Source organism: Patagioenas fasciata, chromosome 2, assembly GCF_037038585.1.
Source record: "Patagioenas fasciata isolate bPatFas1 chromosome 2, bPatFas1.hap1, whole genome shotgun sequence".
In the NCBI taxonomy this organism is placed as follows: Eukaryota; Metazoa; Chordata; class Aves; order Columbiformes; family Columbidae; genus Patagioenas; species Patagioenas fasciata.
In genome coordinates this window covers 110416840-110638917 of record NC_092521.1, presented here as the reverse complement: position 1 = coordinate 110638917, position 222078 = coordinate 110416840, and the positions used below count along the sequence as shown (strand labels likewise).

The window sequence follows — 222078 nt, the reverse complement described above, 5'->3', positions numbered from 1 at the left end:
GATATGTGGGGCTCTTCCCTGTGCCTTCTAGTGGCCACCAGAGCAGGGTATGAGGCTGACTCCTCACCTGCCTTTGAAATCTCACCATCAGGAAGTTGATTTAACATGTTGTGGGGATCAGTCTCCTGGTTCTTGCAGAGGCATTTGATACAGGGGGTTTAAATATCTTGAGCAGGGCTTGGGTAGAATGGAGATGCTTAGACTGAACCAGTGAGCCCAGGTTGGGGGGCAGGAACTCAAACAGTACCTCCTTGAGGTCATTTCTTCATTTGTGCATCCTCAAAATGCATCTGATGTACCTGTGAGGAAGCAGTGATCAGGAGGAAAGTGTTTAGATGGGTAAGGAAACTTCTGAGTTTGCTCTGCTGTGACCCTGGCAGAAAAGGGAATGAGAAGAGGGTCAGACCCTTTCTGCCACAATGAAATCTCCAACTATGCCACTTTGAGAGAAAAGGTGCTACCGGGGACTCTTGGTACACCTTGCCCCCATGATCCTTGTGTACAGCTCATGACTCCAAGTGCACTGTCATCAAATGTGTCTCTGAAAGGCTACTAAAGGTGGTATTCCTGAGACTCTGTCACTCTCAACAGTCAGCTGTCTCCTCACACAGTGAACTTTCCTGACTGTGGGTGTTTTTTTAGGACCATGGACCTGGCCATGTTTGCAAGCAGGTTCCAGCTGCTAGTTCTTCTTTCACTATGGCTGGTGAGACCGAAGAGCCCCATTTGCTTCCTTTCCTGTCAGCTGCCTGGGCTTTCTCACCTGTAGGTACTTGCAAATGACCAACACACCATCCACCTTGCTTCCTGATGAGCTCTTTATCTAGCACTGCCCTACCTCTGTCCCACCAGCTGTGTGTCTCCCAGGCCACAGTGGTGCAGGAGGTGGACTTTGCTCCCCAGGTGGAGGGACTAGTTTATTTTTCCAGTGTTTTTCAAGTCATTCATTGGACCAGTCTACAGATACTGGAAAGTCTTGAGATTTGTTTCGGATTATAGTAAATCAGTTGGCTGCCTGATGAGCGCTGAGGGTAAACACTTGGGATGGATGTATCCTGACTTGCCCATGCCCTAGAAATGCACCTCTTTGGCAGAACAGACCTTCTTAAAAATTGGTTTAGAAGGCAAGCTGAGGGTGAGGAGGGTGGGCAGTCACTGCTTGCCTCTCATTGCTGCTGTCATGTGTGAATCAACCTGCCACCAGCTGCAGCCACAAAACCCAGGCAGCAGGGGAGAGATGGAGGCAGTGCCAGGCAGGTCATGAGCTGCCTGCCAAATGCACTGCAGACTGGAAGGTGCTGTTAAAGAGGAGAGGTGCAACTGGCAGCCACCATCCCAAACTGCAAGGTGAAAGGGACCGCAGAGAAAGCAGAGGGAACAGTGACAAGCATACCTTCCACCCCAGCCCCTGCAGATGGAGGTAGCTCCTTAGGTGTCTGTGTCTCTGTTTTTCTCCTGCTGCCTTACACTAGCTTACCTAACAGCTACAGCTGGATTTCCAGCAGCCCACTTGCAGATGTCAAGAACCAGTGGCTGAAGATAGGTCACTGCTGTTCCCCACATGCAAATCATGGCTGCTCTGCCAAGGCAGAGACCAGGTTCCTGCAAACAGATGTGAAACCAATGAAAGCAAATGGGGAAAAGGGGACAATTTCACCAGGAAAAAGACTGCTGCCTCAGAACACCCTGATGGGACAGGGCTCTGGCAGCATGCAGCACACATGCCACCTCCCACCTGTCTGTCCTACCCTATTTTGACGTTACAGAGAACTATTCTGCTAGAAAAGCTCCAGCACATTTATCGAGTTACAGCTGAATTTGTACAGATTATCCTGCAGGTCCTCATCTACAGACCAGAAATAATGCTATTAATTCAAAAAAGCAGCCGTGCTGAGTGGCACGTGGGACTTTGTGAAATACTGACCACCACTTGCAGCATACTTGACCTTTTCTTCTTTTAAAGCCTAGAGGAAAACATTGAGCTTCCTCAAAACTGGAAAACAGATCTTAGAAAGCTGCACAGAGCAATTTCATACGTGTTCCCAAAAAACAGCTAGTCATAAGTCAGGCTTGAGCTGCAAAGTGTTCAACAGGACCTGTGTGACCAGAGAAGAAAGCGGTGCTTTGCACTAAGTAACATACACTAAAAATCACCTGGGAGAAGCAGCAGTGAGGTCTGCAATGCTAGTAAAAGGTGAAGGTAAAAAAAAACCAAACAAACCACCACCAAAAAAAACCAAACCAACCAACCCCAAGAATTTGCCCATACTCTGGTATGTGTACCATCCTGCAGGACTATGAGATCAGGAGGCGGGTTCAGCGCTGGATCAGTAGGACAGCTATCAGTACAGCACTGGAAGGAGCACAACAGAAAAAAATCACACAGATTACCACCACATAGCTTGATCTTTACTAATAAAGCCAAAGAACAAAACATCAGCAATTTTTTCCTCTTTTTCTGCCCAAAGAGCATCTCCATTTTTAACACTACTGCTTTTTGCAACAGATGGACTATTACACACGGACAAAGCAAACCAGGGAATATTAAGACATTTTCCACATTTTTAGTTGGATGTGATTTCTGAAAACAATGCCTTGGTGAAATGCATTTTTTCACTTTCACACAATATCCTTTCTTAATGGGCAACCTAGATATCACAACGCTGTGACGAACAGAAAGGAAGAGCCATGGCGAAAGTCACATCAGGAAGGTTAGGCAGATGCACTGTCAAGATGCTTCGTGACTCAATAAGTTTCCAGTCCTGCACATTTCCAAGAGGATTCTGCAGAGAAAGATGGTGCCTGGCCCCAGCGCAGCAGAAGGCTGGCTATGGTACAGAAAGAGCTGGTAGCTGACTTGCTCGTTATTTTGACAGGTGCACTCAAGCATCTCAGAGATCTGCTCAGTATTAAGTCATTCTAAGTGTGTATACACCTATATACTTTTTTAAACCAGCAAGTTTTAATTCCACTTGGGATCCAGCCAGCCAAAATCAGCTCCCACAGGTGCCATCCCAAGCTCAGCAGCCACGGCGGCATACGTGTCTATAACCACTGAACAAAAATACCTGCCTGTCAAGCCCCTAGTTGAGTGATCAATACAACACATGCTTGGGATTTGCTGGGAAGGCCGGTGGCTTCTGTTCTCTGTTTGCAGGTGGTTCCTGCGCACCTGGCAAGTCCCTTCCCTGTTAAGCCACCTCATATACTCTGCAGTCAGAGCAGAGCGGAAGGAAAAAAGGAGGAGGGGGGTGATGTGAAACAAGATCAGGGCTACCATCTATTATACCTCATTTGCTAGGACTTCTGTGAGACTTCACCCTGCGGCCAGATTCCTCCCTGGCTGATTTATGGGCAGAATCGGTGATGCACAGGCTGAAACAAGAAACACAGACTTTAGCATGCCTGCCACAGAGGAACATCTCATTTGAGATTGCCTCTGCCAGTACACTCTGTGCATTGCCTCCTGTAATCTGCTTTCCCTATTGCTCAGTGATCCCTCTGCTTTCTGGTGCTCTGCTCCCTTTTGTTTCACCCCAGCCACTTGCCAGGCTGCTTCCCTCATTCCCACTGCCTTTCAGCACTTTCCCTCACACCCAGCTGTAGAGATGCAGCTGGGTTTAGTGCCCACTCCCCCCCCCCCAGTCTTCTGCCCTTTGCCAGAGGGGTGGAAGTCTCTCCCAATGCTCCCCTGTTTTACTCCTACCTGCAAACCAGCAGAGGAGCTACACTGTGACATTCAGCTGTCCCTCACTGGCACTGCTGCTCTTGCCTAGCAGAACTGAATGTGGAGACTGTCAACATCTGAATGGATTTGGCAACAGACACTATGAAGTTCAAGGAAGTCATGTGCTACCACTCAGGAGTCCGTGCAGGAGCAACAGTGCCTCCCCGAGCCTGACTGCAAACACTGGAGCTCAAAAGATGGCCCACAGGTCACATCTATCTCAATGCATGCCTGAAAGGTCAAAGTCTCTGCCATCTGTGATACTGCCACCCCATAGAAGGGATCAATTAAAATAAACACTTGAAATGACAGGACACAGGGACACCTGGGCGAAGAATGACAACAGAACTTGAGCGAGTGAGAGGGTGCTACACTGACTTACCTTTCCCAAGGAGGAAGCCTACTTACTGTCTGGAACACATAAGCCTGCTGCAAGTGTGCTTAGAGTATGTCCCACTGATACTCAGGAGCACCTGGAAGCAGGTCTAGTATTTCACAACCACACCACATTACCAGGGGAAGCAAAGCATTAGCAGCAAAGTTAAAACTAAGGGCAAAAGGCTTTTTCTGTTTGGATTTTAAGATGAAATCAACTTCCATTAGAGCCTATAGCAAACGTTTCATATTGCTCATTAATCTTCAGCAGCCTCCACAAGCAGCTGGTATTTATCGCTCCTATCATACTATATGGGCTAAATGCAGCCGGGCTGGGAGAGGGAGGGAAGGGCCCCAAACAAATCACTGCCTTGGTTCAGAAGCACCACTCTTCCTGAGTTAACAGCATGAGAAACTGCCCTGACACCCTTCCTTACTCATGTGCATATAAGATGCTGCAGGACAGTTTTATTACAACTCCATGCACAGGAGAAGAGAAGCACAGTTATGCTGTCTCTGCTCTTGGCAGCAGTGGGAGTTTAGTACGGGTGACTCCACCTTCACTTTGATAAGCTCATGCTATGGGATGGGGCTTTGCAGAGATGGGGACAAGCATCTCCAGCCTTCTCTAAGTGCCAAACCCACTAATCGGGTGCAGGTGTCAAAGGGAGCTGCCCTTCCAGACTTTTTTAAAAAAACCTCCCACAACAGCAGCAAAAGACAAGTCAGGTCTCTTCCAACCTGCTGAGTTTCTGAAAACCGAGACGGCCTCATACCTCTTCATCAAAAAAGGCTCATCTCTAACATCTTAGCTTCTAGGGACTGTGGAGAAAAATGCAGAAAAATATGAACATAAAAATGTTTTTCAACTCTTTTTAAAGGTGCCAGCTCACCAGTGAAGCTGGGCACTGTCCTGCAGTGAACTCTCTGGCATAAGGTGGAACTCTCTGGGTAACCACACTTCAGAAAGCAACACTGCTGTTGTGAGTCATGCGCCAAGGTACAGGACAGAGATTCACAGAGACCAGCTGTGCTAACAACAAAAGACTCCAATCAACAGACAACACCAATAAACATGCAGAGCATGTCAAAGACCTGAAGAAGACAAATACAATGGAAGAGAGAAAGTTCAAAACTTGACTTCTCTTGTCCTCCGTCTGAAGGTGTCATTTTAACAGAACTTAATTGTGGCTTCTCCCATTCATGCTCGAACAACTTCATGGTCCTTTGGGGCAGGGGTGAAAAAAGGGGTTTATCCATCTGTCGGTTCAGGGTCGAGTTGGTTCAGTAACAGAGGCACTAAACAGTCTCATCTCTTTTGGCATCAGTTTCCTTTCAAAATCATCTTTTAGCTGTCCTGTTCCACTTTGTTTTCCCTCCTTTGAGGTCCAAGTTCGAACGCTGGAAACTGGGAAGTCTCCGGTACTGAAATATCTGAGAGGAAGTGAATAGCTCCAGCCATACCTAAAACATAATGAGAAAGACATTTTTGTGCATCTTTGACAATAAAGCAGCACAGCTGACTGCAAAGGCAACAGCGCCTGTTTAAACACCTCCTCACTAATTTTTTTGAATAGGTAAACTTAGGGCCTATAGAAAGGCAAGGTCATCTGTAGTTTGCCCAGGAAACCAAGTTTCACTTGAAAAGATCAAAAGAAAGAACCAAGATCTCTCTCTGCTACCAGTTTTTCAGCTGCACAACCTCAATGATACTTCAATTAAGAAAAACTAAATTCCAATTTGGACTGTCCCTCAGAATATGAGCACCTCATCATTACACTAGTGAAAAGAAACAAAGGCAAAACTTTTTTATACTTGTGATGTACAGATTCTTTTGTTTACTGTTCATAAAAAGGTCATCCAGAGCCTGAAGCACTAACACCAGCATCACCTAATAAAACTCTCAGGGTGACAGACAACAGGGGCATCCTACAGCAGGGGAGCATACAGGCTCACTTTTATGACCAAGCTGACTTCCTATTTTATCAACAGCTAAGCACATACAAACAAAGGAACCTTCCTGAAATAATGCATCTGGTGAAATGACTAAGACAATCTCCTAAGATGTACATGCAACTTCCACTGAAAGAGTCGACCTACATGCAGAATTGGACAACTTCAAGCACAAAAATACCCCCCAAATTAAGACTTCTTTTTCTTGTCTCAAACTTGAGACTTCTAGTTTCTTTAAAAAAAAAAAAAAAAAAAATCACTGACACTAAAAAACTAAAATAAAAACTGCATGTCAACATTAAAGCACAATTCATCCTATTGCTGGCATTACTTCACCTTCTCAACAAATTTCAAAGCTCTTATACATCAGATTTTATGCCTGCATTTTCCAAGTGCATGCAAAGGAGCTCTCAGGAATAAGAATACTTACACTTTTCTCCCTTAAACATTAAGACAATGACTCTATATTTAGAAGAGATGCATATTACTACTGCTCTCTTGTGTTCACACCTTGGATTGGTTTATTTGTTAAATAATCTTATTTGGTCTGCTGTAATTTCATGTAATTGTGGTAGGTGGCATGCTAGGCTCATCGTTCAGGAAACAGCAGCGCTACTTTAAATCCTGCTTGGGTCTATGATTCCTTGGTACTGTATTTGTAAAACATAAGGATGGGATAGGGAATAGAAAATAAACTACAAAAAAACAAAACAAAACAACGGAGCTCTAGGAAAGTATTTAGGAACATCTTTGAACTTGCAGAAAAGCCCCTAAGAATTCTGCATTTCTTTTCTGTTCGAATGATTTGGGCTCATGTTAGAACTAGCTTTTCCTTGCTTTGGTATTGCAGCAGAGGTCTCGTTCTGACAAGCAGCAGTGACTTTGAGCCCCCCTGCCCACAGCTGCTCCTCTGCCCAGTCCGTCTGCAACAACCCCTGCGACAAAACTGTTGCCCAGGTTCTGTTTCCTTTAAGCCAAGAGGTGTCAGCACAGCAGAATTTTATCAAAGGGTGACAGTGGCACCGACTTTGCATTGGAAATTGCTGAAAATGCAACCAAAAGTCAAAGTTTTGATAGTGAATGATTGTGTCTTTTTCTCCCTGCCTCTGCACCTCCTTTTAGGCAGAGGTAGTGATAGGGGGTGGGTCTATTTTTAATAGCAGAGGAACCCACCAAAGATTTCCCAGCTCCTAAGCATGTGCCAAAATTGCAAAGTTGCCCTTCTTTCCCGCACCATTTGCATCACCATCAATTTACCTTCAAAGAGAGAATAAGGTCGGTCAGGAATACGACATCCATGTGCACCGTACTCCAAACACCATTCAGCAAACTGGGGAAAATATTAAAAAAAAAAAAAAAAGACTGTTAAATGCAAGCTTAAGTATCTGTATATCTTTAACAGGTACTAAATATAAAGTGGTGTAAACAGCGACACAACACAGAAATCACTGTCCAAGATCCATTTGTCCCACTTCAACCATGACAAGACTGCAATTAGGTTTTAGGATACGTATTTCCACAATATGAGTTTTGGTTTCATAACAATGTAATTAGGTGGGCTGTATTTAACTTCTGTTTTCTGTAAATCAACCCTGCTACAGGTCAGTGAAAAATGCCGTGAGAACAGACATGCTCAATTTCAAGGGCAAAATTTTTCTAATACTCTTAATACCAGTTTCTTATCCATCTTGGTGCTTAATTTATCCATGTTCTCAGGACTTAGGGTTGTTAACTGCATTTTGGTTTTCTTTCACTTCCGTGCACCAATTTAGAGTATTAAATCTCCAGCTGCCATTACTTAGTTTTATTTATTTGCTCTCCCCAAGCCTTGTGAAAAATCATTATAAATACAGTTACACAATTGTGGTCATCAATATTTTGTTGCAGAAGATGGAACAGTGTCTTTCTTGTGCGTGATCAACACTGCTGTAATAGCTACATTAGACACAGATGAATTATGAACTGCATTTGGATCAATTTAATAGCAACTACCTCCTTCTACTCTATGGCTCCCCAGAGCATACAGGGGCCACAAGTTCCCCTAGTATTTCTGTACTTGGAAGCAAATCACTGCTTATTCAAGATACAGTGCAAAGATTCCTGCAAAGCAGAGAACTGAGAGGTCTCTCCCCACTTCCCTTGCAATTTGGGCAACCTGCTCGCAAACAGATCGTTCTACTAACTAGAGCAGGGGTGTTAAATTCATTTTCACGAGGGGCCACATCCGCCTTGTGGTTGCCTTCAAAGAGCCAAATGTAATTTTAGAACTGTATAAATGTACTGCTACATTTATACAATCTAAAATTACTAGACAGTGCCCCAGCTCCAGCACAGGAGCTACATGGGGAGTGAGTATGCCCATGGCGCCATCAATCTGCTCAACAGGAGGATAAAGGTTGGCATCTCCTCCCTCTTCCCCCAGTCTGTTCTGTTTAAATATTTATTAGGGGATGGATTTTTCTTCTCTTGCTAAGGCTGTGTGCATGTGAAGGTCTTGACAATACCCAGCAAAAAAACGAGAAACACTGTGGTCCACACTGTTATTAAGAACTGATTAAACATTTTTGGTCCCCTCACAGGTGTAAACCTTCAAACCAAGGTTTAATTCTCCATGTAATCTTGTCTTACATCTGAGGACAGAATATGTTTATGCCATGTTTCTAAACTACAATCAATTCTTGCAACATCCACATCTTATTGCATCCTAGCCTTTATTATTACTACCAGCCTGGGAACTGCAACAGAAATGTAAGAAATGCACCCCAGGCTATTGTAGTACAACCATTGTTTACAGTTACATAGCTTCAGCACAACTCACAGATCCAGTAAGCCACACTAACACTGGGGCGGGGGGAATAAAAAAGAAATATGTTCTAGCAGGAAAACATCTGCCATTATTTGTCATAGACTGGGCATGCTTGCCATCAGCAGTGGTTTAATCACAATGCTGAGCAGCACAGGGCTCGGATGCTCTGTTGCCTGGAGCCCCAGATGCCACAGCCCCTGTGTCCTCCCAGAGGTCCAGCCAGGAGCCGCTCAGCCTCCTGGGAGCCTGCCTGCTAATGCTGGAGAAAAGCTGTGAAGCCAAAAGTGAGAATCACAAACCAGGGGGCTCTATGAGCCATGGCCTTTCAAGCTCTTCTGGTTCATTCGTGAAACAGTTTCATGGCTGCTGAGAGGTAGCTAGGGATTCCTGGGCAAACTCCTTCCCCTGGGCCTCATGTTTTTGGGGTGAGCAAACACCCCTCAGAGGGAAGCCATCTAGTTCTCTCAGTTACATGCCTTTAGGTATCAGCATAACTGCACGTTCGCTTCCCTTGCATGCTCTGGCTCAAAAAGAAAAGACTTCTAGAATGCCAGACAAGGAAATTCTTCTGCCTGTTTCAAGATTTGCCTTGCAAGAGCCTGAAGGGCCTGACTGAGTGCTGGAGATGCTAAAATGCAGAAGGGCTGCAAATACATTACCAGACCAGACCATGCAGGGCATCTCCAGCAAATGGTCTTTGGCCACTGTGCCACATCTTTCTTCTCAAAGGGATTTCAGGTACGTAACCGAGTCTCTTCCTTCTTCAGCTTAGAAATAGATATGCTTGCTTTTCTCTAGCTTCGTATGGAAGAACATCAGGGCTCTCTTGGGCCAGAAATGCAGCACCAACAGGAGGTGCCAGTGCTGCACAGAGCCACAGAAGATGTAGGAGCAGGGAGGGTGACAGGGAGAGCCCGGTAGCTGTGCCACCAGCGATGCGTGCATGGTGTTGTGGCTCACCTGTCAGCAGCAGGTGAGTCCACATCTAACAAAGTCACACATTTGCTGTGGGAGTACCTGGGGTTTATTACCTTCTCTAGGATGCCGGTATGCCCACAGGTGTCCTCGTGGTGTGATGCTTTGCTAAATGTAAGGTGAGACAAGCAGCAACTTTTTAAAGCTCTGCTGATAGAGGACAGCCTGGCAGTGGAGATGAGTAGAACAGCTTTGCATGTGGCCAGTGCTCATCTGAAAGCACCTAACAAGGGACTCATCAAATTTCCCATTACAATACTTTAAAAAGGCCTAGCTAACACCTTAAAAAAGGCCTTAGCTATGTATGCAATATGAAACCAAATATCCATAAATTAAGCTGAAAAAACAAACCCAAACAAAACCAAAACAAACAAAAAAACAAACCCAAAGTCTTACGAGATGAAGAAACAGAAGCTAAGAAAGCCTTCTCCTTTGGTATTACAATTGCCAGCACAGAGCTGATAGCAGAACTTGGACAATTCCTGTGGAAAAATTCTGAATGCATCTTTCTCTGCAATTTGTATTGATGAAAGAAATTTTAGTGAGCAATTTACTAACTGCAACTCAGAGCTCTAAAAGCCCCAAACAGACAGGAGTCTGAAAACAAATAATTACAAAAGACTACAAACAGCATTGCTTGAGGAGCTGAGGACGACATTGGATGTCTCAGCGGAATAATTAGCACCATATAACATTAGCCTGTTATTCTTCAAGCAAGCTGAATTTCAGACTTTATTTTTTTCTGAGTATGAGTTTAGTTCCTCCACCCTTACAGAACATTTGTGCATTTCACTCTGTGTATTGAGACAGTGCTTGCCCCACATACACAGCTGAAGTTGCCCAGTCAAAGCCTGAGTACAGGGGAGCAAGTGACGGGACACTTGTCCCACCAGCCATACTACCAGGCAGCTCCAAATCCAGCACACAGCAGCCTACTCTAATCACAGTTTACTCTTGCACAGGCGTCATGATGTGAAAAGGAACAGTAATTTTGTTGGGATGCCGCAGAGCTCACCTTGCAAGCTCGGTAGAGGTACTTTTTGTCCTGAGTTAGGTTATAGAGAGACAAGAAGGAGTAGCCATTGCCAGCAGTACCATGGCAGATCCCATATCCTTTTCTCAATAAACCTCTCTGCCAGATAACATCGCTACAGTCCATAGCATCTTTCAAGTATTTATCTTCTTTAAAGGTCTGTGGAATAAAACCAAAATAAACACACATAAATTGAAATACTAATGAAAACAAAAGGAAACTCGACCTGAGAGATGTTTTGTTGTTGGTATGGGTTTTTTAATATGCAATTCAGTGTGAATTTTAATAATCCATTCATCATAGACTTGCCTTTCTTTTCTTACTAAGTGGTTTCTCAATTCTCTGCATAGAAAAAGAAAAAGCTTTTAAAGTTTTGTTTCTGAAATCAGGACTCCAAAGGGAAAAGAACCCTCAAGTCCAAGGCCCTTGGCTCTACAACCTGTAATTATTTTGTAAGGGTACATCATACTTTTTTTTGCTTCTTCTCTTCATTCCCAAATCACTACCTCATTTGATTTGAAATACAGAATGTAATTCTTGCCTCCAGGAAGTGTAACACAGAATACTGGCCATCACATCTGGTCCAAAAGTTCTAGATCCTGTTTTTTTAAGTAATTCCTGCTGATTGCTCACCATCTGCCTTCAATTCAATGTTGAAAATGCACAAGAATATCTCTTTGCACAGCACAGGGCTCTTCTCTCTGTCACAGGTGCAAGGAGGAACACTTCATCATCTTGATTAGCATTTCTATTGGATATACTCAGAAGCACTTGCTAGTTTGGGCAAAGGGCAAATTTTGCAAAGTTTATTGCAAACAGAGTGCATTTTGGACACACAGAGCCCATCAAGGGAGCCGAAAACAAAACCAAGCCGTTTCACTGAACACCACCAGACTTGCATCTTTAGAAAACTACTTTTTCGCTCCACTTTGCCTAAGTCACTCTACAGATCAACAAAACAAAAGAGAACAGTAACTGATGCATGGCTGTAGACTTTGTCCTTTAGAGACGGCATCCCCTGCAAGGATGCTACTTTGTAAGGTAACAAGCAATTAACCTGCAAGATTCTTAAATCCACAAGACTAATAAGGAAAGTCCATCTCTCTAAACAGGGTTTGTCAGCTACTTAGCTGTAACATTTCAAATGAACGCCCAGCACAGCAGTATTTGATGTCCATGACAAACACTGCTGTTTGTTATCACAAGTCCCTGTGCTTGCTATGAAAGCACAGCCAGCAAAACACAATCCAACTTCTCTTATCATGTCTTGAAAAAGCAGATTATAAAGACTAAAAGAAAAGCATCATATGCCCCATCATCTTAACAGAAAAAGAGGTCAGAAAGGAGACTGCTAAACAAAACTTGGTCCTATCCCTCTTATCTCCTGCAAAACATTCTGTGCTGGGGAAAGCATTGCATTGGCAAAGAAGGGGGTGAAAAAAAAAAGTTGCTGCAGTATTAAGTCAATCTCCTACCACAGTCCACAGGAAAAACAACTGTGACTGCTGCTTCATTCAGCAGTGTTGTAAGAGATTTACAGTTCACATTTCAGGTAGCAGCAAGAGTAATTATTCCATAAACCAAGCCTGCTTTTCATCAGCCCACCCAGAAGCCAACCAGCGAATATGCCAAGGAGGGCTGCTGAGAGCAGGAATCAATTTGCATAAATTTAATTAAATGGCATGCTTTCAAATGTCATGGAAATCAGAAGTGCACAACACAAGAGAGACAGTAAACCTAGTTAAGGAAAGAGGAGAGTGAATAGTAGGCTTGTGGTAGTTTGGCGGTTATATTTATGGCCTAGAAGGGGCCTGGGATCTTTGCTCTGACTTTTAAGTTCTCAAGAGCTATATGTTAATAACAGAGTAATTTATGGAAGACATTCTTTGGCACGACACATGAACCTACGCTTTTGAAAACCAGCATAACTCTTAAAACTCTTGGGATGAAGACTCAAACAATTCAGGTCAATGTTCTCACACTCAGGACTCTGATACCAGATTGTTCAAATACATGGCCCTTTTCCAAGAAGGCGTAAAGTCTAGTAACTACTAGCATCCTGAGAAGCAATTTTACCCACTTATTTCCCTTTTACAAACAAACCTATGTAAGTATTTTGAGGTTTTTAGGTGCCCAGCCTGGGGTTCTCGTTTGAAAGTCTAGATCTAAGAAGATGGAAAATGCAAGCCGTACAATCTAATAGGGCCATGTATAGGTCTCTCTGTAGAAATAGAGGTCTATATGAACACAGAACAATTCACCTTATAAGCTTGCATGAGCATGTGGATGACTCCGGGGGCACCGTGGCACCAATGAACCAGTCTGTCAGTCTCGTTGCTCAGTGACGATGGGTAATTCCCAGATCGGAATTTTTTATGACGCACATAGTCAATGCTTGGCTTCACCAGCTCCACCAGAGTCTCCTGGTCCACATTTGCAATTGGCTAAAGAAAACATAAAAAAACCACCACCACAACCATAAACAGAAGTAGTAACAAATCGTGTATCAACACTTAATTCTATGATCTGTTTTCAAGTATCCTACATATGTGCCCTTGATCCAAATATTACTTTGAATCACTTCATACACATTTAATTAATGTCTACTTTCAATGCCCTTATGAAGAGTGTTTTTACAGCTACTATAGAGACAAAGAAACTGGGACACCACATTGTTACCTGTCTTACTGGAGGTGACACAGAAAGACTATGGAAGAATTGAGAACAGAATACAGACTCCTAGGCCTCTCTTAATACCTTAGAATACAGAGAACACTTACAGGATAAAGATGGTTTCACAGTTTTCTTGCTCATAATACACACTTAAAACACAATCAGTTACAAATTTTGTTTTTAAAACAGCTAACATAGACAACCTGTCCTACTTCCCAATAAATTAAGAGTGTATGTAGTGCCTACCTTGCAAAGGTTTATGAAGGTTCTTTTCCCTCATAAACAAAATGCCCTGAAGCTATGGGCTATAAATCTGCATTTCCAATTTCAGAAGCAATAGCTACTTCTCCAGGTAGCTAAATGTCTTTGTACTAGAAACTCATCCTTAGATTGCTCTTCTGAATTTTCTTTCTCATTTTTCTATTTATTAATAGATCCACCAACCTGTACACTCCTTGTAAGTAAAGGTATCTGTTGTGTCTATTGTTGTTCTTTGGTGATATTTCCTTCCCCACCAGCCCATTTTACAGCATTTTCCTAACAGAACTCTCAATTTTTACACAGCCTGCATGATTTCTGGAAATCGTGCAAGCCGCGGGAACAACTGCAGAAATTTGACTCCACCGAAGCCTAATAGCTGAGTTTATTTTCTAAAATAACTTGTCTTTGTTGATGACTCGATGTCATACAACTTCAGTTTCCCACCAGCTCCAGCACATTTGCAGGTGAGCACGCCACCGCAATTCACAATCCTACAGCCAAATGAAGGAAGACTTTCAATAGCTGTATTTTCAGTAACCTGAAAAAGCCAAAAGCTTGTATTTGACCTCAGCCAGGAAAGCTTTGCCAAACTTCTACCTACCAGGTCCCTGAAGCAAACTCTTACTTCTGAGTGGAACAGAACCCTTCACACTGCTCATCAGACCTCTATCTGAATACAGGTCAGCTTATCATGAAGAACACCATGGAGACGATCAGCCCTCACTCAGATGCTGACCTGTGGGGCTGGGAGGCTCTTGGGGAAGCTTTGCTTTGGGGCTCTGACTTCATGCTGCACCCCTGGAGCAGAAGGAAAAGCAGATGGGCACTAGCAAAACATTCAACTTCTTCAGTCTTGAGCTGTGCAAGGCAAGCCCAGCCCATCTGTTCTTGGGAGGTAAAACATGAAGAGCAGAGGTTTTTACAAACCTCCTTCTCACCTTGTGCTTCTGAGAAGACCTCAGTACCAGCGAGTTCTTTGCCCCAGCTACTGAGGTTCCCAGCACCTACTTCCAACAGCAAAAAAGGCACCTAGAGGTACGTGTCCTGACTCTGGCCAAGAGAATGACACGCAAACAGAAATTTTTGCCTCAGGCTTAGTGAAAGAGGCTATGATTAGAGATACCCTAGCAAGCATTTCAGAATTCTCCCTTTACCTCCTGGATAAGTTATTCAACACTGTTGAGCTCTTACTCTTCCAGTAGTCTTCTCTAAGTAAATCTAGTGATACATGTTTCCTCACAGAGGTGTTGTACAGAAAAGATGATCAGTGACCTTCACATCTCAGGTGCTATGTTGGACACCCTTTTTTATTATCAAACAACCACTCAACAAACCATCTCCTGAATTCTTTGCTGAAAATACAAAAAAATTCTCATTTGGCGTGGGAGGGATGGGGAAAAGATAGGCTCTAATATGCCACCTTCTTCTGCAGTGGATGACTCAATTCTGCATGACTCACAATATTTAATGTACAGTGAAAAGGCAGTAATCTAATGCTGCATAAACAATGGCTTTGTGGTATTCTTAAAAGCAACAATTATATGTAAAGGAAAAGATAGTTACGATTTTAACATGTAGATAGAGTAGCTTCTGCTTAAACCAAAAAGCACTGTGCAATTATTTCTGCTATCAGCCTTGAATAGTAAATGAAGGATGGAACCTTTAAAGAGGCTTCTTTAAAGGACCGGATGTTTCTTAGAAAATCTTGCAGAGCCAGAGAAGGAAGAATGGAAGCCAGAAAAATGAGGGAGCTAAAAGGGGGTGGATCACCTTGTTGAAGAAAGCGGGAAGACAAGGGCACAGGAAATTAGAGCAGCCTGAGGCCCCAGTGAGATGGTCACTGCAGAAAATGGGGAGTTAAGTGAGGGTAAGAAATGCCCCCAGGTACGAGAGCAGCAGCCACTTCCACAGCAAAGTCAGCCACTTCAGCCTCAGCTACTGGTGGACGCAATGTGAGCTAATCTGAAACAGATGGAAAGAAGTCATAGCATCTTTTGCAAATGAGAAACGGCTGAGCAGTAACAACACCAAATACCAGCTCAGTCACTTCTGCAGTGAACACTTGTACACAGCTTCAGTCTGCAAGGATGTATGATCCTTCTACTTGCCAGAAGGGAGGTCATTCTTATTAGCTAGTAAGAAAATTAATATTTACAAAGATGTACAGACTGGAAGCACCTTTGAAAAACAGAAACAGCTACAATATAAATTTTGCAGCTCTATGGCCATCTTCTGTAATGAGTTTTCTGTCTCTTTTTCCAGATTGTACAAAAGAAATAAGATATACACGTCTGTTTTGAAAAACATTATAATCCTATTGGAGAATCTCGGGGCAGGGGGGAATAGATTTAAGTGTGGCAAAGAGGATGAATACAGAAGAGAAGAATTTCACTCAGGATAAGAGAAAGGGGAGAGCAGGAGTCATAAATGCACAAGAAACATCAGATTTTTGGGCAAAGAAATAGGGGGAGATAGGGAAGAGGAAGAACATTTAAAGAATAAAAGCATACTGAAGACTAATGTATGATTAAGGAGAGTCTTCCAAAAGCTTAAAGACAGTGAAAAAAACAAGTTACTGGAGAAGAGAGGAAGGGCATGGAGGGCAGGAGGCACCAGCAGTGTACTCATTTAAAAATAGCAAAAAATTGAAGATTAAGAGTGATGGATGGTGATTAGCTGGTCTAACTGCAGGCACCAGAAGAATTAAGTATGAGGATGAAGGAAGGCATGTCACTGTCTCTGCTGAGGATAACAAACTTCAGCTCATGGAATGCCAGTGCTCTGAACCACAACTTACAGTTAATTCACTCTAATGTGAGGATATCCACGTCACGGTTTTCTTCTGCTACTGTGGCCTGATCTGGCATTTCTGCATAGCTCTGTGCTGCGGAGTCTCACACCAAGTTGTGAGACCATGACCCAGTAAAACACTGAACATTCATGAAAACTGAAGATAAGAGCCTCTGATACAAAATAAGAAATCACTGGTGTTTCACCCCTGCCCACAGAAGATGCTCTTACCTGCATGAGCATGTAATAGATCCCAGCCACTCCATGGGCTGCTCCAACATATTGCTTCCTGTGCCACTGGTACAACAGAGGACAACGGTCTGTTTTCCGTTCTTCCTTCGAAAAGTTTTTCCCCGATTCAATAATAGCATCTATTACCTAAGAAAGAGAACACACCCCTTCTGTCTGTCTTGCTTGGATTCAAAGGGTTTTGCTTTGTCATAATTAAAACCACAGTAAAGAAAAAGCCACAATAAACAGTGACAGGACAAAGATATTCAATTCATTTGGACTTGAGTGTTGAGGTAGAAATGGAATTTTTCCTAAATCATGGAATCACTTATCTTTCTAAGAGTAGAAATTTCATATATAAATACTTCTAAATAACTTTTTTCTTTTTTTTTTTTTTTTAACAGGTCTGCCTTCTCTGGTTCTGGTATATGCAGAAGAGCTGTGCATTTTCTCCCCACTGAATTCTCCTTCTTTTCACTCAAGTATTTCCACACTTCTGTCTCAAAGTTTTTCATAACAATTTGTCATGCTAAAATGCTCCAAAACTAGTTACTTATTAGATTCATTTCCATGGTTGGCCATGGACCCATGTCCACTGGTCTGTCTCAGTTCCAGCTGGGCAGCAGGGAAAGGGGGAAGAGATTGAAGGGACAAATGAGTTCCCAGTTCAAGAACACTCTCCTCTCCAGCATCCCTCTCTCAATTCCTTTAATTATGTGAAGGAGCGATTCCAGCTCAATCTCACTGATGCTATGGCACTGGAGAGAGAAAAGTAAGCATCTTACCTCTTTGATAACAGACTGTGGGACAGTGTCTGGACCAATTTCAGTATTCAGGTACAGCAAGGCATATAGGTAACCTGCTCTGCCATAAAGCAGCTCATCTGGAAGTTCAGCATCTGTGCTTACAACTGTCCTTTGGAGTTGCAACAACCTGCATCAGATAAGGAAGGTAGGGAGAGAGAGCATCTTCTCTAGAGACCATATTGGACCATGTATTGCACAAGGCACCAGTCAAACCAGAAACAGAATGAGTGCCGAAGCCCCACCAAGTTTCCTTCAGTCACCCCCAGTTCAGGCAGCTGCTAGGGTTACACACAGGAGCTCTGCGTGCCTGTCATCCCTGACAAACGGGCAACTCGGAGCCAGAGCCAAGAAAGTACTAGTGCAACTATCAGGTTTTTGTGCAGACAGAAAAAGGTGTGTGGGTACAGGGTCAGGTAGGATGAGACCGGAGAAATACTCCAACAAATAGGGAGCATCACCTGAAGCCTCTGGAAATTTTGCCTAAGCAAGGACCTTTAATTCTAAATGTGTAAGAGGGAAATAACAAAAACAAAACAAAAAACCCAGCATCACCATTGAGTACTCCCTCTCCCTAGACAACATGTGTCAAATGTTCAGCAGCTCAGTTTTCAAAAGGGCACTGCTATTATGCACAAGTGTTTTGCTTGCCTTTAGTGATGGGAAAAAACCTTGTGCTGGCCATTGCAACTCATTTTTGTTCTGAAGAGACTCCCTGCTATTACTTCACCAGTGTCTGTCAAAATTGAGGTGGACCAGAGACCTGTGTTCCTAGCTATTCCCTCCCTGTCACCTTCTATCTTTTGTGACTAAATTGGCATTTAAATGAAACCATGGAGATGACCATATTTTAAATTGGTGAAGGGGGCAAGATAATCTGGTTTAAGACTAAATTAATTTCTCAGACCCCTCAGCAACCATTACTCAGCAGAAATGTTAGCATTAACATCATGTTGAAGAAAAACACTGACCCAAATGGTTTGTTTATGCTGTCACTGCTTAATACCAGGGAAAAGCCACTCTCCCTCAAAAAAAAAAAAAACTATCACTCCTTTCTTGGAAGTATTCTTTGGACTTGTAATTAAATTATTTTCTGTTAAACCATTTTATTATCCAAATTGTAAAACTGGACAGCTACAAGGTAAAAAGCTGAACGTGCAGTCATAGCTTACATTTTGACATCTATAATATACCACTCAGTTTGTGTCTTTATATTTGTAAACAGAAAAGGAAGAAAGGGAACAAATAATCAAACTAACCTCCTTTTCAGTCCTCTTTCTAGAAATGACTTTGCAAGCAGAGTTCAGACTAAAAGATTTATCGCTAATCTCATTTTGCTACACTCATGCTTTATGCTTTCCTAGCTGCATCCAAAATGACATATCCAAGTTCACTGCCAGTTCTGAAAGCAAAAAAACCCAAACCTACCACCCATTTCAAAACTGAAATATTCAGGAACAGCAACAGAGATTAATCACACTACGGTTCTAGATTAGAAAGAGACCAACTGTATTTCCAAATATAAACCAGAATGGAGATGAGGACTCAAGGATAGCCCACAAATTCTGGCAGCCTAAGGTATGCTGCTGGATCGCTAGTGGGTGGATCACTGGTGCTGAATGCAAACCCCACAGGGCTCCAGTGCTTCCAGCCCTCGCCAGGACAGCAATCAGCTCCACGTCAGCAAGGGGACAGCCAGTTCTCCAAGGAAGCTGTATGTCTAAATGGGATTTCTCAAGACATTTGTTACACTTAGCTTACTTTGAAAAGGGGCTGGATTCTTTTCAGGCTACCCTTCTTATGCTCTGACCTAATTAAAGCCTCTGTTTTATTAAATCACTTTTACATATCAATCCAATGTACAATGTTTCTGTCTGGATATTTTGAGATTCCTGAAGTGTACATGTTTTGTAACGAATCTACATTTAAGACCCACACTTTACAGGAAGCATCACATACTGCACAAGCACTACTGCTGATGACAAGCGTATGGCTTTTGTTAAATGTCACTTCAATGTGACAAAATCAAAATGTGCATGCACTACAGATACGGCCAGGACATCCTGTCCTTACAGCAATAGAGCGCTCAAGATAACTCGCTAAATACGAATCAAGTGTAAGCCAGCTTTAATAAAGATAAAGCATATTTTGTAATCTTCTACAGAAAATGTATTGGGAAAAAAGCATCTCCATTTTTTAATCCTGTCCTCCAAAACTCTGCTTGCTAATGTTACTGAACCAATGCTCTCTACAAATGAAGGGCATGGCTTTTTCCACCATCAACCACTTACTTGGCAACACATTCTTTAGATTCACTGTCGTTTTTCAGCTTGTGATAAACTACGGCACCCACTGCTAGTGGCCCAGCATCACCACAGAGGAAAGTAACTCTTCTGCCATTCAGATTGCGAAGGATTCTCTTCACATAATCAAGAGATCGCTGCAAATGGCTCTGGTTTTTTGTGACGCGATACAATTGTAGATATAAGAGGGCAATACCTGGAACAACCACGTGAAAAAACAGTTTAATTTACTTTTCTTTCTAAGTATATAATATTCCACTCTTCAGTGCCTCTGAACCAATAACTCAAATGCAAACAGGTATTTAGGCAATTAAAACACATCAGTCGAGGGTCCTAGCCTATGCAATGGGAAGGCATCAGGCCATCTATTTTGATTACATTTCAATTTGGACTGTGAGAAAATTAAAAAAAAAAATAAATCAGACTGTAGCCCAATGGCAGACTCCCAGGACAAAGAAAATTCACCATACAGGCTTCAAAACTTGGTGAAGAAAACACTGAAGGCTCAAAATTTTGGGCTAACAAGCATATGTATGACCAAGGACATTGACCATACAATACTCTTCTATTATATGCAAGAAGTTACTAATTTTCCACTTGCTTTGTAAAAGGATCTTTTGATGAATTTTTGGATTCAACTTGCCAAGTTCTTATAACACTTACATGTATTTCACAACAAGATTATAAGCTTCTACAAGTCAAGCTCATTTGTAAAAGCCGGAAAGCAAGCAAGTCCTCAGAGAATGCCAGAAGGTAACATCAAGTTTCACTCCATTAAACTCACTACATAGTTCTCCATTAAAACCAACCAAACAAAGACCTTAAAAATTACAACAATGGAGACTGCAGAAAGTGAAACAAATACATCTAAGTGGATGGTTTTTGGCCAATTGCAAGTGGACACATGTAGAAGCAAAATGTTTACCTCCAGACCACACTGCATCCCAAACCCCTGTTTCTGAATGGGAGGAGCATTCTCCTGAGCCACGACTAAAGCAGAAAATACACAAGGCTCACTTAGATCCACAGAGAGGTGGCTTGAGGAGTATGAGAAGAATGGCACTACAAGAGTGCTGCTAAATCCTCAGATGTTCTCTGGACCAGCTTTGAACAGGCCTTTCCAGGTGAGTCCACAAGGAGAGTTGCAGAACTTGGTTACCCCCAGTCGGTGGTACAGGAACGTAAGGGCTACTTACTGGGATTTCTGTAACCCTTTTTTATATTGCAACAAATGTGCAGATATCTGGACTTGATCAAACGATGATCAAAAAAGTAACCATGAGGCCCAATTCATCCAACCCTTCCTTGAGCAACACCCTTAAAATGGCCCCTCCAAGGTGCGTGGCATGTACAAAAAGGACTTGTATAAGGCAAGATGGACTCTAACATTGACTCTTATGATTGTTATGTGCCAACAGTATGCACTCCAAGATTTTAAAGATGTTTCACAAAGTACAAGCCAATGCTCAGGACTGCACTGTCAATAAGATCTGTCTAGACTTGGTACATAACAAGCATGGCAGTTATTTTCAGCATTGTTTTTACCTTCTGATTTGTACACTAGTAAAATGCTGCAAGTAGCAAGTTTGGGGAGAGAGTATTTGCACTGAGTATTTTAAAAGCCAGATTATTTAAATATTTTTATTCAGAGTCACTTCCACAGGAGCCTTGAAAGAAGTTTACAATTTGGAATAGATGTAGTTTGTTATCATTCTACAGGATGGAAAAACCCCATTCTCATTTAACTGTGTTACTTGTTCATCTATGTTCTTGTTTCAGCTAATGAAGGCTGTGTTACTTTTAGCTTATGACTCATTTTCTGCATGCTCTGGTTTATCAGCCGTAACTTCAGTTGTCAGTCACAGTGTCAGAACAAGGCTCCCTGTGAGCCATTCTGTAATGAAAGCGCAAGAATGCCCACCACTTGAGATCTTCTGCACTCACTTAGCAGCCGCTCACTTCCAGACCTCGAAACATGTCTGAGTTATCTGAAACTTCCCTACCCATCCACCCACAGCACCATCTGTACTCAAACAGTAAGAAGAAAGCAAAGAAATGTTACCCTTTCGTTGCCAGAATTAAGCCTAAACACAGGCAAAGCCTGGAGAGTTTTTCCAAGCTGCGCTTCCTCACAACACAATGGTAAAATAGATCTCCTTGAGGCTCACAGAATCATAGAATGTCCTGAGTTGGAAGGGACCCACAAGGATCACTGAGTCCAACATCCCTGCATATGACAGTCCCAAAATTCACATCATGTGTCTGAGGGCATTGTCCAGTCTCTTCTTGAATACTGCCAGGCTTGAAGCCATGACTGCCTCTCTGGGGAGCCTGTTCCAGTGCTCCACCACCCTCTGGATGAAGAACCTTCTCCTAATGTCCAACCTAAACCTCTCCTGAAACATCTTCCTGCCATTCCCTTCGGTTCTGTCATTCGTCACCAGAGAGAAAAGATCAGCACCTGCCCCTCCTCCCCTTGTGAGGAAGCTGGAGCCGCCATGAGGTCTCCTCTCATTCTCCTCCAGGCTGAACAAACCAAGTGACTTTAGCCACTCCTCATACAGCTTCCTGTCCAAACCCTTCACCAATTTTGTAGCCCTATTTCAAACACGTTGTACTAAAACCATAAATGTCTGAAGCATGAGCTGACAGAGCAGGAATAGAATATGCTATCGTAACAGTAAAGTGGCACTTAAGAGGTCAAGACAGAAAAGCGTTTTGGCAGCTTGGAAAGCAGCGGCCGCATCAGCTTGACAACTGCAGGCTCTGCCTAAAGGATCAGAAGGGCTCATTCACATTTGGACAGCATCAGTGATGCAATGCTAAATGAACAACAGTACCGAGCAATAACCAGCACGTGCTTCTTTACCTTCATGCACTTGACCATCTTGCAGCCTCACCCCCATACTCCCTGTCCTCACATGTGCATTTTACCACTTTTGGACAGACAGAACAAGCAGAGCCGAACTATTCATATTCCAGATTTTAGGGCTGAAGCACAAAACAGCTCCTACCGCCAAATGATTAGAAGATGCTGTTATGGTCAGACAATTGCTAACCATCGGTCATTTGAACAGAGAAAGGTGAAAATAACCCATTTTAATAAAATATTAAAGAAACTAGCAGTAAGTCAAAAGAAGGAGTAGTCTTAGAAAATCCACTTCTTTTTTGCAAGATAAGATCTCCATATACAAAAGACAATTATCTCTCTGTAACTAGATCCCTTGCCCACTGAAATCAATGCAAGTCGTTTCGGACAGTAGTGACCAAGGGTCCAGAGCTAAAAGAAACCAACTCACACAAATGTCAGTATCAAGAGTATTTCTGCTGCTCTTGTGAGAATATCAGAACCTCCTGCTGTGAACAAACCCAGTCACACCATTTAACAAACATGCTTCATTCAAATCCTAGCTTTCTCACCAGTCCAGCCAGTATAGGCAGAGCAATCATGTGGATCTGCTGTCTTCAGCCCTTCCTCCATTTGTTGCAGAAGGTCCTTGATTTTTGTCTGGATCCGTTTCGAGAACCGAGCACTGACCTGAAAACAGGAGACAGGAGAAAGGGAGAGAGTCAGCAAAGGAAAGAATCTAAGAACACAAGCTGGCTGCTCCACTTTCTTGTTTGATTAAAAAAAAACACAAAAAAAAACCCCAAAAGATAACCAGGGAACAAATACTACATGCAGTAATCAGCGGTGGCAAGGTGGTCCATCTTAAGTGTGTCCCATGTAATGCATTCTGATTACATATTACAATAAGTTACTAGTATCTACATTAGACCAAAATTACCTGAGGATGCTTTGAAGTCACATGAAGAACAGCTATGGCCACTGTGACCGTATGTAATTATATGCTGCCTCTTATCTCAGGCTCCTAGTAAAGTAAGCAAAGCTTCTCTCAGCTGAGTAAAAAGTGAATAGAAGCAAACAGAAGACAACCGTCTGCTGGCACTCCATGGGCCAGTACTCCATTCAGGGTCCTGGCACCAAGATCACATTACGGAGGAACACAGCACAGCGAACCTACAAGCCCTGTGTAATAGGTGCTTGCTCTCATCACAAGGTCCCTGTGCATCCTTTGTGGCGCTATGGAACAGGGAACAGCTGAAGGAAAATAAATGCTCATATTTGAGACAACCAAATCAAAGCCAAGTGATCATCTACAATGATGTGCTCAATCACATCATCCATGACGCATTCACATTTTCTTCCTAAATCAAAGACTCTCTTTGATGTCCCAGTTTGTGATCACCACATGGAAGGCAAGTTGCTTAGAGCCATAAAATGCCCTTCCTCTTGTTTCTTGCTCTCTCTCCTCTCCCCAAAACAACATCAGGATTGATATGCTTTATCATGAAAGGAGGTTGTTAAATGAACTATTAAAGAATAACTACCTAACATAATGAGCTAGACACAAAGATGAAGAAAAGGAGCTCATGCAGGAAGTTGATGAAACTATCTTTTGATTTTACTCATTGCGTCCTTTTGCTTTTGACCAAGAAAAGTTTACATTGATGCTATATATAGAATATAACACAGGACAATTTACTCTAGCCACTATTTCTCTCTCATTAAGCACAATGTATGAGAAGATACATTATTGATTACTCCCTTAAACCTATGGAATGTGGAAATACTCAATTAATTAGAATTTACTACCCTATTAACTTCAGGAAGTCCCTTCACAGGACACATCTGCATATGAGTGGGAACATCACAATAACATTCAAAAATGTTGTTTGTTTTTCCTGTAAACAGTATCACTTATTGATCAGCTTTTCCTATTAACACATGTATTAAAAGCTTTTTCCTATGTTTAAATAGAGCCTAGGGTCCAAGTTATAGAACAATTTGCCTACTACGGAGCTAGAGAAGGAGGAACAAAAAAACCCCCTCTCTCTTCCTGGGCTATAGGAAAAGCTTTACCATTACCAGACAATTGCATCACTCTGACAAAACAGTGATGTACACAAACTTCGTGCCACTCAAAAGTATTTTCTGAATGTGCTTCTTCCATCATTTACAGAAAGCCCCAACCCTACAACACTTGTCACCCAAGTCTCAGTTACCCAGGAACATCTAGAAAAGAAAGTCTGTAGGATTATGGAAGCCAGGAGAGCTTCCCCACCTCCCAAACCAAGAGTCACAACACAATGGCCATCATCATGCAGAAAAACTGCATTATGAAATTTGGCTAGCTGTCAGCTTACACTGAGAATAAGCTACTGTTTCCTAAACAGTGCTTGATCTCCTTCCACCACTTTCTTCCCCAATCTGCTCACAAATAACAGCTGGAACAAATCAGATTCGTGAAGGCTTAATTTTAAGTTAAACACATCTACATTTATGATGTTTTACCAGAGAAGGAGAAATTAGCTCTACTAGGAAGGCAAGTTCTATTTGATTACAATACATCCCGAAAGGGAAAGGTTCAGATAAATGACAGGTCCTGAATGCCACCGTGCAACTGATTACTCAAAATACACCACATTTTGTACTCTTGTTCAGAGGGGAACTTCAAATAAAAACCAGTGAATCCAAATATCCATTCACCGGACTCAGAAATCAGAAAGATAATAGGAATTACACAAGTCCTCTGACACACTCAGAAGTCTCCAGAGTCAACAGTTCAAATCCATTTTATGATGGTGGGACAGGAAGCAAAAAGGAAACTGTGTTATTATATCTCATGTCACACACATATGACTCCAGGAAAGACCTACAGCCCCTTAACCTTCTCCAGGAAGTCTAGAAGTAGCAACTGTGGCAGTTGCACACCCCCCTGATATCTAGAGCCTTCAATGGGGCAGTTGATGGCTCTTTTAGCACCTTTGTGCCCCACTGTGCCTGTCTCCACATATACACCTAGAGTGGTACCAAGGTGTCAATAGTCACATCCTCCCCTACCCCAGGACAGGGTGACTTCACCTCCACCAGCTGATGGGGCTGGGTCATTAGTAGAGGAGGCGCCCAGAGTAGCTGCAAAGCTTCTGGAATATGTTGTAATGCCCACAGCCAGATCTGACCAGGCTATAAAATGGGGTTCCCACCGAAGGGAGTCTGTGAACTGGAGCCCTCTCCTTAGACAGGAACACCGTCTAAGGAAACTTAGACCACCTCACCTCCTCGTGATATATCCTTGAATGAGTCCTTGCCTAACCAGGCAAGTGTGAGTCTTTGCCTAACCCAGACGAGTGATTATTTCTTGTGGGTACTCTGGAGTCAGAGGGCTCTGGTTTTGTTTCTTTTGAGTGTGTCCATGCACGCTGTGGATCCTCATTATTCTTATTTTGCTGTACCCCAATAAACTCCTCAACTGATATCCAAACCTGTATTTTATGTTGTCAGAGTGCTAACTAACTGTATAAACCCTGTTTCTATTTGGTTTATTGGCTGCACTTTTCCAGATAAAGTCAAGTCTGTTTTGGAACTTTTTGTCCGCCTAAAACTGACTTTGGGGTGCCTTCGTGACAGCAACCAAACACAGTAAGTATCCAAGATCTACTCCTTAGCCTTAATATGGCATTAATTATCTTTTTGTTAGGAAACTACCATGCACACACAACACAACACCCCTCACCTTTTAACTAGTTCAGTGAATTCTCAACACAAAGCACAACCTGTCCCAAGGCCTGGGCTTCTCTCCTTCAAAAAGACGGCTATGCCAAGGCTAAGGCATATGGTGAAACAGCGTGAAGGTATTCACGTGGATACATCCAGGCATGGCGCTGAGTTTATCCAGCAAGAGTGATCTAAGGTTTCAGACTCCTGGTTTGTTTACCTACTGCATATCACAAGCAAGCTGGTTATCTTTTTGTCCTGACAATACACCTGCTGTTATCAAATCAGGATGTTTTTTATCAAACACCAGATCAAATTACTCAGAGGCCAGAGGGGAGGACTAGGACATCAGGACACCTGGGTTCTGCTCTGAAAGCTTGGTCCCATATGAGTGATTTAGCTCAGGTTGGCATTTACCTCTTTCTAAAATGGGAATTGTAACTCACCTATCTTGATTCAGTGCTTTGAAAAGCACAGATGAAAGGATTTTTTAATCATTTATCGGCCCAAACAAAGCTACTCCCAAGCTTATGCCACTGTGAATAGGTTATGAGTGGCAACTAAGTTTTCCCCACCTGCCTACCCCTCCACCACTGCCTTTGTTTTTGGTTGCTCTGAAGCTTTAACAATTGAACACCATTACTGTTCATTTGATAACATTACACTATAAGCTTATAACAGATGCTTACATGCACTGGAATAAATCAATTACATAAAGAAATTGATGTTGAAAGGTGAGTTTAGAAGATTTGTAAACCTTCTTCAAAGAATCTTATGGCAGCATTACAGCTGATCATAAAGACCACTAATTTGTGTTGAGCACAGATTGATTTTCATGAGAAGCATATTCAGTTCATGAGGATGATTCCAATTGGCATTCACACTTATCTGCAGATGACTCTCGTAATTCCTGTTGGAGAAAACAAAAACCAGGAAGCTTGACCCCTGATATCCAGCACCACATTTACTCCTTGTTCACAACAGAATGCATGATAACAGGAGCTGAAGAGTATCTTTAACAAGTTAGCAATGGTTCTCTCCAGGAATTCAACTGCTGCATTACTCCTCTGCTGCTACAGGGAGAACAGCACTGTCATCCCAACCACTGCTCAAGTTTTAAATCAGCAAAACACACACACACAAAATGCAAGTTCATTCCCCACAATACTCAACAGGATGCTGCACCATATTGATTATGGTAACAAGAAGGGGTCATTATCAGCATGAAACAAAAGCAGTGTTCTCTGATTTATTTGAACCACATCAAGTTTTCCATTGCAATGAGGTGGTATACAAAGCTACATCCCAATCCAAAGCCTTTTAAAGACAACAAAAACATAAGGAATGTAAGTGTATATGCAACATCGCTCGCCTTTGGCTCTAATGGCATAGCGTCGAAATCATGCTGTCCTTGTCAGCAATACCTGTTTCCCCTATCTATTTTCTTCCATTTGTATGGTTCCTAAAAAGAACTTAAATCATCTTCTTTTGTAAACTCAGCACTAAAGCTACACAAACATTACAAAAAAGACACCACCATGCAAATAAAAATCTCCTAAAAGAAACACACATATCACTTGCATTTGATATTACAATAACATACCAATTCTTACTAACCTACCCCTCCATTACAGCCATACTCAGTTTTATAGCTGCGGTTTTAAAACAAACGAGCACCAAGAGCAGATGAGGCAACAAGCAGCTGCTATGCAAGTGGTAAGAAAAGCCTGTAACTTAGTCTTCCATGCACATTTGGACCAGTCATCACAGTGCTCACGTAAGTCTGACAACTCAACTGCGAGACCTCATGCCACTTGTTTTGTGCTCAGAAGTAACACTCTGGTTTGACAAACACAGGGTGAGCTATCTCATTTGCCTTTGTCAAAGGCATTTAGATACCAATGTGTTTTTCACAAACACCTCTCAGCATTTATTTGCATCATGACACATCTATATCAAGTCCTTGCCACTGCAGGACAATGGAGACCTGAGCTCAGCTTCTTCACCAGTTGCCAACATACCAGTCTTTCTTGCTACCACCAGCTCCCAAAACAACCATCGTGCTACTAACTCAATTTCACTGTTCACTCCATTTTACTTCCTTCGCTTTTGGGGGACTGATGCTACGTGCAAAAATTAGACTGAAGAGGAAACGACTGATTCCACAGAAGCCTATGCACATAGTGTTGCCTACTGAATAAGCAAAATACACTTTCAGTTCATCCCATCTCAGTTAGAATCATGTTAAGACAATGTATTGTAGAGAAAAGCAACTTCATTGTTTGTGATGTGTAGAGTAGGAGACTAACGTGGTGCTGGTGTTTTTTCCAGCCAATGTGCATTGCACAGAGAAGGAAATACAGCTCAAGTTGGCACTGCAGCAAGGTTCATTCAAAATCCAAACTTGCATAAAACACATGACAGACACTGGTGGGGGACAACTCACAAGCTCTATAGAAATGCAAAATCCTGGCTGTACTGGAGGCATTGGGAACTTTGCCACTGACTGTTACGGGAGCCAGGTTTCACAACCACGTGCTGCAGCACACAGGTTTACTGAAGCAGCATGAGTTCTCATGCTTACCTCCACAGAGCTCCTGCAAGTGCAGACCAGAAGGGATGGCTGTAGGATCCCACATGCAGAATCTAGCAAGGTCAGCTGGGAAGTGACTTGCCTTTTTGTACAGAAAAATAAGTTTTACTTTGTTTTTACCTAAATGAAGACTGTTGCAGCTCCAAGAGCAGCTTTTTTTTCTTCTCTGAAAATACCACATACAAACAAACCTTATCACCCAGCCTCTCAAATGGTTAAACGCAGCTTTCTGCTAGTACTCAGGTCCTTCCAGAAACAAATGCCAGTTCTGCAAGACCACATGCTTAATAAATGATTTGAAACACTGCTGTCTTTAGAACACATTGCTCTGTTTTTCAGTGACCTGGCACCTAGTGCCATACATGTGATAGTGGGAGAAAAAAGACAAAAAAAAGGAAGAAAAGCAAAAAAGGAGGCTGTAGGCAAAATACTACACTGCTACAATGCCAATTTAGGAACGGGCTTTAAATGGAGGCATCAATCTACTTTGGAGGAGATAAGGGCATGAAAAACAGAATTAAAAGGCAATCCATTCATGTTACAGAAATAATTGTTTAAAGCATGTAAGAAATAATGAGACTGTGCCTCTAATGCATTTGTGTGTAAAAGGTGCTATTTGTCTCACTGGTGATTAGGTTGCAAAAAAACCAAAGCCTAAAGATTCAGACTATTAAAGACTTCAGATTACTAATAACAAAAATAATCATGATTAAAAGACATTGAGGAACATTATCCTATGTTTTGGGAAATGGAGGCTGATAAAGCAAAAGGGCAATACTGAAAATCTGAGGTTCTCCAGATAGCCTAACACCAACATGCTACCTCTTGAAAATGATGAAAATCAAACTCTGTTGTAAGTGGGATTTAAATTCACTCACTACACAGAGATCTCTACCCTAGCTGGGACATTTTTAGGTGGTCCACAAGTTGTGAAAAAAGCTAAAACCTCTATAAGTACCATTTAAATTATTTTGATGCACAGACAGCAGGTACATTCCACATATTCAACTTGACAGCATATTGGTGTTATGCAGTTAGACCCCCAAAATAGTTTATTTCCACCAGAAAATGAGTACCTGTTGTTGCACTTGCCCATGTAACTAACCAGTGTAACAACTCATTAACACATAGGAGTGCCGGGAAACGGCCTAAGAAGTGGCATTCTCAAGAAATGAAGCTACCCCACCACACAGTTGTGGCAAAAAAGTGGGAAGAAATATTTATTGTTTCTAGAGGTTCAATTTTGCTTGCAGTGCAATGAGTGATATGATTCCTGTTAGTGCAAGTGGTTGCAGAATCAGGGCCAGAACACGGAGAGCTTGCTGCTCTCAGCGAGACAACTAAAATGCCCAGTGAGACAATACAATAAATACAAAAAAATACCTCAGGGACAGGAAGGATGAATGAGGCAATGACAAAGAACTTGTTTTTGGTTTGTTGGTGTTTTTTTTTTTTTTTTTTTCCATATTTTAAAAGAGGAAGAAGACTGAAAAGCAACATAAAGGAATTATCAGAACTAACAGGGGATTAAGAAAACACCAGGAAACTAAACACTACTAAATCACTCAAAAGATAATCTAAGTAAATATTCTGTCAGAACATCTCCATTAAGTGATAATCTTTGCCAATAAGCATCATTAGCTTTAAAACAGGTTCCCTGCAAAGCCTAATTAAGTATACTGTATGCATTTGTCAGAACACACAACCTTTTACTAATATCTTAAAACATTATGGCAAGTCAGAAAAAAATTATCATGAAAGAATTAGCCTAAAAAAGAAGTTACCCTTTGGGCATCCTAGTGACCTATCATAAAGTTTGAATCCAGTTTCTGTGCAAAGACCTGTGATTCCACAACAAATCCAGACAACCTCAAATCAAGGGCTGAGGTGTGATAGTATCTCCATGCCACGGGTGCTTTTCTTGCAAATACACCAAATCCACACCAGGTTGCCTGGGCACAAGGTTGCTTCCACCTTCCCCTGGATAAGCAGGTAAGATTGGCCTGCATTTGGTTCCCAAGTCACTGACCTGCAGAAGGTGTTAAGGTGTTTCCCAAATCACACCTGACTACACTATGGATGTAACCACAGAGCTGGAGTGGTTCTGAGTACGGTGGGCAATCTGAGGTTGATACTGGTGGGTCACCCATGGAGTCAGGCCCTCGAACAAGCCACTGCCACCTCTTACAAGCAAGTTCTCCTCACGCTTCCCCTCCGAAGGAAATTCATCACACTTCCTACCCCACAAAGGTTTTGATAAACAGTTTCTGAGCCAGGACAACTGGCTTCCCTTGCTTTATAGAAGCCTGTGGAGACCTCCCCATTCTCAGTCTCCAACCACAGCTAACACGCAACACAATACCAACAAGCCTTGACGTTAATTGCAGCTATAGGCTGCCTCTGCTCCAGTTCAGGTGGGGAAGCAAAGCACAATACTGCTCAGACAGTTACTTCCTGTTTCCCAGGCTGCACAGGCCTATAGCCTGATCTGCCACAGGTAAGAATAGGTGAGTTTATACAGGGAGTTGCCTACAATGCAGAGGAAACTATCAGAAGAACATCTGCTTTTCAAATAGTAGTACTTTCCCCACAATAAACAATTACAGAGAATTAAAAACTAAATGAAACTTAACAGACAAACTGATTTTCCCATGAACTAGGGAATATGGTTTGTTCTGACAATGACAAATGAAGTTGTCTCTTCATTTCTCTGCATCCCTGAACCGTTTAGATTTGCATTTTGAAAACTTCTGGACAACTTCGAGATAACATCTATAGATACTTTTTTTAAGTTAAGGTATCACTATGGGATTCACATCAAAGGTAAAAGGGCTACAAGATATATATTTAATTGAAAGATTAGTCAATTTTTAAGCAAAGTCTTACATTTAAAATTATGCTTCTTATTAATCTAGAACTAATGCAGTCTCTACCTTCAGCTTTCTCAGACAAGTTACAGGAGCTATTAAAGCCCGTGATATTTTCACAGTGAAGAAATCTAGTTAAGGAAAAGTGATTTCAACTACACAAGCAAAGCCCACCTGGATAAATGCAGTGTTTACTGTGACTATTTTTAAGAAGGCAAATTAGCAGCCTCAAACTTCTTCTCTTCTCCTGCTCCCATAACTTGTAGCTTTCCGAAGCATATAAACACATTTCCATATACAGCACTTTGTCCTGATTGTTTCACATTGCAGACAATGACTTGAAGAGCTTCTTGTCCTTTTATCAGCTGGATGAGTTTTAGATGGCAATCATGGCAGCTTATGAAATCAAATGGAGGGATTAATAATGCATCACGTTCCATGACAACAGCAGAGCCCCACGCACCTCTAGCTGTCATTCTGTGAGTCACTCAACGCTCATCGCTCCACACAACAGCAGATGGGAAAAAGAAATTATGCAGTGCACCAAGGGCTTCTGAAAGCTGCTCTCATTTTTAGGAAACTTGTGCTACTGCGTACCTCAGTCTACAGAAAAAACTCCCTGACCTGTGTAAAGTCTTCACTGGGGCTTTAGGCAGGCAAAGACATTTCTCTTACAGGACTGGAGCCTGTTAAATGCCAAAACAAACAAACAAACAAACCAACCAACCAACCAGAGAACACAAACAACAAGAGCATCTCAAAATACTCATCAGGAAGTCCCATAAAATTCAGGACAGCACTAGGACTGATAATATGCAAAGGCTGCAAAGAATATCAATACACATAAATATACTCATGGCCATGTTCTAGCCCAGAAATATGTAGGACAATTCCTCAGGTTTCTGCAGATGCAGAAACAAAAGAAAATGTACACACGCATCTGCTCTCTCCTATGAAATGCACAGAGTTTAAAATATCCAAAGACCACTGAAAGTAGTTACATCACTTTGATGTGATAGAGAAGAGGATTTGTTCTTACAGAGGAGCTTCTTACTTTTGAATGTAACAAAACCCTTTCATCAAATGCACAGCTACATTGGTGCTCATAGATATTTTCCAAACAAAACTGCACAAATAGCTGCCAACTGCCACACAATAACAAGCAATGACATTCACCACTGATGCCGGGGAAAAAACATTTGCACCCACTGTAAAACAGTATACTCATCTAAAGCAGAGCAGAACAGACATTCCTAATGACAATCTAGGGCTACAAATTCATTGACTGCATCATTTCAGCTCTGCCACAGAAGAATGTCTCTGAATTTTGACTAAAGAACTAAATCTGAAGTGAGTTAGAGTTGAACTATTCTGTAATACACCTAGTATCCTCTCAAAAAATATTTTAAGGAAGTTCACCTTCCTCCGATATCAGTTCTCACTTTGGAAAGCTGTAATAACCTATATTAGCAGTAAATTAAGGCTTATTTTCTCTTTAAAAAAAAGGACATAAAGTGTCAGATGTAAAGGAGGTACATAAGAATGATGACTGGCCTACATAAGACCTTAAAAGAAAGTTCTTGGTATGTTTTTTACGAAGTTAGCAACAATGCATAGCTATAGCTGTTCTGCCATCTCCTCTCTGCCTTCATACTTCAACTCATCATATTTGAATGGGTTTTTATAAACTGAGCCAGATACAAAATAACAAAGAAATCAGAGTTTGGTTTCACCAAAAAAAAAAAAAAAAAGTAGTTTTACCAGCACTGAGTATATACTAATAGGGATTTTTGCAAAAACAAATCAGAAATCAGATTCCACTTTCAAACCTAACCCTTTTCAAGCACCAAGTTCTGCTCCTGACAGCTGCAATTAGCTGTAGCAGTAAGACACCAGTTCCCCAAAGTATTCTCTTTTGTGCTCTCTGCACACAATCTCATAAACCTCAGTTGCAACAACCAATGAAACCTTTCATTGTCTCAGACTGATGGTGAGCTGATGCTGTCCTGCTCATTCTTATGATGCTCTGGAAGAATGCTGCTCTCACCACTGGGCATCACCATCCTCAGCCCAACCTATAAGTAAATCAAAGTAATTCCTTATACAGAGCTGAGGTTAAAGATTCTCCTTTATTCACCCAAGTGTTCAGTCAAGTGACTTAGGAGTTAGCTTTGCACCCTACACATCTGTGCTTCTAACAATGTCACCAGGCATTGTTTTTCATCTGAAAGATAGCAAAGCAGCACAATCCTAAAAGATGAGGCTGGTTAGGGGCTAAAATGATAGAAGGTCCATACGCTGGTATTCCTTCTACAGCATAAGCCAGCCTGCATGGTAACAGGCTGTGCTTCTGTGCTTAAAGCCTAAAATGCACATGACTCCGCCAACAGCAGTGTGGTGTCAAGATGAGCAGAGCAGGAAGGGCTGTGAACCTTGTGTCATCAGTGCCATCAGACAGACCCTCTGCTAACTGCCAGGTGCCTGTCATGGTGCACCCGAATCTGTAAATGTGTGCATGTCAATATAACATGTGCCTTGGGTAGAACAGTCCAGTATCACCTAAAACCTGAGTGCTGCTGTCATCTGTGGAGAAATTAATCTTTTCTAGATGTATGCTCATCTGTTCCCTTCCCTGCATGCTTGCTTTGGTGAAACTCTTGCAACTTGCAAGTGGTGACAGCACAGCCATGGTAATTATTAGTATTAGAAGGGGTGTGGTCAGTAGGCCAAGAGAGGTTCTCCTTCCCCTCTACTGTGCCCTGGTGAGACCGCATCTGGAATATTGTGTCCAGTTCTGGGCCCCTCAGTTCAAGAAGGACAGGGAACTGCTGAAGAGAGTCCAGCGCAAGGCAACAAAGATGATTAAAGGAGTGGAGCACCTCCCTTATGAGGAAAGGCTGAGGGAGCTGGGTCTCTTGGAGAAGAGGAGACGGAGGGGTGACCTCATTGATGTTTATAAATATGTAAAGGGTGAGTGTCAGGAGGACGGAGCCAGGCTCTTCTCGGTGACAATCAATGGTAGGACAAGGGGCAATGGGTGCAAACCGGAACACAGGAGGTTTCACTTAAATATCAGAAGAAACTTATTCACAGTGAGGGTGACTGAGCACTGGAACAGGCTGCCCAGGGAGGTTGTCGAGTCTCCTTCTCTGGAGACATTCAAAACCCGCCTGGACACATTCCTGTGTAACCTCATCTGGGTGTTCCTGCTCCAGCAGAGGGATTGGACTAGATGATCTTTCGAGGTCCCTTCCAGTCTCTAACAATCTGTGATTCGGTAATTGCAGTGGACTCAGCACTACCTCCAGGCCCGGTACCGTGTTCATTCGCATCCAGGGGAAAAATAAAGAGCTTATGGCAGACACTTCACCACCTCCAAGCCGTGCAGTGGGGCTAAGCCGAGCTCCTGCTCCTTCCCTCAGGTCACCCCACCCGCCTCTTCCCGCAGGAGACCCGAAGGCCGCTGCCCTGCCACGCCGCCCGCGCGGGAACGGCCGCCGGCCCGCCCGAGCCCGGCCGGGGCAGGGGGCGCCACAGCGCTCCGCAGCGGCGCGGACAGGCCGCCCCACTGCAGGCCGTGCCCGGACCCAGGGCAGCCCCCACGGCCGCCCGCTCTGCGGGACCACCTCTGCAGTGAGGGAGCCCCCCGCGGGTGAAGAAAGGCCTAGGGGACCGGGACGCGGCCCCTGCCTGCACGCCCGCCCGGAACTCACCTTCCCGTCGTCGCCGAAGGGGAGAGACTCCTCCTCCGGTGGGACCAGCGCCCTGTCCCGCCGGGCGTCCGCCGTGCTGGGGCTGGCCGCGGCTCCGGCTAGGTGGGGCTGGTAGTCGGGGTAAGGGTTGGCGAAAGCCCGCTCCTCCATCTCCGCTTCGCCGCCCAGCTGCAGCTTCAGTCTCTTGGACATGCTCTCTCCCATCTCAGCCGGCCCCCGGCCCGCCTCCCCGCACGGCAAGCCGGCGGGGACACACTCCGCCCCGCAGAGCGGCGAATTTGCAGCAACGCGAGCGCCGCGGCCGACAGCTGTTCCCGGCTACAGCCGCCGCCCGGCGGGCACGGAGGCGAGGGCCCCTCGGCGGGGCCGCGGCGCTGGAGCAGGGGCTGGGTCAGAGAGCGCGGCGAGGCGCAGCTCGCCAGCCCCGCGCTGAGGGACTTGCGCTGGCAGCGACCGCGGCCGCTGGCCCATCTGGGCCGCCTCGGGGCAGAGGCGCCGCCGCCCCAAGCCGTCGAAGCCCAACTTGGGAAGGCGAAAGGGAAGCTGCGACGCCGCGGCCCTGCCTGGCGTCCCCGTTCAGCCGGAGAGGGGGGGCGGCGAGCGCGGCGGCGGCATCACACCTGCAGGGGCAGAGCGCGGCCGAGGCCGCGGCTGGGCCCCCGCGCGGGGAGAGACAGCCCGCCCGCTCTCGCAGGCTGGGTGGCACCTCTGCAAAGCTCGCCCAGGCTCCTCATGGTCCCGCGCCGGGGCGTCAGTCCCTCGGGCTGCTGCTGTCGCCGACCGCACGCCGGACGGCGGAGCGGCGTTCCCGCCGGCTCCTCCCTCCCGTCCCACCGCGGCGGGGACAAGCCGTCGCCCGGCGCATCTCAGAGGAGCGGCAGCAGCAGCAGGAGGGGGAAAGACAGCCCCAGGAGCAGGCAGTACGCCACCAGCTCCTTCGCTCGGGTCATCCGAAGCCTCTCCCGGGCCGCGCTCATTCGCCGGCAGCCCCCGGCCCTCAACCAGCGCCGGCAGCAGGGAGGCGGCCCCCGGCTGCGGACCGGCGGAGAGGGGAGAGGCGACGGCGGCGTCCGCCCCTCAGCCGGCGAGAGAAGGCAGCTCCGCGGGGAGAAGGGGAGGGGGCGGCCTCCATCCCTCGTCCCGCCTTCGGGTTGTAGCGCTGCTGGCAGCTGCTGGTGGCCGCGCTGGCTGCTGCCACCGCTCTGCTCACGGCAAACCCCCTCCCAAAACGCAAAACATATTAAAAAAAAAAAAAAGCACCAAAAAAACACGCAGCACTGGAGGAGGCCGGTGGCGGCTGGGTGTAAGGGGTGATCGCACCCTGCCTCGGGAGGTGCAGCGGTTCGATCCCGGGTGAATCCAGTCCGGGGTGGGGGGGCTGAGTGCCAGGGTACCATGTCAACACAGATTTAGCCTGTCGTTTTATGGACACTCCCGTGTAAAGCTAGGAGAGCTCCAGGTGAAGGGGTGCTGAACAATAATCAAGGGTAAATCTTTTCTATTCACGATTGAACGGGAGCTGCTGTTGATATTATATGTTTGGGAATTCATAGTGCATACTGAAACACCTTTGTGTAGAAACAGGCTATAAGAAAGCCTGTAATCCGGCCAAACACAGTACACAGTCTTGTGTAAAAATATGGACATGGGAGACCTCATTGTCTCATTAAATATTTACTCCCAACTATGCCATCACTTTTTTGCTAGTAACTGTAAGTCAGCCAAACCGTGAACTATTAATTCAAGATCTGGACACTGTGCAGACCTATTGATCTTTAGTTTTCTATGCTGAGTAATTTTATTGCTATCAAAATACATATTCAATGTGTAAGATTAAATATAGGTGATGCCTCTCCCAGCACTGGCTTCAGTTTATGGTTGTTTCCAGCAATATATGTCTGAATAAATGGGACATGTCTGTTATCTTGTGGAAGGATATAAATTTTAGGAAGTACTGTCTTCATTTTAAGTATTTTTAGAATTTGACCTGGTGACAAAACAGAAATTCCAAACAGCATGTCCAACAAGAGGTGCCTCCTGTTTGCTCTGGAAGTGAAAATAACCATCCACTCGAAAATTACACAATCACCTATAAAATATCCTGTTCAGTAATTGTTAAATAATAATGCATGATTTCATCTTTAACAGGAAGATCTTTTGTGCTGTGTTGCAAAACCTGAAAGGGTAAATTCAGAACCTTTTTAAAAAAATCCCTTGTCTCTGTGTAGATGTTTTGCTATGCAAAGAACATGTTTTGATCTTGAATGATTTCCTGCCCTCAGCGAATACCAGCTACATCGGTGCAAATAACTGCATCCCCATATCAAAGATCACAATTAAGCCTTCAATACAAATGTGTGTGACTTCTGTTTTCTTACACCTACTCTCCATGAATCAAAATGGTGGGAATATAAAAGCAAGATCATTCCAACTGTACCTGCTCAAGGCCTACAGATGAGGAGTGAAGGTGCTTCCTGGCAGCTTGCAGGAGCAGGTTCTTTTCCTCTAGAGCAGTGGGGTTGAGGGGTGGTGGTAAGTTTGTGTGTCTTGCACTGTGCACTGTTTGTTTATCTGCACACTGCTGTGTTTAACACCCTGTTAAACACCTATTTCTGAGGCACTTCTGTCCATGTTCACTGTTCTTCACATTTATTGCAATGTGGTATATTTAGTTGCAAGTGTACAAGGTCATCTTTTGTTCTTAGCTGGTGGGATATAGTTCAAAAGAATTTTAGGCTTTACTTTTGCTCCTTTACCTTTGATGCATACAGAGCTCTCACAAACCTGAATGGGAATCATGGACAAAGGAGGAGGAAAAAAGTAGGGCTGAATGAGGTGACAACCTTTAACATAATTTTTAAGCAAGAATAAATTCAAATCTCTCATCCGTAACAGTACGGAGCGGGAGGCCTTGCCTACTGAAACCATGAATTCCTGGGTGCTTTCATCTAAATGCTACTGAAAGCAGTGAGTCCTCATCCTTTCTTGCCACTCCAGCTATGCACTCCTGTAACCAGCTTTCTGCAGCACTGGCAATTGTGCAGCCCTGCAGCAAGCTGATCTAGCCAAAAGCTGTCCTTTTCCTTTTTGTGATGTAGGTGAAATTGTAGTGAATGTTTAAACGAAGGCCTGATTTCTGCTTAGATGTCCATTTCTTCCTGCAATTCATGAAAAGTTTTGCTTGACAGATTATTTGGCTACTCATTCTTTACACAGGATGAATTCATAAACCCCTCTGTTTTACTTCTTCTGGCCTTTCCTCCCCTCTAATCCTCTTTACATCTACAGCGTCTGATATTGTGTTCCCAATGGGACTGGTGCCAATTTTTAAAACAATAAAGTATCTGTAACTTTTTGGGCCAGCACTAAATAATCAAAATCCATGCATAAACCATTAAGGACGCTGTGCTTTCAAATGTATTTTGCTGTTTGATTTTCAGTATGTGTAGTAAGTTATCCTAACTAACAAGGAGGGAAGGAGCATTGTATATCACAGAGCCAGCCCTCCCTGGGCTAGCACACGGCTGCCCTTCACACTATACCCCATGAGGGCTACATCATGTTGCAATGTGACACAGCTTGCAGAATTAGTGTAAGCAACCATCAGGGATATGCAAATCTCGAGCCATGACATGTTTCATGGTTTCTTCCACAGCTGTGTTCATTCTTATTACAGTATCATAGCGCTTATTTATTTTTGTGAGCGATGTCTCCAGGTATGTGCAAGCAACAGCTTCATCTGTTTTTTGTTCCACAGGGACAGGATGATGAGTATGTGGCTTCAGGACCCATCGTAAAGTGTCTTGTAAATTCTGGGAAACCAGTGTAGCAGCTGGCATTAATCTCATTTTATTTCTAAGTATAGATCTGTGAGATTCAGCTGAAATTAATTGAGAGAAGCCAGAGCTTTAGGAATGGACCCTGCTAATGTGATACATAATGGAGAACAAAGCCGTACACTGCTTTCTTCAGTATTTACCCATGGAAAAACAAGGTACGGCAATTTCTCAGCTGGCATTAATTAGGACAGCAGGTCAGTGGAAATGGGGCAGTTTAGACCCACTGCAAATGAAGGATCATACCTTTATTCAACATAGATGAGTCTTTTGTACAGACTCCTACTTTCTCTGGTCCTCTTCTCTTCAAGTTGTGCTTTGTCTGTGCTGCATCCTTTGTGCTCTTTATCAAGCCTTTTTCTCATCTAGCACAACCATAGGCCTATAATAGCCTATGAGGAGTTCCTAATCCCTCCTCGCCATTACTATCCCCTCCCTTTAGCTGTACTTCCTAATTCCTTTTTTCCTCCACTGCTGTCTAGTATTATATATTCTGAAAATAAATTATTTAAAACTGTTTAGGCCTAATAAGCTACAGGGGACTGTTTCTTATAACAAGCATGATATTACAAAATAAAATCTGCAGTATCAGGTTTTGCATTTTAATTGCAAAAGACTTACAGATTTTGGACCAGATTCAGTCCTGCGTTTCAATTCAGCTTCACATGGAGCATAATCCAATGTGAGAACAAATGGGCTTGTGTGATGTTATCGTCATATTGCTTTTCAGTAGCAACTGATTTCTCTGGGTGCTGTAAGTAACTGATCTGTATGATAGCATAATCTTGCTATTTAAGATCTTGGAGATTTTTGTGAATCTGATAAGACACTGCACTACTCAGCCACACACACACAAAAGTTTTAATAATAACTCCGTCTAACATATTTATCTTCTTATTTTCTCTTCTTACCTTGTGTCTTGTAGAAGAAAAAGCAGTGTTGTGAAGTCTGTTGCGCTTCTCTTTTGATGAGTTCACACTAATAAATGGTAAGCCTGAGCAGCAGTTGTTGCACTTCAGCCTGTTTTAAAAAAGTAGATTTTGTAATAATCAAACATTTCCCTTCCTTATTCCCTGAATCCCAGTGGTTTTCAATTTGCACATCCTGAGGAATACATGTAATAACAAAGTTATGCAAAGATGCCTGTAAATGTTCTTATAGGTCTTTACTGTCTTTGATGAAATTGGAACCACGTCACTGTTATTAAAATGTATCCTTAATAACCATCGGTCTAGTGCTGTTTTTTCAAGGAGCAAAAGAACAAGTGTTGGATGAGAAGATTCCCTTTGCCTAAGGAAGCTGTTGCAAGCTGGATGTTCAAATTTGACTTTAAATCCGCTACATCTTATTTTCTTACTTCTTATGATATCCTGTGAATGACACAATGTCAGCGTGGCTTATAAAGCATCTCTGCTCTCTATCTTGAGGGAGGGATAGGTGAAAGACCCAGGCCCAGGATTTACCAGAAGTCATGGACATGGTGCTTCGATGTCCTGGATGATCTCAGTCCTGTTTGTTCAAGGTTTGGTTAGTGAGGTTTGCATTCTTCAAAATGTGCTCACAAGTTCACAGAATTGGGTTCTATCTTTGGTGGTTTTCGCTGCATCAGGACAGAGCAGGTTAATGTTTTTTTGGGAGACTAAACATGCAAAACACAAGTACATTCAAGCAAAGCAGCTCTGTAACTTCTGCAGGATAAGAACAAACTACAAGAGTACAAGAAGGAGGAGAAACAAGGGGAAACAAGGGAAGACAAGACAAAGATGAAACCATCAGGGACTAGTGAAGTGCTGTGCTGCTCCTACTAAAGGAAACAGAGAAAGATCTCAGTGACTTTAAATGAGGCAGCTAGCTTATCTCTACTCTGACACTGAAAGTGCAAATAAAGAAAATATTGCTCAAGATAGTACAACGTGGATAATGATGGTAGTGAAATGGCAAGAAAGTCTCTAACACATGCTGTACCATCCACCACCTGTCACTGTGGTTAGTCACCAGCCTTCAGAATCAGCTGAGAGGGAGGACAAACTTCTCACCCACCTTCTGGCTGCAAGAGGTCAGGGCTGTTCCTGATGGCATTTGCCTGACCAGATTTTAGAAACCACCACCAAGAAGAATCGCCTCTGCAAGCAGCCATCGCTTCTGTTGTTCCCATGAGCAAGCTGCTCCCTGCGTCCAGCCTGGAAGTCCTTTGCTGCAGTTTCAGACCATGTGGAGAAGAGTTTACACTGTGATTCGTGCCTCTGCAGCCTTGCTAATAAAATGGAACTAGCACAGGTACAACTACCTCAATATGGTGTGGATTTTTGGGTTGTAATGCAAGGAGTGAAATGGGTCTATGGCTGAACAACACCCTGCTCCTTCCTCTCTGCCCCCCACCTTTGTAATATGATATTTTGGATTCCTTGGCTGCCATGCATTTTATAGCTATTGGTTTGTCCAGATAACCACCCTACAACTCCCTTTGTTATCTGCACCTATCTTCCAGAAGGGCCCTGAAGATACCTGGCTTGCAAACAGCATTAAAAGGCTGATGAGTCATGCATTTAGCTGGAAACCTATATCAGAAAAGTGTCTAAGGTGAAAGAAGAGCCAAACCTAGTTGTGTGTCTCAGTTGATTACAACCAATTACTCTAAGAGCCCTTGGGACTGCAGCATTTGTAGAAACATAGTCTAATTTTCTGCTGTATGTTTGTGGATGTGTTTCTACAATCTGTGGAGAGCTTTTCAGATGAGCATATAATTCTCAGAAGCCTGGATCAGAAACCAATTTAATGAGATGTTATTGGAGCATTTGGTACTCAGCAGGATTCTGTCCTTCTTATGTATACTGCTCACATATTTTACTAGAAATATAGAATCTGCTGGAGGAAACATTCTGATGTTTGTAGAGCGTGCCAGGCAGTGCCCTCTTCATCCCTTGCTGTGGGGTCCATGCCTCAGCCTTAGTCACGGAAGCAGGAGCTATCTCATCTGGTACTTTAGGTCCAAGCCTGAACTAATTGCTTAGGGAGATACATAGGGGTCAGCGAAAGGATAAGCATTTTTATCTCCTTAGCTGAAAGGCTGAAGGAGAACCACATTCATGTGGAAAAGTTCCTAACACAACCCTCATACAGGAAGAGACTCCGTGTGGATACCAGTCTCTCAATTTGGATATGGCACATCCCTCTTTGAACCTTGTGAGGAACAGCATGGGGAGCTGGTGTGTTTCCACAGAACAGCAGTGACAACCAAAGGAATCACAGCCCCCTTACTATCATTGCCTGGTGCAATCTTGCTCACATGTTATAAGATGGAGTCACAGGTACAAGGTTGCGTGGCTCATCCCTTCCAGCTCTTCCCAGTCAGTGCAGGGCTTCATTGGACTCCATGGGGTGCACAGTTTCCATCATTAGCCTTGCTCTTCCCAGGGTTTCTGTCTCTTGAGGTTGAGGAGACAGGGAGACAGAAAAAGAGGCAGCTCAATTTTTTTTCATTAGTAACTGGAATGTGTCAGGTCAATACTAACCAAAAACCCATTCTGCCAAATGTGCCTGGATGTTCTTATGTTTTGAATTCTTATTGTATCCTGTCTTCAAGTTCTGATTTGCATCTCTAAAAAAAAGCCCTATTTTGTCAGAAAGTAAGAAGAAAAAAGCCAGAGTTCCTAAAATTAAGGTGACTAGGATCTTGCAAAAGAAATCAACCACTGCTGTAACAATAGTAAAATTCCTTTAGCTGTGTAAGTAACAAAGAGCAAAGAAAAAGATGTTTTGCTTTTTTGAATAGGTAAGGAGAAGATTAAAAAGCATTAAGGAGATTAGGTATGATATAGGTCTAATGAAAAGCAAAATTAATACTTTGGCTCTGTTTTCAATTAACACAACAGTTACAGAAGGTGGCAGTGAAACAGGGTGATGCAAACAAGTGAAGGAGGACAAATTACCGCATTCTGGGTTAGGGCTCAAGCAAAACTTTAATTAATACTCAGTTTGACTGGGATCATGAAGGTTGGCAAATGAAACTGCAGTTCCCTTAGTGATGCTTATTTGTGCGGTTATCAAATTAGGCAATACTGTGTGTTGGAGAATGGCACATAAAGGACCTGGTTAATGAATACAGAAATAATGAAGGCCTCCGTTATCAACCAGTAGTATGACCTTATTAGGATGCAAAAATTTAGAACAAATGTTGAAGAAAGGATTGATAGGGGAGAGGGAGATAAATGGAAAAATAAAAAAAAAAAGCAGCATAGCTTGATTTTGTAATACATAGCTCACACTGAGGAAACTCACTACAGTTCTTTGATAAGAAAACCAGGTCTGTAAGCTGAAGGATGTACAATGGCTCTTACTCATTTGTACAACCGTAATAGCGTGAGTGGTAATTTCCCATGTAGCCCAAAAGCAGATGAATACCATTATTATACAGTAAGCAAGGGTCTAGCAGAAGAGGAGGCAATGATGTGCTGTTGTCAAAAGGGTGCATGGGGCTAGAGGAAAGGTAATAGAGTTGATGGTAAGGTAATAAAGGAGTGGATTTGGGACTCGTCCTAATAGACATTTGTATTAACGATGTTTTTACAGAAAATAAGAAAAAAACCCACTTACTTTTGCAGAGAATAATCAGAATGTTGTAGTAGAAGGCTTAAGTGATAGAAATGGGCAGCTGTGAGTGTGGGGTTGGTAGTTTCAATAGGGGTAAGGGTGTATTGACTGCAGTCCAAGGTCATAATAACTCTGCCTGCAGCAGAGCTGATCAGTCATGCTCAAAAAAGATCCATTAAAATTGGAGCAGAGGCAGAGAATGGGAATGGAGAGTGTTTTATGAGGATAGCCTAGATCACTCCGGCTGTTTTAGCAGAATGAAGGCTGAAATGGTGTATAGTTGGTGTTCATAAGAGTGAGTGAGATATAAATATAGATTTGTATCTACTAGGGGGAAGGCAGAGTGATTAAGGACCGTACTCCCAACCGAACAAAATGGTTGTACATTGCCCATGATGAAATTCAGGCTAAAAACAAGAAGGGGTTTAACTATCAGAAGAGGGGAGTTTTGAAGCAGCCTTGCTGAGTCTTTTTTAGAAAGACCTCAATAAAAAAAATAAGATGCTGTAATGTGGTTGTTGTGAGCCAGTAAAGCAAGAGGTTTGTAGTTCTGTGCCTCTGGGAAGTACAGTGGTCTCAGAGGACATGAAAGAGCTCCTGGCTTATTAATTGACAGCTTCTAGTAGCCAGTGATTAAGAGACCATAGCTTTGTGGGCTTTTTCTGTCATAAAGTTCCAGCTGAGGGAAGTATATTGGCAAGTAAGAAGGTTGTAATGTTCACTGAGCTTCTGGGTGAGATTTCCTACAGCAGGCTTTTAAGGTCTAATTGTCATTAACAGTTCTGCACATGTGGTGCTTATGTGGGGATGGAGATCAGGCATCTAAACTTGCTTAAAATTCTACCAGGGGAATGGCGAGCCAAATGGCGGATCTGACAGATAAGAGAAAGAAATGGATGGATCTAGTCAGCTTTCCATTTTATGGCTCAAAGGGAGATTTCTGTCTGAAGTGAACTCCCCATTCAGACAATTTCTTGACATGTGTTTTTATTTCCGTAGCTCTCTCTTGGTGTTTAACTGCACAAATATTTCTGTCATCCAGCACTGAGCTTCCAGGTCTAACAATAATGAGAAGACAGCTGAAATATGAAAGTGGTGCCCTCCTGGAGGCTGTTTAAAATCTGTCAGTCTGACATAAGAGGCTACTAATAGTGCCATATTTAGATTGTAAATTTAGATTTAGAGGAAAGTGTGTTTTCTGAGAAAGCTTCAGAAGCAAAGGGAATTAAGTTCAAATGAGTTCTAGCTTTATTCCACATTAATCTCTTGGCTATTAATCTGGAGTCATTATCCTCAAGCACCAGTGACTGAAAATACCCTTCTTACATCTCTGAGCAAAGGTACGGGAGTGCACATCCCATGGCTGCACCTCAGAGGAGCAGTGATAGTGAGTAATAAGGGTCAAGTGAGGTCAGTAACTGTCCTTAGCAGATGGGATTTGAAAATACTTTGTTCTTAAGCAGACTTCTGCTGTAACTGAGAAAAGAAAAAAAAAAAAGGGTGTGATTTTTCTACATCCAAATGAGGAAAACAGAATGCCTAAAATATCTGATGTATGTCTACTCTAGTTTACAGGGACTCAAGAATCCTGTGTGATGTGTGCTTGGGGATGAAATGGAGCTGGACCCTGAGGCACAGAGACCTATAAGTCTTAAATGAGTCCACTTGATTTTTTGAAAAGAGGCAAAAGCAGCCATGAGGTCAGCATCTTTGCCTTCTAATGCCTGGGGCTTTGAAGTGTTATTCAAGGAACTCGTTTGTTCTTGACCTATGAGGAGTTTAATAGCAGGAGTTTTTGCTTAACAGAAATAACAGCAAAACTTTGCTCCTATCAAGACAGAAGACATGGTATCTTAATTAGCTAAAGGACAGAGTTGGTTAGCTCTTCTGCAAGTGATGCCTTAGATCTCACTGACCATCAAAAATAAAATAGGAAAAGACTTAATGTATATAAGATGTATTAATTCTCTACAAAGGGAAGGATTTATGCACAGTGCTTACTTTAAACTTTGGGTATTTTTCTTACCGTATTACAAACAAGCCCTTCCCCATTAGTGAATAAGATCAAAATTTAAGAAAAAGCCCTTTAATCTGCAATTTGAAGCACTTCAACAGAGAAAAGTTAATATGCAATGGTGTGATCTCTGCTTTTTACCCCCAGGATGCTTATTATTGCACTTCCAGACAATGAGGTAGCCTGCAGCACAGCTAGTTAAGCTCACATTTTCTCCAAGACAGGTGGAGATTTAGTCAACACCCTGCAGCACATTGTCCAGAGAACATGATCTACTTATCTTCCTCATATCAGAAACTATTGAACAGATGTCTACTTTAAGAATGCACTCCAAAACAGTATAAGCATCCCTATTTATGTAACAATAAATCAAGCATCTTTTTTAACAGGAGTGCTGCGGAGAAGGGAGGAAGCATTTATAACAAGAGGATGTTGATAATTCACAAATCCTGAAAAACTCAACATGATATTTAAGAACTGAGTGTGTTTGGATTGGGTTGGTTTGGGTTTGGTTTTCCTTACCTTAATAGTCATCGCCAGTGCCTATAACTTGTAAAATCTTTTTGGCTGGGATTTAACTAAACAATTCTCTCAATGGAAAACAAAGCAAGTTAGAATCTGGTTTGTGCTTTCCCAGCTGTATAGCGTTTTTGGAGCTCATGCAACTAAGATTCATACAATGGTATTTTTATCTTGAAATCAGCACAGAAGTTTCTGAATATATGCCTGTGTTAGACCAGCTGAATAATAAAGACCTTACATATATGGCTACTTTCCTGATTTCACTGAAAGTAAAAGTATTGTGAGAAATAATTAGGAAGACTCAGAAGTTGTGATGTATTTTGACATAGTAAGACACTTTTCATGACTTCTTTCTCTGCTTCTAGGTTTTACCAGTTCATCTCTGACATTCAAATTTCCATGCCTACAGTGGATGTCTGTGCATCAGTCTTCTTAAGTAATGCAAACCAGAGAACATCACAAAGCAATTTCTGCAGCTAGCAGAAAACAATGAATTGCAGCATGTTGGTTTTTTGTTTTTTTTTTTTTTTAAAATAAGACATCCTGGCTTGCTTTTCTCACTGTTAAAAATTCTATTTGATTGCCTCAGTCCTTATCTGTAGGTATTTTGACTTTTATTAGTGCTTCAGTGCCCCAACAGAAAGATCTTTCATTGAAATGCGTATATGTTGATTCTCTTCTAAATAAAAGATACATTAACTTTATGATAGTTAAGATGTACATTTTACACATAGTATCTTTATGGTATTAATTAACTCCACACCTGGGAGCAACCTGGTAGCAACTTCAAGAAAGACCTAAATGAGCACACAGACATCCTTGTGATGCTACCATCTCATCCAGGATTAGAGCTGAAGGGCATTGGTGCAACAAGAAAAGCAGATTGTTTTGCTGTGGCCTGGCCTCTCATTAGACACATTGACAAAAAAACCATTGTGGATGTGTTGTGCTTGCAACACTTTCAGAATTTACAGTATTAAGTAAAATACAGAAAATGGATATTTATTGTCTCTAAAGATCTGCCTGTAGTGGGAAAGATTGTCATCAGTTGTAATCCCTCCCTTATCAAAGATACCACATTACTCTTAGAGGAACCATTATGTCACAACAATACCAAACAGGTGGTGACTGCTCAGAGTTGACTGATTGCTAAAGCTGGTTACAGTCTGTACCATTCCTAGATTTTTCTTTGCATTCAGTGGCAATTCATTCTTGTGCTATTTTGGATCTACTAACAACATTACTGATGTGATACCTTCTGCCTACTGCCTCCTGGTTTGTCAGTGTGGGTTTTTTGGTTGGTTGGTTGGTTTTGTTTGTTTGTTTGTTTTTATTCTTGGTATCTGTATTGAGTTTGCATTGCTTAAATGACCTCTCTTGGTTCCTTTTTCCAATAAATTCTTCCCTCTTTTCCAGTTGACTAAGGCTTAGAAAACCACTGCCTCAGGTATTTTGAGTCTCTTTTGAGTTTAACCTTGTTTGTCAGGATGCTTGCCAAGTGCCTCAGGATGCAAAAGAATCAGAGGCATGTCATCTGGGAATAGATATTGTGTTCAAGCCCAGATTGAATTGTCTTAGTGGTTATATAGAGTACTAGGGAATACTCATATTCACTACATCTGTCTTCAAGTCAGGAGTGCACTTAAGCGCAGGAGGACTAAAACTTAAGATTTATGTTTCAACAGAATTGTCAGATATGTTCTGCTTGCCCAATTTTTTAGTTCTTTTTATACACCCAGTACTCAAGTGGATGTTTTCTGATGCCTGATGTTTTCTAACACACTGAATGGCAGTGCAATGTTTGAACTAATAAAAAGTGTCTGCTCACAGCACGTTTTGTAGCTCACTCTTGTTTTGTTCTGAGCATTTTCTAACCTAAAGGTGAATGGATCTGAGTTTGGATGCACATCTTGCCAAAGCTCAACTCTATCACTTGGACATAGTTTATAATAGCATTAGTCAAAAGCTGTGCAATTACACAGGGATCCTTGGGAAAACTTTGTCATAGGGAAGGAAAATGCCCTTTTTGGTGACATTACTACCATTTGAGCTTGTGGTGTTAATCTTACCAAGATACCATGTGCTAGACAGACATCTTAACATAGACTAACATCTTGGTTTTTGCAAAGTGCATATATACCCATATAGTAATTCTAATTTTTCCTAAATTTCACATCCTCATCTCCCTGCACTGCCATTTGCTGTAGAGTTTGAGGTTTTCAGCACTGTACATTTTCTTACTGTGAGTACTTCCAAGTCCTTACTTCAACAAAGGTGAAGGTTCATGTTTGGATACAGTGGGAGAACTAGAACACAAAGGGAATTATTGGGAGAATCTGGAGCCAAGGACAGCTAGAAAGCCATTAATTTTGTCTGGTGCTTGGCAGAGCTGAGAATGTGAGATCTTGGGATAGTAAGTCTTCCACATACAAGAGCCAAGATTTAAGGAGAACTACAGGTCTGTAGATTGAGAGAGCATCAGGAAATGGGTTTTTTTGAGTCTTACAAATACATGAGATAGAACATTGAAGGCTTTGCAACAAAATAATTTCCTGCCACCACTGACATACTTATTAGATAATGAAGCACTGAGGCTACTATCTTCTAGTTGCAGTTTGAAAAGCTGAGGAAATGCTCCTTTTATCCTTCTTTCCTTCTCTACAGCATTCATTTGAAGACCAAGTGCAATCTGGCAATATAGAAATCCAGTATACCAGCCACCTTGAATTCCTCACAGCATTTTCTGGACTGAAAGCATTCAGTGATTGTCAGATGTTGCATGTTGACCCACATTGGTACTTCCTGCATTAGACATCCAGGAAATACTGGACTTGTATAATCTCAATCTTAAGTATTTGAGCATGAACATAATTATCTTCTCTCTACTTCAGTGAAACAATCAAACCTGAATAAAAATGATTTTCTGATAGTCCAGTTCATCTCACTTACTCTGGATTCAGCCCATCAGAAAGCACCCTAAGGTATCCAGGCTCTAAGGAGCAGTGATATCTCACTTGACTTGGTCTGAGAGAGAAGTTTGTGCTTAGAGAGCTCTCTCAGAAGCAATGTGTGATGGAAGGCTTATTTTAGATTTTGCACAGCGATGTTCATGGGGGACATCTCTGAATCAGCACCTACCTTGGTCAAATTCTGAGAGGATCTCTTTGCCTTGCAAAGACTGGAGATTTCCCAACAACCTTCCATGTCCTGACAGCATCTGGCCACACTTCACAGCCCAATGAGTGTTGTATCCAGTCTGGTGCAGTGAACAGCTTCTGACGTGCACAGCCTACTAACATAGCAGAAGAACCTGCTCACTCAGAATCAGGTTCTCCTGTGATACCTAAAAGCTTGGTTGCTGAGGAAAGCCTAGTTCAGTGGCTTTGTTTTTCAGCACTGTTTAGAGCATGAGATTGTTTTACTCACAAGATGCCTTCCATCCTTCCCTTCACCTCTGACACAACATTCCTGTTCCAAACTGCTGAGCTATTTTTGCTGGAAATGTCAACAAAAATAAGGTTTTTTTGGCAGACACTGAAAAAAATAATGCAGTCAGAAAAGAGAAAATAGTGGCTTACTGAAGACTGAGGGGAATTATTGCACAATTTGATCTAAAGCAGCCGCTGTGACTCCTTTTCCAATTACTGTTCCTTTTTGGCAAATGAAGGATATCCAGTGTAGAATTAAACCACTTAGGAAGCAGAATAAATCACAGTCATCAGGCTGCAGAGCACTTCATTAAGTAGGTTAAACTATCTGCTTTCCATGGGAAAAAAAAAAAAAAATATTTCAAACAAAGCAGCCCAGAGGGGAGAAGGCGACGTCAGCGTAATTCAGTGCTCGACAGGGTGGAGGGAACTACAGGCTTTGGTTGTGAGATCTTCCTCAGCAGGGTGCACACTCCTTCTAGATGTGTCAGATCTGTCCTCCCAAAGGCATGCGGCTCTAGTACGGGCTACATGTTAGTGTGGAAGAGCACAAGACTGAGGTCAGTGAGTAGGAAAGAAAGTGAAGCCAAAGAGCTTCTGGGTGGTTTGAGGCAGTGAAGGAAAGGTGGGAAGAGGAAACAGGACCTCATAAGGTGAAGATGATGATTTTGGCCCAAAAAGTAAGTAAACTGAAGATGTGAAGGAGAAGATAAAAAGAAAAAAAAGGGAAAGTGAGAAAAGAAGAAAAAAATAAAACCTTTTCCTAGCTTTGGCCACAAAATGTTCCTTGTCTTGGCCAGGAGGAGTTCTTTGGTCATGTAACACAATGGGAGATGTTCCCAAAGAGGCAGTTCTTGCTCAAGGAATATAATAATGGAGGCAAAAGGGGTTTTTTTTAGGGTCATACTGAGCTGTTTGAGGTGTGATGAGGCAGGTGAGCTGTCAGGTGGAACAGGAGGACCAGACATGTTGTTGGCATGAGTGTTACAGATCTAGCAGCCTGAGCCTGGCAAGGTGGGATGAGGGGGCGAGGTATGCTCCTCTCACTAGAGGTGTTTCCTTGGACCACTTCATATATTTTTGAGCTAAAAGCTGTTGCAGGATATGAAAAGGCAAGAGTGTATTGATGCCTTCATTCCAACCCAAGATGTGGGCAAAATGGGTATATTTTCTTGATCATGTATTGACCTTGATGCTCACAGAAAGTTATATTTTGGTAGCTGCGGAGGCTGAAATTGTTCCTATTCAGATACAATCAGATGTTGCAAGCTTCTGTGATGCTAAGGTCTACTAAGGGCTAATTCCAAGGATAACTGTGTAGACCTGTCTTCATGATTATTAGATCCAGCATTCTGGTCATGTCACCATTTTATTCCAACAATCAAACTGAATCCCTCTACCTGCTTCACATCGGTCAAACAGTTGTCAGAAGGCGGCTTTCAGCAAACCCTGTTTCAAAGCGGTTATGTACCACTAATTCAGAAATTCACTGTAGTCCTCTACCAATCCCATGGCTTTTCCAAGTCTCTCTACGAGTATTTATCTTTCTTTCTGTCTCTGGTTTTGAATAAAAAACAGATGGCAGGTTTAGAAAAATAAAAAGGAAATTCTGTGTGGTTTCTAGCTATTGGTAAATACCCAGATAAAGTATCTCCAATAGATTAAAGTAAGCTCTTAAGAAGCTTTCCTAGCCTCATCTACTATCGAACCTTCATTTTTTCAGAATTAGCACTGATTTGACTTTTTCCTGAAATTGTTTGCTTCCTGAGTGGTCTGTCTTTGCGATGTGTAGCCGTGGCCAGTGTGTGCTTCAGTGCCTGCTGCTGATAAATGCCTAGCAGCTCTAAGGACAGTGAGTGTTCACATACAACCTACAGTGCTTGTGCTAGCATTTGTCTGATAACAAAATGCATAATCGCTTAGAGGAAAAAGGGAAGATGAGGCCCTGAACTTTACTGTGTTTTGCTCCTTGTCACACAGTGGGGAAATAAAAATTCTCTTTGGTACAATACCAAACTTTCTGAAACAATAGCTTTGCAATTATGAAACAGTGGATCAAAATTTACATGGACTCATTTAAGGCCTGAAAGTTTTATAAAGAGTACATCACAGACAGGAATTTAAACTCAAATAACCCCAGACACCCAAGTGGCATACAGTAGCACTGTGATCTTTCAGGCCAAGCTTGTAAGCCAGGCAAAATGGTCCCTCTGTGGAAATCAGCTGTCACAGGAAAATGTGCTAGTAGTCTGGGAGCTTCAGTAGTCCTGCACAACTTTGCAGAAGGAAGGGATGGTGTGGATTTATATGAGGAAAGGAGACGCCCTTCAGCTGTGCAACATGAACTCAGGCTTTCTTTGAACATCCTGGTGATGTAAGTTTCCCTGGAAGATGATTCTGTCGAGGGTTTTGATTGCAGGGTGACAATAAAGCCGTGGCAGATGTATTGTTAACCCCCGTCTTCCCTCCTCCTCCCTTCCCCTTTCGGCCCCTCCCTCTCCCCCCTTCCCACTCAGGACAGGCGATCGGGAGGGAAAAAAGGACAGAGAGAAGAGAGTTGGAAAAATTAAATATGTTTTACTAATGCTACTAATAAGAATAGAGAAAATAATACAAAATATACAAAACCAATCTTGAAAGTCTCAGCAACTGCAGAGCTGGCACCCGAAGTCCTGGATTGGACTCTGCAGCCAACCGGAGCTGGATTCAGTCTCTCACTAGGCCTCAGTTCGCAGGGACGACCAGCAAGGTCCTCTCCTAATGTCAGCCATAAGCAGAAGGGAAAAGGAAAGGGACGAGATCCTCATGATTTCCCACTTATATATGAAGTATTCACGTGAATGGAATGTTATACATAGTTGGTCAGTTTCTTGGTCACCTTGTTTCTCGTTGCCCCTCTCCCGAGATGTCCATCCATGCTTATCAATAACTTCGCGTTGCATTGCTGTGTTTACCAAAACATGTATCTGGTTCTCCAGGAAAAAACAGCTAATACGAAGGCTTTAGCTGACAGGCAAATTCACTAAAAGAGAAACTTGGTTTTTAACAAAACCAGGACAGATTCAAACAAATAATAGTTATATGCCTCAAAGAATTAAAAGATGGGAAGGTTACCTTGTGTGAAGCTGAGACAAAAGCTTCAGTGAAAACTTTTCACAAAGTGAATATAATGAACTTTGAGATCCCTCTGTGGAGACCTGCATAAAAGCTTTCATCTGTTTCAACAGATGTACCCTTCTTCCTGCAGCAAAGTTAAAGAGAAAAATTCCATTGATAGTAACCCATTTGGTGTTTTAGTGTGTGTCTTGCATGCATTTCCACACCACAGAACTGAAAAGGTCATACCCCATTTGGACTGTTAGCAACAACTGTTAGCAAACCATGCCCGAATAAAAGTTTCTGATGTTTCTAGTTACTCACCTACAACTTTATGGATCTAGTTTTCCACTTGCACAGTTTCACTTGACTGACTGGAACTGCTGAAACTGTTAAAAATTGCAAGTGAACTGGTAAATAGCAAATCCTGCTGCTCTTGTTTAATTGTCAATGATGCCTACTAATTATAATTTTGTCACTCTGTCATGGTGATCACCACAGAAGCCCAAAAACTGGAGACATGCAGTGGCTCTATCATGACAGAGCCTTTAAAAATTTGCATTTGAAATGAATTAAATAATATAATCTGCAGCAAAGTTGTATGACACTAAAGCAGTCACAACTGCATCACAAAACAAAACCTATGAGGAAGTCATAAACCATATAGAGTTTAGTTGAGAGCAGGAGGAAACCCCCTCTTATGAACACATTACTCAGAATTTGTTTTTAGGTGTGTTCTCAGACCTTACTGCAGCCAATGATGGGAAACTAAACTTTATGGCCACTTTCCTAAAACAACTTAAGTTTTATGAGGGAGTAAGGAAAAGTTTCCATAAAAGAATCAGGACCACATCTTGAAAGCAGTGGGAGTCAGATGGCAAGCCATCTGTCAGGAGACTATCTGAATGTCTTAGTGTAAGTGTGCTTTGAAGAACTGGGTCCTAAGTAATCTGGTTATTCAAAATCCCATTGGAAAAGAGACCAAGACACTTAGAAGACTATTCCTGTGAGCTTTTATATTATGCTATACAGTGCTAAGAGGAAATATATACAGAATTGTGTCATTTAAAAATACAGATTTTACTACAGTTTTACCTTTTGGATCACAATCATCAGCTAGCAAGTTGAACTTAGCTTTTATAACATGCACAAGTGGTTGATGCTCTTATCAGTGGCACAGCAGTAAACTCCTTTGTGGTGAGGCTTCTTGGGGCACACTCTAGCTTGGACCTCCAAGTGAGCCACGAAATTCCTTCTCCAAGATGAAAGGCTGCCCAGAAAAAAAACCCAAGTGAAAGTAGGAACTGCATCTTGGCTGAAGGATCTACTTGTGCATAAAAGCCTGTCTATGCCAACAAGACGCCGAACTGCCAATTTGAGCTCATTACGGCTTTACTCATGCAAATGATAAATGCTTATATTACACCAGGAACAGCTTCACTGAGCTTCTGTGGGGCTACTTCACAAAGTTAATAATGTATGCAAGTCTTTACATACCCACCTAGAGAAATTCACTCCAGCAGAGAGGACCAGTGTGTCATTAGTCATATTTTAAAGACTTAAGAGGAACATAAAGGATGCATAAGATTTTACAGAGGTTGTATACAGAAGTACACATTTCAATATCATTGCTAGTACTGTTTGAAGTATTTATAGAAGTGCTTTGCATTCAGTGGTGAGTTTAAAAAACAAAAGAATCTGTGGTACAACTGACATCTTACAGGGATGTTTAAAACTTTGCTACCATTTCCCCTGAGGCCCTTCCCATGATAGCTGCAATACTGAGACATGGAAGTTAATTAGTGAATGTTTTTAAAGGACTTTGAAGATGAAAACTTCTTTTTTTGTCTTTCTTCCTTTTTTTTTTTTTTTTTAAATGCTAAACTTGTTGATGATTATCAAGGTGGGATTTCTGACAACTTCTTTGTTTTGCATGCCGCACTGAAGTGGTTTGCTATGAATCCAGTTTGCTGACAGGTTTTCAATGTCGAATTTACCTGCTTGGCATTGTCAGTGTAGCTGCTGCTGCCTTTTGTGATGCTGCTGCCTCTCCCATGGACCAGCACTGCCAAGGGTGCCTGCTGGTGCAGGAGGAGGCTGGGCTCAAGCACCAGGTTGCACACCACCACTGTGCACCAAATGGAAGAACCTCTCTGTTTGTAACATTAAAGTCCCTCAGAGTTTCTCCTAGACTTCAACACAGAACAGAAATATAACCTTGCGACCCAGGAAATTAAGTTTATTGAACAAGATCTGTGAGACTAACTCTTCTCATAAATGAAGGCAACCCATGCTGGTGTTCTGTTTTACATAATACATCCTACCCTGGAAAGACAGAAAAGATGTGACAGCATGTTTGCCACTGGCAAGTTTGATAATACCCTCTTTTCATGCAATCCCATGGAAAATGGCAGTATTTAGAGTGAAGAGCCACACGCTAAACAGTCTGCACTAGTGCATCTTATTCATTTAATCACAGTAACTCAGCAGCAACAACAGGCTTTGAGTCTAATTCTCAGAGGTTTTTCTGCTGGTTAAATAAAGAAACTCCCCTTGTCTTCGTTAGACTCATCCAGTTATTCTTCATCTACTATATGCTTTCACAGGAACTGAAGCATGTGACAAGGGAAACAGCAGTCTCCTTCATCACACAAGTTAGTATATTTTCGTATTCAATAAAATTAGTTAATGATCTTCTGACAGCAATCTTGACGTGCCTAATTTATTAAGCTTTCATTAAGATAGACCACTGTAGCACTGGAAAATTTTATAACTAACAGGTTTATGAGACAGGTAATGTTGGTACAAAGGTGTTTTGGGGCATTTTCACACTTGAACGTGTTTAGAGCTGAGACATGAGAATACCTGGAGAAGATGCAAATAGCAACTGTTGGACTTCATCTTAGCCACCACTAGTTACTTGAGTGTATAGCGGACATAATGGAGGACAAGCCATAAATTCATAAACTGATTAAAAGCACTGTGGTTCAGTGGATGTAAATCAACAGGGCTTCAGTCAGACCCCATTGCTTTATACTCAGTGGGGAGCTGAAGCAGCCCCAGGACCAGGGAATAACTCTTCTGCTTAGTGAATGGGAGTGAACAGCCACAAATGTTTCCAGGGTGACTGGAGCCAGGCTTGGCCTCTAGTTTCCATCAGTATTATTAAAATTCTGTCTGGGTGTCATCAGACAAAAGGTCTATATAGCAAAACATTTTTCCTCTCCCAGTGCCTAGTAGTAGGTGCTCAAGGGAAGTGTATGAAAAGAGGGCATGTTTAGCTCTTTGGGTAATTCAGTTTGTAATGAACCTGTTTATTAATTTCCTGGTAGACTCTGGGTAATTTTTTGGTGTTTCTTTGTGTGAGAAAGCATAAATTTAAGTTGTGGTCATTAAATTAGTTGGAAATAGATGTTAATAGAATAGCAGTCTTTCACCCAATAAAGTTTTCTGAGCAAACATTTTGAATAATAAGTTCAATACTCAGTGACCCATCAATCAGGACTGTCACCTATGAGCCCATTAAACACTCTTTGAAGTAGTGCTTTCTCTGTGTAAGCAGCTGACAGGCTTGCAAAATAGGAAATTGCATCCTGCAAGAGGAAACATACATACATGCCTGTACCCTGTTCTGCATAGAACGGTTAGAGCAGAAGGCCACATATCCAGCATCTCTTTGTAGAAGTCATTCTTTGTTCAGAGGTCTTCTTTTTCATGCAAAATCTAACAGGTCAGTTTTAGAGAGACCTAAGTGAGCTGGGTGCCTAAGAAACCTTGCTAAGAAACATGCAGTACACATGCTTGTATGCCGTTCAGCTACAGAGCTAATGTTTGTGAAATCACACTCACCCTCTGTCAAGGGAGGTGTATAACAGGCCGCCATCACTGCAGCTGAAGTCTTAAAACATGGGCTCAAAAACAGGTACTTGCTCCAAACTGTCTCTTTCCTACAGCCTGTGCTTGTCCTCCCTACTTCCAGGTAGGATCCACAGGCACTTATCTTCCTGCGGCACTGCCCAAAATACCACTTGCTACATCCTCCTCTACTGAAGGAAGCAAGTCCAACAGACCATCTGAGCAAGTCCATCTAATCCCATCCAAAACATCTCCAGAGGGCTCAAACCTTTGTCATGAAACAAAATAACAATGTGTATAAAGGGGTCCAGTTAATAACTTAGGAAATAAATGGTAGGTGGCTGTGTTAATATACTCAACAGTGACCAAATTTTGATGCAGATTTATTTTAAAGAAAATGCCAGTTTTTTTCAAACCAGTCCAGAAGCCTCTGACATGTCTTGTCTTAGCTCATCCCTCCTCAAAAGTTTTCTTTCTGTCCTTAAGAAAGATGCTATTTTTCCATCATGATAGTCCTTTGTGCAGCCACACCACCTATTTGCTCCCTCCCCTTAGGCCATCTCACATCAGCCCAGTTTGCATTTCTTTTTCTTGCTTCCCTACCTGTGTGTAATATGCTTTCCTATCTCCCTGGGTCCTCGTGGGGCTAAATTTTGTCACATACCATGAAGCAGCCAGGGCTACCACGGAGGTCTCTAGACTGAATGTGCTGCTTCCACCCTCCTGCCACTGGCTTCCCCCTGCAACCAGCCTGGTGGAAATCCTCTGAACTGACCCAGCTACCAGCACTGGAATGGGCTCATCTCTGTCTAAATAATGATTTCAAGTTTTCCAGTGAGCACTGTTCCCCTGGGAGAAGTGACCTATTGATCTGAACCAGCTCCTGTTGAAGAGAAGCATTAGAAAAGCCAATGCAATTAGCACTCTGACAAGGATGCTTACAAAGACGAATTTGGGATCAATTCTGCCTCTAATAACTATTGCATAATCACGTTGTTTAATCATGTAAAGATCACTGTTTCTCCCAGGATCTGCCTGGTGCCTGTCTGTCTTTTTGTGTTGGTTTCAAGAGCACATTGGAGTAGACTCACCATCAAGTAACTATGAAGGGCAAGGCTGGCTTAGAGCTGCTGCCGATAATGACGAAGCACGTGGAAGAGACTTGTATCCCTCTCTTATCCTTACATAGCAATTTTCTTTATCTTATCTTAACCTACCACATCCTGTGAAGGCAGATAGGCGGTTAGACTGCAGCTGTATTTCTTTGGCTATCTTCTCCTCTTGCGCCCTTTGTCAGTTTTTATGTTTCAGTTATTTAAAGTTGGCAGCACTGAGCTCAGTGGAATTTCTGAATGCTTGTCCTTCCCAAATACCCAGACATCTCAATACCTACACCATTCTTCATTTTAACTTCCTCTCTTTCAGTGCTTTAACAGCAGATTTATCTCGATCAGTGTCCCCATCTTTTCTGGGGTAAGTACAGAGGCATTGCTCTGCCCATTATTCTGTGAAATATGGAGAATAGCTGTTTCTTGTCTGATAAAGACTCTTGAATCTCTAAGTTGTTTTCTGATCCTCACATAGGAGGCATATGGATGTACAACATATACTTCAGTTTCCTTCTCAATATTAATACTGTATATTATTCTTCATAATATTAATACTAGCTTAGATAGAATCTTCCCAAGCTAGCTGGTCACCAAAAGGGGAAAACAATCACATGCCAAAAGAGCAAGGACTTATTTAATTACTTTTATTAAAATAAAAATACCATGCATTAATACGCATCAGACATTTCTGAGAACTAGTAATATGAAGATTAAGACTACATCATTTCTGCATAAAGTAAGTTGAGCTGGGAAAACATGCAGCCTATGTATTGGAAGGGACTGGATGGAAAGATGAAAATGAGAAAGGTGCGGTAGTGGCTTTTTTTTTTTTTCTGTGTACAAAGTTAATCTAAAAAGATAAAAATTATTTAATTTACTAATTGTGATACTGGGGACTTATCCAGGCTGAATGCATACTGTCAGTTCCAGCTCCTCTCTTCTTCACTGTCTTGCCAACCCAGTGCATTTTGCTCTGTTATGATGAAGACCCTGTAATTTCTTCAATATTTGTCTGCTACGTGTTCCATCAGTCGTGTAATTAAACATCAAACTCAGGGGACCCTGGGGCTTCATTTGACTGGCTTTGCTAACAGAATTTCTCTTTCTGCCCAGTGTAGTACAGCAATTTACACCACCGGTGTGGCTCTGGTTGAGACTTTATTTTGCCAGTCCTGATGGGGGAGTCTTGCCTTGCAGTTGCACATCCCATAGCTATGCAATTCATAAATGGCTGGCAGTATGGCTTCATCTGCCAAATGACACACAGATGAGCTTCTGAGAGATTGCTTTGTCTGTGCTTCTGCTTTTGTCATAAAACTGAAGTGAGAACCTGCCATGCAATTCAAAAGAGCAGCTTTTATTAGCGCCCTAATAAGCAGCACAGGGGCTTTCATATTGCACTTCCAACAGTCATAAGTGTTAGCTGTATTATTGCTCACATTATGAAACTCCAGTACTGTGCAGGCAGAGAGCCAAAGAGTCTTGGAGAGAGGAAAGGGTCCTGTTATTAGCTTCACTAAGCTCTGGATAAATCCCCAAACTTACAGCTTTTATCGGAAAAAAAAAAATCTAAGTCCATCAATAAAGAACCCTGAATATGAGTTCTTCTCTGGCTACACACCCTACAAGCCAGCCACTGATTTTTCTTCCCCCCAAATACAACAGTATATTACAATAAAAGTTCTCCCCAAAATTAAAAACAATTAAAAAGAATAATATACACCTCATTTTTATCACTCAATATACAAACAATCTTTGATCAACAGTATAAACCATTAAAACCATATAAAAGTCAAGAGTTTGTTATTGTACAAATAGTGCTTTCATAGTTGAGTAACTTTACAATGCTGTGAGGGTACCGTCTGTATCTGTGGATATATTGCTTTACAGTTTATTAAAACCAAGACACTATAACTTATACTCGGTTGATTGTATCAATAAAAAGCAGCCTGAAATGGGCCATGGATCCATAGGATCTCTGATTATTGCGAGGGATTTTAAAAAAATCACTCGACATTAGCCTTGTTTTATACTTTCAGTGTAATCAAGTTAAACATCCCATTAATTTCAGGGGGAATGATATTAGGAAGATTAAACAAACAACCTAGGTATGTGAGCCAAGCCTCCTACCATTGTAGACTACTTCACTTATTCCCTTTCATAAAATATGAGGATAAAATGGATGGCGGTTCGAAATGCACGCTCTTCAACTAGCTTGTGAAAGGTAAGGAGAAGGGTCTGGATGAATTCCAACATGATTGGAAACGTACTGTATCAGCTGCATAGGAAAAAACAACCTCCAACCAGTTTAGTTGTTAGGTGCGGGTTTGATTTCTAGTTTTCATTGTACTGATCAGAAAGATCTGTTCCTTCAAAGTGAGAGGCACAGAGAGACCACAAGGCTGTCACGCATATGGACAGCCCATGTTCACCATGTAAAAGTGGAAAGCTGGTGGAGCACCAGCCTTGAATCCTGGCCAAAGGCATTTTGCCAGCTAACTTCAGTGGTGTAAGAAGTGGCTTCTCTTTTGCCAGCTAGGTCTCTAGTTATCAATTTTTCCTCAGGAAACCCTTTGTTTGGATGCTGCTGAGGGTCTGCTTGATCTCTGACGGTGGTACAGCCTACTATCGCTGTACTCCTCTCTCCTGTGTATAAGAAGGAGGAGCTGCATGCAGTACCTCTGACCGACCTGCAATTCTCAGTCCACAGGGCCATGGTAACATGAGTGATCTGCCAATGCACACAATGTTGAATGGAGGCAGGATGCGTGGCAGAAAGCAAAGCCTATCATGGAAGCACTGTGTTTTCAACTCCCCCACATAATTAAAGTAATACATAACCAAAAGTGTTATCATTTTAAAGTCTCACTGCCTGCCTACACACTTCCTCACATAGAAAGCAGTTATCACGTCTCATCTTCACATCACTGTATTTTTTCGTGATGCTGAGACAAAACATCATGCTTTTTTTTTTCTTCACTGTGTCGCTGTTTAGCTATTGCGCTGAGTAGAAAATGAGTTGAAATGGAGTAGAAGTTGTAGGTCTGGCCCTGAAGTAATACCTGGTCCTGATATTTGGTTTGGTTTTCTATGGACCGGCCTCACCATTCTGTCAAGCCCTCCTGGCTCAGTGGAGGTATAGCCCACCTGTAATGAAGAGTGGAGATCTGTAGCTTTTCCCTATACTAAGAGGCTGTGCATACTGTGATCAATACCCTATTCCTTTAAAGCAAGAAAACAAGACATTACATCTTTGGTCCTAATGCAGCCCATTTGAAAAGCTACTTGAAGGTGCCATGTTTTTCTTTTGTATATACTTTTTAAAAAATATTTTTTAAAACCTATTTTAAAAAGGCTCCTTAAAAGTCGTATGTCAGAACAAAGAGATAGAAATTACAAAAAGAAAGGTAGAAAATGAGATCCCAATATAAAAACTCGAACCAGTGGTGATCAAATATTACAAAGCATTCTGGCTAAGTGTCATACACAGGATTTGACATTTCATGAGTACATGGTTTCCATTAGGTAAGAGGACACAGGTACATTTTCATACTTTGTCCTGATTCAGATGTTTTCTCACAGAGAAACAAAAGCCAGAGTATAGTAACTGCTCATTTGGAGAGGAAGCAGTTGTACTTCAACAGAAGTTCAGCTGCCTCAACAGAAGATGTTGAACTCTGAATCTGAAAAATGAGCACTCGTCTGGAAATGCAGAGTTTGTCCTTGGCACCCTGGAGCACCCCCAGACATACGGAGGACACCCCAAGCACCTTGTGATGGGATCTCTTTAAGCTGTGTGAGGCCCTGTAATATTGCTGTAGCCCTAACTGCGTCTCCCAAGGAAGAGAGTTATCCCACGGTACGAATACCACACACGTTGGTTTTCACACAAGCAATCCCTGCAACAGGGCTTCGCTTCAAGCTGGTAGCAGGGACAGGAGCCATGTTTCTATTCCCACCTGTACCTGCAGGAACAGTAAATAGCTTCAGTGATGTCCCCGAGTAAATTCAGCAGCTATCTCAGGTATGGACTGGTTGGCTGTACCCCTTACCTGGCATTACTCTCCCTACACAAACTGCTTTATTTCAAATAAACCAGGAGACTGTATTTTCTAATGTCAGGGCTTCACATGGCTATCTTGGCAATGAAACTGGTGGGACAGGGTGTCACCCTGAGGTATTCCAGAAACCACCATTTCTTTCCAACTGCTCTCTCTGGAAAACTCAGTGCATTTTTGCCTGTCAGCTGGAAACAAAAGCAAGCCCCCAGCCTCTTGGATGAATTTACCTGACAAGATCAATTGCAACATGAAGGAAATTTCCCAAGCCAACTCCCTTTGCAGCAGAAGAAAACAACCCAAGGCCCAGATGAAGTCAAGTGCACTGACACTGTACAAAGATCACTGGAAAACATCGAAGATGAAGACTCTTGACTTTATTACATTTTCATATGCCTAGCAGTTATTAAAAGTCTTAAATTATAATTGCAAAAGAAGTTCCATATTAACCGCTGCTTCATGATTAAGAGATGCTAAGCACTAACTTGTGAGTGGTTTTATTTTCCCTTCCATGAGAAATACAGTAAGAAGGGAAATTTTTATTTTCTCAACTGGTAAGACCATGTTAGCTTTTAGAAGTAGCTGTGGCTTGCTACATATCGCTATTTCATTGTGTTTTAAAAATCAGCGTTTTCTACCCACACCTCCTGAGAAACAACAGCAGAACTTTCAAGTTATTTTTGGACTTTGATGTGTGTAAGCTCTCAAGATGCAGTGTATTTATTTTTTGTAAGATTTGTAAAAACACAACTTTTATGTCCCATTCAGTAGCCTAAACTCCATGCAACACTGCAGCAGCAAGGTCCCATGAAATGCTGCCTAACCATGTTTGCCTTTATGAGCATTTAAGATCTGCATGGGGCTCCTTGCTGTTACATGATCAGTGCGCTGCAGTGGGAAAACCGGACAATTTCATCTGCTTATTGATTTTTTAATTTTCTTTTCCATCACAGTGTGTATCATTTGATACATTGCTCATGTCTGTCACCCTCTGAGCATCACCCTGTGTAGCACCCATGCCTCCAGCAACAGCCATGCAGCTGGGTGATCCCATCCACTTCCAGTGCCACTGTACCTGCTGCTGCAGGCACTGCCCACAGGCTACAGCACACTGCCCAGTTTGTTTTTTTTTTTCCCGCTTTTGAGTAATTTCTGAGCTGCCAATTTGCAAATCATGGCCTACAGGATGGTTATTGACTATCTCTACCATTTACTACTTTACAATATAGCTGATCTCACCAATCTGGAATCTGTACATATGTATTGACAGTTTGTGGTCCTGTGCCCTCTTTCCCACGTTTCTCATCAAAAACAATACATTCAAAAAGTGATGCTCTTTCAAGCTTGTTTTGCTTGATTTTTAGATTAATCTCCCTGTTTCTAGCAATGAGCCGCTCCTGAATCCGTCCTAAACTGTTATGGGCAAGCATATTAACCTCTATTAAATAATGTTCATGCTACATAATGCTGGTGATGCATATCGCTACTTCTTGGTCACTTTCTTGTTTTAGCTAACAAACTAAAACAAAATATAAATACATTCTTTTGTGCAAGTGTCAGAAAGATTCTGCAGGAAAACGTGCACTATGTGATTTTCTACTGTTCTGTTCAGAAACACAACAGATTTAGCAAACAGAAAAGTATCTGTGATTTCTGTTACAATCTTTTTTTTGTGTTCATGTACATTCCTCCTGGGGCGGTGGGTGGAGAAAAGTGGTACTGCCTGTGTGTACATGTTGCACAGTTGTGAGAGCAACACAACAAATCTGCTCTCAGGAATGCAAGGAGAAATTTGCCACTAATTGGACGTGGGAACTGAATTTTGGTTAGTGTTTTCAATACAAGCCAGTAATAATCGAAGTCAAACACTACATCCTCCCTACTGCTGTGCCTGGGACTTGGTCATGGTGACAGAGATGTACCAAACAGGACGATCTTTGGATTTTGACCTAATATACTTCTCTACCTGAGACTGCAGTGTAGCTGATGAACTACTGCACACTCACACAAGCTGCTAATGCATTTTACACCATGTTACTTACAAAAGGGGTCATTTCACATGACTGTTCTTCCCCTTCATTCCTCAATAAATTTGTAAAAACAACGTTCTGAGGATTTGGTGCTTGATCCTGGACTCCAGATGCAATACTTAAAATGAAACATACTGATACATTCAAAACACAGTGGCAACATAAATTTGACTATTTCTTGCTACTTACTTAGACTACATATCCTCTGCAACTCAGCTGCTTATGCTACCCTCAAGCAAGTTGCCAATATCAAACTAGTTAAGGGCCTTTGTTCCAAAATCACCAAATGTGCATTTGGTTTCTGATCTGGTGGTTTGATTAAAATAGCACTGCCAAGCTCCTGGTGGAACCCATCTAAATGATTGACTAAATTAATACTTTAGGCATTTTATTCCTCCTACATTAATAAGAAATGTTAACGATGGAAGAATCATTAATAGTTCTATCTCACAGGCCCATGGAAAGAGTAGCAGCTTTTCCTGATGTGATTGATTTATACTATGAAGCTAAAATCTGAGCCTTGACTAGTCTGCCTATTCTACACTGAAAACAGAAGATGATCCTGGGTATTTTAAAGAAGAACTAGGCAGCCCTGTGTTTCAGAAGAGGGAGATAATATTATTTTCCATCACTACAGATTATTCTTCCTTTCCTTAATTCATCCTCATGGCCCCTTCCTGTATTGCCAGAATATGTAACCCTGAAGGGACAGACAACCAGCCCTGGTCTCTGCCCCAGTGTGGTACAGCATCTGGCAGTATTCTGCCTTGAAGTGAGTAAAGTGTAACACTGATATACCCCTTTTCTTTGCCAAATGTATACGGGAAACTGATTTCTGCTCTGAGTCCCTTTAAGAAGGGAAATAAAACTGCTTGGCTAGAGCTACCTGTGTTTCTTGCCCGAGTCAAATTTAATTTAGTATAGTTCTCCCAGTGTGTCTCATGAATGCTCCAATTTGCCACCATTTGCATTTCCTTGACATTTAATTAAGTCTGTTAAACATTATTTGACATTTCATTTTTCAGTTACGGCAACATCTTTAACAGTTTTGTTGAAGAAGAAAGGCATTTTGACAACTCGACAGCTGCATAAGAGATTAGAAAAAAAAAATGTCTTGTGTTTGACCATCAGAAAACAGACTAGCAAGCATTTTATAACCATGACTTTGAAGTGAGTTCCTCCTGTCAGTTTTTAGCAGTAGTCGTCAGTAGGTGATGCCATTTTGCTCCTTCTGGTAGTTTTCCACAGGTTGATCCACTCCACACTGCTCCGGGCAGAATCTCCCCTAAGTCCCCCAGATGCACTTCTCCTGTTTGTGCCAAGAAGCAGTAAATGGAGCCAATTTGTAAAAATCCGATGGTTTGAAATAACTCTTTCTGTTCCAGGAGTTTCTGAAAACTATTTAGTAACATTATTTTTTTTCCCACTGGTGATCTGAGCACCACATGCCAGACCAGCAGTACGGGAATCTGATCTTGTAGAAGATGCAAAAATTCTGTTAGAAACATTTATAAAAATACAGACTGTAGAAAGGAATTTGACTGTACAATGTGTACAGCTCTCAAGTTCATCCCAGAGTGGCTTCTTACCATGCTACCATTTGAAAATTAAAGGAATGCATCCATATTTCTTCTGTCCAGCAATATCCCGTTCCATCCCAACATGCATCTGAATGCAGGCTATGTGCCTCAGTAATTACACGGAAATGGGCACAAAAAGACCCAAACTACCATCAAATAGGCTCTGCAGTTTCAGCCTCCATGCTGAAAAGGAAAGATGTGCTTATTGATGCATTATGGTCACTGTTCGCTCTAAGCAAGAGTCTGTTCTTGCAGCAGACAGGTGGCTTTCCTTGCTGCAAGAAGAAATTCTCTATGGTCATGCTGAGGCTTCAATGTATTCACTTTTTGGTGCTGCTACCCTCAAGTACTCTGGGTTCTCTGCTGCAGGAACTTTCAAGAGACCATTAGGTTTGGTTTCCTTCGGCAAGAAGTCCTGCTGGTAGTCAGGATTGTCCAGATTTATTTGGTGGTTGCCCGCCTGGATCCAGTAAGGAGAGCTCTCAAAGACAGTCTTGGCCAGTGGAGACTGGTTGGTGTTGAGATACTCAGGGTTGTCCACAGCTGTGCTGTGTGAATTCTGGTAGCTGGAGTCCGTGGGGACCTTTGAGTTTGCTGTGAGAGAGAAGTTGTTGTAGATTGGATTCTGGACCGCTGAGGCAGATGCTTTCTTGGGTACCAACTGGTTTACGTACTCTGGAATAAAAAGAAAATAAAAATGAGAAAGAATGAAAATGAAGACATGTAACTAATGCAGGCATTTGCATCACTTGAGGTGTAGTCTGAACCCAGCTGCCATTTGGTCTTCGTGCGCAGCATCTCACTGAACTTCTTAGAGCAGAAGACAGCCAAAGGCAGCGACTGCCGTGCCATGGCACCAAACACACTGCCCTGAAGTTCATCTTCAGGCATTCAGTTTGAAAAGCAACAGAAAGACAGCTTGAACCACGAAAAGAGTGAGATAGCTACTGCTGAATTTAGTGACGTGTGGGTGGCTATGTCCCAGAAACTGTTCTGGAAAGGCAGTGAGGGAGCTTCGCTGCCAAAAGTTGTTTCCTTAGAAAAATGTTTAGAGATGAAAATGCCTTGAAAACACAGGACTGTTACTAACAGAGACTCCATGTTTCAGATTAATGCCATCCCTTGCAGGGTCTTTCACCTTTTCAGCTGTGGCATGATCTTGGAAGGGTTAGTTGGGATTTTTTTAAGGGCACAAAGCATCATGACTATATAACCCAGCAGCAGCTCCCTTGGTGCTCACTGGCTCAATCTTCGACCGCCTACGCTGTAAGTCCATGTAAAACCATGAGCTACCTTCTGTGTATCAACATCTGAAAGCAGGGAAACTGCCAGAAAGCTGTTCGTATTGCTGAAATGGTTTAAGGGGTGAAACCTGTTTTTTAAAGGATATTTTCCCAAGCTTTAAACATATATCCACGCACACAAACTCCCCAGCCAGATGGCACACATGCCAAACGTGAGGAACCCCTCTGGTGAAGGAGCAGAAATGAGAAATGGCCAGAAGTAGAAGTATAAAGTCTAGGAAAATGATTTGTGCACACATTTCCCCTCCTATTTACGACAAAAAAAAAAAAAAAAAGCAGGAAGCATTTGGATTGCTTCCTTTCCACAGAAAAGGAAGGACAATAATTATATTTACACCGAAATGGCTTGTGAATGAGTGCCTGTGGGATCGAAACACAGGAGAGGTACCCACCTGGGGCTGGCAGGAAACTGTCGTCTATGCTGTCCTCCAGGAAAGCGCCTGTTGGGTCTGAGCTATACCTCTGGACAAAGCTGTCTTCCCTAACAGGGTGCCCCTGCTAGGTTGGAAGCAGAGAAAATCAATATTAAAGGGACTGTTTTCTAGAAGTTGCTCCACACAGAAGTTGTTCCGTTTTTAGAGGTCACCCCACTTACCCCGTTCCTGTCAATGCATGTTGTAGCAGAGTTGTTGCTAGTAGCACTCTTGAAAAGAGAGAGAAAGAAAATACAGACATTCTGAGAAGCAGTTCACTCTAAAAATTGCTTGTCATGTTTTCACAGAGGAAAAGTTTCATACCAATGAACTCAAGAGAGGAGTGCGGGATGTTGAAGGGCTGTTGAAAAAGCCCTGGTGGGGCACGAGATACTCATCCGCGTCCACTATATCTTCCATGTCCTCCTCCTCCATCAGGGTGCGATAAAACTTGGAGTCTGTAGGGCTCGGCAGGTGCATCCTATCATCTCCCTGTGAGACAAGTCAGAGTGAGAGAGGACTTACAGATTTCCTTCAAGCCCTCATTATCCCCTTATCTGAGAGACAAATTAATTCAGCAAGAGGCCCAAGATGCAAAATCTTGATCTGTGTGTTTAACCAAATTTACCTAGAATTTAAGGGAATTTGAGCCTGCAATCTCTGTCTATGCTGCTGTAAAACAGCTGCATTTTTAGGAGGATCAAATCCTGTTCTCCTCTTAGGACTGCAGTATGGGTTGTTACTGGTCTTAGACTGGGACCAGTACTAAGAGAATACTGACTGCTTGAAATTCTTTTTGTGGCTCTAGCTGAATGTGTTAAGACCTGGAAAGCAATGATAAATCTGTCCATAAATTATCCATATTTTATGTTTTCATATGCATTATGAATCATTTTGGGTTTCATATTAAATGCCCATCAGACGTCTTTCTACCATTGGGTTTAGTACCTGTATAACTAGATAGCGTGGAGGGTCACGGGCCATTTTTGAGAACTCTGCTATCAGCTCACGAAACTTGGGACGGCTGTCTGCATCAATCATCCAGCCTGGAGAGATGACAGGGAAAGCAAAGCACAAATAAAGTTGTTTTGGTGACCAAATACAGAGCTTAAAATGTAACAGCAAAAAGAGCCATGCCATGTGTGGAACAAAGAAAGGAATTACTCATAAAGGACCACCATAAAAAGTTCATTCACCAGCCACTGGTGTGAATTTCAGCATTTAAAATGCACATCTTGGCAGTTTTGGGAAGACTAAGGGAGGTCATAAAACCCCATGTTGGCAAAGCTTGAGGCTGAGCCTGTCTCCTCTCCTGCTGGCCTATCTCCGTGTGGGCAGGCAGGTCCCACCTGAGTGATAACAACGCATCAGCCCTGAGGATAGCAAATGGGTGGCCAGCCTGCTCTGAAAAAGCTCTTGAAGGAGGGAAAGCAGACTAACTTCAGTGGGAACCTGCAGAGGTACGGTTATTTCACTGTCTAGTCACTGCACTGCTTTGTGAAATCCTGGGAAGCTTCAAGCAGAAGCCTTCCTTTGTACCAGATGTCTCCTAAAGTTCAAAACATCCTCACTGGGGACATTTTGAAAGATTAACTATATCTAAGCTGTATATAATTAGTAAACCGACTTCAACAAAAACAAATCCTACAGCTTAGTGTGGATCAATGCTAGAAGAGATTTCAAATATAGATACTGGTGGTTTTACATGCAATGTTACTTAGGAAACGCGCCCTTCTTTTATCAGGTACTGAAATGATGTAGAGATTCTCGTGTTTAAAATTAAAAATAATGAAGGTCAAGCTCAGTGTGTCTGGAAGAACTCATAAGAAACAGCCTATCCATAGAAATGGAGAAATGAAGTGATAATATGCACTCTGAAATTTGCATGAGACAAAAATCTCATAATTTGCAGTGACTTTTTACCATGCTAGAAATACGATCTGCTAATTCAAGAATAAATCCTTCTTGCTTTTAGACAGAGTGTTCAGCACCAGGGTTCAGTTCAGGGTTCAGCACCTCTGAGGATGAGTTTCTAGGACACTGCTTTTGGGTGTGGGCACCTCCCAGGTGAGGTGCACACATCTGAATCTGGTTCCTGCTTGGCCTGCTGAGCACAGGATCAGGCTCACCGTATGTGGTGCCCGTCCTGACAAAGCAACATGTGTGCAAACCAGGATTCCCCAAAAGTGCTGCTCTGTGGGGTGTTCATGGTGGCATGGCTCCTATTTCAGGAACAGGTACATTTTGCTCCAGTGAGAAGGTCTAGCATGCCACCTAGTGGGCTGCTTATCAGCATCCTCACAGTAGTGATGGCCTACAGATGCATGGGAAGCCAGGTAATAATCTTGACATTTTAGCAGCTGATATAGATGGAAAAGGGGTTTGAGGGCCAGAAGCCCTTTGATGTGCCCTAAAAATGGTCAAAAAGTGCTTCAGAGAACCCCAGCCCTCGTGCTATACTTTACAGCAACAGCCATGTGCTGAAAAAGTGTCATCCAAAAATGAGGAAGAAACAGGATGAGGAAATACAGATCCTCATGTGCATCTGACGTTAGGGTGGTGCCTGTGGTCCTGGAACTCCTATAGTAAAAAAAGCACACAATCCATGTGTGTGGTTGCAAGGGGGGGCATATTACTGAACTAAAGGGGAGCCTGAAGGAGAAGGCAGTGTTAATTCTATTTTCTAGACATACAAAACTAGAATTTCAGGTAAAGTGGGTGGTGTTATACTAATTTATACTGCCTGACAATATAACTTTAAAATAATTTACAGTATCAGCCAGTGGTGTGAATGGTGAAAAAAATATTAGTTTGGCTAAATCAACAACTACTGAAACCATATCCCATGCCCCTAGCTAAAGTTCGAGTTGCAGGGACACATTCTGGTGTCACCAGTCTTTTCACATAACCATATTTCTGTGCAGTCACCACAAACACAGCATGTACAAATGTGACATAACAAAGGCAACTGTGCTACTTATTTAACTTAGGTGAACACACACAACCCCAAATGTGAACTCACATTTGACCATGATCATGTACACATCGATGGTACAGATAGGGGGTTGGGGCAAACGCTCGCCCTTCTCCAAGACAGAGGAGATCTCACTGGCGGGGATCCCATCGTATGGCTTGGACCCAAATGTCATCAGCTCCCAAACTGTCACACCTGCAAGGTGGAAAGAGAAGACCATGAGAGTCCTTGGCAAGAGCTGTGGTGCTTGGCCTGGGAGCAGAGGGGGCTCTCCTGGAGCACTGCACTGCCAGAGCCCCATCTAGGAAAAGCATTTTCTGACATGATTTTCAAAAGACACAAATTAATAAAACAGGTTGAATCATCCTGCTTTCCTTTAAATTTTGGGGGTTTGCCTTTCTTTTTCTTTTTTTCTATTTTCTTTTTTTTTTTTGTTTTTCCAAACCTCAGCTATTATCTCAGTGTTGAACATCTCACAAACTTCCCAGCCCCAAAGAAAGGAAATGCAGGTTAGCACCTCCTGACTCCAACTCAGCAAATGTTTTTAAAAATGGAAGTTGTCTTTTTATTTGAAAACAGTCTCTTTGGAGACGAGCAAGAGACGTTTTGGAAAGATGTGTAAACCAGCTGCCTCAGTGTCATTTGCTGACATACCACGTACTCTTGTGAGGAAGATATTTTGATTGTCTGGTAGCTTAGGATACAAAACAAGAGTTTGGATGCCAGTATACTTAAATGGATTAAGAGGACGAGAGGCTGTACTTTTTCTAAAAGGACACAGGATCTGACCATCTGCAATAAATATTTTTCAGGAAAATAAGATCTCATGGAATGGAAATTTTGGAAGAAGTTGCTTTGAATATTTCCTTTCTGCTCCTGTTTCTTTGAAACTGGCTTATGAACTATACCAAATATAAAACTAATTATCTAAGGAGGATATCACTTTGCTTCCGTTTTAGCGTTGTCCTCTCAATACCAGGACAGAACAAACTTTTTAGCCCACAGCAGAGTTACACTTATTGACACTGACCAACTGGCCAATGGTTTTAAGTCCTCCGTCTAGTTACGTGGCTTTAATGTCAGCCCAGTTATATTTCATGTGAAGTTGCTGAAGAAAAGTGTGAACAGAACTTCAGCAAATGGAGTGGTCTCCTACCTGCACCCCTTTCAGCCGAGGGCTCATCACCTGAAGGCGTATTCTGAAAAACATCTTACACCTCATCAGCATGCCATTTCATGGGAATTTTACTTTGTTGAATAGGTGACTTGGGGCCATTGTTCATGTCTAATCTCTCAGTCTTCTCATAATAGGAAGCAAAAAGGGCCGTGTAGAGTCACTAGCAAATCTTGCAATTTTCCAATCCATTTGCAAAAATTATATCTGGCTTTAGACTCACCATAACTCCAGACATCACTTTGATGAGTGTAAATCCGATGTAAAATTGACTCCAAAGCCATCCATTTAATAGGAACCTGGGAAAATTCACAAATAAGCCTTAAGAAGACGACCCAAAATTTTTTAGCAATATTTACCACCAGGTGGTGTTTAAATCAATAGTTTGGTTGCAGAAGGGAGAAAAAACAATCAACACCACAAATATCTGAGTAGTAGAGCAGGCAATTTTTGAGTCCCTCATTATTATTTTCATTTAGTATGTTGAACCTGGGAACTTGTGAAATACTAGGCATACTAGAAATATATCTTACAATTAGTTTTACAATATTTTTAACAGTCAAATTACTACTTTTTTAACCTTCTCCTATCATAACAGGACACAAATCCATTCTCAGTCTGTATGACAAAGACTGATCTGCACTCATATGGCTTCCATTTATGGTCTCTGCAATATTTGCAAGCGGCTTCTCTTTAATTTCTCAGCAGGACACATTCCCTCCATCAGCACGTAGTACAACATGAAGGCGTGTTGAACCAAGCCTGACATGTCTTTCTTCTGCTATAAATATACAGCATTCCCTTTCCCTTCATAAACTGCACAGTGTCATTGCTGTTGGCTACACTGATGAATTCAGCCATGCCATTTTTTTTTAAATGTTTTTTTAATAAACTTGCTTTTTCCCAGGCATTCTGGGTGGGAATTTCAAAAGCATTCACTATTCAGCTACCTCTGCTCCCACTGCAGTCCCACTGGCCTGACGCTGCCTCAGCTGATTTCAAGAGGTCTCCCACAGGCTTCAAAGGCAGCACGCTGAGACGGCAACTGAGCGCTTTGAAAAACCCACTCTCCTTTTTTATCCTGTGCTTAAGGCTCATGTGCAAGCACAAACACAGATGAACGCGCAGCAGTTCATTCTCCGATGAGCTTTACCTTGCCTCCCTCGGCGTGATACTCCTTCTCATCGGCGCCGAGCAGCTTTGCGAGCCCAAAGTCCGTGATTTTCACGTGTTGAGGAGTCTTAACGAGGACGTTCCTGGCAGCAAGGTCACGGTGCACCAGGCGACGTTCCTCCAAATAGTTCATTCCCTGCAATACAACAGACCATTGGTAAGCATCATTTTGGGCTTGGGAGCGCAAACGAGTTATCCAACTTCAGCTGCTCTATAGTAACTGTACACACACCACCATAAACACACGGTAACTTAACCCCCTTCGGAAAAACATTTGCTGTTTCATTTACATGACGCTTATTGCAGGGTGAGGATGTGTGCTTGCACAATTACACAGAGATGCAACTGTTATTCTCCAGGAACCTTTTTGTGGGTCCATGTGTCAGGGCAGTGATGGAGCAAAAATGGAGAGTAGCAGTTATAGCACGGGATGTGGTTCCTTTGGGATTTAGTTCAAGAAATATAAAATCAGGATAGGACTTGCAAACAAGAGGGCAAACCCTTCATTCAGGTGCAATGCCAGTGACTTCAGGAAGGCACAGTGCAGAATTTAACTATCACCTTCCATAAGCACGCAGGCCAACCTTTTAGAGTATTTAGACATTAATGACCTAGAAGAATAGTCCAAGTAAAAACAAATTCATCATTCAAAGCTGCCAATTCTGTATCTTGTTACAGTGTACTCTGCATTCTCCCAGCTAACAATGAGGCATCCCACTGCAAATGTGAGAAAAGGAAAAAAATTCAAAAAATTCATTTTACTGCTGAGCTCAGAGTTGCATCTATTTTCAAGTCCTCTTTGAAAAGGCACGTTATTCCAGTTTCACTGTCTCCCATGTTCAGACTGGGTTTGCCATAGCATACGTGCTTTTTTGGTACAACTGCCTCTCGAGGAAGAATACAACTAATTGTGCCGGTTTGACTTGTAAACCATAAACGAACAGCTGCGTTTCTGACCACAGCAATTATTCCCCTTTCCCCCTACATCAGTCTCTTGGTGCATGGAATCAAAAAGTTAATGATTTCTAAGTTTCCTGGAAGAACTTTTCTAAAAACCACAATTATTCCCAGTCCATAGATTTCTGTTGGCAGTAGCTTACACACTTGTATTTTTATGAAGAGAGAATTAACAAAAAAGTACTTCTAACCTACAAAGTTAACACCAAAATGATCCTGTTTATGTGATGACAAAGCACTGGAGGGAAAAATTCCCTTTCAGCCTCCATCCCCTTCCTAAGCTCACTGCTAATGTGGACCACCATGGAATCCTCCACGCAAGTGCCTCAGCAGAACTTCACCCATGTGCTGCTCGTTGTTGCCAAAACAAACCACCCAAACAAACTGGCACAATGCCACTATGAGTGTGCATTTCATCACACAGATAGATCTCTAGCAAGCAGAGCTCTCGAAACAAAAAATCTTGAGTTGCCAACATAAAACATTCTATCTTAAAGAAAATAATAATCACATAATCTAGCCCCAGTAGGACAAAAAATTTCCTGCTAAACATGACTTGCCGCAGAGAGTTATTAATATGCAAAGCTGCTGAGAGGCAAAATATCAGTTCCACACTAAGCTGTTTAAGACATTGATGGCTAAAAGACTTGTGCACATGCATAACTGTACACTGAAGATGTTGAACTGCTCAGCAGATCTTTAATTGTGTGCAGGCCTGGGGTTTAAGGCATTTTCCATCATTAAGCGTGAGACCAATGTGTTCAAAGAGTTACTTCACAGGGTTTCTGCACATGGAGTATCTCTGAAAGACAGGATTCTGTACCTCAGTGAAAGATAATGTTTGTAAAAGATACAAAGAAAACTTAATTCAAAGCTGTGAAAACAGAAACAAAAATAAGCTTCCCAGGGAACTTGCCTCCTGCTGGTTAGTTACAGACATAAATATATTTGTTTCAATTTTTTTCCTCTCCAAAAGTACATTTTTAAAGAGTCAGAGAATGTCCAAAAATCTGGCACCACTTTATCAGAGTAGTAACACCAGACACATTGGTGGGAAAAAGACGTACAACTGATTTATGAGCGCTTTGAGGGGAACTTCAGTGCGGAGCAGCACAAAGGAGTAAGTTGAAGGTCAGGCAGCACTGGAGAGGGTAGAGGTTGCTATGGGCGAATGTTGAACTGACAAGAAAAAAATCAAACAGAAATTAACAATTGTGAATGGCAATCTTTTGGGCAACAGATGCCCCCAGGATCATTTTGCAGACTGATTTTGCCACCTTAAAAATTAACAAGGAGGAGGGAAATGTGGCCTCCATCCACCAAAGGGGCTGAAACCAGGACAGAGCAGTAATTGATTTTAAACAAGAGAGCAAAAGAGTCAGAAAAAGGCAGTTCACATCCCGGGTGGATGCATGAATTAAAATCCACTTGCTGCGGAGTGCGCTGTAAAAAGTACACGCACTGAGATGAAAAATGTGCTCTGTATACTCTTTGGTGGATACATTTCTGAGGTCCTCAGCATGTTTCCTGAAAGCAAACCACTGCCAGGTGAGCCTGGGATGTACACAAGGTCTCGAGGGATGGATAAGGCTGTAAGTGTGTGGTTAGCTTGCAGACCGGCATTCCCGAAATAAACAGTATTAAAGCAGCTGGGCTTTGCGGATACTGCCATCTCATACGACAAATCTCCAACAAACTGCAGCTATTTTTTTGCTGGTTTTGCTCCATTCTTCCATGGTTGCAAATGGCTAGCCACCTTCCAAACACAGCATATTGCTGCTAAGGGCTAGAGGCTATACTTTAGTCTGTTGCTCTTCTCTTTGGCAAACAGTGCCAGGTGTGATAATGAGTCTTATATTTGTCACTGCGGCTACTGCAATTAGACTACAGGCACCAACTCAGTGCACTGAGGTGTCTCAATGTCTTTTGGTCACAGCCAGCCTGTGCTAGAACAGAGCTGATATTTATTACTCATCAGTTTTGATCTCCAGGCCCCAGAGATTTCAGCATGGAATTCTCCAAGGCACACAAGAAGTTTTCAACAACATCACTGTTTGCCCCATGGCACAGCCCAAACAAATGCACTGATGGAAGCAGCACTTCGATATGGCAGTTGCCAAATTCTACTCCCTTCCCTGCTACAGCTTCGTTCCCTCACATTGTTGTTTCATTACAGGGGTTTTGGTTTGGACATAAATGCTTTGGTGATAATACTGTGCTGTCTAGGAGTATTTTGGAGAATAGTTAAGGTTTGCACAGTAGCTTGAAAATGATAAATTGTTTAAGACAAAGTAACTGTTTACTGACACAGATAAGGTATCTAGGAACCATGTGCTGAAATATTAAGACTTACAGAGACAAGTAAGTCAATAAATACATTATGCACTGTCAGATCTCTGCATTAGGGTCTGAGTTTTAGCTGATCTGGTGGTGTGCTGGTCTGCTTACCTTTGCAATCTGCACACACCAGTTGAGAAGATACTGGGACCCGATGTTGTCCTTGTGCTCTCGGATGTAATCAAGGAGGCAGCCGTAAGGCATCAGCTGTGTGATGAGCTGAACTGTAGAAGTGAGACAGATTCCCAACAAGCGGCACACATGAGGATTGTCAACACTAGCCATCACGTAAGCTTCCTGAGAAGAAGGGAAAAAAAAGCAATGTGAAACACTCCCTTTGGCATGACAGAAATGTTTGGAAGCAGTTTAAAATAAGTTTGTCAGTCAAGAGGTTGCTAAAATACTGCATGCAAACTCTGTGCCTCTTATCACATATAGAATACTTGTATTTCCCATTCTGTGGACCAACTTTTTTCCCTGGGGAAGGTCCAGATTTTGAACACTGAAACATCTCGGAGAAGCCACAGGAGAGCCAGTGTCTCACTACTGGTACACCAAATAAACAATAGACATAAAACCCTAGTGACAAAACTTATGGACTTAGGGGGAATTAATAAATCAAACATCAGTTGGAAGCTGATGGGATTTCATCACTTTGAGCACTTAATTGCAAGGGCAACACATCTTTTGAACATGTGTCATAGGACTTTTTTACCTTCACAGATCTTTTTGCAACACTGACTGGAAATCAGTATTTTTGAGACTTTTGCCCCTTTGTCAAGGTTAATATTAACCCAGAAACTCAAAAGTTGTGATTTAGGATGGGACCCACAGTTTGACTTTGAGTGACACCAATTCATCATCCCTCGGCAATTCAGCATTAGGCTAGCAACCCCGCCAAGCTTAAAATAATAGTCTGGCCACTATTGTGGCAGGGAAAAGAGCAAATCTGCACTTTCTAAGAGCTTAAGAAAAGAAATACCATAGCATTTTACTCATCATCTAACAAGCTTTCCATCGATGTCACATAGCTGTGTAGCTGGTAAGAGCTATTATTAAACAAAGTTATTAAAGCAATGACGTTCAAGAAATAAACAACTCCAATTCTTAAGCAATACTTTCTGGCCTTGGTATTGTTGTTTGATGTGCCAGCCTGAGCAAAACATTATGTCATGTAGTTTCTTCTGGCGTGCTAATTCTGCATTTGGTGTCCTTGTTTTGGAGCCCCTGGGGTGAAAGTGGCCTCTAGGCAGTCTGGTTAAAGAAGATCTCTGGCAGAACTGGATAAGTGTTCCTCAACCTATTGCAGAATGTGAGCGGGGCATTGAAAAACAACCCACTGTCATGGACATCACTGATTCTGTGGGGTAGTTTGAGGAAAGATAAAGCAAGAATACAATCTTCTATTCAGTTACAGAGATATTTGTGGCAGTGTTTTTTAGAGAACCTTGTGAATTCACTATATGATCCTCAGATGTCAGCAGAGACAGAAACACACTCATCTCCCCAGGCTTCCAAACTGAGCCGTTGTACCGATGAAGCATGTCTGTTCCTTTCCTTGCTTCCTGTGGGGATTCAGATCCATATTGTATTCATTTCAGCAGGGGGGGAGAAAAAATCCGCAGAGTCGGAGCTGCTCTCACTGCCCATCTGCTGCACAGCCCACGTGGGGCTGACCTGGGGGCTGAGAACTGGGATGCTGAAAGAGTGGGGTGGGCGTATGGGCCACACAGCTTTCGGAGAGCATCCTAGTGTTGACACCGCCTATTGCATTTGATACTGCAAAGTAAAATAGGCCACTGCCTCCTCACAGGCAGCAGAAGGGAGCTATTGTGCGGTCGTGGGTCCCTCTAAGTAGCCCAAGACATTAAAGTGGGCCTTTGTTTCAACTGTTTATCTTGGAAATCTCTGCGGTACACTCTGACCTGCTCCAAGTATGCCTGGTATTCAACAACAATCTTCTGAATTAGCCCTACCCTAATAAAGCCAGGGAGAGCTCGCCTGGATTATATGAGCTAAAGCTACTGTGCTTGTTCTGTATCTAGTATGTTTCTGTAAGACAAATCATCTCTAATTGGACATTATTATCTCTGAGCCTTCAGTGACCTTGAAAAGTTGGTTGTCTTAGCAAAAATCTATTTTGAGACAACCTTTTGGAGCCATCTTTCACTGATTTTGTATTTTTAAAATTTTCTTCCAAAATATAGAAAGAATTCCACCAACCAAATCATCTAAAAAATGAACAAGACTGAAAAAAGCAAGAGCTTTTTGTTAAGCATCATAATTCAAAAGAAAAAAAAAAAAAATCATGTGCGGATGTGTTACGGAAACGTCTTTGAAAAGAGAAAGTACTTTGATATCCCTGAAGAGCAAGCAGTCCCTGCATCTACTGCCCTGTCATGCAACTATCTTGATCTGCTCAAGGCAGGATGCAGTCCTGTAGGCTTATTCATTAACCCTTCCTTCAGTATGCAGGAATTGAATGCTGTTAAGTCAAGTCCAAAGCATCTTTTGTGAAGATCGTGTTATGCTCCTTATCACTGTGAAGAGGGAAATCTTTGCTGGGTCCTCAGTGCAGGGAACATCAGGGAAGGGAGAGACTGCAGCATGGCTGCAGGCAGGAGAGGGGCATGAATCTGGAGAAGGGCTGAGGCTGGCTTGGAGTCTAACTAAACTAAAATCAGGATGGATACTGCTTCATGTACAGCTTCTGAGATGGACCACATATTTTTTTGCATTGCTGCAATACACATATCAAATCATATGGTACATAACACATGATCTGTCGAAGTAATGTATTGAAATAATACTGTTTATTCAGGGTGATTGGAAAAGTCCAGTGTGCTTTATTATCATCAATAGCACAGGTAGGTTTGTTCACAGCCATTCATCTTGCCACTTCTCACTAGGAGACTTGGTCTTTTGTTCAGATTTTCTCTAGCTTGAACCATCTGAGATGAGCCTTCCTACTTGTGGTGTCATTTGCTGTCTGAGCTGGATTATTGTTATATTTTAAAAGAAACTTCCTGCTAAAGTGGTTCACTTCCTACCAAAATAAAAAATATCCACAGTTTTGCCCATGGATGAAGGACCATCACTTCCCCACAAACAGGCTGTCCCAAGCTGTGGACCTGCACTTCACAGGTCCATTTGGGATCTACCAGGGACATGCATCTTGTGCATGCAAACCAGCACTTGATAGAAGAACCCCTGTCAAATCCAGGCTTCCAATCCACACTTTCTAGAGGCACACTCATGTGTATAGCAAGGATAATTTAAAGACTTCGTCTGTACCAAATACACTGTGCTGCTTGGGGAGTCCCTGGATTGACCAGTCCTCCAGAGCGACCCAGCAGGCTCCAGCTCAGGGCTTGAAGGGACGAACACACAGGACAGACACACACACCGTGTTTCTCGTCACTGAGGACTGAGCCACAGCGCAGGAAAGCTGAAATGAATGTATACTGAACATGTAAGTGCTCCTTTCTGCACTCATCATTTTCCTTTCCTCCTATATAAATATATATCCTTGATGTTTTATGTTGTATGGCTTCGGATCTAGTGCAAGAGTTCAGATTTCTAGCTATTCCAATGTCAGGGAACTTTGTGTTTAGGACTCTGGCTCACCCGTTGTAAACTCACACATTTGTAAACTCCTGAAGCAGTGCCCCACAGCCTTTTCCCCATTTTCTGAAGTGATGAGCTATATCCAAGCAAGAGAATAAAATTCCCATGCGAGGTAAGTTCTTGCTGCTCATGGAAGAGAAATCAGACAGGTGGGAATTTTTTTCCTTCTGGATTTATAACTGACTTAGTCCTATATAACTAAGCAACTAGCTTATGACAATCTGCAATGTCAGGATTAAAAAATCACTAGATCTGTCATTACTGGTTTTAGTTCTACTGCCATGATGGCAATGAATGCCACAGTTTAAGGCCTGAAACATCAGAGTAAAGAAAACAGAAGTAGCTGTAAATGTATGGTTCCTGACCTCCTCTTTGGTGCTACACCACAACTATAACATCGGTATTTGGACTGCAAGCAAGGGTTCATAGGACAAGCAAATGCACTTCACAGAGTGGGCTAAAAACCCAGTACTTCCACACGAACAATGCAGTTTGGAGTGCAAAATATTTCTTCCCACCAAAAATCCTGATATCCGTTTAGTTGTTACAAAGGAAAATTTACAGATCGCTGACAACTTGAGAAAACAATAGTGAAAACTTACATCAAGTATTTCTTTGTTGGCTTTTGGTGATGTGGCCTCTCTCAACTCTTTAATAGCAACAGGAATTTTAACCTTCTCCCCTTCTGGGATCCAAAGTCCCTAAGAAAAAGAAGTACAGAGTTAGTCTCATATCTAACAGGTTAATTCTCACAATTACATATACATTTTATATCTTCTGAGTAGACTTAAATATTCTGAGCAATGGGAAGACACAGCAGACAACAAAAATATGCAAAAAACATGTCTTGTGGGTATTAACAAAACTCGTTAATGAAGTGAGTGTTATGTCTCTACCAGTCACTCCTACTGTATTTTTTTTGAAAAACCATGTTCATTACCATCCCTGTATAAATAACGCAAGAGATGTATAAAGAGCAACTTTTGTGGATGGAAATCTAATTAATTACTGCATCACAGCAACCACATGTGCAAAACCTTGCCACTTCCAATTTATAAATCAAGGGATGAAAAGTACTGGCATTTTCTCATGAAAACTAGAGATGGCATCTGTACTCTACAAATAATTCAGTACTAAACACATGCAGTGGCAGGTAGGTTTATGTCTGCCTGGTTCAGTGCTCTACATCTACAGCATCAGGAGGCCATTTGGGCAGCGGGTGAACAGTGTGGCCCTGTGAGGCCACTCTGCTGAAGTACCCAGCAATGTAGGTGCATGCTTTCAGAGGTCAATGGGATTTGTGCCCCTGCAGATCTTGGCCATAGCTGGAGGCCTGCTTCAGAATACAGAGCTTTATAAAAAGATAAATGAATCCACAGTTTGCACTTCACTACTACTGGCAAAGCCTGAAACACATATCCTGAACAAAAAGATAACAGGAAGATGGAACCTGGTGAAGAAGAAACACGGAAGATTAAAAAATTACCAAGAGAAAAAATACCCTGCGGACCTACACACCTGAAGGTATGTAGACAATTCCACACATTTGAGTCAGTTCTAATGAAATAGTGATTGACAATTATAAAAAAAAGACCCCAGACCACACAAAAAAATGGCTTAGCACTGAGCTGACCAAAGTGCATCTCTTTTAAAAAAAAAATTTCCTAAGATTGACAACAGCACATATTTGGCTGTGGTAGCTTTTAAGCAGAGATCTTTGTCTTCCAGGTTCAGCAGTATGGCTTTGGTAACACCTTATGGAAAACTTCCCATGTTACCCAATTCCTAAGTCAACTAATGGAGTCATCTCAATATTCAATATATACGTGCTATAAAACCTAGTAAAAAAATAAACTACACAATGATTGTAGCTTCCAGTTCATGCTCTGTTTGACTGGCTTCTCTGTGAGGAAGCAAGATGGTAATCTTACCTTATAAACAGTGCCAAAAGCACCAGACCCTAGAACTTTGACCTTTTTAAATTCTGTTTCCTTTAAAATTCTCAGATGAGCCTGGTTTGGTGCCTCCCCGCTGGGTGTCAGTGGTTCGACAAGCTGGTGTAGAGAGAAGACAATATTAGAAGAATATACAGTCTAGGAGGACAGCAAGTAGAGTGCTTTGGGGAAGCAAATAAATCCTTCCTTTAAAATAATGAACATTTTATTTCATGTGAAGTTTATGGGAGGACAGCTCCACTCCGACTTACAGCAATAAATACCTAGAGTTGCTCCAAATTTCAGAAGCAAAATCAATCACAGAGTGGTGACTGACATTTCGAAGGAGAATGATGGAACACTGCTGTTCAAATGAAGACTTAAGACTTCAAAGCCTTAAAACACATGGCATGAAGAGCAGTGTAATTACCACAGATTCTAAAGTAGATTATTTTTTTGAATTTGTGAATCAATTACAAAGATGTTTTAAATACTGGGCAAGAACCACCTGCACAACCTTTCAGGTCTGCTCTTGTTTAACTGGATAAAATTCCCATGGTACTGGAGGTGGCTCTGCCAGACCACAGGCTTTACAAGCTGCACCTGAAAATCTGAGCATGATTCTTTAATCAATACAAAAGGCAATGTTGAATTTTCTATTGATGTTTCCAAAATTTGATCTAAGTCTTATTGGAAACAGCAGCAATGCCATCCAGAGATATTTAGCACTTTTTTTTGATGGACAAGTCAGGTTTTTCCTTTAGTGTTTTTTCTTTTTCCTCTCATTCGAATAAAACTGTGTTTAGCTAGAAGCAATCTGATGTTTGCTGGCCAGTAACCTTTCTGTTGTGATGAAATATCCTCATTTTGAGGAGTCCAGAGCATACAACATGAGCTGAGCACTAACTGAACTCTACTATCAAAAGCGTAGAATACAGTGGTATGTAAAATATCATTAGGTAGTCCATCAGAAAGCAGGACAGCCTTTTTTTTCTTTTTTTAAGGATCTTAGCAGCTGACTCTGTAAAGCCAGGGAGCACAGAGGGAAGCTGCAACTGGGCTTTTAGCAGAATGCTAAATCCAATTTGCTAATTATGTACTTGGATTGGACTAGAAAGAGAAGGGGGCTAATCATAAAACAGCATCTTTAATCCAGGATAGTGAATTTTGCTATTTTATATGTGAGGTACACAGAGGGTGATGCTGTAATGTACACGAAACCATGAAGAAAACAAAAAGCAGTGTAGAAACCTTGTTCATATCCAATAGGTTGAACTATTCACTTTGATGGCTTTGTGTTTTTTTTGTGCTAAAAACAAACCAAAGACATGACACAAACACTTCCCTCAATTCCTTTACCTCCTCTCCTTTTTCATTTTTTTCTGTAGGATCAGACATATGCCTGATCAAGGGGGTAAAATTTTCTAAAGCACCCAAGTTGCCACAGCAGCCTCAAGGCTTGTCTAGAGGGATAAATAATTTGAGGCTGGGGGTCTACATGGTAAGGCAGTATGGATCAGCAAACACATTGCACCTTACCCTGCAGGCATAGTTTTTTTCCCAGAGTAGACAGTCTCCATGACTTTCATTGGGACTTAGACATCTAAATCCCCTAAAGCTTTTGAAAATAATATCCAGAGGGATCAGACTTGAGATTAAGTGAGAAGGTGTTAGGTGCACATCGCCTCTTTCCTGACTAGTGTGGCAGACGCCCTGTTTGCCAACTCAAGGGCTTGTTGAGTGACAAGGCAGATGCACGGTACTTTAATACTCTGGTAGGAGGAGGCGGGCACCCATTGCCCCAAATAAAGCAGCTGGTGTTGCAGCCGTGCTGGCAGCGCTCACCTCCCTCTCCTGCAGCAGCCGACGCAAGGTTCGCTTTCTGACAATGTGACGCCTCCGCAAGTACAGACCAATGCTCAAGCCCACCACCACCAGGCACAGGAGACCCCCGACGACACCAGCTGCAATAGATGGGATTTTGGAGCTGCAAGACAGGAGGGGATGCAGAAAGAGGAAACAATGTTTAAGAGTCAAGATTTAAAAAAACCCTATAGAGGTTGCATGAAGCCTTAGGTTGTGATCAAACATAAGCTCTGGACATCCATTTAAGTCTATTTGACATCTTAAATATTTTGGGCACCTGCATTTTTAAGTTCCTCATCTAGTTGTTGTATTTACTGGTTGCTTTTTTCCTTTAATAAAAAGTGAATGATCCAAAGGACTGAACTTATATGAGAACATCCTGACCTTTACTGTGCTTGGCAGTGAAGATTTCTGCTCTGTTGCTCAGCCATCTCCTCCTTCTGACAATCATTTCTGCACCTATGATTTTGGTGCTGTTTGCTTTGCTGGGTTTCTAGTTTTGTCCCATGTTTGCAAAGCCTCCTTTTAATAAATCAAACACTTTTATTTCTCCTTTAAAACTACTCCTGTGGCAGGAACTGAGCCTTGCAGAGACAGGCCTGTTTATATACACAAGTGATTTTAACATAGTAAAGCAGGAGTGAAAAGGCTCTCCAAACAGATGAGGTACTGACAACTTTGTACACTTCTTTTTCAAAGCACAGTGGAAGTTATGCTGATGGTCTGTCCAGGAAGGCAGAAGGAGAGGATGGCATGCTGTAAGTGTCACCATGTACTTCAGATCATCAGTCCTCCTCCTCAGGCACAAAATGTCTGAGACCAGGTAATATATGAACCATCTACATTGTACATACAGATTGCTGACTGCTTATTAGAGCCTGGGTCATTTCAATTTAAATTGAAAACAAAAACCTGTTTTCCAAGTTTGTTTTTTTTGGTCCACATTTAGAGAGTAATTGCAGCTCTTTATAAGTTGCCCCAGGGATTACTATTAAATAGAGTAACTTTTTAACAGTACTTCTAGGTTGAATTTGTCTTGCCATAGCATGATTTTGTGGCCAGAAACTAAATCACTCTCTCTCAGTCAGAGAAACCTGTTCATTTGTTGCATGACCTTGAGCAAGTCATGACGTGGAACAGTGCAATGTAAGATCTAGTGTGAAGAATGAACATCCATCTGTGCACAAAGCGGTTAGAGATGTACAGAGCACAGGGCTGGAAAAGATCCCCTGGGTCTCTGAGATGAATCTTCTGTAATGCAGGTAACCATATCAATCCTAAACATATCTCTCTCTGCCACTAGCTCTTAATCCTTTCTTTTTCCAGATCCTACTTTTGTTCTTCAGTAACAGATTCCAGGTCTCACCTTGACAAACAAGTTAAGCAGAACAAGGTTTTGGAGTATTGTGCCAGCAGGAATATTTCTCAGTCCTTTAAATAATTTTTATACCTCAGAACCTGCTCTAATCTGTCACTTCCCTGTACAAAGCTGAAGACTTAACTTTAGTCTCAGCCTTGCAGTGTCCAGCATGGAAATATAAACATGCATGAATTCTTTCCAGTTCTGTCGTTGATCGTAGCAGATGAAATACTCACCCATTTGGACAGCCTTCAAGACCTGGTCCTTTGCACCTGTGAAAACAAATAAACATTACAAGCATATTAGCTCTGGCATACATACTCATATAAATCCAACTATGAAGAGTGCTACTGATTGAAAAGTTTGTGTTTCAGAGCAGTCCAAGTATTAACATAAGAATTCATAAGTCATACAGTCTATTAAATATCAGCCAATGGCCTTGCTCCAAAATCTTTTATCTAGAGGCATAGTTATGCTGCATACTCAGTACAAGGAATATTTTAAACCAGCTTTCTATCATGTGGTAGAATGGGGGAGGACATATATACACAAAATTGAAATGGACCTGGATTCTCTGTCTCTGTGTGGACACCTGCATTGGTATAGAAGCTCAGGGCTGCCCATGGAGGAGAACAGAAGTAGCCTCTTCCCCACACAATGGCAAAAAAGCCACATGAAAATGCATCACTCCAGACCCTCCTGCATAATCCTTATTTCCTGATAAGCAAAAGATTCCAATCTCCAGACTTTCTATTGCAGTGGAAAACTTAGGTAGCAGATACATGCTTCCATCAGAAAACAGGATTTGACAGTACTCGCTTTGGCTATAGTCTATTAGTATGTATCCATGATATTTTTATTTCAGAGTCTGAGATCTAGAGATACTGGTAATGTAAACAGGTATAACAGTTATGCAGAGAGCCAGAAACTCTACTAGCAAGTCATTCACCCTCCACTTGAGTTTGAAATGCCTGAAATCCGTTTTGGCAGCCTGATGCAAAAAACAACATGGATGAAAACATATGGACTGCATTCACTTGATGGTCTAATGGGAATAAGAGGCACCGTGTTCTCCCTCAGTGCTGCTGGGCTACAAGATATATGCTCTTCATGGGAATTGTGGTCTTTGTGGTGTCTACCAAGGAAGAAGAGTATTACAGAGAGGGTTGCATCACCTCTGCAAAAAGATCACAGCAAGAAGAAAAGTCCACTTTGTGGTATCCGCCCCCTGTGTTGACTTAAAGAAAATGCATCATCCCAAAACACTCCAGAGGAGGTCAAGAAGGGGGTAAGGAGTGAGCCTGTGCCTGGAAAACTGCTCTGCATTCCCTCTCACCAAAAAGAGAAACCAGAAAAAATTCAAAATGTCAGGTGGAGCTGTAGATCTTATAACATGATCTAGGTCAGGGGGAGGAAGAGGTGAAGCAACTACTCATTTTATTACGTGTCTGTTTGTTTTTATTACTCTGATCTTTCCTTGTGTATTTGACTTGTTTCTGGGTCAGCACAATGCTCCAAGGCCCAGCACCTGAAAGGTCTTGTGAGTTTGCTGGGCTCCCATGCAAGAATGTGCATCCCGGTGTCCTAAACATGCTCGAAGTGCTGTGCATAACCAGTTCCCAGATCTCGGACACTCAGCTTTGTTAATGCTCCTGGTCTGTCTATGGCTTGGTTTGTTTGCTCAGTTGTGTAACTAAGCACAGAGAGGCCGCAGGTGCAGAGCAGAACCACCAGCATGCTTACAGTCACAGGAGACATATCTAGTTTTGTGTCAGCATCTCTCTTCGGCTACTCAACAGAAAACAGATCTAGGACCCAAGACCTCAATCCTATCCTGCTCTGCCACCCGGATCTGAATTTCTACATGTTAATGCAACAAAGCATGGGCAGCTTCTTCTGATAAGGATGTGAAAATAAACGACCTCACATTATTTCAGAATGGTCCTTCAAATTATATCTTCCTAAAAATACCAATTTACCGTGCTATTTTATGATGGCATGTCCTCTACGTGCTTCCTAACAGCAAAAAAAAACTGGCTGAGGTGACAGTATCTACAGTCTGAGGAATGACCAAATAGATACTTTCCTACACCAGTAAGTAGAAGTAGGAGAGGTGTAGATTTTCATCTCTCACCTTCTTTTTAAAAATTATTTCCCACATAAAATCCATCAGTATCAAGTCTAGTGGGATAAAGTAAAAAGGTGTTTGGGAAGAAAATGACAGATCAGCTTGTGCTTTTCAAATCCCACGTGATTTTCTGATTCATTTCACAAGTCAAAGGAGAAAAACAGCCTATGACAAATATCCATCCAGGACTAAATATAACCATCTTTCTTAATGCAGAATTTCATCATGACACCCAACATAAGTAACCCAGGATTTACGGAATCTAAACAACCACTTTTCCCACTTCTGTATTGTTTTTCTTCTGCTTACAGAAACCAAAACGAGAAATGTGACCTTGTGTTATGAGCTGCCCCAAGATCTTATGGATATATCAGATGGAATCTAGTAGCAGTTGTAGTCTCTGGAACATTTCTCTGCTTATTGGAAAATCAGTGCTGTGTGCAGTCTCTAAAAACTACTGCATCTTGAACTCAGCATTTCATCTGTCTATGTAAATATTACTCATCCCATTACAGACACAGCTATTTTTTTCCCAAATCCATCAAGATTTTCACAACTTTCTCCCACCTATAGATCCTAATTCGATATAATACAGTACATTGCTATGATTTATGGCCTTCCAGGGGGAACTCACACTATAACACCTTACATTACTTCACCGTCACAAAAGAAATGGAAAACCATTGGGAATTTTAAAGCCTTGCAAGAACTTCCCTCTTTCCTTTCTTTCTCATTAACCTTCAGACTGTGACAAAGGCATTGCATTTGTGCCATGCCGCTGCAACCTTTCCTATCAGACCCCCAAGTTGCTTTCTCACCCCCCTGGAAGCCCCTGGCATTTAACATGAAGACTGGCAAGACACGTAGTGTTGGTAGCAACTGTGGAGGGAGGACGTGTCAGACAGTGCTATAAATTACAGTGGTGGCTTCTCTCCTTTTTGCTCTTCCATCCCAGTGTTTGTGCCTGAATTTATTGCCTGTACTCTGGATGAGTAGCAAAGGAAAACCAAATCCTTTAGCACCAAGCAAATTAATCAAGCTGCTGTGTGTCTTTAGTTGCTGGAGGTATAAATGGGGTGATGCCAGGGCTGTCTTTATCGGAGCATATCTTCTCAGCTGTACTAGAGGCATAGCACAAGGAAGCCTGTGTACAAAATCCTCAGGAGGTTACAGGAGAAACTGGATAGAAGGGGTCTTTTGGGCTGGGCAGGAGAAAGATTCCTCCATTCTGTTTTCTAACAAAGGCTGAAAAATCGACTCAGCAAAGAAAAAGAGACTAGATGGGATTCTTTGCAGCGATACAAAGGAAGCAATGCACTACCAGTAAGTGCGCCTAGAGTAAAAGACCAAAATTTGTGACAAAGCTCCGCTGGGAAGAGAAGTCCTCTTTACTTGCAGTTTCTTCAAATAAGGAAAATAGAGCCAGATCCTGGAAACATTACTTGCATGACTATTGAAGTCAGCACACTTAATCATGCTGATAAGATTTTGTGGGCTGTAGCCATGGAATTGGACAGGGACAGTTGTTTCTTGTCATTCAGAAACCGCTGAGACTGGTTTCTAAGGATGCAAAAACTTCATGAGACAGATGTTTTCCACCCACTGCTGAAGAGATCCCATTCATGTAGCACAATGAGGGAAAGGCATGAAGAGAAGTGGCATTACTGACTGATTGCCTTCATGGGGACAACGCTGCGCCAGACTTCATGTTCCCAAGATTATGCCTCTGACACTGGCTCCCTACCCATCAATGCTGTTGGCTTCATATGTCCCATCTGTAAAGCAAAATAGTAACACTACCTTCTCCTAGCTTCCTTGAGCACTTCAGGGAAACAGCTTATTTCTTCTGCCACATTTGGGCAGTAACTCCAACAGGGCCACTGAACATGTCTACAATACAGCTGTGGCAAACTTGGCCCAGTTCTTTCATATAAGAGATGAAACAGATACTACTTTTTATGTCTGCATTAATAACACAGGGCCAAATACACTGAGGCACCCCTAATTTAAAAAAAACCCTCTCCTTACCCTACTCCAGCACCTGCCAGGCTCCTGTGGTACACCCATCCACTGCTAAAGCCAGGCAAGAATGGACTTTTCTGATGAACTGTGCTCTGGGGACTTGCTTGTGCACCAAGAGCCACTACATGGCTTGGAGGTATTAATAAATCCACATCTGGCAGGTTATGTCCCCTGAGTTTGCATTCACTTGAGTCCAGTGTTTGATCTTGCTACCGACACTGCACAGCTCAAAGCCTCGTTCAGATGTGGTTAATCATTATGCTGCTCCAGTAATCAGCCACATTTCCATGTGGCCAGTTAGAAGGATATTAGATCCCCATGGCCAGTTTGTATTCGTAGGGACTAATGGTTGCAGCTACTGAGGTCATTAATAGAGAGCAGTTATTAAGAACCCTCTTCAACTGAGATCATTTGTTCTCAGGAGTGTGATGGGAAGAACTGATAAGCCTTGACTGCAACTGTAACAAAACACAGGGGCCATCGCTGTAAATCACAGCAAACCCACATGGCTGTTACAGCTACCATCTGAAAACCAGAGCACTAGGAAGGGCCGTCACTTGCTGGCTTTACTCTTCATCTCCTTTTCTCCATGAAGGCGGGGACCTGAGCACTCCCCTCTTTAATGACCTGGCAGTTGCATTAGCTTATATACAATTGCATGATGGTTGCTCTGAGTATGTTGTAACTTCTGTCTTGCAACACGTATTACAGGCATACTACAGAAGGGTTTTGGATCAGACAGACCTGCAGGGTACAGGGCAGAGGCCTGTGAAGTAAAAGACACCAAATATGGGCTGTTTTTTAGCTATGAAAGTATCACGGTCCAACAACCAAATCTCAAACCATAAAACCTTTTACTGTGCAACCCTTGCAGTTGGAAACCAGGAGAGCAGACAGCTGTTACTTATTGTCATGTAGGTTAAATACAGCTCAACTCACAGCTCATTACAGGTGGCTGTTTAAGTGTGACTCCAAATAAGGACAAAAATTGTTCATACGGATTGGGTTTACTGTGGCGCCCATGAATAATGCCACACTCAGGAGGGCAAGCAAGGCTTTAAACTCAGAGCAAGTGCTATGATATGGAAAGAAGGAAGAAAATCACTGTGGTACCCCAGTGGGATTTCTCTTTTGAAAAATGAAAGGTGTGAGAAAGATGGGCCCGAGGATCTCAGCATCCACCAGATGTCACTGATGTTCCTCCCAAAACTATGGGATGCAGCTCTGAACCAGGTTGGGGAAAAAAGTGCATCACTGGTGGGTGAGTTCTGTAAAATTCAAGGAAGTTTTCTCTTTAAATCAACAAACCAACTGGTTTCAAGCTCTCTAAAACATTTTTCCTTTTTTTGCCCTCTGTGTAGAGACGACGTGCCACCGAACTTCTATTTACAAAGTCCACTGCACTCTGCATACGTTACCTGTGTACTCCCAACCTCTCTTGCTCCCTGCTATTTCTTTTTCTCAATGGTTTGAGATGGAACCATCAGGAAGGGAAAGAGCTTGAGACAGCTATTTCCCTATTTTTTCCCTCCCTGTTTGCATTTAGCCCAAGGTTTAACTCACCCCCGGGTACAGTTTGGATGGCAGAGCTGGCAAACACCATTCCTGTCAGCGTATTTCCAGACGAGTGTGTCATTCTCACCCAGAACCCCCGCTGGGCAGGATTTCACGCAGTGAGGGCCATCTATAAAATGGGCACACTTTATGCAATTGTCCGGGCCCTGCAAAGAGAAACAGCTTGTTTATAAGGTACTTATATCAGCCTATTCAGGAGCAAATTCACAAGATAAATTTAAATGCCTTCCACTGCTGGAAGTTTTCAGCATCATCTCATTTTATTGCCTTGCTACTTGATATTCTTGCAAGTATTTGCTCTTGTAGGATGGACTGTACAAAAGGTAGTATCTGATGCTTAAAGCTAATATTTTATTGAGTTTCAGTATTGTTGCCTTTTTTTTTTTTTCCCTGCCTTCTGCCTGTTTGGAAAGTTTGCATTTTTCATTTAAAATGAGGAATAATTTAATGATACCTTGATAAGGAATAAGCCCAAAAGCAGAGGGCCAGGCTACTGCCTGGTGCAATCTAGCATCACACAATTTAAGACAATGGAGCTGGACGTGCTGACACCTTCCTGAAGTACTGGCCTCAAATCATTATTTTCCTGTTTCTCAGCTCAGGTTCTTTGCTCAGTTAGGGCAAAGTAGGCGATTAGGAGGCAAGCCAAGAAGTCCGTGCATTTTTTCACTTTGAAGAGCACTTAGTTGGTGTTTAAAGGCATTGCCTTTGGCCATTTTTGGCAGAACTATTTTTATTCAGATTATAACACCACCAGGAATGCCCTAAATATTTTAAAGCAGTGAAACCAGCAACTTCTGGGTCAAATTCTACTATGGAGAAACACCAGACCAGATCCACAGTGCTGGTTTCAGTGGGACTACAGCAAGACATGCTATAGGAAGATTACTTTAATTACGGTAATGTTTAAGGGCTACACTAATAGACTGATTACTAGATGTTGGGCAAATATGGAACAAGGTGGTGGTCACTGCCTGAAGGAGATTATGATGTTAATAACATCCTTTAGGTCACGGTGGTCTAAGCTACAAGGGAGAATGGGAATTCTTCACATTACTGAGCAGTGACTCTGCAGACTGATGATGGGCAAGGGTCAAACACTCAGTGGCTGCAGGGGATGGCAAGAAGTGTTTAAAGAGTTGGGCTAAGGAGCACAGAGGAGGACCTGTGATGGAAGCAGGAGATTGAATTTCTATCCTGTTTTCCCGAAAATAAGACAGGGTCTCATGTTAATTTATGCTCCAGAACTTATTACTTTTTTACATGTATAGCTGCCTGGACATTATTTAAATTGACTTTTTTTATGAACTGTAACTAGGGCTTATTTCTGGAATAGGGCTTATATTTTGAGCATTCTCAAAAATTCTGAAAAATCATGCTAAGGCTTATTTTTGGTAGGTCTTATTTTCTAGGAAACAGGGTATCACTCCCCCACCCAAAAAAAAAAAAAAAAAAAAGAAAAAAAAAAGAAAAAAAAAAGAATTAGAGTTTGATAATTAAGATTTGAATTTGAGCTGATTAAAACTGGACCTCTCCTAATACAAAAGAGTGTTTTCAAAATTAAGGAATAAAATTGAGGAAGACTCTGAATGACCAGCAAGACTACACTGTACTGGCTTTTGTAAAAGGAGCTTTTGTATGAATTCGGAATATTTAAATTGGTTTGAAAATCCAATCATTTTGTTTTGATAACATTTATTTGAACATAATTTACACCTGTAGTTACATTAATATAGGTATTTACTGTAACCTAATTATAGAAGGAAACATGGTTTTAAGTGAAAACTGCTTCCTGAATATTTTCCAGTAAGTGCCTGGTTTTGATCACAATTTTATCATGGCTGTTCAAAAAGGCAAAAAGCTACTGCTTCAATCCACTATTTTTTACAGTTCTTACACTCTGAGTAAGGAAATTTAATTTGTTCACATCAACTTGGCTGTTCAGTAGCTACAAGTTCCTGAAACGTTTATCAAATTGCCATATGATCACATATGTAAGTAAGCCTTGCATTTTTTTCTGTAAAGACACAAACCCAAAAGGTCCTGCAATGCCTGTGGCTGTGGATTACATATATGATGGGTGACACGAAAGACAAATAACTCCCTGAGGTTCCCCCTCCTGTTTCTGTTCCTCTGCCCTGACATCTTGCCCTCTAATCCCCCCACCTCCATCGCGCAGAAGGGTAAATGAGACCTAAGGATTATCTCAGCATGGGAAATATGTATTAATATATGGTCTGAGGAGCAGGTTTGCTAAGCTGAATCTGCTCTTACAGGTCCAGTGCAGGTTGCATTGTACGCCGTGGAGTTTTGCACCAGGCACTCAGGGTGGCAGGGGAGGCACTTGGAGTCCTTTTCAAACTCTCTCGGCTCACTGGAAAACAAAAAAATGAGAGAAATAATTAAAAAACAGGCTGATTAGTGAGTGATAAATTGTAATTGTCTCTCCTTTTCCTGACTTTTCCAGTTCAAATAGATTAGGATGATAGTACTGAGACAGGAGGAGGTACAGGGGGACACTCCTGGTTACACCAGTAGCACTTGCTCAGCACGACCAGGGAGAGGTAAGAATAAGGGAAATTTGGTTGACGGTGAAACACATGGCACCCCAGATTGTGCACTTCAAATTAGTTTGCTTTCCCTTTTAAGTTAATGACACAGAATATTTGCAATGATTTCCAAAGGCTTTTAAACGATAGTGATGCAAAGAGATCATCAAAAACAGTTAATGCGATTCCAAGGCTCCAAATAATAATTACAAAAGTTAAACAGCAATGCACTGATAATTAAATTCATGCCCTCCCTACAACACACAATGAATCATTAAAATATGAAAGTTGGGAACAGATGGTTTCAATAGCGATAAAGCTGTTCCACTTCAAGTGATGGTGTTATTAATTAAACTAAATCTACTCATCATATGACACAAAAATGCCCAGATCTGCCCTTCAGGTCATAATTGCTGCTGGAGGAAATTCACTTACAAAAAAGACAGCTGCTGATCTGCAAGTTGCTAGACAAATACAAACATCAGGGGCATCAGAACCCTGTCAAGTACTTGTTTAACACTCATGATTTTTGAAAGTCAAACTTTAAAACATTTATTAAAAAAATCCATGTAATTTTCAGTGCTAGCTGTGCCTTTCCTGCCTACATCACCTCTTGAACTGACCAAAAAACCCAGCTGAGCTGCAGTCTTGACACACAGGCAGCAATACTTCTTCCTCGGTCTGAGCAAAACCGGAGCAATAATTTTGTCTGAAATTGCTGCTCTCAGTGCTTTTTGAATGAAAGCTTGCTCGTTCTCCCTTGACTGCAACTTTGCAAATTGCAAGGGCGAGCTGCTCATATGAGCAGATCTAAGAGTCCCTTTGCAGCAAGGAAGCCTACCGAGCAGTGAAGCCCTGGCTCCGGGGATGACTGAGTTCCCAGTGACTGCAACTGGCTGCAGCTCTCACCCAGCGTGCTTGACAGGCATAGCTTGGATTTAAGCTCCTTTATTTCTTAGGGGTAGGAAGCATAAGGCTTAGCCAACCTGGGTCTCTAAGCAGTCTCCTCGCAGGCTTGAGGACTCCTAAGTAATGCTGAACAGGGAACGAGAGCTACCTCAGCTCCTGGCTTTTCCCTTTTTTTAGCTGTGCAAAACTGGTGAAATCCTTTCCTTCTAGCTACAACATGTTCTAAAATCCAAAACCCCCAAATCACTGCCAAACCTCAAGCACCCCCAGACACCTTACCCTTGCAGGATATTGCACTGTTTCACGCACTCCTTCTGACGATCAAAAAACCTGCAGGAGAAGCAGTGGAAGGGTCCAGGGCCCCAGCAGCCCACATCTGAGCACAGGGGGTCACAAACATGCCCGGCAGCAGCTGGGAGAGAAAGAGAGAAGAAAAAGGGCCATGGATGTCTAGGCAGAAGAGATGGCAAACACAGCACTGCAAGTGACTCCATCCTGACCAGCCAGTTTCTCCAGCCTCTTCCAAAGTAGATGTGAATGGTCCTGGCAGTGTGGAAGAGGAATAAGGATGCTTCTCTTAATTCCCAAAGCCTGAAATTAAGAATGACTTCTGGCCTTTCAAAATAAAACCAAGTTCCTCTGTGACAGCTTAACAGCGCTGTAATAAAGCTAAACTAGTACCAGGGTGAGAGAGTTGGGGTTGTTCAGCCTGGAGAAGGCTCCAGAAAGACCATATATCTATATATATATATATGCAATACTTAAAAGGGGCTTATAAGGACTTTCTACTGAAGTCCTACCAATGGCTTTAAAATGAAAGATGGTAGGTTTAGCTAGGACATAAGGATGACATTTTTTATTATGAGGGTAGTGAGACACTGGAACAAGTTGCCCAGAGAAGTTGTGGATGTTTCATCCCTGGAAGCATTCAAGGTCAGGTTATTTGGGGCTTATCTAATCAAAGAGGTCCCTACCCATGGCAGGGGGGTTGGACTAGATGATCTTTAAGGTCCCTTACAACTCAAACCATTCTGTGAGTCTGTGATCAGTTTCCAAAACACAACAAATTCATAGTCTGCTGCAAAGAGAAATAATTAGATTTTGGTCCAGGGACCACTGTAGTCAACAGCAGCATGGTTGAACAACAGCTTTGACCTTTTCAAAAAAGTCCAATCTTCGGAGTTAGCTTCTGTGTCCTTCAACCTCTGTGGCTTCACTATGCCCATAGTGGTGAAGCTGCTCCTTCTCATCTGCTGGACAACAATAATTCCACATCCTCAGTGGAATTTTTCCATTTTTTCCCCATCACCTTCATTAAAGTAGTATCACTGATGAATTTTGAGGTCAGGGAAATACAGAGAAAAAAGCCTTGCATTTTAGCACGAGCTTCTGCAGGGAGCAGGAAGGCAGAACTGACTTACCACACTCATTTTTATTTCTGTTCTGTATAATCTTTGTTTTCTGGCTCTGAGTAGCAAACAAGCTGCGCCAGTCCATGGTGTCAGCATAACACAGGTTCTTGTTCTTCATAATGGCAACATCTCCGTCACTTATTTCCTTGAGGGAATGCAGCCCCAGTGACTGTATTTTCAAGTTAACAACAGCAAGGGAATACTGGCCACTAAAATGGAGGTGAACAAAAAGAAAAATACACAGAAGAATTAGTAAGCAGGGTTTAACTCAGCACATTTTTTCTTTTGTTTTTCAAATGTGTGTTGCTGCAAACTCAGTTTTGTTCAAGTAAGTCATTGATTGCTCAGCCTTCTAAGCTTAATGTCTGGTACATGACATACCTATCATAAAACAATTGCAATACTCATATCTGGTTTTGCATAAGAATTTTAAGTTAAAACTGGCAGGATGTGTGCTCCATCAAGTAAACGATGTGAAACAGTGGTTGCAGGTAAAGCAGCTATTGTTTTGCACTGGTCCACCAAGTCATTCTTCCCCTTTGGGTAAGCCCAGGTTGGCACTGGGTGCACTGCTGCTGTCTGCACTGCTTGGCAGCCATGATCTCCATCCCTGTTTGTCCTGCTACCTCAGATCCCGAACTGCTTCTAACCCCATCCTGACTTGCTCAAGACTGCAAAGAGCTCTCCTGCTTGTGCTGCCAGGCTGGTGGCAGAGCCTGGTCCTGGAGAAGGCTCAGGGCAGCCCTTCACATGCAGCACAGAGCTGAGGGTCTCATCCCACAGGGTACATTATCTACTGCTTGACTTCTCATGGGCTTTTCCCCATTTTGTTTCACTTTGGGCATACCCACATACGTTGGTGTGCTCAGACAAATGCAGCTCTGAACGGATTTACTTACTGTTGTTTGGTTCTGCCTCGTATAATCTCCAGATTTTCAAAAGCATAGAGATCAGTAGCATTATCGGGCCAGGCCTGAATTAACAAAAACCCTGAAATGAGGAAAAGAAGATTAAAAAATAGTAGTAATAATAATAATACTAAAACTGTGGTCAGTATTGGCAGCAGAACCTCCTCCTTGAGCTCCTCCTGTGCCGGGAGAAGGTGTTTGTGCTTTCCCTCCCTATGCTTATCTGAGCATCTCAAAGTGAAACATAACATTTTAGGGAGCAGGCAGATATTTTTAAACCCTGTTTTATAAACAGTTTACTTCTTAGCCCACCATGAGGGCTTAGGAGCTCGAGAGATGGTGTGTCAGTGAGTTGCACATCCTGCCACACTGAGCCGCTGCTGATGACAGCTCTTACCGTGGCCAAGAGGCTGCAGGAGAAAGGGCATCCCTGTCCCATTTGCAAGCTGCCCTCAGGGAACACAAAAACTAAAAAGAAAGCAGAAATGGAGCAGGACAGACAGACACTTGGAGTGGATTTGCTAAGGCAAGTAGATTTCCCTGCTCAGCTGAGGCGCTCAGGAGGAGGGGGGAGAACTTGGGAAATTGTAGGCTGCCACATGAAGCTCTGAGATTAGTCATTGCTACCCTGAAGGGAGACAGACAGGTAAAAGACTGGGAAAGGGTAACAAGAGTCACATCTGTGGACCCAGCTCTGATGTTACACTCATTTTATAATGGCCTGAATAAAATTACTTTTAATTGATACTTGGTGCAAGATGTGGCTCCACTGGCCAATTTGTGCTTGTGGAGACACATTCACCTCAAGGAAGAGCTCTTCAGGCTGGAGACGGTGTCTCTGCAAGGATGACACAAGCCACTGAGCACGCTTCCCTAAGGAGCTGTTGAAAGGTTTTCCACAAATAGAAACATACTTGGCTTTTTTTAGCTGGAGTGGCACGCCTCTGCATCACCACATACTTCTTGGGTGGCTGAGAATCTCCTTTGCTTTTACTCTTTGCTGGGGCTGTCAGTTCAGCAGAAGGGATGGTCTGGCCAAACTACACACACACACACCTTCGATAGGAGACCAGTATGGCTTATGCGGGCATAATGCTGACGAGGTGCTGCTGACCACCTTTGTGGAGAGTGACCCCCCCGTAGCTCAGCGACAGAAACTCTTTGCTTGTACTTCTCTTCATGTGCTTAAAAAAATTCCCAACTCTTCCCTTGTGTTTTTGGCAGTACTGTTCAGAGAACATCTCAGGTTAAAATTTGTTGCTAACCTGATATTTCTTTGACTGTTTTGAAGACGTCCAGCTTCTTGGGGTCCAAGGGTAGGGTCTTCGTGAAGGCATCACTGAAACAAACAGAATGAGGAATTGGGAAAAGAATGGCTCAGCCTGAATTTCTCCCTAGTCCTTCTCCTCCAGTGCTAAACGATCAGCAGGTAACTCACCCTAGAAATGCAACTGGGAGAATGCTAACATCCCCATTGATCTTGGTACAGTTTTTGAAGGAGTCAATGTTTGTGGCATTTATGGAGAGGATCCCTTTAAGTTCACCTATTCCGATGCCATTGCACACTGTTAAAAGAGAGATACAGAATTCAGGGGGGTGAAGAGTGAAGCCCAATCACATGTAAGGAAATAAATATGGAGATGACATTAGTCCAGAAAGCACTCCCATATGGTGAAACCTACCACTCCAAGGTAAGTTTCATAGATCTTTTGGCTACTTTTGCTTTTCAGAAAGCACCACAGCATAACTGCTTTCTGTTTGCCCAGCTGTGCAGCTCTGGTCTGAGCATCTCTGCACACAGCCTCTGGCACACGCCCTTCAGTCTCTTTATCCCATTTTCATTTTATTCCCCTTGTTGGGATACTGGAAAGGAAAAACAGAAAGCTGATGTGCAAGATACACATGCACACAATACGCAGTTTATTTACTGTACTTGTGGCATATCCCTGTTGGACAGGATGCTCCACAGCCATGTTTCCTGATCAAACCACTTGTCAGATCTCCAAACTATCACTTGATATTTATATTGAATTTGTACTTAATTAATGCCAGAACACTATGTACTTTTTCTAATAAGTCACCTATTATCTCAAAGCCTTATTGGTTTATTCCATGGTTTTTGTACCTTTGCTGCATAGCCCATCACACTTTTTACACTTCCGAACACCATTTTCTTCCACTTCATAAGTATCGGTATTGCAAGAGCGTACGCAGGAGCCATGATCTGTCACCACATAGTTGTCTGGAAAAAACAAGGATACAAAGGTCATTGAAATATGAGAGGGATGCATTGGGGGCTGCACAGGCACTTCAATACTAGGAAGCAAAAGGGCTTTTGAACTTTGCGTATACATAGCAAAGTACAGGCATTAATTACTAATTCTCACAAACATCCTTTGAAGGTAGATGGACATACAGTGCTATCACCATTTTACAGAGAGGGGAACAGTCACACAAGGATAAAACAACATTGCCAAGGTCAGGCTGTGCAGCAGTGCCATAACCGGGATCAATACACGGCACTTCTGATCCCTCACCTTTACTCACTATTCCAGACTACGGGCCAGGCAGGGCAATGGTCAGTCTCAGGAATACCAATTCTGCATGCTAAACTCTCTCTTACATATAAGTCTTGATGGGTTAAAAAAACATGGACATGGAACAACATGAAAGAAAAAGCAAGCATCTGCAGAGGAAGCAACGATCACAGGCCTTGAGAGGGTGCATTGAAATCCATGGCTTTCTATCAGTCCTAATAAAGAACCAGTTAAGAGTTGATGCTGCTTCGGTAATCTACAAGATTGATCCCATATGGCTGTTAGTTTGGTGATTCTCACAGATGTTTGTCTCCCCATCAAGAGAAAAATCCCCAGAAGCCAAAATTTAGTGGTTAAAAATCAGGGAAGGAGATGGATGCAGACAGTTTGAAGAGGCTGTCTTCATTACCAGCTATTCTCTGATTTTTGCCACCTGTTCCTGGTTACTACAGAAGCTGAGGAGAAGAAGAAAGTGCTCTTTCACTTGGCCATAACACAGAGGGTTGATACAGGTCCGTTCCCACCTCTGTCAAACACCCCACCTCCTTTGTGGCTGCAACCTGAAATGAACTTACGTGGACATTCCCTCACACAAGTGGCTCCGAAGCTGTATTTTCCATCAGGGTTGACATCCATCTGGTAAGTGGTGGGGTTATACAAGACCAATGGGGGACACGTATCCTTGCACGTAGCTTCATCCCGAAACTTGCGGCATGCCTGTCATTGAACAACATTAAACTACCTCCTCCTTAAAAAGCTATAATGGTTTTACATTAGCTCTTTAAAAACACTGTGATGGGCTCATCTGTTTCCTGCCTGGTTCTAATGGAAACCCCAAGCAGCTACAGGGATGGTCCCTCATGCTTTGAATGTGAAAGGTTGCTTCAGGTTTGGCAATCAAATTTAGTATTTGGGAAAGAAATAAAGAGAGAACATGAGGTTTCCTTGTTCTGAACAAGAAATCTTGGCACTCTGGCAGAGAGCTGCTGGGATTCACGTGGGAACAGGAGTAAATCTGCATGCTTTAGACAGAAGAATTTTCCCTACAAGCAGTAACCAGATCAAGACAAACGTACTTTTCTTGGCCACTTTTTAATAACCTAAATCAAATCAAGTCCTTTCCTGCCGATTACTGACTTTTCTAGCTAAATATTAAACTGAAGCCATTATATTTGGCTGCAGGTAATGAACAGTTTAGCAGGCATTTATGAAGGACAAGTTGGCTCTTCCACTCTAATTTGGCATTAAATTAATAATCGCTCTCTTTTCCCCTCTTCTCTTCTCTGGCTTTTCAGATGAGAAAAAATAACTGTGTGAGCCAGTAAGGGCATCATAGCCACATAATTTATAAGAGGACCAGGAATACAGGTAACAACAACAAATCCCAGACTGGACGGTTTCTGTTGTAATTCCTCAGTGGTCACTTATTTCAGAACCAAGTGCAGTGCAAACACAGGGAAGAGTTAAAACCACAGTGTGCACCAATCCCCTGAAACTCTTGTAGAAAAGCAATGGGGTTTTCTTCCTAAAAAGGCTCCATTTGCTCCTTGTCCCTCCATCGCCCCTGGGTCCCCTGAACACAGTGCTCTTGTGGCAAGTGAAAACCAGAAAGGGAAACCTTGGTTTAATGTCTGAAGTTCAATGAAATACAAAAAAAGTGAAGATCCATCACATCTTATTCCCCTTACAAGTTCTTGCTTTAGCAAACCAAGATTATTACTGACTAGTGCTAAGTAGCATAAGGCAGAGCTGTGCTGGCATGGAAAACCACTGCACTCAGAGCAGCTGAGGACATGGGGACCTGCCTAGATGGGGAAGTCGCTCTACAGCAAACATTCAGCTGCTCTGCAACAGCTTTGAGCATACTGGGCTCTTGAAGCCACTGACGCTGGTTGGACAAGCACTAGGAAGGTCCACTTGCAGAGTCAGTAAAGACCAGCTAAGGGTGTGGTGGAAGTTCGTGTCCTCTTCCCTCCCACTGACCACCCATGCAGGGAAACCCTGGAGCACTCTCCAGGTCAGCAACTCTCAGAGGCCTTCTGGGATGGAAGAAGGCTAGAGGCCATGCAGCTGAAAGCCTGCCTCGCCATGCCAGGGACTTATGCAATTAGGGTGGTGGGGTAGCACTGTTACCAGGCAGTCGCTCTCCCGAGGACCCGTGCACCCCGCAGCACACTGGTTGTGGCAGCAGTCGCTGGGCACCTTTCCCCTGCACCGGCCAGAGCACTGCTGGGCACAGATGACTTTTGTTACTGGAAGACACAAGAAAAAAGGAAAAACAAAACATCAGGAATGAAGAACGTTTAATCTTTACTTGCTGCAATGAGATGAAGAAATATGGAGAAAAGTACTGGTGCAGTGCCAGATTTTGCCCATGGGATGCGTATTCTGTCCTCATAGAAGGCCAAAGCTCAGGAGGGGTGAGAGCTGGTGTGGCTGGTGATGAGAAGAGGTTGTATTCAGCCCATAATTATCTTGGCTCTTGAAGCACTCTGGTCCGAGCCAGCAAACCATGTCCTGCTTAGAAAGAGCATCCAGGTCCCTGCGGCATCAGTGCCTAAACCAAGAAAAACTCCGTGGACTCACTGCATCTTACAGCTGGGCAATAGAGCAGAATCTCTCTCCATTTTGTTGAGAAAATCTGGTATTGGTGGTAGCTTCGGGAAAAACAACACAACAGGAGAACTGCCAGGACACTGTACTATAATGGGAAACTGTACATAGTTGTTGTGGTGTTAGGATCCCTCCAATGCACTAAAAATATTTCTGAAATTTGCAGAGAGATGGGAGACCCACTCAGCAAACCAATTTCATATGCATATTGTATTATTTTTCTTTAGACTTCAATTTCTTGGCCAAATTTTATCTTCATTACTCAATTCCCACAGGGTTTGCACTAGTGCAGCAACCCAGAGGAAGAACTGGCCCTGATTCAGCTTTTTGCAGGGAAGCAAAAATTGCCTGCAACATTTTGTTGAGAATCGGGAAATTGCCTCCATTTGAATATCAAAGCAGAGAAAACGATAATTAGAACAAATAAAAAAGAACAGCAGAAATTAATGGCTAGCATGTGTTCGTATCAGAGACCCAAAATGGGTTTGTATGCTCTCTACAAAAAAATTACTGGTCCACAGACCTTGGCATTAGGTGTCAGAGAAACCTGATGGCGTATCTGCTGCATTACAGCACTCTGAGTGCTTCAGCTGTGCACTACAGTGACTGTTATCAATGGCACAGTTAGCACTAATGAGTTACAGTATCATCAGGAATTCCTGTAAGTCCGAAACAGATGGTTGTTAATTAACAGAAAAATTTTGGAAAATGTAGCCTGCTACAGGGTATATAACAGTGTTTTTTTAAAAAAATTGTATTTTCTTTTTTTTCCATTGCACATTTTTGTAAACAGACTGTATTATTTCATTTTTCTTGTGGGTCTGTAAGCAAGATATCACATTTTCAAGGAAACAGATTATTTCCACAATATGCCTTAGCTTCTCTGATAGCAGCTCCTCCAACTAGAAACAGGGGAATAAAAGGCACATTGTTTTACATGAACAGCATTTTGATATAATTTTTTTCATAAGCATCAGCAGGGGAGTAAAACAGCTCGTCACTTTGATAGCTATTGACTAGAGCTTCCTGCTGTAAACATGTATCACGGCAAATTTTTCATACAGAATATCCCACGTTCATTGAAGGAGAGAGATACGTACCGTCCCAAACTTTCCCACATATGGAAATGTGGGATACATTTTCAGTTGGCCAGATTCTGAAATGCCTGAAGAGGAGAGCCAGTGCCTGCAGATGGTTTTGTTTTATACACTCCTAGTCATCCTCCAGAAGCCAGGAGGAGTTTGTAAATGCTGGAAGGTTACAAGGCTGAGACCTGAGGTTTCGCAAGCCCCGGGGACAGCTGTGTGGCTTCAACTGTGGGGACTGACCTGGGAAGGGCTTTTGTTTGAGCAGCCACTGTCCACCTCAAGAGCCAAACTGCAGAGCTGACTGAAAAAAACTGAAGCTTTTACTAAATGAAGACGGAAAAGCTATATGTTCCTTTTTGCTTAAGCTCTAGAAGCCGTGCAGATTTGGCCTGTTATTTGCAAAGAAGAAACTTAGGTTTAAGTTTAATTTTCAGAAAACCAAAGATAGGATGTAGCTTTATTTGTGTTATGTCCAGATCAGCACTCTTTCCACTGAACTTTGCACAAAATCAACAGGAAAAAAAGAATCAGAAACAGTGCATTTCCCTACTTAATACAGAAAGAGGAAATAATGAAGTAGTGAAACAAACAGAAGTGGTCTTCCTCCTCAACCTTTACTTTAGGAAAAATAAAGTCTTACAAAATCTCAAGCACATCTAAATGGATGTTTCTGTCACCATCTTAATATCAGGCAAGCATCCTACCTGCAAAATTTTACAGTAAAGCACAGGTGGCCAAACTGAACAATCTCACAATGCCAAATATCTCAATTTACAAATTTAAAAATGGCTATGCATTTATGAGAGCCTTCCAAAGGCCCTTCAAATAAAGTCTGTGGTGTGATTACCCACATGAAGGTGACACCTTCCATGTTTACAAAAGAAAGTTAAAGGGATTGTAAAAAGAGGAATTCAAGCCAGCAAAAAATGGGTTATGTTGTCACTTCTAATAGTTAGAAATTAATCCAAAATATCTTTAACTAGCCTGCAGAATCACTCTGTGAGAAACAGCAAGAAGGCAAACAATTGACCACACAGCTACTGCATTCTCTTGTATGGTAAAATAATCTAAAGAATAAATGTTCTCAAGTGCAGATGGGAGAAAGTTGTGTCCAACAGACAAAACCTTTCAATGCAGGAGACAGCTGCAGTCTTCCCCCTCTGGATGAACAGGACATCTGCAGGGAAACCCACATCCAAGTCAAACTACCTCGAGGTTTCCCCTCCTGAAATGGAGCTATGTGGGGGTAGTGGGCACAGCCATCCTCCCCTCAACTGCACTTCTGCAGAGTGGGAAGCAGGCCACATCCCTCCATGGTGCACTTCAAGGATGCCCAGTGTAGTGGGATCCAGAGAAGGAAAAGTACAAAATACATGTCACTAATTCACACTTGATAAGTTAGTTTTTCAGTAGATAGAAATTTAGTATGTCAGAGCAGAGAAGATATTTCTTAATTAATCTGCAGGCTTACATGTCTGGCAGTTCTGTTCACCAGGGCCCCAGCAGTGGTCTTCTGTGCAGTTTGGATGGCATTTGGGACCTAAAACATGAAAGCAGAGTATTATATTCTATAAATATGAACAACAACATCATGTGAGTCACAGAAAACAAAAGATTTGAGCTTTCCTTTTTGATAAATCAGGGGAGGAAGCACCTATATACTAGTACTCAAAAATTTTGAGAGCTAGACCTTGAAACCTTATCCTTTGTTCATCTCTGGTTTCCTACGTGCAGTTCTCCACATCTTGAGCAAGTGAGAGCAATACCCAGACAGTCTAGTTTACGAAAGAGACATATTTTTCCCAGGAACAGGAATCTCAGCTACTGCCCGGCTGGCCTTTCTGCTGGAGTTTGCATGCAATGGCAAGTCAGCACCGGTTGCTTGCAGCCGGGCATGTGCCAGCAGCTCGCTACAGACCACATGTAAATCACTGCTTCTGAACAATGCGGTTCTGAAAAGAAAACAAACCCAACTGGATTCACAGGCAACTGCCAGCTACTCCAACCACAAAGTAATTCGACTTGTCTGCTTCGCACCCTCCTCCTGCCCTCTGCCAAAAATACTCCTCAGCACATATACAAAAATACTCCTCCTGCAGCAGATGGACAATTGATGGAGAGGTGGCAGGATGGATGTACACCCTGCCTGTCCTTGAACGTTCAGTGCCGGGCTCTTTCCCATCCCTCCCTCCTTACTCCTTTCTTTCTTTTTCTTTCTCTTAGTGACAAGATTCTCCCTCCCCTGCCCCCCATCAAATAGCTGAACAAATGCCAATACTTGTCCAAGAGTTGATTCATTTGGTGCGAGACCAAAGAACTACTCTTTTTTTTAAGTTGAAAAGTTAAAGGTTAACATTTCTGTTATGTTTAGAGCCAAACTCCTATGATGACTTGTATTCTTCACAGCCCCTTGATTATGCTAAGGCTCTGCAGAAAAAATATGTCAACACAGAAGTTGGCTATTAGCTTTCAGGCAATTACGCAACTGGAAGAAGATAAAGAAAATATGCTTTTCCGCCAATTTACAGTGCCAGAAATGAAATGCTCAGGAATGAAAATAAACTCTCCTTTCCGTGAAATGACTGGAGATTTTACAAGGGACTCGTAAGACTGAGGGATTAGCTTGAGCCCACTGAAAGCATATGCTAAACAAACTTTTAAATATATGCTCATCTCTCTGCTCAACTAAAGCATCAGATTTATCTGCCTATTTATCAGTAATTTTGCAAGGACAATTTGTGCAGCCCAAAATCACAGTTTTATAGCACTCAACCTGGTCCTTAGCACCAAAATGGCTTCAAGTCCCACAGTAACTCTACGACAGTACCCGTATGGGTCTTCTAGACCAGAGCCTTATATTGTAAACAGAAGACTGCTGGAAAACAAATGAGTGCACATTATTCTGAGTTGTCTTTGAAGACACACATACGTAAGGTAGGTACTGTCTGAAACTAAGAGATGCATTCTCAAGAACTTCACTGAGCTCAGTGAAAAATTACATCTTAGGCTAGTGGTGAAGAAATGAAAGGGCTTCCCTCGGAACAGGGTTTGGTGGCTGTCAATGTGCAGGAACTGGTGGATCTGAAACCCACCACATGAAAGATGGGATGTTTGTTCTTCATTCTGAAATGAGGGAGCACATAGCATTTTGGTTAAGTTAATACTCACAAGAAGACAGGTTGCTTGCAAATTCAAGCACTGTGGGAGGTTTCTTGCTTGTGTCAATGATGTCGTTCCAGAGAACAGTGTCCATGTTGCACAGCTTGGGGTTGTTGCTGATTTTAACACCTCCATTGAGAATTTCTGCCATGAAAAGAAAAAAATCGGTAAGTGAAGCAAACTGCCTATGTGTTCTGTCTCTGATCTAAAGAAAGGGAAATAAAACACGTTTCTTTGCCTCAGTCACACTATGCTGACAGAAAAGGACAATCTGCATGGCACCGGCACTCCTGGTGGTGCAACTGACACCAGGCTCAGACTGGCAGGTTCTGGAGGATCGGCTGCTATTGGATTCCACCAAGATGCATGTGGTCTTCTGCCCAGTGCTACCTCCAGAGGCCACTACACTCATCAGAGATGGCACTGCTGGTATGCACAGCCAGAGACTGTGTAAGACCTTAACTCACATACTACCAGCTCCCACTGGAATTTAACTGAAAATACTGGTGTGCTGGAACCAACTAATGCAAAATAATCACTGGATACTTCTCTGCCATTTTGAAGGACACAAATCTTACCACCTGTTGGTGCTTTGGATTTTTCTGCATCTTTCTGCAATGGGAAATAATAAACTACCTTCATCTTTTAAAGAAGGATGGCTAGCAGGAAAACAATTAGGAAGCTGGGAAACTACATTCAGATCCTTGTTTTTAAAGTAGGATTTGATGGCATGTGACTTTGAGAGGGGATCTTAAATCCAATCTTGATACCAAGAACCTAACAGCTGAAGTTCGCTTTACAGGTGCCTCCATCTCTTGCCCTCATCTTACCCGACAGCCGTTTCATTGGCAGCTCTCGAAGTCCCTGGGTTTTATTCATGTGGTAATTGGATAAAACTGCCAGAGCGTAAGAGTTGTCATAGAGCACATTGCCTCGGATGATCTGGAGGTTTTCTAGAGGAATGACATCCACCATGTTGAGTGCGATGAGCACATAGCCGGCAACCTCCTGTATGGTCTGAAATAACAACAAAAGAAACAAAGTGTTTAATCCAGGGCACTCTTCTGCTCTTGACAGAGTCACTTTCCCTCTCCCACAACCCACCATCTTTCAATTTTAAGGAATGATAAATCGTTTAATCTCATTCAAAAAAAAAAAAAATCTGATAATAAGAAGGGACTATGTGGAAAACTTTGCTGTCTAAGCAGTTATAAACTGACTCTTAGAGCAGTTACCAGGGGCTCATTCCAAAGGTCCAGCTTCCCCTGTGGTCTTCCCAAGCAAGGGCAAGTGGGGCTGCCTAGGAGTTGCAGGAAAACAGGGCAAGCATATATAATACAGCAACCAAGTGTGATGCTTCCCCTGAATACCTGTCCCAATTCTAACCACTGGTGGCACAGAGATGCCATCTGATTGAGGCTTTTACACTCTCTCTGCTGTGCCCCTTTCCTTGCCGATTCTCCAATGCTCAACAGAGGGGAAGATCAGGTAACCTCTCTCTTAAGTAACAGCTACAGGACAAGACAAGTGAGGCACTGTCCCTGGATGTAGGTTAATCCCTGCCTTGAACTATAAAATGTGTGCATTTCTATCATCTCCTACAAAAATCACCATAATGACAAAAGCTCAGGCTACCACTTAGGATATTTTCCTATTCTATGAAGACCACCAGTGAGTTTTCAAGAGACCTGTTATGTTCCTGTGGATGATGAGCTCTGTGGTCAAGTTGTGCTTGGGAAAGAAAAATGGCAATACCATCATATTTGTAACTCATATGTCTGAACCATCTCTTTTCTGATGTTTTTGCTTGTTACTATAATGAAATGGTTTTTTTTTTTTCCTTTCTTTGTTCCCTGAGAAGAAAAGCTCACACAAAGAGATTACTCCTATCAACCCAGAGGACTGACCTTTTTATTCAAAGCTACCATACAAGAGCCCTTGATACCAGACATAGACTTATCATGTCAAAAAAAACTTCCTCTCCTGCCTCTTTCTTTGAAAACCTCCTAACCTCACAACCAGGTATGCGCAAAAAAATGCATTTAAAACATCCGCTAAAAAAAAAATATAACCTAAGTGTGACACTGTTTCCAGTGGCAGTATCCTGGCAATGGGGGAGCAGAGCTGTGCCCCTTGCCCAGTCTCTGCTGGTGGAGAACCTTGAGGTGCCCATGTAGGACAGTGTTCTTCCTCATGCCATGGCTGTGTTTTATCACCTGTCCCCATCTGTTCCGCTTTCAGCTTGAGATGGGAGTGACTCATGTCTAAACTGCAGAGGATTATCTTGAAGATTGCTCTAAGTGTCCACATGGGAAGCTATTGCACAGGACCTGCCTGCTCAGGAAGCGGGCACTGCAGGCTGGAGAGGAACTCATCACCATGGCAGGGGAAGGGGTCACAGTTTACAGGGCAGGGTATGAGCCTCCACACTTCAAAATCTGTCATCAGTGCATTGCCACTCACTTTGTGCTTTGCTTTTCCCAACAGCACCACAAAGCCTTTTGCCCTCTGAAGAGTAGACACAACAGGTAAAAATGCAAGAACATTTATAAATAAGAAGAAACCTATCTGCCTGGCAGCCAGCACAGGTTGGCAGGTGCTTGAAAAGCTATTTCTCAAAGTACCTGATTTAGTATTGTAGGGTTGAGGGTACCCTGCAGCCTACACGTATCTTGCATCTGTGATCTGCTATTTCTATGTTTTTGGATCACCACAGAATTTTATAGGTAGCCAATCCTTTGCACTTAAAAAATGAAGTAAGATTCCTTTAGGAGGGAAAGCTATATTGGCCAGGAAAGCTAACCTTCAGGAAAGAGAGGTCACGATTATGCTCCACGTATGTGATCTCCAGGTTGCTGAGTACCACCTCACAGTTGTTGTACATCCTCTGCAGACTGGTGAAATGGTCTTCCACATGTCCCAACTGAGTCAGCTTGTTATTTGTCCCTTGACAAACTGTGGAGGAAAGAAGAAAACTCCATGAAGGAAAGCAAGAAGTACAGGGTGAAGACTTATTTCCCATCTATCTTCACAGGCACCACAGTAAGGGAAGCATCAGCACAGATTCACAGATTCACATGTTGTCTTACATGACCCTAATGGCAATCGTGTAGGGAGCATGTGACATTTCCCAAGCACAGAGAGGTACCAGAATTAAGAGCTGGACTAATCCTCCATCACTTTCTATCAAAAACTCCAAAATGAGGCTTTAGTATATAGGTAGTACTAAGCTTTCTGTGCGACAAACATAAATCAGTTCCTGAGGAGAGGGTACTGATACAGTACCATCAAACATCATTGAAAACAGTATGCTGCCAGGTATCAGCAAAGGCAATTTCCCCGCGGACCCATTTACTTTGGGGGCCATTGTATCTCCTTGTTAACCCAGTGGGAGTGAGTCGGGGTTTCCTGCAGGACACCTCAAATTAAAAGTCCAGGTTTTAAGAGCAAACTGAACCTCCAGGGCTCACACATCTCTTGCCACTCTGACACATGGAGATTCAGGAGATTCCTGGCATATTCAGCTCTGGCACACAAATCCTTGGTGGTGGGGGAAGGAAGAAAGGGGAAGAAGGAAGTGGTGCCATACAGGGAACCACTGAGATTACAGACATTCATAACGGCATAGTGGAAAAATTAATCCCCACCTGAAATTCTATTACTCAGCTTTAACAAACCCAGATGAAATGGCAAGTTATCACCACTACATTCAATTGCAATAAAAGAGCAAAATGCAAATTGCTTTAAAGTTAAAAAACCACACACAAGCCCCAGAAACAGTTCCAGTCATCCTCTGGGCTATCCCTACTTAGCTAAAATTAAAACATCTCTGAGTTATGCCAATACAGAGGAAATGTGAATGATTCAGAAGGCAATGTGGTAAAAGACTTCACAACACCTTCCAGGTGGAAAGCTTCAGCCCAAATTTGCTCTTCAGTGGGAGCAGAAGGAGGCCTTTATCTCACTGTCGCTGTAATGCAACCCAAGCCTGACCTCATATCTTTCCATAAGACAGCTAAAGAATTGCATTCTTCTAACCCAAAAAAAACCCAAACCATAAAGTGATATTCTTGTAGAGCCGTAATTCCTAGAAGCACCAGTCACAAACTGGAACACCATGGTGTGGGATGCTATAAAGCAAAGAACAAAGATTCTTGACAAAGCTGGAAATAAGTTTCAGAGTTAGTAATGTAAGATACTTGTTGAAGATTCACCCAACAACTATATTTTTATTAGTAGGAAAAATAACTTAATAAGTAGTGATCAAGAAACAATTATCAATCATCAAAACCATTCACTGAGCAGCTGTGCATGTGTTACTTCTCAGAACAGTCATCACCCTTAAGGAGTTAACAGTGATAACAGATTAAACACTCCTTGTCTATGTTTAAAACAAGGCTATTCACTCACATTCCTCAGTTATTTTTCATTATATGTTTAGATGAACATTATGATGTTTGGGATGAGAGTGGCAACTGCTAATAAATGGGTACAGTTTAACAGGGGCTGTGATTATACTGTGTAAGCTGCTTGTTACTACATGAGCATCAAGTGTAGAAAAATCACCTTTTTACATTTGCCTTGAATTTCTGTAACGGACAAGAAATTCCTACGCAGAATTCTCTGTTTCAGTTTCAAACTTAACTATTGCAATGTGCCCATGCTTAAAATCAGCATTTGCATTACTCCAAGGAAGGAAAAAGCCAATGACAAAAGATCTTTGGAGGGTCTGAAGCCTCAGCTTGGATGCTTAGTTTAGGCATCTCAGATTTGATCTATAGGTGTGTGATTTTGAAATGCACTGAAATACAATGCAGAAGCAGGTGCAGTTTACACTGCAGTGTTTATGCTACATCTGCACTGAAGGAAGGTTGGAAGGAGAAGCCTTCTGCGGCAGCATCCTACTGGTCACCTATACCCACCATTGACACTAAGTGGCTTGGTACTGGTTGGATTGCACAGTTGAGCTCACTGAAACAAGCTCCAGGAAAAACTACAAACATTTGAACATGTTTCCCTTAGGACTGGACAAGTGCTGGAGCTCTGAACTTGGCTCAGCTGTCCCAAGAAACAGAGTTTTTCACTGCTTACTAGGCCAAGGCCGATGCAGCAGGCAGAGGGCATGGTTACTCTTGCGCTTCTCCCTCTCCCATGGGACTGCTCAGTGAATCATGCCAAAGAGTTGATCCAAACTACAAATAATGCAGAGCAAGAAATAAATAAATGGACAGAGGGTATTTTTAGTTCAGGAAAGCTCACTGATTTGGTTCATCATGGTACCCCATGAACTGCTGCACTGGAAATAGCTCTGAGTCCAGCAAGGAGGCAGGAGCAAACAGTCAAGAGAAGTATCTTGCCAGCTTGTGAAGCTGCAGAGGGAAACACAGGCATAAAGCCCTCCAAAGAGGCTTCAGGTTGGTCCTCCAGGATCTATTTTCTTCCCCTGTTCTGTGAGTAGAGAGCACTTTGATGGCACTCTACCAAAGGTGTCTTAAGCCACATGCAAGACCACTTGACCCCTCCACCAGGCTCATCACCTCATCACATCCTCTACACAGTAAACAGAAGATGTAGATGAGATACCAGTCAAGATCCAGAGAGCAAAAGAAAATGGGTTGCTTCAGTATATGGCTAGCATCCGTCAGACCACCCTATAGGAGCTTTCCCCCCATGCACAATTTTTTGTTTCTTCAAATAGCTACAACACCAAACCCTTGTTTGCTGCAAGGACATCTAAGTACATACAAAAACTGAACTTCATCAGAGCAGTATGAGAACCTTGGTCATAAGCAGTGTATGCTGAGCAAATAAAACCAAAATCAAACAAAACAAGCTAAACCCCTGCAGCAGTATTACTGAACTCAGACAAAGGTGCTAAATAATTTTCCAACTGTACCATTTGCAAAGAAAGAAAATGGCCAGCTTGCATCTCATGAATAATGCCATTCCTGCAATTTCTTCACTTACGAAAACCATGTTTTGAAAAACATACATGGTATAATTATCTGTATATATTTATAATACTACAGTGTGAATGCCATTCTGGCCAGAGGCAAAAGCACAGACAATGCAGTGCTCGCCTCACTCCGCAGAGTTTTAAGTGAGACATACATGCATGAGTGCATGGATTATATTATGATTTAACCTCTATTAAGCTTGACCTATTTACCCTCCAAAGGACAAATTTTGATGCCACATACATTCACTACAGCCTTTTGTTTCAATATGTAGCAAAGCCAGCACTATCCAGGTTTTGGAGTTGGTGGTGTGCATGGATACTTATGTGGTAGTGCTGGGGACTGTGGTAGTATGTGTCACATAATATACATCCCATGTGAATACTTGCACATGGTTGTAGCACATTTTAGCTGTAAAGAAAAGTAAAAAAAAAAAAAACAACCCAAAACCCAAGAAGTTTCCTGATCAAAATCCAGAATGAGAAGTGTCCCTGACCTGTAGAAAAGCTGAGATCCAGATCTGAACTTCAGGGTACGGGCTGATCCATAAAAGACGTAAGCTTTGCTCTTATCTGTGATGTTAATATACTAAAAATACATCCAGCCTGGAAAAGTTTTGACACAGAGAGGACATCCCATGAGGCCTCTGTCTGAAGCAGTGCTGGAATGGGGCTGCCTGCCAGGACCATGAGGCCCTCCTGCCCCAGGCCAGGTGACCCACCGGACCTCCAAAGCCCCAGCCATCACCCCTGTGATGTGGAGCCATCCCCAAAAGTCTGCAGGGCAGCAGCATGGGATCATCATCACAAAGCATCTTATTTCTATCTCTTATCACTCTTAGCACATGTGCTGTGCTTCCTAAATGCCAAAGTACTGTTGATCTTGAAGCAGTTACAGTACTACCTCAGCAGGCAGCCTAAAAAAGGGCAGATATTGCTGAAATGACCTGAAATGTCAGGTGCTACATAAGACAGCAGCGATCAAAGAGCTGAAGAGGCACACTGTACTGAGAGATGCAACCTCACTGAATTTCAGTGCTTATGAAAAGTGCAGGGTTGGCTGCTCTGGATAATAAAATCCTCTCTGTCCACAGTTATGCTCACTCCCCTCCTCTGCCTCAGACTTAGCCTAAAAGGAATATTTGTCAGTGATGCAAATGGGTTCACCATCTGCAACCCTCTGCTTCTTGGCCTTCTTTTTCTTGTGCAGCCCAAAGAAAGCGGGTGAAATAGAAGCATTTTCTAAATGGCATTTTCCACAAGTGATGGTAGGGAGACAGAATGCATCCATCCAGCCATAATGCTAAGAGACTGTATTCTTCCAAATCCACACAAGCTCAGATTAAACAAAGTGGTCTCTGCAACAATTGCCCTGATACAAGTGAAACCTGTTTTCATCTTTTCTCCAGAAAATCTGATTACTGAAGTCTCAATCCTGTCACGCATATTTGTCCCAGACTTCAGAAAAACCCCTGAGAATGCTTTGAGACCAAATTACCACCAATCCCCAAATCATCAGCTGTTTCTGTCCAAGCTTAGCCTCTGTTAGTCTCCCTGCAACTCTGACAGACACATCAAAATAATAGCTTGCAAAGGCAATTTCAGAGATACGCAAGTCCATTTCCATGCTTCATATATCACTTATAACTCTATATGACCTGGCATAATAAATTTATATACTTTTCCTGCATGTTTTCCAGCCATTATTGACAACAATGCAAAACTTGCAAACAAGAGATACTCGGTTCATCTGCCAGCAGGTTTATAAATATTCCTCCCTCCTCAGTCATTGGCAGTAATTTCACCTTTGATTTTTTTTTTCCCCAGTATTTCATGGAAGAGCAGTACCTTCCAGGGCACTTTGTCCAGACACAGAGCTGCCTCCAAAAGTCAGGTGGTATAATGTCACCTGATGTCTTACCATCAGTGCTGCCTGCAACCAATTCACCTTAATCAGAGTGAACTGCAAACATTTTGTAAAAAATATTAGCTTGACATATGTCTGTATGGGCAATGACACCACCTCCTGCCCATTGCATCCCTGGGTCAGCCCTGCATGATGCATTTGGGATCCTGGCCATTCCCTGTGCCTCCACACTCCTCCCTAGGAGAAAAAACTGTTTCCCCCTTGCGAGGGTTGTCACTGACCTTCACCTAATGGGGCCTCAGAAATCAGATGAAAATCCTTGTGTCATTCAAGTACAAATCTGTGCATCAGAGATAAGGGCAGGTCCTGTATATCAGGTATTTTCTTTTAACTGACTTCAAAGCACTCCCTTACAGCTATTGAACAGATCCACATAATCTCTCCATACTACCACGTAAGCCAGGGAAGTGCAGCTACTATTGTCAAGTGATCAAAATAATGGCATTTAAGCTTACAAAAAAGTACTAGAGAGGACAGGACATTTGTCATCATGACCAATGCCATTTCTGATAGAAAGTTAAGAACGATGCAATGTTTTCCCTAATGAAATGCAAGAGTTTGGAAAAAAGGAAGCAATATTTCATCATTTGTGATTAACCATTTAAATAAAAACACTTCATACATTAACCAGTTCCTCAACACTAGAGAGAGATGTGATAGAGAAATTTCAGCATTACTGGATTGAATATGTTTTACATAATAAGAATTTCAAAGGGAGGAAAGTCCATGTGACACAAAAAACCCCACCCAAATCTGCTGCAATGTGCTGTGGGAAGTTACAAAAAGAAAAGGAAAAGCTCAAAAACAGGTGAGGCATACAAACAATGCTCAGCCGTGGGGAGATGTTTTGCCTTGAGAAGAGTGGCTGCAAACACATACGATGCCTAAAAAGTCCAGTTTCAGCTTAACAAAGCAGCATCCTGGCACTGGAAATGCTGCTGCAGAAGATATTAATTTTTGCATATATTCAAATACTTTAATTAAAACATCATGAAAAACAGCCTTGTGTGGCTGTACCAAGTCCCTGCTCAAACAGTGTGGTTTTGAGTAATGCAGTTACTGAGATTAATTCCAACTTTTAGACACACTTGGAAAAAAACAATGACGGAGCTCTTAAAAATACTTAGATGTAAACTGTAATTGCCAATGTGACCCAAAACTAACGCCATAGTACAGAAAAAGAATATGCCTTAAGGGAAAGCTTTCCCAGATGATTTCTTATTTTTATTCACTTGATGAAAGCAACTTTTCCAGCTATTAATAAATCTAATATTAAGTTTCCCTTGCTCTGGTTAGGAGTGGAGACCTGCCCTCCAATGGTAAAAGTAATGTCCTGAATTGCAAGGGATGGAGGCAGCACAACAATTGCATGACCTGATAGCTGGTGTGCACCTTCACCTGAAAGAATCGATAGTCATATACAAACCATCAGTATTTCTGACAACAAGGAATTCAGCCTTACTAATTCCCTACAGTGTTTTTTTATTCTCCCCAATATAATTTAATAATATTTCTTTTTTTCTTCTCTGTTGCCATTATTTAATTCAGCATGTATCTTCATTAATCCTCCAGATTAAGGCCAGACTGGGATGGGCTGAAATCAGTCTTTCCACTGGCTTCAGTGAGAACTAGATGGGGGATTAAATTCTTCTCTCGCTGACGCCAGTGTAAATTTGGAGCAACTACAAGAACAGGGTGGGTAGACCAGCATTTGAGGTTTCCCCTCTGAATGCCTTAGCATACAACTGTGGGAGAGCTACAGCACAAGGCAAGCTTTTTTGTAAGTACCAGCATAATTGCAAAGTAACGGGAATTGTCACCAATTTTCAATAGTTTAGGAAAAGTTCTAACGGTGAATAATAAACTGCGATTTTTTAAGGGAGTGTTTCTAGTGGGGTACTGAAAGATGGCATGGGTTTAGATCAGTTTTCTTCTGATGACTTTGTTAGTGGTCTATATAAGACATAAAATCATTGCTAAGGATGACTGCAGATGACACAAACATCACTGGGGTTCTAAATAACAAAGAGGGACAGGTGACCTGCACAGGCTGGTTTGCATAATTTCAGAAAATAAGCCCTCTGAAAAACATTTATTTAAACTATAGCCAAAGGCAAGGCCTTACATCAAAGACTGCAGAACATGTACTAGATATAAAACAGGGTGCTGGTATGCCATCGCCCTGAAACGGACTTGGGGATAGTAAGAGGTGACCAGCGCATCACTTGATGCAACAGTGAATCTGGGTGAATCACTGGGAAAATGCTTTGAGAGGCAAGGCAGGAGCTGGCACGAATGGCTGGCAGTGCCCCAACACACCCAGGGGCTGTGGTCTCTGCACTAGGGGGCCCTCCTCTCCTGGCGAAGCGGGTGTCACCAGGCACAGCTCCAGCTCCCAACCTCACCTGGGTGCTCCACCCCAACTTCAACCCTTCTCTAAGCTGAAGTTCGGCCTCTGTCCCTGTCACACGCCCAATGGCTACTGCAACATGACTTTGCCTTGAGTTCTGCAGGCTTTTTTATTTGGAACGTTGACTGGAAAGTCAAGCCCCCAAGATGTCCTCACCAGCAGCTGGGGTGCTGCTGCTGGGTTGTCCCTCCCACTGGCACCCTTTGGGGAGACTGCTATAAAGGAGTGGACCATTCTCTGTTAACATATTGCTTAAGGTTAATGGCCAGATTTATCGCACGTGCAGTCACCAATGAATTCAAATAATGAGCTGCTCCTATGATTTTTTAGTGAGGAAAATCCAAGAATAAGGACATTTCATATCTATCAGCCACTATGCAAACGTACACATATATACACAAATGATAACAAACACTTCATATATTTCATACACACTATTTGATAAATTTTGTACAGAAAACCACAGAAGCACCCTTTCCCACCCCCACCTTTTAACTTTCTTTATAAATACTCAGACCACACCAAGTTATTTGAAGTCAGCATTGACTTTGAGATGTCCCTCCCAAAGGTTTTCTGTCTAAGCTCAACAGAGAGGAGTAACAAGCGTAACCCTACAAATCTATCAAGACCAGGATGGGCAAAGTGATGAGTACATGCCATTTTTAGGTCTGTGGTTCCCTACATAGAGCAGAACAACTGAAGGTGTATATTTTAAGGTGCAAAATGTGGCTATTGAAGTCAAAACACACCAGCTGCAGCTTAGACATTCAAGTGGTGTACAGCACAAGGAAACACCATGTAGCACTTTGGAAACTGCTGTGGAGGAAATCATGGAGGAGGAAATGCAGAGTCGGTAGTATATTTGGTAACACTGGATGGAAATACTGCCATCCCATTTATGCTGGGTCCTCCAAGAAAAAGCATTGCCCATGCCCCTGTTTCAAGACAGTTATCCTTATGCTGTGTGAAACCCACATACTGACCAAAGTATGTCTTGTACTGTGTAAGACAAACCCAGACAAGACTGTGCAAGAGGCAAAGGACTTCACTGTCAGTCCAAACAGGCTCCACGCCCTCTGATGGTTTCCCCCAAGGATGGGCCCACCAGGTAGCACAGCCTCCGCCTAACAGTCCATGACTGCAGCCCTCCTGCCCTCCAGGTTCACTCACCAGCATAGATACTACACTCATCACCAAAAAGCCATACGCATCTGCTGGGCAGAGCTCTGGAGCAGAAGGGTCGTCACACAGCCCCATTCATGCAAGGTTTAGGTCCTGTGAAATGGCTTGGAGGAACCTCCATGGTGAATTTTATCACTATTGTGTTGCTGCAAGTAGTATAAAAAGCCCACGTAGAGCACAGCAGCAAGTGGCCAAGAGATCTCTGACAGCGAGCATGGCTTACTGCACCTTTAATCTGAGGAGACATGTATGGCAGGAATGAGGCATCTCAAGATCTACACTGGGATATTTGGGATAACAAGTGGATGGCAATGGATACCTGAGCCTGTGCTCTGTGATCTAAAAAAATTGCATTCTTCATTGTTATTTGTTCTGGCAACATCAATGGAGCAGCAGGATTTCATAGCACAATAAAAAAAAACTGTGTGCCCATGAAAATGTGGGACCAGTTTATAGTTCTATCAGCACTGAATTGCTTAGAATTGTTTCAAAATGAGTTAGAGAAACAAGATTTAAAGGCATTAAACTATCCTGTGAACATTTTACCACATGGGATTTCTTAAGAAATGTGTGCTGTCCAATGAAAATAAATCACATATTTTTCTTTATCTACATTAAATCAAGTCTTATGTCAAAACAATATGTGATGCACACGTATTTACTTTTAAATCCCTCACACTTCGATGTGTAAATTCTATGTGAGCACTCAGACTCAAAAAGGGCAAGAGCAAAACCTTACACCTGATTCCAAGTAGAAGACTAAAAGCTCGCTATTACAAATGCAACACCCTTGTGTATTTTTGTCAATAAACATATATCTGCACATACGCATATATATGTAGCTGTCCCAGATGACTAAGACTGACACCTCTAGAAACTGCAGTGTATCTGGAGAACTACTGAAAACACAACAGTAATGGCGCAAGTTTTGTTCACTGTCTAAACTACGCATGCCCACCTCCATGATAACCCTATCTACTTCTGTGCATGGTTCTGCCCACTGAAGTCATGAGTGTTGCCAGCAACCACAGCGGATGCTGCATCAAGCCTCTGGGTCCATATAGCTGCATCACTGCATGATACTTCCTCCGAAGCAAGGAACTATAGCAAGTTCCAGCCTCCAATGGATACAAGTTGGGAATCTACAGAAAGAAAAATCTATGGCCTGCAATTCCCCAAGAGCCATCTTGCCCCTTAGGAATGAGATCCCATTCACAAGCGAGGCTAAAACAAGATGAAAACTGCAGACAGGACTAAGATAATATTTACTGCTTCAAACAGTAAAGGTACTGTTAAGTTATCTGTACTAACATAGCAAATGCCCTGACAACTAGCTACAAAGAACAAGCAAAAGCCGATAAAAAGCTTTAAAAGCTTGTCTCTGGCTACTACACGTTCATGGGAATGAATGTTACAGTTAATACTTACATTAGAGTTTCCAGCAGAAATTTGGATATTTGCACATGTTGACAAGCAAGCAAGTTAATACACGCTGCTGATTTCAAAAGCCTCCAATAATATTTAAGTTTAAAAGGAATAGCTGAAGAGCATATTAAATGTAAATGAGCTCTGGATTGCCTTCTGATCTTCATTTAAACCTTGACTAAAACTCAATGGAAAGACTACTGTTGAAACCAACGGGACCTGAATCAAGCTCTTATTTCACTTAATTTAACTGTGTGAAATTCAATAAATGAGGTAAACAGACTTTCTACCGCCCTTTTTTTTTTTTTTTTCTGGAAGTAGGAGAACTACAATTACATTTTGAAAGCACAGCCAAAAAAGCCACAAAGTGATTAAGCAGCACCTGGGTAAGTTTTGAAGATGGAGACCAATTTATCTTCAAAAGTCTGGGAAGAAAAAACATCGAACTTAGTTGTCAGTACTATAAATGTTGCGTGTTACAGCAAGTGGACTGCTTTTAAAGTTGGTCTTATTTAGCAATACGGAATCTCAGCCACATTTAATGCCAGAGTTTAGCTCTGTGAAGAAATGTAAACAAGTTTGGACATTCTAAAAGGTACTTGCAATGCACGATTATGGTATATTACATGCTGTTCAAACTCTGAAAAAGTTCCCTTTCCATCTCTTGATTTGCATGGTGAACCTCTGCCATGCAACCTGAGCTGGAAGTCAGGCAGCCTTCTTCACGCTCTTTCACCCTATTGAGCAAAGCAACTGCTCCATGACCTAGTACTGAGCTCAGAAATTCTGCAATCTGAACGGCAGAAATATGATGTTATACAGAATAAAACTCTGCTGATGCTCTCAGACTTGTATCATCATAACAGACACTCACACAGGTCCCAGAAAATGAGATCACGGGGTTTATCTCTTGTTTGATTGGTTACAGAATAGGGCCCAGGGACAGGTTTTATTTCTCTCTGCCCTTGTCAGAACAGCTCTTCTACTTCCTCCTGCTTATTTTTCTCTGTTCCTTTAAAAGAAACATTTCTGCTTCTGTGTCAAGTATTTGCAGCCCATACATGCAATGGGCTGCACAAAAGCCTGCAAAGCAACTGTTACTGTGGCAGACTTTTGAGGAGCCCTTATTTACCTCTACTTTGAAAACACTAATAAGAGAAACACATCACAAATAAGTAAATTAAATTCTTTTCTTTCCTGAAAAGAACGAAAAATACAGATTTGTCAAAAGCAAAAACATCATCCTGTACCAGTCTTTTCAGGTCATATTATTATTTCATATATACTCAGAATTTGTGGCTGTTTAGATGTGAGCAGTTTAAAATCATTATGAAGATGACTGCAGCTGCTAAATTTGAATCTGCAACTCATTTGTCTCCCAAGTTTAAGGGTTGGTACCAGTTCTGTCTTCCTCATGGGCCTGTTTTAAGCAACAAGGCAGGCAAAATGCTGTGCAGCTTTCTCAAACACAGAAAGAAACCCTACATGCAAACATGAAAATCCAGAAGACGACATGCAGATAAGGATTAAAAAAAAATCCTTTCATAAACACCACAAACCTGCTTTGATGCATTCCACTCCCTGCAGAAATTGCCAGGAAGAAACTGTTCCATCAGTTCAGTGAATGGGGGAATAAACATCCCCTTTAATACAAAAAGCTGGTAAATTAGCTACAACCTAAGCTCCAGCACAGAATGTAAAAATGTTATTGGTAGCAGTCGGCTGGACTGTGCTTATCTTTGCCAAAGATGTCCTGAGGGGTTTAAAAAAACAACAAAAAAAGAACTTCTTACTAGTGCAGCATAATTCATGTAGAGACATGAAAGCCTGACTGTAAAACTGATCTCATTCACCCCTGTTCCCATCTGTTCCCCTGTCCTCACCATGTTTCTGCTGCAAAAGATTGCACTCAAGTATTCTGATGGCGAGAGGTTTTTGGTAATCTGGTGGATTTTTTTCTTCCTTTTAACACACTCTGACTAGAAACAACTGATCTTTGTCTTTTACTGTAGTACAGCACTTTGAAAACTCACTGTAGTACACAAGTTTGGGACAGTGAAGCAAAGCAACGGGAGGGTAAGAGCAGGTATGCAAGTTCTGCTCCATACCCATCCCTCTCCTGCATGTAGAAGAAAACAGAGGGGAACAGAGATGGGAACACCCCAGCATGAGCTCCAGAACTAGGATTACTGCTGTGGACCATCTCAGCACTGTTGCAAGAGGATGGCCTTTGCTCATCTGCCAAGGCACACACCATGCACATGCTCATCACTCTAATACTCCTAGGATGCCTCCTACCTTCCAAAATATAATACAAATGCACCTGCCTAAGAAACCCACTGCACTTCATGTCCCTGGCATTTCCTTGCCTCCAGGTTTTTTTTTTTTGTGAGAGGTTTCTTTATCAAGAGAATTAAAATCGCATTATGGCATATTTCTGGTACACTGTGTGGAGGTGCCACATTTTTCTCTAGCCCGTTTCTTAGGTGGGAATTCAAAGAAAGACAGACTTGGTGGAGCAGCAAGCTGTGAAGAAACTGAAGGCAAACAATGTTAAGATTTGTAATCTACCACTGCAAGAATTTGCATGCTTGAGTCTTTAAGCTTTCAAAGACTTTTACTGAATACTAAAACTATCAGAAAAAAAAAAAACAAACCAAAAAACGTAAAGCAGACAGTTATGAACCAGTTGGGAAAAAAAGAACAACCCACCACACTTGGTTTTCCACAACATGACATTAAGTTCGGAAGGATCTTGCTTTGGCCACTGCATCCCATAAAGTTTCCAAAATTGCAAAACAGTTGCCTTCTGAGCAAATGTGCACGTCACTCTGCCAACTCTCCCACCCCATTGCAAAGCTGTTCCCTGCATTAAGTAACTTCTGATAAGCCTTACTAAAACCAGAGCCACCTTATCTGGGAAAAATGACACCTAGCAAGTTTTTAAAGCCGTGGGTCTGTTTGGCTGCCTTTGATGCGTTTGCCAGTCTCCCATTTGTATCTATCGCTTCATGGAGGAGCTGCAGCAGCTCTTGGAACCCCAGTAAAACACCTCGCTGCAAGCGATGAAATGCTACCAACTCCAGAGAACAGAGCAGCTTTGTGTTTTAGCAGCTTTGAGTTGCCCTTGTCTTCACCCCACCCTAACAAACTTGGAAGAAACTACCCATATTGAAGAAATCAAGCTATTTCTTCCATGGGCTAAGAAATAAATTTTGCAGTGCTGAATGTTTGACTGTGGTATACATTGGATTGTATGGCCAGTCTCGGAAAAATAAAGCAGAACAATCATATTCCCAAAGCTAGAAATAAAGGTCTGCAGTACAAAATTTAGGTAGAAGTTTTCCATAGTGGGAATAGGAGTTCAGCGTGCAAGTTATACAGCATGCGGTGGGAGGTAGACATCAGAACTGGCTTTTGAAAATCTTCTCTTTAGGATGGGTCAATACTGTTCAAGCAAGAATGAAAGCTCTGCCATTGAAAAATAAAGTTCCCAAACCTACTATGCCTTTGTGAAAGAACTTTCTGAAGGAAATTATTGTGTTGATATCAATATAGCATTAGGGTATTTCAAGAGCCTGTCTCACGCCAAAATGACTTTGCTTACTTTCATGGGCTGCAGCCCCTTGAAGTGGTCTCCTCACTATTAAGCAGAACACAACACAGCCTTAAAAATGACAGCAGTAACAAAACAAAACAAAACAAACAAAAAAAGAAAGATGGTCTTAGAAGACACCAGCTGCTGGCAGATGTATTACATCCTCACTCAGCTTACAAGTTCCCCAAGAGGTTCTGGTACAGGAGCTGAGAAAACCCATGGGAAAATCTAGCTTGTGATCTGAATATGTTATATAGCTACAGGATGCCTCTGCTGTCACCAGGTTTGCTTTCATGAGGCAGCCTCCCATTGAAAGGCTTTGTGTTTTAACTCTCAGATTTCATAAGGAAAAATTATTGAGTGCTTTCAGAGCTTTGCCAAAATAAGTTTCCATTAAAACTCTCAAAATGGTCTATGGAAAGTTTTTTATATACTGTACTGAACTTTCCCCAAAAAATGGCAGTACAGTTTATTCTTGCAGGAAGAAGCTCTGTGTGTATCTATTCCAAATAATACGCTACTAACACAACCCAGGAAAGAAAATGTGAGTCCAACAGTAAATCCAACGTGGATTTTAGGGTGTTGCTCTTCCGTCTTCACATTGGAGCCAAAAGTTGCATGGAAGAGTCCCATAGCTCTTGCAACAACACTTCACGTGATGTAACTGCAGGATGCCACATCATATGATGCAGACCATTGGTACACAATAAAATACCAGTTTTCTGAAACCTCAGGATTGAGCTTGCATTCTTGGGAGGAAACAATCCTACTCAGAACTACGGGGATGCTCATAAAGAGAAAACACAGTCTTAACTGTTCCTAGTAACATGTCTCTTCAAGCATGCAAAATTGGCTGCTCTTCTTTTACCATTTAATTGCATTTATCTCAAAATTTGGCTTTCCATCAGGAAGGTAAAGAACATTTTATGCTTCACAAATAAAAATCTCATGTGGTAGAAAACCTCCATTGGCCCAGATTAGTGACCATGTAAAGATGATGTCACTGAAGCTTTGATAGCAACACTACCACTTTGGGTCTTCTGTCTTACTCCATTCTTCTTGTTTTTAAGATCTTCTTTAGATCCAAACTTGGCTATAAATAATGCAACCCTATACTACAGAACTGGAAGACCATCTCTTGATGGAAAGCTTTTCATTTCGGTTGCTATGTGAAAACTTATGGAGAGGTAACAGGATTTCAAAAGCAGTGAATAAATATGCACATCTCTCAGACAGAGTACTGGAAACTTAATTTTTGCCTGTATTTTAGTACAGGGATGTTATTAGGTCTCTGTGGTTATTACTGCATAAACGTATTATCTCATTCATTCCAAGGCATCATTTAAAGTGCTTCCTCACCAGTGATTTTCAACCTGTGCTCTTCATCTCTCTGGGGGTCCCTGGACTATTTTCATGCCCATGAAAGGTAAATAATGAAAAGCAGGCTTACATTCTCTAGACAGAGGTCCGTGCCCCATCTCTCTTAGAAATACTGTAGGAGCTTGCATATTGAGCAAGGCTGGAAACCACTGGTATGCATAATCCCACTACAAATGTACTGTGAACTCCTTCAAAGCAACTCCTTCAACCGCCTTTCCCCTCACAGCATTGCATATGCATACATATATATATTTTATATATATAATATATTAAGTGACCTCTTGAAGCCACTCTAAGTCTACCTGAAGTATTTAAAAGTGAGACTAAACTTGCAATTCTTGAGCTTGGAAAAGAAGTATAAATTCTCATTTCAAAGACAAAGAGAATACACATGCCTAATTACAATTAAAAATAGAAAAGTGAATGTAGGGAATAAACAACTCAGTTGCTACAATGTCAGCTCTGCTCCATTTAACTATCACAAGCCCCTGGCATCCCTGCTCACTGACCCCAGCAATACTCCCCACGAAGGCACAGGGCTGCAGAGCTCACACTGCTACACTGTAACCATTGTACCTCTGCTCCTGTGGAGTTCCGTTGTCCAGACATAAAGCATGTTTTATTGTAAAAAGGACATTGTCAGGCACTTTATCTTTGCCAGATAGTGCTAAATGTTCTTTATCCCACATTAATACATCTCTTGTTCAGGAAACACATGCATGAGCAGACTGTAGAGGCAAGGTGAGACTGAAATTTGCAACAATGGAAATAAGTATTAACTGAACAGGCTACTCATACCCTGTTGAGTAGATAGATAGATGGATATTTTTTTTTTTTCTTAAGGACTGTAGTTCTTAAAGGAGACAAAAGTTTCTGTGTCATCCTAATAGCTCAGTGTCAAAAAGGAAATAGTGCAGTAACTATAACCTATTCCTGCCTCCCGTTCCTGACATGAAGCATCATGCCCTGACCCACATAAGGAAGCTGACATCACCTGAATGCACAAATGCCCAGCTTGACTTCAGCGCTAACAACTCACAGCAATCAACAGCCTGGTTTTGGGAGGCACGCAGCATACCCTGAAGAGCCATGTCCCTTCCCTAGAGGGTCCAAGTCCAGTCCGGGCTTGGGTCCCACATACAGCTCTCAGTACGGAGCTGCTCACCCCAAGCTGTGCTCCAGCAGCCTGGGCAGATGTTCTTCAGGGCAAGTGCAGGGCACACAGACAGTATAAGCACTGCACATTGATTTCTGAGCTCTCCCTATGCTCTGTGCATGCACACCGCCTACAAGTCTCTACCCATAAAGTCTTGCGTACAAATACACAGACCCCTCAACAAGTAAACGCTCCCAGTCATGCACACACTTACACGAGTCTCCCCATGGAGCTGCTGTCATGTCTTCCTGTCTTATTTTCAACAAATGCATGCCATCAGCTTTAATTTATACAGGGCAATTAAAGTTCCAGATCAGATGCATAAACTCTCCTCCAATTGTATAATGAAAATCCTGATGCTGAAGACACAGCATACTAGGAAGTTCTCTGGAACAGTTTCAGAAAGAAGAACAGAGCCTCAATACATTTTATAGCTATATATGATACTAACACATACATGGCTGCAAGTGAAAACCAATGCTGTCTTGATTTCCACAGAGTTTATCTTCACATAACCCAGATGCTGTAACTATTTCCTTGCTATGACATGAAAAGCTTCTTTCCTTGTTCAACAATTGCTTGAAAGAAAAGAAGAGGGAAAATTAGAGGGGATTTTTTTATGTTTCCCTATGACAAACATTTGAGTTAGAAAGTGCAATGATTACTTCTTACCACTAGTATGTAACAGCATGTTCCTAAATAAAAGTAGTCAGCATATTTATCAGTGACTTAAAAATGTACTTTATCCTCTAAGGCACTATACTATGACTAAAAACAAAGAGTGAATTCTTCAGCCAGTGTTTTTTCCTCTAGGGTCACGTTCCTGTCTTGATTAAGAAAAAAGAGAAGGGTTTTGTTTGGTTTTGGTGTTGTTTTTTTTTTGTTGTTGTTTTGTTTTTTTTAAAGCACAGGATTTACCCTAATGCTGTTACAAGATATTGACTACTGAACAAATGCAACAAATACACGACAGAGCAATAAACACAATTTAATAGCCTGGGAAGCTCTTGCTCAAGAGGGCTAGGAGGTCAAAAGTTACAATGTAAGCTTATTATATGGCTTTGCCACATAACATATGCTTTCTGAGAGCCTTCTAATTGCAGGAAAAGTTTTGATTTCACAATCTCACAAATATTCCTGAAGACTAAGGTGTTTCTACAAAGGACTACAAAGTTGGTGAAGAGTTTAGAGGGGAAGCCGTATGAAGAGTGGCAAAAGTCACTTGGCTTGCTCAGCCTGGAGGAGAATGAGAGGAGACCTCATGGCGGCTACAGCTTCCTCACAAGGGGAGGAGGAGGGGCAGGCACCGAATTCTTCTCCTTAGTAACCTAATGTCAGAACCCGAGGAAATGGCCAATAGATCTGCCAGGGGAGGTTTGGGTTAGACATTAGGAAAAGGTTCTTCACCCAGAGGGTGGTGGAGCACTGGAACAGGCTCCCCAGGGAGGTGTCACGGCCCCAAGCCTGACAGTGTTCAAGAAGAGACTGGACAACACCCTCAGACACACGGTGTGAACTGTGGGGTTGTCATATACAGAGACAGGAGTTGGACCCGATAATCTTTGTGGGTCCTTCCAACTCAGGACATTCTATGATTCTCAAAGTGATTCATTCACATGGGATGGGATGTTAACAGCTGACACTTCCCTCTGACCACCTTACTAGCACCAGTGCCTTACTGAATGTGTGCTCTAAGTGTCCATGGAGAGCTAACGAGGTTATTTCCCCTCCTAGAAGAGCCAAAGGGACTGTAGTAGTGATATGAGATGCAAAGTCTTGCAGAAGGAGGAAGAGATAACCTATTGCTATGCCAGTCATAGGACAATCAAATAACAAGTCCAACTGCACTGCAAATATACACAAGCTCCACCAATTCTCTGCCTGTAAGGCTCAATCCCTGCCTCTGCAAGGGCAAAAACCCCATGTCATGCCCCAAATTTACCACTCCTACTGACTGGATATTGCTGAATCATCCACACTGGGGAAAAGGAAGCAGCAGACACAGTTGCTTTCAAAGGACTAGTTGACGTGAGCTGTTGCTAGAGCTTTTGCAGTCAATGGGAGAGATAAGCAAACCCAGAGAACTATTCCTCCCCTTCGCATAGGATACTGTGGCCCTTTGTTGCAGAAAGCTAAATATTTCAATAGATACATGACATAAATAATACTTCACTACAAACATCTGGCTTATAATGAGAACTAACTTGCCTGTGATCTGATAATTTAGAAACAAATATTAGATTAATAGGAATTAATGACATCAGTGATAACTATAAGCAAATTACTTATCCATTGGAATCTCTAGACACATATAATATTCCTATAGGTTCCCCATGTAATCCTCAGCTGTGCCATGCCACCTCCCTCCAGAGATGCACGGAGCTCCGGAGAGGCAGTGGGGCTCTCTGTGCTTCTTGGGAGGCTGCTCCAGATCTTCACCCCTCTGATATTTATGAAATTTGCTTCTAAATGGTCAGCCTAAACTCAGGTTTTACCTTTCATACCATTTGTATAAATTGTACCAGCATTGCTCTTTACGTTCAAGTAGCTTGCTCCCCACTGGTACTATCTTTTCCAATGCATGTAGCAAGTAGTAGATTAATTTTACTTATTCAAATAGCCAGACTTCTTCCGCTCTGTTTCATAAAAAAGTGTATTTTTACCTATTTTCATCTTATTATTTTCTGCATATATGCAAAGGCTCCCATTCTTCCAGCTTAAAGCAGAGCCAGTACGTACTTTTGGGTTCTGCACAACTTAATCTAACTTTATCTAACTTATTCCACTTCTTAGTATCCTCTAATTCTACTTAAATGCTACCTAGACCTTCCTGTTCCTTCTCACTATCTCTCAGCTTTACATTGTGAGACATCACTGAGACAAACTTAAAAAAAATAAATAATTAGACATGTTCCAAGAACAATCCTTAAGGATACCCAGTAGACACCTGTCTTGAGTGCTTTTCTGATACAATCTGTTGTGTCCTCTTTAATCAGCTTTTCATCCAAATTTAAACTCTTATACTAAACTTCACCTTCGAGACAAGAAGTAGCTTCCACTGTTTCATTATTCTATTTGGGTTAAGGAAGCCCAAGTAAGTAATTATCTCCCTAAAATAAAACCAAAGCAAAACCCCAAACATCTCAACAAGAAAGACAACCTGGTAGGAACTATCTTTGCTAATACAACTAAAGCTTTTGACTATTTTTCATTTACTTTATTAACTTTAATTTTCCTTTCCTTCAAAACACTTTTCTGAAGATGTGCATGGTCTCAAAGGCAGAATAATGGTTCTATAGCTCTGTGGCTTTCTTCATTTCTTAAAAAACAGGGGACCTCATTTTATTGGAAAGAAATGTAGAACCATAATTGCCTGATAAGTGATTAAATTGCTTGCTTTTTAAATAAAGCATTTGTTACTCCTAAACTATATGCAATAGGAGCTTGACCCCGTTATGCTGTAACTGGGGAGTGATGGGAAAACTGGAGATGCTACGTTTCTCTCAGTGAAGATTTAAGCTTGTGAAATTCCATCAAGAATTACTTTCCTACAGACACTCTCCTGGCCATGTACCTTCTACCATACACTGAAACATCCTGTGTGTCGTGCAACACATTGCATGGTGGTAAAATCCAGCCTGACACAATTTTGAGTTAACCTCTGATTCATTTCCTTCTTAATCAATGCAACTTTCTGGAGTTCACACCCTTTGTAGAGAAATAAGGAAGGAGGCTGGTATTTTAAATTCAAGTTAACTTTCAAGGGCAAATATGATTAAAGAAAAAAAAAAACAACAAAAAACCAAACGCAGACAGTCATATCTGTGTCACTGAGGCTCTGTGAGCTGTACCTGATAAACTACCCATCTGCAATGCCTCAGAAAATACTCGGTGCTGCTTCCTGTACACCTTGTTTGTAAAATTTTGTTTACTTACCTGTCACTATTTGGGTAACTATTAACCACAAGTAACCTGACAGGGCTTTTTGTTTGTTTTCCCCCCCCCCAAACAAACTAAATATTTACCAGAAAAACAAAACCCATTCAGTAAGCCAAATGCAAACGTTGTCTCAGGAAAGGTCACAGAGGTCAGGGAGAGCAATGAGGCTCTATTGCCACATGCATTATTTTTTGCATTATTGCTGGTTTCAAATTAGAGGGAGATAAGTAGAAGATCAGAACTGCAATTTTCTGTTCATTATTTGATTTCTTAAAAAGCATTTGTTTTCTTAAAAAGTATTATTTGCACTGTGATACGTAATCCACTTCCAAATTGTGGGGAGAAAAAAAACAAGTCTTGTCAAGAGTGCTTGAGGAAAACAGTTAAAAATTCATTGAGATGCTACTGACCCATTTATTTATTTTTTTTTTCCTACTGGCTGCTTCTGAGCAGCAAGTAACAAAATATTTCTGGAGCACAACACATCCTACCAACAACTTCTGCATCCTTTACTAACCTCTCACTGGTACCTCCTCTTGCTCTAACAATGAGAGTGATGGTTTCTGTCCTCTTCATGGTGTTCCCAGGACAGACCCACAAGGCTACAGCTGTGACACAGCCTTTTTGCTCTGAGACACTGCTCTCACGCACAGTAAATGCTCTCCTCTCTAAAATTCTCCAGAAATAAGAGGAGGTAAAACCAACTTTTATACTAATGGTGCCAAAAGTAGCCCAGGCTATAGCTGAAATAAAAAATTACACTGTAGGTACTGGCAGATAGACCTTAGTCCCATCTTTCTCAGGGAGTGGGGGTATTTTGGCAGATATTGCAGACATCTAAGCCGAGAGCCCAACTTGTAATAGAAAGTTTCACTTTTCCCAGATGGTGCTCTCATATTTGAGGATGTTTGTGAAACCATGCTGCCAAATCTGTGATTTCACAAACTTTTCCACAGTGATAACATAAACAGTGAGTAGTGATTTATCTGTAGGATCAAGCTGCATTAAAAGGGGAATGTGAAAAAAATGTGCATTTGAAGATGTTCTCTCCCCTGTGGGAGAAGGAAAGCTTATGCACACGTATAGAATGAACCATATGCCCCACAATGGCCAGAACTGGAGTTCTTCTTTTTGTGCTTTCTGGAAATCCACATCAAATTCAATGAATTTTAAAAAAATTACAAAATAAAAATTCCTTTTTATTAACTGAAGTAACACTATATTATCTCTTAAAAAAGCAAATTTGTGAGATTTGCATGACAGACCATTAATTATATTCTGCATAACCCACTGAGTTTCCAGCCTTCCTTTTAAACTAGCAGATGATGGCTTTCTCAGGGGCGATCAGATTTTGATCTCAGTTATATCAGTGTCATAACAGGAGCAATGCCACTGACTGGAGCAAAATAATTCCAGATTTACATCTCTCTTGTGAACAGCACTGAGTAAGAAAAGTTTAAAGACAATCCATTTAATTAAATCCGAAATCATCATACTTTTAAAAGTTACAAGCAAGAAGAAAAACTAGTCTTAGCGTGTCAGTCTCATTGCCACGAAGCATTACAAAAACCTGCTAAACACAAGATAAATGTGCACATATGTTGTAGCAGTGAAGCTATGGCAAAAAGGAGAATAACTTTCCTAAGTTAGATAATTGGTGGATCTGGAGTTTTGATTAAATGGTCCTTCCAGTAAGAAGTTACCCTCTAAGAGAGCAGCAGCCTTGAATTCCCCCTCATATTTCCTTAATGGCTTTCACATTTTATTTTCTCTGCTGCAATCAAAACAACTTCTTTGGCAGTTGTATCTCCATGCACTTTGCAGCCTGTGTGACCACTCTTATCCTCACTGAAGGCATCTGGGACTACGTTCTCTCCTGGATGAAAGTGAGAGCATCTGTCTTCACCATCAGAATGAAATCCTTTTTATTTTTGCAGAGCTCTCAGGGCCCCGGTTTAAGTGCTGGGAGGAAGGGAGGATATCATATAGGGCTGCTTATGCAATTATCAGGACATTCATCCATGGTACACAAGAAGGGCAGGAAAAGGGAGAGGAGTGTTGCCAGCTACCTGTCCCAGCACTCATGCCTTGCCCTGGTGCCTCTCCCTCCTTGCTCCAAAAATACACATCCAGGTTTACAACAGCCAGCACTGTTCAGAACAACAACATGATCAGAAAGTGCTTTCTAATCTTTGCTTTCCTCCTCAAAAGAGATGCTCAAATGAGTAAAAAAAGTGATAAACCCACCCATAACGTAAACTATTCTGTAGTTTATCATATACTCGGGTACCACTCACAGTTGGGTAGCGTCATGCAGGGCAACAAGTGCACCAGAAAGGATAAACTCTCCGCTAACACGTGCTACTTTGAAGGCCAAATGACCATCAACATCTCAAAAGCAAGAGGGAGAAATTATGCAAATCTTGGTTCATCGCTTGTTTTGCTATGCATCACTCCCCATCCTGACCTAAATTAGGACACAGTATTGAAAAGCCAAAAGTCTGCAAAGGCAAATATTCCCAGGACCGATAGCAGGCCTGTTCTCCTTTTGATCAGTCCCCATCAGTCTGCTGCTAACGCACTCAAGGCTTTCACTACATCTTTCTTTGTCCTGGGCCCTTCTTGATTTCATCTTTTCACTTGGTGATTTCCCACTGAGATTCAGATTTTTTTTTTCTTTTAAACATCTACCCTCTGCAGTTTGCTTTCTTCCAAACAAGCAGCCAGAAAGCAGTGAACCAGAAAAAGGTGAAGAAGGCATAAGCATACTGCCCAGTGAGGAGCATGCCCACAAGCTGCAGCCTGGGTGGGTTGGCATGGGTCAGGGGACATGCCTCCTGCATCCCTGTGCCCATCCCAAAGAGAGCACTCTTTTCTTTCCCACTGCTTGACATCATCATTCAGAAACCCTCAAAAGCAAAATCCTTATCTGTGTCATCCAAAATCATTTGCAAGCTGAAAATCAGGGCTGTGACACACTCAGGGTAAATATACCCAGAGTAAATTTAATAACTAACAGTGGAGTTATTGTTTGTTAATGTGTGGGGCCTTTTGCCTCATTGCCTTATTAAAATGTCTACGTGTATTTATCTTCTTTCAGGAGATGTTTAATCTCCTCTGTGACCATAATAGCGAATCTTTGCCAATATTTTTTATTCCTAAGTGCTACGCATTAGTGAAGTGCCAATTTCCAGCAGCCACATGTAAAAACTCCCTCGTGAACAGATTAAAAAAAAAAAGAAGAGTCTAGATTATTTTGTTCTCTGAGACAAATGAAAAATAAACCCCACCACAAATAACAACAGAAAAAATATGCAAAAATTAAGACAGTCATGTTTTAGGATGTATTTGACTTTTAGTGGTCAATGGTTCTCTTAATGGCAGCTATAGGGAAAAGAGGTCCTGGGGTCATCTGTGATGGCAAGGAGGTGAGAATTAGCACCCCAGACTCCTGATGTGTGGACGTCAGTTGCAGGAGGGAGTGGGGACACTTCTGCTCAGGGACAACTATGAGGAGCCAGATTCCAAGGGATCCAAATTCTCCTGTGATGTCTCCATCAGCTCCCATGTTAAGCATCATGAGCTGCTCGTCCCTCTGGCAGCGCTGCTGGGGCTGCCCCCCACCCAGCTCCTGGTGCTGGTTGAGCATCAGGCCATAACAACACACTGGCCATAATGAGTGCATATAATTAAAAAAAAAAAAAGTTGCAAGTATCTTTCCAATTACTAAAACACTTGGGGTTTATCTTTCATTACAGCACTGGTTTTCTTGTAAATAGCTCACATTTATTTCAGGCTACTAAAGACCGTCTGCAGCAAGCCAAGTGAACCCACCTCGGTCCACTTCACTGGATTTTCATTTCCAGCCCCAAAAGGCCACGTTGGGAGATTTCTTAGCTGCTGCAGGGTGCTGAGGGCCATCCTGCCTGCTGCCTTGTGCTTCACGGTGTAGCCAGGCTCCTGACAGGCAGGGCTGGGCCGTGAAAAAAGGCCAAGTAAACATCACAGAGCAAGACAAAACTTGCCCAAACGTGACAGCTGGCTGAAGTCAAGGTTACCACGGGCTGTAGGAGATCTTACCCTGCCATCCCAAGCCACAGACCCACTGAGCAGAGAAGTCAGCATTCTGCTGCAATAAAGCGTATCCCACAGATGTGTTAAATCAAAAATAATTAAAAATGTAAACTCACATTCTGAGTTACATACGTGGGGTTTGGGAAGAGAGAAAGAGAAAGGACAGTGAACAGCTGGGGTAGGCACAGTCGGCTGCTTGCCAGCACGCGCTGCTTCAGGTCCGGGTTTGCATGGCCACTGAGTCAGTTTCTGGGCTGTAAACAGAACAATCCAAACCACAGGCAGCAAAATATTACAGGCAGGAGGAACATCCAGGCACCCACGCAGGGAATGGACTTTTCATTGGATCTCTCACCCACTCAAGTCTGCTTTTTATATTTTGGGGAATGAGAGGAAAGCAGGGCAACAGAAACAGCTGGGACACAGGATAGCGTTGGCTTTCCCACCCGCAGGTACACTCCTACTCTGCTGTTGCTGGCTGCTACCCAGGGCAGCACTGGCAATTTGATAGGACAAAACCTGCCCTCAATAAATATGTCGTGTCTCATTACGAATCAGAATTATGCCCAGCGAGGGACAGGAGAGCTACATGCCAGGTATTACCCAAGATTTTACTGTTGCTAGTACTGTTCATGTACAGCTCACAGGCGGACGATGCCAGGCCAAATGGGAATTACTCATAGGATTTGATGTGACACATTGTTTTACTATGAAGAAACATAGGTCACTTTGGTTCACTTGATGCCAGAGCTATGTGCTTGGTGCTATTAAACCAAATCCTGCCCTGACTTAGCAGTATCCTCTGACTTGCAGAGATAAAGACGTGGGGCAGAACACAGTCCACAGCACACAGTAAGTAACAGGAACAATAAAACCTGTGCCTGGAAGTAAATTATCTCCTTGAATTGCCTGCCACGGGAAACTACCCCATTCAAACTACCAGCAATTCAGCCCACCGTTTCACATCGTGTTCCTGCCTAAAGCAGTGGCAAGAACACTGGAGGGTTTTTCCCTACAGATGCTTAATCGTTCCTGGTGACAGGGTTTCTGGACATAGCCTAAAACACACAAAGCAGCGCTTATCCAGATCCACGTTTTATGGCCTAATTCCAGGACTGCCTTAAAAAATCAGGTAACTTAAGCTTTTTTGTGATGTGGAAACTGCAGTAGGGAACATGAGCAAGGGCAATGTGAAGCAGTTTTATCTAAAAGGACAGTTGATCCACATGTGAACTTGAGAGTATTTCTTTAAATCTCTACTCTTTTTCTTGATCATCTGCATAAATGGCAAAAGGAATATTCTCAGGAAGGCTGACTCATCTGGGAAAAAGCAAAAGCTTCCAATCATTTCTCTCGTACCTGTCCCTTCTTGCTTTGCAGCTTATTACTTGTAAAGAAGTGAACAACTATTAACCAATAGATAAGGTGTACATACTACCCCACCTTCCTTTTTAAAGCGATCTGAGATCACCTGTTTTTTTCTTCTCAAAGATACAAAGCTGAACCCATCTCTGCACACAGAAGGGACTTTGCATGAGCTGTGGCAAGATTAATCTTCTTTTCCTTCTCAGCATTGGCATAAGCCTGTCTGCTTCCTCATCCATTTGGCTTTCACAAGTTATTTTATGGATGAAAACTTACAGAAACCAAAAACTGAGAAATCAGTTCTTAGAATTTGGGAAGAAAAAAGCCTGCTCCTAAAAAATTATAATTTTTTAGCCACTTTTCCTTTCCTTTCAGCAAATTATCAGAGATCACTGTTGGCACCAGTACACTAATATGTCTGCCAATGACACATGTCATACTACGGAAAATACCTTTAAAAATACAAATTATTCATGACCCATTAATTGCGAAGGGCACACCTACGTGCAGTACCTGTAGCTCTCTGCAGCAGGGACTGCCCCTGCCAGACCTTGCAGAGCCTGGCCTTTCAGCTTAAATCCAACACGGCTGCCCACAGTGACACAGGATGGGAATTTGGTGGCAGTCGAAGCTGTGACAGCGATCTAGTGAGAGCATATTAATTCATATTTCAGTGAAGGGGACAGCAAGCTGTCTCCACCTCTTCTTTTTCTATTGTGGGCAGATGCCCCATTTTCAGACTTCTGTGGAGTGAACAGACAGTCAACATCCAGTTACCAGGAGGGGTTTATGCACTGATGCTCTGTATATTTACATAGCCTTTAAATATTTTTCTTAGCTTCCAAACAGTCCATCCTGCCTTCCGGTGACTTTGCTTCAGGGCCTTACAGATCTGTCTGGTGGGCATAAGGGGGAAAAAAGGTGACTTTACTTTGTTCCTTTTTTTTTTTTCTCTAACAAAACCATTCATGCTAGCTCTCCTTGAATAAAACTCAAATTTCACTAGGGAAGGTTTGAGCACAAGGGGTGGTTGGTTATTCCTGTTGTCCTTTCTGCCTCATGTTTACCAGGAGTGGCAGAATTACACAGAAACTAAGGAGTTTACATAAGCACCTGAAATAACAGGATTTGTACTCTACAGGAGTTCGTAACTCACTAGCAATGATAATACACTTCAAATAAAGACATTCGGCTCAGCTTTTTCAGTTTAGCAACCTTGTCTAGCAGGATGGGGTCCAAGCCATCATTCCTCTATTAATATTCTTTCAACAATTAGCTGCTTCACACAGTTTTCCCTTTTATTTCATGCCAGAAAACAAGCCTTTCCATGAACAACATACCGAAAGGAAGAGATACTATTTTAAAGTGTCTGTGTTCATAATATGAACTGCTCTGTGTAAACAATGAGATCTTTCCTTGCCTTGAGTGAACCAGATGTTTCAGAAAAAAAAATATATCCTCCTCACACAAGGACAGTTATGGCAGAGAAGAGATTCTTCCACCAAACTGAGTAATGGACTTTTATCACTGGTGGACCAGGTTCACCTTCCACTTTTTTTTTTCTTCCAGCTGATCTGCACTATTCAGGTAGAGAGGTATAAACCAGTTTTGTCATCATGTCTTAATAGCCAAAGCTTTAAACACAATGTTGTATCTTATATTGTGCCTGTCCCCTCTCTCCTACACAAACTGCCCTTGCTATATTAACATGTTGGATATGGTTGATCATAGTTTCTTAGTTGTTTTCTAAATCCTAGCCAAGGTCAATTTGGTACAATACAATACTGTTTGGACACTGCTAGGCAGAGCTTTAAACAATATTGTCTTCTCAGGTGGCAGAAACAGGCAGAGAAGCAGGCTATAAAGACACATCCTCCCGATACTGCTTTCTGTCCCTGACAAAGCCTGTTCAAATCCCACCTCTGGGTTAAAATGAGCATGGTTTTGGCCGTGGCTTGCTCAGAAGGGCTAACAGAGTGGGGATCAGCCCAACAGGAGCTCTTTTTACTTCATATTTGCAATGATAATTTCCAATGGCAACATGCTGGACTTTGAGATGACTGAGACGATTTTACAGTGTTTCACCTCACTAGAGAAAAATCAGTGTTCAGTGTGTTATTAAAAGATTGCATTTAATTCACCAATAAGAAAAAAACAACAAACCAACCAACCAACTAACCAACACCGCAGCCCTGTATGGCTTCCAAAGAAGCAAACACCTACATGAATTTTTTCCCCTTTCTCTCATGAATCAAAGCTCAATTTCCCACTAAGGTGATATACTTTTCATTTTCTGAGGTAAACATTCCTATGCTTTCCTCCTGGTTTCTTTTATTGTTAAAAGAAAATCTCAGAATTACACTAGTGAGAAATAAACTTGCCCTCTCCTCTATAAGAAAAATTGATTGTGGGTAGTTGTGTTGTCTGTCTTTGTAAAAACCAAATGTACATGCAAAATGTTCATGGATGAACTCAAATTATCTTTCAGATGATTAATGTGAATACCGAAATTCGGCTTCAGTACTGAAGTCAAGCATCTGATTTCATTTTCTGCCTAGAAAAATGGACAGCTGAATACTTGCTACTGCTTAAGAAATTAAAAACCTGGTGAAATATATTGAATATTGCAGCTCTAAATCTTCTTGTAATTCATCAGTCAAGATAAGATTTTTTTGTCTCCTGTTTCCTAACAGGTTGACTCAAGGACCCCAAGGAATTCCAGTTCCAGATGTGTTTATACTTCCAGCTTTTCATCCTAGTGTCCTCAGAACAGCACAAATAAAAACCAGAACCCCTATAATGAGGTATCTAAACAGAAAATACAAACACAGTCTGCATCAAAGAGCTTGGGCTACACAATCCCAAATTTCTTTAAAGTACAGCTGCTGGAGCTATCTTCCACACAGCTATTGTTAATTCAGTTAAACTGCTCAACCAGAAAGGATACGGCTTGTTTTAGTAACCTACCAAGTCCTCGACTTACAGAGCCAGGGACATGCCCCAGGGTTTAGATGGGTTGGAAGGAGACATGCTTCTGCATGGGGCTTGGGAGGACATACCTTGGGATCAATGCACCTTTTCACACCATGGCTGCAATTCCTTCGATCTTCTTCTTTCCATCCCTCCTCAAACTCTACGAAGAAGCCATTGCAGGCATCTCATCTCAAGCTGAGATTAATCTAAACGCATCAACTTCTTCTGGTCTTGAGGGACAGGTCACCTGCTGGACAGCTTTTATATGCTGGCAACCATTATGTGAACAAACATGGCATGTTGCCTTCTGTTCATGCGGCTTCAGTGCCTAACAATTTAAAAGAAATGCTGAAAAGCTGTCAAACTGATTGTCAAACTAACATTGCTATCATCTGTTTACAGTCATTGCTTAGTGTGTATCATTACAGTTATTTAAAATATTAGCAACCAGCTGAATTATTCAAATCCCTGCCCAATCACAATACTCAAGTTATCTTCATAGCATCCACTCTGCTACTAGACATGCTCAAACTGTAGCCTGGAGGTCAACAGGCTCCAGTTTCTGTCTGACCTAGAAGAAAAAACCTTTCTGGACTTGCCAACTGAGCTTACTCTCCCAAGCTCCACGCGTTTGACCTGCCTCTGGCAGATCTCTGCTTCTGGAAGGGGGCACAGCATCGAAATGGTCATGTCTTCCTAGAGTCTAACCAAGATGATCAAACCAGAACTTGCTGGAACAACTGCTCAAAATTCCAGAGTTTGGGCAGGGGAGCAACTTTGCTGAAATGTGTACTCCCAGACACTGTATTTATTCCTAGTAAGGTTGCAATGGTTACCTTCAAAGCCAGTAACACAGGCTCTTTCCCATCACTCACTATAGAAAAAAGTCTGACACTGACACTGTTTAAAATATAGATTTGAAAAGAAATTTCACATCCTGTTGGTATGCAAAAATGACTTGTAAGGCAGTAAACTACATAGCCTATTAAAAAACTCCCCAAATGGACCTAGAATTGTTGAACAGGCAACCATTTACTCTTGCAAAGCACTTCCAAGTTGGTAAATGTGACCTTTTGTTTGCAAGGAAAAACAGAAGTTGCTTCTACCATTCTCCTGTCTTTCACTTCACTCTGCAGTACCCAGAGGATTTTTACAGTATTCTCCTCTGTCCTGTATATTAGAAGTTCAGCTGAAATATTTTCTGCCTAAACTTAATGAAAAATACAGGACAATAAAAATCCTTTCTCTCTTTTTCTCCCCACTATCAAATAATTTTTTGGAAGGCACTGAAAATGATAATGAATAAACCAGGCTTTCTAATATGTTTGGTTTCCTAGATTGGATAGGACTTGCATGCTAATACTCTTTATATTAAATCCAAATGGATTTAATATAAAGACAAGAAACAAGGAAAAGCATATAGGAATAGGGATAGCAAAAGGGTAAGATGTTGTAATATGAGGACAGAGCGTGTGTCTTTGTGCTCTCCAACTACACTTTGTGGTTTCGGACCATGTAAGTTGAAAACGACCTATAGTACACTTCCAGCAGTTGCACATTTTTATCATTAAAGATCGCTACAGATACTTAAAGATTCTATTAAAATCCCGAAACAATGAGACTGCTGTTATCAACACAATTATCCTCAATAGCAGAATCTGCCCAGAATGAGATCTGCACCTCTTTTGGATCCCAGACACACCAGTGACAATTTTGGGGTTGACGATCTGCTTATATTTCAATTGTAGGAAATTTCCCCCAGAAAACTCCTTTGCCAAATATTTATGATGACCTTATTTCTTTGTAAACAATACAACTGCAAAAGAAGGAGAAAAGTCTTTAATAATAAAATATTTTGAAAATCTGCATGCACAAAAAAAACCCTTCAAAGGTAGTTTCCAACAAAGCTATACAGACATCATAATGAAAATGGCGTCCTAAGCTACACAAGCCACTGTGCCCATTCTAGAACTACAACCAAAACTGCCATAAAAAATCTTTTTCAACCCTGCTAATGTTATTTGTAGATTGCACTGAACCGCTATTATATGCTACATGTTTGTTTGAGTTTGTCATGACTTAGCACTCAGCAAAAGAAAATGTTAACTGTGAGCTCCTTTAAGGTTAGGACTCTACATATAGTGGCATGTAATTTTGACTCTTTTATTGCAATGTATGAATTATGATATTGAGCACAATTGGTTCTCTCTTGCCAAATAACAAGGGTAGAATTAACTTCGAAGACTCTCATCAGACAAGTATTTAAATACAGACAGAACAGCTTCATAGCTGCACTTAATCTTATACACAGCCAAGATCCCAATGACTTCAGAGGAGCAAAATTAGACACTTAATATATGCTGAGCAACAAAGTAACACTCATATACAAAAGCTAAGCATCTTTCCTGAGCTTCTGATACTATTAATCTGGAAAAATACATTCATAGAGAGTCCAATAATCCTGCTTATAAAGTAGCTGGTTGTAGTAAGTACATCTAGTGTGTAACTCTGTTATGAGTTTCAAAGTGTTCAAACTGTTTTCCGAAGTTGCCTTCTTCATAATGGCTTAGCACAAAACTCACATACATGCGTGTTGTTAAAGTAGCTATCCTAAAACCAGACTACAAACAGAAAATAAATTAAAAATAGTGATTTTAAAGAACATCCATGAAATCTGCACACATAGCTGATTTTTTTCCTATTTTTTATTTAAATATGTTTATCGCTGTAGCAAATCCCTTACACTCTTTCAAGATACTTCGTGCTTCATTCAGAAGTACAGATAAAGCATAAGAGCATCAAAATGTTAACTGTAAACAAAAATGTCCTGTTGTTCTTCAACCCTTCACCAGAAGAGCCAAAAAGCAAATTCTGTGAGACAGGTGTGAACCTTTTTTTTTCAGTAAGAAGAACTGGATCAAAGTTCAGAGAGTTTGAAGATGCTGAAGAAAACCAGACTGCTGTTAACCCAATGCATTTTCTCTCTCATACTGGCCTGGATAAAATAATAAACAACTGGTTTAGGACCAACATTCCTTTCATGCATCAAATCAGCTCTTCTTTTATCTTGCTGGGAAGCAAAAAAACCCTTGACACCCAGATAGACAAATTGCAACAAATGTTCTTACAAGAAATCTCTGATACAATTGTTTGCTGAAAACATCTGTATAACCACATACAGTCCCTGAGTGCAAAACCCAGCTGAGATCGCACAGTCTCATGACCATGATGTCATGATTCACAAATGGAAATGCATATCTATACAAAGTCCTTGAAGTAATAAAAATTCAGTTTACAACTAAAAGAGACATAAAAGAGAAACTTTCTGGCCAGACTGGTCTCCAGGATTTATTAGGCAAGAAGGTCTCTTTGCTGCTTGGGACCTTCAACCTGGGAGAACTTCTGCTCAATTGCATGCACTACAGGTAGAGCATAACAGGACTCCCCAAGCAAACCACCACCAGCACTATAAGCTGTGAGGTCTGACGCTCCCCAAAAACAGAGGGGAAGGTCAGTTCACACAGTCCTTAGCCAGGTGTGATTGAGTTGGGAAAGTAATCGCTGTATTAATGCACTAGGTTTCAATAGCAGCAGCTATAATGTGCCTCTTGCTTAAAGAAAAGGCTGAAGCATCTGCAGTGCTTTAAGCAAAAGGAACAGTATCTTGTGGAATGACATGGTAACTTTACTGGAAAAAATCAGACCTACGCTTAAGTCCATATAGAAGCCTCTGGAACAGCCTCTCCCTGTTTTAACATCACACCATTAAACACAACGTGTACAGTGGCTTTTCATAAAATCTGACCTTTAAAAACAAGCCAGTGGCATTAGACAACAAACACCAACAAAATACTCAGTGTTACAGAGGGATAAAGGAGAAAATCCTCCTCCCAAGGGCAGGTCAGGCTTCAGGACAAGAAGGGAGTGCCACCTGCCTAAGCGTAGCTCATGCACCACCAGTGTGGCCCCAACCCACCAAAGAGTTTATAAAACTTCCTTTTTAACAGAAAAGCCACAGACCACATTCTGTGGCCTTATGAGCCATCAAAACTTCCATGAATTTCTGCAGCAGCTGGGGAGGGACAAGTCTTCCTCTGAAGAGCGTGCACATGTTAGCACCTCAGATCAGGCAAGGTAAGAAGTCTCTTTGGTTCATGGACACTCAAACACCCTCCCCTCCCCTCCCCACTCCTCCTTCAGGCTTTATAAATGCAGCATGGATGACTGATCTCAGCACTGACTCTGCAGAGAGCACACTGCCTCAGGCCAACCCCCCGGTCTCGTATTTCCCACCAACCAGCAGAAACTGGGCATATCCCAATACCTCATTAATTTTGCACCTTGGTACCATGTTGAAACATGGGGAGGTCACGCTCTTAGACCTCCCTTCACAACAATTCAGAGACAAAAAGGCTCCAGGCTTTCTCCCTGTTGCAGTAGCTAGTAATGCAGCTGCTGGACACACATTGCATCAGCAGCGTAAGAACAATCCAAAGGCCAATTCAAGCGGCAGGGGTTGAGCCTGCGTGTGGTAGGAGAAGCCAAGGGAAAAAGCAACACAAACAAAACCTCAACCCACGCCCCCTTATTTCCTCCTTCTAAACAGTACCATAATAAACCAGATGTGTGCTTTATTGCCTTTCTCCAGAAAAAAAAAAAAACCTTGCATATTAGAGTTTTTCCTTCTTTCTTGTCACACAAGTCAAAACCAAAAAAAAAAGGCAAAGAGACACCTCATGACCAGTTTCCTCAAGAGGGAAGGAGAGAGATGACTAGAAATACAATATGTACTGAGTACAAAGACTGCTGGATACCAAGAAAAAAAGGTGTATTTCCAAGAAACCAAAGAGAATGAGTCCTCTCATTTTACTTCTGATGGCTCAGTCTCCACTGATCAGATTCCAGAAGGGGGGGGGGGGATCAGATTTTCTTGCTGTTATTCCACACCTATAAAAAAGGACTGCATAAGGCTTTGACTCAGACACAACAACCAAGATAATATAATTAGCCAAATATTTGTATAGGAAAATGATGGAAGCTTTGTAGCTCAACTGCATAATGATGGGGAATGAATAGCAAAGAGTCTGGCAAAAGGACTCCAGGACAGCTTCTCCTTGCCACCCAGAGAGAAGAGAAAGACTTAAGGGACAGGACACACATGCGACCTACCCTAAAATCTAACTGAACTTCTTTCCCTTGCTCTGTTTATAGGATGAGACACAAACTACTCTTGCACAAGGCATGCTAGAAGCTTAACCCGAGGGTTTCAATGACACTTAAAGGCTACAGAGCCTTTTGCAAGCTACACAGTGAATTTTTTGCTTTGAAGGAAACAGCAACTGCTTAGTTGCTGAGCACTTTGTTTTATGTTTTAGGTTTGGAGCTGAGCAACCCCTACAAATCCCCATGCAAATCATCAGTCCAACCACAAAACAAACTCCCTCAGTTTACATAGGGAACAAGAACCTGTCCCCTAGCACAAAAACAACCTTCATGCATGCCTGGTGCATTAGAATGAAAGCAGAAGTCCTGGAAAGAGGAAGCATCCACTGAGCTCTAACAACTTGGTTCAGCCACAGCTCACAGTCATGGTTCCCCCGTGATCATGTCAGAGAGCGGGTCCAATAGCAACACTGAAAAGATTGTCAAGAATGGCATCTGGGGATTCTCTTCCTTCTTGGCACCTCTCAGTAGCCAGTCGAGTCCTCTTCCATCTTGTCACCGCTCGGGAGTTTTTGAATCTGCTGCCAAACCCATCTTTGGGAGTGAGTGTATTCATTAACCTTTAGGAAAATGCCTCACCAGACGAATTAAGTCAGGTGACATTTTATAGGCAGTGAATGAGTTTCCAGGAATGTTTCTGTACTCATCAGTAATATATATCAATAAAGTTTCAGTGTTGTTCCTAAGGCTTAGAGCTGGAAGAAGACATGAGCACACTCGCATGATGAGGGCTGGGAAGTAAGTGGCACCAGTCTCCCCCTCTACTGCTGAAAGTAATGTTTCCTCTGAAGGACCACAGATGAGAAGCTCTGGCACACGTTAAGAAATACATATGTTTTGCTTTTCTAACAGCCCTAGCATATTATTCCCTAAAAGTTTGAGGTTAAACCTTTTAAATCATTAAGTTTTCATTCAGAATTCAAGCATAAAGAGACCAAACCAAGACTGAAAACTATTCCCATTTCTCTCCTTCCCCAGGGGATTTTCTTCCTATACCACAGGCTTCCCTCTTGAAAACCGCTGTCCCCAACTTCCTAGATGACCTCGGCCCATCAGACTCCTGCCACCCCACAATGGCCTCTATCGGGAAGCCACCGATTTTAACCCTGCAGCAACACTTTGACTGAGCTGCATGTGGGCAAAAGCCTTCACAACTTAACTCCTCTGACTATAAACCCTCTGCAGATAGGAATGTTGCTGTCTCTGTTGGTGAAGAGACTCTGCTCTTAATTTACTTAAACTCAATTTACTTTAAATGGAGGTGTGTTATGGCTGACAGATTTAAGATCTCAGATATTTCAGTGGAAGGACAGAGCCATGCCTCTGCACCAGCTCTGAGAACATTCACCATTTTGTCTGGTAGCATTCAAACCCAACAGGAGCAGGTAGACCCTAGCGCCTGAGAGCACATGGACATCTCCAAAATCATTCACAAGCAGGATCGAAACTGATAGTAGGCCAGATCTGAGTGTGGGATGGCCCTTGTCTGTAAGGCAGGGTGGATACGAACTCTGTTAACACATTTGGTAGTCCTGCAGAGTTTTATTTAAAATAAAACACCTTCCCCTACAACCCATGCCAGATCTTGAGGTTTACATTTATCAAGAACGTGTGAAGGTAACAGGATAGAGAAGAAGGTGTGGCCACCAGAATAATTGTTTGCTTTCATGAAAGCAATGAGATATGATTTTGTGTATCATGATTTTCTTCTCTAGTGCAGATACAGAAAAACTTTCAAAAAATATCACAAGAGCATTTCAATGAGATTTTTACACAAAGGTGCTAACTCATCTGAGTGAAAGCGAACTACTCTTTAATAACAGGATCACATTTCCCCCTGCAAAACACAGAGCTATTTAGAAGCTGAGCAATATACCACAAATAGAAATATTAACCAGAGTGCTTTGTACTAAAAAGCCACAGATTTATTTTCTCAATGTATGGACCATAAATATTGTTAGAGAAGAGAAAGACTAAACATACACCATCTGGCACACATCTTTAACTTACACACCAAAGTTGTTAGCAGCTTTATTTCAAACATGGATCTATTCTAATGAGGTCATTCCAGCTTCCAGCACTGCTTATATTGTTTCAATACACAGCTGAAAAGCTTCCATTATGATTAATTTTTCTGCATTTTCAGAGCCATGTTTGGCTTTCAAACATTTGGTCTACAAAGGCTAGAAGCTCAGCTGGTAGAAACCAAAGCAGCTTCAGAGGAGGACACTTTTCAGACAGCAACAGCTTCTCTGTCAGACTGGACTGTACTGGCTGTTGGTGATAACGGGAAAGGGCTGGAAGAGATTGTGGTAGTGGCAAGGGAACAGTTAAAGCTTGGTTGAAGAGTTCCAGCTAGTTAAAAAGAAAAGCTCCACTAATATTTCCCAAACTTCCTTTTCCAAAGAGCGTACTAAGTGAAAATATGAAACACGCCACCTTTTCTGCTTGCATGACTGCACAGAAAATAATCCATACAAAAGGGAGGGGAAGCCTTCTATATGAATAATTAAAAAGCTAGGATGTTAATTATGTGCCCAGTCCTTATAAAGCACAGGAGTTTACAAACAACTAATCCTTTCTGGTGAGTGGAAGTGCTGTGGGTTAAGCTTAATTGCAAATCTCTGTCCATTTCTACAATTGCACACTCTCTGCACATGTACTATGCACCCAGCCTCTACATTAGGAGCTCTCACTATGTTTAAGGTTTTTATCAGAGATTCCTGCAAAAACCTAATGAGCAATAAACTTGTGTTGTCTCAGACGTCAGCAATGACCGTGACAAGGGTATTCTGACTAAGTTTCCCTGAATCACCCAGTTATTTATCAGCTGACTAGAATAAATATTGACTGTTCTTTGCACTGTCCTCTGCAAATAAAAACCCACCAAAGGCCTCAAAAGACCAAAAAAAAAAAATCAAATTTGCCAGATAAATATGAAAAAGCGTTGGTTATTTGCCCAGCGATTTTCTTGCTGTATATCAAATAATGGCATTTAGAGAATAATCTTAAAGAAAGAAGACCTGGTATTAATATAAAAACCTGAGTAGCTGAAGTTTTTGTTGGTTTGTTTGTTTTTAAAGGAATTGTCCAAAAGAAGCATAAAACCTAGAGATCACTTTTTCAGCTGTGGCAAAGTTTTCTTTCCAGCTACATGGATAAACACACATATTCTGATTCGCACGCATTTGGAAAAGCTAACAACGATTAAGCCTGGAGCTCTTTCCTAGATCTTCAGCTATACGTTTTCTCCTTCTCTCTCTTCTCTAATGTTTAAAATTTCAACTGCAGTCACCATCTGGGAGGTTTCCTTTTTTTAGGCACGCAACTTGAGGCTTCGTTCTTTGAATTTATCAAGATGCTGATTTCCAAAAATGTTAACCACAATCTGAAGGATGTGAAAGAGCACCTGAAAGCAACAGCCCTCAGCATCTCCATCTGAATCCTCAGCCAATAAGGCACTCAAAACCACAGAGCACTTGACAATGTGATGCTTTTGTTTACTTGCCTGTATTTTGCCCAGAACAAGCAAAAAAACAGTGAAGATTATGGAGAAACCAGTCTCCACTCAATGTCACCCATCCAGACCAAACATGAGTGCAAGCCTTGCTGCATGTGACCTTTTATATAATGTCTTCTATTACTGTAATAACAAAACATATAAAAGTACAGGCTTAAAAAAACGACAGCTTCACGTGACAGTCTTTCACTTCTCTGCCCGTTATTTAGTGAACAAAGGCTTTAGGGAGCCAAAACAGAAAAAACTTCCATTGGCCTTGGTGCACTGTGGGTCAAAACTGTAACCTGTCTTCTTCCTGGGCATCAGCATGAAGTTGACTCTTCCACTCCTCCACCACTGGGCAAGCTGAATGAACGATCTCCCACTAAGCTGTGAGCTACAGTTCATGGAAGGGGAGGCCAGCAGTGGTGGAAAAGGGGAACTCAACAGGGAGGGCAACTGGAGTCGCCATGATGAGGTATCATATCCAGGAAACACAGGAAACATCAATAGAGAAGTTTCTTTAATTCCACCACTCACAGAGTCCTTGGTGCTCAAAAATAACACTGAGAAGTGAAAGATAAAATCCACGAAGTAACACTTTCAGCAGTATCTGGATGCAACTAAATAATCTATGTTATTCTGGATCATGTTAAGAGCCACTTTTAACATTAAAAAGTCTATGACACACATCAATTTTGCTGCTGGTTTACAGGTAAGACACCCTAAACCACACAAAAACAAATCCCCCTAACCTTATGAGCAAAGAAGTGTAGCAGCAGAAATACCAGTCAAAGGCAGTAAAAAGGAAGTATTTCAATTTTAATTAAAAGAAAAACCTAAACACGCTATTTGGATGGCTGTCAGATCAACACTTTCTGTCTCTACTAGTTCTTCTACTAACAGTGTGCATCTGGTGAGCCTTAGCTAAGGATGGCACTCTAGGAAGAGAAGGTGTTCTTTCCTTGATGCTTCTCTTTCTGTATGAATGGAAATTTTGGAAGCAAAAGAATACAGCTCCTCAAATGAAAAGTATGTGTGTAATTCTGAGACACTAATACACAAATATATTTTTTTAATAAAACATGGGCTTGAACAAAGAGTTTTTAATAAAGATCAGATGCCAAAAGATTCTTTTAATGTCTTCAAAACCAGTTTTAATCTCACACTTAATGAGATGCATTTCACTTTTCTAACATTCCAGTCCTCTTCCAGATAGACTAACTTAAAAGGAAAGAAACTCCACTGGCTTCAAAATCACTCCAGCTGCACGGCCCAGCTGGAGGGAGACAGAGGAGTTACTCCCCCCACACTCCTTCAGGAGCTGGAGGAGACCAGTGTTGTCCTTGACAGTTCGATCCATGGACGGTGGGAGAAGAGATGCAAAGAGCCATCAGGAGGTCAGACGCCTGGGTGGGACTCCTCCCTCAGATGTCCCCCAAATGCCAAGACGTGCGTCCAACATTGGACACTCTCCTGCTGCTGGCTCTGCTGTTGGGCTCCATCAGATTCTGTGGGCATCAGCAGGAGCCTGTCCATTCACTTCAGTAGCACTTTAGTACCAGGGCCCCATGTAAGTACGTGGAATTTTAATTCAAGAAAGGGAAAAAATGTTAATCTCATTATTAACTGTGTAGGGGAAAACCCACTAAGATGAAAGTCTTGTTTTCCAGGGGCATGAGAAGAATTTCCCTATGACTGGCACATGCACTGCTCTTCTACTGGTACGTCAATCCATCCTGCTCTTCGGGAGCATTTGGTCCATGAGGAGTCTATTGTCTGGGAGGGGATAACATCATGGTCCTGTCACCACCTTCGTACTAAACATCAGCAGAGCCAAGGCAAGCATGCATATGAAAAGTAAGTAACTTAATGCATTATATCAGCAAAATCATCCAAAGTACAGCATCCTCGTGATGGTCCTTGCACAGTTACACATGCAACGGGATTTCTAAAGAAGAAGTATTTTTGTGAGGCACATGCCAAAGCACATTAACACAGACACATGACAGATAATAAATACACCAAGAAAAGATGGTGCAACAATGGCAAGTGACAACAATCTTGTGCACCGTTGGGAGAATCAAAACACCACTGTAATATTTAAATATATGATTGTTCAGGTAATTGTATGATCATAAGGGATTGCAATTTGTGTTATGCTGGCTGTTAGCATATGCAATTAAAGTACACAACAGAAACAATATGAATAACTGATCTAAGATCTCATTTCAAAATGTGAGTCTGTTCATTTGTTAAGGAAGAAAAATCCTCAACATCCAGACAATTTGGAGAAACTTGTAATTGGCTGATGGATGAGAAAAAAGGATGAGGTTATGGAAAGAAAAGGCAATTACGTTGAACAAATTTTCAGGGACCATTCAAGCACTTTATGTTCTACTTGTCATCTGTGAAAGCCTTTATTCACCTGACTCGGAAGTTTTAAATAGCCCTCTGAGCATCAGTGAGTAAATTAAATGAAGTATAGATTACAAGGTTTGTAAGCTCTGGCCTCAGAGCTCCCTCTGATATCAAAGAAAGTAGAAACCTTAGAAACTTTTAAATGTCCATTTCTACCCTTGCTTTGCAGGTTTATCTCCTGTTGACTTAAACCAAGGCCATGACTAGACTTAACAGTTAAATTCTCATCAGTTTGTTAAAGCACAGAACTGTTTTCTGCTCTGTTTATCAAATATCTTGGATTCTTGGACTGCAGCTTCAATGCAGTTGCTGTGAGATGAGACTCTGACCCCCATGAAATGAAACTAAAAGACTCATACGGGAAGTGGATAACACCCAATTCATCAGGAAGGATTCTGTGCTGTCAAATGTCACTCAGTCCACCTTGTAAATAAAGTGGTTTTATTTGTATTAAGCAAACATTATATAATCTAGAGTTTCTATCTGATGAGTTATTTCCACATAATATTTCCACAAAAAAAAAAAGTAGTTTTAGGGGTTTTTTAAATGCTCTGAGCAGATGGACAAAGGTAAACATTTGCCAATGCTCTTCTAACTTTATCAGCTATGAAACAAATGTACAGGACAAGTGCTCTATTAAAGAGCAGCCGTACACATTTTGTTTAACTTACCTGGTTAATACTGTGCTGGGTGCCTCTCTTAGAGAGTTCATTATAGTATACAGGACTACACTGGTAATATTCCAGGGTTTTTACCCTGGACTAGAACTTCTTGTGTGCAGTTCAACACTAGTTACATTAGAAGTCTTAATTCATTTTGAAAAATTAATTATGTTCTCTAAACAATGAGCTGAGAATTCATGCTTGGGAGATGGCCACGGTTAATATCACTAGACCACAGCAAAAAGAATACATGAATTTTATATAATTTCATCATCGCATCTGGTTCAGCAAAATTAATCCGAACCTTCCCTGAAGTCTAAAGCTTGCCATTTCCAGAAGACATCTGAAACTTAACAATATTCTTGCATAACAGACGGGATGAGTTATGTCCTAAGTGGGTGTGCAGTTTGATACCGTACCAATATATTGTTTTCCATCAATGGCTACTGCCATCTGCAAAGAAACAAAAGTTCCAGAGAAATAAATGTTATCACCAGACGTCATCCCCTGGGACACAGCCGCAGGAATTATGTTTTCCTCCTGCAGTATGGAAAGTTCTCAAGTGTGCGGCATCTCTGGGAGTATTGTGGACAGCATGTTCTCTCGTTAACTTGAGAAACATATTTAATAAATGACAGGGTTTGCATTTGATTGCTAAAATACGCCTCTCACCTTATTCTCCTTGGGTATACATAGAGGACATTTATAAGAGTCCTAAGGTATGACTTACGAACACAAGAAGATTTGCTATGGCAACTGAATGTGCTTAAGCCAAGACCGCTCTAAGAGTAACATGGTGGCAGTTGTGACTGCAGTGGCTTTACTACTGGTGGTTTTGGAAGCAATAGAGGAGAAAGAGAAGGTTCAAGAACTGCTTCTCACATCCTGCAACTCCAGGAAGGCTCTTTCTACATACCCTTACATCCCTCCTAGCCTCCAAAACATTTCCACTATGAGTTTAGTTAACAGATGATTTACGCATGTTTTTAAGACCATTAAAGCTACCTTAAGATGAAAAAAGTCTACTCCCACATGCCCAAGAGCCCAGCAACTCACTTAGGTTTTGGGCACAGTGATGATAAAGCGACAGGGCACCCTGGGAGTGGTGCTATCTAGCCCCTCTCCTTCAGGATCACGGCGCAGGAGAAGACCCCACTGGGCCCCAGTATAAGCTTCTTCCTGGTGACAGACGTACTCCAGATTCATTTGGAGCACACAAGGGAAGAGGAAAGAGATATTTTTGCCTGGCTTTTACAAAGCCCCTTCAAAACTTTTTAGGCAAATAGCAATCTAATTAGTGTTGAAGTACAACAGCAGTCACCAGCTTTATTTGGGGTGTTTTATCTAAAAACAAAAACAAAGAACAAAGTCTAGTAGAGCTTTGCAGACTTGCACAGCTGGCACAACAGTACCTACGTGCAGTAAGAGCTAGCATGTGTGTGCACTCATACTGGCAATGCCTTTGCAGGCCAAAATGTCCTACTGGTCATCCCAAACACACCTCCAAAACAACAGAAATCAATTGTTCAACATGAATGTAAATTCAGGGTTCAAAGTTTACACAACTATTTTCTACTTCCCATTTGCCATAACATGGATAACATTGTCTCTTCCTTCTTTGTCTACAATAAGCAGCACAAATCCCTGACAAAAAGCAGATCCTGTGATTTGCCTCATGCACAACAATCTTTGCAATGGCTCACCTACAGGCTGGCTGGATTACCCCCGTTATATCTGAACAGCAAAAACAAACGCACAGGTTATCTGAAAGGGATGCTAAGGAAGTCTTGATTCACGCCCTCCAAATTATTATGCTCTGTAATCTCCAGGAAACCTGCTTGAGGACTCACGGTATGTTATTGGCAATAGCTTTCATACTTTCCCATTTCTGCTCCAAACCCAGACAGGGCTAAGAGGGAACAATCCACAAAGTCCTGCCCGCACCCACACTACAGGCCAGCCAGCATCACTGGGATGAACCTAGGCCCAGCCCACACCAATGGAAGCCAGCGGGTGTGCATCTGCAGGCGCAGGCTGCTGGCTGGCAGTACAGCTGGCTGTCAACAGTAGAGGATGGGTCAGCCTGCAACAGCCTTGCACCAGCACCCCTCTCTGCTGAGAGCATACCTGTGCCTACCCCATGACTTCCAACAGCCTGCACGATAGGACACAGCCGTCCCACTTTGGTGCCAGGACATGGAAATCAAGGAGAAAAACTCTTGGCGAAACTTTGCAGTCTCAGCCCTAGCCATCTTCAATAAAAACTGAGGAAGAATAAACATGTAAAGGACAATTCCTGTGCTTTTTTTTTTTTTTAGTATGCACCTCATTCTTTGGCTTGCTAATGCCACAGGATGATTACTACCTTTAATACAACGCTGCAAAACAGATGTTGCAATCCCATGTTTTTTTTTTTTTTTAAGAGAGCCCAGAGATGCAATTTAAACTTCCAAACAACTCACTGCCTCTGTAGAAAGAGAAAGCAGAACCAGAAGCCTTTAAATATTTGCCTTACCAAATAGTCTTTTCACAGGATAAACCAAATACAGAAACAAACCTCAGCATTCAGAAGACGAGTTGAAACTGTAGCTCTGCAAAGACACTGATTTAGCATGAAGGAGTGAACTGGATCTCTTCTTTCACATATGTCACATAAGGGAACATTTCTTTCAAGTGCCAATTGATGTTTTAATCACAAGTGTAGCTCACACTATAATGCACTTACTTGACTTTACTGTAAATGTCACACGCCCATAGGTGTTCTGCTGTACTATAATTTGCTCTATAATGTAGCATTCTCTTAACAAAATAACACCCTTAGATTTTATTTTTAAAGTTAAAAAGACCCGGCGATTCACTTAGAAACTGCACTGAAATTTTCTTAATTTGATGCGACTAGCCATGCATGCATTTGATCCGCTTGCTGCCTGGAAACAGGGGAATTACCTTGGGAAGGGAATAACTATCTGAGAACTGCTTACTGGAAGGTGAGCATCATTCGCCAGTCAAGGCCCACCTTCTCAGCTCATGAAGATATCATAGGGATAATGAGAAAACAATCAAAATCAGATTAGTAATGTCCGATTTTAAGCCCTACTCCTGAAAAAGAAACCTAGAGGCTTTTCTCAGTATTGTACATGATATTGCATACAATAACTCCTCAACCTTCAGAGACAAACCTGCTTGCTGTATTGACTGGAAAAGGTGAAGGGCTGCAGGCTAACCAGCTTCAAACTACTACTGACTTGGTCTTTTCTGTTTCAGATCCATGCATCCTCCCAGTTCAACAAGTGGAGTCTGAAGAGAAGTTGGTAAAATAATTGAATGTTAGCTTTTTCCCCTCAGTGCAGTGTTGCTGCATTTATTACTGTATGGCACAGTCCACATCAGCTCTTTTCCCAATGTACTATTACTTCTGAGCATCAGAAACACTTGACTAACAACTTCTAAACAAATAAAACAACCAAAACGCTGTTGGGGGTTTATCATCCACTGCGTAATCTCAATTTATCACAATATTGCCAGCATGTTTCATAGTAAAGGAAAGGAAGGAAAAGATAAGGGTTTCTGCAATGATTAATAAAGTGCTCTGCTCTTATCTGATTCTCCTGTTCATGAAATATACCCAAGTAAATTAGGCATTTAGTATCTGTAATTTCTGGGCAACCCTAATGGTGAAGACTTCTTCAAACAACATTGTATAAAATTATCAGTGCTGCTGGATTAAAGCATGCATGTAATGCTTCAGGGGTCTCTCATGGGGGTCAGTCCCTAAAGCTCTGCTGATAAGCAGGATGCTTTATTGCCATAGTTGTAATTTTTTTTCCTGTTGTTATTGTTGTCTCTGGGGAAAAAAAAAAAACAAAAAGTTTCCAGATGACAATATGCGTGAGTGTAATGGAAATGACATGCAGGCAACAGCTTCCCTCCCCCCACTTGGCTGTCAAATTGAGCTCCGGCTAGAGCAGCCCAGCAAACTGCATGAGGGGGGTGTGTGTGAGGGGGAGGGTTCAAGTGGGCAGGGGAAGCAGTGAAAGCCTAAAAAGCCTAAATAAACTTTGACCATTAGATAACAGGGCTATTATTGCTCTGTAAGACTTCCTGAATGGCCTAGGAAAAAAACCAAAAAAACAGAGACAGTTCTTGTTCCTGCCTGAAGGAAAGGAAACACAAGGATGAGAGCTCAGTGTGTCGACTGAAAACTCTGGTTGTTTCCTTCCTTCCTTTTTTCTCTTTTTTTTTTTTTTAATTTGTTCTTTTTTTTTTTTTACCACCCCGATACTTAGAACACACACTGTGTGCTTAGCCAAAGCCAGGAGGATCCTCTTTTCACACGAAAAAAAAACCAACAAACTTTAAGTTTCTACTGAGGGACGTAAAAGCCACATATTTTGCACAGGCGCTGGGCATGGGTTGCCAGCTGCTCAGGCTGCAAGGTGACGCATCCCGCCGTGCTGCCGGCAGCACCCCAGCAGCAGCTCCCTGGCAGCATCTCTGCACCTGGGAAGCAGCGACAAGATCAAACAAAGCAAAGATGGGAGCATCCTTGGTAATCAAAGAATCTGAAAAGTAAAAATGAGAGGAAAGAAGATGGCTTTTTGAGGGAATAACGCCCTGCCCAGATTTGGTACTGAAACAACTGACTGTCAAGGGCAAAAATTCTGCCCCTTCCCTATCTTTCTTTATCCTTCCAATACCTCACCTTTCTGCACAAAGACATTTCATTCTTTCAGAACTTAACTTTAAAGAGGGTTTTGCTGACTGAAGTCACCTGATATTGTTGGTGTGCTAAAGCTGTTAGAACTCATTAGGAAAGCGTCGACACCAGTGATATATAATTACAATTCCTCAAGCTCAAACCAGATGCTCCAGACAGTCATGAAAACACTAACCTGTGTTGTTTATATTCACTGTTCTCTTTTAAGGTGAAAGCAACGAGAAGTAGATCACTCAACACCACATTTGGAAGACGGTGTGTCTTAGATCCAGAGTCTCAGCTGACCTTCCTCTCCCAAGCCATTACAAACTTCATTTGTCTCCACCTCCTCCTGGTCCATCGGATGCTCCCCATCTGCTGTGAGCTCCCACTCTGGCTGCCCATCTTGCTCCGTCTACACAAATGTTGCTACAAAATAGAGCAACTAAGATCACCTCACTGTGCTGCCTCTCAGGTGATGCAACTTACCTCTCCAAATCTGCTCAACAGCTTTTGTACCGATGTGAACTTGCTAACTATTGCTCTCTGCTACCGCTGTCAGATCATGCCTGTATTTTCCACTTATTTCCACACTTCGTGTTGTCTTCATGCTCTTGTCTAAGCCACTCACGCGGACGTTTTCAGTTCTTTCCCAGCTCCCCACTGCTCCATACTCTCTTTACCTATACATGCATTTCCAACTCCTTCCCCCTAAATCCCCTTTACAGCCTTTCTTCTGCAGCCTTCAGTATAAAATCTCACCGGGAGCAACCAGCTTTTTGGCAGAGGAAGGACCAGCTGGATCTGCGCAGAACTCCTCACACCCTAGTACCTGCTCCTTGGTTCTGAGCAGCTTCAGGCTCGCACAGACTGGTGTTGACCACTGAATAGCAATGTCAAACTGGGAAGTACTGGTCTGTAACTGGAGCTAAGGAGACAGTCTCTGTGGACAGAGATGCCTGATCTCTGTGCGCTCAGAACTGAACAGAAAATACGCAGCTAACACAGACACACATTACAAACAAACAAACAAGACCAAACAAAAAGACCAAGCCCTTCAATACCACAATTTCGATCTAGTGGCCTTAATATGTTGTTTCTCACTCAAGCAGGGAATATGTTTTACGTTTTAAAACCAGAACCATAGAGGGGGAGAAGCTCCAAACCCAGGAGACCACATGAAGGTACCGGAAAGGTGAGAGAGAGAGAGACAGTGAGAAGAGCGGGCTGCTGAAATGTAAAACTGAGCTTGTGGCAGGTGAGATGAAAATAATGCTTAAAAAGATTTCTGGTGCAGAGTTCTTAATCATTATTTAGTTTTGCATAACTCCTTTCTGATATTCCCTCAAATTGTTCCTCTTAAAATACCTGCCTCTGGATGGGAAAATGAACACCCAGAAGGAAAAAAAAAAAAAGAAAAAACCAGAGTAAATGCAAATTTTGCACTTGTATTTCAGTAAGCCTGCACCATAAAACATTCACCAGCTGTGAGCTCATCCAAAACTTTAAGAGGTAGAAAAGTTATTCTGCAGGACTGGAAAAAGTGATGTTAGTTTACTTTTAAGTGGCTTAAAGAAAAGTCTAAGCTGTTTCCTCCAGTTTCAGCATCCTCCTAGGAATGCCAAAGAGTCAGTTCAGGAGTCCTTGTGATCATAAACAATTTCTTTTCTGGTTAGTGGCTGTTTAATTTTTTTGTTCCCAGAAAGGCTGTCATTAAATAAACAACAGGGTTCACGTACGAAAAGGCAGACATCTTTGAAGCCTGAACAAAAAGAAAGAAATTCCAAAAGCTCCTAAAATGAGCAGCGGAACAAGAGATGAGGACAGTGTCGGATATGACTCAAGGTCTGACATACTCCTCCAAGCCCTAATGACTGACCTTGACCAGGACTCCATGGGGAAAACAAACCTTTCCAGAGAAACCAAAGCCCTTACACGCAAAATAGGTGAAGAAAGAAAGGAAGTTGAGGCTTGCTAGTGAGAAGCCCTGCCCCTGCATCCTATAGATCTGAATCAAGCCTCAAAAAGACCTGTGGTTTGGAAGACCTCATAGGGTACCTATGATGAGGCAGTTGGCTGATATGCTGCAGACATGCAGCAGGGATAAAACAGAGGAGCCAGAAATGCTTGCGTAAAAGCTGCAGGATGCTGAGGAGCATCTAGTGCTTGGGTAGCACACGTTGTAGCAATAAACTGCTACAACAGTTGTGAAATGGCTCCTCTTGTGATACTTCAGTGGTATGGACAGGACTGCACTCTGCAAGTGCATTCATGGGATCCCCTAGAAGGGGGTGAGACCCATCCCTGTGAAGGTGAATAGCACCAAGTCAATACAGCACATTGGCTTTGGTTTTTGGCTTGCAGTGAATTCCCTCCTAAGAGCTAGCTGATAAAGTCTTCTAAGAAACAAGATTGTTCTACCAACTCCTGTGTACGCCTGATGTTGGTGAAACCTCACCTATGGGTGCCAGCTGCACCTTGAAAAGCAAGGACCTGTGCTACTACTGAAGGTTTCAGTGTTACTCAGAGCTCATCAGGGCTGCTCTGAGAAATTGACTGTTCTAAAATAAATGGGTCCAGACCAGTAAACACACTAGAAACCAGTTGTGACCAGTCTTGGCTCAGAAGTTGCAATTATATATCAAAGTTGTCTTAAGGGCTAACCTTGACTTTTGTCTCTGCCGTTTTGAAGTATTGTATCTGACCGCCTTCTCTGAAGAGGGATCTTATGGAAATCCTCCATAAAAATGAAATCATTTACCACGGCCAAGCGCAGCACAAAGGGCTGATGTCTGTTATCACATGGTAAATGATTATCAGAAAAGGCTGCCTTGATGGTAGCTGTCCATTTATTCAAGCCTGGAAGGAATATTCCTATCATGACTGCAACAGGTGTTTTGAATTGAGAGTGTCACCACAAAGAGAAGGCATAAGCAAATTTGAAAAAAGATAACCTTGGAAAGAGACGATCTTTGCAGCAAGACTCCTACCTTCTTGTTGCAAGCATTTCAGTGTAAGAAATATAAAAGAAGAGACCTTCCATGTTCTTTTTTTAATTAGACCTCCCTGAACAAGGGATGCTCACTCCAGGATTGTGGGAGTAAGGTGGGTTTCTTTTGTGCAGCTTTGCATCTATATTACTTAGAATGAAATTTCTTTTAATTGCACCAAGAAGAGTACTCTTGACAGTACACTGTTACATTTAAGTAACTTCAAAAGGGAAAAAAGTATGAAAACAGGTTTGAACTGGTTAATAAAATTTTTCTGGTTCAATGTTCATTTAAATGAAAAGAAAGTATTCCATCGAGTCCTATTAGTCTGGATAACTAAGGAAGTTGGCCAAAAATGAATGAATGGAAAAAAAAAACAACTAAGTTTTACTCTAGTTTCTTGTTTCAAGCTATCTGATCAGCACATTTCCTTTTCCTGTCCTCAGCTCCCTGAAGCAGTGGCAAGCTATCCTCTTTCAGAGGGATCATCGTTGCTTTACATGGATCATTCTACCAAATGAAGCTGACTCACAATGCCAGTTTTTCACCAAGTGATACTATTACCAGAACGATGAAAAAGGAAATATATTCCAAGAAACAGGACAGAAATGTAAAACCTGAAATAAGTTTCTGAATATGAAATCACAAGAGGAAGGGCTGCAGAACATCACCATAGTCCTTTAATACACTCTGTGCTGGGGCTTCCCGTGAGCACAGAACTACATCTGTAAATTGTTGAGAGCATAAATCTGAAACGCTCCTGCTTCTTAGCATCAAACTGAGATGGCCACTAAGAAAGCTTGAACAATTGTGCCTTGCACATCTATTCCTAGGAAACAGCATAAAAACAAAGCAAAACAACCCTGAAAACAACAACAAAAAACCCCACCAAACAAAAAAACAACAAAAACCAAATCAACCAACTAAAAACCAAAACAAAATAACAACAAAACCAAGCCAAACACACAAAACAAAACACAGACCCAGTTATCGAGAAATAATGTACACGAATGTATCTGAAAGCTTCAATGAGAGATATAAGGGCCCAGATTCCCTAGGGACATAGTTCATACCTTGTAAAGCTGAATAAAACTAGTACTGTTACGCTGGGAGGAGGGGAAGATGTGGGACTCTGGGACAGAAATATCATTTCATCTTGCCAAAAAGGCTCAGCTACAAAAAGTTAACAAATTGCAAGAGAATCATAGCAGTGGTGGTGCATGACTGCAACAGAGCATGCAAACTGAAAGCCACGTGAAAGAGTGATGAGATCTTGAAGCAAGAAAAAAAAACCCACCAAACTACAGAGCACTAAAATAAATAGAGTATGTATGGGCAAGTCTGCCTTGTTCCCTCCATTTTTTGTAGTAGGAAAGATGCCATTATGAAGCAGCTGGAGTGCATTAAAGACCTTTTTAAGTGTGTTCTAACAATTAGTGGTATTATGAAGAAAAAATAACACGTTGGCATTTCTTTAAAAAAAGTATTATTTAACTACAGCTCCAATGTTTAAAATATTAATAGCTGCCTATGTTGCTCGTTCCTACATGCTTACATGCTTTCCAAATTGCATTTGGTAAAGCTCGGTCCACCTGTTTTCCCACACTCCGTCAACACATGCAACAAAGTGAGCAGAGGCTACCTATGGCAGGGTTGTATTTTGTTCAGAACTTTCTGCTTGCATACCAGAAATTCAATGCTAATTCAACATGCTTTTGAGGCATTCAAGCTACAAGGGAGGAGGCTCAAAACAGGGAGGGGAGAAAGGGGGTTTTCACTTGTCACAATACACACGCTTACAGACCAACAAGTGGCTGGGAAGGACTCGTGCATCACTGAAGCCTGGTTGCATACCAGTGCTTCTCGACTCCAGCACAAACTTGTTGCAACATGACAATATTATGCAGCAGAAACTGGACAAGCAGATGCTAATTTGCTGCACTAACTTCAAAAACCATAAATTTTCTTCTTAAACCCATCCAACAGGACAAAAAGAAGTCTGTCTGAGATTCTTCACAAGTCCCAGGCTGATGACTAATCTGTATGAAAATTGGTTTGGTGGTTCCTGTAAATAGCTCTCCTCTGATGCTCTGTAGGTAAGTGGCCTTGGGAGGATTTAAAATCACACCCCAAGACCAGCCTGCACAGAATATAGAAAGAGACAATCTTCAGACATGTAGCCCCAGAAGGGATGGTAAGAGGTCTTCATATAGAGAGCCACAGAGCACCAAGGTGCAAAAGCAGAGGGAGCAGAGGCAGAAAATGAGGATGCACTGAGGCTGTGGCTTCCCAGGTGAATTTTTCACTGGTTCGTTCACTGCTGTCCTGCTGTTCCCCTGTCCTGGCCTGTCCCCACAGCACTGCCTGTCTGCCACCCCCTCCATTGCACCAGCACAACTGTTTCAGCAGTCATGTTCTGTGAACCGGATTAACAGGTTCACACACACACACACACAAAAAAAACAAAAAACAAAAAACAAAAAACAAAACCCAAAGCATTTTAATTGCCAGGCTATTTTTAAATTCTCCAGTGTTACACAATGTGACAGGTATGACTGAGGGGGTGGCACTTTCCAGCAGCACAAGGTAAGGGCAGGAGGAGAATGAGGATACTCTTAGCAGGTAACATCAGGAAAGGTTTTGTCAAACGAAATGTATGGCCTCACTTTCTCCTCCATTAGAGTTCATGCTGGTTGTTTTGCAGGTCGTTACTTTTAGGATCACCTAATTTTTGGAGTCATATTAACCTTTATGCTACCGCTGTCATTTTAAATTACTACTAATTTCTTCAAACTTCTACACTTTGGCTCATGAAAACATGTAAATAGATCTGTCAGCTCTCAGAAGGAAGCCAAACAGACATATACCTTTGAGTCTGTTTGTTTGATTTGTTTTTAATGTCTTATTTGGTAGGGATTTATACTAGGAGGCACTACATCAAATGCTAGTCAGGCATAGAATATCCATCATTTATATTAACACTATGTGTGAAAGTACCTGGCAAAACACAGTGCATTTGGCAAAAGACAGAGTAAAGATACAGGCAAATGGACTGGCAATACCATCCCTGAAAGCAGTTTTGGGTGAAGAAATGAAGAAGCTATCACCTAAATCCTTTGCATATGAATCTTGGGAGGCTTTTTGGAAGCAGAAGCCATTTTCAATATCCATGAAGGAAAAAATTCTGAGTTGTCTGTCCTTTTGCTAATGTAATGTATCATCTTTCCTATCCATCATAGTAGACCGGCTGCTGAGCATTTACTGTTACAGATCAGAACAGGTATTTATTAACAAAATTCCCCTTCTATTACAGATGGGTTTCTGGTGATGCTAATGGGACGCTACATATATTCATTATTAAACACACAGGCAGTGGTCCCCTGCATGTGTTCTGGGTGCCATCTGAATGTCCACCGGCAACCCTAAAATGGAGCTCAGAACAAAAAGTTCTTCCATTCAATATAAAGGTCAAAATCTGTCCTAATGTGAAGCCTAGATTTCAGATAAAATATTTTCCCATTTACAGCTCTTGTGCTGTAATACACTGAATTCTACTGCAGTGATGGTTTGTGCTTCAGGACTAAAGGTTATTGTTTTAAAATATGGGTCCCTACTTGATTCATGTATTCCGAATCATATATTCAATGCCGCTATAAAGTCTTCCAGCAGCTTATGCCAATGTAAAACCTGGAATAACAAAAAGGGCTCCCCAGTTAGCTTTTACTCTTCCTGGGAAAGTCCTCATGGAAGCATTTAAAAATATTCTTTGGCTAAAGATTTTAGTATATGTTCCCAAGAATGATATCCCAGTCCTATTCCACTGTAAAATTCAGTGAGGCTGAAATTTAAGCCCAGAATATGAAAAGCTGCCTGCCTGCTACATTTAAACTAAAACTGGTTTCCAGAACCTATGTCATATTGACCGAAGTACGGAGGCACTATGCTTGACCGATGAGCTTTATTTTCGTCTGGAGCTCTTCCTGTGGCATCAGGAGCTACTCAGAGCTTCATAAACTTTGATCCACCCCAAAAAAATATCCCTGCACCTTGTGGGATTTCCCCACCATGCAGTGTGGTTGAACTTAAGGGCCAGCAAATCGCTGTGTTTATGTTGAGTGGCATGGAAACTCCAAGTCAATTAAAGGAGTTTATTTGGTGTCACTGTGATTTCCCCTGCCACCCCTCCTTGTCAGCTTTTGTACATACAAAAGGGGAAGAGGGAGCTCTGCAAACATGGGAAAGAGTTCCGAGATCTTCCTTCAGCTGTTGTGCTGTTGCTTGCAGTCAACTTGTAGGGACAGAGTTCTAAGTGAAAACACATTATACTTTGACTCACAGTCACAGAGGTTTTCTGCAAACAGCCTGGAAGCAAATAATGCCAGGAAGACCACAAATGTAAATGGCAACAGAAGACTTTGAGGGAACAGAATTATTTTGTGGTTCAAAATGAGCCAGAAAGATGGGTTATTGATTCAACTACCAGAGCTGGAGTAATTAAAATAACATTTCAGTTCTGTGTGCTTGGTTCACTTTTGCTTATGAATAGGGCAGAATTTAATAGCAACCTGGACTTTCCAGCCTGCTTTCAATATCTATGTAGCAGGCACTGGATGCTGGTAGAATCTCACAGCATCTCCAGCTCCAAATAACCCTAAACCTTGGCTCTGTTAAGATAATAGCACAGAACAGCTCAACTTTCATTCAATGCTTTTATAACATCAGCCAGGTTGCAATTTGCTGGGAACAGGACATGGCTATCAAAGCAGCAGAGGGGGATTTTGTTCACCACTATTTTTCTTCTTAAATCCAGTGCTCACTTGAAAATGTATCAGTTTATCTAGCGGAGATTTTCATTCACAAGCAATTTGTCATGCGACTCCAAACTTCTGCGACTCTATTGATTCCAGAAGTGCAATTGCAAGTTGTCAGCAGCATGGACTCCCGTGATCTGTTAAACACATTCCTCGAAGGTGGTTAGTATCCTCCCTTCTCCTTTCCTGTGGGAAAGACAGCCGCAACGGGCTCTCACTCACCATCCTCTGGAAGGCTTTGCTGGGATGGTTTATTATGTTAAAGCCTCGCTGGTCTCTTTGCCCTTCCTCCCTGTGAGCCTGCCGCACAGCAGAGCCAGCAAGGCTGGATGACGCCAGGCTGCAACCCACTGCCTGACAAGCACCCCATAATGATCAGGCCAGCCACAGGGGCTGGAAGCCCAGTGCCCACCACATCTGACACCCCCGGGACACGGACAGCAAAGACCCAAGGGCAGCCAGGGCATCAAAGGCAGAGGGTAACTAACCCCAGCTCAATTTGGACAAAAGTATAAATCTTTCCATCAGTGTAGCTAAACCCAAGGTAAGAAGATGAATTTTTTGTCGTTGTTTAGGTTTGGTTTTGTTTTGTTTTGTTTTGTTTTCTGTTTTAATGTGTCTAACAGGACTAGGAGCAAGTTGGCGTCAAAATGCTTGATCCCCCACATATGGCCAAAGAGGCAGAAGCCTGGCAGCTGAGTTGCTGCTGCTTGCTGCTGCTGCCTCGCTTAGCTTTCCCCGTAGAAACACCTCCAGGCTAATTCTCATTAAGAAAAGCCTGTTGAGATATGTTACAACATGCAACAGGCTCATCCTTAGGACCCCCTGTTTTTCCAGGAGGCTTTCCATTGCAAATTAAAACCTTTTTCGGACCCAACACTAAGGTTAAACGAGGTATAAGAAATCCCTTGGGCTTCTCGGACAGCCCTTCAGCTGGCAGAGCCTGGCAGAGGGCCGCTGAGAAGCCATGGTACAGTGCTGATTTGCACCAGCTGAGGCTCTGCCAATAAACCTTTTAAGGATTTGGACAGAGTCCCTGTGAACTAACAGGCCGTGAGATTTTAATCCAAGTGAAGGGGAAGGGTGATTCTGTCCGACCTTTGCTTCTTCTGAGGGAGGAGGAAGGAAAGCGGGAGTGGCCCAGCTGAAATGGTCTGAAACAAAAGTAGGTGTTGGCATAGAAGAGGTACTGCCCAAAAAACAGAGAAGTGCTGCAGCCTAAACCAGCATTCCTTCATACCAAAGACATGAATAATATCAAATAATACACGAAAGGAAAATGCACATCATTCTCATCAATTCCTTTCTGCTTGCACTTCTCAACTATGACCAAGATAAAAAATGAGGTTATTCTGGGGTGTTGCAGAGACTTTTATTTATCTGTTTTAGACAAAAATGTGACAAAGATGCCAAAAATAACGCTCAAAGGATTTGCATCAGAACAATCCCACTGAGGGTGCAATGTGGACAAGTGGCACAAGGGCTAAATCAATGACGGTCAAAGCCTAAGAGGGATTACTTGGCTTTGTTGTAAGAGACTTCTGTCTAAGCACCATGGTCTTTCAACACTCCTGAAATTGTTGCTAGCAACGAAGCAAAGTAAAAACAGAAGAAAATTTGAATCTAACACACTGTCAGCAAGAGAAGGCATTAGCTGGCAATCTGCATGGCAAAGCAGACCTGCAGAATTTATGGCACGTTCTGCCAGAAATGCAATATATATAGTCAGCCCTTCTGAAAACTCTGCAGTTTGCCTTTAATTAATTTTACTGTCACATCACATAGCTATACTCAATGCTCTTTACAGGAAGTTCTATGGATAGCACAGTAACCATGAAATTATTGAGGGCAAATGGCATATTTTAAGAGTGGCCACTTGAACTGCAGCTCCTTTTACAAAGCCAACTCAATTAGAGATGAGTTTTCTCCATAGGCGTAATACACAACATCAAAAGCTGCTGGCTCTGTTTCTAAAAAGGTGTCTCAGTGCATAAAGGCAGCTCTATCACCTCAGAAAGCAGAAGATATGGGATAAACGCTAAGCGCTGTCAAAGGGTACTCACAACAGAGACAGCAGGACATTCCACATGCTTTCGCAGAAACACCAGTGCACAGACAAGAGTGATGTATTGCAAATATATACAACTGCTATTATATAAATTCCATTGTATTAGTCATCATGTTCTTCTACATACTAAAATCCCTTTCTCTAATGAACTGTAACTATAAGCTACTCCAGTTCTCTAAGTAGGTCACAGGGTACTGGGACATTCAAATCCTTTCATTCAGCAGCAGTACATGCAGCAGCTATACGAGAGAAAGTGAAAAAAAAATTCACCTAGCTGTCCTTGTTTTGTTATTGTGCTTAGCTTGATGTCTTTGCATGTGGAGAGAAACAGGCAGTGCAGGTTATATGCCTATGTTTGTATATGAGGAGTATATGAGAACAAGAAGCAGGGAGCAAGGAGCTGTGCTGAGCTTCCAGGGGGCTGAAAACACTTGGCTACCACTAGCAAACCTTCCCCCAATTCCAGCCTGTACCCTGCTATCTCGTTGGATTCTGCAGTTGATCCAAGGCTTTCAGTTGTTGCCTATTTGGGGGCAGCTGATGGGATTTAACATCCCACGTGTCACCCACGACATGGCAGGATTTCCCACTTTGGTTGTAGTTCTACAGTAATTTTCTCTAGCAGGTTAGAAAAATGCACTGGGCTATCCTCTAGCTTCTCTCCAAACTCCCAGAACTAAAACATTCTTTTATTCTTATTTTAAATACAAATTTATCACTCTGACCAAATGACCAGAGACCTGATTTCTAGTCCAGCCCTATGAACAGTTGTAGAGGCACAGGGTGGAGGTGCGAAACTACAGCAGAAAGCTATGAATGAGGGAGCAGAGCAAGTATTCCCTAAGCCAGCTCTGTGGATGAGGGAAATGGTCTTGGAAGCAGTTTCCTAAATACATGTATACAATAAATTATATTGGCATTTCATTCACTGTCTGTATCTTCTACTCTATGTCAACTTCCCATACACTGTACTTACAAATGTTTTAAATAAAGTAATTGAGGTTATTTAACTAAGGTTCTGTTCCACATAAAATGCTCTCCCCTGGGTGCTTCTAATTTATTTTGGTTAAAGCCTAATACAGTAATACACGCTGATATGTCTTTCTACATTTGTCACTGGAGAGTCTTTTCTCTTGCTGCCAGCTTAGGCTACAGAAGCCCCCCAATTTAAAAAAAAATCACAGTTGAGATTCATTTCAAGAACTCTTCCTCCCCTTTAACTTTTGCAATTCATTAGACCTCCATAATTAAACCAAACGGGAAATCTTCCAGTTCCCCAGTGGGTTTTTGTTAGTCAGAAAAAAAAAAACCAACACAAAGTTTTTCTGCATGTGTCTTTCAGCTTGTACTCAGAAAACCCAGGCTTTTGGTGTGAGCAGCTGCAGCAGTGTTACCCAGGGTTGGCTTGAGTAGGAAGCAAAGGTTTCCTCCAGTCAGTTAGGGGGAACATGGCCATCGTTGGCAAGTGGGAAAAGAGAAAACAACTTCCATTCAACTCAAAGTGCTTTCAAACTGAAAAGCAGCAAGAAAGTTTTAAGGAAGAGGCTTAGCTAATGGAGATGATGAAGAGAGAAAAAAAAAAAAAAAGAAAAAAATCTAGACAAACTCCTAAATATTCAGCAAAAAAAAGTCAACAGGATCCAGATAAACCACTGATAAACTTTTGATTTTATATCTATGCACACCTTAGCCTCACAAACCTGCGCTCAATACCTTTCTTCCAATCTCAAGTCTCAGCTGAAGCAGTTTTAACTCTCACAGTCCCTCCATCCTCCATCAAGTGACCCATATCCCTAAGAGCTTAGCAGTTTGGACGTCCCAGGTACATGTTTACACATGACAGCAGGAGGCAGCATGCCTGTCCTTGTCCTTTTAATTGTACTGCATTTATTTTGGAGCAGGTCAGGGCAAACATCCCCCTGCCCCTCAAACCAAAGGGGAAAAGGGGCAAAACCTGTCTTGAGAGCCTCTCTGTAGCACTAGTCCCCAGCAGCCACTTCACACAGCATCAAGTAGATCTTGTGACAGCATGGGAAGGTGTCTGGGAGAGAAAGGAGATCTGTTCTGCAGGCTTTGCTGCATGCAAGACTCCACCTCTCTGAGGACTTCAAAGTCAAGAACAAAGAATATCATTTTCCTCCTCTAAAATGCCCCTCAAACCCCAAATGCACTGTGACTTGCAAGGTTCTTGGAGTTTCAGTTTCCATCCTGTTTATGAGAAATGGTTATTCTTACCCATAAACAAAAAGCAAAGCTAATAGGTTTTAATATTACTAATAACCCCAAGAGCAGCTCCTTCTGTTCCTCAAAGCCTGTCCCCCACTTGTGTACATGCTTACTCTCCTTGTCCAACATGTGCCACCCATTAAAATCACTGGGACAGACATCCAAGTGATGAAATTACCCACAGGATTTATTTTCAATACTGGCGGCATTTGCACCTCCTCCCCATTGCATAGCGCAAAAAGATGATAAAACAGACTTCAAAATATTTCTTTTAGACTTAAATGAATATAAGAGTAAGTGGACATTTTTATTAAAAAAACCAAACAAAAAACCAAACAAAAAAACCCAACCAATCAACCAAACCAAACCAAACATACAAAAAAACCACACCACAGAGCACCTGACAGATTGCAATAGCTGCAGAAACTGAAATTTGGTTTATCACCAGAAGAACTGTAAGGAAGGGATGTCGCAGAAGCTACCCCTGCTTTCGCAGAAGCTACCCCTGCTTTCTGGGCCACCGTGCCCCACAACAGGGCCAGGAGGACCTGGACCTGCCTTCAGCAACGAAGACCACACCTCTGCTTTGGCTGTAAGAAGCAGTGCCAACCACCATCCCAAGGGCAGCCACCATTCATTTTGCAGAGGGCCCAACAGCCAGTGGTGACATGGCACAGGGATGAAGTTACGCCCTAGAGGTTCAATAAAAAAAGGAAAAAAAGATGGGCTTTCCCTCCCACCATATTGTGCCCCCACACCATCCATCCAGGTTACTGGAGTCAAAGAACCTGGAGCTGTTTTACATAGTCTCACCATTTCCCTCTCAAAGTGTCAGCATATGTAAGTACATAATGTACATAAGGAGATGTTCACATAATCTCCAAAATCAAAACTGATCAGTCATATATCTTGTTTACCATGTTTTTATTCTACAAGCTGTACACCTCACTGGAAAAACACATACTTATAGAAAACAGAACAAAACAACTCTTACTGTTTGGTTCATGACAAGATTACTGAATTGAAACACATATATTAGTTTCTTGCTTCAGACTACACCAATCATAGAACAGCAGACCCCGGTTGTGAAATGAAAAAGAGCACAACTCAATATGCTATTCATGAATAATCCAATGTGGATAGAGTTATTCAGCTACAACGCAATTAAGAATGGAAAAGAGAGGGTAACAGCAGTAAACACCCAGGGATATTTTGAATTTAATTGGGATTAGTAAGTAATATGCTTACAGCCCTTTGAAGAGAGGCTACACAGCAGCATATTGAGAACACAGGCGTTTGAAAGCCCCAAGCACCTCATTTAATGGTCTTTTCAGCTGGCAAAAGCTGCTTTCCACGGTGGGTTCATTTGCAGGGAGTTTAACCCAGCACTACTGTTTGAAGCTGAACTGCACTGAAGGGAGCAGACTCCAATGTAAAGTACATTTTGCAGTTTTGGGGCAGGGGAGCTGAAGGCATTTCTGAAAGCCCATGACCTAATCTCCTGTCACAAACTCAGCTTCCTGCACACAGAGATATTACATGTAATACCAGGGAATGGCCACCTTGATGAAAACCACAGAATAAAGACAGATTTGGGGGGTTGCCAACATGATGGCAGGTTGGTATATATGTACCTATGTGAATGCTTCTTGGATAGGAGGTGTAATCTATATGCTTTCTGTGCATAGTTCTTCTACAGGAGGCACAGATATGGGAAAAAAGATAATCAATGACTGTTTACAACTAACATTTTGGGAAAATGTATAGGAAGAGATCAAGAAACCAAATATGCCCGTTTAATCCTCTGCCCATAGGAATATTTCTAGCTTGTACCAACATTTTGGTGCTGCCCTAATCGTTTATATGTGATGGTGCAAATATCTGCATTCTGTTTGTAAGAGGAGGACATCTATTGGCACTCAACATAGTTGTGCTGCTCTTGCCTGTGAGAATGTCTCAAGGAAAAGAAAGGGTTAGTTCAGGGTCCGTATCACTGTTGCAGGCTCCCAAATCATATTCAGCAGCTATCAAGCTCACAGAGGGCACCTCTAAGACTCTTTCATGGGGCTAAGCAGAGAGTAAAACCTGAAGTACTGTGAATTTTACCTTGTAAATTGCCCAGCCCCTTTGTTTTTTGGTGACTTACTCTACCAGAGAGATAGTATGGAAACTTGGTCACACAGGGCAATGAAAAGTAAGGAAAGTCTTCAATTTTTTTTTCTTTCTACCTATTGATTCTCTCTCCTTCAGATTGCAAGTGTCAGAAGGGTTTAAAAAAAAAAAAGTTTGTGGTAGGGCTTCCAGTGCAAAGGCTATACTGTCCTAAGTAGCCTTTGAAGATTTTCTTCCAAACTGTTCCCATCGTGTTTCTCCTCAGTTACCAAACCCAATGGGAATGAGTTGCACATGTTGCCTGAAGTATTTCTACAACTGCAGAGCTTTGTTTGTTTGTGGTGATAGTGGGGGAAATGGTTTTATTCTAAATATATCTCTCCCTTACATCTGGGTGAAGAAACAGGGATGAGGTTATCCTTTTAAGTACTGGTAACCGGGGCTAGTATATTTGTTATTGCTGCATCTCTGAGAAAACCGAATTAGGGACGGTTGTACTAAGTGTTATTTTTCTCATGCAGGGACAATCTCTGCTCTGATGAGCTTATACAAATCCGCCTTCTGCCAACAACTTAGCAAAACACGGAGCAAATATTCCGCTGACTTATGTCTGCTGCAGTCCCACTGAAATCAATGAGGTTGACCTACTTGTAAATCGAGCAGAATTTGATTCCTGTGTTTATTTGTGGATGGCTACAGAAGAGGCTGACCAAGTCTGCACAGAAAAAGATAACCCCGAACATCAGAGGTAGCTTCTGCCTGGACTAAACTTCAGAGGGTTTGAGGATACAACATGAGAACAGATGGATGAATCCTTACAAAAATAGCAACCTGACTTAGCAACTTTGCTTTGTTAACCTGAAAAGTGCTCAGGGAGCTCCCATGCTGGGAGAATTCACGTGATCTCACTATTACACTCACTACCACTTCTCATTTATACACCTAATTTGAGTAAAAGGAAACCAGCTGCAGATCGACATACATGAATACCATGGAAGTGGTAAATTGAAAGTGAAAGAAAATTCAAAGAAAAACCCAGAAAATATTTTTAGCTACACTGTGTAACCAGCAAGACAGCAGAGCCTGAAACACATTTCATCAGCCCGGCACAGCATCTGCAACTGGCCTGAGCACCGCAAGTGAGACAGCAACATAAATCTGAACGTGCTACCTGCATTAGCATTTGCCTAGCAGCTCCTAGTTGCCACGGGTTTAACAGGGATGGAAGTAGTGAAGGGGCATAGCTCAGAGCCAAAGTCATTAAAGGTTTGGGCTGATGACTGGGAATGAGATACCAGCACCACCGTTTATCTGTAAGCACCCAGGAATCCCAGGAGCAGCTTCAACAGTTGCTGAGCTGCTACCCCAGGTTCAACAAGGATTTGTGCATCACATCCTGCAGGTATCACTCCACAGGAATAGGAGAAAAGGACAGCTAGATGAAGCCTCAGGAGTCTGGAGAATATTTCTGAAGTTTGCACCTCTGCTACAAAAAGCTTTTTTGGAGACCACAAGTTTTTAAAAGACTGGAAAGTGCAAGCACATAAGAATTAGAAAGATCAAGGATCTGGATGTGGAAGCGGCTGGGAGTAAAGCAACTCTTCATCATCTTGCAGAAAGCAAGCCAGCCAGCTAGCAGACCTAGCAGAAGCTGTGATTCTTGCTTATTGACTAGCCAGTTGAGTGGGTTGAGAGACAGTTAACATCATGTCTGCACTCTCATTTCAGAGGCAAAAATTTGGTCAGAAATATTAAGTAAGCAAATATAGGTATTATTTAAAAATTCACGGGGAATGGAGGAGGATAAGCCTGAGCAAATACAACATAAAACATCTTAAAAATAAGCCTTCACACAGGGCTTTCCATGATTTCCAGGATGCTCTAAACCAAGCTGGCATGCTGCGGTACAAAGGCCAGTTTTGACTGGCACGCAATAGCTCCTGGCTTCCAGCAATTTCCAAACTCAGCAAGAGCTAGGAGCCAGGAGCCACTACCTCTTGCAGACACGCTACCAGCATGCTTAATTTGGGAAAGGAAAATACAGTCTGGCACATTAGCCCTGAATAGCTGCCAAGTCCTGCTCTCATCTATGCAATGCTGGAGCTGGCCAAAAAATAGCAGAAAAAAAAAACGTCCAACACCAGGCTGGACTCCCTCAGTAACAGACCCCTTTCCCAGCCATCTCGGTGTGCTTACCTTCTTCTAAGCATAACAGGAAATCGGAGCTTCTATTCAGATCTGATAGAAATATCAAGCCAAGTGCAATCCAGGAGAAACCGCAAGTCAGGCAACAGAAGACAAAAGTGAGTCTACAGAGGAGGTTGCACACCCTATAATGTTGAAATAACCAGTTCTGGAGAATGTGCTCAGGCTTGGTTCACCATCCTGCTCGATACGACTAAGGACGACAAAAATCTTGCCTTCAAGGCTGCTCCACAATACACACTCCTGTGTCTAATCCAGCTATAATTAAATAGACCTAATTTCAAATGGGGAAATTTCAAACCTATTAAGAAGAAACCTGCAACTGTTATATGGATTAAGAAACATTTTGGAATTATACAAGCATGTATTATTAACATAAGTTAGACTTAATCAGAAGGAAACTTCTACATCTTTGAATAGACTACTACAATCACCTAGATCTTTCCAGAAATCATAAACAGGCTTCCAGAAAGACATTCTGTAAAAATAAGTGTATTATAATAAATGTGGAGATAGCTGTATTTATTTACATTTTAAACGCTAAGAAGCATTGATGTCTTATTTCAAAACATTCTCTACAAGCAGGAAGACTAAACTCAGCATTTTGGGTGGGCTTGTTTGGGTTTGCGAGGCTTTTTAAAAATCACTTTGTCATTTAATCACTTGCTTCTAGGATATTGGGCTTTAGCGAAAACATCAAGTGTCATCAGTTGACAGTGCTGACAATGGAAAAAAAAAAGGGTTTGCAAGTACATATGGGATCTTCTATTTGGCTTATACCACTACAACCTAGTAAACTATATTTACCCTTAAAAAAACATGCTCCAGAAAACACACTTAAATACACATGCATTTGCATGCTGTCTTTTTTTTTGCAAGTACTGGTATTAAAAGCTTGAAAGTTTTCTGCATTCACTGAAGAACGCGCAAGAAGAAAGGGCTCTGGTAACACATTACAATGCAGGACAATGATACAGTGTGCAGAGCACAGATAGTAATTCAAAGCTAATCTATATATCCACAGCCCCATGAATTGCTTTTAGCAACAGCTGCAGTTCCTGTGAAGGACACAAGCAACGATGGATTACATTTGCCTCCATCACCCTCCAGTGTTCCCACCCAGTCACACCAGGCTGGGTATCTCTCTCGGCTACACCGACATTAGGCCATCCAACTGAGTCTATAAGCCCCATGCCTCTCACTTTCTTCCCCAAACCTGAGTCACCCTCGAGTTTTCATTTGCAGGGATGAGCCTGCCCTGGCTGCAATTTCAATGGGCACCAAAGGAACCAGCAGCTTGGACCAGCTTACAGAGTTTTCTTGTGGAGACGAGCTCATGTGTGTGCTGTCTCTCAACCCATTCATTCCCAAGAACAGGAAGTGGCAGACATAGTAACTGGCTTTCATTGGTCACTTACTATTGATTTTCCCCCATCTCTAGGTGGGTCTCCATACATCTCCTGTTGCAGGGAGATGATGGACAGTTCCCAGCCATGAGGCAAGGTAGAGTCAACAGTGGTTTGGGTAGTAAGGTGTCCTCCCTGGTCAAGTATTAAGCTAAGGGGATGAAATCAATCTATCTTTTGAAATGTTCCTAGCATTTATAATACTCAAGCCACCGTAAATCCCAGGGAATCTAAACAAAGCTCAAGAGAATTTTTAAAAAGTCTTGGAGAATTGAAAATTGAACTATTGAAAAAAGGTCTTAGAAAAAAAGATGAACAATGTAATAGGGGAAATGTGTCCTCTTAGGTTCATTTGGCTAAAAATGAACTGCTCAGAAGTGCCACTCATTCATGAGAAGTCAACCTGCTAGGAAAGCAGCAGCAAACACCCTGCTGATCGAGTTCCCAAAAGAACTTCTTTAAAGTGTATGAAAAAGAGAGTACCAAAACTTAGACTGTTCTTACAAAACCTTAATATTCAGGACTTATGTTGCTAACTTTGCTACTTGAAAGATCTGAGCAGCTGGTCTGTCACACTCTTGTGTGACCCAGCTTCTTGGACACAGCATAGACTAAACAATGATAGCCCACTTTCAGAACCTGGCAGAAGTATCCCAGCCTTACCCCATGCTTCTTTAACCACAGGCTCCCTCTTTGCCCTCTTTATTTAACATCAGCCACCTGTTTAAAAACCCACTGCCTAAAAACTGCCTTAGTCTCTGGAGTTGCAAGAATGTTGCATCTCTCACAAACCAAAAGCCTCAGTTTATCTCAGAGAAGGATGGAACCATCTTCTGCTATTTCTCATCATTTGTTGGAATTAATGATGCTTTCAGGAAGAAAGAAAAGAAACCCACAAAACAAACTGAACAAATGAAGAGAGCTTCCACTTGAATTGGCCCTCCCTGAGCAGAAAACTATTCTCATAGCACTAGCACTGCTCAGATGAAGGAGCTGGAGAGGTTGGTAAAATAATTATGACCTCACGGTGCCCAGCTTGCTCCCCCTCTGCCTTCTGTTAGGGCAAACATGGAGTTGTTACTGGTAATTTATTACTTAATATTTTAAACTAGTAACGCTGTTTGGGGTATTTTTCTTATTGCAGTTTAGCTAGGGTCAGGTACTGATGGCACCTAACGAAATGCTTTGAGAGGAGGTCATGACCAGCTGTCATTTTCAAACATGTTTTGGTAAAGGACAGAAATGTATACACAAATGCAGGAAAGAAAGTAAGTGGAAGAATATATTTAAAAGCATCTGTTTTTTTCGAAGTATCATCAGAAGTTGAAATAATGGGAGCAAGACATCTCCTTCTGTCCTGTGACTTCCCATATTGTTCCCCTCTCCCCTCCTTGTTGGATGGCACAGGGAGAACTCACGCTCCTGTTTATGATCTGCTTTGCTTCCAGCCCACTGGACCTCTGATAAAACGTAAGCAGCCATCTCCCATCAGAAACCAACAATCTGAATTTCATGCATCAAATTCTTGTTTCAGCTGCACTAATCCAGTAACCAGTAACATCATGGAGAGGTGGGCTTTCCCATTTCAGTTCATGTACATTCTCTAGCTGCAGGGGACACTAAGCTTCAATAAAGACTATTTTAAGAAGTCAGCTCACTTTTTTTTTTTTTTTTTTTTAAATTCCTAAACTCAACTATGAAATTGAACAAAACCAGACAATTTGTCATTAATCTGCCAATTGAGATACACCCACTGAGCTAAAATAATGGCATATATTGAGAGGTACAAGCTCAAGAATTACACTGAGCTGAGAATGCGTTAAGCTGCCATGAGAATTCTGTGGTGTCTCAGTGTGATCTCACACTGCAATTTCCATTCAAGGAGGCTCTGTCAATCAAGATGTATTAGAAATGATCTAAGACTTCCGGTGTTGCTCAAGAATGTCTTAAAGCACCAAATTTACATGAACACTTCAGTTTTAGTTTCTGACATAACAGAGACTGTGTCAATGGTTGAGGTGTTCAGCACTATCACAGTGGAAACGAGTCAAGACACAAAAGAAAAAAATCAATTTTAAAAAACCCTAAAATTGAAAGGCAAATTGTAGAACATGTTGGAAAATAAGCAGCAAGTCAACATGGAGTAGTACATTCTGGTCATACATAGCAGACAATGGGAAAGCAAGGAGCAAGCCCTATCTCTAAATGAAAGCAAAGCAAATAAATGCGTATTTGTCCTTAATCCAGTGTTACAGGATTTGTAAATAAAGGTTTTTTCAAAACAAACAAACAAACAAAAGAATCAGTAACTGTGTGCTCTTGTAAAAATGAAGTGAGATCTCCAGCTGCAACTAGTGGCAGCCCATGATGGGCATCGAATTCTCTTACTTCCTCTGTCAGAACTGCTGCTGATGTTCAGCAAGCAGAGCTCATGAAAGTCTTTCAGCTTCACCCGCCTCCTCACATTGCTCCCACTCATTTTTTGGCAAAAAGTTTACCTGCCCGATATTACTCCAATGACATGTTTGATCTGTGTACCCAAGTTGCCATGGAGTAGGACAAAACTTTGTAAATCTCCACTGTTCAAACAGATTTTCTCAAGATGTGTCATTTTAGCGCATTTTCTCAGTCTCTCTTTACATACCATTTCTCCTTCCTCCTCCCCCTCCAGCCCAATTTCCCTTCCCATTCCCTTCAAGAATAGCACACACAGTAGAACTGAAAATGCAGCAGCTGCTTACTTGTTAAAATATTTATATTTTTCATTTATGCTTTACAGATTGAGCCAGTTATGCTCTCTGACCCAATCTGAAAAAGATATAGAGCTGTATGTTTTATTTAATCTAAATAAACATGCAAAAAGTCTGCGGCATTTGGGAGAGACAAACAGAACTAGCAGGTTGGAAGATGGAACGAAAAGAACATGCTGGCTATTTCTTTTTAAAATACAATCTTGCTTTCCAATCCTTTCTTGGGAATGTTTACTTCTGTATTAACACCACAAATTATTTCAACTGCATTGTAAATATTTCTATTAATTTCCTAGTTTAGTTTAAATTTCCTTAGTGTCCTAAATACAGAAAAAAGGAAACATCTTTAAATGATCAACAAGATCCAGAGAAATTTGCTGGGATGCTGGAAACGCTCCTGTTTGGTACTGACCCCACACCACTGCAACAGTCCAGTAATGACTTCAGGAACTTGCTCTTCAGCACAGTTATAGCAATACCTCCAAAAATGCTACAGACACTGCCCTAACATGCAATTATTGTGCACACAAAGAGAGGTGCACTTTCTGCAGCGTTAAGCATAAGAATTAAGACCTGCTTAGGTTTCAGCTGGATTAACATTAGCTGAGCACAAAATGTCAGTCCATATGGAAATAATCAGTTAAATGAAGACTGAATGCTCGGCACAAACTTAATCAGAAAAATATATTACTTTTCAACTGTTCGAATGACCTTTTTTTTTTTGTCTTTTCCAGTAGAAAACTCCCACCATTCATTAAAGCGTTTCACACACAACAGAGTCCTTAATAGGAGACGTGGCTGTCATCTATGAGCAAGATGGATATCTACCTGCCCCCTGCCCCTATGGTCTTCTCAGCTCACAGGCTGGGAAAATTTAAAAAAAAAAAAAAAAAAATACTGCAGATCTCCTCTTCACCTCTTTAATTTTCCTCTTCATTTATCTTTGCTTTTCATACCATTAGGTTGAATTGCAGTTGGATAGTGTGTCATGAACTTAGAGCCAGGGTTAAAATCCATCCATGAGTTTTAACTTTCTTGGTTTGCAGTTCACTATGAAATAAGGGTACAAAAAATCTTCAGGTGGACAGTAACTCACTTTCATTGCTCTGTGGCAGAGACCAACAGACATGCACTCATTTAGCAAACAGCTGAAACACTTGAGCATGCTCCCGTCTCCACCCCATGCTTGTCCTGGCCCTGGCTCTGCTCGCAAAGGCTAAAGGATCTACACCTGAACACTGACACACTCTCAGTTTACATTTCCTTCCTGTCCTAAGCAAGACTTGGATGTAGCCACCTGGGCTATAATTCACAGCAGCTTCAGTTTCTGTAGCTTATTTAAAAAGCCAAATGATATGAATCAAACAGACAAAGCAGACAATCACATGGGCATAGAGAGCTCTGCTTTTCCCTGTTTGTTTGTTGTTGTTGTTGTTGTGTTTTTTCTCCCAGAAATTGATATTTTTGCCCATTTCTGTTGAGCAATTTTCAGGCAAGCCTCACAGTTTTTTATTCTCTGATTTACAGATGAAAATAGCATCACTATATACACCATCCAGATTGGAGAGACAGTTTTCTATGCTTGTTTTGACATCCAAGTTAGTGCAGCTAAAATACTGGAAGGAATAATGAAGAGGGCCAACCTGAGATGACAGCTTTACGACCGCACACGTCAGTGCCAGAGGAAAGCCGCAGCACCCATCAGCATGTCACAGACACGTTTCCAGCAGGGAATGATGTCTGAAAGAAACCTCATCAGGGCAGGAGGTAAGGTCACCAGGGGGAAGCAGAGGGGCAAATGGCTCTTCTTTCCTTGCTTCTTGTTGGCACTGGTGTTTGATTTACTAGAGCCAGATACTTCACATCACAAAAGGGCATAACAACCACTGAAACAAACCCTAACTTGTGTTTTATAAACTTTTTTTAAAATTTATTTTTTAAACAAAGCCAGTATCAGACTCATTTTCCACAGGAAGAGTCAAGACTGTCAAGAACTGGCTGGTTCTTTCTTTCATCAAAGAATCAAACATTGCTTTGGTGCTTCACAGAAAATTCAGATTACTTCTGAAGGCAGAGGCAAACCCCACCCAGGTCTTACATTTAGCCTTCATTCAAGAACTGACTTGCCGCAAAATTTCACTGGCTTGCAGCTCAGGAACCAGACAGTCTTTCAGTGGCTTCTTTCTCCTTCCAGAACCACAGCATACCTACCCTCAACACATTAAAAAAGAGATGCCAAAGCCAGATATTCGAACAAGGAAAAATGAGCTGTTGGTAATGCTAAAAGGATACATTATTGGTTGCACATAAAGAGGTTGATATTGGGCTAAAAGTACATTAGAGAACTGAGGATTGTCCAGCGGCAGTGTCCCACAGAAGGCACAAGGTGAATGCCAAATCTGTGAGGGCCATGGATGGGGAAGCTGGAGAAAAGCGGGACCTCATGTTGAATGGCTGGCTTCCCATTGGGAAACTGCAGCTGGAGCCACAGTGGGTCATGCTGATGCCCTCCCACCTCCCTCTTTGGTTTGAACAAGAGGACAGGAAAGTCATAGCTCCTCAATTGCCCATGGCAAGCGTCTCACGGAAGGACAAAAGAGGTTCAGATCAGCCACTGGAACACGACTGCTGGTTTAGCTGGGACACCTGATTTGATATTTATTTTGACCCAGTGCGTTTACACCATCTTCATGCCAGTTGTAGAAGAACAGTTAGTATCTGATCAGGCACCAACCCAACCGGTACTGAATTATGTAATTTGGCTTTTCCTATTTTTGTTTATTTTTAAATAGAAGTCTCGAGACTGGATTTGCAAAGACCAATGAAGTGGGATTTACCTCATCACTAAGCCACCACAGGAAAAGACAGTAAGCTGAGGAGAGGTGTCTACACAATATAGATCAAACAGCCCATCAGACTTGGCCACTATTTAATAATGTACCTGACCCCTGCCTTTCCAGTCATGCCTCATAATAGCCTCCCACAAGAAACATGACTTCTCCAGCCTACAAAAAGGCTTAACAAGAGCATGAGGTTCCTGTGAGACTCTCCTGAGAGACAAGAGCCTCAGTGCCAGTAGAAGAGCCTGAGGCTCTACGCAGTCCTGAGTTTGAGGGCTTGTGCGCAGCTATTGGAACATGCCCTGACAAAAGTCCTCCCTGTCAATACCAGGACATGACGCCTACCATAACTCTTCTGGAGCTGGGTGTGTAGCAGTCACGGAGCATTTCATGGATGCCATGCACCCTCCACCATGGGGTTGGATGGGAGCAGCATGGCATGTCCCTGCACGGAGCCAGAGAAGCACAGAACTCACCTGGCACTCCAGCCACGGCTCTGTGCCCCTAACACATTCGTAGTGTTTTCACAGCTTTGACTCCACTATTCCAGTGTGATTCCTGGTCCAAAGGGAAAAATTAATCAGCATGCAAAATGTCTTGTTAAGGAAAAGAAACTCTCCTGTAGGCAACTCAAGAGCCTCCTATTTCAGCTGGTGCAGTAAAGTAATTCACATCTCCCCCTTCAGTTTAGCTCAAACTTTTAAGCAATTCTCTTTAATTAATAAAGTCTGCCTGCTGCTGGGTGTCAAAGCCAAGGCACAACGCAAATATCAACTAGATTTTTTCTTTTCTTAAATATTCTCGGTAATTTCTCTGAGTAATCTTTAAAAGATGTTTGGACTCAAGAAAGTGAGAGTATATGTTTCTAAAGTCAATACACAGAGGAACACAGGGTAGTTTGCAGATTTTGTGTGGAAAAATTTCCTCCATCCCCATAACAAAACTGTCTTCAAATCGCAAGCACAACCTCACTGCTGAAGAAAGCCTGCAGCAGCAAGTGAACAAGATCTAGAGCCAAACTTTTTACCTCCTACAACTACGATTTTATGTATCTGAATTCGTGATGAGCCTAAACTGTAGAGGTTGTTCCAGGTTTACGGTCCAGGTCTGTGTCTCTATTGGAAAATGAAAACGCACTTACATGCACAGTACTTGTTAATGCTCAGGAATACCCTGTATTTTATGAAAAGATCCTCTGTCATTACAGCCCCTGTCTCTCCAGCTATAAGAAGAAATAGTAAATACATCTATCTGGATTTGAATTTCCCTTTTTTGTCCTTGTATTTCTGAATTGCTGGCCTAAAGAGTTTCATCCTTTTCTCTTAAAGCACTAAACAAAGTTCCTTTGATGGGACTATATCTAAGAAAGCTGGTGGTCTTCCTCACCTGCAAACCATCACTAGGAAGACATTTAAGATAACATAAAAATTAATTCTGCCATTTGGAATTTTGGGCTTAAAAAGTCACAGATCACCTAAAAAGATTAAATGCCCACTTAAATTTAGTAGTAAAACCTTGAAGTCGTTAGCTGAGCTTTAGCATGAACTTCAGATATTTTCAGGCACTATGAGGTTCTCCTTGAGCAGAAAGCACTAAAAGCAAAATGGAGTTAATCCTAAACTGGTTGGTTTATCCCAGTTTTCCAACACAAGCATACATATAGCCTGCTGACAGATGTTGGTAGGAAGCAAACTATAGACCAGAGGTTAAAACCATTGCAAGAAGAAAGAGTTGTTGTAGAAAGATCAAGATAGTAATTAAGTAAAATTGTTTTGCAACCTGTGATTTCTCCCTGTTCTTTTATATCGTCTATATATGAGTTCTTTCCCTCCCCCCTCCCTCCCCCCCATTTGTTTTCTGACAAATCCAGCTGACAGTGTTGGTTATGAGCTTCAGCTCCCCAGGAGTAGCAATGTTGCAGTGACAGTCAAGTTACCCAGGCAGGAACAGACCTGCAAGTGCCTGAGAATGGGAGTGAATCTCAGGTTTTGTATAACAGTCCTCCCATCGCCTGCAGGCTTCCTCATCTTTTGCAAGGACTATCCAAAACAGCTCATCTACCCATCTGTAAAGGGAGGTGGCATTATCCGTATAGTTAGGTGTACCTTCAGTGACTCAGAAATCAACAACTGTAACAGAGGGGACATGGCAGGGGGCAAGGAAGCCCCAAATCCAAATAACTCCAAGTAGACTTGACATCACAGGGGAGTAATAGTCAAAAGAAAATAATTGGAAATGAGCAAAAGGCAATATAAGCACAGTGGTTATTTCCTGTTCATTTATTTCTTAATTTTTTATTCATGTGTAAATTGATCCCGTCTGTTGTTTTTTTTTAATTCAAGCCCTGAAGGGAGAATATGGACCACAATTAAATAACAAAGTTCCCACAGGACTTGGCAGTTCAACATCATCTCAAGACATTGTTCCAAAAAGTAGGAGGCACAAAAAAGTGCATAAAAGTGCCACATGACTAGCAATACCCATGTGCAGAGACATGTAGGATAAGAGTGAACTGACAGAAGAACAGAGAACAAAGCAAATATAATCCAACATTAAACACGAAAGAAAGAACATACATGGTGAAGGCTAGTTCTAGCATGGCTTCAAGCAGCGAAAGGACTTTCCCACTGCTACTCCTGCCATGAATTTTGATGGTAACCATGGAGCACCTGCAACATTGTAAGAAAGTCACAGACCAAGAATACTGTATTTTAGAAAAAGTCTCTCTAGATCATTCTTTTGAAATGTCTTCAAATTAAACATCATGGAAAAGGAAATATCTAGCCATCTTTTGGCAATTCTGCAACATAATGTTCTAATTCCATTTTACTAAATGGCCAAACACTACCAGGTCTCCTTTAAGGAGTACCATCAAAGCTACTTGAGCCCCTGCCTGGCCGAGGTGGCCATACTTCCTATTCAAATAAAAGCAAGCATTTCTTCACCACTTCACAGGAACCCATCTAAGTCTGCTTTTACACCAGTCAACTTTGGGTACAAGCTTTCAGGGCTAAAGACTGAAAATATGACTTCTTAACAGCTGTGTACATATCAACTGAAACCTTCCGTATGGACAGAATAGTCCCACCGTGTTATTTGCATTATAGTCCTCCCAATACGGATTTCAGCAGTTATAACCTTGCTTTAGGTGCAAGTCTTGTCCACAACCTATTTATAATAGCATCTTCCTTAAAAACAAAAAGTTATCATTTATATTTCTGCCCCACACTTTGGGACTAAGGCAGTCGGTCCTCCACATTATGTCCTGGTTTTCTAATTTCAGGTTACCATCACATAGCATTAAGTGATTTATTTTGTGATTCTATGATTGCCCTGGAATACTCTACAAAAGGTACCCAGCTCTGAAAACAGGCTCAAAAAAGGAAGCTTTCATCACCCGGTTCATAATGAAACCACTTTAAATAAAGGGATGAATAAAATAGAAAACACATGCACAACACAGATGTTGTAGGGAAAAAATGTTTGTTTCTAATGTGCTGGTGAAATTGGTCAAGACCATCACATCTGTTCTGAAGTACAGTTCTCATAAACACAAACAAGGCCACAGGCAAAGGCAAGGAATAAGTAGAAAGGAGGAAAGGTGAGAGGCTTTTGCCCCTTTATTCACGCTTGTTACCATGGAATGTACTCTCATACTCTGTGAGAGGTAGAGGTGTCAAGATATACCCCTAGAGATCAGTGGCCCTTGTCTTGTGAGTATGAGCCAGTGATGTGCTGAAAACAACTCAGGACCAGGTCCCTGGGAAAGCTGTTCCCCTGTCTAACTGCATCCATCTGCTTTGGGACACAGACACAAATCCCACTGCATTTTTTTTTTTTTTCTGAGAAAACAGCGATCTTATAAAGCAACTAGAACAGAAAACACACAAATCAGATGCCTTTTCATTAGATTCCAAAAGCCCCCAGATATTAGAAAAACTTTAGTCATTATAGATGGAAACTGTATTTTTGGAAACACAGAAGTCAAGCATGTGTAAGTTGAGAGCAGCCAAGCACCGTCCACCCTGCAGAGAAATGCCTCCAGAGCATTCTCTCTCAGCCCTGCAGTTATAAACAAATCTTTTGCTAGGCAATCAATTTTTAAGTAGAAATTCTTACTTTCAATAGGATATCAAAGTTAATGGTGAGTTCTACTAAAACAAAACAACACAAGACAAACCAAAACAATAGCAAGACTTGTATGTGTCTACACAAGTTTACAGAGATTAAATGACAACACTCTTGGGGTATTTTCTGAGAGCAATTATTGATTGCAGCTAGTTATAAAAGAAATCCAAGATATGAAATCAAGTCTGAACAGTCTTTAGATACATTGTAATTGCCATGGAAATGCGTGTAACAGCGGTATGCTGAAATGGAGGAGCGGGGAAAATAGACAGTTATCAAGGATAAAACAGCATAATCAAAGAACTAGTTTTCCTCTGAACTTCATTTATAGAAGAAGGACAGAACGAAGGTGCTCTATGGATCCTCAGAGGTAAAAGCCACTACATAACAACTCACTAAAATGAAGACTATTTTATACAGAGCAAATCTCTAGTAAGATTATTTACATAACACTGTAAAGCAATAAACTTTCCTTTGCTGTGCTCAGTTATCATTTTTTTAAAACCTCATGACCTTCTCACTGTGCCCTTGAACCATAGCATTAGTTATACACCATATATTGTGAAGTAAAATGAACAATGATCATCCATGCCCAAACTTTATATATAGATTTAAAAAAACATTGGCAAATGGGCTATTAAAAGTGGATGCACCTTATTGATTCCCCCTTAAAGCAATTTACAGTTAGACAGCACTATTTGCTCAGTAGTGTTAGAACAAAAATTGCTTGTATTTATCTTGTTGGCAAGGACAAAACACATCAATGTATTAGAGCTGAGATTTGTACCTTGTTCAAACAGTGCTAAGAGCTTGTCCATTGTTATCTAGCACAGAACTGCACATGTGCTAATGTGCTGATACTTTAAAAGACGAAGATTAGGGAAAGAAAGAAGTATTTTGCCATACAATTTCATTTCCAAGTGATTCCCCTACATTCTTCACTCCTCAGTGGGTCTTCGAGACATATAATTATAGAAAACACTTCCACTGCAAAATGTCTGTTGATTTAATAGTGCGTTTCATCAAGACAAAAATATCTTTATCTATGATACTTTAGTTGATGCTCCCAAAGAGGAAAAAGCACATATTGGAGGGAAAGACAGCTACAGAGAGGGTAAGAGGAAGGAAGAGATATCTTGACTGACCAAACAGTGCGTAACTCAGAAAAAGAACTCTGTTTGACTGGTTCCCTGGTTCAGGATAAGTCCCCCAATTAATGTGCCTTCTTCCCTCATAGGCCTCCTCTTAGACATCTTTTTCTGGGTCCACTGCCCCTCAGTTCAAGAAGGACAGGGAATTGCTGGAGAGGGTCCTGCGCAGGGCAACAAAGATGATTAAGGGAGTGGAACATCTCCCTTACGAGGAAAGGTTAAGGGAGCTGAGTCTCTTTAGCTTGGTTGGAGGAGACTGAGGGGTGACCTTACTAATGTTTACAAATATATGAGTGTCACGAGCCAGGCTCTTCTCGGTGACAGCCAACAGTAGGACAAGGGGTAATGGGTTCAAACTGGAACACAAGAGGTTCTACTTAAATTTGAGAAGAAACTTCTTCTCAGTAAGGGTATCAGAACACTGGAACAGGCTGCCCAGGGGGGTTGTGGAGTCTCCTACTCTGGAGACATTCAAAACCTGCCTGGACACTTCCCTGTGTAACCTCATCTGGGTGTTTCTGCTCTGGCAGGAGGATTGGACTGGATGATCTTTTGGGGTCCTTTCCAATCCCTGACATTCTGTGATTCTGTGATTCATGGAATTTTCGAAAAAATGCAAGAGCATTGCATTTTGTTTTTTCAGTGAGAAAACCACACAGGTCACACTGCACTAGTCACTGTTTATTAAAGATATATAGAGGTTCTCACCTGCACATCCGATTGAGTCATGCTTCATGGTTCCAAAATCTGCCCACCCTCACCAGGCATGACTTTGGGTACCCACCTTTTCACTTTTATAAACAGCTTTTCTCAAAAACACACTTCCCAGAATGTCAAATAGTGATAAAATTATTAGTCATCATAATCAGACCGAAGAGAGGTCGAGGAAAAGGTTTCCTTTTGCTGCTTTTGGAGTAAGGTTAAATGTGATAATCACTGTCCCTAATGACTGTGAATGCCATTTAATCCAGCCACTGACTGGACCACAAGGTTAAAACCAAGCAGGGACGCTAGGGATGCCATCATGACATTAAGTCACCAGGAACACTGATGCATCAGAGAGGCTAAAATAACTTGAATCTCTTCCTAGCAGACACTTATCCTTCTGTATCATTCACCACTGCCATTGCTGCATGTCCAAGTGCCTGTCATTAAAAGTCAAACTGCATGTGTTCCACCACATGCAGCAATGATGACACCCTGATCTTGACCTGGAGCAATGATGACACCCTGATCTTGACCTGCATTCCTCTGCTGCTCTGGTTTGGAAATCTCTTACTTGTATGTGAATGCCACCTTTCTCTCATAGTTGTTACTGTTTACACTGGAGATCATTTCCAGTTCAGGTAAACAATCTTCTCATTCTGATAAAATTTGAAGTGGATCCATTTACTGGTTTGAGGATACAACTGTGAAAATCCAACCTCATGTCTGTCTATTAGGAAGGAGAGCTTCTAGACTACAGGATACCAATGTCTCAAATGTATTCCTTCATTAATAAGTTAGCCCTTATTGACTTAACACTATTTATTTTGTTCTTGCTGAACACAGCAGACACCATCAGAGTATTGAAATGCCTTGAATAAGTTAAAGAGTTGGTGTTCTTGAGATTAAATGATCAGCCACAGCATGCACCAAGGTCTGAAAGCTCTCAATACCCAGAGACCACTGTGCTTTTTTGACAATTTGTGGGAATGCATTCTAGAAAAACAAGGACTATCTCCAAAGAAATGAGGGAGAAAATGGGAACCACAGAAACCCTGCATCCCCAAAATACTGGCAAAAATAGCAAAGCCTTCTCCAAGGTGCATTTATCTGATATTTGCCATTTCAGAGGTCCGTGGAAAGCAGGTCAGGCAGCCCTCTGGTGCAGAAGCAAGGGAGATGCTCTTTGACCTCTGAGAAAAGAGGCATTTTTGTCACACGGAGATCATGTGCGTCCAGGAACACTTGCCGTGACCAAATGTAACTGGCACGTACTAGAGATTGGAATCAAGACACAAAACAACAACAAAAGCCCTGCAGCTGCCTTGACATCATATGTTTGGATTGCACAAGTCATCAATAACATTCTTCTACTGCCATTATAGAAAACAGACATTTCTGCTGTTGATAACTGGATGTGATTGCCCCCTACCTCTTATCAAGGGGCACCATGCTCCGCAAACACACCATGTGCTTGAATGCTTCATGCACTCCTTGTTCTGGCTTTTGGGTGCCCACAAATACGTACGTTAACAGGTAAAACACATAACTGCACAACTATGTCTTGTCCAGCAGACCAGATTTTCTGAGCATAATCATCACACAAACAAACATCTCATCAATTACACATAATGCCACCACTACAGAATCAGCAAAGCATTTGTGAACTTTGACTGTTTAAAGGAAAAAAGATGAAACTTTTGGAACAGGTACTGGCAGAGGCACACAAAATATGTGTAACATTCATCTTTATCGTAACAGAGCTTCAACTCTCACTTGAGGTTTCTCATAGGCTTCTGGAGCCATACTAGTCACATCTTTATCAAGTGTTTTGAGAAAAAAAAAAAAAAGAAAAAAAAAGCTGTTACAGACATAAATAGTATGCCACAGATGTATTATTTCCTTATACTAAAGTAAATACTCATTAATATACCGGAGATGGGTGATTTATAAGGTGCTGAGCCTGATCCCAAAAGTTACATCCATACATTGACTTGCTTTCTTCAAATCAGCGTGAACTGAGGTTATTCAAAGCCTCCCCAGAAAAGCCTTAAGAAACAGCTGGTTTGCACTTTCAACTGTTCTTTAAGCACTTACAGACAGGAAATTGTTAGTAAATAAACAGATAATGCTTCTATGACACACTCCATTTCTATACTATTGAAAGGGAAGTTAATTTAACAACTAAAGCTTGGTTTTCAGTGCATACAGCTTTAACACAGATGCTTTGGTGCTGCTGAATTCCACAGGATTTCCACTTCATCTGCATCTTCAGTTATCACCATTAACTGAGTGAATCTGTGATTCCCCAAGTCCATGCAGGCAAAACACAGGGTCTACTTCCAATTCAGAGAAGGTTCCTAGATGTCAAACAGGACTGAATCAGCACGTCTGGTTCTTCAAGGCATTTGCTGAATTTTGCAAACTAGACAGTGGCAATTTGCCTGGCTCCTCTGAGCAATTAACACTCATTCAAAAATAAGCAGAGACATCTGAAGTGAACAAACAGTATATGAGCACTCCTGGAGATATTTTTTTTTTTGAGGGGGGAGGTGTTTTGGTTCGGTTTTTGGTTTTTTGTTTTTGTTCTTTTTTCACTTTGTGGAAGGTGGAGATTTTAATTCAAGAAAGTGGTTTTAGCTCGAAGAGGCACTGATTGTCTTACAAAAGGTGCGCTGGAGCTCCAACCAGTGAATGCTAAAAGGCAAAGAACACAAAAACAACAACAGGGTTGTCTTCTGCCCGTCTGAATATAGCTGTCAAGAGGAAAATTCAAACTGGTTCAGGAGTTTTTGTCCCTGGGAACAGCAATAACTTCAGGGAGCTCCTTTACAATGCCATTTATGGCAGCCATGAGAAGCATCTAGGGGTCAGGAAACTGCATGAGCCAGTACCAGCAAATCAGCAGGAATCTCATTCAGTCAGTTGAAGGACTGCAAGTTAATGGCCCCTAAACCATTCACCAATGTCCTGGTTATCTATAAAACATCTTAAAGCAGACTAATTGTTTCAAAGCCTTTACAGATCAGTAGAATAAGAAAAGCACAATCCTATAAACTACACAGATATCAGGATGGTGGTAGAAACTTCACAACAGCACTCATACGTTTGGACTGAGTTACCTTTTAAAAATCAAAATTCATGTTTAAAATTTTAAAGACTTCTATACGGGGCAATGCTCTACGATGGACAACTAGCCCAAGTTCTTTTTCTGCAAATTGCTAGAAGGTAAAAGGAAATTCTCTGAAATTCATCATCAAGGTTTACCAGTCCTCAAGATCTTTGCTTTGATCATATACTTCCTAATGTCAAATCACCCTGTTGTATACCAGCCTGATGTCCACAGTATCACTTAGAGTAGGAAACAACCTGTGTTTGAATGAACCACCATGCTAAAACTGGGTTGGTAACTACTTATGGAGAAGAATAGGCCAGGCCAATTTTATTGAGTACTGCGTTCATCTCCAAGGATGCTTCTATTAGTTTCTTTTCTCCTTCAAAATTTATGCCATTAAAATTCCCATTAATCTGTGCAGAATTCAAATAAATCAATCGTAGTGTGTCTCTCCATCTTATCCCCTGCTCCAGTAGTAGCAGCAGCAAAGGAAAGCAGCCAGGAGAGCAGTGAAGAACAAAAGATGCCTCTCATGACTTTTTTTTTTTGCCTTTCCATTAGCCGACCACTGAACAAACTCTGGAACCAGAAGATGTACTTGTATTTAATGGCACTTGATAGATATTTCATCCACAGATTTCACCTGTTTGCTCTCTGAACCCATGTAAACACCGTGGTAATGAGTTCAAGCGTTTTAAAAAAAAAATCTAAATAAAACTTGACACAGCTGTCAAACACATGATATAGATTATAATGTACTGTTGCAATACAGTGGTATTTATAAAAAACAACCATAGGAAATCTAAAGGCATTGGTGTATGCTTTGAAAACGGAAGGCATGGGCCTGTCTCTCGGTCCCTTTTTCAGGAAGAAACTCATTAGTGACATAGGGCCATGCCTCGAGGGATGATTAAAGGACATGTCCTGCAAACATTTAGAGCCACCTCAGTTTCAATGGGATTCCTCTCATGATTAAAGCAAAGCAAGTGTGTAAATGTTTGAAGAATGCCCCTTCGCTAGTGTTTGACACATTATCTAAGAGAATGGAGCAGTCGTTATTGCCTTGGGCAACCTGGAGATTCTCGAAGAGATGTTACATTCCTTCTCAAAGAAGGATTCAGCAGAATTTTAATCCCACAACAAGGTGGACTACATCAAAGGAAGGTCAGAGGAACAGACCTGTAAACAAAACGCTAAGAATTCACATCTTTTGCTCTCCTGGTTCAGAGCCTGTCACCCCACCCTCAAAAGCCTCTGTCAATACACAGTTCTGTTTCAGAAACACAGCTCGGTACAATGGAAAAGCCTACAGCTTCCAAATACTGTCTTTAAAAACATTCTGTAAAAATAGAATACAAATAGCACAGGCCCTCAACTCACCCTACACCACACTATCGTACACAACCAGCCACTGTCCAAAGCCTAGAGGAACAGCAAAGCTGTCCTGAATTACAAATGCAGTGTTACCCCCTGATGCAAGCACTATGCACATACAGACACCCCTCCTTCGACACTCAAGGTGGTTTACTGAACCACAGTTTGTTTGTCAGACACATGGCCTGAAGCTCCAAGTAGGTACAACCTTCGCACCAACACCTCCTTGTGAACACCACAACTCCCTGGTACGTCCCTCCTGCTCCCCACGTGCTTGCAGGGCAGGAGGGAGCTCAAAGCCAGGTCAGGTGTTCAGCGAGAACAAGGCATAGCCCAGCAGTCCCTGTGCTGCACAGCACCACAAAAACCCAGGGGCCTGAGTGCCGCATCCTTGGCCCAAGCAAGGCTGCAGCAGCGGGACAGCTGTCGGGGTACAAGAAAGGGTGTATCTCCCTGGGGTTTGGGCATCAGAGCACTACTCACTTTCACATTTGCCACAGAAAGAGCTTACTAGCATTTCTTTTTATTTCTTTTTTTTTTTAATAGTACATTATTGAGGTTCTAAATCTGCACTAGAGGGGCACTGGCAGCAAACACTGACTTAGAGGAGTGGCTGCACACCTCCACCAGCTTGCTTGTTCCAGTGGTCACCTGGCAGAGCTCCTCCCAGCCACACCAACACAACCCTTGGGGAGTAGCACAGGACCAGCCCATTTGTCTTGGTAAGGGAGAACTTCTGACTTGGGCCAGCGCAGCAATTCATTTCAAAGCACAGTGGTGATGGAGAAAAGGTTGGCTACACGGGGATGAGAAAGGTGACCGAGGAGCAAAGACTATACCACCACTGCTGTCGGCACTTCATCTGACCTGAGAAGTAAACTGTGGAAAAGCAGAATGAATTTAATGCCCATGTGAACATGAAACTAAAAGGGAAGATGAGCACCTTGAGTCCTGAAAAACAACTTCAGGCAGGTTTTCCAGCTCCCCAGAGAGAGAAGAGCTCTCCAGGAGTGCTCATGGAGCTGCTCTGCAGTGATATGAAGCAAAGAGACAGCAGAAGGTTTTAAAGAGATTGCTTTGGGCTTTTCTAAGTACATTCCCTTGTTCAGGATTAGAAGGTAATGACTTTTGCTACACTGCAGAGCAATTATAAAAAATAATTTTATTTACCTAGTATCTTTTATCCTGAGAGATCCAAGGGGTATTTATGAACTATAGGCCAGATTTTTAACTCAGGAATGTATGCAACTGCAAACAAACTCCTTCTGTGTTTGTTCAGTTCAAACATTTGCACATGTGAACATCCAGCTACGTGTTTCATTTCATATGCTTTTAAACAAACAAACAAGAAAACATGTTATTTGCATAACTGATTTTTAGAAAAAAGATTAATGTATTTTTAGGAAAATACTGAAAAAGTTCCACTAAGAAAAAAACACACTCCAGTAAAATTACAAGTTCAAGTGTGGTCCCACTACAGATTCCATAATAACTATATTTAATTACACCCATGCATACCAATTTACCTCTGCTTTCTCGGAGGTTGTTTTATTGTCATTGTACAAGAATATCTCCCAGGCAACTCACTTGGGGGAGTGGCGACAACTGCGGTTTAATCAGTACAGCAATTAGCTTAAATTCTGCTTAACGGCTGAACATTCAACCGATGGCATGGACTTTAGTGATGTTTAATTCAGGGATGGAGCAAAGGCTTGTTTCTGAAGAAACTGTGACGAAGATTAAATAATAATTTTTTTAAAGTAACTAAAAAAAGTATCAAAACCAAAATTTCAGTAAGGCTTTTTTTCAGGACTTTTTTTTTTTTTTAAATCAGCAGGGTGCTCTTGACCGAATACAGCTACACAATTCCCAAAGTGAACTTCCTAAGGGAGTGCAGAGGGTGGGAGGAGAAGGAATCTCTACCGCTGCAAAACTACTTTAAATCAGATGGCTGAAACAGCTTTCTGCAGCCACGCTGCTCCCCTGCTCCAGGGAGCTTAGGGTACAACCAGGAAAAACCTTGCTAGCTTACAAATGTTTCCAGATACATTCTAAATAAACTGAAGTGAAAAACCCACCAAAACTTCTACCCAATTTCGGTGGAACTCAGTCTCCCAGAGAGGTCAAGAAATGTTTGTGGGCAAGGGAATGGGCTCTCAAACCCTGCTGGGAAGCCGCCGGGACATTCTCTTCCAAGCTGTGAGTCACTAAAAAACTGCTGCTGATGAGGTGGGGAGGGGCAGTACTGCTCTGAAAGCCTTATCGCCTCTTGTCAGACACTGGAAAAGAAAGGCAGAGGGCTCAACCAGCCACGTAACGTCCTGCAGTGGACACGGTTTTGATTTAAATTCTTATTTGGGGCTTGATAGTTTTGCCGGGGAAACTAATTGGGCCTTTTTGAGTCTGATGAGAATCCAAGGTGTACTGGATTGTTCTTTGGTTTTCTTGAATAATTGCCATCTTACAATCAGAAGTGAAATCAGGCCATCTTTGTCAGCACAGGATACATTATTATCATAATTTGTATGAAAAATACGTAGATAAAGGATGCTATTCATTCTAACAAAGCTAAGGTGCTCTTAGTAGACACAATATACTACTGTAGTTGAACTCTCAAGTGAACTACTTTTGTCTGTTCTGTGATATCTGCTGTTATTTGATGTTCTGAATATCAATTACTGCAACAAAGTAGTGCTAAACCTCTGCTACTCAGAGGCCAGGGCAGAATATTTAATTGAATTTACTTTAATTGAACATGATTCACTAATTTTTAGAAGCATATGGATAGCTTTCCATTTTATGCCTGTGGTATATATATATATATGTAACATTTACCATTTCGTTTGGTTTTTTTTTTGTAACAGTGATTTTCAAGCCTTCCTCCTGAATTAGAAGTGAGGATCAAACCAACTTGTATTCTCTGAAAAAGAACAAATACAAGTCCCCAACAGATGTTAAACTGCATGCCACATTTATAAGGCATGCAAGGCACGAGTGTAGTAGAAAAAAAAGCTGATGCATTAGTAATGGGTTTGTAGCATCATTTCTCCCTCCCTTTTATTTCCAGTCGAAAATATTTTGTGAGAAAACTGTGCTGCTAGAAAATGATAAAAATACAGTATGTGGTATCAGATGTCTTAGTGTCATGTTCACAATAACAGAAGCAGCCCTTCCTAAGTGCCATGAAATGAATACAGGAGTATATAGGCTTTAATCAGCAGGGCTGCTTTAATACAGAGTTAATTCTTGCTCAGCTTCACATACGCACACTGCTCTTGTGCTACACCACCACCCACGTATTATACTCTTCAGAAGTATCTGCTCACCATTAAACAGGCAGCTTTCTGCTTTCCTAATCTGCTTTGACTTTTCTGAGTGGATTTGGCCACACATGAAGTTACACTGATACATCAGTTTACATTCACCCCTTCGCTTACACTGCTACAGCTCTTTGCGCTTGCTTGAGAGATGCAGCAGCCTGTAATGTAATACAGGGCTGGGAAAGCCCAGGGGCTCCTTCTGGAGACCCTTCTCTGCAGACGCTGTGGCCCTTTACTCCAAGCCACTTTGTCCTTCTGCCATCAGATCATCCGAAGGGAAGGATTGCTCCCACCTCTGCTGTTCCTGCAGGGGATCCCAGAGCTGAAACCTTGGCGGCGACAGCTGCTGCTGCTGCAGAGAAACTGTCTCAACTTGAAGCTCTTGAGAGAGGGCAGGGAGCAGTTTCACCAATCAAGGAGTTCAAGGCAGAGGAGGGAGAGCGGGTTCCAAGCTTTTAGTATAAACACAAGGAGCTCTAATCAGCCAAGATGAATTTTTTTTGTCTCCTTTGTAAAGCTCACTGAGGTGTTCCACACGGCAGAACAGAACAACAGGGTTGTTTGGCGCTCCGGGCAAAGAACAAATGTTTATTAACCAAGAGAAAATATTCCTGCTCAGACATGGCCTGGCACGTACAGCTCTGATGAAAAGTCACTCAAGCCTTCTACATTAATCAGACTGAGCTCTTCATTAAAAGAAGTGTCTGCTTTACATGTCAATCAAAGCTTTTTACTTTTTTTTTTTTTTAATAATATACAAGTTTTTCCATTTCAGTTTTAATTAATCTGTCATTCCTACCTGCAGCCATTTGCTGGGTACACCATGGCTTCCATGTGAAAGGGTCTGTTTTCATTAAACATATAATGTTTCCTTATAATTTTGTATTTCTAACTTCCCTTCCTCCTTTCATATCTTAAGACACTTGAAAATACAATGTCTTATTTTCAGTGCTTCAAGAAAACACATATGTTAAACAAAACCAAGAAGTGTTTAAGATCCTGGAGCTTTAGCAAAGCACAGGTTAAGAAGAATGGATTGTAGATCTCTGCATGCAAAAGGGGCAGAGACTTCAGGACATGACACAGCTGTGGAAACACTTTACAGTTTCATCAGTTGTTTCATTCCTAAACTAAGCCCAGGAACTGTTAATCAGAATTCTGCTGAAGTGAACAGTCAAAGTTGCATCCCTCCCCACTGGTATCAAGGCCACAGGGCCAACAGCACACACACATAGTTCCACTGTGAAAATACTGTATATTTCTTTCTGGGACAATATCCCTTATTTGTACTTCCTCTCTACAGTACAGGATTGGAATGTCCCTTTCACATGGGCTAAGTGCAACCACTGAATTTGGATGAGTAATGACTGGATGGGCTGAAATGTCTCCACTAAAATGTTCCTCCACCATAATATCTGAAGCCCTTTTTGCTTTCTGGCTTTTAGTTCAGACTACAAAGTCCACAGACTCAAGCAGGCATCCCCTGCTTAAGCCGAAGATTTGGTCTATGGAAAGTTCATGCTTGCTTGATAATGCAAAGAGAACACACTGTCACCTGAAAGGGATAAAGGAACAGAAACAGGATGACATGCAGTAACAATACCCCTTAAAAAACTCATCTGAAATACAGCACATGATACAATTACACATACAGAATAGGACAATCAACATTCATTTTAGTAGCATCACAGCTCCTAATGGTATGTAACGATCTTGCCAGGTAGCAAGTTACACTCATCAGATCTACCACCTCAGCACACGAGGAGAGATGGTTCTCCTATAACGTGGCACCTTTTCCATAGAAGGGTAGGAAAAGTCAGTAACTATCCCAAACAACTACAAACCTCTCTCCTGACTTTGTTGTCTCCCATTCATAAAAGACTGGTTTCAGTAATTTTCTTCACAAGCAGCCTTAGAGGGAGTCTGTGACTCCGGGGCAGACATTTTTAAAAACCTAAAGATAACTCCCTGATAGAGAAGCATTACTAGTATGAGAGATGTCTAACAGATACCATATTACACATCAATTGCCCACGGAACAGCATTTACAAAAGAAAAAATACCCTACCAAAAAGACCCCTCTGCCAAAACCCTTTGCTTTTCCAAATGCTGAGTGAAGAATGAGAAAGCACAAGTGAAACATACAGCTTTACTCATCTGACCAAAGTCTAAGTGTTAGACCTCTGTGTGTCTTATGCAGAAAGGATGGAACAGTCTGTAGTATTGGCCATGGGCATCTAACCATATGTAGGCAAGTACCAATTTGAAAAGTGGGAAGGGACCCAGAAATCTCTCCCCAAAGACAAGCGTATGGAATTCAACCACCTTACCAACAAGAACTTGGAGATGTCCCAACAACAGGTTAGAACAGCCTTGGCATATCTGATGCTTCAGCAAGAGCCCTCTGGAAATGGCTCATGCCAACCTGTGCAGCTGGAAAGGAACCAGCTTCCACACAGAAGATCAGGAGAACTCCAAGAACTCACCAGGACAGCGAGACACCATTAACAACTTCAAAACCAGGGGTAAAAAAACAATTTTCCTTTTTGAAGGGTGGGCCAGAAACCCATAAAGGCAAAGCAGACAATACACACTTGGAACTGTTTGGTAGCTCTCCAGTTGTAACATGCTGCCTCTCTCCTGGAAGAAATGAAGCACCTTAAATTCTGTGTATACTTATGTGATCCAGGAATCCTATATGCTTCTAATACTGCTAGGAGACACGGTCCTGTGGGCCAGGGAACCTAGCAAATGACTTCTCTATCAAACAGAGGAGAGAGATCCACTGCAAACATGAGTCATATGATGATGGGATACAAGAAGCTCCTCCATTCTGCCACTCCCCAGAGATTTATATAAAAGTGGACTCTACAACATAAGCCACTCAAGCTAAAAGTCAGATTAGGCTTTTCAGGTGTGGCACTACACACAGCACATCCCACTTTCTCATTAATTAAAACCTAATTCTGCATATCAGCATGGTCATTTCTTCCAGATCAGAACAAAAGCCCTTGCACACACAGCCTCTGACTGTTGGTTGCATAGACTATGTGCCAAGGTTGATCATTTTAGCTTAATAATACCTTGATGCTCTGTTAATCCTACTGCCACTCCAGGAGGAAACCATCAACATTACAGAAGTCAACTCTACAGAAGTCAACACTGTTGATCACTTCCAACTCACACGCCCTACTATAAAAGTTCTACTTTTCGCTGAGAGTGAACATCTCCATCCTAAAGAACCTGAATTGCCTCCTGAGTCTTTCTGAGCTTTCGCTTTTCTTATACCGATGCCAGTCTGGAGTTAGCTCATGGGCGATTTAAATGAAGGTGTTAGATTCACACTCCAGTAATGGAGGCACTTTTCCTTCTTCAGACCCTCTGGTGGGCTCGGCAGTGCTGGGCAACGAGAGGATCCTTCAAACAGTCCAGCGTGACTCAGAAGCACGTGTTTGAACTTGACCTCCAGTCCCAACTGTACTTAGTGAAGCACAGTTTTGGGCTGCAAATGCAGGAGTGGGATTGAAAAGGAGTACATGAACAAATTCAATTTCATAAGATACTTTTACTGGCAAAGTTCCCCACAGAGGTCAAAAGTGGCTACTGCAAGCAAGCTGCTATATTTTGCATACATATTCTACTACCTATAGAATAATTTCTGGTTTAAACTGCTGGGGGGTGGTACTTTGAATTCTATCATTACATGTTTGAAAGATGATTAATCAACCTCCTCAAATTAGCCTTAGGGAGACAATTGTGTTCTCTCATTATTTATTTATTTTTTTACATGTAATTACAACTGAGGCTTAGGTTTTGAACCCAGCGACTAACCAGAACAACACACTTTCTCCTTTGGAAAGTGGAAAGTAGCGATACCTTTCAGCTGAAAAGCAGCAAGTAAGATCGACCTTCTATTTAGTCACAACACTGTCTCCTCCCTCAGCTTCCTACTCTCTCTCTTTGCACAGCAGGCTTGGTTCCGGCTAACAGGTTGCACTGCGCTAGTTACCAACCTTATCTTCACTTGGTAATCCCACATATCTTTAAGAGGCATGAACAACTTTGCATAGTGTAACTGCGAATAGCCCTTGAGCTTAAGGGAGTGAGTTCTGGTGTGAGCCTTTCAGGTCATCGCGCTTCCACCTGTGAAGTACGGAAAGGCATCTCTTCTTCTCTAACTCCTGGGAGCTGAAAGTGAATTTCAATGGAGATGCAATTGTACAGAAAGCATCTACTTTCCCCCTAGTGAGTGTTAGGGCTGAAAATCAAGATCAATATTTTATATGCTGCTTTTGCTTACTTAATCCAGGAGTTTGCATTATGTTCTCAAGAAACAATGAGGAGACTGGATTTAAAAAAAAAAAAAGTTATAAAGGCTATGCACTTTTTCCTCCCACAAATATGCATGAAGTCCTTGGATGTTCCCATCACTTTCTGGCCTTGTCTTTAAAGACATTAATATGCTTAAATACCTGGGAATTAGGTTTCAATTATCACAATCCCCCAGAGGTATTTTTACTTTTTCTTCTTCATTATGCAAAGAACATGAAGCAAGATCAGGTTTTTATGAGCCCACCCACAAAGGCATCAAATATGCTGACTCTTAATAACAAATTTGGACTGGTAAACGTATTTTACTGTAAAGAAAATAAAAAAGAAAAAGAAAATAGCCAAAAGGTTCTCTCTAACAGCTCAAGCACAGCACACTAATGAATGCAACATGACTTTCTGGTGTCCCCAAAAGGTCACTCCATACAATTTCATCACCTGCCTGGGTGCAAAGTAGATCTAACTATGCTTGCTGCCTTCTTTCTTAAGAAAAAAAAAAGGAAAAAAGAAAAAACGATCTGGCAGCTTCACTTCCATCTTTTTCTCTGGGCAGTAGAATAGGAGGGGCAGAAAGAGCAGCAGGCATCTCTCACTGTACCTTGCTGGTATTGAAAAGGCTGAGCTGATTACCCGAACAGTAATGTAAAAATCAGCAGGTGTAGACCCCCTAACAAGCAGTTAATACAATTATTAATAAATACAGTAATTGAGTAAAACCACATACTTACTTTGTTTATGCACTAGAAATTTTGGGCCTCCTTGAAAATTATGTTTCATCCCCTGGGAATGGAGTCTCACGGTTGGCTTCAAAAATGCTGGCACAAAGTGCAGACCTTTTGTTTAATTGCTCTCTTTTGAAGCAGAATATTAAGTCAAATGAAATTGAATATGAAAGGGAGAAGCCACACCAGAGTCAGTGGGAAAAAACAAAGCTAAAGCAGACTGTATCTGCCCTCCTCTCTCCCTCTCTAACATATTAAGGGAAGCATACTTTCCCATCTAGCTTTTGCAAAATGCTCCAGCAAGAAATAAAAAAAGTTTTAAGTGGAAAAAAAAAAACAACAAAGAACAACTATAGTTCCCCAAGTAAATGTTATTGGTTTTATTTTATTTTTTTATTATACAACACCCACAAACCACAAATCTAAGGCGGGCACTCTCAGAAGTAGTGGCACCAGAATAGCTCTCCTCCCATTGTCATGAAATCACTGATATCAAGTTAGACTAAGGCCACGTGAAAGAAAACCCATGGGTAATGTTTTTAAAGAATCAAGGTTTCTATGCAGCAGATGTGTAAAAATATGAATATACATATACATACATTTCCATGGATACATGTAAGTAAATACAGAGAGAAATGCACCAACAACCACACCTCTGTGGACACTAGGGGTTGGCTCCCCCCCCAGGATTCAGAGCTTTTCCAGCATGCTACAATTTAGTGTTTGCATTCCCTCCATTAAAAAGAAACTGCCAAAGTGAATAGCTTGAACCATGTTTTCATTTGCTGATACAAACTGTTATGCAAACAAAAGGGAACAGCTATTCTGAGGACTGTACCTCTGAACATGCAGCAAATCACTTAACTTTGACAAAGAAAACTTTAGGGGCAGAGAGAAAGATTTCTTCTCCCTTTGCTGTAATAGCAAAATTTTCTACTCTTCTCACAGACCTTTAGGACATAAAGCTTCCAAAATTTAAATTAAAACATTGCATTGTCTTTATCCAGTTAAGAAAACAATTACAGATGCTACAAGTATTACATTTCTAGAGTGCAAGAAGATGGCTTGCTTAGTTGTCTTAGTGGAGGCCCTGAAACTCCTCTTTAAGAAATTTGGTGCTGGATTTTTATTCAGCATTTTGAAGAACTTCTTTTCCTTTCCCTTATGAAGTCTTGATCTAAATTGAGTTATTGCAGGCTGGAAGCTGGTGGGTTGAGGGACACAACCATGTTCTTTACTTTTGGCACTGGGAAGCATATGTCATTCACATGAATGAGGATAAGCTATGGCCCAAAGAAGAACGCACAATCTCAAATTACACAGCTGATAACAAGCTGATAACACATAACATACAGTGAAATGCAGAGGTCAGGTAGATCCAAACTGCTGTGCACATTTAGGTAAAGAGACAAATGCTTTCTTTGGGCAAATACAGAAATGTATGCTGTTCCCTGCCACAGCAGACATGGAATTCTCAAGGCAGGCATAGATCCATACTGTACTGTAAATTATGGCCTGCTATAAATGAAAAATGCTGATTTGGGGATTGTTCACTTTGTTATAATTTTCCAAGAGTAATATCCTGGAGGGAACAGCCAAGTTAATACAATGTTTCCACTCGAAAATTGGCAGCCCCAGCACAGCCAATGGGGTGTATTTAATGAGAGTTTGCCTGCTGATAAAATGTTATTGCAGAACATGCAGGCTAAGGAGAGCCTCTTATTTTCCGTCCCAGAATGTAACCTCAGCCTCGCAAAACTGGGTAACCAGCAGTAGTTCTCTGTATTTGTAATACACTGCATATTTTTACTCAGTTTTAAATGTGTTCTGTAATTTATAAGATTTTTCAGCCATTAGAAGCATACAGACACCGTTTTGTCTGCTTTATTCTCAAAGGTATCAGCTTTGGGTTGGCCCATGGATGCAACTCATACCTGTTATTTTCACACTTGGCTCCAACATATGATGCAAGGCTCATATGCTCTGTCTGAATGGGAGTGTAACTCACAGCGTTAATCACCTCCAACACAGGTATTTGCTCATCTTTTCTTAACCTACTCACAAACGGCTCAGTATTTTCTACAAACTTCCTGTGTCTGGTCCAGCAAGTGAATAATTTACAGTGAAATGTGAAACTACAGTACTGTACAAAACAAAAGCCGGGATTAAGCAACTGAACTGAAAAAAATCTGAAGTGGCAAAAAGCCCCCACTGCTCTGTTGTGAGCAAGCCATGAAAGTAACAGATGTGTGCTGCCCTGAATCCATCCTCCCTTCCTGTCTCCCTACCCTACACCTACAGTGCTCAGCACTCTTTTCACATCCATCAGTTTACATAAAGTTCACAAGCTGCTGAAGTCTGAGATTCACGGAAATGTAGAAGGGAAAAACTCCATGTCACACTGCATCTCAGTGATCAGCATCATGCACAGATGAGGTTTCAACTTCTGCAACCATCGCCAGATGAAGGATCAGTGCGTGAACACCGAGAGCTCAAAGGAAGAAGCCAAGTACCACAAGAGCCCTTTGGGCTGGGTGCAGGAGGATGCACAGACACACATCAACAAATGTTACACGTCTGCCCCAGGGAACATTAATGTGATGTCAGTTGTACAGAGCGACAGTTTTGACATAATTTGCAAAATATTATTTTGCAACATAACTGTTTTACATCCAGTATTGTGCAGAGGAGAAAATAAACCCCCAAACACTGACTTGAGGCTAGAAGCTACTAACAAACGTGTGCATGTGTCAGTATCTGCACGTAACTCCACAGCTCCTTTCTCCACACCCATATACAGTGCAGGCAATCTGTTAATGCTTAAGTGGTGGGAAGGTCAAGGATTTATTGTGGGAAAGCCAACAGTAATTTTGCTGCCTCTCTGGAATACTGCAAACAGTCAAATTGCACAGCTTAAAAAGAAAAATAAAAGTTACCCTTTAATTTGTGACTTTAAAGAAACTGTAGCTTTACAGGTCTTTGAATCAACCATCCGAGAGTACAGACCCACTGTATGTTTCCATAAACCAAGAGCAGCAAGTTATTCCTGCATAAGCAGAGCTCCTTCTACATAACGTGACAACAAGCCTTCCAAAGGCAGAACTGGGACTTCAGAAATCTCCTTGGTTGCAGGCCTGCCAAAATGCCAGTAACCCTCCCTGCCTTTCTTAAGGATTCCTTCCACTTTCCCTAGTGCTCCTCCAGAAGAAGAGGCATGCAAACACTCTGGCAAGAGGCAAAAAGATCTCCTGGAGATACAGCACTGTGCTTAATCTGGAAGCACGATTTCCCTTAACACCACAAGGGATGAAACAAAGTGAGATTTTGCAGGAGAGGTCTGCTGTCTGCACAAGCACCCATTTGCCTTTGGTTACACGCACACAACTTTGGGGAACATCGAATGCTGCAACCAAATGCTGCAACCCTTAAGTGTCCCAAAGAGCAGACTGACATATCTTAAATCCTTATCCAGTCTCTTGGCTGCAGAGTGGCATCTCAAAAGATGTTACCTGACCCCCCCAGGCTGGTCCCAGGAGGAGACCAGCTCTCAGTCTTCACTTTTGGGAGTATGTTTTTCCATGGAAGAGGGGAAACTAGCAGGAAAGACCCCTTGCACTCGGGAGAGGCTGCATATTGCAACACCCTTGTTTGGCAGAGGAGGCTGCGGCATCCCTGCAGCTGTCCTGGGCAGCAGCCAGGGGCTCTCACTGAAGGTGCTTCATCCCATGTCAAAGTCTTTTATGAGTCCCAGACTTGCGTAAGAGGACTGATGCCAAGTTCAGTATGTTCTTGGTTTTAACAGCTGCCTCTTTAAAATTAAGTTAAATTCATAATGGGGTGAGAAACTACAAACAACAAGGAGCGAAAGCTTCACTTGCTTTTGTTCAGGTTCCTCAGTGTTTAGCTGGAGATGTTCACCCAGCAGCCCAAGGCCTCAGTTAGTGCCAGTGGGTCATGCAGACATTTGCCTGGTAAAAGCAGAAGACTTAAAAGCATTAAAGAATCAATCCCATTTTAAAAGCATGGAGCATCTGGCCTGTGCCGTACTCTCCTGTGTTAAACTGCTGCTAAGTGCCAGAAAAAGTGAGCGTCCCTACATACTTCATCCCAAAGCTTCCAGCAATTTGTTCCATTACCCAACCTCAAACTAGCTACTTTTTCGATCAGTTGCATTTTAGACCTCTATGCGCTACTTTCTCATTCATCACAGATACTCAGAAACGAGGTATTTAGTGATTTTTGCTCTCTACACCCTTAAGCAGTATGACAAAAAGCCCACTACGGAAAAAGTTATGGGGGAACTTAAGTGTTAGGCCTTCTCTACCTTTACTTCTCAGACCTCACCACAAGCAGAACTCCTGGTGACTGGGTTCACCAAAGAAAATAGTTAATACTACACAGGTCTCAGGCTAAGGAGTTTTCCTTTGCATCATATAAATGTGTCATCCAGCTGGCAACTTCTCTTCTTGCCTTGATGATCAGGAAAGCAAGTTAACCAGTGTCCACCAAATTTGAGAAGAAACCTCGAGGATGCTATATGAACCAGCTAGAGTTTGATGTCCCATGGCCACATGTCCTATCCAAACAGCTCTATCTTAACCAGTATGGGAAATGGAGTGGACAAACAATGCCAGCAGTTGAAACGTTTCCTAAAAATCACTGAGAAGAAAAAAAAAATTCAATTGCTGGCCTTGCACAGTACCATCAATACATGACAGAAAGCAAGCACTTGGTTTTGAAGGGGTCATTAAGCCTTTAACTATCCACTTAACATGAATGCCACTAGCAATGCTGGTCAAGTCAATGTTTGTGCATGATTACACTTCAAATTTAGATGGGAAGCTATTGTACATAACAGGATCTGTGGAGACTTGTTTTTCTTTTTAATGGATTTAAATTGCCAATAAAACATGGCCCAGGACTGAGATGCAAAATGAAGCCTGAAGAACAAACAGTTTAACTGTCATTCATGTTCAAAACACTATGAAGATCAAGGGGATTTTGTCTTGCCTGTCCAATGCACATTAAAAAAACAAAAAAAGTTGTGGGGAAGGAGCACCTTTTGAATTACATGATGGACAACCATCACATGGCAATCGTCTAAACTCCTCACCCCAAAGAAAAAGGCTGCAGGTACAAAAATACCCTGGGGGCTTCAAATTAACCAGCGCTGCTGCCTGGAGGACAGCAAGTCCAAACCACCCTGCTTTAAACTGCTTTTCCTTCCTACAGAGCTTTGTCTGAAGGCGCAGATCAGCCCTGCGTGTGCTCAGCCACCTGAAAACTTCTGGGGAGGGCAACAGGCAAGTGGCTGGGCAAAGGAATATGCTTATCTCAGCTTGGAAGAAAATAGAGCAAATACAACACGCCCAAGATTGGCATCGGGTTCTTGGCCATGGAGACATCTCCACCCCCCTTCTTCGGAGCTCAATCTAGCCAGTTTGCAAGTATCCTTGTAAAACATTAGTTAAGTTCAGAAGCTGTTCAGCACCTTTTGCAGGCTTCCCAGATATTTCAGGGCTGGTTTTTGCTTACAAAGCCCTTTTGTCTTCAGAAATCATGTAAGATCTGAAAATCGACTATTGTCCTGAGATTCTGCCAGTGTAGAAAAGGACTAAATTATCTTTTGATGGAAATAAGCTATGGATTCCTGAGGCCCTACAGGATCAAACACTCTAAAAAAGGAAAGATAGAAAAGAGATGTAAATATCCCACCTGTTATCCTGGCATGCTGCAGAAAGTAGTGTCACTTCAACCGACCAACAAAAAACCCAAAAAAAACCCCCCCAAAAAAACACAACAAAAAAACAACAACCAAACAAAAAAATACAAAGAAAACAAATACCATCCTCTCAAACACCCAAAACAGGACCCACTATTTCATGCAGATGCCTCATAAATATCCTCTTTAAATCTTTACCCATATTGAAATTTGGACTGCAGCAAGAATCTGATTTGTATTCAGCAGAAGGATTGCCACTAATGCTGCAGAAAAACACACTGCAGATTAATTCTCAATATTAATGAGAGCAGAATATCCCAAAGCAGCGAACTAATAAAAAGCTTTCTTATACACAGCCATGGCTAATGGCAGTTCATAGACAACATATAGTTTAAAGTTTAACAGATATATTTTTTTTCCTGCTCCATTTTTTTTTTCTGTCACTCCACAACTTACAAATCACAACAGACTTTGGAAGAAAACAAAAATTTATCCATGGGTAAATTAAGAGGACTATAAGGAAGAGGTTATGCAGTCCCTCACCTAGTCAAGTTTCCACGCAGTGAATCACGCCTAACCTAAACACAACCTCCCAGTTTATCAAGGAGGCTCTAACCACTTCAGCTGCCGAGCTGGGGACGAAGAACGAAGGAGCTGCAGAGCCAGCACACGAGACAGTGAGTGGTGCAAAGCCCTTTCTCCCCAGCATCCCTGGAAATGGGGTCCCATGGGGGCACCTGCCATGCAGTGCTTGGTCCCAGCTGGTGCCTACCTGCTCCTTGGAAAGTCAGAAGCAATTAACATCAGACACATTTCCCAAAACCATTGGGTTTCATGGTAATTTCCACACATGTACACACAGACATTTTTTAAGACCCCAGCATTTACATCTTGCCATGGCTTCATCTGCATTTTTTTGACAGCTAAGTAAAGGCCCTGAAGAAAGAAAGAAAAAAAAAGAAAAGAAAAAAAAGAAAACTAATTTCTTTAGTCCATACACCCTGTATTAGAGCATGTAATTTCTTGGCTACATACAATTACATGGGGCTGGGGGTGGGGTGAATTTTAGACCATATCAAATCCATATAACAGCACAGACAGCTACAATACACAGATCTTGATTTTATAATCCTCTTTTGACTATCTCATGGGAAATCCATTATTCTGATCCCTATACAATCAATCCAATCCACCCAAGTAAAACCAAAAACAACGCCCACCCCTCTCCATACCCCAGAGTCTGCTGAAGATTTCATAGTTGAATTCAGGTAACTCTAGCTGCTCCTTGCTTTACTTTTTTCTTGGTCATACTTCTTCCAGCACTCATTCTAAGACACTATACTAAAACCCCCTGCTTTATCTGCAACAGATTAATTATTATTTCCACGTAAAACTCCTTATTGCAGTTATACAGCGGCCAAAATAAATACTCAAAACAACAAAAAGTAATTGAAAGAGTAGTGTACAGGACTTCTCTACAACAGCTTGGATTCATAGAGGGCAAACAACTTCTTTTTTTTGCCACAAGCCCTTTGTGATAGGCAGCCCAGACTGGGAGCAAACCTGAAAGACTTGCATCCCTGCTTTTGAACTCTGCTTCTCCTGGCTGTATACCCAGGTCTGCTTTCAGTCCTAAATACAGTATCTCAGCACTTCAGCAGGGCTTCAGAAGGTTTACCTGAGGGCAGAATGTGACCTCATGTTTTCATACCACGATGCTGTAGATACTTATACTCTCCCCATACATACCTGTGCACATAAAGGTATTGTTAACTTTAGATAAGAGCTGCCCATGCAGCTGCCTGCTGCACAGGTAAATGTTTGCTATTCCTCCCTATAAATGAAACTACACTTTAAAACTAAAGACTTTCTTACATGACTTTCAGAGGCCTCTGGTGTTTAATTTAGTCCATAGCTAAAGCAAGCTCTCTCCTTTTAGTATACCACATCCCGTACAATCAGAAAACACAGCAAGGGAACGCACACATTTTAAACAAGGAGCACAAAGCATTATAAATAAATTTGGTGCAATGAAAAACAGAGCCTACGAAATAACTTTCTAAGCCTCGAGAAGTTTCCTCCCTCTGACATTAGTCACCTGTTTTCACTTTGTGTATAGGTTGCAAATTGTGGAGAAAATGTGGTCTTCAGATATCAACGCTAGCTACCACCGCATCCTTCAAGCAAGGCTCTGAACTTCATGTACTGGAATAATCTCATTGTCTTTAATTTTGAATTTTAAAATAGGTCATCCCCTCAACATCTCTGTAAGCAGATGACCAAATAAATTCCCTGCCTGGTTAAACCACTATGAATGGGGAATCCTAGTTCCCCCACCCCTGAGAACTCCTTTCACTTGAACACTCATGAGACTTTCAAGCTTTTCTGTTTCTCTGTTTCCAAAAGCATTTTTACGATACAGTTAAAGCAGCTTTTAAAAAATCCTGCTAGTATTGGAAAGCATTCCTAGCATAACATTATCATCAGAGGTGAGTGATGAATGAGAAATCAGGCAGAGGTTGTGTTTTTAAAGGTATATGTACATTTCTGAGATAAGTGACTGCCTGCCTCATTATTCCTGTACCGATTCAAAACATTGAATAAAAACAATAAAAGGTCTCTTAAAAATTCTGCTTTTGACTACAAAGTTTTTTTTTTTTTCTTACATTTTGGGTAAATCATAATACATGTTACATGTCTGTGCACTCTCCCTAAAAAACTGTTTATTAATACAAAGCATGGAAAATCTTTCATGCACTGCAGTCCCCTGGCATATTTGTACCAAAACTAAATTAGGTTACAGAGAAGACCTCTCAGAGACGATCACTCCACCTTGCTCAGCTTTTCTGATCCTTTGGATAGCATCGCAAAGATGCTCCACACAAAGCTCCCAGTCCCAGGATACAGCCGCTGTCACTGCCTTTAACTTAGTGAACTTCAAAGTGCTTCTGGGATTTGTTTGAACAAAATGTATCGAAGTTGTAGGATGGTTATCCAGTAAGAAACCTGCAATAAAGATACTTATCAAGGGAGAGTATCTGTGAAGAAGAACAGAATGGGAATTATGGAGGAGTATCAGCATAAGTGTTGGAGGTTACACCACAATATAAAAAGCAGAGGTTCACAAATCACCCAAAAGTGAACTTTAGCATTCATGCCTACCTGGCTGAGACAAGGAGAGGAAAGGGCCAACTGCCTTCCAATGCAGCATGGCTTTCACGCAAAATTTGTGAGTTTTCACGGGCACCTTGGCTTTACTAGGGCTTGGTTTCAGTTTTGAACATCCAGCTACAGCAGACAAGACACACTTCTGCAATGCCCCCTCTTAAGTTATTCAACCAAGGACTCTCATGGGAGAGAAAGAAGTGATCCCCAGCACTGCCTGTCCTTCAGAGCATTGCCAGGACCAGCTCCAGAGCATACTGGGGAAAGCACAGTAACCCTGAAGAGCAAAGACAGCACTAGGAGAGCTGCTCCCTCCAGCCCCACACATCATTTATCTCACAACTAGCAATAGCTCACTGGTGAACAGCAGTAGAGAAGAGTGAAATTTAGTCTGGAGAGCACAGGATTCATTTTCACTTGGTTTTGGATTAGCATCTACGCAGATTTTTGTCTGTATGGTGATTTCAAAACACTTTCAAAGACTAAAGGTGCCATCCAGAAACTCCTCTGTCAATAGGGAAAGAGACCAGAGTAAAGGCATAGCATTTTCTGGGTTTTATTTCAAGAATTAGAAAACTGCTTTTGTTTTATGCAACCTGATAAAAACAGTAGCTGTGAGAAAAAGTCAACAAGAGCAGAGCAATCAATAATGTTGCAAACTCGGTGCTACTGAGAGTAATAAGTAATCCTTCATAATCCCAAGTATGTTTTTTCTAAGCACATACTTTTATTAATTCACAGATACTTAGCTCTTTCTTCATGGGGATTAGGAATACAAATAAATGTAATAAATTCATTACCATAGAAGGTCTTCCTGTACCACTGTGTCTTAAAAAGAACAGGATGACCTTACACTACTGGGTTTTCAATAGGGTATGATCTTACTGAGTCCAGACTAGGTTAAAAACTTTCAGTCTTTCCTAGGTCTTTTGCCTCCCCTACGATAATTACATTCTTATTGTACAGAAACATTTATAATCTATCAGTCTAAGGTTTAATAAACAGCCAAACAGCATTATATACACACACCTTAAAACCATTATCTTGCTATCAAATACAGGTGATGCAGAAATGTAACATGAAACTTTGTTCAAAATTCACACCCATAAATCAAAACCTCTGATACTTCCAGTTACTCATGACTTCCGTTTCAATCATCTTCAGCAGCTCATTGTCAAGAAATGCCATGTATCTGCCCTCACCAGTCACACCCTATGAAAGTGTGACCACTTGAGCCTCTCAAAACCATCACTCCCTTAAACAATGTAATTTTTGTACCCTGTAAAGTGAGACTCTTGAACCTGTACAAACTCCATGCATACATACAACTCCACTGATTTCAAAGGGATCACATTTAGACTTGAAACAACCCATCTGCTAGAGCAGCTTGCTGAATCAGAGCTATTGCTAATTACTGCCATTAAGAACTTTTCTCAACTTCTGAACAAATTCATGCTCCTCTTTCCCTGTTGCCTTCAGGAAGTGTTAAGTTCCTTCTCTTGCTTTAGTTACATGCACTTTAAAAATCTGTCTAATGTACTTTTATAAGTGCTACATAGACGGGAGCTGCTTCAGTACTGGGTGGTGTAGCAGTTGCTGTGGTAACACCATTTTCTTCCTTAAGTACAACGCAATAGTGCCAGAGGTCTCTATAAACTAAGAATTCCATATTAACATATCATCTCAGGGATATAGTAAATCAGAGAGAAAGAGAAAGAGATATATAGATACACACACTTCTTTCTAAGAACTCCCTTGTAAAAATTTTGAGACCAACACATACAGTGTGAGTGAAATGTTGCTCAAATCAGTGAAGTTCATTCCAGCAAGTTGAGAGACATCTCCTTCTTGCTAAACCGTCAGACCACCACTTTGGCTGGCAGAAGTCAATGCTGAAGCCACACTGATTTACACGACCTAAAGAATTCAACCATCTTAAACCCATTCAAGAATGCATCTAGAAACAATCTTTTAGGGAATGAAAGTGGAAGAACAATTATCAGAACACATACTTACTAGACTTTCAAGCATACTCACTCAGAAGACTCATTTCAAGTTATAACACTGACACCACAATACCTTGTGATGTGATTATAATTTATAATACCTTCTGTTTCAGGAGAATTATTTTCTGGCATAGTCTTCATATAACACAGTGTGGTATTCTGTATCACTTTTTCCCTTTAAACTAGATGAGAAGAGTTTTCTTAGGCAAATAAAGTAATAAAAAACCTGATCCTTCAGTCCTGGCAGGCAAAATATCCATAGACTTCAAAGGAATATTATGCCTAAGGTTTGCTGGATTAAGTCCCAACAGAAGATGCGTGTCCCTGCTCCAGTGTTACTGTAATTGAGAAACAAGTGTTCCAGATTTTCTTCTTTCTCCTCCAGCTCTCTGTAATTTTACCTTTTTAATAATTTCCCCTGCAAGTAGCTGCGGTGCTTTTCTCCAAAGCTGCACACTCCAAAGATGAGAAGCCAGACTCTCTTCGAGGCCCTCCTTGAATTCTACTTTACCACCCACTGCCAAATACATCAGGAAGGTGGAGATGGAGCAAGCAATTTTATCACAGCTATTGCACCAGTCAAGATCATTAGTTTAAGAGTTACATTTTTCTGGCATAAAGCATTACTGGAGCTCTATAGGTGGAAAGTGGAGAATATACTCCTCCAGGATATGTTCCTACCTCTACCACTACCCCCTAAGGAAAGCTAAGCAAATAAGCACAGGCAAGCAATAATTCTATGAGGACAGACCCTGTTTCTATTTAGCAAAAGGAACATTTCTGTTCCCCTCCTCCCTAGAGCACAAAAATGAAACTCCACCTACAGGCAGGTGAGGCGGCTCCTCCTTTGCATCCTGCACTGCACAGGTGGAAAGTCCATGTTCAGCTGTTCATTATGCTTTGCATTATCAATGCCGCTGTATAACCAACAATATCAGAGCCAGAACATTTCACCGCTTGACTAAACTAATGACATACAGAGTATTTTCCTGCCCTCATCACTGTATTATCAGTGAAGTCTAACAGCTATGTTGCTTAATGCACTGTTAAATACCCTGTGCTATTTATTTTCTCACAAGAGAGCTTCCTCCTCTTCCCACTTTGGATTATAGCTCATTTTCCATCACATTCTGACTGATAATTTGTTATTTACCCAATCACCTGGAGGGAATGAAGGAGGAAAAATAAAGTTAGGAAGTAGATGTGAAAAAAATTGAAGGGACCATATATTCACATAGCCCTCACCTCATCCTAGCCTATGTGAGAGAGTTCGTGGTAGTTAAAGCAATTGTGGATCTGACCCATTAATTTTCTGCTGAAAATGGTAGGGTTTTTTTGTTTTGTAGTTTGTTGGGTTTTTTGTGGGTTTTTTTTCAGTTATTACACCTTTAGAGTGAAAATCTTATTTTATATAATTACATAAACACAATTGATGGTAGCAATCTATTCCGGGGGCTGAAGATGTTCATTGGCAACCGAACAATGGAGAGAATTATTGCTGACAATTTTACAAAAGCTTTTATCAAAGTTTATGGGCCATTAAGCCCAACAATGCAATTACCAGTACGATATCATCATTCTCAATAGTACAGTGTTGGCCCAGAACAATCCATTTTCTAATCCTGTCTATTATAGCTAGTCTGTTTATTCAGAAGCCATATGTTTGCTATTTCTGAGCTGATCTGAGTCTTTGAAACAGTATTTGAGTTTAGTTCATAGACAGGATTCAGTCAGTATAATATTAAATCAGGAGAAAGTAGCCTTAGTTCCTTTCAAGTGCCCATCATGAATTAATATTCTCTCTTCATATGATGAAATACAAAATACAGACGTTACCTGAGCATACAAACACACATGTATTAAATTCCATGATACGTGGAGGCAACTCTGAGAAACAAGCAATACAGTAAAAAGGGAATATTACTCTCCAGAATCTCAAAGAATCCAGTTCTTGACCTGAGCTTGGCATTGGCACCTTTCATGCCCTACACTATCAGGAATTAATGTGGTTCATAGTGACTAATGACCAATCACAAAAGAAACAGAGAAAGTGTTAATTAGTCCCTTTTACTCTTAATTTACTGAATGCTATCTGCTCATTGATGCAAACCAGACTGCTGCTGTTCAAATCAAGATGACCCTCATTTAGAAAAACAGTCTGTCCTTCCTTCTTTGCACTTGACAAAGCTTTTAAGTGTCAGGGAGAATTACCCACACGTACTGATTGGAGCATCTTACACAGTGATGAACACAAACTTCCACAGTGCTGGATTAGTTCATCTACCATAGACAACTGTGATAAAGTGATGCTGCCTAGGGGATCTGCCTCATTAAGGCGGGAAAGAAAGAACAAGAGCAGCTCTGAAATAATAAAATCATTAACAGGAGCACGTTGCAGAGCTTATGAGATAGGAAACACACTGACAATGCCATTGCTCAACAGTTAATTATTTTTTGAAGGCCAGATGGGAATGAGACAGCTTTTCAATGATAACCCTTTCAAATCCCAAACAAAAATATCAAACTGATCTATTAACTGGACATATATCCTAACACAAATGTTTTAAGAAATTATCCTACCAGATAACTGAAAATGCTGAAGTTTTGACTTCACTCCCTACTGAAGATATCCCCCCTTGCAAGTGGTCAAATTAGGAATTACAAATTGAAGGGATCGCATTTTTACTTTTACGCCAAATTAAGACTGCTGCAACTCAACTATTTTTCTTCCTTTCCAGATAGGTAGAAGCCAAGCACATAACATAAACATGATCTGCGTGACTTGCATAAACATGACTTTCCAGATCTGCAGTGAAATACTTGTCCCTGCTCCCACTCCCAAAGACCATTATCACTTCTGCCATTAGTTTCGGGGAAGTGATAATGGCATCAATATCTACCTAGATGCTACAAACATGAAAGTAAAAGCAAAGCACAGTGTTAATAACACCTTGCAAGCCTCATGTGGTTAATTCAGTCTGCTGCACAGAGGCACCAGCTCAATTCTAATGTTGGCTTTCCTCTGCTCCATGAGTGAAACTTTAAATGGAAGGCTGTGCTCTGTCCCCAGCATGTGAAAGTACAAAAGGACCAGCTAGAGAGGCTTTCATTAGAAAGCCAAACCCTAAATTGCCCACTTCTATGGGTGATCAACGCCCTGTCAGCTGCTGTAGCTTGGTAAGGACAAACTCACTGTGAGCGATCAGATACTAGCCAGAATTTGAATACTGAACCTGAAGAGGGACATACACTCTTCCTGGACATAATTCATCTTCTGTTCATGTTCATGCAGGTCTTAATTGGGAAAGACCTGGATCAGTACCTAAGGGAGAGGAGATGGGGCTGTTACTAGATTTTCTGACAGCTTGTTTTTCAGGGAGCGATGTCTCTCCTTTAGGTAGGCTCTGAAAACAAAGTCATACTGCCACCACTTCTCACCTCTTAGCCAACAGCTAGGGCCCTGCGTCCTCCACATCGCTCTGTGGTGCATAACTCATGTTCATATGGAGACCAAACAGCTTAAATTATAGTCTAGGTTTGACAAAGCAGCTTCCAGACTCAGGATTTTGCCAACTAACACTTCTGTTTAAAAAAAAAAATTGGTTTGTTTTGTTCTGGTTTCATCAGTTTTTCACTTGAGGTTTTCTGTTTGTTTTTAATGGGGGTGAAAAAAAAATGGGTACAGACCTAGTGCAAAACAAGTCTGAAGAGCAACAAAACAAATTGAATCTTGTTCAAAAAGTGGGAATGTCAAGTTTCCATTCATGAGAAATAGGTTGCAATAAAAATGGAGGAGAAAAAAAAGCTCCACACATATAACAGCTTTTCAGTAAGGCACTTCCCGTTCAGCAGTTTCCAACAACACTGATCCAGCCAGTGATGGGGTCACACTCAGGGACTTGAGGACTCCCCTCCATTTTTTTGTGAGGGAAGGATTCCTTGTCCTCACGTTCTCAGTAGATGATCTCTGTACCTTCACATTTAACAAACGAGAAGCAAGCTTGTAAAACATTAGTCATACCTACTCTTACCACAGCTTCCCCTTCCCCATGATTAAAGGGAAAGAAAGAGGATTTTGTTGGGTTTTTTTGTGCTTCCAAAGTCATAGTTCGTGCAAAGTTCAGCACCAATGCCTTCAGGCAGGAGAACCGGTAACTTCCACTTGCAGAAGAAACGGTGATCACATATACAAAATGGCATTTTTTATCTGGCACTGAAGGTCTCTGGTATCTGCATTATACTGAAAGGCTCTTTTATCAAATAGGTATCCCTAGTGTCTTACATATCTTTTACGTTATAAAAAAAAGTTATATAAATATTTATATATGATAAAAAAGTTGGAAAGAAACATGATAGCAAAATTTTCTCCTGAATAAAGCAGATGAGCATATGGACAGTAGGTCCTCAAATCTTACCTATTCTCCATATCCCCAGAGTGCACCATCAGCCAGATCTGCTTATTGCCTTTGATAACTCAGAGTGTATTTTCTTAAATTAATCAACATTGCTTTGTAGATGGTATAACCACTTATGACAGGGTAGTGTAAAGTGACCATATTTTTTTTTAATAATACTTTCACAATGCCAAAACCACATGGGATTTTTCGATCACATAATACAGTTACTTAAAATTAAGACAAACTACAAAATAATACCATTAGGAAACAAAGGCCAAGAAGACCTTTTCTTGCTTGTCTTCTACGCCAAATTACAATGCTCTTGTCACAAGTTCAAACTCAACGGCAGAAGCTGGAGGTGTACCATGAAGCATATCACCACGGATAGCACATAATCCATGAGCAAATCTGAGAAAAGCAGTTTTCTGCATCTCTGGTTATGGCACATCCATGGGAGCTGATATCCCAGGAAGACATGAAGCAAAGCTAAGATTGCAGCAAATTGCAAAAGTTTGGGAAGCATTCCCCACTACAATTAAATAAAACGAAGGTGCACTTGGCAAAGTGACTCCTTTTCCCTATTAAGTATCCACTTGTGGAAAATCAATAAGAAAACTTAAGTGTTGAAGATACAGTACAATGCCACCTGTACAGAACACATGTGTATCTCATTTTTTATGTAAACCTTGGTTAAGTGGCTTGTGTTGAAATGCCACCTAGCATTCCAAGTGTAACCCAGCTTAATCATATCTATTGAAAACCACATAATTAATAACATGAAATATGCAGCATGCCATCCTAATTGCAGAGGTTGTCTCATTTACTAGAAGTCATTTATTTATTCAAATGACTTGAGCTACGTGATTCAATCTGAATCATGGGAACTAGTTACTGATTTGTGCAAACAGCCTCTTATTTCTTTGCTAAAGGCATTGTTGAAATAACTGAACCAACTGCTAAAACAAGCTTCTCTCTTGAACCCTGCCTTAGTCTTACATCAGGAGTGAACTTCAGAAAACACAATTATTCTACAAAAGCATTTTGAACTTCAAAATTTAAGAAAAATAATAAAATAGAGTCTAATTTCATGCAATTAAAAAAATTGGTATTTCCAAGATTAGAGAATGGCTTAGCAATTGGGAACTGCACATTCAGCCATGATTGCACATTGCAGAATTTAAGTACACAACTCTCAAGAAGAAATGTCTACTACCTCAGATGTGAATCAATTCAGCTTTCAGAAGTGCACGTATGTCTCTCAGATCTTAATGGTGAATGTGAATACATAACCCCAGACAGAAGCAGCTATAGTATTTTTTTTTGTTATTGTTTGCTTGTGTTTGTTTGAAGTTAGGCCTTGCAAATATGAAAACTGCCATCACCACTGTGCTGCAGCTATGTAGAAAGCATAATTTAAGAAACAATTCAGACTTTACATCTGCTTACACCCAACCTTGATTTGCAGCTACTGTCTCATACCACTGTTATTTCAGGATGTGCTGGGGCTTCCCCTGGGGCGGTGGAGCAAGGGGCCAGGCATGCTGAGCCGTACCACAGACAGGGAGTGAGCACGCTTGGGTCACAGGGAGCCAAGCCAGATGCATGCTGCGGTCACCTCATCCCAAGCCACAGCTAGTTTCTATCAAGGGACTTGTCACCACGGAAGGACATGCAGAAGGGTCTTCAGGAAAAAAGGGGAAATGATGCTCTGTGTGAGATTTTGTTTCAAAGCTAGCAAATGAACCCTGAGCAGGATGTTGGTTACCTTCAACTCCAGGCACTGTTTATTATTGGCTTGGGCATTGGGCTAGAGGCCAACAGCCAGCTGTATTGCCTCAGGCAACCATTCAAAGACTCTGTGGCTCCAATGCCATGGCTCCCGATAGGTAAAATAATACTTTTCCCTACCTAGGAGAAGTGCTGCATGATCTTGCAGTGCCCCAGTGCCAGGAGTGGCTGATTTCCAGAGCTTTTCTGGTTATCTTCATATTTGCTGCTGAATCTGGTGACGGGAAGGCAAGGATTATGTCACCACGTTTTGATTACCAAACTTACACAAACCCCGTTCCCACAAACTGATAATTTTCTTCTCATAAAAGCCAGAGCTAAAATACTACTATCCTGTCATCAAGACACCTGGTTTATATCTTCTCTTCCTTTCTTCCACATTTTCCCCAGAAAACATCCCGCCTGACATGATCTCTGCCAACTCACTCAACTCACTTATCCCCGCTGGCCCCCACACCCTGGGGAGGAGCCACCCACCCCAGGCAGAGCGGTTCTGGCAAAACCGCCTTTGCTGGTCCTGCATAGTTTTATTTATTCTTTTTTGCATTGTTTGGGATGGAGGGGGCTGGCAAACTCATGGCTTTTCCAGGGAGCTGGAGGGTACGCCCGGGGCAGCTACCCACCCTTCTTCACACAGCACTTTGCAAGGTAAAAGAACCACAGAGCGGTAACCGCTAGATGGAGGAGAAGGCTTTTAACCCACACAGCAGCACTCACGGCCCTTGGGGCATTGCTACCGCTCGGCAGCTTTCGCCCCGCCTGCCCAAAGCCCCAGCCCGCCTGCTTGTGCACCTCCTGCAAGGAGGTTGCAAGCCTCCAGCATCTCCTCTGGCCAGAGGTTAGCAAGGTATGGTGAAGGCAGCAAGCACACATAGGCCAGGAAGGTGATGGATACCAAGCTTTTTAAAAAACCCCATTAATTTACTCATTATATTTCATTATTTCTATTATTTCACTATTTTTACTTCATTTAATGAAAATGGAAAAAAGTGATCACAAACATTTTGGACTCTCTACTTAATGTTCACTCAAATTGGAGCAGAGATATTTATGTGTATTCAAATGACAGTTTACTCCACCCTCAAACCTTTAGTTTTTCAGTGGAGGAAGAAGCGAATTGAGAGTTAGTTCATTAACTTGGCCAAACTCAGCGAACAGGACTTGGCCAAAAAAGTGAGTGGGCGGGAGACATGAGAAAATCAAGTGGTCTGGTATTTTCAAAATAAACCTGCAAATTTTCATTTCAAACAGCATTTCATTTTCCTTCTTATCCAACTTAAAAAGAAAAGAAATAGTCTCAGGTTCAATTTAATCTTCCAGATTATCTTAAAATTGAGGGGTTTTTGTTGGTGGTTTTTATTGTTGTTGTTTTGTTTTGTTTGGTTGGGTTTTTTTTCCCTTCACTTGACAAGAATCACCGTGACATATTTGTTGCAGTTTGACTGGAAGTGATTCTTTTTTCCAGTTGGATTTTTTTTTGTTTTGGTTGTGTTTTGGTTCATTGGGGTTTTTTTGGTTTGGTTTGGTTTGGTTTTTTCTTTCCACCTCTTCAGCCACGAAAGCAAACAAAACCCACCCATGGTTTGATGCACTCTAATAGTACGACATGCATGTGAACACGTACATGTTTACTTTCATGTACGCAGATGTGCTGGGCAGGAGAAGGCATGCTGGCAGAAGGAGGAACTTTGCATTTGCCTCGCATGGATCTGTCAACAGGCAAAACACACCTTGCATTAAAACTTCAAAATGAAAGCTCACACGCCTTTACAGGCTACATAAATCCAGACCTGGTGTCTCCTAGCAATGTCTCCTGTTCTTTAAAAAAAAAATTAAAAGGTGCAGTATGGTAGCAAGTGTACTTAGCTCAATGGACAACCTATGTGGCTTTGTCTTTTGACTCTGGTCATCACAAAGATTTCCTGTTCAAACACACAACCTCACAAGTGGGTTTCTCGTGCTTCTTCCCCATGAGCAACCCTCAGTAACACTATTAAGCACAGAAAGCACAAGATTCACACCTACACATTCTCCCGCTGGGACAGACTATGAAGTCAGGTCATAGTCTTAATAAATAACCATCTTGCTTCAGACGGAATAGGCATTTATTTTGGTACAACTTCTCTGTACAGAGGAGTACATCTCTTTTTTCCACATTTCCTTTAGAAATGACTTCTGCTGCCATATTCATGCCAAATGTTCTGTAACTATTTCTGAAGAAAAAAAAATACACTGTTACTCAATACTGTTAGATCAGCAGAATTCAGCCCTAAAAAAAAAAAAAAAAAAGTATTACAGTCCCGTTTGCCGCAGTTGGAAGCCAAGAAGTAACACATCAAAAACCAGAATGGGCTTGAAAGATACTTATCTTAATCTTATACTGCACCTACTAATAAAATGTTTCTGGAAGTAGCACAGGAGAAGGTCAATATGTATGTTACCGGGTCATCATGTCCTGTACCAAGCTGAACAGCAACTGTCAGAGCCCACACAAAATGCCAAGCAGCGGATTCCCGCACTGTGTACCATTAACTCCTGGCAAAATAATTGACCTGAACACTTTCTACCTCCACCTACACAAAGCTGATAAACCCATAGTGCTCGCTGCTGATGTCCTCATGCATTTCACAAGCCCTCCAGATGAACACGTATGAACAGCAGTGGTCCTCAGGAACAAAGGGCTTTCCAAGGCAGCTTTTATCCCACTCTTGTCATGTGAACCCGGAGATGTGTGGCACTGCATCAGCCTCATTCAAAGGATGCATCCCAGAGGTAAGGGCCTCTCTGCTCACCTCTCATCACCAGTCCTGCCCTCCTGCTGCACCCCTTAGCTCCATGAAGCAGCAGTTCCTGCTCAGTCATTGTCCCCAATACAGGCACTGGGTGGAGCGTGGCTTAAGACCCAGAGTGGCAAATTCTGCACTAACTTTGCCAACTGCATTTACAGCAAGACATGTTGCTCAAGCTAACCTCAAGGCGAGAGCAAGGCAGGCGATTATCCCTGTCACAGCAATAACTGCTGCTTGAGTATTCATCGGAGGCTACACACCTTCTACAACTGCTACAGAGTAAATCCAGGAAGCGAAAAGCAAGAATGTGCCTTCCGCTGAGGAGCAAATGAAAGCCCTGCTGCCTTTCCTATTAACTTTTCCTTTCTGCTAAAACTAGCAAAATCCTAGCTGGATTAAGTGCAATTCCTGTGCCAGCTGAGCCCCAACCAACACAATCGTGTTTTTCCCTAGTGGGTGCACAAGAAGTATAGCAGAACGGGGTTTTGCAAAATTATAAACACAAATAGAAGATGCCTAATTCAGTTCACGCCTTTCCAGAATAACATATTACTCTAGCTAGCTGGTCATCTTTGTACAGAATAAGACCTCACCTCTATTTTGTATCATTTAAATTAAAAAGTTTTGTCAGCTGGGTCACCTCAGCAAGTGCTCCTAACTGGCCAGAGGATGTTTTTGTGGATACAGCCAATTCTGGTTCCTCCAACTAAAGTTCCACAAGTCAAAGCATTTCTCTGACAGTACAACCACATTTGCATTACACAAGGACTTTTGCAATACAGATCTGAGTCTAACATGAGATTTGACACAAGTTCTTGCACCTGTAAATGCCAATGCTTCTAACATGCTGAACTGCGAATTTCGAACATACGTTAGTTCTTCCTGGGATACTCCACTCACATACAGAGTGACTGTGCCCTCTGATGCACATGTGCTACAAAAACTTGGACTGATACAGGAGTCTGTGGCAATTTCAACAGTTTCTATGCCACACCATTCCATGAAGGTATTGTCATCGTGCCTAAAATGAAGTAAACCTTTCACGGGGTTTGTTTCTGAAGAGCTATTAAGCAAACGGAGTTTGTGCTAAAGGAAGATAAGGACGGCTTCTGAAGGAACCGGTTTGGTTAGTCATCTATCTTGCTGCTAAAGCTAGCATATCCCATTGATTTGAGTGATACAGGGATACCCAAATGCAAAAGTCAGCCCTGAGGACCATAATGGCATGTGCGACACTCCCTGAAAGTCTCTATAAATTAACAAATGAATTACAATGGACTACTCTGATTGTAAAGTCTCCAGGGCATTGATCTTGATTTCTTATTTATCTGCAAATCTCTTAATATACTCTGGATGAGAGAAACAACACACTTGTATTTACTATTATCACTTCTGTATGTAGTTTGCTAACCACGTGCACATACTTTGCTGAGAAGCCAGTCTCTTTTGTATTATTTTGCACACAGTCACAGTATTGTGCAGATTGCCCAAATTAAGGAGATTACTGCTGGCACTTTACCTTTCCTTCCCTGGTTATCAGAAATTGCCCTTAACGATGGGCTTTGTTGGTTTTTTTTCTTAATCATTCACACATTGAGGCACTGCAGTAAGAGCAGGTCTATACTCAAGACTACTTATTTAATTATATTATTTCACCAAATTGAACTGTTTCAATACCTAAATTTCCATATCTCTAACTGCATTCATTGCTAAGGCTGCATAGATTTGTTTTAGTTTCCAAATCCGAAAAAAGTTCAGTCATTTACCAAGGAGAAAGAAAAATAAAAGGGTGCTCAGACAAGACCATAGATAATAAACAAATACCTACACACACACACACACATATTTGCTCTGTCCCCACACAGAAAACTCCACTTGCATCAGTGATAATGCAAACACAGGCATGACAAAACAGCGTAGCAGCAACACAGGTACTGTAAGAGAACTCCTTTGGCTGTGACCTGGTGACTGGCACCAGGCAGGCTGAGGACACTGCCAACTCCTCCACCAAGCTGCAGACGCCCCCGTGCTCACTCCCACCAGTGGGCAAATTTCACAGGGATCTTGTGCCAGGTCTGTGGTCCCACAGAGCAGCGGCCAGGTTACATCGGAGAGCACCTGAAAACACACTGGATGCCTGCACATAACCAGATCAAGCCCTACAGAGTCCACAAAGACCAGTCTACTTGTGCATGTCTATCACTAGTAAGTATGGAATAACATACAGTGCAGAACCTACAAAAAATGTAAAGGGCAGCAATGCACAATAGCAGTACACACATAGTCCACATGTAAACACTGCGCAGGATATTAGATGGAGCTTTTTCATTTCATGAGAAAATGAATACTTCAACATCCTTAAGGAACTTAGTTTTCCTTTGTTTTTCAGAATGCCAGGTAAGCTATCAGATATTCAAGGCCGCTGCATCCAACTTCTGCAGCTACCGAGCTGCCCAGCATGCTTGCATACACGCTCCCAACACAGAGCAGCGTGCCACTATCCCACAATGGCTGCAGCTACAGATCAAAACTAGAGATACAAAACCAATATATAGCAACAAAAGGCAGTTCGCTTAACTGTAGTGTTGTCACCAAGCACTGAGACACAAAACTGGATGTGGGTCAAATGCATCCTGTCTAAGTGGCACTCTGGTTGTCACAGGTATTTATCTCAGGTACCACCGAGCAGGCCATTAATGGAAATCCGGATTAGTTCCACTGCGGTTAATCTGGGTCAACATCAGAGCAGGTAGATAGAGTCAGGTACCGATCCCAGTGAATGTACTTCAGTTTCCAGCAATGCCATTTGGTTCTGGAATATGCGCAATTAGGGCTTTTTTTGTATCTTAATGACTACAGTGTTATAACCAAACCAGTTTTCTCTCATCTATATTCAAAGAACTCATTGTAAAGTTTTGGCAAAAGACACAATTGTATTTAAATTTCCGTTCAAACATTATGTTGATCAGATTTTATAGGTTCATTCTGACATTCTTCTAACAAAACCAACATAAGCCGGGGTTGTTTTTTTTTTTTTTTTTGAGACATCTCCACCTTTTGGAGAAATTTGGAATTTGAAATGCGAAATTTTAAAACTGTAATTGCATATGCAATTTGAACTTCCAAAGTCCACAGAATTTGGTCTTAATACTCAAGCATGTTGCATATATTTATTACGGCACATTTACTTCCAGAATTACTCTGAATTTTAATGCTGGTTTCCATCACTTAACTGAAGAGGCACGTCCTCCACATACACTGATGCTCTGTTACCTGTTGGACCTGTCGCTTCAAATCAGTATCTCACAATTCTCAAATGCCGTTTCATTTTGTACCTCTGACTTGTTTTCTTGTTTATGCTCAAGTGTGGGGAGAAACTAATAAAGACCAATCTATTGATTCATGCTTCCTGAAGAAATTCTTCCGCCTTCCTCTTTGCCACTGAGCCTCCAGCTCTCCTCAGAGGAACAGTTACTTGCTAACAGAACATACTGAGAATAATCTCTATTGTGTTTATCACTCAGCTGTTATTTAGTAATCCTGAAATAACTGGCACCCTCCTAAGTTTATCAGACACAGAATTAAACATTATAAACAAGTATTTCTCCTCACACTTTATGTATGTTACAAGGCATGTGCACTTGAGACTGCATCTCAAAAGACTTTAAACACACCACAGCAGATACTGTCACCTTGCTTCTCATCATTTTCAAAGGGAGAGCGGGGGGAGAAAAAAAAGAAAAGCAGGAAAGAAAAACTGCCCATGTTACATCAACAACAGGTATGAACTTGATTTCTGGAACAAGAGAATCTCTCCACTCTTTGAAGGTTGTGCAACTAGTTCTCTTGGATGGGGTGTTTCTCCTTTTCAGGACGGTTTTACTGTCCACAGTCATGAAAGACTTCACTCAGTTGCTTTAAGCCGTGCATCGGTCCTTCTAAAAATTCTCGTCTCCCGCTCTTTCTTTAAAAAGAAAGAATGAAAGTAAAAAAAAAAAAAAACACCACTCAAATCTGCATTTTTTCCCGGCTGGCAGATTTCCAAGATAAAGAGGACTGCACTCTGCCTGGAACAGCAGCCGGGGCCTGCTCTCCAAATTCACAAAAGAGAACACCACACACAGAGAAAAAGCGACAGATCTGACCAGCCAGAAACGTTTTCTCACCCTCTAAACCAGTTTCTCGGGAAAACAAAACAAAACAAAACAAAAAATAAAATAAAAACAAACACAAAAACCAAACTAACAAAAAACCAACCAAACAAAAAAAACCACACACAACCACCCCAAATCACCAGCCCTATCAGACGACCGGGGTCGCAGACGCCCGCTCCGCGCCGTTCCCACGCACCGCCGTACTGGGCGGTCACTGCGCTGGGTGACAGCGCCGGCAGAGTCGGGACGGCGGCTTCTTCACGCTGGGTCAGACAGGGATAAATCGCTCCTGTTTTTAATAACAGGGGAACCAGAACCCACATGAAGTTTCCCCTCTTTACACGCATTCCCCTTCCCAGGTGTATACATATATATATGTATACACGTTTTTTATTTTAACAGCACGAGCGGAGGTGTCCCGCTCAGAGCGCCAGGCGGGGGTTACCGGAGCGGCACTTACCGGAGCGGCACTTACTCGGGGGCTGCGCGGCTTTTCGCCGCCGGTCTTCGCGCCGTCCCCGCCCGGCCGGGGAAAGAGCCGCGGCGAGAGACAGGACAAGGCGAGACCGGGAGGAAAGGATGAAGAAAAAGGCATGAAAGAGGCACAACCGATGAGATGTGCCAAGGCTTATTCCCTTTATTTCCTCCACCCCCACAAAAGAAAATAAACCTAGAATCAGGAAGTCAGAGCTGCGTGAGCGCTGCTATAGGTTTAGGTTTTTTCCCTTTCTCCTTTTATTTTTTTCTTTTTTTCAAGGAAATAAGTAGTTGGGACTTGCCCTCCGCCGCTCCCCGCGGGAGGCCGCGGCGCGTCGGCGCCCGCGTCCCGGCTCCCACGGTCCCACGGGGCTCAGCCAGCAAAGCGGCGGCGGGACCCCCACGGCGCCCCTACCTTTCTTTTCCTCCACGACGGAGCAGAAGGCGACGCGCCCCAGAAGCAGCACCAGGACAGCGACCCCGCGGGGCCCGGCGGCGAGGGGGCTGCGGCTGCCCATGCTGCGGGACACCGCTCCCTCGGAGGGGTGACAGGGTCAGACGGGGTAGACGCACAGAGATTTCCGCGGAGCCTCTCCTCTCCTCTCCTCTGCTTTGCTGTGCTCTGCTCTTCTCTTCTCCCGCGGCCGCGATCAGCTCCTCTCCGCTGCTCTGCCCTGCGCGGCTCCGCGCAGCATGCTGGAGGGCGGCCGTCGAGGGCTGCGCGCACACGTGCGTACCCCGCTGCGGGCGGGCTGCCTTCCTCCTCCTCCCTCTGCTCCTCCTGCTACAGGCGGCGGCGGGTGCGCAGGGGCTTGCGGAGCTGCTGGAGCCGGCTGCGGGACGGGGCGCGCCCGGCTGCGCTCTCGGCCCGACCGCGGAGCGCAGGGGCTCCCTCTGGGGACGCCGAGGAGGAGGATGGGGCGGGAAGCAAGGAGGAGAGAGGAGGAGAAACCGGCGGCGCCTTCCCCGCCCAGGTAGGGAAGGGGAGGACCTGCCACCTGTCCCGGGATAGAGGGTGAGAGGAGGAGTGAGTGGGGAGAGGATAGTTTAGGTACCCCTCCTTGCTCGGGAGGGAGGGGGCGTGATGCTTCGCTTCCCGGCGGCTTCTGCCCGGCAGCTGCTGAAAGCATGAACATGTATTTGCTCTGCTGCTCGCAAAAAAGCGGCGTGGCCCTGGCACTGCCTCCGCCACTCCCCCCACCGCCCCGTGTCCCCTCCCGGGGGAAGGCCCTGCCCCCGAGAGGGGGCAGAGGCTGTGCGGGAGCGCGGGTGCCCCGGGGTGTTTTGCAGCAGAAACTCTGTCACGTCCCGTTTCCCAGGGTCCCTGAAGCCCCCAGGGAGGGGAGAACAGGCAACGAAGGATAGAAGCGTTTTCTCTGGAAGTATCAGCAGCGAGGCGGCTCCGGAGGTTAAATTTGCTCTCCAGGGGCGCATCTCCGGGTCTCTGGCCCTCGTTTCTGCTGCCCTGAAAGCTGCGAAGCCCAGCTGGTTTCTCTGTGAACAGTCCTGCTCTCCTTCTGGTCATTTTACCGCCGATGCTTGCAAGACCAGGTGTGCGTGTGAAATAAAACTGCACTGTTTCTATGCATATTTTAGCACAAGGGTAACAGGGTGCGTATCTGTACATACAGTTGCTAGTCCCC

General features: G+C 42.0%; 2 protein-coding genes and 2 long non-coding RNA genes across 7 annotated transcripts; 2 read left to right on the top strand and 2 right to left on the bottom strand.

Annotated features, from left to right (window-relative positions):
* Positions 1-2387: 2387 nt before the first annotated feature.
* LANCL2 (LanC like glutathione S-transferase 2) lies at positions 2388-36763 on the bottom strand. The gene is made up of 9 exons (XM_065830658.2): positions 35663-36763; positions 23351-23468; positions 19919-20126; positions 17610-17757; positions 16825-16971; positions 13131-13313; positions 10852-11028; positions 7313-7385; positions 2388-5566 (listed from the first exon to the last, which is right to left on the bottom strand). The coding sequence occupies exons 1-9, from the start codon at positions 35864-35866 to the stop codon at positions 5451-5453; spliced, it is 1374 nt and encodes a 457-aa protein (XP_065686730.1). The 5' UTR covers positions 35867-36763; the 3' UTR covers positions 2388-5450.
* A 4330-nt stretch (positions 36764-41093) lies between these two features.
* LOC139827231 (uncharacterized) lies at positions 41094-47328 on the top strand. Its single transcript, XR_011737656.1, has 3 exons — positions 41094-41775; positions 45657-45788; positions 46990-47328. It is a non-coding gene; the product is annotated as an uncharacterized lncRNA (long non-coding RNA).
* An 11413-nt stretch (positions 47329-58741) lies between these two features.
* On the bottom strand, positions 58742-221309 carry EGFR (epidermal growth factor receptor). Of its 4 annotated transcripts, none has more exons than XM_065832986.2 (28): positions 220851-221309; positions 108603-108754; positions 106630-106816; positions 105809-105943; positions 104112-104180; positions 101073-101191; positions 99515-99656; positions 98528-98644; positions 97841-97967; positions 97668-97741; positions 96394-96484; positions 95504-95703; positions 94362-94494; positions 92899-92998; positions 90613-90770; positions 85136-85171; positions 83519-83660; positions 81671-81793; positions 80342-80440; positions 76224-76409; positions 72799-72954; positions 71869-71944; positions 70520-70666; positions 68446-68543; positions 67822-67989; positions 67680-67727; positions 67477-67579; positions 58742-66455 (listed from the first exon to the last, which is right to left on the bottom strand). In XM_065832986.2, exons 1-28 carry the CDS (start codon positions 220951-220953, stop codon positions 66079-66081), a joined length of 3666 nt encoding a protein of 1221 aa, XP_065689058.1. In that variant the 5' UTR covers positions 220954-221309; the 3' UTR covers positions 58742-66078. The 4 variants fall into 4 exon arrangements, with proteins under 4 accessions (XP_065689058.1, XP_065689057.1, XP_071660802.1 ...); XM_065832985.2 differs by having other exon boundaries at positions 67477-67582; positions 220851-221308; XM_071804701.1 differs by lacking the exon at positions 220851-221309 and adding an exon at positions 213136-213156 and having other exon boundaries at positions 67477-67582.
* LOC139827416 (uncharacterized) lies at positions 147354-152545 on the top strand. Its single transcript, XR_011737952.1, has 3 exons — positions 147354-147479; positions 147580-147766; positions 152254-152545. It is a non-coding gene; the product is annotated as an uncharacterized lncRNA (long non-coding RNA).
* Positions 221310-222078: the final 769 nt, after the last annotated feature.

Coding starts and splice junctions, on each gene's coding strand:
- LANCL2 (XM_065830658.2), bottom strand. CDS start 35,866: ATGGGAGAGAGCATGTCCAAGAGACTGAAGCTGCAGCTGGGCGGCGAA. Junction 17,758..19,918: donor TCTAAAGAATGTGTTGCCAA/GTAAGTGGTTGA, acceptor TATCTGATGCAG/GTTGTTGCAACTCCAAAGGA. Junction 16,972..17,609: donor CACAGTCTGTTATCAAAGAG/GTAAGATGCTTA, acceptor TCTCTTTCTTAG/GTAATAGATGCTATTATTGA.
- EGFR (XM_065832985.2), bottom strand. CDS start 220,953: ATGGGCAGCCGCAGCCCCCTCGCCGCCGGGCCCCGCGGGGTCGCTGTC. Junction 94,495..95,503: donor CAGAAATAAAAATGAGTGTG/GTAAGTCAGTTC, acceptor TTTCTCTCCCAG/CTGCTGCCGGGCATGTTTGT. Junction 90,771..92,898: donor ATGCAACCTGCACTGGACCT/GTAAGAGCAGAT, acceptor TTCTCTTTGCAG/GGCCCGGACAATTGCATAAA.